At 42.3% G+C, this 251,530-nt stretch overlaps 11 protein-coding genes and 2 long non-coding RNA genes across 19 annotated transcripts; 9 read left to right on the forward strand and 4 right to left on the reverse strand.

Annotated features, from left to right (window-relative positions):
- Positions 1-1,624: 1,624 nt before the first annotated feature.
- On the reverse strand, positions 1,625-10,237 carry LOC141781499 (ornithine decarboxylase-like). Its single transcript, XM_074657304.1, has 9 exons — positions 10,181-10,237; positions 8,535-8,662; positions 8,223-8,396; positions 7,940-8,112; positions 7,639-7,855; positions 5,787-5,870; positions 4,240-4,402; positions 3,699-3,820; positions 1,625-3,140 (listed from the first exon to the last, which is right to left on the reverse strand). Exons 1-9 carry the CDS (start codon positions 10,191-10,193, stop codon positions 2,883-2,885), a joined length of 1,332 nt encoding a protein of 443 aa, XP_074513405.1. The 5' UTR covers positions 10,194-10,237; the 3' UTR covers positions 1,625-2,882.
- A 7,717-nt stretch (positions 10,238-17,954) lies between these two features.
- On the reverse strand, positions 17,955-21,512 carry LOC141781607 (uncharacterized). The gene is made up of 3 exons (XR_012596900.1): positions 21,297-21,512; positions 20,630-20,751; positions 17,955-19,037 (listed from the first exon to the last, which is right to left on the reverse strand). It is a non-coding gene; the product is annotated as an uncharacterized LOC141781607 (long non-coding RNA).
- Positions 21,513-24,987: 3,475 nt separating this feature from the next.
- On the forward strand, positions 24,988-62,588 carry abcc1 (ATP binding cassette subfamily C member 1 (ABCC1 blood group)). Of its 2 annotated transcripts, XM_074657236.1 has the most exons (31): positions 24,992-25,186; positions 27,887-28,063; positions 28,989-29,120; positions 30,091-30,228; positions 30,367-30,492; positions 31,763-31,824; positions 34,173-34,304; positions 35,507-35,734; positions 36,756-36,933; positions 37,220-37,381; positions 38,815-38,907; positions 40,055-40,258; positions 40,487-40,633; positions 42,523-42,610; positions 42,781-42,850; positions 43,521-43,647; positions 44,063-44,239; positions 45,304-45,471; positions 46,423-46,597; positions 46,795-46,855; positions 48,712-48,838; positions 48,933-49,140; positions 49,390-49,700; positions 50,658-50,857; positions 51,016-51,142; positions 51,400-51,501; positions 52,377-52,523; positions 52,706-52,864; positions 55,212-55,378; positions 55,514-55,708; positions 57,341-62,588. In XM_074657236.1, the coding sequence occupies exons 1-31, from the start codon at positions 25,139-25,141 to the stop codon at positions 57,447-57,449; spliced, it is 4,545 nt and encodes a 1,514-aa protein (XP_074513337.1). In that variant the 5' UTR covers positions 24,992-25,138; the 3' UTR covers positions 57,450-62,588. The 2 variants fall into 2 exon arrangements, 1 of the variants encoding a protein (XP_074513337.1); XR_012596873.1 differs by lacking the exons at positions 42,781-42,850; positions 43,521-43,647; positions 44,063-44,239; ... (12 more) ...; positions 55,514-55,708; positions 57,341-62,588 and having other exon boundaries at positions 24,988-25,186; positions 40,055-40,277.
- A 1,065-nt stretch (positions 62,589-63,653) lies between these two features.
- On the forward strand, positions 63,654-78,284 carry scaf1 (SR-related CTD-associated factor 1). Its single transcript, XM_074657239.1, has 6 exons — positions 63,654-63,845; positions 66,218-69,743; positions 72,731-72,813; positions 73,815-74,117; positions 75,701-75,829; positions 77,433-78,284. The coding sequence occupies exons 2-6, from the start codon at positions 66,305-66,307 to the stop codon at positions 77,586-77,588; spliced, it is 4,110 nt and encodes a 1,369-aa protein (XP_074513340.1). The 5' UTR covers positions 63,654-63,845; positions 66,218-66,304; the 3' UTR covers positions 77,589-78,284.
- Positions 78,285-82,047: 3,763 nt separating this feature from the next.
- On the forward strand, positions 82,048-95,314 carry snrnp70 (small nuclear ribonucleoprotein 70 (U1)). Its single transcript, XM_074657301.1, has 10 exons — positions 82,048-82,281; positions 82,654-82,807; positions 83,369-83,431; positions 86,442-86,496; positions 86,578-86,642; positions 86,757-86,819; positions 88,189-88,270; positions 92,511-92,612; positions 93,725-93,827; positions 93,921-95,314. Exons 2-10 carry the CDS (start codon positions 82,661-82,663, stop codon positions 94,747-94,749), a joined length of 1,509 nt encoding a protein of 502 aa, XP_074513402.1. The 5' UTR covers positions 82,048-82,281; positions 82,654-82,660; the 3' UTR covers positions 94,750-95,314.
- On the forward strand, positions 88,667-181,517 carry LOC141781488 (all-trans-retinol 13,14-reductase-like). Of its 2 annotated transcripts, none has more exons than XM_074657254.1 (13): positions 88,667-88,678; positions 171,241-171,525; positions 172,505-172,687; positions 173,782-173,920; positions 174,151-174,253; positions 175,271-175,466; positions 175,554-175,751; positions 175,946-176,065; positions 176,192-176,330; positions 176,423-176,532; positions 178,613-178,779; positions 179,058-179,217; positions 180,097-181,517. In XM_074657254.1, exons 2-13 carry the CDS (start codon positions 171,360-171,362, stop codon positions 180,246-180,248), a joined length of 1,833 nt encoding a protein of 610 aa, XP_074513355.1. In that variant the 5' UTR covers positions 88,667-88,678; positions 171,241-171,359; the 3' UTR covers positions 180,249-181,517. The 2 variants fall into 2 exon arrangements, with proteins under 2 accessions (XP_074513355.1, XP_074513354.1); XM_074657253.1 differs by lacking the exon at positions 88,667-88,678 and adding an exon at positions 169,623-169,721 and having other exon boundaries at positions 171,180-171,525.
- Positions 96,531-106,273, forward strand: lin7b (lin-7 homolog B (C. elegans)). Its single transcript, XM_074657337.1, has 6 exons — positions 96,531-96,894; positions 98,527-98,645; positions 101,171-101,242; positions 101,447-101,656; positions 105,219-105,382; positions 105,888-106,273. The coding sequence occupies exons 1-6, from the start codon at positions 96,819-96,821 to the stop codon at positions 105,907-105,909; spliced, it is 663 nt and encodes a 220-aa protein (XP_074513438.1). The 5' UTR covers positions 96,531-96,818; the 3' UTR covers positions 105,910-106,273.
- pyya (peptide YYa) lies at positions 129,228-138,053 on the forward strand. Its single transcript, XM_074657447.1, has 4 exons — positions 129,228-129,349; positions 132,212-132,411; positions 137,516-137,596; positions 137,711-138,053. Exons 2-4 carry the CDS (start codon positions 132,224-132,226, stop codon positions 137,733-137,735), a joined length of 294 nt encoding a protein of 97 aa, XP_074513548.1. The 5' UTR covers positions 129,228-129,349; positions 132,212-132,223; the 3' UTR covers positions 137,736-138,053.
- Positions 141,738-163,349, forward strand: mpp2a (MAGUK p55 scaffold protein 2a). 2 transcript variants are annotated; one of them, XM_074657297.1, is made up of 14 exons: positions 141,738-141,893; positions 148,656-148,705; positions 153,640-153,740; positions 153,928-154,083; positions 155,876-156,046; positions 156,292-156,399; positions 157,297-157,416; positions 158,651-158,782; positions 158,919-159,021; positions 160,265-160,333; positions 160,508-160,669; positions 161,363-161,565; positions 162,438-162,566; positions 162,734-163,349. In XM_074657297.1, exons 2-14 carry the CDS (start codon positions 148,675-148,677, stop codon positions 162,908-162,910), a joined length of 1,662 nt encoding a protein of 553 aa, XP_074513398.1. In that variant the 5' UTR covers positions 141,738-141,893; positions 148,656-148,674; the 3' UTR covers positions 162,911-163,349. The 2 variants fall into 2 exon arrangements, with proteins under 2 accessions (XP_074513398.1, XP_074513397.1); XM_074657296.1 differs by lacking the exon at positions 141,738-141,893 and having other exon boundaries at positions 148,690-148,817.
- A 3,736-nt stretch (positions 181,518-185,253) lies between the features above and the next one.
- Positions 185,254-199,747, forward strand: LOC141779988 (SWI/SNF-related matrix-associated actin-dependent regulator of chromatin subfamily E member 1-like). Of its 4 annotated transcripts, none has more exons than XM_074655025.1 (11): positions 185,256-185,373; positions 186,197-186,254; positions 187,284-187,327; positions 188,024-188,122; positions 191,543-191,635; positions 192,288-192,419; positions 192,947-193,118; positions 194,851-195,023; positions 195,195-195,296; positions 195,531-195,834; positions 197,369-199,747. In XM_074655025.1, exons 2-11 carry the CDS (start codon positions 186,248-186,250, stop codon positions 197,767-197,769), a joined length of 1,527 nt encoding a protein of 508 aa, XP_074511126.1. In that variant the 5' UTR covers positions 185,256-185,373; positions 186,197-186,247; the 3' UTR covers positions 197,770-199,747. The 4 variants fall into 4 exon arrangements, with proteins under 4 accessions (XP_074511128.1, XP_074511129.1, XP_074511126.1 ...); XM_074655026.1 differs by having other exon boundaries at positions 191,543-191,623; XM_074655027.1 differs by lacking the exon at positions 188,024-188,122 and having other exon boundaries at positions 185,254-185,373.
- Positions 199,748-201,378: 1,631 nt separating this feature from the next.
- LOC141779989 (von Willebrand factor C domain-containing protein 2-like) lies at positions 201,379-212,718 on the reverse strand. Its single transcript, XM_074655029.1, has 3 exons — positions 212,238-212,718; positions 209,814-209,943; positions 201,379-203,765 (listed from the first exon to the last, which is right to left on the reverse strand). Exons 1-3 carry the CDS (start codon positions 212,694-212,696, stop codon positions 203,524-203,526), a joined length of 831 nt encoding a protein of 276 aa, XP_074511130.1. The 5' UTR covers positions 212,697-212,718; the 3' UTR covers positions 201,379-203,523.
- An 8,202-nt stretch (positions 212,719-220,920) lies between these two features.
- rpl23 (ribosomal protein L23) lies at positions 220,921-228,155 on the reverse strand. The gene is made up of 5 exons (XM_074657339.1): positions 228,019-228,155; positions 226,642-226,725; positions 225,692-225,820; positions 223,834-223,947; positions 220,921-221,053 (listed from the first exon to the last, which is right to left on the reverse strand). Exons 1-5 carry the CDS (start codon positions 228,029-228,031, stop codon positions 220,971-220,973), a joined length of 423 nt encoding a protein of 140 aa, XP_074513440.1. The 5' UTR covers positions 228,032-228,155; the 3' UTR covers positions 220,921-220,970.
- Positions 228,156-249,005: 20,850 nt separating this feature from the next.
- LOC141781520 (uncharacterized) lies at positions 249,006-250,617 on the forward strand. The gene is made up of 2 exons (XR_012596888.1): positions 249,006-249,105; positions 249,792-250,617. It is a non-coding gene; the product is annotated as an uncharacterized LOC141781520 (long non-coding RNA).
- The last annotated feature ends 913 nt before the right edge of the window (positions 250,618-251,530 follow it).

Consider the following 251,530-nt stretch of genomic DNA (forward strand, 5'->3'; position numbering starts at 1 on the left):
TCATTGTGTATACTCAGGCGACTGTGGTGTAGTTCATTTACAGCGCTAATATACTGTATAACGTTAGCTTTTTACCTCTGCCGACTGCATCCCCTCTTCAAAAATCAGAAAAATGGTGTTCAGTTGTGGAGATTATCTTGCTGAACTAAACGTCTAAATATCATAAACATTTGTTAGTCACGGAGCTTATTTTCTGCAATAATCCAAAACCCAGTGGAAAAATCCCATTGTCTCTTTGTCCAGGGATCCCAGGGCGATGCTAACTTCCTGGTTGGACTACACAAATACATCATCCCTAGAGCACTCTATTGTGTGTACATATGATGCAATGTTATGTAAAAGTAGAGTTCCTCCAAAAAATGACAGACGCATGTTTGCTGTTTCAAGCTTCCAGTTTTACTTGAAAACCATCATCAGGAGCAGGTTGAGGTGTCAGCAAACAACAGCTAATACACACCAGGCGTGCCAGCTTATTGCTTGGTTGTATCAATTAGGCTGATGATGTCACGTTACTTGTAAGATGAAGCATCAACATCCAATACTCTCAACAGCATGTAAACACCATCATTTCCACAGAAGCTTTTTAGACCACTCTTCCGAGAAGGTTTAAATCTGCTTATGGCAAATGTTCACCAGCCTTGTTCCAGACATAGAGTCAGATTCAACGGTTAAGTGTCATAATATCAGTTTCATCTTTGAATTCATTACATGAACAAAGATTTGCTAAGCTACAACGAATAAAGAAGAGTATATTTCATGTCAAAGCAAAGCTATATGTGCTCAAAACATTCAGGTAGCAGCTTTTCATTTCTCGCTTATAGCTGTCATTGGGTTTGTGTGCCCTCTGCAGGCAAGTTAGGGTATGAGGTGAAAGAAGCATCACTCACTCTGTGACACCACTGTACGATAGAGAGTGGAGAGTTTTTGTAGTCCTAACAACTCCAGAGTGACAAGTATTCTCTAGCAAGAGTAGCATTCTCACAGTTTCCCAACTTTCATTCATATAATAACATATAATCATTTAATTTATTAAAGGTCCCTATCGTTCTCATTTTCAGGTTCATACTTGTATTTTGTGTTTCTATTAGAACATGTTTACATGCTGTAATGTTAAAAAAAACACTTTATTTTCCTCATACTGTCTGCCTGAATATGCCTGTATTTACCCTCTGTCTGAAACGCTCCGTTTTAGTGCATTTAAACAGAATTGTGTTGCTAGGCAGCAGTTTGGGTCCATGTTTACTTCCTATCCGTTGATGTTATTTACATACAATGCAACAGGAAATAAACAGGGACACTTTTAGAATGTTTACGCTTAAAGCCATGTAATGGTCTAAATATTGTATATTTGTGACATCACAAATGGACAAAAATCCGCTTGTTTCAAACGCACAATTTATGAATACGGGCTGTGTGTATTTCTCCGTGTATTGAGCGTTTTGATAGTTTAACAGTATTTATATAGCACTTAAACCTGCTTTATAATATAAAAGACCTGAAAATCTCACTTTTTACAATATGGGACCTTTAAATGAATTATTTATTAATTAATTAATTATATTAAAAATTATTTAATTAATAATGGAATTATATATATATATATATATATATATATATATATATATGTGTGTGGATCAAGTAGCTTGTGGCAAATCAGTTTCAGTTTTAGCATCAGTTTTAGTACTTACAGCTGTTATTTCAGTATGTCATTGTCAGACACATATTTAATAAACATTTAGGTAAATATAAATATCAGATTGGACTCATCGGAAGGTAACCAAAATGGGATCTCCCAAATGCTTACATTAGACTCCCACAAAAACATCATTGAGGATAGTGTATTTTTAAAAACGGTTTAAAAATATATATTGGTATTTCTGCAACTACGGGTATTTTTAAGTCCCGGCGATGAAATTTTGGATTTTTGTTAAAATTTGCAGTACAATGCTTGATAAATATATACACAGCGGTATTACCCATCTCGACATAAAAACAATTACTAAATAATGTGATTTAATAAAATGTATGGATGGTCCAAACACCACTTTTCTTCATGTCCCACAGGTATGGTTTCAATGTTGAGATACGTAAAATGAGCTAATTCAATTATAACATGACATTATTTCAAATGGAATTGTTTCAGTTGTTTCAAAAATGTAATTTCCGCAACCTGTCTTTATCGCAACAGCTTTATTGTCGTTATTGTTATTTAAAGACATTAAATATTAGAATTGCAATATGTTATAAAACACAACATATTAATTTTTTTTGTGTATGAAGACTATGGTTATCTATAGTTACTGTTTTTTTGCAGGGTGTAGAGCTAATCATGAAATCCCCTATTTAAAAAAAAGAAAGAGGTTTTATATCAATATTTACAATGATACACAAAGTTTGATGAAAATTAATTTAAATGTCTTCAAAAATATTAGAGAAATTAGATAAAAAAAGTAAAATGTATAAAATTAACATTATTGTAATGTTGTGGTAAGGACATTTAGTAAGAACAAGTGATGAAAACCATAAAAAATAAACATGTTACAAATTAAAATCTTAATGACTAAATGTAATTTTGTGTACCTGGTTACATGTATTACATACTCTGATGGTTAAAATTCATAGAGGTTTTTTATTTGGGAGAGTCAAAAGGCACCGTAGTTGCAGAAAAACCCTTTAATAATTTCCAGCCTATGGAAACTCTGCAGTGGATGATTATATAACAGGATTATCACAAATGTAATTTCAAATTGGGAGAAAAGTATCCTATGGTGGATTGCACATGCAGTGAAATGAATTTACATGACCAATCAATGACAGATGTTAAATGCCAGTTTGTTCATGTTTGTATAGAGCTGTTGTTCTACAGAAGTATTACCAGGTCATTACTGGATAGTATTGTAGGTGTGAGAAAGGTTTAAGGCGTGCCATGTCTCAGCTGTCACAACAAGGTAAATGTGTGCTCTTTCAAAGCCATTGAAGTCGGTGGACATACTAACAGAATATGCGCCCATGTTGTCAACGAGAAGCCAGTCCCCCACATGACACTCAGGAATCCAGTAGTTGTCGGTTACTTTGTCAAAGCTGTCGCAGGTTGGACCAAAGATAGTAGACCGGTATCTCTGCTCGCTGCTCTCAACAGCCTGTGTAGAGCACAAACATTTAAACATTAAATCCACATCACATCATATTCTCCCACAATCTATCCTTTAAATCTCATGTCTGACATCACTCATTTCTCAGGCCAGATGGTGAGTGACAGCCTCCAACAAGCTGTTCCACATCTCATTTTAAACAAACAATTCTCAGTTACTGTGCATGAAGATGATATCAGGTTGGGTCATTAATTTAGAGCCCAGTATCCCAAGCAATTACGTCCATATGGAACAACCTCAAGATTAATGACCAATGCCAACGTTAGGTGCTAATACAGGTAGTAGTGTCCTCTTGAGGTGGACAGTAAGCTTCCAGCAATCAACCTAAAATGTTTAATGTTTGCCTTAACCCTAACCATACCGCAACCATAGATCATTCATATAACCATGACCTTTGACTTTAACCATTCAGTAGTTGCCATGCTCAGGTACTGTGGAAAGCGAGAATCTTTATGTTGTTGGCATTGGACATAAAAAAAACGTAATCTTGTGTTTCGTTGAATCATCCCAATATTTATGTTCTTATGTGGTAGGTTTGATATTTACCCTGTAGAGGTATGGTTCAACCTTGGGGTGGGCACCATAATTCATAAGGCAACTCAGCGAGCCATACGCCCCATCGTTAATGTAGTACATCATCGTTCTGCCAGGGTGGTTTTCCTCACCGTCTGGAAAAAACACATGCAAAATAATGAAAGTTACTTAAATGGCAACTATGCAATATTTTTGGAAAGATGTTGAAAATAATAGGAAAAATTATAATAAATATAATGTTTTTTATCCATCGTCCCTCTGCCCTTCCACCACATGCAACCAGGTATCCGGGGTTCTGCACAAAGTGAGTAACTCTAATCCTGCAACTCAGGATTGTGTTCACTCAGAGGCTGAGCATGGCTGCCTACTGAAGATGAATCTTGATGTAGTGGTGCATTGACATGTCGCGCCATCAGACACATCTGGTAACTGTCACCTATACCTCTTGTATTTAAAATCAAGATACATTTAAATACAAACACACATTGTATAGCTATGTGTTAATACTGGAGACTCAACATTCATGTGGCTTCAAAAGACATCTATACGTCACCGCTATGTTCTTCCACATCATCTGAGATTACTCTTCTGGCAAAGACGTTCGCTGCCAGTGTGAAGGCTGCTTCCACATAGTACCGGCCTGGTTCTGCAATAATCTGAACCCCACTGTCAGACGGGAAGAGTTCATCCAGGGCTCCATTAATGACTTCTGAAAACTAGGAGGGAAAAACACAATAATAGCGTATTTCACAGGTATTACACCTCTATTAATATTCAGGACATTGCGTTCACACTTTAATACAAAGTGACCTACAGTAACCAGTATCACTGACATTTCAGGCAACAAAGGTAAGGTTTCTGCATTTGTTTCTATGAAGTACGAGCCATGTGATTAAAGAGCCTGGGTGAAAATCAAATAGCAGTTTGATCAAATGTCTCCAACATTGAATTAAAATGTGTCATGCCTGCTTGAGGTAGAGAAACCTTGATAACAGAGTTATCACACAACCACTTGTAGCCAGTAGCAAGCAATCGCCCTCCCAGACACCGTAGTTCTAAGCAGACGTAGCACGACCACTTCCTCATTCTTAAAAATTTACTGGCAGACAATAAATAAACGGGCAATATGCACACACATTACAACGCCATTTCTGCCTCGCCTCCCTGGTACTGCATCGTGAATCTCCTGGTATAGGTCCCCATATTTGAGGTAAGGTATGTTTTATGCTGGTGGCTTCAGGTCAAGCTTAGCGATCTCCTGTTTGACTCAGTGCCGAGCCTTTCTGTGTGTGCTGAGGTGGTGCGCAACCCACTAGAATAAGGTCCATGGCAATTTGTATATTGTTGGCTCGAATGTTGTTTGTTGTGGCATAATAATATTAGTTTTATTCCTTTGTAGATTGTTTGCCATTGCTGTTTTGTTTTGTTTTCTCTTATTTTGTTTAGGATAATTAGTTTTTGTGATATTGTTTGCTTGGTGTAATTTACAATTTGTTGTCCTCCGAAGAGACTACTTGTACCTGTGTTTTTGTGATTCTGTTGACCAATTGTGACCTGATCATATTTTCCTTGTATTTTTATGAGGATCACAGACCCAGTGGCGTGAGCAGCCATTCTAAGGGTGGAGGTTCAGCGGTGATAGGACCTTGGTACTCTTTTAATATAGTATTTTATCAGTGGTGTATTTAAAATAAAGTGTTGTTCTTTTAACATCTTAATTGGCTATTTTAGATTGTGCATTAATTGTTTAAACTGTTTTTTCTTCTTGCTAAAATAAATATCGTACTGTTGGGAGAAATCCTTGTCTTTACCTTTTTGTTGACTGCCAATTGTATAGTTAATTGAATCTGTAGGGTTTAGCTGGTTTCACTTTAATGCTAAGTTAAAGGGCCATAGAGGTCCAAAGTTATAAGCTAAATTCGGCCTTTGACAGGGCCTGGCCTCGCACTAAAGAGTAAAAGGACATAGGTTTCCTTGAATGGTCCTTGAGGGGAAACAGGACACTTAATAAGTAAATAACTGACGTACTTGTTAGAATGCTGAGGTGCTACACAACAATGAACAAGCACTACCTAACACTGCATATTTTATTTATTTTACCTCTTCAAATGTCACATGAAAGTCCTCTATCCCAGAGAACCCTCCACCAATATCCAAGAGACTCATCTGGATGCCCAACGAATTCTGAAAAACACATCAGTACCACAGTCTAATAAGACAGCATTTATAAAGGGTTTATACATTTGGACTCACCGTCGGGGGGACTGCCAATTGTTCCAACGGACCATTATTTCGAAACCCCAATAGTCTGAAAAATGTCCCATTGGACTGAAACCCATTCGTCTGACAGCCTGTTGTCCCGAAAACAAACAACAATTGTTCAGAAGGCCCATTGCTTAGAAAAAAGCGCTCTCTGTGCAAGAAACAGAAGCACATTATTATGCATTATGTGACAAGATTAGTGCCTTATTGCATTGCGGTTGAAATGCCGTCCAGCTGCAACGATAACCCGATTCACAAACAGTCAACTAAGTCCCCAGCTCACCCGTCTGGGAGAGTTAAGATCCACAACGGTGCGTGCATTGTCTTGGACACAAGCAGCCATTTAAGTCTCCGATGAATAAATGCTAAAAATCCTCAAGACCCGTGAGGAGACCCAAGCCAAGCTCTTGTATCTTGCTTGCCAGCCGCCTGCTGATTAAAGTGAAGGGAGTTAGCCCCGGAATTAGCAACAACTCCAAAACACATTTAACGTTGGCTGCAGGAATGAGTCCTAAACACGGAAATGAGTTAGCAATGAGTTAGAAATGAGTTAGCATTTTAGTTCTTCCGGTTCCCTCTCCTGGGTTTTTTTTAATGGGTTTTTAGTTAGATGCCTGAAGTAAGGTCTGTGGTTAACACAAGCTTCAGAGGTTTTGACGTTTTGTTCTAAGACATAAAATAAATCAATAAATACCCCACTCGTGAATTTTGAAGCTTTTATATGTATTAAAAAAGGCGGTCGGCAGTGACGACGCTGATGTAAAGTTGGGCATTAACATGTAGGTCTATGGGGATTGACTCGTTTTTGGAGCCAGCCTCCAGTGTCCATTCGAAGAACTGCAGTTTTTGGCACTTCCGCGTTGGCTTCATTTCTCAGCACAGGTGGTTCCCATCAAGTTCCAACCAGAAATATTTTTTTACAACGCAAAAGTCGTATTAATGCTCTCTATAATAGCCCTATAGGTAAAAACTGACCTAAAAAGCATTAAAAGTAATGAGTTATATAAAGTCATTAGTTATCAAACCTTTATAAAAACCAAATTTTTCTTGGGCGCTACCCACATAATCAGCTGTGCTGCTCATCCCACAAAAGCGTGATCCTTACAAGTTGGACATCATTGTGAAGGTAAATAAACAGGCTTTCCAAAGCTGTAAAATACAATGCCAATTAGCATTGTAACAACAGAGAAATATCCACTAAACACAGATTTCCAAACTTTTTTTCCCGCGTTTATTAACAGAAACATCATTCCTTAAAAAAGAGCAGTATTAAACATTTCCGTTATCTACATCTACAATTATATATTTAATAGTGACCTGTTAGCAGGTTTGGTTACCTTTTTTTAAAATCTCTATCTATCTTAGGAAATGCAATGCTAAATTTTTTTTTGGAATGCCCTGCTCCACACTAATGCACACATTTGCACAAGTTGTCTAGTACAACCACAGTCTGATCTGATGCCCCATGAGCAGCTCCGCTGAAGCAGTGCCTTCCCTTGTCTTGGTGATGAGGGAAGGTAAGTTATACTCTTTTCCTCTCTTCACCCAGATTTAGTCTGGCCACCACTGCTTTGTTGAGATGATTCACATCACAATTACAAATCATCACAGCAAACTGGATCGATGGCTTTACCTCTATGTAAATGTTGTTGTAGTTTTGTAAAGTTCTATTGCTATGCTGATGACTTACCGCTATGTCAAAGACACGTCTGGCATCTGCAATGGCCTGCTTGAACGCCAAACTTCCAGTGCACTTGCTGCCTACATGAAAGCTGACCCCAATGACATCTAAGCCCAGCTCTCCAGCACGTTCCAGCAGCTTTCCAACTGACACCAGTTTGGCTCCAAACTTTGAACTGAGACTTCGGAGCGATTTGGAGTCATCCACTGCGATGCGGAGTACCAGTCTGGAAAGTGATTCAAAAGTATTAATCAATACATTAACAATAATCTACACTAGAAGCAAAAATATTAGTAGTTGTAGTACTTACTTGGCTTTGGCATGACAGAGAGAAATTTTTTGGAGTTCATCCTCACTATCAAAAGTCATCATATCTACTCCATGAGCACGGGCATATTTGATGTGCGACAGTGGTTTGGTTGTATGTGCGTTGATGATTCTGTCAGGTGTTACTCCAAGGGACAGGACCTGCTGGATCTCACCCTGTGTTAGACCAAAACATGTTTCAAATGAGCAAACTGAGAAAGAAACAACCTTTCACCATAACAAAGAAAACAGAGAGCTTGATTATCTTTGAAATGCTTCATCAATACCTTGCTGGCACAGTCGAAACCTGTGTCCAAAGCACTCATCATCCTCAAAACTGCTGCTGTGTTGTTGCACTTCGCTGCATAGAAAGGCTTGACTCGAGGTAAGTTAGTAAGCCACCTGAGGTGTCTTTCATATATACTATCTAGGTTTGCCACATAGAATGGCTCTTCCTTGTCCTGAAAGAATAAAGCAAAGTTAACATTTTATTTTGAAAATGCACATCTCAAGAACCTCAACTATCTCACAATACTTTCACACAATTACACTGATCATAGTTAGGACAACTTAAGTGACACGATGTCTCTGATACTCACCACTGAACCAAGCTCTTTGATTTTATCGTCTCTGAAATCACTGATGGTCCTTCCATTGTCTAAAATGTCAATGTCACAGTTCTCAGGGGACAAAACATGCACGACTGATTCATTTGTAGTTTCTGGTGCTGCAAGGGATGACAAGCAGTAAAAGACAAAAGCATAGAATTAATTAACAAATATTATTAATATAAGGCAATAATGTTCAATAAAAAAACAGCTTTTTCTGTCTTTGTTTATGGATATTTGTCTATATTATGCAGTTGTGGAAGAAGTATTCAGATCCTTTACTTGAGTAAAAGTACTAATACCACACTATGAAAGTACTTTACTACAGGTAAAAGTCCTACATTCAAAAGTTCACTTGAATAAAATTATGTATTATCAGCAAAATGTACTTAAAGTATCAAAAGTAAATCTCATATTGTGTAGTAAAATGTTCCCTATCAGTGTTTAACTATTATATATGATGGTTTTGGATTAGTATTACTGCTGCATTCATGTGTATATTGCATATTACTGCTGAAGATGTTTAAGGTTGTGCTAATTTGAACTACTTCATATACTGTTAAAGGTCCCATATTGTTAAAAAGTGAGATTGTCATGTCTTTTATATTATAAAGCAGGTTTAAGTGCTATACAAATACTGTTAAACTATCAAAACACTAAATACACAGAGAAATACACACAGCCCTTATTCAGAAATTGTTCGTTTGAAACAAGCCGTCAGGTAGCTGTCCATTTGTGATGTCACAAATATACAATATTTAGACCATTACATGGTTTTAAACATAAACATTCTAAATGTGTACCAGTTTATTTCCTATTGCAGTGTACTGACATCAGTTGACAGGAAGTAAACATGGACCAAAGCTGTTGCCTAGCAACGCAATTCTGTTGCAATTCCATTGCAATTCCATTGAAATGCACTAAAATGGAGTGTTTCAGACAGAGGGTGAATACGGCTATATTCAGGCGGACAGTATGAGGAAAATAAAGTTTTTTTTAACATTACAGCATGTAAACATGTTCTAGTAGAAACACAAAATACAAGTGTGAACCTGAAAATGAGCATGATATTGGACCTTCAAGCAGTTTAATCTACAGCAATGCATCCTATTCTATAAGATCATCATATGTCCTGTGAGAACCATGACCATGACTACAAAGTCAACTTTTCTTGAGCTCAGAAAACAGCCTGTTTTCAGCTTTGTGACAATGCCTGTTCCAGCTGACCCAAAGGAGGTTTTTAAATAGTTAATCAACTGAAGAAGTGGGAGGATTTTCTCAACCCATAAAGGAACACTTCATTCTTCAGTTTGTCAGAAACAATGAACTTCAAAATCACCAAATTTGGAGATACATGGTTTTCACTGTAGAGGAAGGGTAAATTATGAAAACAATTTAAAAGTAAATATTTATGGAATAAAAAGTACAGAATGTGCCTCTGAGATGTAGAAGTGTAAAGATGCATAAAATTGAAATGCTCAAGCAGCTTCGACAGTATTTCAGTAAATATTACTGTACTTACATTTCACCACTGAAATTATGCCATTCAAATAGTTGCCAAAAATGTATCCATAACATTCACATGCCTCACACATTACATCACATTAAACATCACCCAGAAAAGTTTTTAGTCTTACCACAGCCCTCCATATTTTGCAGCCCTGATATTCTCAAATATTTTCAAATGAGTTTAAGTATTATATCAGCATCTGTATTAAACAGAACTGGAAGTAAGTTTGATAGCAAGTACTCACACACGTCCAAAGTGAAAAAAGACAGAATGACATGCTGGTTTTATTAGCTCACTGGTAGTTTTTCTCCACCCACTGTGGGAAAATAAACTATACCTTACCTTGATCTCAATTGCCAAACATGGCATCTAGACCAGACTTGTTTTATTGAGGTGCGTTTAACATCCGATAGTATGAGTAGATTGCACCATAATTATTTATGAATCAAGATCCTGTCTGCGGCCTAGCTGTAGCTGTGTCATTCGATGCAGAGAAAGCCTTTGACAGGATAAAATGGCCATATATGTTCTTTGTGTTTTCTCAATTTGGCTTTGGTCCAAATATTTTAAAATGGGTCGTCATATAATGGTGCCGTGTCTTCTGTTAAAACTAACGGCGTTTTGTCCAGTCTCATCGTTACTATTTGTTTTAGCCTTGTAACCTCTGGCATGTGCCATATGTAGTGACCAAAAAATAGAGGGTCAACAGCTTATGGTTATTTTCATGTTGCTTTGGTTTAATTTGTTGTGTCACAACTTCCTGTTATTAGAACATACTGTATGTTAGCAGAGCATAACACAACAATTCACGTACATGATAATTTGCAGTTTCGGAGAACCACACCTTCCAGCACCCTAGGGCTTCAGAGGTTAATTTGTTATGTCACAACTTCCTGTTATTAGAACATATAGTTAGGGTTGTTCTGTCCTCGAACGATCCAGGTGACATTCCTTCTTAGATGTCAACATATAACAAAGGTTCATCCTGGAGGTCTATAGGGGAAAGAGACAGAGCTCCTCACTCACAACTCTGCTGACTGTCCTTAATTCTCCCCCTGATGATGAGATCAGCTCCAGGTGTGCGGTTCCCCTTTTTATTCCTTGATTCAGTGTCTTTTTATGTGTGTTCTCTAATTGTTTTAATTCTGTTTGTCACCGTTCCAATTTTTCTTTTTTTCTTTTTTTTCTTTTTTAATTAGAGCAATACCCTTTTAATTCCCCCCCTAGCATGCATCCCATATATTTGTTGGACACTTCCCCGTTATCATTTTTGTCAAGATAATCTTTTATATCCATCCATATTTGCTGCCACATTTGATTTAGAATCCCTGCGTTCAGCCTACAGATAGTATTCTTCTTTTATGAACCTAATGTTAAATCTTAAAACAGTGGGCAGTACAAGTTACAATAATGCCTTCACATCTGTACGTGTTACATTAAGCACATCTTTCTGGATAATTATCTCTGTACATTATATATTCTTTTTATTCTTAATACTGTGAACCTCTGCACATCCCCTAGAATATATTCTTGCACATTTCGGCCTAGGTCTTTCTCTTCTATACATATTTCTTGATTTTTAAAGGTCCCATATTGTAAAAAGTGAGGTTTTAAGGTTTAAGTGCTTTGTAAATACTGTTCAACTATCAAAACGCTCAATATACGGAGAAATACACACAGACCGTATTCAGAAATTGCGCGTTTGAAACAAGCCGTTAGGATTTCTGTCCATTTGTGATGTCACAAATATAAAATATTTAGACCATTACACGGTTTTAAACCCAAACATTCTAAATGTGTCACAGTTTATTTCCTGTTGGAGTGTATGTGAATGACATCAGCAGACAGGAAGTAAACATGGAACCAAACTGTTGCCTAGCAACGCAATTACGTTGCAATTCTATTGTAATGTACTAAAACGGAGCGTTTCAGACAGAGGGTAAATACAGGTATATTCAGGCAGACAGTAAAAGGAAAATAATGTGTTTTTTTAAACATTACAGCATGTAAACATGTTCTAGTAGAAACACAAAATACAAGTATGAACCTGAAAATGAGCACGATATGGTACCTTTAAATTGTATTTTTTTCTTCTATCCTATGTTTATGCTTCTTGTCTATGTACCAATACCCCAAAGCAAATTCCTTGTATGTGAGAACCTACTTTGCAATAAACCAGATTCTGATTTAAACAGTGCTGTTGATACAGCACAAAAGTAAACAATGAAGTATCAAGTCAAATTCTCACAGAGAATGCCAGCCATCAAATATTTGTTTCGCATGCGATAGCTTCCATAGTTAACTGGTACTCTCAGTAAACATTCCATATATAACTGACTCGTGTCGGGTCATGCCTCACATTTTAGTTGACATAGTTAAAGCTAATGTTAAGTCACACTTGCGAGAACAGACTCGAAGTTGCCACTTGCTTGCAAATAGCAATATTTCCATTCTGCCACCACCTAAAATCTGCAAATAATAACATGACAAATCTAATTTTGTGGTTTTACAAGGAGGATCTCAACATCTTTGTGTTTCTAAGAATCGTGTATCGGGTATCAGGTATTGGTTCCGATACAGTACTCATGTACTTGTACTTGTACTCGCAAAACGGCTCCGATACAACGGCACCGATACCACTCTACGGTGGTGCGCCCGACCCGCTCGGCCGGGATCCCGCCTCAGCCGGTGCGCGCCGGCCCTCACTTTCATTGCGCCACATGGTTTTGCTTGCACCCTCTGACTCGCGCGTGCATTAGACTCCTTTCTCCGTGTTTCAAGACGGGTCGGGTGGGTTGTCGACAACGCCGCAGACCCCTGACACCTTTTACGTGGGCCGACCCCTGATCTGGCGGCATGACGCGGTCGGGGCGCACTGAAAACAGTCCGCCCCGGTCGACAGTCGCACCGGGAGCAGGGGGCCGTCCCCGGTGGGGAGAGAGGTCGCAGCGAGCCCTTTGTCCACGGTGCGGTGACGTCCGGGCGGGGAGCGTTGTAAAGCTGCAGCCACGAGTCACCTTCGCCCCGAGCCTTTCCAAGCCGACCTAGAGCCGGTCGCGGCACAACGCCTGGTATGCGGGACTCCCCAGCCTGCCGTGTGTCGCTCACACCCTCCAGCTGGCTGTTAACGAGGGTCTTTTGGCACAGAGAAGTACTCGTATCGGTACTCGGTATCGGCGAGTACCCAAATGTAAGTACTTGTACTTGGTCTGAAAAAAAGTGGTATCGGTGCATCCCTAGTAATTTTCGTACACATGCTGCTTTTATAGAGAATTCTTACTGAATTATACTTAGTGTTTAATCACTTTGTTGCATTAGTACAATGTTTAGCAATGGTTGACCTATTTCTATTTTGTTATTTTGCTATTAAATGTATGTTTACTGCTACTTTTATTAAACTTTTTTTGTTATTTATTCATTACTATTATTATTACCTTTTTATATTTATTGATTTCTTTTTTTCTCTCCCAATTACTCTCATTTTAATTTTGCCTTTTGGAACCACTTTTATCTACCGCTCAGCAGCCCAGAATGGCCATCTCCGGAGCTAAAATCATACCAGGATATCTTGCCTCCAGCATTCCTTGGTTCACCGCTTAGCTACTCCCTGACAAAATCAATAGACAACCCAGTTGTCGTAATATTACGAGAATAAAGTCATAACTTTAAAAAAAAAAAAATTACTACTTTAGAATATTATGACTTCATTTTCATAATATTACGACTTTTTTCTCGTAAACCTATGACTTTATTCTCGGAATATTCTGACTTTATTCTCGAAATCTCAGATTAATTTTTTTCCTCAATATGACCCTTATACTCCGTCATACCATCGTACCATAGACCTACAACAATGATAAATAAAAATGAAAATGTAAACAAAACACAGTTATTCATTTCCATTTTTAAAAATCCACAGGGAGCCTCTGGAGAGAAGCTAAAGAGTGTGGCTCCGGAGCCGCAGGTTGCTTAGAGACCCCTGGGCTTAGTGAACAAGAGAAGGAAAATCCTCAGAAAGGTGTTGGACCTGATAAAAGGCATTACACTTTGTATGCAATGTACACTATCTAATTTAATGGTGCTTTCGCGTGGCTATCGGTATCTGAGCCTGTATGCAGGTTTGAATTCCAGAGTTATAAGCTAAATAGTATTTAATATATCATGGAGGGCAATACTTGTATACAACTTAAAGGTGCTACATCCTACATTCAGTGGACTTAGCACGCAGCCCTGGGGGGAGCCCGTGCTCAGCGTGATGGTACCTGATGTTCTGCTGCCGATCCATAAAGTCTGTGATCGCTCTGTCAGAAAGTCCAGGATCCAATTGCAGAGGGAGGTATCGAGACCCAGCGGGGAGCGTTTTCCTATCACCTTCTGGGGGATGATAGAAATTTGTGTTTGGTGGATTATTTCTCTGTTGTTACAATGCTAATTGGCATTGTATTTTACATCGTTGGAAAGCCTGTTTATTTACCTTCACAATGATGTCCAACTTATAAGGATCATGCATTTGTGGGATGAGCAGCACAGTTGATTATGTATATTATATTATATTATTATTATATTATTATATTATATTAAATAAAATTTGCCAAAATTCTCTGCCGATGGTAAACAGTGTATTCTCCTGTTGGTATTGACTCTTGTTTTGAGATGTTTGGGGGATTGGGTGATTGAACTCTCTATCAGTAACAAGGAACAAACAAGACATATTGGCTATTTTACACTTTATTCATTTAATACACCGTCAGGAGCCTCAGTAGCGGTGGAAGATCCATACACAGCCACAACAGCCTGGCACCTCCTCCTCATGCTGGTCACCAACCTGGTCACACGTTGCTGTGGGATGGCGTTCCATTCCTCAACCAGGATTCGTTGCAGGTCAGCGTGATTGTGTTGGTCACTCTGCCCCAAACCATGACACTGCCCCCACCAAAAGCTGTTACTCCATCGGTGCCACAATCAGCATAGCAGGAGAATACACTGTTTAGCATTGGCAGAGCATTTTGGCAAATTTTTCTCGGGCGCTCCCCACATAATCAACTGTGCTGCTCATCCCACAAATGCATGATCCTTACAAGTTGGACATCATTGTGAAGGTAAATAAACAGGCTTTCCAACGATGTAAAATACAATGCCAATTAGCATTGTAACAACAGAGAAATAATCCACCAAACACAAATTTCCAAACTTTTTTTTCCGAGTTTTAAATTGATTGGCAATGTGGTTCCACTCTCTAATAAGGCACTCTTTATAAAGGTTTGATAAATAATGACTTTATATAACTCATTACTATTAATGATTTTTAGGTCAGTTTTTACCTATAGGGCTATTATAGAGAGCATTAATACGACTTTTGGGTTGTAAAAAAAAATTTCTGGTTGCAACCTGATTGGAACCTCCTGTGCTGAGAAATGAAGCCAACGCGGAAGTGCCAATCACTGCAGGTCACAATTGGTCAACAGAATCACAAAAATACAGGTACAAGTAGTCTCTTGGGAGGATAACATTTTTTAAATTATACCAAGCAAACAATATCACAAAAACGAATTATCCTTAACAAAATAAGGGGAAAACAAAACAGCAATGGCAATCAATCTACAAAGGAATAAAATTAATATTATTATGCCACAACAAACAACATTCGAGCCAACAATATACAAATTGCCATGGACCTTCTTCTAGTGGGTTGCGCACCACCTCAGCACACACAGAAAGGCTCAGCATGGAGTCAAACAGGAGATCACTAAGCTTGACCTGAAGCCACCAGCATAAAACATACCTTACCTCAAATATGGGGACCTATACCAGGAGATTCACGATGCAGTACCAGGGAGGCGAGGCAGAAATGGCGTTGTAATGTGTGTGCATATTACCCATTTATTTATTGTCTGTCAGTAATTTTTAGGACTGAGGAAGTGGTCGTGCTACGTCTGCTTAGAACTACGGTGGCTTGGAGGGCGATAGCTTGCTACTGGCTACAAGTGGTTGTGTGATAACTCTGTTATCAAGGTTTCTCTACCTCAAGCAAGCATGACACATTTTAATTCAATGTCGGAGACATTTGATCAAACTGCTATTTGATTTTCATTCAGGCTCTCTAATCAGATGGCTCGTACTTCATAGAAACAAATGCAGGAACCTTACCTTTGTTGCCTGAAATGTCAGTGATACTGGTTACTGTAGGTCACTTTGTATTAAAGTGTCAGCGAAATGTCCTGAATATTAATAGAGGTGTAATACCTGTGAAATATGCTATTAACCCAATGTGTTTTCCCTCCTAGCTTTCAGAAGGCATTAGCGGAGCACTGGAGGAACTCTTTTTACAGTGGGTTTCAGTGAAAGACGCAGATGAGCAGTGGCAGCTGTTTCTCAGGAAGGTCTTGATCCTCTTCAAAATGGAGAAGTACCTCTCAGATTCAGCTGTTGTCATGGGTATGGTGATGAGGATCTTGAGAAGACTGACAGTCTCTGTGAAAGTTCTCTGAGGTGAAGCAGAGCCGCTCCTTGGCATGCATCAGGATGGTATCACATATCTGTAGATTTAGTTTAAATTTGCAATAAAGCTGATGAAAGTGATTCTGAACACATGCGTATTTCCAAGTCCAGTATGTGACTATTAAGGTTTTAACACCATTATTCCTAATTGTATTTTACATTATGTTTACTTCTCCTGATCTCTAATTCTATATTTGTTACCTAAAACAAGGTTTACAGGGGCATTGCGATAAATAAACCACATATTTGCTGTTACATGTGAGGATGCCTTATACACTGAATTTCTTTCCTATGCATTTGGATGACAAAAAAATCCTCATGCTTCCTGTGACTGCTCTGTCTTAAACCTGGAATCTACCGGGAGAACAAAAAAGTGAATGCAAATATATAAATTGCAGACCGCCTGCAGCATCATTCGACCGAAATCAGCTGTGGCAGTATGCCATACTGTGTGTCCTTATAGTTGTTTTTTAGGGGAAAACACTGGCACGTCACAGTTTACTTCTGTAGCTAGCCTCTGTTGTTCTTTTGCTGGAAGCATCCTTTGTCGCTTCATGGGCTGGTGCTGCTGGTCAGGCGCACTGTCCTCACACAGAGAGGAAATAGAGGCCCTGGTCCAAAAACTAAAGTTTCAGTTGCTAATTTGCCATCAGACTCCTTAATGTGCAATTCTATTAATTGTGTGAAATATACTCACTGTTGTTTACAGTATGTTTATATAATTCACTTTTTTAAACTGTCCTCTCCGGGAACCATCACCGTAATGTGGTGGAGAGGTTTGTGTGTCCCTATGACCCTGAGGGCTGTGTTGTCTGGAGCCTGGTGCTCCTGGTAGGGTCTCCCATGGCCAGACTAAGAATGGTTCATAAAAACCCTATGACTGATCAAGGCAGAAGAGGAGTTACCTGGCCCGGAGGAAGCCCGGGGCCCCTGTCTGGAGCCAGGCCCAGGCCAGACGGTGAGCGCTTGGTGGCCGGGCTTTGCCTCCATGAGGAGGAGCTGAAGTCTAGTTATCCCACAGAATAACTTGAATTACAATATGCTGAAAGGTTATTATGGATTTTTTACCAAATGATGCCAAAAATATATTGCCTACTGAAGCTTTAAATAATAACTAATAACTAACTTTGTCTTTCAGTTGTCACACTACATAGATGACTCACTCTCATCTGTGATATTATGCCCTGATTTTGAAGGACATACGTTAGCACCGTTGTTCTCAACCCCCCTCCCTGTGCCATTCTGTGCGTCGGCTTGTCCAACCATATAATGGCAGTGAAAACCCCAATATTAAATTTTTTTTAAGCTTGTGTCTTGTGAGGCCCCCTGGTACAAGTCAGGTAGCATGCATGCACACACATGCAAACACACACATGCATCAAATACATCAATCATGATGAAGGAACACAAATATTTTTATTATTTTTACACACAGAGATCTTTTTGTACTTTTTTTCCAATTCAAAGTGATCAAAATAATGTTTACATTACACATTCAGATGATGTATGAGTACATTTAATATTCAAAATTGATATGTATGATACGTTTTCAAAATAAATGTTACAAGAAAATAATAATAATAGTGCTACTCTGTTTAAAGCAACTTTCTACCGTAAACTATTTTCAAACATCATCTGAGATTCAGAATAAACATCAACACAACACGTTACTGATGCTGCTTTGATTACAGAACATTCTTATTAGGTAAGCAACAATAAAAAGGTTGGTTGATGTTAAAATAACATATTTGAGCAAAGCAAACACAAATCAGCAAACATGCCTTAAATTTGAATAAACAGTAATATCAACTGACTGATTCAATTAATATTAGTCCCCCATATTTCGCTCTTTTATTCTCATTAAAGTAGTTCACTTTATACAGAAAAAATACCCCACAAACCTGGCAAACTTGTACAGATGAGGATGAGGAGGTAAAATGACAAGATCATTAGATAACGTTAGAATATTGCTAGCGACAATTCAGGAGCAACCTGACCTTGATTACCCAAATCTACGCCTATGCTATCAACTGTATGACTATAACACAAATGTAATTTTAAATTGGAAGAAAAGTATCCTATGGTGGATTGCAGATGCAGTGAAATAAATTTACATGACAGAATATTCACAATACTCTTATGAAACTGACCAATCTATGACAGATGTTTAATGCCAGTTTGTTCATGTTTGTATAGAGCTGTTGTTCTACAGAAGTATTACCAGGTCATTACTGGATAATATTGTAGGTGTGAGAAAGGTTTAAGGCGTGCCATGTCTCAGCTGTCACAACAAGGTAAATGTGTGCTCTTTCAAAGCCATTGAAGTCGGTGGACATACTAACAGAATAGGCGCCCATGTTGTCAACGAGAAGCCAGTCCCCCACATGACACTCAGGAATCCAGTAGTCGTCGGTGACTTTGTCAATGCTGTCGCAGGTTGGTCCCCAGATAGTAGACCGGTATCTCTGCTCGCTGCTCTCAACAGCCTGTGTAGAGCACAAACATTAAAACATAATCCAACACATCCACATCACACTGGTTATCATATTCTCCTACAATCTATTCCTTTAAATCTCATGTCTGACATCACTCATTTCTCAGGCCAGATGGTGAGTGACAGCCTCCAACAAGCTGTTCCACATCTTATTTTAAACAAACAATTCTCAGTTACTGTGCATGAAGATGATATCAGGTTGGGTCATTCATTTAGAGCCCAGTATCCCAAGCAATTACATCCATATGGAACAATTCCAAACCTCAAGATTTATGACCAAGCCACCGTTAAGTGCTAATGCAGGAAGTAGTGTCCTCCAGTAGGCTTGTAGAGGACGCAGTCTAACTAGCTTTCTATTAACCATAACCACGATCTTTGCTTAACTATAACAAAGTGTGTTAGTTGCTGGGGATGCACCGATACCAGTATCGGGTATCGGGTCCGATACTGTGCTCATGTACTCGTATTTCGCAAAACAGCTCTGATACAACAACACCGATACCACTTTATGGCAGCGTGACGTTAACCTCTCGTCAATTGAGCAAGTAATGTTAGGTGGGGGAGCAGCCATGTCAGCAGTTTGGAGTTATTTCACGGTAAGCGATGAAGAAAAAAGCAGAGCAGTCTGCAAACTATGCTCCGCTAAATTGTCAGGAGTGAGAAGCAGCGCATTTAACACAAGCAATTTGATAAAACATCTTAAAAACCAACACGACGCAGTGTTCAAGGAGTTTGCTAATGCTAGCAGCGGGAAACAGCAACAACCAACTTTGCAGCAAACGCTGGAAAAGCGAGAGAAAATGTCCGGAGACAACCCATGGGCGGTAAAAATAACAGAAGCTCTTACCCAGCATACATTGCTCTTGATGACCAGCTGCTGTCACTTCTTGATAATACGGGATTTCGCCGTTTTGTAAGTGTACTGGAGACGAAGCATGAGATTCCCAGCCGTCACCACATCACATCAACTGCCTGTTGCAGGACATGTCGGCCTTCAGTTTCACCACTGATATTTGGACCAGCAGTGTCAGCCCAATCTCTCTCATCAATTTAACTGTGGATTGATGAGGATTTTACTCTGCAGAGAGTCATTCTACAAGCAAAGCAGTGTCGGGGTTCGCACATTGGCCAAGCCATATTAGGTGCGCTTGATGATATGCTACAGACGTGGGGCATTCCAAAAAGTTCTGTTCACGTTGTGCTCCGGGACAATGCCAAAAACATGATAAAGGCCATGAGTGATGCGGGACTCCCGAGCCTGCCGTGTGTCGCTCACACCCTCCAGCTGGCTGCTAACGAGGGTCTTTTGGCACAAAGCAGTACTCATATCGGTACTCGGTATCGGCGAGTACCCAAATGTAAGTATAGTAGCCTATTAGTTGTCTAAACCTAACCATACCTCAACCATAGATTATTTATATAACCACAATATTAGAATTTTACCATTCAGTAGTTGCCATGCTCAGGTAATGTGGAAAGCGTGAATGTTAAATTGTTGGCATTGGACATAAAAAAACTTAATCTGGTGTTTTGCTGAATCGTCCCATATTGACGTTTTTATCTGGTGATAGGTTTGATATTTACCCTGTAGAGGTATGGTTCAACCTTGGTGCGGGCATCATAATTGATAAAGCAACTCAGGGAGCCATATGCTCCATCATTAATGTAGTACATCATCGTTCTGCCAGGGTTGTTTTCCTCACCGTCTGGAAAAAACACATGCAAAATAATGAAAGTTACTTAAATGGCAACTGTGCAATATTTTTGCAAAAATGTTGGAAATAAAATGAAAATTGTAATAAATATAATGTTTTTTATCCATCGTCCCTCTGCTCTTTAACCACATGCAACCAGGTATCTGGGGTTCTACACAAAGTGAGTAACTCCAACCCTGCAACTCAGGATTGTGTTCACTCAGAGGCTGAGCATGGCTGCCTACTGAAGATGAATCTTGATGTAGTGGTGCATTGACATGTCGTGCCATCAGACACATCTGATAGCTGTCACCTATACCTCTCGTATTTAAAATCAAGATACATTTAAATACAAACACACATTGAGAAAGACACCATGTTTCACAACCAAGGTACTGCATTTGGAAAGAACAAGGGAAGGAAAAATATAAAATGTGGAAGACAGTGGCAAGCCTGTTGTAGTATTTAGCACTAATTGTGAATTTTCTTTTTCACAATTATCTGTTAATACTGGATACTCAACATTCATGTGGCTTCAAAAGACATATATACGTTACCGCTATGTTCTTCCACATCATCTGAGATTACTCTTCTGGCAAAGACGTTCGCTGCCAGTGTGAAGGCTGATTCCACGAAGTATCGGCCTGGTTCTGCAATAATCTGAACCCCACTGTCAGACGGGAAGAGTTCATCCAGTGCTCCATTAATGACTTCTGAAAACTAGGAGGGAAAAACACAAAGGGTTAATAGCATATTTCCCAGCTATTACACCGCTATTAAAATTCAGGACTTTTCGCTGACACTTTAATTCAAAATGACCTACAGTAACCAGTATCACTGACATTACAGGCAACAAAGGTAAGGTTCCTGCATGTGTTTCTATGAAATATGAGCCATGTAATTAGAGAGCCTGGATGAAAACCAAATGGCAAAGTTTGATCAAATGTCTCCAGCATTGCATTAAATGTTGTCATGCTTGCTTGAGGTAGAGAGACCTTGAGTAGTGATGTTTGTTTTTCACCTTCAGAAACAAGATGTGGTGCAGAGAATCTAAGCTCAAAGGTCCACATAATAATGATCCAAAGCTTTCAACAGAAAGCTCTGAATCATGAGTAAGTGGACCTTTGAGCAGATTTTTCCTTCACCATATTTTACATATGTAGTGAAAGAACAAACTCAAACCATCAACACATATAATCAAGGTGAGCAAATATTTTCTACAGATGCTTGTTCACCACATGTTACACAATTATGATGTGCACTGATTCAAGATGACACCCAGTAGGTCCTAACAGCTGGTTTTAGGTGAAGTCAAACCAACAAAATATTTTGAGGACAAATATGAGAAAATGAACATTTGAAGCACATTCTTCCAGATTTTGAATAGTTGCAGATCTTTAGACCATTTCACAGTTGTTAACGTAAACATTCCAAATATGTACCACTTTATTTCCTGTTGCAGTGGATCTGAATGAAAACATGATTTAAATTGATGATAAATTGTGAATTGGAGATTTTCAGGTGTTTTGCTACAGAAATACCATCAGTAGTTTGTGTGTTTGTGTGTGGTCCATCTTAGGTTGAAACAGTATCTGCACTAATAGTTCTGCATCAGGAATGTAAATCTTTTAGTCTCAATGCATCATCGTCCACCAGGTCAGCTTATAGTAAAAACAGTCTCTTACTTTGTGTCTGAGGGTCCAGGTTCATTACTGAGGTCTGGAGGTCTACCTTTGGACCGGTCACTCTTCATAGACAGACAGCTGGGTGCTGGAGACTCTGCTCTCTGTCTGAACTGAACTCTGCAAACACCAAGATGATTTTATTCATATTGCTTGAATCCTTGATAAATGATCTTTTTTAGGTCATTAAGGTAGCTCTAAACACACAAACTACTGCTACTGTCGACAATAACGAGGCTTAAACACTTATAAAACAGGGAAACTGTCTCTTACTTTTCTGACTTCTTTAGTCTTCCAGTAGTTATAGTTTATGCAACTGCTGTCCACTGGAACAGAGAAATTCATGACAGGATCCAGCTCATGAGTCATGACAAGAGACGGCAGAGACACGGATTTAAAGTGAAAGGTGTACAAGTTTATTACTAAACATACAATAACCAAAAAAACACAGTGAGGTGATGATGTGTGTGAATCAGTGTTATCAGTTTGTCAGCAGATGAATGAGTGGTTGTGTGGTGAATGAAGGGTGTAAAACCTAATCTAGTAACATAGCCGAAGCCAACCAAACAAGAACATGGTGAACGTGGTGTAGGAATGGAGAGATCTCAGCTTTATGTTTAAATTATGTTAATAAATCTATTTAGTATAAAACTTAAGTATTTTTTCTTTTCTGTTTTCTTTTACAGACTTATACAAATAAAATTCTTCTGCCAACAGGATGCAGGTTAAAAACTGTAAAATACAAAAAGTGAAACAGAGCTCTCATTAATATGAATGACAACGTGCTGCTACTTCAATAAAGACGTAGTGACTTCACCTCTTAAACTCTCACAGTTCCACCAGTGGATCCATCTATACTAACTCATGTTGTGCAGCCAATCACAAATACAAACCCACAGAAATTGATTCAAGATTAAACTCAAGATCTCAAAGTTTCCAAATATGTCAGGATGGATTTTGGGGGAAAGGGAAGAAAAGATATAAACTCGGGAAAAAAAGTTTGGAAATTTTAGTTTGGTGGATTATTTCTCTGTTGTTACAATGCTAATTGGCATTGTATTTTACATCATTGGAAAGCCTGTTTATTTACCTTCACAATGATGGCTGACCTGCAATGAATCCTGGTTGAGGAATGGAACGCCATCCCACAGCAACGTGTGAACAGGTTGGTGACCAGCATGAGGAGGAGGTGCCAGGCTGTTATGGCTGCGTATGGATCTTCCACCGCTACTGAGGCTCCTGACGGTGTATTAAATGAATAAAGTGTAAAATTGCCAATATGTCTTGTTTGTTCCTTGTTACTGATAGAGAGTTCAATCATCCAATCCACCAAACAACTCAAAACAAGAGTCAATACCAACAGGAGAATACACTGTTTACCATTGGCAGAGAATTTGGGCAAATTTCACTTGGGCGCTACCCACATAATCAGCTGTGCTGCTCCTCCCACAAATGCATGATCCTTACAAGTTGGACCTCATTGTGAAGGTAAATAAAAAGGCTTTCCCACCATGTAAAATACATGCCGATTAGCATTGTAACAACAGAGAAATAATCCACCAAACACAAATTCCCAAACTTTTTTTTCCGAGTTTATAAGATAAAACATCTGCAATATATATTTTAGGAATAGTGGAGTCATAAAATCGAAACAATTCCAGTTTAAATTATTCAGTCAGTATAAGCATCATATAGCTTCATAAAATTTATAGAAAAAAGTAAATACTGAATATATTTATTATTGTCTAATAACTGAAATAGAGATTATTTATTTATTCTTTATATTTATGTATTTTTAAAAAAATATAATTTCTGTAAAAAAAAAAACGTGATGAAAGTCAGGTGTCATTGCATCATGCATTTGTGGGATGAGCAGCACAGCTGATTATGTGGGTAGCGCCCAAGAAAAATTTGCCAAGATGCTCTGCCACAAATGCATGATCCTTACAAGTTGGACATCATTGTGAAGGTAAATAAACAGGCTTTCCAACCATGTAAAATACAATGACCATTAGCATTGTAACAACAGAGAAATAATCCACCAAACAAATTTCCGAACTCTTTTTTTCCAGTTTATTAAGGTTTTAAGAGTAGCAGTAATGTGTAAAACGACATGATGTTAACACAGTCTTGTACGGCAGGGGGCGGTATGCACCTTAAAGGTGGCTGCGATCCACCAGTAAACGGAGAGAAGAAGAAGAAGAAGAAGAAGAAGATGAGGTGGAGGAAGAAGAAGAACAAGAAGAACAAGAAGAACAAGAAGAAGCAACCTTCCAATCTGCTAGGAAAGACATCTAAGAAAGTACACAATCTTCTAATTAATTAGGGCAATTAGGGCATTAATAAGGGCAACAGGAATAATGGAGAGAATTTAATTATTATTATTAGTATTATTATTAATAATAATTATTTTTTATTCTATTGTTTTTTTTTGTTGTTTTTATTTATTTATTTTATTATTATTATTATTATTATTTTATTTTATTTTTTTCCTGCCAATCTACACCCCCCCCCCCCCCAGTCCAGTAGGTGGCGGTAACGCACCTATAAGCTACCAATAAACACCAAAGAAGAAGAAGAAGACGAAGAAGCAGCAACCTTCCGCTCCAGCCCCCAGTCAGGTTACAGTCAGGTTACAGTCAGGTTACAAAACCAAATCTGAGCTTTAAACAAACACTGTGGTCAGTCAGAGCTGGACCTCCAGTGCGTCGCGTTGAATGGGGTTAGACACGTTCTGCAGTCTGGACAGTTCCGATCCGTTCTGGGTGAGTCTATTTACTCCACCTCGTGGTTTGTTTTCTTTCATTAATCTTAAAACTCTGTCCAGTTGTTGTTATTAGCTAACACCGGCACATGCTACGTAACGCTGGCAGCCCGGCTTCACGGAATAACCCGGTTAACCACTCACCGGCCGGCCGGTGTCTCTATATGTAATCTTAATAGACTGTTGATCACTGCACCGCGGGGTCTCTACGGATACTGCATGTTGTGTTTTATAGTTGTAACTGTATGAAAGAAGGAAAGACATGTCCTGTATGTAGGCTGACTGCGTGTTGGTAATGCAGTGAGGTGTGTAGGACACCGAGCAGCTAACAGAGAACATCTGTCATCATGCTGTGTGACCCAGTTAGTGGTGAACTGGACACATGTTTTGGGAGATAACGTTACTTGTGCTTTGCTTGAGTGTCACCGTCTCCTGCTGCTGCTGTGTGCTTCTGGACTTGTTGTACTTCTTTTCCTGCCAGCTGCAGCATTGATGCATTAGTTGGCCTGATTGTGATTCAGTGATGTAACCTGTATTGTTGTGAAATGGGCCACTGCTTTGCAGAATGAGTTGCTTTCTACTTTTTGTATTATTTGTGACCTCTGGGATAATCACAGAGCTCATGAAACTTTACAGACACAAACTAGAGATCTAGGGCAGTGGTTGTCAATTTGTTACACCACGTACCACCTGAGAACATATTTGACTCTCCAAGTACCACCATTATGACCAGGGGGGGTGGGCAATTGTTTTTCCTGCAGGGAGTGGGGGGGGGGCACATGAGAAACCCAGATTGTTGCTGGGGGCCAAACAAATTTTGTCAGACATAACCTCTATTTTATCACTACATTACTTTTTAGAAAACATACTGTGCATGTATTTTTCAGCATTTATTCTACTGAAAATCACTCCAAACAGCAGATTATTAAAGGTTCCATATCGTGCTCATTTTCAGGTTCATACTTGTATATTGGGTTTCTTCTAGAACATGTTTACATGCTGTAACGTTAAAAGAAAACTTTATTTTCCTCACACTGTCTGCCTGAATATGCCTGTATTCACCCTCTGTCTGAACGCTCCATTTTAGCGCATTTCAATGGAATTGCGTTGCTAGGCAACAGTTTGGGTCCATGTTTACTTCCTGTCAGCCGATGTTATTCACATACACTGCAACAGGAAATAAACTGGGACACATTTAGAATGTTTACGTTTAAAACCGTTTAATGGTCTAAATATTGTATATTTGTGACATCACAAATGAACGGCTTGTTTCAAATGTACAATTTCTGAATACGGGCTGTGTGTATTTCTCCGTATATTGAGTGTTTTGATAGTTTACCAGTATTTATATATCACTTAAACCTGCTTTATAATATAAAAGACATGAAAATCTCACTTTTTACCATATGAGACCTTTAAGAAAATTACATTATATGCAGGAGTTTTTGCACTGTACAGGACTGACTGTTTTGGCTAGTAATGTTTCCATTAACAAAACTTAACAAAACAGAGAATCCCCCAGCATGCCAAACTATAAAAACATGCACTGCAGGTACAAAAAGCCCTACTTTTTTTCAGGGCAGGGAGGGTAGCCTACTGTACACAGTACTGTACTGTACTTTTTTATTGTCATCTGTAGTGGTTGTTTGCATATAAACACACAATTGAAATGATTATGATTATTTAAATATTTGCTTTGATTAAAGATCTTTGATTAAAAATCTTGGCAAGCTACTTAGAGCTAGTGTTATGACGTTAAACAGGTCATAATTCTCTCTCTATTATCTATTTTATATTGATGTGAAAACATCTCGTAACAACTGGATTTATTCAAGTTTCTCGCCTTAAATTTTACGAGATTTCATTTGAACGCATCATGATAATGTTGTAATTTACCTTAGCCAAATAGTCATTTTTCCTGAACGCCTCATAATAATAACAACTCAATGGCACCTCCATTAACGTTTGTAACTCTGGTATTTAGCCAGTCAGGACTGCGCTGCCCACCGGCTGCTAACAGCTAACGATACTAACTCTCCTCCTGCTGATTTAAACACAGATTTGTTGTTCACAGTGTCAAAATAGGGTGCGTCCCCTCAGGTTTAGTAGTGCAGGCATGTTTAAAGGTCCCATATTGTATATATGTGAGATTTTCATGTCTTTAATATTATAAAGCAGGTTTAAGTGCTTTATAAATACTGTGAAAGTATCAAACGCTCAATCCACAGAGAAATACACACAGCCCGTATTCAGAAACTGTGCGTTTGAAACAAGCCGTCAGGATTTCTGTCCATTTGTGATGTCACAAATATACAATATTTAGACAATTTCACAGTTTTAAACATAAACATTCTAAATGTGTCTCAGTTTATTTCCTGTTGCAGTGTATGTGAATAACATCACCGGACAGGATGTTAACATTGACCCAAGCTGTTGCCTAGCAACGCAATTCCATTGCCATTCCGTTGAAATGCGCTAAAACGGAGTGTTTCAGACAGAGGGTAAATACAGGTATATTCAGGCAGACAGTACGAGGAAAATAAAGTTTTTTTGAACATTACAGCATATGAACATGTTCTAGTAGAAACCCAAAATACAAGTATGAACCTGAAAATGAGCATGATATTGGACCTTTAAGTTAATAACACGTCAATAATAAAAAAAAAAAATGTATCCTCTTCTTTCTTCTTTCCTCTACCAGGATTGGAACCGTACATGGTACACTGCTAACCCAGACCTCACCCAGTGCTTCCAGAACACTGTGCTGGTGTGGCTGCCATGCCTCTACCTCTGGATGTGTGCCCCCATCTACCTCATATACCTCCGCAGCCACAACCGTGGCTACATATGTATGAGTCACATCAACAAAGCTAAAACTGTGAGTAGTGTGAGCCTTGAATATTTCAGGAAGTAATTTTTCTAAATTGTGAAAGTGTCGTATTGTTTATTATTATTATTCCTGCTCATCATGTTAAAGGGACTGTTTGTAACTTCTTACACTCTTGTAAATCAGTGCGGGTCGGCGTCCCATGCGCGCTCGCGTGTGGCTACGCAGCTCCAACACAAACTACACGGAAGCACCAAAACCGCAAAGTTATATCTAGTGAAGCCCGTCTGTTAAACAGTGTTGACTCTTCCTGCTCCAGTTTAGCTCTGAGAATATCTAGTGAATGTACAGTGGAAGTTTGTGCAGAAATAACTGCTGCATCTCCTCCAGACCAACAGAGGTTTCCCGTGTCTTGTTTCCTGCTGCTGAGTGAATAGACGGGGCTCCGGAGCGAGTAACGTTATCGTCTCCGACCAAAACTCCGGTGTCTCCACTGTTCCTTCTGAAAACGGTCGGGAGTCTGAAGCAGGAAAACACAGTATCAGCATTGATTCATGGAGAGACCTTCGTCTGGTCAGCTAACATTACTGCCAAGCAGCTGAAATATAGAGTGATATTGTGCTTTTAGCTGACGTGTGTCGCCTCACTGTTTTGAGTGATGCTCGTTCATGTCTATGTAGAGCGAGCACAAGCGCGAGCAACAGGACGCTGACATTCATTGACTTAACGGCCACAGGTGTCGCTGTTAACAAGACATTTCTGATTCTTACATAGAGTCCCTTTAATCTGCCCTCTGTGTTCTCTTATTAGTTATTATAGCAGAGCAAAAACTCAAGCACTAATACGTCTTTCATATAGACAATTGCTCATGTGCTTTCAATCAATCCCCTTCGTAGGCGTATAGAAACAGTTGTTGGAGGCTTGCATCAATACATCAGAGGTATAGTGTTAATACAAGTTGTTCTTCTCCCCACAGGCTGTTGGCCTTCTACTATGGATTATCTGCTGGTCAGATGTTTTCTTTTCTTTCTGGGAAAGAAGTCAAGGTGGCAGCAGTGTCCCCGCACCCGTCCACCTCGTCAGTCCTACCTTACTGGGACTCACCATGGTGAGTGAGAAACCTCCTCTTTGGAGTAGAGCAAAGCTTAGTTTGGATATATTATAATAGAAGTGCTCTGGATCTTAGATGTTCTTAGTGTAGTTTTTAAAGTACATATATTTTTTACGAGGTTGTGGTTTTATTTTCTGGAAATGACTAGTTCAATTTAGATGTTATTTAGTTTCACCTTTTTGACGAGTTTTATTTGTATTGACGTGATGATTTAAAGGTGTGGTTAAAGAGAAATTCAAACTGCCTTCAAACCCTCAACCGGTGTGGTAGCGTAGTTTATTTGCACACGATCACAAAATGCAAAGAACAGTACAAGGTTCTTTTGTTTGTCGCTCAAAACAAATACACGTTACACTCAGGAGATTCTAGGATTTAGTTATCTTTATTTGCACCTTAACAACAGTGCAAACAGCTTTGGAGCTAAGCCTTGACCAACCATAGACATTCGGTTGAATGCAGTCCACCGACAGTGGGACTGTTAGAAAGGTTACAGTCCATTCCTCCATTCGTTTTCTGACACTTAATCCACGTCCAGGTCCATAGCAGCAGATTAAACAAAGTACTCCAGACATCATCCTTTCTAGCTACGTACTCCTATTTCTTCCAAAGGAATCCCAAGGCGTTCCCAGGCCTGATGGGATATGTAACCGTCCTTTCTGTTCAAGAGAAGATTGCAATCTTTTGACAAAAAAAAGAAAGAGAATTTTGAACTTATGAAGAAGGTGGTAGTGCTGCAACCCAAACTGGAACAAAGCAGGGCATGTAGTCTTGTAGAAATAGTTTTCATCTATGGACTGTACTTTCTCAACTGGAACACCAGGCGTGCAACATGCACAGACTGTCTCTTATTACAGCACGTTGAAGAAGAAAGCCTAAAGAGTAATAGAGGTTTGTTTGTTTCTAGTAATATTTGTATGTTTTGTCAATTATGGTGTATAAATGTGTTCAAGAGTGTTTTTTGCTCTAGTTGCTGGCCGCCTTGTTAATCCAGTATGAACGGATGAAAGGGGTTCAGTCATCTGGAGTGATGCTGATCTTCTGGCTGCTGGCACTGCTGTGTGCCACGGTCACCTTCAGGTCCAAGATCTTCCAGGCCCTGGACCAGGTCAGTCTTGAACGAGCAGAGTACTAATAAACATATGGATATGTGACTTGTTTGGGGCGGCACATGTAATAAGTAATTCCAAAAACCTTACACCAGCGAGTTCTGTGGGTTAAAAGCTTTGTCTGTTTTTAATTTTAGCCGTCGACGGTGTGCGTGTGGAGGTACACCACCTTCTATATCTACTATGCTCTGGTGCTGGTTTCTCTGTTCCTGTCCTGCCTGACGGACCAGCAGCCCCTCTTCTCCCAGGCCGTCAAAGACTCGGTGAGACCACCTCGCCCTGTAAATCTGTCTCCTGTTTCTCACTCTGTCACAAAAAGGACCTTCCTGAAATTGAAATTTCTATGAACACAGGTGAAGCCTCAGACAAAACTTAAAAACACGATGGATCTCAGACTCGTTCTGGAGTTATCAGAAGCCTGTTTTTTTTTTTTTTATATGATCTCTATGGATTTACGTTTATTCAGAGATAATAATGATATTCTCTGGAAATGTAAGTCACTCTGAATCTTAAGATGTGTGTGTTTTGTGTCTGGGTTATCAGATTTGACTGCATTATGACTCTGAGAAGGAGTGTGATTTATTTATTTTTTGGCGCCAATTGCGGCATTCAGGGTGCTAAGCTCACGTCCACACTGGGAACGTCAGGAACGCGTGGCGGCTGCGTTACCTGTTGTGTTTTTATTTCGGCGTCCGTGTTAACAGGTTAGAGCAGCCACACAGCCCGCGTAAGATGCACATCTCAGCTGTGTCTCTTCTAGAGATTCGAGATCTTGCCTATTTTTGACGCGAGTCGTGCGGTTCACAGCAACAACAGACAGTGAAGGTGATCTATTGACTGTATATTTACATCATTTCAGTAACATAACTACAGTTTTAATGTCTATCCGTAGAATATGTCTCGCAGATAAAAAAAAAAGTAAAGACTTGTTTTTAAATCAACACTTCCTGTTTTCATTTTGAAATAAAAGCCCTCAAGCGTTTTTTCTATGGAAAGAATTCCTTCATTTGTTAACACAAGGCTTTTATTCTGAAATATGTACAGGACAATGTTGTAGAACATGCAGTGACTTGGAGAGCTCCATGAATGAATAAAGTACGGGGTTTTAATTGTGGATTATTACTATTATTTACAAATTACCACACGTTTCTTAACCTTTCTCTGTCTAAAATAAATATAAATGATATTAATAATGAAATGAAATGGCCATTATGAAAGGCAATCTCTATGTAGAAAGGAGGGGCTGACAGCAGCAGCTGCAGCAGCAGAAACGTAGCTGGTGTGAACACCCGATGCGTGAATCACGCAGCCACCACACGCTCCTTACGTTCCCAGTGTGGACGAAGCGTAAGGGGTTTTAAAGTAGCTTAATAGCCTCCATTAGCGGTGTGTGTCACAGACACTGTTGCAGCTCCAACTGCTGACCATGTTGGTGAGCGGGACGTCTAGATGCTGATTTAAAAACCTCATTCTGGGATCAGTAACAGCAGCAGGAAAATCTTTTGGGTCTAACTGTGATGTTTTTGTCTTCAGAATCCCTGCCCTGAGCCTGGAGCTCCATTCCTCTCCAGAATCACCTTCTGGTGGATCAGCGGGTAAGCAGATGATTAATATCTCAGTGGTGTGGATATTAGCATGTAATACACGGACAGCGCAGTCTAATGACAGAGTTTACACTCTTTACTTGCTGTTTCCATTCTCCAGTTATTGAAGATTTTGGGAAAGATTAAGAAAAATGCACAAAATATACTGTACATGTGTAATATACATGTGTTACTTTGGATGTTATTAAAGGATATTAAAAGTCAGTCTTTTTAGTATGAAATTCCCTCTTTGTGATACTATCCCTCCACTGCAAGTCAGCAAGGAGACACTGTCCAGGGAAAAACACAAAGAAGGAATTGTGAACTAAACTAATCACTTGATTCCTCTAACTGCTGAAGCCTCCTATTAACTTCAGATAAACTTTGGAATATATTTTTACACAGAACGAGGACTGTGGACTTTGTTCCCCCATCACTTCCATTGGAAGCATGTTAGGAAGGGATCTTTTAATGGCCAGTATGAACAGGAGGAATGATTACAGCAAGCAAAACCTGTCTCAATGTTCATACGGGCATGTGAGTATTGTTTTAAGACGGACTTGAAAAAATTGAACTCATCCTTTTTTAAGTCTTAAAACACTGGTCAGAAATCTGGTCATGATATTGGCTGTGGGAAAATAATATTTGTCTCGCATTTGATTTTCATTCAACAAAAGAGTCGCAGTTCTTTCATTGTTTGAGTGAACAGCATCATTTAATAAACAATGAGTCTCAGTCAGAAGCATTTCTCATGGAGGAGCTGAGGCTTATGGTTTTTTTTATTCATTAGTGTAACGTTGCTTGTACTACTGAAACAGTGGCACAAAATAACACGGAAAGCTTTTACAAATACTGGAACATTGTTGTGCAGGTCATTTACTTGCCCCCTAATTCCCTGGATTAGCCTATATTGTTCTAATTTTGTTTTTATTCCATTTTTACAGTTCAAAGTTGTGACGACCCCTCCACTCCATTAGGTGTCCCGGTGTCTTTTTGCTGGTTCTCTTTTGTTTTGCAGAAGAGAGGGTCATCAGGCTGATGAGCCGCACCTGGGCTCGGTGTGGTGGGGATAAAAGCTCCCTCTCTTCCCACAGAGGATGGCTCTCTTCCTTGGCTGACACACCTGTTCGTTTTTGTTTGCGGCAGACATTTTCACACACCCACACATGCCTACATTGCTGATTACTGACTTTCCACGTTTATGGAAACTTCCGGGTGCATATGGGGGCTCGTCCGGGATTTGAACCCAGGAGCTCTCGCATTTGTTACAACCCGGCTCAAAGGTTGCAACAAAAATGGGAGACCAGACGAGTTTTAAAATAGTAAAAGGCATTTATTTGACAAACTAACAATAAATAACTAAATAAACGTGGAAAGTCAGTAACCAGTAATGTAGGGATGTGTGGGTGTGTCTGCCGCAAACAAAACCGAAACAGCAGTGTGTTCCAATCCACGTACTTCCTGGAAGAACACTTCAATGTAGTGCACTGTGTGCACTCTGTACTTACTTGAGTAGTGCGTGAATTTCAACGGGGTAGGGTCGTCTCAAATCGAATACTCTGCGGCTCACTTACCGGAAATGACGATCGCAACATTTCATATTTTGCGGCTCGCTACCCGCCAAAATATCTTCTTCTTCGTCTGGGTTTTACGGCAGCTGGCATCCTTTGTGTTGCACTGCTGCCTCCTTCAGGTTTTACCCGTCCACTACCAGCCAAAATATCTGCCTGCTTTGTTGATCCAGGATACACAGAAAATGCCCACCACATCAAGCCCAGGTGTGGCTCATCAGCCTGATGACCGCTCTCCTGCAAAACAAAGGAGAACCAGCAAAAAGACACCGGGACACCTAATGGAGTGGAGGGGTCGTCACAAAGTGAAAATGAAGCCGTCCTGTGTCTTATTCTTCATTTGGAAAAATCCAAATTACAAACCAATCTGGTTGTGTGCGCGCGCACACACACACACACACACACACACACACACCTACATGGCAGAAATGTTCTGTCATGCCTTCAGTAAAACGGGCCTCCGAGACAGAGAATACATGATGAGATACACAGTGTTAATCTGAAAGTGAGTGTCCGACTTGTCTACGAATGTTTGCAGCAGGCCAAGTTACCAAGTGTGCACTCTACTCAAACGTGAGAGAGAGGAGTACACCGAGCGCCACGTCACATAAGCATTTGTAACCTCCCAGGCCTTTTTGATATTCTTTTCCCTTTTTGCCAGTCATGACCCTCGTGTGTTAGTCGTGTCTCAGATTGCACTTCTGAATCCTTTGTATTGTATCACTGGACTTACATGCTTCTCCCCCCCCCACCCTCCCCAACTCCTCCCTCCCCTCTTGTGTCTACCAGGTTGATGGTGACGGGCTACAAGCGCCCGCTGGAGGAAAAGGACCTGTGGTCTTTGAACTCCGAGGACCGCTCCCAGAGAGTGGTTCCGCAGCTGGTGCGCCGCTGGAACACAGAGTGCCAAAAGGTCAAAAGGTCAGGAGCACAGCACAGTACAGTCAGAGAATATGCATATGGCTTGTTTAGGACTCGAGACCCGAGGCGGGACTTGACTGCACAGGCTTGTGACTTGCAAAACAATGACTTGGTCCCACCTCTGGTAGCCTTTATCCGGTGAAATGTCACCATGTCAGTGAATTTAAACTACTGCTTGCAATCTGAGTTTATACTGTATATAGACATTACATGGGATTTATTGTTTGTTTGTTTGTTTTTTACCGTGGTATTGAATTTGGTATCGAGAATCGTGGGCATTCACTGGTATTGGTATCGACTACTAGATTTCTGGTATCGTGACATCCCTGATTGTGACTCTGGTAAAACTACACCATATCCACCAGATGGGATGTACGTGTGAACAGGAATATTTTGCGTTGCCTCGGTACATATAGGTGTTGATTTAGATGTTTTTGCAAGCTACCTCGGTCCGGAGTCTCAACCAACCTGTAATAACTACACCTAAATCTCATCATTTTCACTTTTTATTTATTTCTACAATAACAAGATATTGTGTGGAAATGTCACCTCGGACTACAAGTTTTTAGAAGTCCGCTGACTGGAGAAAGAGATCACAGAAATCATATCTCCCATCAACAAAGTATTATATTTAGAATATTGAAGGTCCCATATTATATATATGTGACATTTTCATGTCTTTTATATTATAAAGCAGGTTTAAGTTCTATATAAAACCTGTGAAAGTATCGAAACGCTTAATCCACAGAGAAATACACACAGCCCGTATTCAGAAACTGAGCTTTTGAAACAAGCCGTCAGGATTTCTGTCCATTTGTGATGTCACAAATCTACAATATTTAGACCATTTCACAGTTTTAAACGTAAACATTCTAAATGTGTCCCAGTTTATTTCCTTGTTGCAGTGTATGTGAATGACATCAGCTGACAGGAAGTAAAGATGGACCCAAACTGTTGCCTTGCAACGCAATTCTGTTGCAGTTCCATTGAAATGTACTAAAACGGAGCGTTTCAGACAGGGGGTAAATACAGCTATATTCAGGCAGACAGGATGAGGAAAATAAAGGGTTTCTTTAAACATTACAGCATGTAAACATGTTCTAGTAGAAACCCAAAATACAAGTATGAAACTGAAAATGAGCACGATATGTCCCCTTTAAATTGAAGCAGTCTTGTCTCTCCTTCCATTCTCTCTTTTTCAGTACGGAGCAGAAAACTTTGTATTCCCCCAAGCGAGTCACGCACAGCGAGGGCAAAGAGGGCCGAGCCGTGGAAGAGTCTGAAATCTTGATTGTAAAAAAGCCCCAGAAAACCAAGGAGCCCTCCCTGTTCTGGGCACTGTGCCTCACCTTCGGGCCCTACTTCCTCATCTCCTGCCTCTATAAGATCATCCAGGACGTCCTCATGTTCGTCGGGCCCGAGATCCTCCGGTGAGAAACCTCCGTTTTTTCTCAAACATATGAAAACCCCTTAATAGGATGAAAATTGCCTTGTAGCAGTATCTGATTCATATGAAATGACAAGGAATCATTGATGTGTCTGGGGCTTCATACTCTACGTCAAATGGGTCAAATGTAAAATGTTTTGGGGCAGGCAAAAGCTAGGCCCCAATTCAGGGGCCACTTTTCCACACACAGAATATATCATTATGGACTAAGAAGACGGTCCCACGGCCCCCCCGGTCAGAGGCTTTAATGTCACGGTTTAAACCTGACCTGGACCTATACAAACAGGAAGCTGTCACCCTCATACCTAATGTTCTGGAGATGTCCCGAGCTAAACACGTACTGGCAATCTATCTTTGATATTCTGTCAGAGGTCATTGGCAGGCGCATACATCCGACCGCCACATACAACCGACCGCCACATACAACCGACCGCCTTTACAGCAATATTTGGACTGGTATCTGGGACATAATCCTTAAGAAAGCCAATAATCCAATTTTAGCATTGAGAACCTTACTTCTATATCTATATATCTCCAGTATATATCTATCTATCTAGATATCTCTCTATATATATCTATAGATATAGATATAGATATATACATCTATATATCTACAGTATATATTTATCTATCTATATCGATATAGATATAGATATACATATCTATATCTATATCGATATAGATATAGATATACATATCTATATCTATATCTATATACACACGTGGACAAAATTGTTGGTACCCTTCCGTTAAAGAAAGAAAAACCCACAATGGTCACTGAAATAACTTGAAACTGACAAAAGTAATAATAAATAAAAATGTACTGAAAATTAACTAATGAAAATCAGACATTGCTTTTGAATGGGACAAGGGCAGTCACATTATAAGCAGCAACGTTTTCCTTTACCTGCAACATCTCTGAAAGGGCTCTGAAGAGCCGATGAATGAATGATGTTGGTGATTTCATTATGGCTCGGTGTTAAACGCATCCCCATCCCATCCAGGCTGCTGCTCCGCTTCATCAACAACTCCAGCGCCCCCGCCTGGCACGGCTTCTTCTACACCGCTCTGCTCTTCATATGTACCTGTGTGCAGTCGCTCATCCTCCAGAAGTACTTTCATGTGTGCTTCGTCTCAGGCATGCGTCTGCGTACCGCCATCATCGGCGCCGTCTACAGGAAGGTACAGAACATTTTTAAATGTCTTGAATGAGTATGATAAACAAGATGAGTCCAGGTACCGCTCACTCCTTGTTTTCACCCTGGAAGAGGTTGCTACTGGACTGATTGAGTCATCATGATATTTTGAGTGAAAAACAGAAATTGAAAGTTGATTAAAACTTGCACTAACATACAACATTCTTTAATGAATGGCTTCATTATTCACCTGGTCAGTTGTATGCATGCTTTGGCTTTTGAATCTACAGTTGGACTCTAACCTTTGTCCCTCCCTGCATCTGCTCTTTCAGGCCTTGGTTATTAGCAGCGCAGCACGCCGCACCTCCACAGTGGGAGAGATCGTCAATCTGATGTCAGTGGACGCTCAGCGCTTCATGGACCTCATCACTTACATCAACATGATTTGGTCCGCCCCTCTGCAGGTGGTGCTGGCACTCTACTTTCTCTGGCAGGTACGATTACAGAGCAACTATAGACTAGTCACACACTGGTCCAAGTTCACCATCATAACCAACAACATGCTCCATGCCCGAAGAACTCTCACGTGAGCAGATTTTGGACTGCTAACATAAACGCTAACGTAACCTCAACCTGCAGCAGCGGGGTAATGTCTTCTGGTGCGCCGGCAATGAGCTGCTGCTTTGGTGTGACATTATGCTGTAGAGCTACCAGAGAAAAAACAGAACCACATGGTACTAGTCTGTACAGCTCAATGCTTAAAGACACAATGGGTTCAGTAGTGTAGTAGTGAGATGGTGGTGAGTACCAAACAATACCGAGACCAAACAGGGCTTCTTGATACTTACTTTGAGGAATATACTCTAGGGATTTTTAATTTTATTTTTGTTTAAGCTTTTGTCTTTTTTTCTTTTGCCCTTTTTTGTTCTTTTAAAAGGGACTGTTTGTAACTTCTTACACGGATAAATCAATCTGGGTCGGTGTCCCATGCGCGCTCGCGTGTGGCTACGCTGTTCAGACTCAGACTCCAACACAAACTACACGGAAGCACCAAAACCTCAAAGTTGTCTCTAGTGAAGCCCGTCTGTTAAACAGTGTTGGCCACGGTTGGAGGACGCAGGGGAGACCGTAGCTTTGTTCTCCAGGACCGGAGTCTCTGCTGTACTCTGCTCCTCTGCCTGCCTTCACTCACACACCGCGAGAATATCTAGTGAACAGTGGACGTTTGTGCAGAAATAACTGCTGCAGCTCCTCCAGACCAACAGAGGTTTCCCGTGTCTTGTGAAGTGACGGGGCTCCACAGAGAGAAACGTTATTGTCTCCGACCAAAACTCCGGTGTCTCCCCTGTTCCCTCCGGCCGCGGTCGGGAGGCTGAGGCAGGAAAAGCCAACACTAGGATCAGCATTGATTCATGGAGAGACCTTCGTCTGGTCAGCTAACATTACTGCCAAGCAGCTGAAATATAGAGTGATATTGTGCTTTTAGATGACGTGTGTCGCCTCACTGTTTTGAGCGATGCTCGTTCATGTCTATGTAGAGCGAGCACAAGCGTGAGCAACAGGATGCTTACTTTCGTTGACTTAACGGCCACAGGTGTCGCTGTTAACAAGACATTTCTGATTCTTACAAACAGTCCCTTTAACAAAACAAACCAAACTTCTTAAACACAACGGCACAAGCAGCCATGCAAGAACTTCTCTGAAGTAAAATCATATAAAATTTGCCAGTTTGTATTTTAAAGTTTCGGTCTGCACTCTCCGGGTGCCATTCTAGTTAGTAATATGTTTGCTGGAGGATGCGCCACTTCTGAAATGCTTCCTGTGAACATTAGGGTTTTTTTTCTAATGTAACTCTGTAATAGTGCTGATGTGAGTGGAAATGCTTCCTTAATGTGTTTTTATTGTTTTTTAATCTGTTGCTGTGCAGACCCTGGGTCCGTCCGTGCTGGCTGGAGTGGCTGTGATGGTTCTAATGGTTCCTATTAACGGCGTCATCGCCATGAAAACCAAAACCTACCAGGTGGGACTTCTCCACAGACCCACGTTGGCACTCAAACCTTCACTTTCCTCTCTTAAAACCACACAAAACGCAAAGACTGCTTCCAGTTATTGGCCTTTCGTCGATCTGTGGATGGTGTTGGGTCAGCGGTCAGCAACCGTTACTATCAAAAGAGCCATTTTAGGCAAAAAAACACAAACAAATCTGTCTGGAGCCGCAGAACATTTGAGCATTGTGATGAAGGTAACACAGTTTATAGTCTAAGTATATAGTTTATAAGTCTAATGCAGTGAGGGCCAAAGAGAGCTAATGTATTACGGAGTATTAGGGCCACGTTGAGGGAAAAAACATCTGAGATTTACAGAAAAAAGTCGTAACATTACGAGAAAAAAATTGTAATATGAGAATAAAATAATAACTTTACGAGTTTTTTTTTTTAAATATTACGACAATAAAGTAATAACTTTACGAGAAAAAAGTCGGAATATTACGAGAATAAAGTCATAACTTTATGAGGAAAAAAAACTAATATTATGACAATAAGTCATAACTTCACGAGAAAAAAGCCGGAATACTACGAGAATAAAGTCATAACTTTATGAGATAAAAGTCGGAATATTAGGAGAATAAAGTCATAACTTTACGAGAAAAAAAGAAAATAACACGTAAAATTACTACTTTATAATATGACTTTATTCTCATAATACTACGATTTTTTTCTCGTAAACCTATGACTTTATTCTCGTAATATTATGACTTTATTCTCGAAATCTCAGATTTAAATTTTATTCCTCAATGTGGCCCTAATACGCTGTCGTACCGTCGTACCATAGACCTACAACAATGATGAATGTAAATGTAAAAAAAACAAAAAACAGTTATTCATTTCCATTTTTAAAAATCCAGAGCCACTGGAGAGGAGCTAAAGTGGCTCCGGAGCCGCAGGTTGCTGACCCCTGTGTTAGGTCATGTGTTCAGTGACAGTGAGGGCATATCCAACAGAACACGCAATTTGTATCATACACAGATGGAACACACACAGAGGACCTACTCAACCAAGTCGCAAGCACTGAGGATCCACAGTCCACCTTGTGTCAGTCAGTTTGTAGCATTGTGTGGCTTATATTTGTTTCTTAAAATATCTTGTGAATGTGTGTGTGTTGGGCAGGTGGCTCAGATGAAGAGTAAGGACAATCGCATTAAGCTGATGAATGAGATGCTGAATGGCATCAAGGTGCTGAAACTGTACGCCTGGGAGCTGGCCTTCAAGGACAAGGTGTCGGAAATCCGTGAGAGCGAGCTGCGGGTCCTGAAGAAGGCCGCCTACCTGGGCGCGATGTCCACCTTCACCTGGATCTGTGCACCTTTCCTAGTGAGTCCCAACACAGAAGGTCAGACGTGCACCACAGTGAACAAATGACAAGATCACAAATGTGTCTAAAATTCAAAATGAGCTGCACTTCATTTGCAGAGAAAAGTACTTTACTTATCTCAATTTCTGCAAATAAAAACTCATCAGAATAACTTGAAAAGGGCTATAATCATATTCTTTCTTTCTCTCTCTGTGATCTCTCTCCCTCCTGCTGTGGTCACTGTACAGGTTGCCCTGTCCACTTTCACCGTGTACGTGCTGAGTGACGAACACAACGTGCTCGATGCCCAGAAGGCCTTCGTGTCACTGGCGCTCTTCAACATCCTGCGTTTTCCTCTCAACATGCTGCCGATGGTCATCAGTAGTATGGTGCAGGTTAGTGTGCCTCCATTTTCACATGCTCAGCACTCAGCCACACTCGGGTGTCTCCAATGTTCCAGTGCGTAGAATGGCCCTTTCATGTTTGGTTTACGCATGATTGTCCATAGTTAATCACGATTAATCGCACATTTTTTTTTATCTGTTCAAAATGTACCTTAAAGGGAGATTAGTCAAGTATTTAATCCTCTTATCAACATGTGAGTGGGCAAATATGCTGCTTTATGCAAATGTATATATATGTTTTATTATTGGGAATCATTTAACAACACAAAACAATGACAGATATTGTCCAGAAACCCTCACAGGTACTGCATTTAGCATAAAACAATATGCTCAAATCATAACACGTCAAACTGCAGCCCAACAGGCAACAACAGCTGTCAGAGTGTCAGTGTGCTGACTTGACTATGACTTGCCCCAAACTGCATGTGATTATCATAAAGTGGGCATGTCTGTAAAGGGGAGACTCGTGGGTACCCATAGAACCCATTTACATTCACTGATCTGGAGGTCAGAGGTCAGGGGACCTCTCTGAAAATAGCCATGACAGTTTTTCTTCGCCAAAATTTAGCGCAAGTTTGGAGTGTTAGTTAACTAGTTTTAAAACTGAGCCCTAGAGAGAGAAAGAGGGAGAGACAGAGAAATATATATAGAGAGAGAGAGAGACAGAAATAAAGAGAGAGACACACACACACACACACACACACACACACACACACACAACTACACCTGATATTAATATGTGTCTCCAGTGTCCACATTGAGATACAATCACTATGTCTGAAAGGGCTGAGAGGAAGGCTGCATTACACAAACTTCAAAGTTGAAATGACCTGACCACCTCCGGAGGTGGTTTGGCCGATCGGATCACAATCTGTCCTCAATGTGTTTTGGGTGCGTTTACACCTGTACTTTCATGTGGTCAAGCACTATCCAATTGCAATCCGATCACCCAAAATGGATTTTAATGCCAGGTGTAAAGGGGGTATATTTCAGCGGGTTTACCATGCTGGGTTAGTGGGACACTTTTCTTTATTTTTTTTACTCTCCCCTACATATGTCTCTACTGCTGTAGGTGTCTGGACCTTCAAATTCATCTTGCTTTTGAGTCTTAGAACAGTTTGACCCCACGATAGAGGCATTCTCTTACTTACAGGTCAGTAGCGAGGGATGACAGATGAGAATCAACACATGAATCAGATGCAATTGATGCTGTCTTCCTGAAAATGAATGAAAGCAGCATCAACAACAAAAGACACTGCTTTGTTGAGTCACGTTTACTTATGCCAATTTAGTACAATTTTCTCATCTCATTTGATTCTTTTAATTTCATCACGCCTCACACAGGGTAAGACAAAAGACAGGATATAAATCTTATCTTTGTACTTGCCCGTGTTTTTTGTCGAAATCCTGCCGACAACGCCAATTTGATGTGGAAAACTTCACTTCACACAATCTTCACTTTGATTGATAATATAACAACCTTGAAGAGCCTTGTCCTTTCTTGATTATATGTTTGCTACAAACCTAACACACTAAATAAAAATAAGCCATCAAGATGAAATTCACACATACTCAACAGAATCATTAAATGACAAATAACATTCACAAATACAAATCGCAAATAAGATTGAATAAATTGCATTTTTAACTCTGTTACGGATACAAAAATCATACATTCATGTCTAATAAGTTTCTACCACGCTTGTGCATGTGCGCCCGGTTCCACAATGATTGAGATTTATAAGAAAAAAAAACGTACATGCGGCTTTATAAATCTGATGAAAATAATGCATATGCATCTTTGTGCATACACACAGTGTACAGAGTTTTATGCATCTGGCCCCTGCTGTCTGTGGGTTTACCTATATCCTAATCTTCAGGCCAGTGTATCCTTGAAGAGGCTGAGAGTGTTTCTTTCACACGAGGAGCTGCAAGAAGACAGTGTCGAGCACAAAGCGGTAGCAGGCTGTGAGTTTTTATCCACTGTTTTTCTTTCTATTGCTTCATCTGTTGTGTTCTCCCTCTTCTCTCAGAATTGTTCATTTCAACATGTTGTGTAGATCCTCTGTGTATGTATATGGAGATATTTCACTTACTGCACAGTATATTCATATATACCTCTACTCTCTTCCTCCCAGCCCCACACAGTATCTCAATAGTGGATGGAGTTTTCAGCTGGTCCAGAACTGAATCACCAGCACTCCAGCGGTATGTGTCATCTTTCCTCAGGATGCTTCAGTGCATTCACATAAATCGAAAAAAATAAATATGATGTTCAAAATACAGGCTTACACACGCCATTTCATAGGCAACAGCTTGGGTCCATGTGTACTTCCTGTCAGATGATGTCATTCACATACACTGCAACAGGAAATAAACTGAGACCCATTTAGAATGTTTACGTTTAAAACTTTGAAATGGTCTAAATATTGTGATTTTGTGACATCACAAATGGAAATAAATCCGGACGGCTTGTTTCAAAAGCTCAGTTTCTGAATATGGGGATAAAGCGTTTAGTTTCACAGTATTTATATAGAACTTAAACCTGCTTTATAATATAAAAGCCATGAAAATGTCACTTCTTACAATATGGGACCTTTAAGTAATGGGGGGGGGGGCAAACATTTCTGTCTTCAGTTCATATTGTCCTCAAATTACCAAAAGAAAACATTTCAGTTGCTACTGTTTTTTCTGCGTGTTTCCTCCCACAATATCACACAAAGCAGCAAAGAAAAAAGTTACAAATAGTTTACTATGTACCTCTTTATAAATATCATTTATAAGTATGTAAGTCCTAAGAATGAAGAAATTAGCCAGATTATTTCTTGGATGGAGTGGAAGTGAATTGAGTTGAATCTCCCTGTGTGTGTTTCTGCAGGATGAATGTGAGTATCCCTGAAGGCTCTCTGGTGGCCGTGGTGGGACTCGTGGGTTCGGGAAAGTCCTCGCTGCTGTCCGCCCTGCTCGGAGAGATGGACAAACTAGAAGGAACTGTGGCTGTCAAGGTGACTGCTCTCGCTCTCTCTCACACAAACACATGACGCTCGCGCACAGCGTACCGTCGTACCATAGACCTACAACAATGATAAATAAAAATGAAAATGTAAACAAAAAACAGTTATTCATTTCCATTTTTTCCACTGGAGAGGAGCTAAAGAGCCGCATGTGGCTCCGGAACCGCAGGTTGCAGACCCCTGATCTAGACAGAACATGACTGAATACAAGCTGCTGTTTATTAGTGTAACAGGTTTTCCGTTAATGCGAGTGGCTAGGATCACTTCGGTCTAAAAGCTGTTCACAGTATTGCAAACCCATGGGGATGTGGGGACATTAAAGCAGGATCGTGCTCTGTCTTTCTGACTGCTCATCATCAACTACAGAATGCCATGAAATTTACAATGTGTGTATGTCGCCCCGCAGGGTTCCGTGGCCTATGTTTCTCAGCAGGCCTGGATCCAGAATACCACACTGAAAGACAACATCATGTTTGGTCAGGAGAGGAGAGAGGCCTGGTATCAAAGTGTGGTGGAAGCATGTGCCCTTCAGCCCGACCTTGAGATCCTTCCCGCTGGAGACGAGACAGAGATCGGAGAGAAGGTATCACCATCATGAACACACGGCCTATTTATCTGCAGATCGGTACAAATGTCTGTCCAAGTTGTCTGCAATCCCCACTGGAGTCACACCAGGGACACACTGCCTGCACGAACAGCGTGTGACGGCTACGTCGCTGAACTGCTGCGTGTCTCACACGCGTGTGGTGTCCACACCGACAGCGTTGCAGCTGCTGCTGGGCTGCTAGTGTCAGCCCTTTCTTTCTACATAGTTTGCCTTTCGTAATGGCCATTTCACTTCATTATAAATGTCATTTATATTTATTTTAGACAGAGGAAAGGTTAAGAAGCGTGTACTCATTTGTAAATAATAATAATAATCCACCATTAAAAGCCGATACTCTATTGATTTATGGAGTCATGCAAGTCGCTGCATTTTCCACAACGCTGTCCTGCAAATATTTCAGAATAAAAGCCTCCTGTTAACAAATGAAGGAATTCTGTCCACAGAAAAACACTAGAGGGATTTTATTTTGAAATGAAGACAGGAAGTGTTGGGTTAAAAATAAATATTAACTCTTTATTTTCATGTTTGTGACATATTCTTCAGATATAGACATTGAAACTGTGGTAATGTTGCTGGTATGATGTCAATATACGGTCAAAAGATCATTTTCATTATCTAGTTTTGCTGTGAACCGCACGTAGAAAAAATAGGCAACGCCATGAATCTCTAGATTTGCCGCAGCCGACATGCAGCCGAGGGCTGTACGGCCGCTCTAACCTGTTAACATGGGCACCGAAATAAAAGGCAAGAGGTTCTGCGATGCACACAGGCAGTGTGGCCCGGGGCCAACACAGGCCCAACCCTAGAACACAAGGGAGCTTCAACCTGCCACGTCGTCTAACTCGTTGATTACACTCCCTATATAATCTATTTTAACCTCTGTTGGAGACTTCAGAGACAGGTTTATGATATGCTGACTATACTTTTGTAAAAACGTACGTAGACGCCACACAAGGCACAGCAGTATTTAAATGATGAAGTACCCTTGCTTTGTTTCTATCTCTGGCTTTATCTCTGTCCGTCTCTCTCTTTTTGTACAGGGAGTGAATCTATCTGGAGGTCAGAAGCAGAGGGTGAGCCTGGCCAGGGCCGTTTACTGTGACCGCGCCGTCTACCTGTTGGACGACCCGCTGTCCGCCGTCGACGCTCACATAGGAAAGCATATCTTCGAGCAAGTCATCGGCCCACAGGGACTGCTGAAGGACAAGGTGAGCGTGGCCCCCGTTCGGACCTGGCAGTAACATGCATCTCGGGTGATGCGATCACACCTGGAATTAGAATGCGTCTCCACATGCGTCTTGAGTGACCACTTGAGTGATCAGATCTCACTTCTCCGCTCTATATGCAAATAGACACGTAGTGAACACACGGCTGATACAGCAGCCGTTGACAACGTAATATTAGAGGAATGTCAGTAGTAATAACATATTTGTGAACTTCGGTACATTTTAACATAAAAATGTTAGGTCATTGTCTACCGGCACTCTCTGCCTTAGAACCGGGGATGAGGGCTGGCAGGTGTCAGATCTGTGCAGAGCACCAGAACAAAAACACCCAACACATCACAGACAGCAGGCAGCGATGCACATCACGTGCCTTGTCTGATAGAGATAGCCTATAGATCTGATATTTTCATATATTACCGTAGCCTGTAAAGGAAACCGACAGGACACAGTTGTGCACAGAAGCGATTTCCATGTTGCGAGGCTCGTGTCTGCCTGTCTGTTCAAATGAGGAGCGTAGTGAGACCCCGCGGATCCCAGAGGGACGTCAGTCGAGTAGGCGGACCTTAATGTGGCCCTAAAAGACTGTATGACGGCCCAGACCACCTCTGAATGTGGTCTGAGGGATCGGATCTCTATGCGTCTCGGGTGCATTCTAGTTTTTTAATATAGTATGGTCCAAAATCTCTGGCTAAGCCGTTTTGATGACTGATTTGACTTCTATGGAGCTTTTATAAAAAAGTTAGCCCCCGGGTCTCTCCCAGAAGTCGGTAGGTTTTGGACCCGACTAATGTGTGTGTGTATGTTTAATTTTTAAAGGTTTTTGAATGATTCTGATTGTGGAATGAATACCGTAATGATTTACTGACTTTAAAATGGTACAGGTATCACCTTTTACACACTAGCGTGTGAATAAATATGTGTGGATGTGTGCAGACTCGCGTGCTGGTGACCCACGGACTGAGCTACCTGCCCCAGGCTGACCTGATCCTGGTCATGGTGGAGGGAGAGATCACAGAGATGGGCTCCTACCAGCATCTCATGGCCACGGAGGGAGCCTTCGCTGAGTTTCTGCGAACATACGCCGCCGTCGAAAACACTGACAACGATGGTGAGACATACATAAAGTTGTTTCATTTAATTATTTTAGGTTATTGATTGCGATGCTCAGAATGAGAAATCTGCTCCGTGAACATTAACTGTGTTTTGGATCTTAATGGTTTGCTGCACTGGATGCAGATAAAATTTAGGGATCAATGCTTTTTGTCACAAAAAACATAATTGTTTTTGTTTCCCTCCTACATTTAGAACCTACGCCAAAGACTGGAACCAAAGGATTAAACAACGGCAGTGCAGCTGCTCCGGTTGGGTGAGTAAAACTGGACGACAACGGAGCTCTATGGCACAGAGAAATCAGATATATCAGGTTTTGGATTCACACACAATACCTGTGGGCGGCTGTGGTAGAGCGGGTCGCCCACCAATCGGAAGGTCGGTGGTTCGATCCCTGGCTCCTCCAGACCACATGTCAAAGTGTCCTTGGGCAAGACACTTAACCCCAAACTGCTCCCGAAGGCTGAGCCATCGATGTGTGAATGAGTTTATTAATTTAGATGGTTAGCTCCTTGCATGACAGCCTTTTTTTTTTACCGTGGTATCGAATTGGGTATCAAGAATCGTGGAAATTCACTGGTATTGGTAGCGACTAGTAGATTTCTGGTATCGTGACATCCCCGGTCGGAAGACTAGAAAGGCGCTATATAAATGCAAATCCATTTTCCAATTGACCATGTTAGTGGGTGAAATTCATTGTTCGTTTGGCTCTGCATCTGCACATGGGATTTGTGAACAAGTAAATTACAGAATGGGCCTCATGTTGGAGCTTTTACCTATTCTCATCCCAATCGGTTTTTTTTGTGTTCCAAGTCTTAAAGGGACTGTTTGTAACTTCTTACACTCCAATAAATCATTGCAGGTCGGTGTCCAATGCACGCTCGCGTGTGGCTATGCTGTTCCAACACAAACTACACGGAAGCACCAAAACCGCAAAGTTATATTTAGTGAAGCCCGTCTGTTAAACAGTGTTGACTCTTCCTGCTCCAGCCCCCCCGACCACGGCCAGAAGACACAGGGAAGACGATGCTGTGTCTGCTCCTATGCCTGTCTGCTTGCCTTCACTCACACACCGCGCTCGTTCTCTCTCGCTCTACTCTCACGTGCATGCTGCTCACTCCACACTGCAGAAGAGTTAGTGTATCTCTGAGAATATCTAGTGAATGTTCAGTGGATGTTTGTGCAGAAATAACTGCTGCAGCTCCTCCAGACCAACAGAGGTTTCCCGTGTCTTGTGAAGTGACGGGGCTCCTCAGAGAGAAACGTTATCGTCTCCGACCAAAACTCCGGCGTCTCCCCCGTTCCCTCCGGCCGCGGTCGGGAGGCTGAGGCAGGAAAAGCCAACACTAGGATCAGCATTGATTCATGGAGAGACCTTCGTCTGGTCAGCTAACATTACTGCCAAGCAGCTGAAATATAGAGTGATATTGTGGTTTTAGCTGACGTGTGTCTCCTCACTGTTTTGAGCGATGCTCGTTCATGTCTATGTAGAGCGAGCACAAGCGCGAGCAACAGGACGCTGACTTTTGTTGACTTATCGGCCACAGGTGTCGCTGTTAACAAGCTATTTCTGATTCCTACATAGAGTCCCTTTAACTTCACCAACTTGTGGTAAATGACTTGTTTCTGCCTTTTCAAGAGGAAGTGAATGTTCTCAAGATCTGATCATTAGCATAATTCATGCCCCTAAAATTGCCATATGAGGCTTCCTGTTCCGCCCTGTTTGTGGGAAAGTTTCATTCACAAAAATGTTACCAAAGAGTAAAAAAATTAAGAATCTGAAATCCTACAGTACACACAGGTGATGTGTCACTTTCAGGTGATATTGGACAGAGACCTGCATGAAGACCCAGGGGCGGCTGTCAGTCATTTTCCTAGAGACTACTCAAATGCACAAGTTGCCACAGTGAAAATTCAAAGTACAAGAAAATTGGCAAGCGCCACAAATTCTCTCAAATCACCCGTACGTGGGTCACGCGTGGGGATCATTATCTCCAGACTTCAACTTAAATGTTTATTTCAGCATACTGTATATATACTAGCTGTTTGTCCTTTTTGAAGCTCTTGTATATAACACAACATGTTTCTTTGTATTGCTTCATGTGTAAGCAGCTCTCCAGGGGACAGCAGTGTGTCTAAACTGTCCCAGACGGGTAAGGAGGGCGAAGTGCTGAGCAACAAAGCCAAGCACCCCGAGTCGGGCAAGCTGACAGAGGCTGACAAGGCCAGCACTGGACGGGTAGGCAGAGGCATCAGAGCAAAGACTTCATCACGGTATATCTATATACAGTATGTGACGGTCTGATCCTAGCTGGTCTCCTCTCCCTCTCTAGGTCAAGCTGTCTGTGTTCTGCGCTTATCTGAAAGCAATCGGAGTGATCCTGTCCATCATCAGTCTGCTGCTGTTCCTCACCCACCACCTGGTTTCCCTGTTCTCCAACTACTGGCTGAGCCTGTGGACCGACGACCCCGTGGTGAACGGCACCCAGCCCTACAGACAGATGAGACTCGGGGTGTACGGCGCTCTCGGCCTGTCCCAAGGTGAGGAGGGGGTGAGGGGAGGGAGGAACGGATACACAATACAGAAATAACACAAGAACAAAACTAGACATCGAGCCAAGAAGCTTAAAGGGAAGGATAGATTCCGATGGTTCGGACACGCCAGTAGAACATGGAAGTTGTTCGTTTGTGTTTTTCTTTCTTTGTCATTCACACCTACACTGGACACATGCCCAGCCATCCTGAAAACATACATAATGATCCTATAAAGCTCCCCCCGCTCTCTTGCAGGTGTGGCGGTCTTCGGTTACTCCCTCTCCACATCCATCGGGGGCATCCTGGCGTCCCGCTACCTCCACCAGTCTATGCTGTACGACGTCCTGCGCTCGCCCATGTCCTTCTTCGAGCGAACCCCCAGCGGCAACCTGATCAACCGCTTTGCCAAAGAGATCGACACCATCGACTCAGTGATCCCCATGATTATTAAGATGTTCTTGGGCTCCATGTTAAACGTGTTGGGTTCTTGTGTCATCATCCTGATCGCCACGCCGCTGGTAGCCATCATCATTCCTTTCCTCGGTCTGCTCTACTTTTTTGTGCAGGTTAGTTGGAATTTATCAGATGGCAAAAACAACTACCTTTTTCCTTTGCTTTCATACGTTTTCAATACATTTTGGTCCCCTGAACATGGAGGACTATGCGTAAAGAGGTCTACGTTCCTACACTGTTCATCTGATGAGGATGTAAACATCTGTCCTACCACTTCTGTGTTTAATTCTGACTGGTAACTTGATGTTAGGGATGCACTGATGCCACTTTTTTTCAGACGGAGTAAAAGTACAAGAACTTACATTTGGGTACTCGCCGATACCAAGTACCGATACGAGTACTTCTCTGTGCCAAAAGACCCTCGTTAACAGCAAGCTGGAGGGTGTGAGCGACACACGGCAGGCTGGGAGTCCCACATACGAGGCGGTGCGCCGCGACTGGCTCTAGGTCGGCTTGGAAAGGCTCGGGGCGAAGGTGCTTCCCGGGGCCGTGGCCAAAGTGCACGCTGCGACCTCTCTCACCTCCGGGGAGGAACGGGGCCCCCTGCTCCCGGTGCAACTGTTGACCGGGGCGGACTGTCCTCAGTGCGCCCAAACCGCGTCGTGCCCCCAGGGCGGTGTTCGGCCCACGTAAAAGGCGCCATGGGTCTGCAGCGATGTCGGCAACCCACCCGACCCACCCGCGAGTCAGAGGGTGCAAGCAAAAGTGAGGCGCGCCGGCTGAGGTGGGATCCCAGTCCCTGGGGGTCGGGCGCACCACCGGCCCGTCTCGCCCGCACCGTCGGGGAGGTGGAGCGTGAGCATGTGCGATAGGACCCGAAAGATGCTGACGAGAGGTTAACGTCACGCTGCCGTAAAATTGCATCGGTGCCGTTGTATCGGAGCCGTTTAGCGAGTACAAGTACATGAGCACAGTATCGGACCCGATACCCGATACTGGTATCAGTATCGGTGCATCCCTGCTTGATGCGATCGAGGTCGTCACACGTCTCTGTCCTTCCTCTTGTCCAGAGGTTTTACGTGGCGTCGTCCCGCCAGCTGAAGCGTCTGGAGTCGGTCAGCCGTTCGCCCATCTACACCCACTTCAACGAAACACTGCTGGGCACCTCCGTCATCCGAGCCTTTGGCGAACAGGAGCGCTTCATCCGTGAGAGTGACCAGCGGGTGGATCACAACCAGAAGGCTTACTACCCCAGCATAGTAGCAAACAGGTTAGTTACTACTCACTTCCTAAACCTTCCTACTACCTGCTGCAACAGTTCTACATTGTCTTTAGTGAGGAAAACACAGCTGTTGCATTGAATGTGACACTTTAGTTCCTACAATCATCTTCTTTCCTTATGGTGTCAATGAATGTGTGTTTGTTCAGATGGCTGGCCGTTCGCCTGGAGTTCGTAGGAAACTGCATCGTGTCATTTGCTGCTTTATTTGCTGTCATAGCCAGAGAGAGCCTCAGTCCGGGCATCATGGGGCTGGCTATCTCCTACGCCCTCCAGGTAAACACTCCTACTCACAACTGACCTGTGTGACCTGGAACGGGTAACGCAGGTCTAAACTATTTTTTTTTTAATGCTGCAATAATCTATCAAAAATGTAGATTCCATTCACCTTCATTGTATTTGGGGGGAGGTAGAGATTTGAGACGGACATCGAAAAAAACCAAAGAAAAACACACCAATGTGCATAGATAGATGTAGTGGTAGGTGAACAGATCTGTGTTTTTAGAAATTTCTTTCCTCTGTCCTCTGTGCAGTTGACTGCCTCTCTGACCTGGCTGGTGAGGATGTCCTCTGATGTGGAGACCAACATAGTGGCTGTGGAGAAAGTGAAAGAGTACAGTGACACAGAGAAAGAGGTACGAAGAAGAAACAGAGAAAAAAATCGGTATTCTCTCTGTTTTAAAGGTCCCATATCATAATCATTTTCATTAGGTGATGCTCTGAGGCCCACTAGGTGGTGCTCTGAGGCCCACTAGGTGGTGCTCTGAGGCCCACTAGGTGGTGCTCTGAGGCCCAGTGGTTGAGAATAGCTGCATTAGATCACATTCCATGTGAACAGCGAAACACCTGAGATCTTCACTCGGAATGATTTCAATCAGAATGAAATAAAGTGTGTGTGTAATATGGAGATATGACAGACAAGAGGCCACGAGTACCGTCAGGCGCAGTCTGAAGGAGCGAGCTGCACAGCCAATGGGATGAGATGTTTATGTGACACAAAGTATCAGTAAGTTCAGAGGGTCGGTGTAACTTCCCCTCTCGCAGCTTGTGTGTGTTCCAGTGCCTACATGTTCCAGGATGCATTGCGTGCTGGCGGCGAGTTCGCTACGACTGATATATAAATGATATAATGATGCATTGTTACAGATTGAACTACTAAACTGTGTAGAAGGTAATTAGAATGAGCTCCAGCTTGGCCAGCTAAAACACAGGGTTAGGGGTTGACCATTCTAATATCTAATAATACACTGACGGGGGTCATTCTGCTACTTAATAACTCCTTTTAGATTTGATACTTCAAGTACATTTTGCTGATTTACTGAAGGGAGATTTTGAATAAAAGATTTTTACATTTGAAGTATTTTTTAACATTGTTTTTATTACCGCTGTGAAAGATCTTGATACTTCCACCGCTGTGTCCTAGCTCTAAACTAAATAAGAGTGCAGGGGTGGGGTGTGGAGTTGTGAGGGGGGGTTATGCTTGTTTAAATGAGTATCCTCTGACCACCAGGCAGAGTGGAAACACGAGCCCTCCAGCCTCCCCCCGGGGTGGCCAACCGATGGCTGCATAGACATCAAAGGCCTGGGCCTGCGCTACCGCCACGATCTGGACCTCGCCATCCGCAACATCACCATCACCATCAACAGAGGAGAGAAGGTCTGCCTCTTTACATCACTACACTGAAGCCAGTGATCTACTTCCACTGGTCTGTTTGATCTGATCGTGGGTGAATTGATGAGGGATTGTGTGTGTGACTGTGTGTGTACATTCTGTGTACCCTGTGTGTGTGTGCAGCATGTCTGTGGCCTGTAACGTTTGCTGCTACGTCTCCCCATAAGGTGGGGATTGTGGGGCGCACCGGAGCGGGGAAATCCTCCCTGACGCTGGCGCTGTTCCGGATCATCGAGGCATCGGAGGGCCACATCTTCATCGACGGGGTGGACATCGCTCAGCTGGGCCTCCACGAGCTTCGTTCCAGAATCACCATCATACCACAGGTCAGTGCAGAGAGGACTCAACAGAACGTAATAGTTAAACGGCATGTGAATGTTCTGCACATGGATGGAAGTTAAAGCATCAGTAGGCAAGATTGGAGCAAATATGATTAAAAAAAGTTATTTTTATAAAACAGTCGCTATCTCCTGACAGTAGTACATGAAACAGGTAACCTGAAAAAAATCATGTTCCTCTGTGTCCTCCGGTGCTCCTAACGGCATCTGCAAGATTTCACAGACCGGAGGAAAACAAGCAGTAAGAGCTGATTTGAGGTCTGCTGTCCAGCTGCCGTCTATGAGAGCCGGCTGTCAATCACTCACGAACTCCGACCAAACGGTCAAACTAGGCCGAGCTGATCAAATATGAATCAATATTCTGTTACGTCAATGTCTATTTCTCTCCTCAGATGTTTTCAGAATCATCTTGTAGTGTACAGTTTAGATGTGAAATGAGAACGTTCGTGACGCCGCCGCCATTGTGAAATCTGGTGAAGGAACGCCAAGTTCTGTTCACATGACTGTAGCACAGCCAATAGGAACGCTCTCTCTCAATGAAATGACCTGTGATTGGTCAAAGTCTCCCGTCACGGGCTAGATTTTCTAAAGCCTGAACACAGAGCCATGAGGAGGAGCAGAAGTCTAGTTATCTCTCAGAACACTTGAATTACAATATGCTGAAAGGTTATTATGGAATTTTTGCCCAATGATGCCAAAAATATACTGACTACTGCAGCTTTAATGCTAGCCCCAGGTAAACTGAGAAATGGTGTTATCGCTACTAGACGCTGCACCAGTTATTCAGCTTGTGTTCATTATTTCCAAGCTAAAGAAACAATCGCTTTGTCCCAGTTGAAAGCTGAAAGAGTGTGGCCTCATTGTGTCCACTCTGAGTGGACTTATTTGGTTAAATTGTAAGACACGCAAAGGCGATGTATACTAGTCCACTGTGTCTCTTGTGTTGTTTTGGTGCCATAAGGGCGGAGCTCTCATAGGCCCTGTTCAGACCTGGTATTAACATGCGTCCTCAGTGATCGGATCACAAGTGGACAGCTTTAAGTACGTCTGTTCACACCTGGCATTAGAATGCGTCTCCACATGCGTCTTCAGTGACCACTTGTGATCCGATCTCACTTCCCCGCTCTATATGCAAATAAACACGTAGTAAACACACGGCTAATACAGCAGCCGTTGTGACGTAATACTACATGAGTGTCAGTAGTAATATCCTACATATTCGTGAATTCTGGTACATTGTAATAACATCAAAATAAAAGGTTATTGTATCAGCAGTCCCGGGGACCTCCGCGCCGCTAGACCCGCTGCTTTTGCCAGACAACAGCGGGGTACAGCGCTCCAGAGAGCTGGGGAGGACAAACAACAGGTGGGTGGACGGGTGTCTGCACCGTGCAAAGCAGCAGAACAAAAACACTGACACATCTCCGACAGTATGATAATAATGTACTTCGCGTGCCTAGTCTGATAGTCTGTAGATCTGTAGCCTATAAACAAGATTTATTTTAATAAAATACAGTTGTACTGACAGGATCCAGTAGAGCACAGAGGCCGTTTCATGCTGACAAGCGCCCGTGTCTGCCTGTTTATTCACCCGAGGAGCGCGGTGATCCCGCGGATCCCAGCTGGACATCAGATGAGTAGGCGGTCCTTAATGTGACCCAGGACACATTCACTAAAGCGCTTTGAGTGGTCGGAAGACTAGAAAAGCGCTATATAAGTCCAAGTCCATTTACCATTTACTAGACACTGCTAAAAGAATGTGGTCATATGTGGCCCAGACCACCTCTGAATGTGATCTGAAAGAGCTGATCTCAATGCGTCCTCGATGCGTCTGGAGTCTTGGGATGGGATCACTGAGGACGCATGTTAATAGCAGGTCTGAACAGGGCCAATGATGCTTAGCTGGGTCTGTACAGCATGCCGTTTTAGCGAGGAGGTGCAGCTTTGCAGATCAGTCCCGCTGAGGGGCTTTGTAGCATCCTCCTGAGGAAGAGACACAGAAACGAGGCACAGCTAAAGATGCATTCACACCAAATCGGGCATCGCGGCGTTTAATCTGCAGCGGTGGGGGATCGCAAGGGGGTGCTGGAAAAAAAAATGCAGCGGCCTGTGGGTCGAAAAAGTTGATGAAGACTCAACTTTTGGAGAAACGCATTCCGAAGTTCCGTTGCGGTAGCCGAATCACGCAACTGGGGATCCTGTACAACCCGGCCACGAGGGAACAAAAGACATTAACCGTTGCGCAGCCACTTGGTGCTAATCGACGCAACGTCTGATGAATGCAGCCTGACTTGTCCCATACTTGACATTCAACCCTCTCTCCCCTCTTCCTCAGGACCCAGTGCTGTTTTCAGGCTCTCTGAGGATGAACCTGGATCCTTTCGACAGCTACTCTGACGAGGAAATATGGAGGGCCCTGGAGTATTCCCATCTCAAGAGTTTCGTGTCCGGCCTGCCAAACAAACTCAGCCACGAGTGTAGCGAAGGAGGAGAGAACCTCAGGTATAACTGCTTTATGTATACAGCCATGCAAACTACCAAAAATCTTCATTCATCTCTGCTGCAGAGAGAACCAGGTTTTTGTTTGAATCAGGCTCGTATAAGAGACATAAATACGTCTCGGCGTTCTCTCTCCAGTGTGGGTCAGCGGCAGCTGCTGTGCTTGGCAAGAGCTCTGCTGAGGAAGACCAAGGTCCTGGTTCTAGATGAGGCCACAGCAGCCGTAGACATGGAGACAGACAACCTGATCCAGTCCACCATCCGCTCTCAGTTTGAGGACAGCACTGTCCTGACCATAGCTCATCGCCTTAACACCATCATGGACTACAACAGGTACTGTACTCTACACATAGACAGTTACAGAATGCTTTAATATGTTAATTCCTTTCCATTTGTGTGTGTGTGTGTGTTTGTGTGTACCAGTTTATACAGCCAATAGGATAATGAATGGATTCTAATTAGGGATGTCACGATACCAGAAATCTAGTAGTCGATACCAATACCAGTGAATTTCCACCATTCTCGATACCAAATTCGATACCACAGTAAAAAAAAAAAAAAAAAATCCCATGTAATGTGTACATGTGTCTATATATATCCTCAGATTGCAAGCAGTAGTTTAAATTCACTGACATGGTGACATTTCACCGGGTAAAGGCTACCAGAGGTGAGACCAAGTCATTGTTCTGCAAGTCACAAGTCTGTGACTTAAGTCCCAACTCGGGTCTCAAGTCCTAAACAAGCCATTTGCGCTCTTCACCAAATGTAACGTCATTTTAACAGCAGAGTAACTGGATCCATCTGGTGCTCAGTAACGTAACGTTAGTTCTCTATGGTTTTCTCCTGAAATTTGATTGGATGCTGTTAGATCGGCTCAAACAAAGTGGATCAGGGGAGTTAAAGGTCCCATATTGTAAAAAGTGTTATTTTCATGTATTTTATATTATAAAGCCGTTTTAAGTTCTATATAAATACTGTTAAACTATCAAAACGCTCAATATACGGAGAAATACACACAGCCCGTATTCAGAAATTGTGCGTTTGAAACAAGCCGTTAGGAATTCTGTCCATTTGTGATGTCACAAATTTACAATATTTAGACCATTTCACAGTTTTAAACATAAACATTGTGTCCCAGTTTATTTCCTGTTTTAGTGTATGTGAATGACATCAGCTGACAGGAAGTAAACATGGGCCCAAGCCGTTTCCTAGCAACGCAATTCCGTTGCCATTCCGTTGAAATGTGCTAAAACGGAGCGTTTCAGACAGAGGGTGAATACAGGTATATTCAGACAGACAGTATGAGGAAAATAATGTGTTGTTTGAACATTAAAGCATGTAAACATGTTCTAGTAGAAACCTGAAAATGAGCACGATATGTCCCCTTTAAGTGTAAGATAATCAAATGCAAGTCCCAATAACATTCACTGGAAATAAAGAGTCCAGAGTTCAATACAAAAAAACACCACTTTTCAGAGATTTAGCAATAAGAAACAAAAGATAGAAATTTAGTTTGTTCAGTTCAGTTCTCCCCCCACGAGTGAATCCTCTTCTCGAACATAAAGGATCTCTGCATCTCTTGATCTCGCTGCTGCATGGCGATGTTGTGTGTGTGTGTGTGAGTGGAGGACAGAAGCAGCTGCATTTGGCGCTTGGCTGGGTGTTAATTTCGGATCCTGCAGGCATCGTACGGTACCTTCGGTATTGTGGAAAACAAGTACCGTCACGCTTTTCAGAATTTTGGCATCGACTTGGTACCGGTTCTCGTGACATCCCTACTTCTATTGTAATCTGGAGCATTAGTTTGTCATTATCACAAGATAAAGTGCATGCAGACAAGAGTGTTCGAACACAGGCTGCATGAGGTAGATTTGAGGCTTTATTATACTAACAAATGTAGAGGTAGTTTTGTATAGAAGTATAAGAAGCAGCTGTAGTACTAGGACTTCTTTGTGCTCCCTCTAGGGTCCTGGTGTTGGACAAGGGAGAGATGACAGAGTTCGACTCCCCCTCCAATCTCATCGCTCAAAGAGGAGCCTTTTACAAGATGGCCAAGGATGCTGGGCTGGTCTGAAGCAGGAGACAACACTCCCTTCTCCTCTGGCTCACTGCTGTGGAGGTCCTGAGTCAAAGAGGGAGAGGGAGGTAAAGTAGGGGAATCGTTTAAGATTTAGTGTTTGCCTATTTAAGCAAAGGGCGTTGATGAGAACAACCGGTTTTGGTTTGACCTGCTCCTCCGTACACAGTCCTCACACAATTCTATGTTGTCTGTCCAAAACAACCCAGCTTTCTACCTGTTAGCCCACATCATGTCTCCGTACCCCCGTGTTTCTTCACGTTCTTTTTCTGCCATGGACCAGGGGGGACAAGTTCTAACAGGGGACACGCTGCTCACGGCTTATATTTCGACAGAGCATTGTACCTTTTTGCTTGAGCAAGGAAGGAGAAGTTGACTTCTCTACAGACAGAACTCCCTGCAGTCTGTCTCAGAAACAGTTCACCTCTGGTTGTGGTAGCCAGTGCTGAGGTCAGTAGAGGACAAAAGGGCTGTTGTCCTGTCCTGTAAGTCCAAAGTCGTATAGTCAAAGACTACCCTCTAACATCCCAGCTGTTTTGAGATGCAGGTTTTAAAGCTAGGGTTGGTAATGTTGAGAAACAAGTAAGAGTACGCTAGATTTTTAAAAATGATCCAACCGAAAAAACGGGGAGGTTTAGACGGAGCTCCTGAAGCGATGCTACTTTCAAATTCTGCTAGCTTTCCAACATCGTCGACCCTACCTTTAAGTGAGAAATTCATGCCTCGCTATTTGCCTTGTCCCAATTCCATACTACGTACTAATTGTATACAGTACGTTCTGTATACTAATCTTTTGTAGTATGCTGTATTTTTTCAGTTAGTATTTAAGAAATCAACATACTTTACAGTTTTATACTGACAGGAAATGACACAATCTGTGGCCAGCACTCAATTTAATGAATAAGGCTGGCACTTTTGTTTATTTTCTTATTCTAAGGAGAATATAAAATATCCCAGGCTGATCTGTGAAGCAGGTTTCCCAGGGCACAGTGAAGTGGACTCAAATCCATTTAGAATTAGTACGCAGTATGGAACTGGGACACAGCTAATGTTTTGACCTTTTAGCTAGCAAAGCTAGGGATGCACCGATACCGATACGGTGCTCATGTACTCATACTTGTACTCGCAAAATGGCTCCGATACAACGGCACCAATACCACTTTACAGCAGCGTGACGTTAACCTCTCGTCCCACCCCGCTCGGCCGGGATCCCACCTCAGCCGGCGCGCGCCGGCCCTCACTTTCATTGCGCCACGGGGTTTTGCTTGCACCCTCTGACTCGCACGTGCGTTAGACTCCTTGGTTCGCGTTTCAAGACGGGTCGGTTGGGTTGCCGACAACGCCGCAGACCCCTGACACCTTTTACGTGGGCCGCGGCACGACGCGGTTGGGGGCACCCTGAGGCCAGTCTGCCCCGGTCGACAGTCGCACCGGGAGCGGGGAGCCCCGTCGCGGTGAGGTCCGGGCGGGGAGCGCCGTAAAGCTGCGGCCGTGAGCCACCTTCGCCCCGAGCCTTTCCAAGCCGACCTATAGCCGGTCGCGGCGCACCACCTCGTATGCGGGACTCCCCAGCCTGCCGTGTGTCGCTCACACCCTCCAGCTGGCAATTAACGAGGGTCTTTTGGCACAGAGAGGTACTCGTATCGGTACTCGGTATCGGCGAGTACCCAAATGTAAGTACTTGTACTCGGTCTGAAAAAAAGTGGTATCGATGCATCCCTAGTTTGTTCAGTTGAATAGAAGATCATCAATAGTGATTCTTCCAAAGTTGCGTTCACATGTACAGTGGAGGAAATAAGTATTTGATCCCTTGCCGATTTTGTAAGTTTGCCCACTTACAAAGAAAAGAACGGTCTATAATTTTAATGGTAGGTTTACTTTAACAGTGAGAGACAGAATATAAAAAAAAAATCCAGAAAATCTCATCATATAAAAGTTATAAATTGATTTGTATTTTATTGTGGGAAATAAGTATTTGATCCCCTAGCAAAACATGACTCAGTACTTGGTGGAGAAACGTTGTTGGCAAGCACAGAGGTCAGACGTTTCTTGTAGTTGGTCACCAGGTTTGCGCACATCTCAGGAGGGATTTTGGTCCACTCCTCTTTGCAGATCATCTCCAAATCCTTAAGGTTTCGAGGCTGTCGCTTGGCAACTCGAAGCTTCAGCTCCCTCCACAGATTTTCTATGGAATTAAGGTCCGGAGACTGGCTAGGCCGCTCCATGACCTTAATGTGCTTCTTTTTGAGCCACTCCTTTGTTGCCTTGGCCGTATGTTTTTGGTCATTCTCGTGCTGGAAGACCCATCCACGACCCATTTTCAGTGTCCTGGCTGAGGGAAGGAGGTTGTTGCCCAACATTTCACGGTACATGGCCCCGTCCATCCTTCCTTAAGATGCGGTGAAGTCGTCCTGTCCCCGTAGCAGAGAAACACCCCCAAAACATAATGTTTCCACCTCCATGCTTGACGGTGGGGATGGTGTTCTTGGGGTTATAGTCAGCATTTCTCTTCCTCCAAACACGGCGAGTCGAGTTGATGCCAAAGAGCTTGATTTTGGTCTCATCTGACCACATCACCTTCTCCCAAGCCTTCTCTGAATCATTCAGGTGTTCATTGGCAAACAGACGGGCCTGTACATGTGCCTTCTTGAGCAGGGGGACCTTGCGGGCGCTGCAGGATTTTAATCCATTACGGCGTAGTGTGTTACCAATGGTTTTCTTGGTGATTGTGGTCCCAGCTGTCTTGAGATCATTAAGAAGTTCCTCCCGTGTATTTCTGGGCTGATCCCTCACCTTTCTCATGATCATCGATACCCCACGAGACGAGATCTTGCGTGGAGCCCCAGACCGAGGGCGATTGATGGTCATTTTGTGTTTCTTCCATTTCCGAATAATGGCACCAACAGTTGTCTCCTTCTCACAAAGCTGCTTGCTGATGGTCTTGTAGCCCATTCCAGTCTTGTGCAGGTCTACAATCTTGTCCCTGACGTCCTTGGACAGCCCTTTGGTCTTGCCCATGGTGGAGAGGTTGGAATCTGATTGTGGACAGGTGTCTTTTATACAGGTAATGAGTTGAGACGGTTGTCTTTTATACAGGTCACGAGTTGAGATTCGGAGTACTTTCTTAAAGCGAGAGGACTAATCTAACCGGTCTGTGGGGGACAGAATTCTTGCTGGTTGCTAGGGGATCAAATACTTATTTCCCACAATAAAATACAAATCAATTTATAACTTTTATATGATGAGATTTTCTGGATTTTTTTTTATATTCTGTCTCTCACTGTTAAAATAAACCTACCATTAAAATTATAGACCGTTCTTTTCTTTGTAAGTGGGCAAACTTACAAAATCGGCAAGGGATCAAATACTTATTTCCTCCACTGTACGTGCAACAGGCAGCAGGTCATTTTCAACGGAAGCCGGTGACACAAAGCTACAAACTGACGCCCGACCCTTATCGCTAAGTGACAAAATAAAGTTGAGCTGGTCTCAACTTTTTTCAGCACTCCAATGACACGGTGAAGCCAACCAATCATATGTTTTTGTGTCACCCTGTTCTGTTCCATTTAAAAAGAAAAATAATGCCGTTAGCTAGTTCTCAGCGCTGTTTAACGACATCACTACGTCAACGAGCGTTTGAGCAACACAAGCGAAGCAATGTAGCTGACCACGCTCGGCTGTTTTGTCGCTTTTGTCGCTGGTAGCGTGAACGTAGCATTAGAGGGTAGTGTTTGCCGTTGCTGCCAGCTGATTGGTCAGAAAACATCGGCTATGCCGGTGATGTCATAGGCCCAGGCGGCGGCGGTCTGCAACATTGAACATCGACATAAATCACAACAAAACTACTAATAACGCACAAACTGTGGGAATGTTGTTGGATAGATTCCACTCGACTGTTACGTTACAGCCAGCGCTGTTTTATTTATTGTGTGTTTGTGTTCTTTCAGCTTTAAATCGATGTGTTCATGCAAGCTGCTGATCAGGGTTAGAGGCTCCACTCGTGTAATGAACGCTTTGGAGCTGAAGTATTTTGATTAAACAAAACAACACTGTTTTATTTGAGCTGAACTCTAATGAGGTCACAATGTACACAAACTGACGTTATTATCCTTTTAGGTTCATTTTGTCTTTTTATGTACACACATTACATAACATTTTGATTGTTTACAGCTGACATGACATGCTTCAGACACACGGATGCATGCCGACAAGTAACCAACAAAAAAAGTCATATGTTTTCAAAGTCTCACTTCAGCTCTGACAGCAAATTGATTTGCCACTGTGTTATGTTTTTTTTGCATTTTTGTAATTTGTGTTAGTGAGTAACTGTGTTATTTTATTCAATTGAATGACAGTTTCGATAAGGTACTGTATAGACAGAGCTCCTGAAATGACATCAGAAAGAAATCCCAGGTTATAGTGTGCACCGGGGAGAGTTTAATGCAAAATAGAAACTCTGGTTAGAATCCACAGAAACATTCAGTTATTTGTCTTGACAAACCAAATATATTCTAATAATAGATACTAGTGACTATCTAGTATCCATGGAAACATTCTTCTTTTCTGTCTGTGTAGAGGAGACTATATTCTCATCATGGACCGCAGTATAAAGACAGTACTGCTTTGCATTGCTGACATCACACAACACTCCTGCATCCTTTCTGAATACATGGAACTACACACACTTCAACACAAGCATTTTTTCGTGTGTGTAAGTTCTGTGGGTATTTTTATTCAACGTATTTAAAAATGAATTCTGATTCAGTTCTCATAACTCAGTTAGTTTTTCACATGGCCCTAATCCTGTCCTAGAAAGGTGTGTGCACAGATAGTGTCGTGTTGGGACAGAAAAGAACAGCTCCTGCTACATTCTCTGAGTCACTGTCAGTTGGTCAGTGTGAGGCTACTCTCCACATCGCTAACATCTGTATGCTCATGCAGCTGTGGGACAATTTAGGGCCAAACAACGGCTCTCTCCTCTGTTGAAAAGCTGGTAGTATTTCTTTTGGCTGATGTCTTAGCTGTTAAGTTGTGCTTTTGGTGATCTTGTACAAACAGGTGAGAAAAGCTTTGGTTGTGCCACCGCACATAATGTAAACCATTTTGAGATTAAATAAAGCATATTTGTGTTACATATTTATGGTTACAAAGTGAATGTTTGATGTTTTATATATGCACTACTTGGTTTGCGTAATCAGTTTTGGAAATAAAACCAATGCTGCAAGGCTGTTAACTTCTCTATTGCATTATAATTGTAGATAAAATTGCATTTAAAAAAATAGACCAGGTCAGGTGATAGCAAAGAGCTAAACTAAATACAACTAAATGGTATTTAGTTCAGCAAAATCTGATCTGTGATCATTTCATTTTTAGGTGGCATATTGCTTACACATCTTAAAGGTCCCATATTATAAAAAGTGAGATTTCCTCTATGTTATAAAGCAGGTTTAAGTGATATATAAATACTGTGAAAGTATCAAAACACTCAATCCATGGAGAAATACAAACAGCCCGTATTCAGAAATTGTGCGTTTAGTTTAGCTCTGAGAATATCTAGTGAATGTACAGGGGACGTTTGTGCAGAAATAACTGCTGCAGCTCCTCCAGACCAACAGAGGTTTTCCGTGTCTTGTGAAGTGACGGAGCTCTACAGAGATTTACGTTGTCTTCTCGTTACCGACCGGGTGCCGGTGTCTCCTCTGCTCTCTCCGGCTGCGGGCGGAGAGAGCAGGGAGACACGCTGCAGAGCCCCGCTGCCTCAGCCTGCACTTAGGCAGGAAAAGCCAACACTAGGATCAGATCTAAATCATGTTCATGGAGAGACCTTCGTCTGGTCAGCTAACATTACTGCCAAGCAGCTGAAATATAGAGTGATATTGTGGTTTTAGCTGACGTGTGTCGCCTCACTGTTTTGAGTGATGCTCGTTCAGGTATATTGAGAGCGAGCAAGCGCGAGCCCGACGCTGACTTTCGTTGATTTCACGGCCACAGGTGTCGCTGTTAAGAAGCATTTCTGAAAGTTACAAATAGTCCCTTTAATATTCAGATGGCACGTGCGTCAGTTACTTGATAAAGTCAATTTTTAATGCAAGTGGCTCATATTTTATTGCAAATATTAAAATGGTTAATGTTCCTTAATTTGAATGAAATTGAATTCTGCTTTTTGCGGAAAAATCAACACCGAGGCCTGAACTCCGTTTCCCATCATGCTTTGCGGTCCGGTGTGAGGGGAAGCAAGATGGCGGTCATTAATGGAATGGGGCTGCTACATCAACGGCTGCTGTTGCGCTATTAAAACTGCAAACTAACAGCAGTCGGTGCTGAATTAACGGTTCATTTAATGCGATGCAAGACGGTGGCTCTGAGCTGAGGCGGCAGATTACCGGACTACAGGTAAAACACCACACACACACACCCATGGTGTCTTCAGCTAACGGTAGCTACACTTCAGCTAACTAGCTAGCTGAATACCTGACACATCTCTTACAGAGGGTGAAACGCTGACGGTACGTCTGTTAATAAAGCAACGGTATTAATGGGCGGCGACATAATGGGATTACAAATACTGTAATGTATGTTACGTCCGCTACAAAGATGTTAAATCTGACAGCCAGCGGCGTCACGTTAGATCTGAGGCGTCAACGGTAAGACTTCAGAGCTAACCTAGCTAACGTTGAGGCTAACATTAAGGCTGGTGGTCGGATAACGTTCACGTTACAGCGGAGTCTCTACATGAAAACACGATGGGAAACGTTATTCTGTCTGCTTCTTTATTTACCATGAACAGGAGTCCAACACACACACAGTCAGTAAACATTAATGTTACACAGGAAAAAACTTAACAGAAGAGAAAACAATTCATTTCACGCTAAACATCCACATAGAGAAATGGGCTGTCAGTGAAATACTGGCATAATAAACTAAAGAGCAGTTTTAGCATTAATGTCCCAGACTGGACCGTGCCATGCTCAGTCAGTTGATTTTTAGGTCCTAATTCAAGGCTGGCTTCTGCTGCTTTGATCCATCCCTTAATACCTCACACACTTTGGTAAGCTTTGCTTGTTTTTATCTTGGAAAAACAAATGATGTGATTCAGCAAAGCCAGTGAGCCTGAGAATGCAACAGTGTTACTTCTGTCGTCGAGTAAATGGAAATCCTAAAACTAATCCCGTTTGATTTTTGCTGTGTCTTAGGGACACTCATCTTGACTCTGATATCTCTGTCCTTATAGAGGTCCTGTTCCTCTGATGCAAAGTCATTTACTTAAACTCTATTATTATTAAATTCTTGACTATTAAAGGTCCCATATTGTAAAAAGTGAGATTTTCATGTCTTTTATATTATAATGCAGGTTTAAGTTCTATGTAAATACTGTTAAACTATCAAAACACCCAATCCATGGAGAAACACACGCAGCCCGTATTCAGAAATTGTGCGTTTGAAACAAGCCGCCAGGATTTCTGTCTATTTGTGATGTCACAAATATGCAATATTTAGACCAATTTCACAGTTTTAAACGTAAACATTCTAAATGTGTCCCAGTTTATTTCCTGTTGCAGTTGTCGTAAATGACATCAGCTGACAGGAAGTAAATATGGACCCAAACTGTTGCCTAGCAACGCAATTCCGTTGCCATTCCGCTGAAATGCACTAAAACGGAGCGTTTCAGACAGAGGGTGAATACGGGGATATTCAGACAGACAGTATGAGGAAAATAAAGGGGTTTTCGAACATTACAGCATGTAAACATGTTCTAGTAGAAACCCAGAATACAAACATTAACCTGAAAATGAGCACGATATGGGACCTTTAAATAAAACTATTAAAATGCATGCAACGGCGTCATTTTAGTAAAACCTGCTTCTACTCTTTAGGAGGTGTCCCACATGAATGTTGTGACAAAATATCTTACAGTTGCTAATGTATGCATGATATGATTAGCAAAAAATATACTTGATAAACACCCTGACTAGCATCAATCATACATTACATTCATGAGTTAGTAAACATTCTCAGACATATAAATCAATACACTTTTCCGGACACTGACGCGGTCGCAGACTCGTTTCTCTCTGCTAATCGACACATTCGGGTGATGCCGTTGTAAATTAATTGTTTGAAGTGTAGCCACAGATATACCGGACTTCAGTTTAACAGTGTCGGCGTACAGTTTGACGCAAATCATTGTCCACTGAGCTCGCTTAGCCCGTCTAACAGGGCTAAGCCACCTAGCATGCTACAGCTGACAACAGCTGGTACGCTGCCAAAACTTCCCAGGTAAAACTCGCCCTCCAGATTTTCTGTCCCGCGTGTTTGAGTAGTAGACATAACCGCTGTTTGGGATGTCGCGCACCAAACCGAGCATCCTGTATCGAACGGTTCGGGGTGAATACGCGTACCGTTACACCCATAGAAATCTTAGTGAGTCGGATGAAGAGGAATCATGCAGAAGTGCAATCACTGCAGGGTCCTGGCGTAGACATCCATAAGATGACGCGTTGAATGTGAGCATCTTATTTCATAGGTAGTTAGGTGTTCTTTGACAAAGAGCAGGAAAATTATCATCTTTAATAGGTTGCTCTAGTCTTGCAAATGAATTGTAATTGATCCAAATGAACCACCCTATATCCCTGCAAAACCATTCTAAAACTCTTAAAGGGTTCACAAATGATTCCTCAGGCTACTTTTGCCCCTGTGGTCTCAACATTTCCTGTCAGATTTTCATTTTAAGATAAAGACTGCATGTGTCCTGTCCTTTCTACTAGGTTTATTCCTGGATTCCACTTTTCCAGCGTGGCTACCAACCTCCAGGACCCACTGTCTGACTTCTGCACCACTAGTTTCCCTGGCCCATGGACTTGACTCCAGCATCAGGCTTCAAAAGGAGGCCTGCTGCCTCCTCTTCCCCAAGTGGAGTTAAAGAGATCGCTAGGAGCCCTCCTCCCCGCTCGCCCTCCTTGTCTCTGTCATCTCCTTCATCTGATCCGTCTTCACCTTTGTCTACGTCCTCCTCTGTCTGTGTCAACTCATCGGTTAATCAGAACAATGTAAAAGGCCAGACCCAAGGGACAGAGGTGGCCAGGGTCTCCTCCACTTCTGCCTCTCTAGCCACGCAGTCTCTCTCCACACCTACGCCCAACACCACCTTCTCAGAATTCTTCCCTCACAGTTCGGTGCAGCCACGTGTTGATTGTGAAGAAGAGGGCGGGAAAAGGGAGATGTATGATCCTTTCCATCCAACTGAGGGAGTGAAGGGTGAGGAGGAGGGGGAAGGGGAGAAATATGACCCCTTTGACCCTACTGGTTCTCCGGCATCAGACGCCGATGATGGAGGTGGCAAAGTGAGGGGGTTGAAGAGAAATGCTGAGAGAGGAGATGATGAGGAGAAAGAGGAAGAACCCCCGGATTCCACTGACACCTTGACTGACCTGTCAAGCCCCCGTCTGGCCACCCAGCTCCCTCTGAGGAGGAGAGTAGACTGTCGCAAAGCCAAAGCTGTGGCGCGGAGGGACAGCGCCGACTCTGATCACTCCGAGATAGAGGAAGGGGAGATCGTTGGGGCTGTTGACAGAGATGGAAGCAATAAGAGACCAGCTGGAGAAATCCTCTCCATCAATTCTCCCAGCGTCTCCTTCTTTGGTTCAAAGCCAGAGCGCATCCTGCGGGTGCTGGACGGGGATGGCTTTGTGTCTGTGCGTGCAGAGAGCAACTGGGAGGTGGACAGGGAGCCTGAGGATGAGCCTGTGGTAGGAATGGAGGATCTGAGAAGGAAGCTGGTCAGCAGACGGAAAGAGAGATATCTCTCCTTTCCTGCGTCTTCCTCCCTCTCTCCTCAGCCACCGCCTCCTCCCTCCAATCCTCCAGCTTCTGCACCCTCTTCCCCTCTCACACCTCCAGTAGAACAAGGCAGCAAGAACTGCAGCAAGTCCTCCAAGAGTTCCAAGGACCGTGACCGACAGAAGAGCAGGGATGGGAAGGCTGGAGAGAAGGAGGAGAGGAGAAAAAAGAGTAGGAAAGACAAAGAGGGAGGTCGGGAGAAGAGCAAAGAAAAGGAGCAAGGGCACAAGACTGGGAAGGAGGTTAAAGGAAGGAGGAGTAGCAGAAGCAGTAGCCGGAAGAGGAAGAAAAGACAGCACAGCAGCCCAGAGGCCTCGAGATCCTGCAACTCTTCAGGAAAAGGGGGTCACACTAGACCCCCTTTTTCAAGTCCATCTGAAGAAAGACACCGAGAGAAGGAAGGAGATAAAGACAGAGAGAGGGATAGAGACAGAGGTAGAGAGAGAGACAGGGATAGAGACAGAGAGCAAAATCGGACCAGCAGCCATAGACGAGATGACAGAGATCGAGATTCTAGCTCCAGAAAAGAGGAGAGGGACAGGAAGGGAAGACAGCATTCAAGCAGCATAGAGCGGGGCATTTCAAAGAGGTCCAAAAGAAGCAGGGAAAAGAGGGAAGATGATAGAGACATGCCGCGGGATAGGGAACGGCGTCGGGACGGCCGTCCTGTTGTCCCACCATCTATCCAAGACCTCAATGGGTCTGACCTCTTTGCCATCAAGAGAACCATCACCGTCACCACCACCACAACGACCACCACCGTACCCGGCTCCCCAAGACTCACCCCGACCTCTCCCTGTCGGCCCACGCTGGACTCCGACAAGCCCCACAAGAGGAAGAAGAAGAGAAAATGGAACTCGGCTGGAGAGATGGATGACCGGGGAAGTTGTCGCAGCCAATCACAGTCGCTCTCACCACCAAGGTATCACAGCTACGAGTCGGACCGCTATTCAGACAAATTGGAGATCGACGTGTTGTCTTTGGACGGTGAGGCTATGGACTCAGACTACCCATCTTTGGAGGATACACCCCCTGCTGCCCTGCCTCCAGAACCACCTGTCCCTAGCCCCAAAACTAAAGCTACCCCCAAGACTGGACGACATCACCCGAAAAAGAAATCTCACGCATTAAAGAAAATTGGCCAATCCTCGTCCTCCTCCAATAGAATCAAAAGCAAATGCCTCTCCTCACTGACGGTCACTTCAGGCTCCGCCTCCGCCTCGTCTGGCCTCCCCTCAGCGAAGCGAGTCAGGAAGATGGGAAAGGACAAAGACCGGGTCAAAGGCAGCAGAAAGGATTTGGGTCACTCTGGCAAATCCAAGAAAGACAGCGGTGGCAGTCGGAAAGGCAAGCTTCAGTCGAAAGTGTCTGTGCTGGTGCGTGAGGGCGTGAGCAGCACCACGGGGACTTCGGTTGGCTCTGGAAAGCTGGGCATGGACCTCCTGGGGCCAGGAGGTACGGGAGGGGGTGCTGGGGGCTCTGTGGTGGGTGGCTCAATTGCAGTAGTCTTCTGCAGGGACAATGAGAGCAGGTCTCCGTTCCTCAAACCATGCTCCGAGCCACTGTCACTGGGCAACCGCGGTAAAGATCTGGCCGGTATGGGAAAGCGAGGCAGCCTGGTTGCTCCACCATCCTCCTTAACCAGTCCTGCAGGTATGAAATCCAAGAAAACAAAACCGAGCTCCATCACATCCACCTCCTCCTCCGCCTCTTCCCCCTCGTCATCTCTTGCAACTAAACGCCGCCGTCGCCTGGCCAAGAAGACGAGAGAAAAGGGTGGAGCTGTGGGGTTGACGGCTGGAGACGGCAACCAAACAAAAGCCACATCCGAGGGCTGGGGTGGAGCCTCCTTAGATGTTCAGTCAGCCATTGGAGATGGGAGCAAGTCAGTCAGTCCACATACTGGCCAAGCTGGTCCTGCACCCTGTTCTTCCTCCTCCTCTTCCTCCTCCTCCTCCTCCTCCTCTACCAGTGTGCTCCCACCCTCCTCCTCGCCACCCCACACGCCTCCACCCTCTATGGCTCCTTTGCGGGACACCAGGGAGTCTTCGCCAGACTCTCAGACCGTGGACAGCAGCTGCAAGACTCCTGACCCTTCTTTCCTAGCCGAGGACTGTCCAAGCCAGACCAGCCCCACACTCCCGGCGTCCAGTCCGTCCAGCCTGTCCACCCCCCAGGGAGCCGGCCTCAGCATTGCCTTGTCTACACCCACTGCCAAGCCCCCTCCTCCAGACGACGCACCCAAATCCCTGGCCTCACCTCCTTGCTCGTCCTCTTCGGCAGGATGCGGTCTCTCTTCCCTTTCTCTGCCTCTGTCTTCTTCAGACCCCTCCTCCTCCTCTGTGTCCTCTTCGTCCACTAGCAAGCCTCCTCCCCCCCCTCCCCCAACAGCGCCTGCCCTCCCCTGGAGTCTGCAGACCGGGGTGGACTGTACAACTGGAGGAGTCCTAGCATGTGAGTTCCCTCCATAGATGTACAGAAGTCTGTATGCCCCTTCGAGGCGCAAATGTTTCGTAACAACACGGCAGAGGACCACGCTTTAAAATTAAATCCAGCTTATTTTATAGACCTCTACTAGTTTTAGTTAATTTCTTTATCATCTAAAAAACAACGTTCAGAGACTTGAAATTTCAGCCTTGTGCAGGAAATCCATCATAGTCTTGTAAATAATGAATTAATATGCACTTTATTATGCATTGACTGCAACCGCACACAACTGTAGCTTCTTTTTGTGTACAATCAAAGGAGACATGATGGTTTACCTGATTCAAGCAAGTTGAAAGTGCCTGCAAGTTGTTTTTTCATAGTGTGTAGTGAAATGAATGGAAACTATAGCTAACTGGTCAAAGATAAACACTACAGCATGCTTCGGAATCTGGTCAGCAATAAGGTGAATGCAAATGATACTGGCGTGGTCCTTTTTTAGTTTATGTTCTTTGGTCATGTTGGAAAAAATACTTGTTGAAGTTTTTTTCCCAATAGCTCAGTAACATGAAATGTGCATGTGTTGATGAGACATACATAACTCAGGTTCCAGTCCTTGAAACATGGCTAGGCATAGTGGAGTAGAGAACAGTAGTTGTCCGATATCTTGGCATCTCATGCCTCCCTGACTATCGATTCCTCTTATTGATGCTTTCCGACCATTACGCTGCACAATGAGGCGTACACACGCTGTATCATGTTTCCGTTTGTTTGAGACTGGAGAGGGGAAAAAAAGTGCTCGAAAGCATGGCGCTACTAAACCTGAGGGGACGCACACTATTTTCCCCTGATAAATCTATGTTGAAATCAACAGGAGGAGAGTTAGTAACGTCAGCTGTTAGCAGCCGGTGGGCAGCACAGTCCTGCTTGGATAAATAACGGAGCTACTAACGTTAACGGAGGTTCAATTCACTTATTATTATGAGACGTTCACGGTCTGCTCAGCAAAATGACCATTGGGCGAAGGTAAATTACAACGTCATCATGATATGTTCAAATGTAATCTCGTAAAATTCAGCTTTTGGCGAGAAATTTGAATAAATCCAGTTGTTTGAAGTAGATGTTTTCACATCAATATAAAATAGATATTAGAGAGAGAATTATGACCTGTTTAACTTCATAACAACTTACCAAGATTTTTTTTAATCAAAGCAAATATTTAAATAATCATAATCATTTCAATCTGTGTTTTTATGCAAATAACCACTATAGATAACAATAACAAAGTACAGTACAGTAATGTGTACAGTACTGCCCTCCCCCTAAAAATAGGGCTTCCCCGGAAGCCACGGTGTAATTCCAACACTGTCATTTACCATGCATATAATGTTTTTTATGTAAAATATATCGAACATTGAATGACTTCAGATCTAAAAATGTATTCCTTCATTTAGCGCAGAGATTTCATAAGTGGCAGATAAAATTTCTGAGTGGCAGACAAAAAAAAATACTTGTCTGCCAAAGCAGCAGGAAGTGAAAAAAGTTCATTTCAGACCCTGCCTATCAGTTGATTCATGTTTTCAGTCTGTAGTGTTCAATGCGTAGTATTACACGTTGGTGTCATGTTCACGCAGTTCCGACCACACACACCCCTGTTGAGACATGTAAAAACAGAAATCAGCCGTCGACAGTGTGGAGAGGTTTATTTCATTGTTCCTGACCGCCACAGATGCAGGTATTACAGATCATCTTTGGTGGTCATGAATGATTCATAGAACTGTAGTTTTATACATAACTCTTGTGAGGAGTTGGAATATGAAAAGAGATGAAGAAATGAAGTCCATGCGGCCAACATGCTACTGTTGTTCAAGCTTCAATGGGTGTTGAGTTGCTCTTTAACAAACTGCTCTGTAGTAGGGGAATAATGCTACGTTCAAACTACGAGCGACAGAAGCAACAAAACAGCCAAGTGTGGCAGCTACAGAGTCGACTCTCGTTAACCGATTATTAACCGACAAGATTAGTGCGTCGCATGCAGCGGTGCGCCAGCTGCAGTGTATGAGGACATGCAGTAACTTTCCCAGTAAAAGTCTCCACCGCACATTTAGTTTAGTTTAGCAGGTTGTCAGCTGTGTGTCTGCCCGGCGTAACTTTAGCGAGGGTCCGACAGCGTGTGTATTTGTGCTACGTTAGCAGCTGTCGCATTACCGGTGGCTTTGTGCTCTCCGTCGCCACACACATAGCCCGTCAGCGCGGCGAAACTTTAACGAGTGTCCGACAGACCGCGCGTGTGCGACCGGCGGCGGTATAGCTGTGAACGTAGCAGCGTGTGTACAGTTCATTTGTCGGTGAATAAATGCTACAACTCCTCCGCTCCGCACCGCTCGAGCTAGCTCGAGCCAACTTCCTGTAGCTTGCAACTCCGGCTCCGCCTCTTAAGGTGGGCTGTTAAGGTGGACCAGCTTTTCTCCTTAAAGAGACGAGCCGCTCCTCTGAGCCGCTCAGCTTTTTAATTAATTATTAATATTTGTTTTAACCGTTTTAACCGATAGCGTTAATCGGTTAAAATGCTTAGTGTCGGTTAACGGTTAAACGGTTAATTATTAACATCCCTAGTTGAGACCAGCTCAGCTTTATTTGTAGCGCGCCACGTCGTCCCACAGCGACAAGTGTCGGGGCGTCAGCTTCGTGTCACCGGCTTCCATTGAAAATGACCTGTAGCCTTGTTGCTGTGTCGCTCACAGTGTGAACACAGCGCAAGACCCACACCTGGACTTTAACCATGTCAGCATGATCAGTCTCTCCATCCGCACCGTTCACACCTGAGAACTACGGGAGTAAAAAACACTTAACATAGTTGTTGTCTCAACTCATTTTAAAATAGACTCAGAATATGTCAAATATCACATGTTGCATTGCTATATACGTTGTGTTTATCAATGAATGTGTAGCCCTATAGATGTACATGCCCTTTCCCTTTTCCCTGAAATAATGGTCTTTATCACTCTTCTTCTCAGTGACAGCTCTGCTCTTCAAAATGGAGGAGGCCAATATCGCCAGCAGAGCGAAAGCACAAGAGTTCATTCACGCAACCAGCCAGGTCAGAGAGGTCTTAAGCTATCATTCTAATCAGTCTTCATCTGAAATGAGTCCTGTTATGTTATTAAGCGGCACTTTAGGAGCAGTAGAAAAATAATGTCTTTAATCTGTCTGTTTTACATTGTTGAAAAAAAAGCACCGGCAGGTTTCAGAAACACTGGCTGTGCTTCCATGCTAGTGGTGTAATGGTGATACATTACTTGTTCTGGTGAGTCGCTGATTATCCAGCTAAGTAATTGCTCTGCTGTGCAGCTAATGGTATTTTTAAAACCCTATTTGCATTTAGATATTTGTATTGTTGTTTTTTCCTTTTTTCAGATTTTTAAAAAATATTCTGATATTTACACATACTTACATTATGACATTAGTACTTACATTTCAGCCTATAGACACTAATCAAGCTGTGAAAGGGCTTTGACCACTGCTTAATGAAACATTTTGGATGTTGTGTTAGCAGGGCTCTTTGCTATATGGGTGAAGCTACAGGCAAAATAAGGTAGCACTAGGTAGGGCTGTGAACATAGACTATGAGAGCTAGCATGGCTAGCAGGCAGTCCACAAGGTTGTATATCTTCTTCTCTGCTGCTTGTGTTATTTTGTGTTAGTTTTAAAAATCCCTGAATCCAGATCGCCACCAAAATCTAAGGAATTGTTCATTGTGGCACACCCCACCCCTCCAAAAAATTTCATTCAAATCCATCGTGAACTTTTGGAGTAATTCTGCTAACAGACAAATTAACAAACAAAAAAACAAACCCAACGCCGGTGAAAACATAACCAGGCCTTTGGCCTTGAAGGAGGTAATAAATGGGTACTGTAGATAGACAGAGGAAAAAAGGTTCAGAGGTGTTACCCCCCCACTCATCCCAGGGGTTGAACAGGGGTCAGATAACCCTGGTCCGACCCTGGTCATTGGTGTGAAATGAAAGAGGTAATGGAAATGGACGCGGAGCGATGTCCAGTCTGACTGTGCCATCACTTTGTCTCATGTCTCTCATGCAGATCCTCTCACAGGCCAATCAGAGCCAGTCCCAGCAGCTCGCCCCTCCCTCCTCATCCTCCTCCTCACAGATCCCTCCTCCTCCCTCTCTCCCTCCGCCTTCTGGTCTGAGCCCGGCCCAGTTCATCCTCCACGGCTCCCTTCCGTTGGTCGGCTGCACCAAAACCCCACCCTCTCTCCTGCACCCCTCCATGGGTGGTGGATGTGCGCAGACCCCGCCCTCCATCATGCCCGGGGGCCTGTCGGGATATTCCGGGAGCTCTGGTGACACCGGATGGGACAACGAGAGCAAAGACCCCGATAAGGTAAAGTTGAGGTTCAGATCAGGACAGTTTGTTCTCTCTTATGTAACACATCCCACTCTGGTCTACCCAGGGGTCAGTCTACAATGTAATCTTGGTACTTACTTAAATAACATGCAGATATTCATACAGTTTCATACATTCGTTACAGAAGCTGTAACTGCAGCTATTTTCATATTCAAGTATTTGACTGATTTAGTATTTGGATAAGAAGTAAAAGTAAACATGGGACAAATAAAGTAGGCCCGGGTTTTTTAAAGACACAGAATAGTAACACAGGATATCAGCATGACTGGCTACAAAGTTTATAAACCTCCATCTGTCAACTTAGGTGTAATGCCCGGTTCAGACTACACGATATCGGCCTGATTACAGCCCGACACGGCCGTCGTAGGGTGTCGACTCGGATCGGGAACGATAAATGAGTGTCGTGTGCGACAATCGATCGTTTTATCTCGTGTAGCGCGTCATAGTACACGACAACCGACACCGCGTCTGGGACGGCTCACGACGACTCACGTTGTCCCGACAGAAGTCTAGCATATTTGATTTTTTTTTTTTTTGCCTTTCACGACGTGTGCCGTCACGGCCGTGAAATTTGACCGGCTGAGCACAGAAGCACATGGCTACTTATTATGCAGAATGATGTCATCGGACCTGACAGTAGGATATTCAATCTAGGTTGTGTCGGAGTAAAAAAACACCACCGACGTTGCGTCTATGCGCACGGAGCATCCCGTTGTGCGCCGGCTTCGCTTCTCCCTGTGAATTTTATTTTTACTGTTTTCCCCCGGAGCCTCATGGGCCCCTTTACATGGTCGGGCCGGGGTGGGGGGGTGGGGGCTTGAGCCCCGGTAAGCCCGTATATATTAGGACGGCGGTGACGGGAGAGTATGTATTGTCGGAATAGGGGACCGATGTGTAGTCCGTCATGTGTCGCGGCCAAGTCACGATAAGAATTTACGACTCTCAATCGTCTAATCTGACATAGTGACCATGGTAACCGTCAAAAATACTGTTTAGTCTGATCCTGGCATAAAGGAAAAAGGGGAGCTCAGCACTATTTCTTCACCCTGGCCTCAGCACACTCTGATGAACTTCAACCAGTCCTGACCTCAAACATACTTGTATTGATTTGGAAGAACTCTAATTTTGCTGGTATTTTATCATTTTATTCTCCTCCACACTTCATACACAATCATTCCTTTATTTCTTTAGTTATTATTTATCTGGTATACTGTCAATTCTCAATTACAAGTAACCAAATGATAAGTTGCTCATAATGTAACAATCAGTGAAGGAAACAGTACGTCTGACTGAGAACTCAGAGCAGCAGATTGATGGAATTAGTGCTTCGGAAACGTACATAAATCTAAACTTCTAAAGAGTTCAGGTGAATGTGGAGGAAGTGTTGAGTTTGCATTAACTGGGGAACAGGGGACATTAGAAATAAGGGACTGTCTCTATACAAGCCTGTTGTAAATAAAGGTCTCTCTGTCACTATACGGATAAAATGTTGTTTTATTATTATTATTATTATTATTATTGTACCATTAATTAACATGTCTGTTACCTGAATTGCCCAGTACCTGAAAAAGCTGCACACCCAGGAGAGGGCAGTGGAGGAGGTGAAGCTCGCCATCAAACCTTACTATCAACGCAAAGACATCAACAAGGACGACTACAAAGACATCCTCAGGAAAGCGGTGCATAAGGTCAGCCTCCTCCGCACACACGTCGATGGACACGTAGCATAGCAGAACATGGATTAGTTAAATCAGTGTGTGTACCTCGATGCACATCTTAATGTAGTTCACAACAGGGTTAGGTTACTACACGGAGTCTGAGAGATGCTTGAAAACAACAAGTCAAGCTGGCTGATAACTAGGGGTGTAACGATTCATCTACTACGTCGATGTATCGATTTTTATTCCTACGATCCAACTACATCGATAGGTACTCGGCAAGTTGTCCTTCACGGGGGACGTATATCGATCCAAAATCGATTTGCAAGGTAAATAATCGATTGTATGGATACTAAGGATTTGCACCTTGTATTTAGGCACGACTAGCGTTAAATGGATGTGTATTTTAAAACTTTTAATAGTGAAGAAATGTTAAACGTTACTCAGGTTCGCTCTCCCCGTGTATAACGTCATCAACATGCACCAGCTTACCAGTTGTTTTTTCATTCAGAGAAAATGACTTTCCTTTCCCGGTTATGTTATCAATGTGAACACAGCATCAGCCTCACGTATCCAGCCGGAGAGCACACGGTCCGCGAGGCAAATTATCACGACGGGAGTAAAGTAAAAAAACAAAACAGAAATTCAACCAACGTTTAGTTTTAAAATATTTTTCTGTATGTTTTCATGTATGAAAAGTCCCCAAATGAACACTGTAGGTGGACTACTTGATTACTATCAGCAGGTTATTTATTATTTAATTATTCTGTCCCAAGCTGTTTGATCACTATCAGCGGTTGATCTCTGTATTATTGCTCTACCGTTTATATTGAAAATGAGGACAGAAGCAGCAGGTTAAACCACTGTTCATTTAACTTGAATAGAAGTTGGTTTATTATATTTCTTGTTAAATATTGCACTATCTTGAGAACTGAATCAGCGGGTCCTGCAGTTGCACTTTTTATTATTTTCTAATACAAGCTGTATGTATTTGCCAATAATCGTTGTTTACTTGTTTATATCCATAATTAATTTATCTCTGATTCCCTTCAAGAAAAACTTTGTGGAATCCTGACCTGCTCTGTCCAGTATCAGATATTTATTTCAGTCACACTGATTGAATCTTTGGCAATAAAAAGTTCATGTATCGATTTCAAGTCATCGGATCGCTCTAGATGAGCCAAATATCGTCCTTGAATCATATCGTATCGCTCTAGATGAGCCAAATATCGTCCTTGAATCATATCGGATCGCTCTAGATGAGCCAAATATCGTCCTTGAATCATATCGTATCGCTCTAGATGAGCCAAATATCGTCCTTGAATCATATCGTATCGCTCTAGATGAGCCAAATATCGTCCTTGAATCATATCGGATCGCTCTATATGAGCCAAATATTGTCCTTGTATCGTATCGTATCGTATCGTATCGCTGAGCCAGATATCGTCCTAGAATCGTATCGGAACCATGGAAAGTGATACGTATCGCATCGTTGTAAAAGCGTATCGTTACACCCTTACTGTTAAAGCAGCGATAGCATCTATTCCTACAATGAAACTACATCAACAAAATACAAATGAATGTCTTTGGATTGAAACAGGGCTATTTAATCACACTGTGTCCAATGCCTCAGATCTGCCACAGCCGCACTGGGGAAATCAACCCGGTCAAAGTCAGCAACCTCGTAAAGCTGTACGTCCAGCGCTACAAATACTTCCGGAAACACGGACGCAGAATGGACGACGAAGAGAGGGACGACAGGGAGCCGGGGCTGTATTCTTCTGCCTGATAGGAGACTTTAAAAAGCCCCCCCCACCACCGCCTTCTGCTCAAGATGTGGGCCATCCACTGATTGTTTTTGTCTCATTTTCTTTTTTTATTGTTTTCATAGCCCACCGTGTCTATGCTTTTTATGTGATTTAATGGAAGCCTCTCTCCTTCTCTCTCTATGATCTCACTGTAAATATGTCTTACATAGAAAAATGTATCATGTCTACGATGTTCAGGAAGCGGCTGCTATCATGCAACACCCGCGTGATCTAATACAGTCCAGTACACCGACCCCTGCAATAAATCCTGCCTTTGTGAAGCTTATAGTTTTTAGATTTTGTTTGACCGTGTCCATGAGAAAGCCTCGCAGAGGTGGCACTGATTGCAGGGCTTTGATTATTTCAATAGCATTGGATTAGGTGTTCATGCTACTCTGTCTGCCCATCACTATGTGTATCAAATATCCAAGCCGAGGGGCGATGTAATACCCGGTTCATTACACCAAAATATGTTGTACAATAATGCAAGGACACTACACCACGTTTCCCCTCCCTCCCTCTCCGCATCTGTCTTTGCAAGACAGTATGATGGTTCAAATACATCGACGCCTCTCAGTTGAAGTTCTTTGAATTCCGCCGTCTGTTTTGTGTGTGCATGTGTTACTGAGGTTGAGAAAGTTGCTAAATCTCTTTATTAAAAGACTTGACCAACAAAATAGAACTGTTGCTTGTACGCAATAGAATGACCTTCTTCATTTAGTCTGTTTTCTGTATTTGCATTACATGTCCTCCTCCAGGACTTATTGGATAAAACTACTTGGTAAATAACCAACATTGGTATAGAAACCTCTGGACGTAGCACAGTTACAGATCGACCAATTAAAGGTCCCATATCATGCTCATTTTCAGGTTCATACTTGTATTTTGGGTTTCTACTAGAAAATGTTTACATGCTGTAATGTTCACAAAAAAAACTTTAAAGGGACTGTTTGTAACTTTTTAAGCGTATAAATGTACCGGGTCGGGACACATGCGCGCTCGCATAAGCGCGCTCCTGTGTGGCCGGAGCCTCGTCTTCGCTGCCTGCTTGCCTTCACTCAGACGCCACGCGCGTTCTTGATGTCTCGCTCAACCTCGAGACGTGAACGCTCGCTCACTCCGCACTGCAGAAGAGTTAGTTTAGCTCTGAGAATATCTAGTGAATGTACAGGGGACGTTTGTGCAGAAATAACTGCTGCAGCTCCTCCAGACCAACAGAGGTTTTCCGTGTCTTGTGAAGTGACGGGGCTCCGCAGAGAGAAACGTTATCGTGTCGACCGGTTGCCGGTGTCTCCGTGCTCACTCCGGCTGCGGGCGGAGACGAGACGTTTCTCGCTGCATGGCAGGAGAAGCTAACACTAGGATCGGCATTGATTCATGGAGAGACCTTCGTCTGGTCAGCTAACATTACTGCCAAGCAGCTGAAATATAGAGTGATATTGTGCTTTTAGCTGACGTGTGTCGCCTCACTGTGTTGAGCGATGCTCGTTCAGGTATATTTAGAGCGAGCAAGCGCGAGCCCGACATTGACTTTCGTTGATTTCACGGCCACAGGTGTCGCTGTTAACAAGACATTTCTGAAAGTTACAAATAGTCCCTTTAAAAGACGTGAAAATCTCACTTTTTACAGTATGGGACATTTAAGATGAGATAAGCCTTCAATGATCCCCAGAGGGAAAGGGGCAGAGCGGGAAATTGAGGTGTTGCAGCAGCACAGAAAAGAAATAACAGACAAATCGGAAATAAAAATACAAAAAGAATTAGATGTATATAAAATAAAAACAATTGAATAAAAATATTTAATGGCAATTAAACTACAAATTAAAAGGCAAGCAGTACCCATACTAGTGTTGTGCCGTCTCAAGTAATGATATAAAGGTGTGATTAGCTACAAAGTACAGTATATATAAGAATAATATACCATTTTCTGTAATGTACACCAGAATTATATATAATATGGTTAAGTAATACTTGTCAGTGTTAATATAGAATTATGATATAGTAGGCCTACGTAATGTCATAAAATAGTGTAGCATTAACATAGTATAGGATATAAATAGAAGGTGAAATGTATGTTTAAAAGTCCCATATTGTAAAAAGTGATATTTTCAGGTCTTTTATATTATAAAGCAGGTTTAAGTGCTGTATAAGTACTGTTAAACTATCAAAACGCTCAATATACAGAGAAATACACACAGCCCGTATTCAGAAATTGCGTTTGAAACAAGCCGTTAGGATTTCTTTCAATTTGTGATGTCACAAATATACAATATTTAGACCCTCATGCGGTTTTAAACGTAAACATCTAAATGTGTCCCAGTTTATTTCCTGTTAGAGTGTATGTAAATAACATCAGCTGACAGGAAGTAAACATGGACCCAAGCTGTAAATACAGGTATATTCAAGCAGACAGTATGAGGAAAATAAATTTTTTTTTTAAACATTACAGCATGTAAACATGTTCTAGTAGAAACACAAAATACAAGTATGAACCTGAAAATGAGCATGATATGGGACCTTTAAGGCAGATAAAGGCTTCAAAATTCACAAGTGGGATATTTACTGACGTATTTTATGTCTTAGAATGTTAAAATCTCTTAAGCCTGTGTTAACCACAGACCTTATTTCAGGCATCTAACTAAAACCCATTCAAAAAACTCATCGACTTCCAGACGAGGGAACCAGAAGTGCTAAAATGCTAACTCGTTTCCGTGTTTTAGGAAAGGCCTATTGAAGGAGGCTTGGTCACGCGTCAACGCGTCATATCTTTGGGGGTACAATAACACATGTGCAGTAAATTCTGGTCTGCACTCGCCGAAATTGAGCCAATACTTGCAACGCACGACCGCAGCTTCAGATACACTGCGCATGTGTTATACCTCATACCCCAAGACCCGTGTCCCTCCGTGTCCCAGCCTCCTTCAATAGGCCCTGGGTTTTAGGACTTATTTCTGCACCACTCTCTATCACTTGTCTTCAGATCAGCCAATAGCAAAATGCAATTGCAATAGCCATGTTTCAACCAGTAGAGGTCAGCAAAATGTAGAATTCAAAAACTTTGCACTAAAATGTCTATGTACTAAATACCCATAGACATTGGTTTGCAGCTGAAACAAATGGTTTGGGGGTTTAGTTACAATTTAAAAAGCCACAATAGTCCAGAATCAGCCATCATTGGAACACACACGCAAGCAAAAAACATGCCATTTTTGATCCCTTAAAGTTTCAGTAGTCAGTATATTTTTGGCTTCATTGGACAAAAATTCCATAATAACCTTTCAGCATATTGTAATTCAAGTGTTCTGATAGAAAACTAAACTTCTGCTCCTCCTCATGGTTCTGTTTTCAGGCTTTAGAACATCTAGCCCGTGACGGGAGACTTTGACCAATCACAGGTCATTTCATTGAGAGAGCGTTCCTATTGGCTGTGCTCCAGTCATGTGACCGGAACTTGGTGTTCCTTCACCAGATTTCACAATGGCGGCAGCGTCACAAACTTTCTAATTTTCCAGCTAAACCGTACACTACAAGATGATTCTGAAAACATCTGAGGAGAGAAATAGGCATTAACCTAACATAATATTGATTCATATTTGATCAGCGCTGACTAGTTTGACCGTTTGGTCGGAGTTCACGAGTGATTGACAGCCGACTCTCATAGACAGCAGATGGACAGCAGACCTCAGATCAGCTCTTACTGCTTGTTTTCCTCCGGTCTCTGAAATCTTGCAGATGCCGCTAGGAGCCCCAGAGGACACTGGAGGACACTGGAGGACACAGAGGCACATTATTTTTTTCCAGATTACCTGTTTCATGTACTACTGTCAGGATATAGCAACCGTTTTATAAAAATAACTTCTTTTAATCATATTTGCTCCAATCTCGCCTACTGCTGCTTTAATATGTGTCCCCCCGATGTTGAAACAAAACCTACACCCTACTGTACACATGTCACATTCTCATTATGGGCTGAGCCCTCCTAAAGGTCTGATCCTAGAATCACTCCTGCTACAAAAGTAGTGATGCACAGTTCCAAGAACAATTCACAGGAAGAAGTAAAAGACATAAAGATAGGACAAAAACAAACAGAAATAAACATATAACTATGATGTATACAAGTGAAAAAGGCAACCTTTCTGAACAGTAGTCACTATATAGAGGACGGATATGATGTCACTTGTGTTACCGAGCGGCATAATCTGAGTGGTTGTATAACGTTACACATTTTCCCCTCAATTTCAACTGATGCGTATTACCAAGAATTACTTGGAATGAGAACTAAAGATGTAATGCTAGATTCTATTTGATACACGTATATAACAGCTGTAGGCTCTGTGATGCAGAGAGAGAAAGTCACATCTTCCCCGCTCCACTTGAATCTTGAGTTCAAATCCACAAAGCAAACTAGTACAACGTGCTCTCCTGGTGCGGTTTTACGACATCTCTCGCCCATTTCCGGCATCCCGCCATTTTGAATCGAAGCAGAGCAGCGCGTTCACATTCAACTGTTTGTCTCCTCACACACGGCCTGCACATCCGGAGCATCGCCGCCTTTAACGCACTGCTTTGTCGACTTCTGCCAGAGTTAAGTCGGTCCAGGAGACCTGCATACATCGTCCGCTTCTTCCTCTGGTTCATGGTCTGACATTTGGTGAAGACAGCGGAGGAGAGCAGGTAAGAGCCCTGAACCTGAACCCGGACCACAGGCTGCTGCCGAGCACAGCTAGCACAGTTAGCTCTATGGCTAACGCAGAAGGCTCCACGCAAGACTCAACGCCACACTGTGGAGACGATATCATCTCATAACTCTCTGAGCTATCTATACTGTTCACGCTGTGTGTGTATAAAGTAACGGTGCGTGTTCGTGTTACGTAACGTCCTACATTGTGGTCACATGCTCGGTGTGGACGTCGTCCTGGTGAAGACAACAGTTAGCTCATGAAGCTAACGTTAGCTGTCTCGCTAGCTCCGCTCTTCGTGTTGCTCTGCCGTTCACTGGATGGATGTTCCTAATGGTGCTGGTTCTGTATGGTATTGGTCCTGTAGGTGAAAGATGACGCAGTTTTTACCCCCGAACCTGCTGGCCCTCTTTGCACCGCGGGACCCCATCCCCTTCCTGCCTCAGCTGGAGAAGCTGCCCCACGAGAAACATCACAACCAGCCCTACAGCGGCATCGCGCCCTTCATCAGGCATTTCGAGGTAAATATTTCATGTTTATGTAATATTTGTATGCTCTGATTTATGTACATATAGTTCCTCAATACCTCATTTACCGTCCCCTTTACAGACATGCCCACTTTATGATAATCACATGCAGTTTTGGGCAAAAAACATGCCGTTTTTAATCACTTAATGTGTCCCCCCCAATGTTGAAACAAGACCTGTAGACGCCCTACTATACACATGTCACATTCTCATTATGGGCTGAGCCCCCTAAAGGTCTGATCCTAGAATCACTCCTGCTACAAAAGTAGTGATGCACAGTTCCAAGAACAATTCACAGGAAGAAGTAAAAGACATAAAGCTAAGAACAAGGACAACAAAGCTGAACAAACGTAGAAATAAACACATAACTATTATGTAAACAAGTAGGTGAAAAAGGCAACCTTTCTGAACAGTAGTCACTATATGAAGGATGGAAATGCTAAATTATATTTTAAACACCTCTAGGCTGTATGATGCAGAGAGAGAAAGTCATATTTTCCACGCTACACTTGAATACCGTCACCATGCTTTGTTTTATCTTCACTCTGTGATCAGGATCCTAGAGATGCCCCTCCACCAACAAGAGCAGAGACACGTGATGAGCGGCTGGAGAGAAAGGTATGATATGAGATGAGATGAAGGGGCCATGACCGGTGCTCAGTAAAAGGAGCGTTTCAAGACTCTTCCCGGTCTGTGAAGATGCTAGTTCAGGCTCGGGATGCTACACAAGCTTGTGTACGAGACACCATTGTCAATTTTTCTATAAGCAGGGTCTGAAATTAACCTGTGTCACTTCCTCCCGCTGTGGCAGACAAGTATTTTTTATTTGTCTGCCACTCAGAAATGTTATCTACCACTTTTGAAATCTCTGCGCTAAATGAAGGAATAACATTTTAGATCTGAAGTCCATTCAATGTTCGATATATTTAACATAAAAAAACATTATATACATGGTAAATTACAGTGCTGGAATTACACCGTAGCTTCTGGGGAGCCCTAATTTTGGGGGGAGGGAGGTACTGTACACTGTGCTGTACTTATTGTTATCTATAGTGGTTATTTGCATAAAAACACACAATTTAAATGATTATTTAAATATTTACTTTGATTAAAACAAATCTTGGTAAGTTGTTAGAGAAAATTATGACCTGTTTAAATTCCTATCTATTTTATATTGATGTGAAAACATCTCCTTCAAACAACTGGATTTATTCAAGTTTCCCGCTAAAAACTTAATTTTACGAGATTACATTTGAACACGCCATGAACGTTGTAATTTACCTTTGCCCAATGGTCATTTTGCTGAGCAGAGCTTGAACGTCTCATAATATTAACTGAATGGCACCTCCATTAATGTTAGTAGCTCCACTATTTATCCAGTCAGGACTGTGCTGCCCACTGGCTGCTAACAGCTAACGTTACTAACGTTACTAACACTATCCTGCTGATTTAAACACAGATCTGTTTTTTACAGTGTTGCGTTATCAGGGGAAAATAGGGTGCGTCCCCTCAGGTTTAGTAGTGCCATGCTTTTGAGCGCTTTTTTTTTCTTCTCCGCCTTGACTCCAGTCGAAAACAAACTGAAACATGATACAGCGTACCTATGCGTCATTGTGCAGCATAACTATGGGAAAGCATCAATAAGAGGAATCGATACTCACAGAGGCAAAAGATGCTAAGAAAGCGGACAACTACGGTTCTCTATTCCCATCCCCAGCATTTTCCCTGCCTGCCAACATGGCGGGTGCCCTGATGATTTCACCCGACACTGCCAACAATTTTCCCGCATTTGGCGGGTGCTAATTTCAGACCCTGTCTATACGACTGCGTACCCAGTGCTATAAACCAAATGGGTAAAAAATGCAACAGTCCGTTATTGATATAGAGTAAAACCGGCTGGTTTATACTGTATGTTGTGCTCCGTGGTGATGCAACCATTACTCCAGGAGCATAGCCAAAGTAATTGCAGTTTAACTGACAGTGAAAGCATAAACAGTTGTATGAAGTCCTCTTCAAATGTCTTGTTTTGTCCACAACTCAAAGAGATTCAGTTTACTGTCATAGAGAAGTAAAGAAACCAGAAAATATTTAGAATTTAAACTATTGTCTTAAAAAAATTACTCAAACTGATTAATCAGGTATCAAAATAGTTGATTAACTTAATAGTTGACAACTCTTCAATTCATCGTTGCAGCTCTACTTTCAACGATGCAATGTAGTAACTTACATGCAGCCAGCTTTCATTTTTCAGATTTAAGTTATTTGTATGTGGTCATCTGTAAACAAACGGGAAATTTGAGAATCTTTGTTTTGTGAACGAGCGAAATACATAATCTGAAACTCATAAAGTTGTTCAAGTGAAACCAGTGCAGACGGTATGATTTTACACAGAGCATCAAGATCAGGGCTGCAACTAACGGCTATTTAGATAATCAATTAATCCGTCGATCGTTACTTTGATTAATCAATTAGTTATCAGATAAAAAGATAAAAGCTCCATTTTATTATTACCAGCATTTTATTAAAAAAAAACAATGTATTCCTCATCTTCTTGTACAATGCTCTTTTGCTACAGTACAGTAAAAAATAAAATAAATGGACATTGGGGATGCAGTCATGCACTGAGAATACAAATGTAATGACTATATATTTGATCAGATATTGCTGTTGTAAAGAAATCAGTCGTGGAATGTAACTAAATATATTTACTCAAGTGCTGTAAGTACAATTTTGAGGTACTTGTACTTTATTTGAGTGTTTCCATTTCTGTTATTTTCTACTATAGATTAAACTACCCAGCAGTATATAAAGTAATTTAAATGAGCTCCACCTTTACCAGTAGGGACGTAACGGTACACAAAATTCACAGTTCGATACGTTCTCTGTACAATAGGGAAAACAAAGAAAATGCAGAAAATAACTTTTTTTTATTATTTTGAAATTGTTAAAGGTCCCATATTATAAAAAGTGACATTTTCATGGCTTTTATATTATAAAGCAGGTTGAAGTTCTATATAAATACTTTGAAAGTATCGAAACACTTAATCCACAGAGAAATACACACAGCCCTGACAAGCCGTCAGGATTTCTGTCCATTTGTGATGTCACAAATCTACAATATTTAGAACATTTCAAAGTTTAAAAGTAAACATTCTAAATGTGTCCCAGTTTATTTCCCTTTGCAGTGTATGTGAATGACATCAGCTGACAGGAAGTAAACGTGGAGCGTTTCAGACAGGGTAAATACAGGTATATTCAGGCAGGTTTTTTTAAACAATAAAGTATGTAAACATGTTCTAGTAGAAACCCTAAATACAAATATGAACCTGAAAATGAGCATGATATGTCTCCTTTAACAACCAACAGTTGCTCATTGGTCATAATTCCCACTTTAACAGTTAATTCACTCTAATACTGACAGCTGGTCAGATTATTACGCTGGTTGTAGGAGAGTTTTGAACCTTGTGCCACGGTTCGCTTTATTATAGTAGTGTACACTGAGTGTATATGAAAGCTGCATTTTTCCAGCGGTCCATGGAGCTGCACACAGACTGGGACAGTGATCCCAAGCGAGCATTGAGTGATTGTTGAGAATTGACCATTTCCTGCTAATCTTTTGCTTTTGCAGAGGCGAGAGAAGATCGAGAGGAGGCAAACAGTAGTGGAGACAGAACTCAAGCTTTGTAAGTTTTCACAGTGACACACTTGGCAAGCTCTTTTTATTGGCTCACACTAATCCTGCTTTCCTATTTGCATTATTTCAGGGGACCCCCATAATGACCCCAATGCACAAGGGGATGCCTTCAAGACATTGTTTGTTGCACGAGTGGTGAGTATGCTGAAACAAATGACTGTGCGATTTTAAGTGTTCTTGAAGCAAGTCTGTAGATTAAGCAAAAATTTCTATTTGTTGTTGTCTAATGGTATTCTGTCTTTGTTGTAGAACTATGATACTACAGAGTCCAAGCTTCGTCGTGAGTTTGAGGTCTATGGCCCCATCAAACGGGTAAGTTTAGCTACTGTTTCTCACTTGTCTAGACCTGTTTACAGTAAGTGTTCAAAGAACACTTTAATTACATCCTATATATGTGTCCCTGCAAGCCTACACCTTGAAATCCATTCAGATTATATCTAAATCTGTTAAGCCTACAGGAATTGTTTTGGATAAAAAGTCTTTAAGTTGCCACTATTTGTGCCAGTGTCATGTTCAGAACTTGTTCTGATACCTCAGGGACACCTGAAACATTTAGAGATATGTCAGTGGCACATCCACTTTTGCACACTGTATTCTTAATTTATTTTGTTGTGCAATGTAATGTAATTGAAATTCCAAATTCCAAATTGTTGTCAATAGGGATGCACCGATACAAGTATCGGGTCCGATACTGTGCTCATGTACTCGCAAAACTCTCCGATACCACGTTGCGGTGGTGCGCCCGACCCCGCTGGGCCGGGATCCCACCTCAGCCGGCACGCCGGCCCTCACTTTTCATTGCTCCACAGGGTTTTGCTTGCACCCTCTGACTTGCGCGTGCGTTAGACCCCTTGGTCCGTGTGGGTTGCCGAACATCGGCACAGACCCTTGGCGCCTTTTACGTAGGCCGAGTCCTGATCTGGCGGCACTACGCGGTCGAGGCACACTGAGGACAGTCCGCCCCGGAGCAGGGGGCCGTCCCCGGCGCGGAGAGAGGTCGCAGCGAGCCCTTTGTCAATGGTGCGACGACGTCCAGGCGGGGAGCGTTGTAAAGCTGCGGCAGCGAGCCACCTTCGCCCCGAGCCTTTCCAAGCCGACCTAGATCCGGTCGCGGTGCACCGCCTCGTAAGCGGGACTCCCCGGTCTGCCGTGTGTCGCTCACACCCTCCAGCTGGCTGTTAACGAGGGTCTTTTGGCACAGAGAAGTACTCTTATCGGTACTCGGTATCGGCGAGTACCGAAATGTAAGTACTTGGTGGTATCGGTGCATCCCTAGTTGTCAGCAAATATTGCCCCAAGGAACGGTGCAAATGGTCATGTCACAAAAATAATTATTCTGTCATTATGTTTGTGCTCAGTCATTGTAAAAATGTAACTGCTTGTACAGTGTTGCACAACTGACCTGCAATAAATGGCGCATTGGGTTATTTATTTATTTATATATATACTGTGTGTGTGTGTGTGTGTGTGTGTATATGTATAGATATATATCTATTTATATATATATATATATATAGATATATATATATATATATCTATATATATATATATATATATACACACACACACACACACAGCTGATGTGGTGTGTAAATGTATTGGGGTGTGGACTAGCAGGTTTGTTTGTGTAATGATGAATTCCACAGCCAACCAATATCTCCATGCATTTTGTTTGTTCCAGATTTACATAGTCTACAACAAGAGGACGGGGAAGCCTCGGGGCTATGCATTCATTGAGTATGAGCATGAACGGGACATGCACTGTGAGTACCAATGTAGACCTCTGAGTCCAAACCGTTCTGTATATATCACATGTTCATGAAGACTGATCTCTGACATGCAGGGTTGGTTCTTCAGTTGAACCCCCTGTCCTATATTCTATATGCATATTTATGTAATGATACTGGGGTGGGGACATTCTCTAACCCTTTAGGAAGGCGACTACTACCTAACGACAAAATAGATAGTTTGTGCAATCAGTACTTTTTAAAGTACACATATTCTACAATTTGCATGTTGAAGTCTGGTGGTTGTGTGAAATGTGTGTCTGTGTTTGACGCGTGTCATCAGTTGACTAATAGTCTGGTTGAGGAGGGGGAACCACTTCATTCAGTGGGGCATCCTGGGAAAAGTGGGAGGACCAAGAGGTAGAGCTGTGTCTTTTCATCTGTGAACCTGAACATCTTCTGCCTGTCAAAGGGCACATTGTCTTTTTAACTGTTAGGCGTTGTAGCTCTGTGGAAGAGCAGCTCTCCTGGGTGGACTGTGATGGTAAGCACAAAGGTCAGGCTGGTCACCAAGCATTGAATGGGGTTATGTATCAAGGACTGTATGGAAACCCTTCTTTTGTAGGACCCTAGGTATTGAGCTTGTTTGTCAAAGTTTTTTTATTGGTGGTCTTCAACCCTGGTCATGGTGAGATTAGTTCAATTCACCACAGTAGTGAGATAATTTTAAGCCGGCGGTGATGCCACGGTGAATAACAGAGTACTGTCCCATTAGACAAGCGAATGGTGCCATCTTAACACAATGACACCATTCTGGGATTTATCAGTGTGATCGGCTCTTCAAGACCAGAGTTGCTGAATCACAGCACACGTGTAGTCATAGTTGGGGGGGTGAACTGAGGGGGGATGTGGGGGCTAAACAGTATATTAACTGTGTGTTGTTCTCATTGCCACTGCAGCCGCCAATCTGTGATGGCTATTGGCCAGAGCTGGCTGGCAGATGATGATGGTTATGATACATCTACACCCTACTACCACAGCTCAGTATATGGTTGGTATAATGGGTTTGTATGATGGGTAAGATTTCTTTCCACCCTCCATCTCCTACATAGGGAAGAGGAGCTACGTTCAATGGGTAAAGCGTCTTTCTTTGCAAGCCCTGAAGAGCTTTCAGTGCAATAACTACTACTTGGATCTTAGGCTTTGACCATTGAACGCACCCCTGACCACTAGTGTATTAAATGTTGCCCAATGATTCTGCCCTTTATGTCAAAGCCGCCTCATGTTATTTAGGGCTCATGCTTCGCAATAACTTAGCTGTATGGAGGGGCACAATGTCGGTGAACAAGAAAGAGAAATCCAATGTGTTGTTCCACAGCTGTCAGACCCACCACCTTCTGGTGGAGGTAGTTGTGATTAATGCTGTGTAGATTGACTGAATATGTAGCAGCTTTTCAGAATCCCAGTGACGCAATTTTCAGTCTTTCTTGTTGCGTAGCAATACATTCCAGTAATGTGTAAAAATAGGTCAGCAGGGAAGGCATTAGTCTAGGCGTGCGAGCGCTGCGCCCCTCGTAGTTTCACCAGGTAGATCGGCTGTTCCAGGAGCAGAGCATATCGTCATTCAAATCCGACCTGGGTATGCGACGGTTTTCGAAAAATCGACTAGTTCCCAGTGATTATTGAATGTTTGCTTGGAATGCAAATCCCCATCAGCAATACGCCTGCCACGACATAGTTGCGTCCCACACACATCGGCTACTGGTTCACATTAAAAAAACATCAGAAATATACTAGCGGAGGTAATTTCCAAATAGAGGTGTTAGTCGTTTGCTTTGACATAACCACCATGGTTAGAAAGTAGAGCATGTATTTAATGAGTGGACGTATTTTACCAGCGGTAAATTTATAAGTTAGTATAGCAAAAACCCTCCAGGTGCAGCACCGTTGAGCTCTCAGGATAGTTTATTTATGTACGGTACTCACACGTGCGGAACAGAAATTCTAGAGTACCTGGACAATTTTTGCAGTGCACCAGTTGTTGTCAGCTCAGCTGTAGAATGCTAGTTGGTTTTAGTCCAGTTAGACCTAGCCGGGGTTAATCAAGCTCAGTGGGCCATGCTTTGTGTCAAACTGTACGCCAACGATGTTCAACTGAAAATCTGGTTTATCTGTGGATACACTTGAAACATTTAATGTACGGCTGCATGACTGTGCCTGCCCTGTATGTACGAGCGAAAGCTGCAGCTAAGGAATTATAGGACTGCATTCTGCAATTACTTTTCCGTAATATATATAAATAGTTAAAATATCAGTGCTAATTAAAAAGGCACCTCAAGATGTATATAATGGAAGCTGAGCTTTTCTGTGACTCCGTTCCCCAAACTGCCTATTTTTCTGAGTAAACCTCTGTGAGCCTGGCAGGGTTGTAGAGCCCAATTGACTCAATAAAGTTCACAACCCCATTAAATCTATCTAAATGTTATGATACTGTCCAAAACCAATAGGTCTGAGCTGGCTTTAATAGAAATGGCAGATGAGGGCAATCTTCTTGGTAATTCTGCTAAAATGGGCTATTCATACATTATTTATTCACTACATAACATAAGGTAGATACTAATTAATGTAGCCTTACATATTAATTCATAACAATAGTAAGGTCAAGATTCTTATAGAAAAGTTTCAGTTTATGTACATGTCAGTAAATAAGTTTAAAAACACTGGACTATTGATATTTCAGGCCACTTTAGATCCAACACATGCCAGTTTGTCCGTGAACATGACTTGATTGAATTCTTAGTATAAAAAAGAAAAGAAAAAAAGGGGGGTTGTGATAAGACAACTCCTGTAAGGAAGGTAGCACCGTTTTTTGTTTTTGTCTGTTTTTTTTTGTTTTTTTTCAGTTGGTCAGTTTGGTAGGACTGGTGGTGGGGGTTTGGTAAGGCCCTATCATTGGATGGATGTGAACACAGGAAGTGGATGGGGTTCTGGTAAGGCCCCCTGATAGAGGTTTTGTGATGGTATGTGTACTCTGGTGCTGGGGGATTTTTGGTAAGGCCTTAAGACTGGGGCAGAGACTTTGATAAGGCCCATGAGTGAGGGATTATGGTAAGACCTTCAAGTGTATAGTTTGAGTGAGGGAGTCTGGTAAGGCCCTCTGACTGTTTATGTGAGGATTTGGTAAGGCCCTCAGTCTGTCTGCTGTAAATTGATGGGTTTCGGTAAGGCCCTCTTCTTGGACGTTTAAAGTTGTATCCTCAGGGATCATCACTACATCAGACCAGTGTAGCAGCCAGGATGAGCCGCCTGGATTTCGCCAAGTCCACCTTCCATTATACAAGACTAATGTGTAGTATAACGGGATGAGGGATGATGACAAAGTCTGAATATATGCCAAAATGCTGGAGACCCCTTTGTTGCTTGTGTTTATCTCTCATGAAGCTTGCAAATGCCATACCATAATATTTGATTTGAAAATCCAATTCTGCCAATAGTACATGATCAATTTGATCTGCCTGACCAGTGACATACTGTTGTGTGTGCGCACAATCACTAATTTATTCTCAAGCATTAGTAAATATTAAAGGTCAAAATCGAGTGTCTGGACTTACGATAGATTTCAGTTGTTCAGAAACTTGAAACGCATTGCAGTGTGCGCGCCTGGCGTGTTCGAATTTCAAAGAAATGACATTTCACCTGTAAGAAAAAATCTGATATTTGTCACAGGTGAATACAACACATACAGTTATGGTAATCACAGTGCTTTTAATTGCAGATGACTACAATATCAACTTTCCCAGCAGATTGAGTTAAATATAACAAATATATAATACAGAGCTGACGTACGTGCTAACTGGCCGTCGGCTGTAGTCTTTGCGGTGTGTTCAATTGCAACCTTTTGGCAAAGACAAAGGCGACGTCAGGCGACTCAACAGTTGGCCTTTGTCGCCGCTAGTCCTTTGATGTTGGGTTGGTGTGTCTGAGCCTTAAAACAACCTGGACGACTTAAAATGGCTACATTATACTGTTTAATGCAGACAAGAACTGAAAGCTGGGTATTTAAATGATGCAGTTAAAAGTGTAACATATCAATCACTCATCGGGTGGAAGGAAGTCTGCTCCCATTATCCTTCGGCTTTTACCCAGAGAGCAGCCATCTCGGCCTCGCCTGCTCCTGGTCAGTATAATAATGCACTGTTTGTTTCCTTGGCCACATTGATGCAGTCGTATTCCTATCTCACCTCTTGTCTTCCCTCTCCCCATTCCTCTTCTCCAGCCGCCTACAAGCATGCAGATGGGAAGAAGATTGACGGTAGACGGGTGCTGGTGGACGTGGAACGAGGACGCACCGTAAAAGGATGGCATCCTCGCAGGCTAGGTTAGTAGTTAACAACTCTGATTCGGTCTCTGCGGGATTAGAATGTGTGATTGGCTCTCCTTGTTGCTCACATTGCGTCGCAGGATAAAAATATAAATATATTCAAGCATGCTTAGACCGCCCACGTGAACAGCACGTGGCGGCTGCGTGATTCACGCGTCGGGTGTTCAGACCAGCTGCGTGTCTGCTGCATTTCTGTTGCTGCTGCTGTCAGCCCTTTTCTTTATACATATAGTTTGCCTTTCATAATGGCCATTTCATTATAAATGTCATGTATATTTATTTTAGACAGAAAGGTTAAGAAACGTGTGGTAATTTGTAAATAATAGTAACAATCGACAAATAAAACCCCGTACTATATTCATTCATGGAGCTCTGCAAGTCACTGCATGTTCTACAACACTGTCCTGCAAATATTTCAGAATAAAAGCCTTGCGTTACCACATAAAGGAATTCTGTTCCCAGGAAAAGAAAACGCTTGAGGGCTTTTATTTTGAAATGAAAGCAGGAAGTGTTGATTTAAAAATAAATCTTTACTTTTTTTTCTATGGCCGTAACATATTCTACAGATGTCTAGACATCAAGACTGTAGTTATGTTGCTGGTATGATGTGTATATACAGTCAATAGATCACCTTCACTGTCTGTTGTTGCTGTGAACCGCGCGGCTCCCATCAAAAATAGGCGAGACGCGTGTCTCACGCAGGCTGTGTGGCTGCTCTAACCTGTTAACAAGGACACCGAAATAAAGAACAACAGGTAACGCAGCCGCCACATGCTGCTCTTGCGGCCGGTCTGTCCTGGGCTAAAGTGTTGAGATGGGTGAACAAAGTAGTTGCCATTATAATGTATAGTAAACTTCTGCCTCAATGGGGTGTAAACCGCTGTCTTTGTGTCTGTTAACCCTTCAAATTTGACACCCAGGTTAGTATTTTATCTTAGCTGTAGCAACACAGCCATGCCAATGCAGTGCCATCGTCTTTCTGAACACAACCTCATTGCAGGTCAAAAGGGTGGATACGTCCCCTTCAGTCACCAGTGTTGACTCTCTTGAGTCTGAGCGTCCACACTTGACACATATTTGACTTTGTCTTGCTTGTTTTTCTTATCTAGGTGGTGGATTGGGTGGCACTAGGAGAGGTGGAGCCGATGTCAACATCAAGCACTCTGGCCGAGATGATGCATCACGTTATGATGATCGCCCCCTGGGAGTAGTGTGAGTACTTTCAGCGAAGATCAGTCGTTTTGGTGTAAAATTTGAGTACCGCTGTGTATAACGGTCTTCACTTTCTGTTCTGACTGCTCACAGTGATCGGGAGCGCGGAGAGCGGGGAGAGCGGGCTGAGCGCGGAGAGCGCGGAGAACGGAGGGAGCGCAGCCGGGAGCGCGAACGGGACAACACCAACAACAAGGACAGAGAGCGCCGAAGGTCCCGATCCCGCGAACGGCGCCGACGCACTCGTTCCCGAGAGAGGGAGAGGCCGATTGGGGTAGGAGAGGACGGTGGCAGCGTTGGCGGGGGCGGTGGTAGCGGCGGCGGTGGTAGTGGTGGCGGCGGCGGTGGTAGTAGCCGGCGTCGAGAGCGAGAGAAGGACCGTGGGGGGGCAGCGGGAGGAGACAGCAGGAGTAGGGAGAGGAGTCGAGAACGGAAGAAAAGGAGCAGGAGCCGGGATCGCAAGAGAGACAGGGAGAGAGGCAAGGGGCTGGACGGGGAGGAGGTCAGCCAGGGAGACGGGGCCCCCGAAGGCGGGGAGCGGATGCTGGAGGAGAACGAGGGAGAAGTGGGTGAAGGAGGCGTGGAGGAGCGTAGAGACAGGGACAGAGAAAGGGATAGGGACCGCAGGCGCAGCCACAGGGACAGAGACAGGCGCAGGGGAGACCGGGACAGAGACAGGGAGCACAAGAGGGAGCGGGGGGAGAGAGACAGGGGGGAACGCAGAGAGGAGCGCCACGGTTCCCTACGAGACGACATGGGCCCCCAAGATGACATGGGCAACGAGGACGAGGGAGGTGCGCCGCCGCACATGGAAGAGTACAGTCAGGACGGGATGATAGACCAGCAGTCGGTGCCATCGGCTGACGGCTACGTTTCCAGCGAGAACGGCTACAAGATGGAGGCACCAGGTGATGAGTACTGAGATATGGCCCCTCTCCCAGCAGACCCCCCCTCTCGTAAATAAGTTGTTTCATACTATACTTTAACTTTTTACCAAGGCACAGGAAGCCTAAATGATGTCGGAGCTTCTTCAGTAGCTTTTCCTCCTATTTGTCAAGAATCTTTTGAAATATTCCACTTAATATCGTTGCACGCACAGTTGATGCATAGAAACTGATTTGATCTCACTAAAGTTGCAGCTGTCCTTGCATTGCCCAACTAATCCGTGCCACTAGATGTTCTCAGATTACCTTAACGGTCTTTTTTTTTTCTTCTTTTTTCACTCGGCTTGGGATGAACTATAAAACACAAGCTCTATTCGTTTTAGATGGGTACATTGTGTCGTCTTTTACTTCCAGATTCATAAAGCAGTTAGATTGTACGCGCATTTGGAACCGAGTGACAAATTTCTCCTCGATGTATGTGAAATTGAAGGAAACGTAGTATTGTGTGACAATTGAGGGCTGTTCCGTTTATTCATTCTGGAATAAAGTTTTTTTTTTAATTATATCTGCTGTCATTTTAATAAAGATGTGGCTTAAAGACAGAGCTCCTCCATATTGTATCCCCTTGACTACACAACTTGTGACTGTTTTCTTTTTTCTAATCTTTAAAGGTACTATATGTAACTTTTAGAAAGTCTTTATTATTAATGACACCGCTGTTAAGTGAACTGCAGTCAGCATCCTGTTGATCGCACTCCGTAGGCACAAGCGATCATCCCGGCATCGGCCAAAACAGTGACGTAAATTACAATCAAATATCACCGTTACTATCTGTAACGTCCAATCTCCATGATACTGTCCAGCTTGCCATTTGCAAATTACTTCATCAGCCAACAGTACGAAGCAGAACTGTCTCGAGTCCTTTACATCGAAGCCAGTCCACAGGCTTTTATAGGCAACCGAGAAAATCGGGGAAGGTCTCTATTTTTAAGTTACATTACACTCTGTCCACACAATGGCAATACAAAGCGATTAATACATGCAAATTGTTACATATAGTACCTTTTTAAGGTAACCATTCTTCACCATGCAGTACAAACAGACAGAGCTGTTTAAATTTATTTTTCATCAGTTAAAGGTCCCATATCGTGCTCATTTTCAGGTTCATACTTGTATTTTGTGTTTCTACTAGAACATATTTACATGCTGTAATGTTAAAGAAAAACTTCATTTTCCTCATACTGTCTGTCTGAATACACCTGTATTTACCCTCAGTCTGAAACACTCCGTTTTAGTGCATTTCAACAGAATTGCATTGCTAGGCAACAGTTTGGGTCCATGTTTACTTACTGTCAGCTGATGTTATTCACATACACTACAACAGGAAATAAACTGGGACACATTTAGAATGTTTACGTTTAAAACCTTGTAATGGTCTAAATATTATATATTTGTGACATGACAAATGGACAGAAATCCTAACGGCTTATTTCAAAACGCACAATTTCTGAATACGGGCTGTGTGTATTTTTCCTTATATTGAGCGTTTTGATAGTGTAACAGGATTTATATCGCACTTAAACCTGCTTTATAATATAAAAGACATGAAAATCTCACTTTTTTGCAATGAGGGACCTTTAAGTTGTTCATTCTGTTGTAATTGGTAATGCAACATTTGCAGCAAACCAAGTGTGAAGAATTTGCTGTTTATTGCACAAAGAGTTTATTCCGCCAATCCTAATACCCGCCTTGATATGTAAATGTGTATTAATACATGACTTGTAGTATCTGCGCAGTAGGAGCGAGTCCCTTTAAACAAGATGCTCATCATCTAGTCACGCAGTGCAGCCGGAGCTGCGGTGCGTCAGTTTGTAACGTTACATCCTGATCCTGATCCTGAGTGCAGCATCCCCCCGGACACCGGCCCTCTCTCCCCCCCAGCCCCAGCCACCGTCTCTGACGTCGGGTTGCTCGTCTACAGTGTGCAGGACCGTGTCATCGGAGGAGAAGATGGGTCACGCATTGCTGTGAACCAGCCTGTTGTCCTGCTCGTGTAACGCGGTGTTGTTAAACAAGGCTCTCGGCCTGGACAGTGGAGGAGCTCAGGATGATGTCCTCTTACTACCACCCTGCAAAGGAAGCAGACATGGCGGCCATGACGGAGCCACTCTGCCTGGAGAGAGGTAACCGTAGTAGCAGCTTCACCAACACCACCTCTGCATCAGTAGGTCAGGCTCCGGGCCTGCTGGCAAACCTGGGCTTCACTTAAAGCACGGCACGGCACGGCACGGTGGTTCTTTGTCTTCAGTGACTCAATCATGGCAACAATAGCGGCGTCGTGCTCATTTAAATACTAGAGGGCTCCGTTAGTGCTGTCTGTGTCGCAGTTACTCGTCCTACGTTATAATATTACAAAGGGCTCGGCCTGACCAGCCTGGTGTGCTCCATCTTTAACTATCTGTACTTCGAGTGACGGGTGAAGTGTTATCATACAATAATATTAATATATCATCACGGAGCTGTCTGAATTACCGTCACCGTGCAGCGCGAGCTGATGTGGTGAGCCGGTGCGGTCAAGCAGCCGCTCGGCTAAAAGCCGTGTTCCTCATTGTTGGTCAGAATGCAGGTGGAGGCTGTTTATAGTGATTATAATATGAGTCCTGTGTCGCCAGCAGGTAGGGAGGTGTGGCCGCGTGCCTGACCTTATAACCACGCATTTAATGAAAACACCCGAGGGTGGCTCAGGAGAGCAGCAGAGCAGTAGCAGCAGCAGGAGGGCTTAATGTTAAAAGCTGTTCTTCAATGAGTCCAACACAAGACAGGCCTTCATGGTTAGGTAGAAGTAGGGATGTCACGATACCACAAATCTAGTAGTCGATACCAATACAAGTGAATTTCCACGATTCTCGATACCCAATTTGATACCACGGTAAAAAAACAAAAGGAAAATGAGACTTTATTCCTCAGGTATAGCTCAATGACACACACACACACACACACACACACACACTCTATATATATATATATATATATATATATATATATATATATATATATATATATATATATATATATATATATATACATCCTCAGATTGCAAGCTGTAGTGTAAATTCACTGACTTGGTGACAGACCACTAGACCATTAAATATTTATTTAAAATGCTAATGTTGTATTTTGATGACAATAAAAAAAACACTTTTCTGAGATTTAGCAATAAACAACAAAGATAGAAATTCAGTTCATTTCATTTTTTTCCCCAGGAGTGAGTCCTCTTCTCAAACAAATTAATAAAGGATCTCTGATCAGTTTTTCAGTTCAGTTATTTCCACATGAACATAAAGGATCTCTGAAAAAGTAAACAAACCCAACATCTCGACGGTGCTGTTGTGTTTGGGTCAAACTCGGACACACAGAGAGCAGAGGACAGAAGCCTTCAGAGAGTTACTTGCCAAACGGGAAATCTACCCGCATTTGGCTCTTGTTAATTTCGGCCCCTGATTACAGGCATCGTAGGGTATCTTCGGTACTGTAGAAAAAGAGTACGTCACGTTTTTAGAATTTTGGCATCGACTTGGTACCGAAGTATCGTTTTTAGTGCCATCCCTAGGTAGAAGCCACCTCAATATGCCATACATAGTTGTTTCTATTGTGCTGTATTGGTTATTACTAAATTAATTCGCAGGTAATCAAATTACTTCAAGATAATTGCGTAACATAGTGATCATAATTGCCACACAGTGAACCGGGAGCCTGTGGTGCCTCCTACTTTGCCCTGTTGATAACCCAGCCTTGTGTGTGTGTGTGTGTGTTAGATGTGTGCAGAGTGATCGAGCTGCTGGACCGGCTGCAGCGGAGCGGTGAGCTGCCTCCTCCCAAACTGCAGGCCCTGCAGAGAGTCCTACAGAGCAAGTTCTGTGCTGCCATCCGAGAGGTACGGACGGGGAAGTCTCATCTCAAGCCCATTTGTTGTTTCCACATCCTACTAGTATCACCCCCCCTGCAGGGGGGGTGATACTAGTAGGACAGATCTTGTGGCTGTCATCAGCAAATTCAATCTTCTCAGTTGTCATCACATGAACTAGATGTGGATCAGTCCTACTGTAATAGCAGGTGGTCATATAGTATCTGGGGAGCGATGGGGAAATCTGTTTTAATACCTCTTTCACACCAATGACCAAGGTTATCTGACCCGTGTTCTACCCTCCTTTTGTCAGTTCAATCCAAACCAGTCAACACGGGTTAACCCTGGTCAGGACAGGTCAGATACAATCAGAATCTTGCAAGTATATTTGGAAAATTAAAAAAGTTTAAACGATACAAATAGAACATGCGAAAACATGCTTTAAAAACAGATGTGCTCACAGCTGGCGGTACCGCGAGGCGGTCGGCTACACGGTGTGTTTCTGTGTAAGGTTACGACGGACGCCTCTCATTCAGCAGCCTTGTTATAATGTTGGCATACACTACGTCGTCCCTCACCGTCCCGGGCAATTGCCGCTTTATTTTTTTCTTCCTCACCACGGAAGGCCAGGAGCTCCCGCACCTCAAAGTCTCGCCACATCCACGTTGTTCAGCTTACCAGAGTTTTTTCAACCAATAACTGCAGAAAAGGATGATGGCAACATGACAAGAAGACATTCTGACTTAGACTTCGATAGAGGATTTTCACATTCATTTCAGAATTTAAGTTATTCAAATAAAGATTTTTTTAATTGGAATGTTTGTAACTTCTTACACGTATAAATCAGTGCGGGTCGGTGTCTCTCTCTCGCGCTCGCGTGTGGCTGCGCTGTTCCAACACAAACGACACGGAAGCACCAAAACCACAAAGTTATATCTAGTGAAGGCCGTCTGTTAAACAGTGTTGACTCTTCCTACTCCAGCCCCCCGGACCGCGGACAGAAGACACGGGGGAGACCGTAGCTTTGGTCTCCAGGGCCGGAGTCTCTGCTGCTCTTCCTGCTTGCCTTCACTCACACACCGCGCTCGTTCTCACTCCACCTCTCACGTGCATGCGCGCACACTACACACTGCAGGAGAGTTAGTTTAGCTCTGAGAATATCTAGTGAATGTACAGTGGACGTTTGTGCAGAAATAACTGCTGCAGCTCCTCCAGACCAACAGAGGTTTCCCGTGTCTTGTGAAGTGATGGAGCTCCAGAGCGAGAAACGTTATCGTCTCCGACAAAAACTCCGGTGTCTCCCCTGTTCCTTCTGACCACGGTCGGGAGGCTGAAGCTGGAAAACACAGTATCGGCAGTGATTCATGGAGAGACCTTCGTCTGGTCAGCTAACATTACTGCCAAGCAGCTGAAATATAGAGTGATATTGTGCTTTTAGCTGACGTGTGTCGCCTCACTGTTTTGAGCGATGCTCGTTCATGTCTATGTAGAGCGAGCACAAGCGCGAGCAACAGGACGCTGACTTTCGTTGACTTAACGGCCACAGGTGTCGCTGTTAACAAGACATTTCTGATTCTTACAAACAGTCCCTTTAAGCGTGTCCTGACTCCAGCTCTCTGACATACCGACATGAGACTGATCTTCATCTTCTCTTCTCACTCTCACAAGTAGGATGTTGAATTGTTCCTTTAACCGTTAACGTCTTTGAAGCACCGTTGAGCCTACGTCTGTTAAGAAAACTCACACAGTAAAAGTCGGTAATCGTGGTAAAACTCTTGTCCACGAATATATGGCTGTTACTTAAAGGTCACCTATTATGCAAAATGCACTTTTCCATGTCTTTTAAACATCAATATCTGTCCCCAGTGTGTCTACAGGTCACCATAGTGTCATAAAAGACCATCCTCTCTCTTTTTCTCCTGCTCCGTTTGTCCGGAAATGGGTGTCGAAAAATCACTTCGCAGCTTTTCCTTTCTCTTCTGACGTCATTAGAGAATTGCAAGCCATGGGTTGGTTGAACCAGAGAACGCGCAGCTAGGTGACCCCACCCCACAGCGCGTCACTCAACCGAACTTGACCAAAGTAGCTCCTACTGTTAGTCTGCAAGAACCAGCAGAACAGGCTTCATGTACTCCCATCATCTAAATATAACATGTTCATTCACAAAGGCTTTATGTAATTACACTGTTTAAACAGGTGATATTTATATATTATATATATTTGATGTCATGCATGTAGCAGAGTACAGGTAAAAGTGACTGTAAGCAACACAACACATTTCTGTTTCACAGTCAAACTTTATTTGAGTAGACAGATGACAATATTAATTATACACAGCATTTGTAATCATCCCACCTGCAGTTATGTTGACATGGCTTTTTTGAACATTGCAGCATGTAAACATGTTCTAGTGCAACATTAAAATACATCTATGAACCTGGAAATGAGCATAATATGAGATCTTTAAAGTGTCAACTTTTTGTCCTGGATGTTTGTAATATTTTCCATCACCTGTTGATCCAGTGTATATCACCGTATGCCCTGTTTCCCCTCAGGTATATGAGCAGCTATATGACACTCTGGACATTGTTGGAGGACCAGAGGTGCGAGCGCAGGCAACTGCCAAGGTACTACGCGCAAACTAAAAGAGTAGTTCACTAGTGCACAAGAGGAATTGAGACATTAGGCCCTATTTTAATTGCATTTTACCAAGCTTTGTGTGATACATTCTGTGATGTAACTGGAGATTAAAGGCACCTGAACTCTTTTCATAACCTGTGAAATAGACTTCTATTTTTTTATGCTGACCATACGTTTGCCTTCCCGACCAGGCAACAGTGGCGGCCTTTGCAGCCAGTGAGGGCCACGCCCACCCAAGGGTGGTGGAGCTGCCCAAGACAGAAGAGGGTCTGGGTTTTAACATCATGGGGGGAAAAGAGCAGAACTCCCCCATCTACATCTCCAGAGTGATCCCCGGCGGTGTGGCCGACCGCCAAGGAGGGCTTAAGAGAGGAGACCAGCTGCTGTCTGTCAACGGAGTGGTGAGAGGCTCACTGGCCCACTGACACACATTCTATAATGAAACTAACATGACAATATCCACAATGTTAATAACTAGAGAATAAATATACAGCTGATATGCACTCTTTCACCAACCCCTTCTGATTCAAAGCTTCAGGTCTGTTGGACCTGTAAACAGTGGACAGTGGAGGCCTACAGGTTAGAGAATCCGGCCCCTCCACCCTCCCACTCCGTGGTGGAGTGAACTCCGTTTGTAGTCACACTCGCAGCTCAATGAAGCTCCCTCTTTAAGGTGGAGGGGATCAATACAGCGCAACAATCGAGCTACGTTTTGCTCCCGTTCTAGAATATAAATATGATTATATAAAAGTAGAGAAGTCATAAGAAAATATAAATATTAAATAGATAAAAACAGTGCAAATAATAATGCTGAAAAAAAGGATCTATGCAAATAATATAAATACATGCATTTATAAAAATGCATGAATAGTGTAAAATAAGAATATTAGTTTAAATGTACTGTATAAATAAATGCAGTGTTAATGTTGTGTATATATATATATATATATATATATATATAATCTAATGAGCATGTGTACCGTTTTGTAGTCCAGACAAGGGTTTATTTGATCTTAAATACAACCTGTTTACTTTATGTTGTTGACGTCTGTATGACAATAAAGTAGAATAAATTAACATTTTGAGTAGATTACAAGTAAATGTTTGTACCGGTAGTCGCATGGAACTGACATTGGATCGTGTTCCATGACGAACACAAAACGGCGTTGCACGTCGTCAGTAAGGGCAGGTGGTTAAGTCGGTATCGATGCAGGCTGCTTGCTGTTGGAGGGTTTTGTAACCCACTTCCACTCCCGTGAATTGGTTTGGAATGGCACTTAATATGGCGGACCCTCCACGCGAACACACAAAACAGAGTGGAAGTGGGTAGGGAGAGGGGTTAGAGCAGGGGTCAGCAACCTTTACTATCAAAAGAGCCATTTTAGGCAAAAAAGAAAATCTGTCTGGAGCTGCAAAACATTTGATCATTGTGATGAAGGTAACACAGTTTATAGTCTAAGTATATAGTCTATAAGTCTAATTCAGTGAGGGCCAAAGAGACAATGTACTACGGAGTATTAGGGCCACATTGAGGGAAAAAACATCTGAGATTTACAGAATAAAGTCATAATATTATGAGAAAAAAAGTCGTAATATTACGAGAATAAAGTCACAACTTAACGAGAAAAAAGTCATATTACGAGAAAAAAAAGAAAATAACACGTAAAATTACTACTTTATAATATGACTTTATTCTCATAATATTATGACTTTATACTCGAAATCTCAGATTTATCTTTTTCCCTCAATGTGGCCCTAATACTCCGTCGTACCGTCGTACCATAGACCAACAACAATGATAAATAAAAATGAAAATGTAAACAAAAAACATTTATTCATTTCCATTTTATAAATCCACAGGGAGCCACTGGAGAGGAGATAAAGAGCTGCATGTGGCTCCGGAGCCGCAGGTTGCCGACCCCTGGTGTAGGGGGTGGTTTGGAGTTGGGCCATGTAACTGTGTGAATGTGATCAAGGCATTCCTGAAAAAGAGAGCATTGCTCTCAGTGAATCTCCCCTGAATAAAATAAAGCTAGAAAAAAAAGCATCCAGCAGTCATCTACGCTTCTGTGTCACTGCAGAGAGCTCGACCACCAGAGGGCGATATAGACCACAGAATAGACACAGACGGTGGTTTATAGCTCGTTCCTCGTCTGCATACACGGAGACATGATCACACGTTTGTGGGTGTGGGCAGTCTGCATGCACAGTCCGCTCTGTGTAGACCCTCACTGAGATTTTATATTGTATGTTCTATGTGAGTATGAAGGGGAATTCCACAAAGGTGGCATTTAAGGGTCTCTTCTCACTTACCTTTGCTAAGTAACTTTATCTCACTGACCTCTTGTGGTTTTCAGCAGATTATTTTGGTTATATTTGACTATTCAAGGTAGAGCTGTTCATAATGATTGTTCAGTATTAGTGTTTATTGTCAAACAATTGTAGATATTGATCCACGGATCGATCTCCACCTGTCCACATTTCAAAATGTCCTTGGGCAACACACTGACATCTGGATGATCAGGCCAGCACTTTGTTCCTTGTGAATGAGAGGCAAATTGAAAAGCACTTTTGATAGAGGTGCTATATAAGTGCAGCCATTTACCCCTCATTCGTCTTGGGTGGATCGTATATCAGTATTAAAGGTCCCATATTATAAAATAAGTGAGATTTTCATATTTTTTTAATTATAAAGCAGGCTTAAGTCCTATATAAATACTGTGAAAGTATCGAAACGCTCAATCAACAGGGAAATACACACAGCCCGTATTCAGAAACTCTGTATTTGAAACAAGCTGTCAGGATTTCTGTCCATTTGTGATGTCACAAATATACAATATTTAGACCCTTTACACAGATTTAAACGTAAACATTCTAAATGTTCTAAAAATTATTTCCTGTTGCAGTGTATGTGAATGTCACCAGCTGACAGGAAGTACACATGGACCCAAGCTGTTGCCTAGCAACACAATTCTGTTGTAATTTTGTCGCGATTCCATCAAAATGCGGTAAAACGGAGCGTTTCAGACAGATGGTAAATACAGGCATATTCAGGCGACAGTATGAAGAAAATAAAGTTTTTTTTAAACATTACAGCATGTAAACATGTTCTAATAGAAACACAAAATACAAGTATGATCCTGAAAATGAGCATGATATGGGACCTTTAAGGATGGATTGAAATCAGGAGGAGGTTTGAGACGCAGTTAAGTCAGATGTTGAAAAGGTGTGAATGCATCCATCTCTCCAAGATGCAGCAATACTGTGGAAATAGCCTCTAGAGAGCTAAAGTTACCACTCTCCCTCTTATTAAAATGACGTGAAAGAGCATCTCCAGATACAAGACACTTGATATTTAAGTGTAAATGGCGCCAAGACTGAACTTATATAGGTCTGTTTTTCTGGTTGCATCATTTCAGAATTGTCAGTTTGTCATGTCAAAGCAAAGGTCTGTGGTTGATCATTTTTTATGTCAATCAAAAGATGTTTTCCCGTCCAAAAAATCCACCTCTTGAATATTTAAAGTGGCTGCATGTCCGCGACACTACACGCAGCATCGTAGCTGCTAAGTTAACGCTCCCGGACGGTGAACTGGAGACTCCCGTCAACCAATATCTCTTGTGCTCCTGCAGCTGACACGAGGCACAAATCTTGTCGGTTAACGGTTAATAATCGGTTAACGAGGGTCGGTTATCGGTTAAGAAAATGTTTCAAAATTAGCATCCCTACTTTGGACTGGATTTTAACTTACAAGGCTTTCAACAAAAGTGCGTCTTGCTGTGCTGTCTAGAAGTCTGCTACAGCTAAGCTCACTGGTTCAGTTCTCCTCTGTGCTAACAGGTGTGTTAATCAGTGAAATGAGCCGTTGTAGTGACTGGTTGGAACGGTACCCTGCAGACCTTTGGTCCCTTATAGCATGTGGTCTGGTCTGAGACGCTTGTGTGTGTGTTGGTGTCCCTGCAGAGCGTTGAGGGGGAACACCACGAGAAGGCCGTGGAGCTGCTGAAGGCCGCCCAGGGTTCGGTCAAGCTGGTGGTCCGCTACACCCCGAAGGTCCTGGAGGAGATGGAGGCTCGCTTTGAGAAGATGAGGAGCGCCCGAAGACGACAGCAGCACACCAGCTACTCGTGAGGCTGCTCGTTCGTTAGTCTGCACCCAGTCACCACTGTTAATAGATGTATGTATGTATGTATGGGTACACACTGGGGGTACATCCCAATATCTCTTAATTGCATCCACGTTTCCCTCACTGGCGTCTTAGTCCCTCCCACCAGGGAAGCATGGAGAGACACAAGGAAACCATGCGAGGAGAGAGGAAACAAGGAAATATGTTTTAAGAGCGTCACGTGAAGCGACGTCCGTTTCTGATGACTGAGCAGCAGCTGATTCAGTTCAATTCAATTTATTTTGATATAGCGTCAAATCCTAATGGATATGTAATAGATGTGTATGGATGGGTGGGTGGGTGGGTGGGTGGATGGATGGATGGAAAGGTTGGAAAGGTTTGACACTAGGACACACAACTTGGTACTTAAGCTCATGTTTAGTGAGTTTGTTGAGGCCGTATGTCTGGCAGTTTTCGTAGCGCTGTTTACCGGCACGCAGCCTAACTCTCCGTCTCTCTTCCTGCAGATCTCTGGAGTCCAGGGGCTAGCTAATCCGACGCCTCCTTCCACCTCATCGTCCATCCCTCTCCGACTCTTCTGTTTCTAGCGGGAGGCAAGGCCGTAGATGAGAAGCAAAAAACCAAAGTAGCCTACCAACACCTGTTACCTGAACTTCTTCATGAAGCCAACGCTGCAGTTTAGGAATTTCTCCCGCCCCCTCCCCTTTCCCTATTTCTTAGAGAAATGTAGAGTAAGCTTGTTGTCAGACCATGCCTCCTGTAATTTCACCTTTCCAGTGTGAAATCATCCTCAGCATGCTATTACATAAGGGCAAGACATTCTCTTTTTAGTGTTTGGCTTAACTAGTGTTTTTATTCTCAAGTGGTTTTACTTTTGTATTCTCATGATGTGCACTACACTCCTCGGCGGTGTCCACTGTCTGCTGTTATTAGACCGCAGTAGCGGAGGAAACCTACAGCCTTCACCGCCTATGTCCCAGCTTAGAGGGCTAACCATTAGCATTATGAAGAACTACACTGGAATGAGTAGCTGGCAGGTTTCGTCTTTGTCAAAGTTATAAGATTTTTTTTTTTTTTTATTTATTTATTTGTGTATTCATTGATTTGCATAATTATTCATGAAATAAAAGTCTGTGTAAGTTGAATGTTGTCAGATGGGTTTCGTTCTAAAGTCCTCCTTCAGTAGACACAGCTGAAGTTGGCTTTCTAAGAAATAAGGCGACATTTCAGGGAAGTATTTTTTGGCTTAGAATTTTCAATCCCACGACGTAGACATGACATTAAAGGTCCCATATTGTAAAAAAAGTGTCATTTTCATGTCTTTTATATTATAAAGCAGGTTTAAGTTATATATAAATATTGTGAAAGTATCGTAATGCTTAATCCACAGAGAAACACACACAGCCCGTATTCAGAAACAGCTTTTGAAACAAGCCGTCAGGATTTCTGTCCTTTTGTGATGTCACAAATCTAAAATATTTAGACCATGTCACAGTTTTAAACGTAAACATTCTAAATGGGTCCCAGTTTATTTCCTGTTGCAGTGTATGTGAATGACATTAGCTGACAGGAAGTAAACATGGACCCAAACTGTTGCCTAGCAACGCAATTCTGTTGCAATTCCATTGAAATGTACTAAAATGGATTGTTTCAGACAGAGGGTAAATACAGGTATATTCAAGCAGACAGCATGAGGAAAATAAAGTTTTTTTGAATATTACAGCATGTAAACATGTTCTAGTAGAAACACAATATACAAGTATGAACCTAAAAATGAGCATGATATGGGACCTTTAAAGAGCCTAAAACCTTTTGAAACCATGTTTCAAATTTGTGAAACATTAATTTCTTTCTGTGGAAACAAAAAGGGGCAAATCCTAAAATGCAAACTGAAAGCCAATTTCAGCCTCGTCATTTATTGTGCAGTAGAATAGTCGGGCAGGGCTGAATTAACCTGCTATGAGACCCCAGGAGCAAGAATAAGTTGTGGGCCCCCTATTGACCCCTCCGTTTCTCCAACTCTGTCTATCGTGCATGTATTAGTTAGTATTTATCCACTTGTTTTTGGTCATTTGATTTTCAGGAATATACATACCGTAATCAGAGTATTAAAGGGACTGTTTGTAACTTCTTACACGTATAAATCATTGCGGGTCGGTGTCCCATGCGCGCTCACGTGCGGCTACGCTGTTCAGACTCAGACTCTAACACAAACTACATGGAAGCACCAAAACCTCTTGGTTGTATCTAGTGAAGCCCGTCTGTTAAACAGTGTTGGCCGCGGTCGGAGGACGCGGGGGAGACCGTAGCTTTGGTCTCCAGGACCGGAGTCTCGGCTGTACTCTGCTCCTCTGCCTGCTTGCCTTCACTCACACACCGCGCTCCTTCTCACTGTTTCGCTCCACCTCTCACGTGCATGCGCGCACACTACACACTGCAGAAGAGCTGGTTTCTCTCTGAGAATATCTAGTGAATGTACAGTGAAAAAAGCAAGAAAAAGATAGAGCAGGGAACGTTTTGTACTCCGATCAGCCATAACAGTAGGACAGCACGGGCACCCTGAGCAGTGTTATTCATTTCACCTGTCAGTGGTAATAATGTTATGGCTGATCGGTGTTTATTCATATTTAAAAGTTCCAGCACAGATTATTAGTTTTGCATCAAGAACATTTATTTACTCCTTAAATTAAAGTTGATACAAAACTTTTTAAGAATCTATCTTGACTGCAGACATGGCATTTACCCTCATTTCATGCTTGGAACACAGCATACATTTCTTAATGTAGACCACTGTCTATACTTGCTACCTGCTAAACCCTGATTGGTGTTTCTGGGACAATCCCAGCCAAAGCAACCTAAAAGTAAACTAATACATTCATCATAGACCTTTATATGGGATTTTTCCGCTGTTTGTACTTGTGTGTCTGTAATACTGTATTTCTCCTCAATGCATCAATATATTCACATTCTGTTTCCTCACACATGTAGAGGAACCCCCTGGCCACCATCACACCACATTTTGGATCAATCAGAGCTTGATTTATGAAATGACATGAGTTTTGGTCTACCATCTCCCATTCGGCTTGGCTTTATTTTTTGCACCTCTTTTATTTATCTGGCGTGTCACAATATCTGTCATTTTAACCACTTTTACAGTAAAATATTTTTATACAAGAATCCATTTCATATGCAGGAGACCTAAGAGAATATGAAAAACAGTGTTGTGCTGTGTTCTACCTCCGGTAGGGGCATCTCAAGAACTAAAGCACCTTTGGGGGTCTTCCCTCTAGCCTATATCTTTACAAGGCTGTAGCGGGGTCAGCCTTAAAGCTAGAGAGAAGATACTGGCATCATATGAAACGAAATAGTTTGAATATTTCTGCATACTGGGGTCCCTAAACAGAACGGAATTGCATAAATTGGGTATGACTGGAAAGCTGAGACTCTTGTTGATCCAATGAGTCCAACTGTATTCATGTATGATGATGTTAGTCCCCATAGGAGCCATTTCATTGTAGTGAGACCATTGTTTTTGAAACTTGACGTCACTGTATAAAATGACCTGTGGTGACCTCTAGGATAATCACAGCCTCATGAAACTTTACAGACACAAACTAGAGACCTAGAGCATTCAGAGGATGGATGGATCAGACTAGAGACCTAGAGCATTCAGAGGATGGATGGATCAAACTAGAGACCTAGAGCATTCAGAGGATGGATGGCTTTACTAGCTAGATTGACAATAAGGGGGTTTCTCAGCAGTTTTCCAGAACAGATGTGCTTACCATCCAATCGCAGAAAAATGCGATTGTAGCGTGACGGCCGAAAGACAAAGCATATTTAAACATGAAAATGATAATGAAGGTATTCTTTAATTCTTGAAATATTCTTTCAGAAACTGTTTATCTGACCTCTAGGTCACTGAGTGGTGAGACGCTTGTGAAACACAACAAGACTTAGTACCCATCCTGACCATTTGAGCTTGATATTAAATTGCAGGTTAAAGGCCCTGACATCCGGTTTCTTCCAAAAGACTCAGAGAAGCGGTGAAGACCAACCAGTAAGACTCTATGAACTGATGATGAGAATCAGAACGAAACTAATTCTGCCATTAAAATTATTGTACATTAACTAGAAAATGCATTTCCTGATGAAGACGCGTGGAAATGCTGACAGCTGGAATTAATTGCAAATCATTGCTGAAAATACAGAACTGAATTGTAAAACTGGCAGAGTTGAAAGCTGAACAGCATGAGCCCAAAAAAGGTAAGAGCTGAAATACATTGCTAGAAAAGCAGGAAGCTAAACTTTAATACTGGGTGGAAGTTGAGTTAATCAACTCATTAGACAGAAAGTCAGTTTTGGGTGGAATGAACCTTTAAAACTGTAAGTCGTTAGACAGAAAGTAATATTTGGCTGGAATAAACTTTTAGAATTATAATTACTTGGACAGAAAGTAGTATTTGTGTGGAACAAACCTTTAAAACTATAAGTCATTAGACAGAAAGTTGTATTTTGGCGGAATGAACCTTTAAAATTATAAGTCGTGAAACTTGTCTCCATAACTGATCAAGATGTTCTCATTTTTCACATAAAATATGGTCCCAATTGGCCTGATTGTGGCGCTATCATTGACAGCCAAAAAGTGAAAACTTTCACCGTAAGTCCCCCTGACTAGATTTTCCGCCATTTTGAATTTGTTGAAAAACTAATTTTTGACATCTCCTCCTAAACCCTAGGTCCAATGTCTCCCAGATTTTCCGTGTATCATTATTGGATCAAGCTTATCACAAGTTGCATAAAGCTTGTTGCTCTCCATTGCATGTTGAAGATATTGACCAATGAACTTTGAGAGGGCGTGGCTCAGCACAGAAATAGACTAAAGTCAACAACCGTTGGGCCAATCATCAAAAGACCCACAGGTTATGTCTTCAAGAGTACCTGAAACATACCCTGAAAGTTTCATTCAATTTTACCAAGAGGGGACGCTACAAATGAAAAAAAAAAATGGGCGCGGCATAACACAAACCAGACTGTAAATCATAAATTATTCGTCCAATCATTACAAATGCCAAATGCCAAGTGCCATTATTCCTTCTTTAGACAGAAATGAACTAACTGAAGTGATTTTGTGACGCCTGAAACTCACTTGTTGCTGCTTGCGGCTTTCCTGTTAGCAATTGAGCTGCTTTGTTCTGTTGAGCGTAAAAAAGGCTCGAAGCCGCAAACTGCCGCTTGCAGCTGTATATTTATCATGTTTTTATGGACACTTAAAACCTGTGCTTCCTGTATATCAACTGCTGTATGTTCTATATTGTATGTTTTTTATGTGTTCTTATGTTTGCTGCAGCACAAATTGCCCACTTGGGACAAATACCAAATTGACTTGACTTGATCGGGGCTGCTAACTCTACCCTGGACGGGTCAGGTGAACTATGGTTTTGTGCACACACTGCAGCTGATTATCGGGTTATCGTTGCGGCTGGGTGGCTTCTTAGGCAATAATTCCTTCAAAGTTTTTAGCAACTCATAAACCAGGCAAAATAAATCAGGTTACCTATGACATGCGTGAAGAACAGCAGGCTGGCTGATTGCGAGTGAGCTGCCTCATGCTGGGTCTCCTGCAGAAGTGAATGTGAACATACAGTACGCATTAATACGAATAAAACATAGCTGAGAAAGATCACGTCGGTGTGTCTGCATCGGTGTGTGTTTACGCATCTTTGTGTTTGTGTCTGATTGTATCAACAGCAGCCTTGTAAAAGGTTAGAGTGACTGAAAGCGGGGAGGAAGAGTGGCAGGAAACATTTAACCAGCGCTGATAAAACACACAGTGCTGTCGCTGTCACTGCATGTCACTCAGCATCGCCTCACACACTCACACAAATACACATAACGCTAACAGGTTCCATAAATACAGATATCTTGACACATTAGCAAGCACGTGTATGCACACACACACACACACACACACACACACACACACACACACACACACACAGATTAGAGTCCACCTCCTGTCTTGATGTTTAGGTGCCTTTCAGTGTTTATTCAGTCTGTGATTCATCCATCTATATCTCTGCGCTGTCAGGCCAATATGACAGCCAGACTTACCTGATAACCAGCTGTATCAGTGCCAAGAACAACACATCACTCTAATGGAACCTCCTGTGTGTGTGTGTGTGTGTGTGTGTGTGTGTGTGTGTGTGTGTGTGTGTGTGTGTGTGTGTGTGTGTGTGTGTGCGTGTGTGTGTGTGCGTGCGTGCGTGCGTGCGTGCGTGCGTGTGTGTGTGTGCACTCTCCTTTTGCTTCTTATTGTATATTTTTATTGCATGTGTTTGCCTGATGTGTGCATCTGTCTTACACTCAGTTCCTTCTCTGCATGTCTCTGTTCCTACTGCAGTGAACATATTCTAAGTCTTAAAGGTCCCATATTGTAAAAAGTGAGATTTTCATGTCTTTTATATTATAAAGCAGGTTTAAGTGCTTTATAAATTCAGTATTCAGAAATTGTGCGTTTGAAACAAGCCGTTAGGATTTCTGTCCATTTGTGATGTCACAAATATACAATATTTAGACCATTACAGGGTTTTAAATGCAAACATTCTAAATGTGTCCCAGTTTATTTCCTGTTGCAGTGGATGTGAATGACATCAGCTGACAGGAAGTAAACATGGACCCAAACTGTTGCCTAGCAAAGCAATTCGGTTTCAATTGTTGAAATGCACTAAAACGGAGCGTTTCAGATAGAGGGTAAATACAGGTATATTCAGGCAGACAGTATGAGGAAAATATTTTTTTTTTTTAATATTACAGCATGTAAACATGTTCTAATAGAAACACAAAATACAAGTATGAACCTGAAAATGAGCATGATAAGGGACCTTTAATCACAATAAGTTTTTTTTTTTTTTTTTTTTAACCATTATTATTGTTACTATTATTACAATGAATCAATCGGATGGTTAGATGGTGGATGGATGGGTTAATTAAATGACTTATTTAGTTATTTACTGGATAATTTATTTATTTTACTTATCATTGTTTCATAATAATTACATATAAGTACAGCATTGCTTGCAAAAAATACATTGCACCAACAGCACTTCACTGTATCCCTCTGACATAACACCCTTACCCCATCTCATCTTTACCCCATCAAGTATCACCACTCCTCCTCCTCCCTTTCTTTTTCCTCCTCTTTCCCCCTTTCCTTCACTTATTCATCCACCTTCCCCTTTCCCTATTTCCTGGCCGGGGTGGCCTGATGTCCTGTTTAAAATAAATAAAATAATTAAAGAAATTAATTGGGAAGGAGGAAGGGAAAAAAAAGGGGAAAAAAACCCATCCCTCTCCCAACAGGGAACAGGCTCTCTCCTGACAGGTCTGGGGGCTGTTCAGAAAGGGCAAAGGGGCGACAGTAGACACCTCCGTCAGCCAGCCCCCTCCCCAGGGCTTGAGGGCAGCTTAAGGAGGGTAACCTGTCTCAGGAAACAAAAAATGCTAATGCAAATACAAATAAAGACCAATACATAAAGACAAAATATGATAACATAACATTGTCGTACCATGAGATATTATAAGCCACCCCTGCCACGAAAAATACTCATCATCCCCCCACCCTGCCTCCACCAACATCCCTTATTTATTTGTCTCATCTTGTTAGAATTGCCCTGTCCCGTTAATTCTGTTATGTCACCCGACGTATTTTATTTATTTAGTTATTTATATATTTGTTTTGTTTTGTTTTGTTTGTTTTTGTTTGTCATATTTCACCTGTCTTGTCTTGCTTCACTAAATAAAAAAATAAAAAAAATCACAATAATGTGTCAAATGAATGAGTTAAAATTTCATAGCCATATTATTACACTTTTGTTTTCCTTTCCACTCCCCGCAGTAAATTAAATTCTAATCTCGCCGCTAACTACATTATCTGTTCCTGTTAATTAACAATGTGATGCCATCATAGTCTCTCATATCCTCTTTTAATATCAGCATCTCAACAATTAGCAACACATGCTCTTAATGAAAAGAACTATACATACTAAAGAAAGGACAATTTCTCAAGAAAACATTTGTCATGTAGGACTACTGTTTTAACAATACACATGCAAGTGAAAATGTGAGCGTGAGAAGTAAGTTTTGATTCAACATCAAACAGGAAGTGGTTGTTTCTATCGTAGTTAAAGGTCCCATATTGTGCTCATTTTCAGGTTCATACTTGTATTTTGTGTTTCTACTAGAACATGTTTACATGCTTTAATGTTAAAAAAAAACTTTATTTTCTTCATATTGTCGGCCTGAATATACAGTTATTTACTCTCTGTCTGAAACACGCATTTCGACGGAATTGCGACGAAATTGCAACAGAATTGCGTTGCTAGGCAACAGCTTGGGTCCATGTGTACTTCCTGTCAGCTGATGACATTCACATACACTGCAAACAGGCAGCCTCCCTACCCTGTCTGTGACATTTAGCCCCAGGCCCATGTGTTCCTACTGAAGACATAAATCTTTAAAAACAGGACACACATTTATAGTTTAATAGGACTCAGGAGTTTTCTAAAACAGCAAATGTTACTCAAACAGGAGGAAATAGTGCTTAATGAAGGAACATGTCACCTTCTGCTAAAACAATTGTAACAGCAGGACATGTGCCTTCAGCCAGCGTGCAACGCGCCAAAGCCCCATGCCTTTACCTGTTGTGTGCTTAGCAGCACATCAACCTCTATATTCCTGCCCTGCAGGTGGTCCACATGGGGAAGGTTTCTTTGTACTTCCTTGCTGTGGATATAGGTCAGGCCACCAGGTGCTCATCAGGTAGCTCACTTCACAGGCCTGGCTCCAGGTGAGGTTGCCTCATCCCAAAGATCCTGATTCATAGAGGTGCTTCATTACTCAATCTGAACTGGGAATTAAGGCACCAGTATACTCCAACATCAGTGCTTGCTTTCTTGCCTCCGACGTAAGCGGACGACACAGCATAAAAATCGTTTTTTTCGAGCATGTCCTTTCCCCAAGAGAAAACCTCAAACTGTCTTGTTCACCAGTGAGATGGAATGCAACATCAACAGGTGGACAGGTCCAGCATCAGCAGTTAATGCAGGCATTGTATCTAATGCTACATGCTCCCCCTTGGTCAGATCATCAGCCACCACGGTCTCAACTTTTGCCCATATGCTGACGACACACAGCTGTATCTTAGCACCAAACCATCCACCCAGCTCCCCCCACAGTCGCTTGTAAACTGCCTGCACAAAATCAAAATCTGGATGACATCTAACCTTCTAAAACTCAACAGCAACAAAGCAGAGCTCATGGTTGTGGCTCCCAAGGCCCTGCTCCGGAAGGTTGAAGATCTACATCTGGACGTCGACGGCTGCTCTTTCTCCCCATCCCCCGGAAGTCCACAACCTGGGTGTCATCCTGGACCCGACTCTCTCATTCCAGTCGCACATCAAGTCCATCTCCAAATCCGCTTTTTTCCACCTAAGAAACATCATTTCAATTTTGTTCAGACAATACAGTGTGCCTTGGATTATTTTTGAGGGAGACTTGCATTTTGTACTTTTTTGAGACCATATTCCACCCATGCAATGAGCCCTTCACAAGACTGAATGAGCCCAATACACCTGAAGGATCCAAAGAGCACCTGTATGTGATTACCACAGAGACCCAGCAGCGCTTCTACTCCATTGTCTTCATGTGCACCAGAGACTTCCGTCAGCCGAGCCTGCTAACTTCCAGTTTAGCACACGAATAAAATGCAGCTTCAAAGCCAGCGGAAGCATTTATTTATTATACATTTGTTACCTTTGACGAATCAGTTGCCTGCATGTCATAACTTCAATGCCATTTGGTGGACATCTTGACCCAAAATGACTTATAGCTGACAAAATCCCATCCACTTTTAGCATTGGTGGCCCAGTGGGTCTTACTCTTAGCACACAGTACTGTGAATAAAGCAGCGTCTAACCAGACCAGCACCGTGGAATTATCATTCATGAGAGTTGAAATCTGTCAAAACTAAGATTAATATTAGTTGTCTGTTTGATTTATTGATCAAGGTACAGGATGAGTCTATAATAAGTTGTTTCGCATTGAGCATGCAATGAAGGCTTTCCTCCAGGTTATAGGGACACTGATCTAATGTTTATTTAAGTCATCAATCACATTTTGGCAGTTCGTATAGTAGAGCAACACACACTGATGTAAGAATTAGAGTGATGGCCTGCTTATCTTATTGTGATACCTGGAGAGACATAAAGAGATCATAAAATGAAGCCTGCCGGATGAATTGCTCACCACTGCATACACCAATGCTGTTGTGACATTAGTGCATTAGTCAGGTGGGATGCGGCTGTAGGCAGTGTTGTGGCATTAAAACGTAATAGCTCAGAGCTAAGCAAGTTATTGTGCCATGCCTCTTCCTGTGTGCTTACACAATATGGCTGTATCCAAAATCGCATACTATAGTAGTAGTACGTAGGCTTCTGATTTGGCCAAAATGTAGCATGCAGTATGCAGTATGCAAATAAAAGCAAAATCTCAAGTATGCCAAAAATACCTGGATGTCGTACTGATTTGAAAAAAAATCTCCAGTATGCATCGGACCAGTCTACCTCGCCTACTGAATCCCACAATGCAAAGCTTTGGACCGCTACAGGCTACGGTTACAACAACAACAGCCAAAAACGACACGTTTTTTACATTTCTCGTAGCTATTTCATCACACATTTTTTGAGGCGAGAAATAGACTGTGTAGATTTTGAATACTGACAGTTTTACAATATTAGATGGCAAATCGCACATTTGTCGCACCGTTGTCAGAGTTTAGAAGCTCAACAAACTGCCTTGACAGCTACCTAGCGCCTGCCTGGGTCGCTACCTCTCCAGCCGGGCGGTCACCGCTATGAGCTGGCTGGAGCTCTCTAGAGACCGGTCTGTAGACAAGGGGCTTTTATTTCATTGTCGATGGATAGTTTGTATAAATATCGCAACCCAAATGTCCATTATAAATTAACAGGAACCTGTGTTTATCTGCCTTTTTGGAGTTGAAAAGCTCCACAATCGCCCGTGGGCGTAGCTCGCTCGCTCGCTCGCCAGCCAGCCAGTGACGCTCGCAGAGCAGCAGATTGGCGAGGGGAGAGATGAGGGAAAGAGCAGCCTCTGACACATTACTCTAATATCTGTAGGGATCATTCCATTGTTTTGTTGCTGTAACTGAAATAGCAGTTTGAGTAAAGGTTGTTTTTGGATCAATATTTTATATTTCCCGTCTCCCCTCGTTGATGATCCTGTTTGTCTCACTTCACCATGAGCTGTTAGAATAATTTGTATAAACCTGCAGTATCTTATAAAGTAAACAAATATAATATAAACAAAAGAAATCTAAGCTTTATTTTTCGATAATATTACAATAGTGGTATGAGTTTGTTTTTTTGTCCAGTGCATTAAGAGCTGGTTTAAAGGCTAAAGCCTCGTCTAGAATACTGCTAAATACATCACTTTAACCACTTCATACTGCATACTACTCAGGAACGCAGTATTCAGTATGTACTGTATACTGCATACTGCATACTGCGTTTGTCAGTAGTATGTAGTAGGCGGTTTTGAATACAGCCCTTGTTCTTATTTCCCCATCCCAGACCCTGTGGCAGACATAAATCCATGGGCGGGTCCAATGTAAACATAATAGGCCCCGCTGGCATGTGAGTGTATTGATCAGGCTGATTACAATTCTAAGCACATCCTTTCTATCTGTACATAGCATATGCGCCTTGCACATTTCCTGCAGCTATTTTCTGGGGCGCTGCCAGGACGTGGATGTGATTTTGACCAGCAGAGCAATACAAGTAAACATGACATAGACATTGTGGTTTAGCCTGAATCTCTGTGGCGAGGGGGTCGGAGGTATCCTCCTCCCTCAGTTTTTTTTTATATAAACATGCTTTATTTTGATGCTCTTTATGCACTCTGGCACCTCATTTACATGCACAGTATACACGTCTTCATCATTGAAGCGGTTGTGTCTCAGACGTATAGCAGGTTGCCCACCAGTTGCTCCCGAAGGCTGTGCCATTTGTGTGTGAATGAGTCTTTAGATTAGATCTTGATGGACAGGTTTGGCTCCTTGCATGGCAGCCTCAGCCATCAGCGTATGAATGTGTGTGTGAATGGGTGAATGCTGACATGTAGTGTAAAGCGCTTTGAGTGGTCGGAAGACTAGAAAGGCGCTATAAACGCAAGTCCATTTACCATTTACCATTTACCATTTACCTACACTCAAAATGTTCAGGGTTAAGCCATGACAGAAATGACCTGGTGACACTGATGCCCATGACCATAGTAACTCCAAGCGAGACCTGGCTGAAGCGAAGAGGACGGCTGCCTCAAGTGGACGGTAGGTCTCCTCGCCGAACAGGCCCCCTTCTTGTCCTTCAGCTGCACAAAGACAAAACTGAGGTCGTAGTTTTTGGAGCCAAAGAGGAAAGATTAAAGGTTAGTGCTCAGCTACAATCTGTGATGTTAAAAAGCTCGGACCAAGCTAGAAATCTTGGTGTAGTCATGGACTCTGACCTGAGCTTTAACAGCCATATTAAGACAATTACAAAGACAGCCTTCTATCACCTGAAGAATAGAGCAAGAATTAGAGGACTGATGTCTCAGCTGGATTTGGAAAAACTAGTCCATGCATTTATCTTCAGCCGACTTGACTACTGTAACGGCGTCTTTACTGGTCTTCCTAAAGAATAGATCAGACAGCTGCAGCTGATTCAGAACGCTGCTGCTAGAGTCCTCACTAAGACCAAGAAAGTGGATCATATCAGTCCAGTTCTGAGGTCTCTACACTTGCTCCCTGTCTCTCAGAGAATTGATTTCAAAATACTGCTGCTGGTTTACAAAGCACTAAATGGTTTAGGGCCAAAATACATTTCTGATCTTCTGCTATGTTATGAACCATCCAGACCTCTCAGGTCATCTGGATCAGGTCTGCTTAGTGTCCCCAGAGTCACAACTAAACATGCAGAAGCAGCGTTCAGTTTTTATGCACCAAATATTTGGAACAAGCTCCCAGAAACCTGCAGGACCAACTCCAACTCTGAGTTCTTTTAAATCAAAGCTTCAAACTTTCCTGTTTGCTGCTGCCTTTTATTAAACCAGATAATGACACTTTGGCACTTTGAATTGCCCTGTTGCTGAAATGTGCTCTACAAATAAAGCTGCCTTTCCTTGCCTTGCGTTTCAAACAGTCTATTATCAGAGTATCAAAGTCAGAGGGTGAGTCAAAGGTAGCCAACTTTTCCTTAATGTCCTCAGACAGACAGCAGGAACATATCAGACAAAGAATTATCATTCCATCCGCCGTCCGCCGCCAGGGTGCGGAAGCAAATGGCATAATCGGCAACTCGACTGTTGGCGAAGACCCAGAAGTCCACGAGCTGCCTCTCTGCCTGGTGTGCTGTGGTCACTAAACCTCCACAGAGCCCCTTCGGAAAACTGATGAACAGATGAACAGATGGGGGACTGCTTCTCCCATTCTGCCTCCCCTTCCCTGAGCCTGCAGGGTGGAACGGAGAGCTTCTTTCTCTACTGAGTCAGTCATGGCCAGGTTTTACTGTGACAATGTAGACAGGGAACAGAGACTTGAAAGCAGAGAAACACTCAGAGCACCAGGTAAGTTTAAAAAAACAAGTTCCTTTACCATGAAGCTGGGAGGTCATCCACAAGAGATCAGTCCATAAGCAAACGATACCCGACGAGGGGCAGACTGAGATCCAAAAGCTGGGAGACGAAGGGATTCTCAATTCTCAATTTGGGGTCACCAATTATGCTAATGAGCATATCTCACACACACCTACTGATGATCGGACGGCCTTTATTAGGTTGGAACGAGGCATTTACAAGATTTCGTGCAGTCAAGAGAGTTTGGCGAAGCCGACCTGGAACGTATGAACTAGCCTCAGAAAAAAAGAGATCTAAGCTAAATATGAAAATGATGTTACACAGGGCCCGACGACTTTGTGCAACCACTGCTACTACCCGTTATAGATGTGCCTAAATTGAATGATAGGAATAAATTGAGTAGGCCTTGTGATATCAACCATCTTGAGGAGTTAAAACTAACAGCATTCAAGTAGGGATACACCGATACAACTTTTTTCAGACCAAGTACAAGTACAAGTACTTACATTTGGGTACTCGCCGATACCGAGAACCGATACGAGTACTTCTCTGTGTCAAAAGACCCTCGTTAACAGCCAGCTGGAGGGTGTGAGCGACACACGGCAGGCTGGGGAGTCCCGCATACGAGGCGGTGTGCCGCGACCGGCTCTAGGTCGGCTTGGAAAGACTCGGGGCGAAGGTGGCTCGCGGCTGCAGCTTTACAGCGTTTCCCGCCTGGACCTCGCCGCACCGTGACGGGGCTCCCTGTTCCCGGTGCGACTGTCGACCGGGGCGGACTGTCCTCAGTGCCCCAACCGTGCCATGCCACGGCCCACGTAAAAGGCGCCAGTGGTGTGTGGCGATGTCGGCGACCCACCCGACCCGTCTTGAAACACGGACCAAGGAGTCTAACGCACGCGCGAGTCAGAGGGTGCAAGCAAAACCCTGTGGCGGAATAAAAGTGAGGGCCGGCGCGCGCCGGCTGAGGTGGAATCAGGGCCCAGCGGGGTCTGGTGCACCACCGGCCCGTCTCGCCCGCACCGTCGGGGAGGTGGAGCGTGAGGACCCGCAAGATGGTGACGAGAGGTTAACGTTGCGCTGCTGTAAAGTGGTATCGGTGCCGTTGTATCGGAGCAGTTTTGCGAGTACGAGTACATGAGCACAGTATCGGACCCAATACCCAATACTGGTATCGGTATCGGTGCATCCCTATATTCAAGTCCTTTTTTCCTACATATTTGACACACACACACACATTTGCTTCGAAATGAACCAAAGGAACGCACACACACACCAGCTCAAATCAGATTATTGAGATGAGAGTTTTGTATGTTTCGAGTGAACTGGCTGCCAGTGTAAAAAAACAGCGTCCTCTGAGGACGTCTGTCTGCAGGAGAAACAAAGTTTACAACCTCACAGGGCTGGAGAATCCATCATCATTATGACCACATAACTGTCGCCGTGGAAAATATGCAATCATTTCCTGCAAAGTGTGTGTATGTATGTGTGCTGAATTGTCGGTGATGGTGTCTGTGGGGCTCAAGTCATCACAGCGATGGAGAGAGATTGTCATCTGCAGGTCTTGCACACTTTTCTCCACACGTGTGTACACACACACACACACACACACACACACACACACACACACACACACACACACACACACTTTCATCTATATTACTGGTTTGCCAGCAAAAGGCACTCACTCTGGAGGACGTCATTGCACATTTGGTCCTTACGACTGTAATGAAAGAACTTGCGCACATGCAGACGCTCGTACACAAATGACACAAATACATGCATAGTCACAATCACATACACCTACACACCACAAACCCCTGTAGGGCCTGTGAAGATGTTTCATTCTAGGACGACGATTCTAAAATATTTGAGGGGATCAGAGACAGCGAGAGTGAGAGGCATGCAGATCAATTATTAAAAAAGAAAGAAAGACAGAAAGAAAACTAAAGGGGTTTAAAATCATTGATACCAAGAGTGTGTAACAATGTCCTTCCCGAGTCAGTGAATGACAGTGTATTGTTTTTTTAATCCATTTAGTATGTTAATAATGCATTATAGACATGGGCGTCATAGAAAGTGTATAGGTAAAGTGATTGGTTAAACTGACAGATATTGTGACACTCTGCTCACCTACAAAGCCCTCCACAACCTCCCCCCCACCTACCTCACTGACCTCCTTCAGGAGTACACCCCCTCCCGTTCCCTCCGCTCATCATCAGCTGGTCTTCTAACCCCCCCCCCACCTCACGCCTCAGCATCATGGGAGCTAGGGAGTTCAGCTGCTCTGCTCCCAGGCTCTGGAACTCCCTCCCTCCTCACATCCGGTAGTCTGACACTGTTACAACATTTAAATCCTACCTCAGAACTCACCTGTTCAAACTGGTCTATTCGCTGTAGCTTGTCCATCAGTTCATCATACGTGTCTGCATAAATGTGTCTCTGTCATATCCGGCTGCTTTTACCTGTTTGAGTATAATGTTATCTTTGTAAGGTGTCCTTGGGTGTCTTGAAAGGCACCACCAAATAAAATGTATTATTATTATTATTACTACACACCCCATAAATAGATTTTTTTTTCTTTTTTTTTTTTTTTAAAAAGGGCAAAATAAAGCCAGGCTGATTTGGACATGATGTACCTGAGCTCACATATTTTCATATTGCAAGAATCCAATTCATATATGGGAGACCTTGTTCGTCTCTCAGACCCATTCTTGTGAACAATATATCTCAGGAGGGAATTGATTTAAATTTGGCACAAACGTCCACTTGGACTCAAGGATGAACTGATTAGAATTTGGTGTCCAAAGGTCAAGATCTCTGTGAACTCAAAAAACTGGCCAGAACTCAAGAATTCATATGCTAACTAGAATGGCACTCGGAGAGCGCAGACCTCCGCCCCCCCTCTCCGTTCAGCTTGCGCCATCATCCACGTGTATTTTTGTTTATGTTGAGATCAGCTGCACGTAGCGGATCACCGTAAAACACTTCATTCAAACTGGACAGAAACAAAATAAAACTCATGTAAACCGTCGTCGTTACTCTTTCCAACAATCACCAAGTGTGCTTTGGTCCAACTCGACTGTAATTTCACCGAGTTTAATGAGAAAAAACGCCAAATCTACAGTTGTTGGGGTTCAGTATCTTACCCAATGACACTCGAGATCGGGTATCTCCTGAGCCACGGCTGCTACCATGTATAGATTCAGACCAACCCATAAAGGCAGGTATATCAAATCTAAATATACCTGCCATTATGGGTTGTATGGCAGCCTCTGCTATGAGTGTATGAATGTGTGTGTGTATGGGGTAAGTATTGTAGAAGAGTCCACTTTTAAATGTTTCTATTGTAAGACAGAATACCAAGAAAACAAAACAATGAACACACAAACTAGAGCTAGCAACAGAGCCCCACAAGTAACCAAAAACCTGGTGTGGAGACAAAAGTTTTGAATTCTGTTAAACTGAAGTGCTATTTGTAATTAGGATTTTTTTTTTTTTTTATCATGCCTGATTTTTTACAGAAGTGTAAAACCCCGGGGGAAAATGTACAGGCCCCTCTCCCTACATGTGTCAGACAGCCCAGGGCAGTGAGAGGGAGATGAAGGAAAAGCTGCCACCTTTAATCTGCATCCAGACTCACTAAGGACTGACTCATCATCTGCTGGGAGAAAACACACCCACATTAAGGCCACAGTCCTTAGAACAGCAGAGTTTTGGACTGAAATTGGGTCATTTCTGTGGAATCCCCACAAGCAGTGGACTACCTCGCAGGAGCAAGTAAATCCATACTAAAGTTTAACTTTACTGATAGTTACCCTGTAAAAACGATATGTCCAATTAGAGCGCAAGTAGTCACTGTGTCACCAAACTTCCAGCACTACATATTCCGCAAGCACAGCTGAAGAAATTTCACTGATGCACATTTTGCTCTCTCGCTCCACCTCTCACGTGCATGCTTGCACACGCTACACACTGCAGAAGAGTTAGTTTAGCTCTGAGAATATCTAGTGATATTCAAACTTCCACTGTACAGAAGTTCTTCATCTGCTTTAAAAAAAAACTGAATGGTGAGCTCCACTTTGACTCATGTGCTGCTGGATTCAGGTTTAATCATCAGTTTCAGCTTATTTCAGATGTTCGTTTCTCCTCTCCAGGCTGGACGGGAAGCACGTGGTGTTTGGAAAGGTTGAGGAGGGCTTCCATGTTGTCCAGAGAATGGAGAGCGCAGGCTCACACAGCGGCAAAACTTCAGCCAAGGTTGTCATCGCCAACTGTGGTCAACTATAGTATAGTGTGACAAAACCACATTGGTTGTGTAATATTTTGTACCTTCTAATCTGTTCTTTGAGGACCACATTTGTTAACGAAAATAGAATGATGCTGATGGTGTCAATAAAACAACTTGAAAGCTTATTTTGTGGATCACTGATGAATACTGCAGAGGTCTGTGCTCTCTGAGTGCCATTCTAGTTGCCACTGAAATCTGTTTCCATCTTCTTCATTTGTCTCATATCAAAGATTAAGCTAGGTTTTTAGAAAACTGGTCATTGGCAGTTTAAACGTGGCCTCTTGGGTAGACAGACACATGCACACATACACATATACACATATACACACACATACAAATACACACACATACGCCATAGTCAGTAATTGCCCTTTTAGTGAAGCATTATCACAGGTAAAAGTATTTGTGAAAGGAACTATGGTGTGCTGGCTTCTCTAAACACACATTCAACATTCCCTACCAAGTACACACACACACACACACGCACACAAACACACGCGCACACACTCACACTCAGTAGGGCAGTTGGCTCCTGTGTTTGCTCAGGGAATAGACTATGGTTGAGAGCTAATCTCTGACATGTTTGTATTGCTTTTACTGGCCTTGAGTGTGTCATACAGAGACAGAAAGAGACAACGAAAGAGATGGATTACGCTGGATGATTATGCTGGATGAATGGATGGTTGCTTGGCAAAAAAAATAAGAAAATATAAAGTATATCAAGTTTCCCCAATTCTCGTCCGGTGTGTTTAAACAGGAAAAGATGACTGAAACTGAGAAGAAGAAAAGTTAAAGGTCCCATATTGTAAAAAGTGAGATTTTCATGTCTTTTATATTTTAAAGCAGGTTTAAGTGCTTTATAATTACTGTTAAACTATCAAAACGCTCAATATACGAAGAAATACACACAGCCCGTATTCAGAAACTGAGCGTTTGAAACAAGCCGTTAGGGTTTCTGTCCATTTGTGATGTCACAAATTTACAATATTTAGACAATTTCACAGTTTTAAACGTAAACATTCTAAACGTGTCTAAACTGTTTCCTAGCAATGCATTTCTGTTGCCATAGATTCTGATAGAGGGTGAATACAGCTATATTCAGACAGACAGTATGAGAAAAATTATGTGTTGTTTGAACATTAAAGCATGTAAATATGTTCTAGTAGCAACCCAAAATACAAGTATGAATCTGAAGATGAGCATGTCCCCTTTAAGGGAATTCAGATTTAAAGGTCCCATATTGTGCTCATTTTCAGGTTCATACTTGTATTTTGTTTCACATGTTTACATGCTTTAATGTAAAAACAACCCTTTATGTTTATCATACTGTCTGCCTGAATATACCTGTATTTACTCTCTGCCTGAAACGCTCCGTTTTAGTGCATTTCAACGGAATTGCGTTGCTAGGCAACAGCTTGGGTCCATGTGTACTTCCTGTCAGCTGATGTCATTCACATACACTGCAACCAGGAATAAACTGGGACACATTTAGAATGTTTACGTTTAAATCTGTGTAAAGGGTCTAAATATTGTAGATTTGTGACATCACAAATGGACAGAAATCCTGACAGCTTGTTTCAAATGCAGAGTTTCTGAATACGGTCTGTGTGTATTTCCCTGTGGATTGAGCGTTTCGATACTTTCACAGTATTTATATAGGACTTAAGCCTGCTTTATAATAAAAAACATGAAAATCTCACTCTTTACAATATGGGACCTTTAACTACATGTTCTACATCTACACTTGCTAAAGAACACCAGAACATTTAACAAGTTCTCACCCTCGAAGCAGCCACGAGATTCACTTCACAAAAACAGCATGAAAATCTAATTGCAGGTACTTTTAATTTGTTAATAGGTTATCCATCACAGTGAGCAAATCATCTCTCTTTATTTTTTTGTTATTTTCTTTTGAACCTCATCATAATCCGGCAGGATAATTAAATTTATGTGATTGGATTTCACGCTTTGCGGTGGAGACTGATATAAGATTGTTTTTTCTCTACTAGTATTGGAATGGTTTAGTGTTACATATGTCAAGTTTTTACGTATCTACCTTCTGTGGGGTGGGGGTGGGGTGAGGGGGGGGGGATTTGCTTTAATAAGACCAAGGCTTTATGTTATTCCCACAGTATTGACAGTGAGAGATATGATTACATGTGACAATGTAAATGAGTGGTGGGTTTTCATTATTAATATCCTTGATATTAGTTATATTATGCAGATATGTGATACCTCACTCTTATTAAATTTGCATCCTGATATAAAACTATGCTAACTGAAGCAGTCTTTAACGTATGTGTCTGTTCATGTTGTGTACATGTGCCATTATCCACACTGGCTACACTTGTTAAAGGGACTGTTTGTAGCTTCTTACACGTATAAATCATTGCGGGTCGGTGTCCCATGTACGCTCGCGTGTGGCTACGCTGTTCACTACATGGAAGCACCGAAACCTCTTGGTTGTATCTAGTGAAGCCCGTCTGTTAAACAGTGTTGGCCGCGGTCGGAGGACGCGGGGGAGACCGAAGCTTTGGTCTCCAGGACCGGAGTCTCTGCTGTACTCTGCTCCTCTGCTCCTCTGCCTGCTTGCCTTCACTCACACACCGCGCTCGTTCTCGCTCTTTCACTTAACTCTCACATGCATGCGCGCCAATACACACTGCAGAAGAGTTAGTTTAGCTCTGAGAATATCTAGTGAATGTACAGTGGACGTTTGTGCAGAAATAACTGCTGCAGCTCCTCCAGACCAACAGAGGTTTCCCGTGTCTTGTGAAGTGACGGGGCTCTGCAAAGAGAAACGTTATCGTCTCCAACCAAAACTCCGGTGTCTCCCCTGTTCCCTCCGGCCGCGGTCGGGAGGCTGAGGCAGGAAAAGCCAACACTAGGATCAGCATTGATTCATGGAGAGACCTTCGTCTGGTCAGCTAACATTACTGCCAAGCAGCTGAAATATAGAGTGATATTGTGCTTTTAGCTAACGTGTGTCTCCTCACTGTTTTGAGCGATGCTCGTTCATGTCTATGTAGAGCGAGCACAAGCGCGAGCAACACAATCTTTACAAAGTCACAATCTTCACAGACACATACTGTGTAAAGCCACAGTTACTACGAGGAACTTTCATTTTGTGTTGATTTTGGCGGTTCCTGTGGACTAAAGCTGTAGTAGGCTAGAGGGAAGACGCCCAAAGGTGCTTTAGTTCTTGAGATACCCCCACCGGAGGTAAAACAAAGAACAACAACAACGTTTTTTCATATTCTCTTAGGTCTCCTATATATGAAATGTATTCTTGTATAAAAATATTTTACTGTAAAAGGGATTAAATTGACAGATATTGTGACACACTGCATAAATAAAAGAAGTGCAAAATAAAGCCAGGCCGAATGGGAGATGGTACAACAAAACTCATGTAATTTCATAATGCTAGCTCTGATTGATCCCAAATTTGGTGTGAGGGTGACCAGGTTCCTCTCCATGTGTGAAGAAACAGAATGTGAATATATTGATGCATTGAGGAAATACAGTACTACAAACACATAAGTACAATAAAGGGAAATATCAAATATGAAGGTCTATGATGAATGTATTCATTTACTTTTTAGGCAGCTTTGGCTGGTATTGTCCCAGAAACACCAATCTTTGTTGGTTTGATGGAACGGTATGACTGAATCCAGCAATATATGATACGTGACTGTAGCAGGTATGGTCAGTGGTCTACATTAAGAAATGTATGATGTTTTTCAAGCATGAAATGGTGCGAGGAGCAGTGGCGGAGCAGTGAGGAGCAGCAAGGAGTGGATGGAGGAGGAGCCGCTGCTGCCATGAAAACATGGAGTCCTATTAAAAATAAATAAAATCAACAGGGATTTGGACAATTGTAATTGATAAACGCACAAAACACACAATTAATATCATCCTCAAAGCCACCAGACTCCATTAAAAAACACAGTATTTATAGATTGTAAAACACACTTCATTCAAACTCGACAGAAACAAAATAAAACTCACGAAAACCGTCTTTGTTAGTCTCTCCACTGTTCCAACAATCACCAACTCCGGTTTGGTGTAAATAAACCCTCAATTCACTGTGTTAGTGGTGAAAAGAAAACGCCGTTATGCTCTCCTCAAACCGACCAGACTCCATAGAAAAAAACAGCAATTTGACCTCGCTGATCGTAAAACACACTTGAAGCACGACAGAAACCAAATAAAACTCATCAAACCTGTCTTGGTTAGTCTTTCCACTTTCACAACAACCTTGAACTCTTTAACTTTGGTCAAAATAAAGCCTTAATTGGAGAGTTAGATGTGAAGATATGACGGCTCTACATGCTGGTTTTTCCCGCCGTCTCTCTCTTCCGTTGCCGCCCTCTTTGTGCTAACGTAGGCTAACTCGCTGGAAGTCTGCTGAGCAACCAAAGTCAGAACAAACTTTTAAATTAGGCCTCGTGTATCTAAGAGTGAAGATTTAGCAGCTATGTCTTGCCAATTTCTCGCCTCAAATTTGGTCAGAAACAGATTGTGATGGACTGCTGAGGTGAAATAACTGAAAGTTTACTAGCGTATTTTCAAGGGGTGGACGGGAAATGCCTCTCACAAAAGACAGTCAAGCTGACCACACACATAACAATGATTGTGGTCTGGACTACAGATTTATTCTATACGTTGCTGCCCCCTGTTAAAGGGACAGAAATTGCTTGTTAACAGCAACACCTGTGGCTGTTAAGTCAACGAAAGTCAGCGTCCTGTTGCTCGCACTCGTTCTACATAGACATGAATGAGCATTGCTCAAAACAGTGAGGAGACACACACATCAGCCAAAAGCACAATATCACTCTATATTTCAGCTGCTTGGCAGTAATGTTAGCTGACCAGACGAAGGTCTCTCCATGAATCAATGCTGATCCTAGTGTTGGCTTTTCCTGCCTCAGCCTCCCGACCGTGGCCGGAGGGAGACAACGGCACCCGGTCGGAGACGATAACGTTTCTCTCTGCGGAGCTCCGTCACTTCACAAGACACGGGAAACCTCTGTTGGTCTGGAGGAGCTGCAGCAGTTATTTCTGAACAAACGTCCACTGTACATTCACTAGATATTCTCAGGGCTAAACTAACTCTTCTGCAGTGTGTAGTGAGCAGCATGCACGTGAGAGTGGAGCGAAAGAGTGAGAACGAGCGCGGTGTGTGAGTGAAGGCAAGCAGAGGAGCCGAGGAGCAGAGTACAGCAGAGACTCCGGTCCTGGAGACCAAAGCTACGGTCTCCCCCGCGTCCTCCGACTGCGGCCAACACTGTTTAACAGACGAGCTTCACTATATACAACTTATATATAACAGTAATGCCCCCAAAACACACCATCTCTGCAGGACAAATGCAGTGGCCAGGCTGGACTTCACTAGTCAGAACCAAGTTTGCAAGCTGTGAATAATCCACATCGTCTTGAACTCCAACCTGCAGTATCTCAGGATGGCACAAACAGTTCATGAAATATTTCCTTCTGGTTGACTAATTAATTTTTCTCCTTTCTTATTATTAAGGTAATTTGCAGTCTGGCTGTAAAGAACAATCCAGCAAAAGGGTGGATGATTATTTTTATTCACCACTGATGAGCTTTTGTGTGTCATCACAGCCCAAAATATCATCTGTTAACTCTATCAAAGACACAGGACTGACGTGCGTAATATCTCCATCATCAACACCATCTGACGCATACGGCCTCTTCATCCACCCTTTTGCTTCACACACATACACACGCACACACACACACACACACACACACACACACACACACACACACACACACACACACGCGCGCGCACCAAAGTATGTACGCATTCTGGTGTCACCCCTCCCTCCTCCGGTGCTGCTCAACTATATAAATCACCTCTGTGTGGAGTTTGAAACCAAGACACCTCCAGAGTCAAACTGATCGAAGAAGAGAGAAGAAGACAGCAAAGACCGACTTCTTCTACCTGTAACCTCCAAAAGTCTTCTCAAAGTAAGTCTTCACTCTTCTCACTCTCACATGGAGCCATTTAACATGTTTTCTGATACGAATAAGAACGTTTTAATAGCAGATCTATCTGATATATATTTGTGCCGTATTCTGGGAAAACATACAAGTTAAATTGCGTTGGATCAAATTATTATTAACAGTTTTTGTACTTTTTTTTTAGGAGAAAAACATGACAAATATTACGACACATTTAAACTTTATGAGCAATACTTTTAAATACTTACTGTGTCTCAATGTTTTGTTCAACCGATGTCTTTTTTTATTCAACTTTTGCGCGTAAAATAAAACGCTCCCCGCCAGACTCCAAAAAGCTCACATCTTTGCAGTCAGACTAAAGGTTTAAGACTTTTTAAACTTACCAACTCCGATTTTCTGCTCAGCCTTGGCGGTTAACATGTATATATTTCTTATCCTGGCTTTGCTGTAAAACTCGGTGTTCAAATGACCAGTTCAAGATTCAAGATTCAAGATTATTAGATTATTAGATTATTATTAAGTACATTGGAATTCTGAGCAGTTTACACAGAGTCAGCTTTAAGAAAAGAAAAAGTAAAAAAAAAAAGGCACAGGGTAATTACAGTAGACAATAAGTAGCACATTCAACTCAACACGATAAATAAATCAATAAATTATTAAAATATAAAACGCTCTCAGTGTAGTCAATAAATAAACTAAATTACCCTCTGCATAGGAACGATACCCACAGAATACAAATATATATATACCATATACTGTATACCATATTAAAAGAACTTGTAGCTCTCATAACATTTTTTAAACATTTTTTTTTAATTGTAAGAACATATAAATTACTGAGCAAATAAGTAGTCCTCTATTTTTCATCCATTTTTCCCTCCCACCTCCGACAATAAAGGAAATAACCAATATAACACTAATAGTGATAAGACTTAAGGCAGTAATGACACCAAAATTAGAAACACACTAGAAAATAATATAATACATACAATATTCACCTACAAAAAAAAAATATATATATATATATATAATAATAATAATAATAATAATAATAATAATAAATAATAATAATAATAATAATAATAGAGATTTAAAAGAAATAACAACGTCAATCCAACAAAACAAATCCAAATATATTTTTTAAATAATTCATATATTTCAGTGGATTGCAGAGGGGAAGGCAGCAGGTCATAGCTCCGAGGTGCGTTCAGCACCACGGACAGCGCCAAATCCGAACCTCATCCAGACAGACAGACAGACAGACAGACAGACAGACGGGATTGTTGGAGCAAGTCTCCTTATTTTATGTCGTCATTACATTATTGCAGACATATGCAGTCGCTGACTTGCTCCTTTTTCAGTCAAACAAGCCTCAGTTCGTACTTAAAACATCGCACATGCAGCAAAAGAAAGAAGCACAGAGGTAATCACCCGCCCCCCCGTGACCTGGCGGGAAGAGAACTCTAGAAGTAGAAGAATCATTGTAAGAGCAGATAGAGGGTCTAAAAAAAACACCTGCAGCTGTATTTCTTATTGCCGGCGGGTTTAATGAAGAAAAAAAAAGAAGAAAAAAGAGGAGTTACTGTATATCTACTTATATATTTTATTCATTGTTTGACGACGTAACTCAGCCTTGATATTCCGATGTAGAAGCCTAAGTAGAAGTGAAAAAGATTTAATAATTATTGCGATTATTTGACTGTTTTACTGGTGAACAGTGGTGGAGTGGCAAGTGTGCAAACTTTACTTATATTTCTGTTTTTCTTTTGTTTTTCATTTAGTCATGATTATTTAATATTGTTATTGATATTTTTATTAAAATAGCATTCATACTAATAATAATTATAATGATCAGTAGTAGTAGTAGTAGTAGATTTAATGATGATAATAATAATAATAATAGCCTTAAAGCTCACATAAAAGAAAAGGTATATCTGCCTCATAATGCACTAGAATGGAAATCAAGCTGCTGCAACATCACACAGAGTATTATCGACAGATCGCACAGAGTATTATCGACACATCGCACAGAGTATTATCGACAGATCGCACAGAGTATTATCGACACATCGCACAGAGTATTATCGACAGATCGCACAGAGTATTATCGACAGATCGCACAGAGTATTATCGACAGATCGCACAGAGTATTATCGACACATCGCACAGAGTATTATCGACAGATCGCACAGAGTATTATCATCACATCACACAGAGTATTATCATCACATCATCAACATATTGCACAACATTTATGTCCATTTCATGACCACCATCAAACTCCCTGATGACATGTGAAATTAGTTTCCTCCACTGGAGTCGATTAATTTTTCTTCATCTTCCTCAGGAACTAAACAACGCGGACAATAAGTCAATCTAAAGCCTTTTTTTCTTTACATGATAAATATTGATTTGTTTAGCTGCTCCATACACCTCTATTTACTCGTCAGCTAACTTAGCCTGAGCAGGCATTTCCTAAGAAAACAAATGAATCGGGTGGAAATGTTTTTTTCCACCCCATGCCCCTCAGGAGAGGCTTAACACACATTTTTTTCATAGAAAACATGGAGAAAATGTTTCTTTATCAGCCATCAGGCCTCCTTCACTCTCTTTTCTTTGTGAGGTGTAATGGGATTGATTCAAGGAAACATCTGTAGGGGCTTCATTTTCCTGATAGGAAAAGTGTTTTATTTCTTTTAGTTATTCATTTTTAACAAAACTTTTTCACAACCTAATTAGCACAGTACAATTACAACAATCAACCATTGAAACAAATCAAATAACTATAGAATTTTTTTTTTTTAAAGAAATCCAAAATGGTCATGTTAATTGTCGTATTGGAGTTAATTCAAAACCAAAATCTTGCAGCCCCTGTTACAGATGGCCGTGATACTGAAGCCATGGACGGTGCTGGCAGCCGTAGTGCTGTGCGTGCTGGTGTGTCTGGGAACGCTGGCGGACGCCTACCCCCCCAAACCTGAGAACCCCGGAGATGACGCTCCACCTGAAGAGTTGGCCAAGTACTACACCGCCCTAAGGCACTACATCAATCTGATCACCAGGCAGAGGTATGTACACACACGTATACACAGCACAGGTTTAGTCTTGTACTTTGTTGAGTTGTAGACAGATAAATGATGTCATTAGGGTGAAGCTCTCTGGCTATGGGTTTAGATTATTATACTATGATATGTCCAACAACGCAAGGGCCACAACAGACTTACTGAATGTTCGTTTTGATCCTCCAAATGTTTGGACTCACCAAATCAAGTCATATACCAAATTTAGGATCAGATAGTGTAGATCTCACTATTGAATAATAATTTTCACTATAGCCATCAGTGCACACATTAAGTTGAAAGTTAAGTGAAATTAGAAATATAACAACTCCCGACAATCTCTTTATTTTTGAATACAGGGCTGATAAATATGAGTGGAGTGAGACATTTTATGACCAACAGCAATCTTTTTCTCGCTGACATTTCTGACAAGGGAAGCCAGAAATACTACAATATAAATCTGGGGTCCCTCGGCTCTCCCTAAAAAGTCAGACTACCCTCCATTCTAGCCGAAAGACAGATGACAATGCCCTCCCCCCTTTTTTCTGTTCACCCCTACGTCCTTAAAGGTCCCATATTGTAAAAAGTGAGATTTTCATGTCTTTTATATTATAAAGCTGGTTTAAGTGCTTTATAAATACTGTGAAAGTATCGAAGAGCTCAATATACGGAGAAATACACACAGCCCGTATTCAGAAATTATACATTTGAAACAAGCCGTCAGGATTTCTGTCCATTTGGATGTCACAAATATACAATATTTAGACCATTACACGGTTTTAAATGTAAACATTCTAAATGTGTCCAAGTTTATTCCTGGTTGCGATGTATATCAATAACATCAGCTGAGAGGAAGTAAACGTGGACCCAAGCTGTTGCCAGGCAACGCAATTCCGTTGAAATGCACTAAAACGGAGCATTTCTGATAGAAGGTAAATACAGGTATATTCAGGCAGACAGTATGAGGAAAATAAAGTTGTTTTTTTAACATTACAGCATGTAAACATGTTCTAGTTGAAACCCAAAATACAAGTGAAAATGAGCACGATATGGGACCTTTAATCATTTTCATACACTCCCTAAGGATAAATCCTAAGGGTATGAAGATAGACGTCAACATCCTTCTGTGGAATGGACCATATGTGGATCCCCAAAAAATTAAACAAACCCTTCCCCCAAACTGATTTCCAGGTGTTAAGCTAATAAAAATGTAACAGCAGCTGAACTGAGTTAGCCTTTTTTTTTTTTTTACTTCTTCCCATTTAGTCCAGATTTCATTTTGTTTGATTCAAGTCATTATAGCGACTGAGTTCTATGAGTTTCCAGCCATACTTAAGCCCAAAGCTCTTTTGATGTGTTATGCACTCCCCCGCTCCTCCACCCCTCCAACCCCCAACCCTTTAACTCAGTAGATTAGATTACTGGCCACTCTCCAAAACCTCCAGGCCTCCAAATCAACGGGACCAGAGCAATAAAATCAGTACAGATGGACCCAAGAAAGAATCCCAAATCCAGTTAGCGGGGCCTGAGCCGAGGCCTGCTGCTCTCAGGTATAAACGTCACTGGTACGGAATTGTCAGATGGGATATCTTTTGATTTGAAGCAGTGTGGCTCATGAGCTATCTGTTTCTCATTCATGAAAGCCAAATAGGTCGTTGATATTTAGATATGGTGGTTTTAAAGAAGCCATAGAAAGTCAAATGTTTTTTACATTTCACTGGAGAGTTGCAGATGAAGACATATTATATGTGATAAAGATAACTAATGGAGGTTTGGCTGGGGAATGCAGTGATGGCTATATGCACTCTACATAATATAAATACCAATAGATGGATGCAGGCAGTCAGGTGCCTTTGGTGCATACATTTATACTGCAGTTCATAGCGTTGTATAAATATACTGGTTTTTACTTACAGACATGAAAATCAGAGCCGTAGTTACCATTGAGGTCATATCCTCTGTATTTGTTCTGGAAATGTGGAGAGTTAAAGGTCCCGTATTGTAAAAAGTTAGATCTTCATGTCTTTTATATTATAAAGCAGGTTTAAGTGCTATATAAATACTGTTAAACTATCAAAACACTCAATCCACAGATAAATACACACAGCCCGTATTCAGAAACTGTGTGTTTGAAACAAGCCGTTAGGATTTCTGTCCATTTGTGATGTCACAAATCTACAATATTTAGACGATTTCACAGTTTTAAACGTAAGCATTCTAAATGTGTCCGAGTTTATTTCCGGTTGCAGTGTGTGTGAATGACATCAGCTGACAGGAAGTAAACATGGACCCAAGCTTTTTCCTAGCAACGCAATTCCGTTGCCATTCCATTGAAATGCGCTAAAACGGAGCGTTTCTGATAGAGGGTGATTACAGGTATATTCAGATAGACAGTATGAGAAAAATAATGTGTTTTTTGAACATTAAAGCATGTAAACATGTTCTAGTAGAAACCCAAAATACAAACATGAACCTGATGATGAGCATGATATGTCCCCATTAATGTTCTACAAGTTACACTTTGTACATGTTTTAAACTGATTGTAGTATTTTGACGCCAGGATTCAGTATTCTCCAGCAGAATTACACTTCAAACCCCTTTCAGTTATTCAACTTCAACAAACACTTCAACTGTTTTAGCTCCCATTCGACATCTCTCATGCAAACTTTTTCAATGTTACGACATTTAAATCTCTATTTGCTCCTGTTATTTTCAGTGAAAGCAAGCACACTTACGTTTTCTGAAGACAATTTCAATTTTCCTCATAATTTCATGAAATATGGTACTATTTTAAAGAAAATAGCGACAAAGTTCTGTTAGTTATTTTTGTTTTAGTTTTGTTAGTTGAGTTTATAAGCAGCTGTTGATTTTCAGAGGACATTTCTTGAAAGTATACTGCTCTGAATTTAAATGAAATCAACAGAAAATATAATCGAGCAAAGATGTCAGGGTACTTATCTTTTGGAAAATCTGATAACTTTGACTCTGATGTAATGGTAATACAGGAAAAGCACATACTGGGGTTATATTTCTAAAAAAATTTGATGAAGGTTATTGCATTGGAGAAAGCAAAAGACAAAGTCAAAGTGACCATTGGATAGACAGACAATCAGACATGAACAAAAAAGGCAGATATTCAGACAGTCAGACAGATAGAATGAGAGCAGGACCGAGCAGGGAGACTCAGGGACACATATATGGGTGCAGATGGAGCCATTATCAGATGGGGAAAACATTTTATGTCCGGATGTGTCGCGCTGTGTGACAGCGGAGACACAGTTGTTTGATTGCTTTCCTATGGGGGCATCGCACTCACACACCTCCCTGTGTGTGTAACGAAGCATAAGATTGGGTGCTGGGGGGCATAGTGGGAGGTGGAACAGGTGGTTAATGGGAAAACAGAGGAACTGCAGGTCGCGCTGCAGGGGCTGTGTTGAATAGTGCCGTTACACACACACACACATTAGGAAGTAAACTTTCTGTTAAACGGCTCTGTGGTTTTACATTTGCGGCTCTCTTGGTTTCCTTATCATGAGAATGAGAAGACTCACCCAGACTGGGAAATGGCACCCTCTTACACTCCAGCGTGCCCAGTCTGAATCTGACTGTGAAATTAAAGCATTAGGAACAAAGGGGAGGGGAGGAGAACCAAAGACAGACGGACAGACAGACAGGGTAAGAGGACACAGACAAAGAGAGTCAAGAAGGCAAAAAAGACACATTTGTCTCGAATGTCTCAGAATATACTGTATAACACATAATCTCCCTAATCTCACTGCTACAACCATCACCAAAACCAGAGGTTTGAAACAGACCAGTGGTGTCCTCTCTGACACAGGAGGCATTGTGTTATGGGAAAAATAGTCTGGATTTTGAAAAGTGATGCAGACTTGTGTGTTTAAAGGGAGAGTGTGTAGGATTTGGTGGCATCTAGCGGTGCGGTTGCAGATTGCAACCAACTGAATACCTCTCTGCTACTTTACGGAACTCAGACGGCAGTTGGCGGTGCCACAGTTTTGTACTCCGCGGCGCACGTTACCACAGTTTCACAAGCGTGTCGGAGAACTACGGTGGCCGTCAGGAGACGTAAAAAATGCTAAAGGCTCTCTCCAGAGCCAGTGTTTGGTTCGTCCGTTCTGGGCTACTGTAGAAACATGAAGGAGCAACAAGGAGGACTCCGTGAAGTGGACCCGCTCCCTATGTAGATATGAAGGGCTCATTCTAAGCTAACGAAAACAATTCTTAGTTTCAGGTGATTATACACTAAAGAAAACATAGTTATGAATATCATATTCCATTTCTGCTAATAGATCCCTTTAAATGCTACACACCATTCCTTTAAAGGTTCTTTATTTGTCATATTGGCAATGAAAATCTTTGGTCTCCGGTTCCTTCAACAATGCTCATAAAAATATGTATATATAAAAGGTAAATGTAAAAACTAAATGATATTCTACATCTCATTAAAGGGGAACTCAACTGATTTTACACATAAAGGTCAGTTTATTAGTCACGAGGAATATTACTCAGCCTGCGAAAACAGTTAATGTCATAGTGATGTCATCAGGGTTATCTCAGTCAGGGCTCATCAACTACTAACTATTAATATATATACTATTAACTCTCGACATTCTGAAATAATATTGTGTTGGTTTAACAAGGTTCTACGGCCGCGCTAGCAGCTCTATGACGCTGTTCGGAAGCACAGCGCTGCTTTGAGCTAAATGCTAACATCAGTATGCTAACATCAGTTTGCTAACAAGCTTACAGTGAGAAGTGTAATGTTTACCATGTTCACTATCTTGGTTTAGCGAGTTAGCATTCTAGCATTTGCTATTTAGCGCTAAACACAGAGTGGAATGGATGGAAGGATGGGAATTTTGATCTGATGGTGGCGCTGTAGATCAAAAGTCAGGTGATCACCAATTCATCCTCAAGGGGGTACATGAATGTGTCTACCAAACTTCATGACAATCCATCCAATCAGTATCGCCAACGTCATTTGGATTCATCATGAATGCATGCGGCGTTAATATCTGTACCAAATTTCACGGCAATCTATCCAATAGTGAATTGAAATAATAAAAATGTGCTGCCCTCCTTGTCTCCCAGGTATGGAAAGCGTTCGACTCAGGAGGATGTGGTTGCAGAGCTGCTGTTCGGTGGCGACAGCAACAGGGACCAGAGGTCAAGGTAAAGAAACCTCATGCACATAAGCTGAAGGAGTCATGTGACCTGTAATGAACCCATATAAATGCTGATAATTTATACAGGCAGTTACACATTCTCCCTCGTGTTCTTCCACAGATACGACGACTCCTACGTGTGGTGACTCAACCACCCCTCTCCCTCCCTCCGGGTGCGTCCCGCTATGTACCCGGAGGGGCCGACATGTGCCTCTCACCTCTGACCCCCTGGACCTGACCCCCGACCCCGACCCCGACCCAAGACACAAGCTCTCTCTGTCTCTCTTGTCAGCTGTCTCACACCTCTCTCATTACAACACAATTGTACATAATTTATTATTGAAATAATAATATATATATATGAGATCAGAGCTATTAATCAGAAGGTGGAACTGTGTCCGTCTGTCTCTGTGAGCATTAACGTCCCTCTGCTGTCCAACACTGTTTAGAGGAGGAAATTCCTGTTTCACTGTTGCTACTGTAACAAGTAACATCAGAATAAATTAATAAAACTGTTCTGTGTGATGACAAATTTGTTGATTATTCAGACTGTTTTTCTTTGGGGATTCATTTAATAAGTATGGGTGTAGAGCATACTCATCTTATATCCTATTCAGAACCCTCTGGGTAGCTTTAATATCAGCTGATGATTAACACACACTGTAATTCAGAGGATAATTAGAAACAAAGACACTTTTGCCAAGACACTCTTACTTTTCATATGTAAGGTCCCATATTGTAAAAAGGGAGATTTTCAGGTCTTTTATATTATAAAGCAGGTTTAAGTGCTTTATAAATACTGTTAAACTATCAAAACGCTCAATATACGGAGAAATACACACAGCCCGTATTTAGAAATTGTAACAAGCCGTTAGGATTTCTGTCCATTTGTGATGTCACAAATCTACAATATTTAGACCATTACACGGTTTTAAACGTAAACATTCCAAATGTGTCCCAGTTTATTTCCTGTTGCAGTGTTTGTGAATAATATCAGCTGACAGGAAGTAAACATGGACCCAAGCCGTTGCCTAGCAACGTAATTCCGTTGCAATTCCGTTGAAATACACTAAAACAGAGCGTTTCAGACAGAGGGTAAATACAGGTATATTCAGGCAGACAGTATGAGGAAAATAAAGCTTTTTTGAACATTACAGCATGTAAACATGTTCTAGTAGAAACACAAAATACAAGTATGAACCTGAAAATGAGCACGATATGGGACCTTTAAGATAAGACTGGTGTTATTATATATATATATATATATATATATATATATATATATATATATATATATATATATTTTATTGTCAACAAATCCCATGAAAAGATCAAACCCACAATATGTTAGTCCGTCTCTCAATACTCTCTGATCTCTGTTCCTACTGAAGTCATAATATATATATATATATATATACAGTAAACAGTAAATACCACCGATCAGCCATAACATTCAGATCTCTGACAGGTGAAGTGAATAACATTGATTATCTCGTTACCATGGCACCTGGCAGTGGGGGGATATATTAGACAGCTAGTGAAGATTTTGAACTTTGAACTTTGTGTTGGAAGCAGAACAAATGGGCCAGTGTAAGGATGTGAGCAACTTTGACAAGGGCCAAACTGTGATGGCTAGACAACTGGGTCAGAGCATCTCCAGAACTGCAGCTCTTGTGGGATGTTCCCGGTCTGCAGTGGTCAGGACCTACCAAAAGTGATCCAAGGAAGGAAAACCGATGAACCGGCAACAGGGTCAGACCCGAGGCTCATTGATGCATGTGGGGAGTGTAGGCTGGCCCGCGTTGTCCGATCCAATAGATGAGCTACTGAAGCTCAAACTGCTGAAAAAGTGAATGCTGGTTCTGATAGAAAGGTGTCAGAACACACAGTGCATCATGTTTGTTGTGTATGGGGCTGCGTAGCCGCAGACCGGTCAGGGAGCCCATGCTGACCTAATGTCATTGCTGATCGGTATATATATATATATATATATATATATATATACTGTATATATGTACAGTAGTTTCCTCTAACAGCTGGTTACAAATGTCACTCAAACAAGAGGAAATAGTGTATTTGTTGGGGACTATTAATCCACATGTGGTGCTCTGGTGAGTATTAGTGGCAGCAGGGCGGTGTGTGTGGGATTGAGTCAGATTGCACCGCCTCTCACCCAATGTCAGCTGGGATCGGCTCCTGAGCTCCTGGAGTGGTTACAATCCATCATCTGTAACTGCTTCTCCTTAAAGGATACAGATGATGGATGGACGATGTTTCAGAAGTCCAGTCATTTTCCAGAGAAAAATTACGTATTACTTCTGTCTGGGGTCTCAGACTCCAGCTGTTCAACATGGTTGAATACAATGGCTTCTTATATGGTCTAGGTCAGGGGTCAGCTACCTTTAATATCAAAAGAGCCATTTTATGCAAAGAAAAAAAAAATCTGTCTGGAGCCGCAAAACATTTGAGCATTGTGATGAAGGTAACACAGTTTATAGTCTAAGTATATAGTATATAAGTCTAATGCAGTGAGGGCCCTAGTGCAAATGTACTACGGAGTATTAGAGCCACATTGAGGGGAAAAAATTGGAGATTTCCAGAATAAAGTCAAAATATTACGAGAAAAAAGTGGTAATATTGCGAGAATAACGTCATAACTTTATGAAAAGAAAATTGTAATATTGCGAGAATAAAGTCATAACTTTATAAGAAACAAAGTCGTAATATTACAAGAATAAAGTCATAACTTTACAAGAAAAAAAAGTCGTAATATTGGTAGAATAAAGTAACAACTTTACGGGAAAAAAGTCATAATATTACGAGAATAAAGTAATAACTTTACGAGACAAAAAGAAAATAACACGTAAAATTACTACTTTATAATATTATGACTTTATTCTCATAATATTATGACTTTTTTCTCTTAAACTTCTGACTTTATCCTCATAATATTACGACTTTTTTTCTTAAACTTCTGACTTTATTCTCATAATATTATGACTTTTTTCTCGTAAACCTATGACTTTATTCGTAATATTATGACTTTTTTCTCGAAATCTCAGATTTATTTATTTTCCTCAATGTGGCCCTAATACTCCGTCGTACCGTCGTACCATATACCTACAACAATGATAAATAAAAATGAAAATGTAAACAAAAAACAGTTTTTTTTTTAAATCCACAGGGAGCCACTGGAGAGGAGCTAAAGAGCCGCATGTGGCTCCGGAGCCGCAGGTTGCAGACCCCTGGTCTAGGCTATCTGTAATTGGTATGGACAGTTCTGTTTATGCTGCACTATCCCACCCAAATCCCCAATGAATCTATTTGATTTTTTTCTTCTTTGATTTGTTTGGGTTTATTTCCCATAATAGAGTAAGACAAATATCTGGGGAAAAATCTCAATATTTTTAAAGAAAATACAAATATTAACCCATTATTACCTTGAGATTTCGTCACACATTATTTTACTAATATTTTGCCCCATTATTACAGTAGTACAGAACTTAACCCCGGGTACCCTAGTATTACGCTGTTGTTTCTAAGGTACTAGTCCCACATTACCTTGTTTTTACTGAGCTGTAATATGAAGTCATCCCTGTTCACCATAGCTGACACATTAGTTGACTCAACCCAGGTGTAATACTCTAGTTTGTCCACTGCGCGCTGCTGTTGCTCTGTTTTCATCCCAACTTCAGAGCTGCATGGGAACTTGAAGGGTTTATTATGGTCCTGTTTCCTGGTGTGTGTGTCTGTTCTCTGACAACATTTCACTCGATAGAAATGGAGGAACATACAGACACGTTTATTTTAGAACAGGCCTGTCACAAAGAAGAGTCTGATGAGACCAGGTCGATGACTCAGAGAGGAGCGCACTGGCCCTTTAATACTCAGATAGGTGTCAATACACCAGTAACGTGGAAAGTCGAACCGGAAATACGTCGAATCGGCCTGCAAGATTTAGTTTGAACATGTTCGACATGCTTCATAGTGCATACCATGTAGTTTAGGTCTTATAACAGTTCATTCTAGTCATGTCATAACAATGATAACAGTTTAATTTTAGTTTTTTTATTGACTCTTCACATACCGGTAGGGCCTATGCTTACTATATTTGCCACAAGCGTTTTATTCTGAAATGTTTTGCCGGAAGTGCTAGTCTTTTTCTTGCTGCCGTTGACACCGTCTGTGGTCTTGACGCATGGATGTATAATAATAATAACAATAACCCTAATAAGACAAGGGAAAGCCAGACGACGAGACATCACAGACAGCAGCGGCGGGAAACGTCTCTTTGTGTTGAAAAGGTATGAGAAACACAAACATGGCGGCTTCATTCACATCCATCACAGCCAGCCTGCTGAACCACTGAACCAAACCACCGTGGTGGTGCTGAACCACGGTGGTTTGGTTCAGCACCACCTCGGCGTCCCACTGAGGCTGGCTGTGATGGTTCAGTGGTGGTACTGAACTCATTGTGCTTCTGTTTTGTTTTTTTCTGTCTCGTCCCACTGAGGCTGGCTTAACGGGACTGAGAGCAGCGGACTGGACTGTAGTCGCTCATAGGACCATCAGTATTAATAACGTTACAGTCTCACGTTATTAATATTAAAATGCAAAAAAAATAAAATTAAAAAGCTTTTTCATTTTCGGGCAGTCTTTGTGTGTGTGTGTGTGTGTGTGTGTGTGTGTGTGTGTGTGTGTGTCATGCTTTGTTGTATATGTGACCCCGGAGACTCATTAGACTTCAGCGTGTGTGTGTGTGTGTGTGTGTGGTTGTGTGTGTGTGTGTGTGCGCGCGCGTGCCGTGTTGTGTGTAGATGGGGGATACACTGCTGATAATGCAAAAGTTGACATTTAACAAGAGAAGAAGAGCCACATTGACAGCAGACAGTGTTGATGGGGTTCAGGTGACTCACCTCCTCCTCTGACACAAACACTCCACCTATCAGCTTCATATCTGCACAAAGATCATCATGTAAACATGTCAGCAAACACTGTATCTTTATTTAAAACAGATAGTTTCACTGCATGGAGGCCAGCAACAGTTAAAACCAGGTTATGGTTGCCAGACATTGCAAGAACACCTTTTATGTATGTAATGGTGTGAGTGTGTGAGTGAGCGTGAGTGTGCGCACCTGGCAAGACTAGTCTCTTAACATATTATAGCGTGTGAGCAGATGGATGATGGGGGGGGGGGGGGGGAGTGATGAAGGAGGAGGAGGGGGGATGAATAAGGGAGTAATGGAGGGGAGGATGTAGGTAGAAGGAGAGGAGAGGAGAGGAGAGGAGAGGAGGGAGGGAGGGAACATTAGGGGGCATGTGAGTAAGGGAAAGCATAAAGAAAGAGAGGGAGAGAGAGAGGATAGGGCAGTGGGGGGAGTTGTTGATGTTGAGGAGGAGAGAAAACAGTGTGGATGGAAAGAGAGAAGGCAAGATGAGGAGAAAGAGGGTAGCAGATGGAGTTTGCAGCAGTGTTACCAGGGCAACAGAGAGATCCACAGGAAGAAAATAATGACAATAATTTCATTTTATTATGTAAACCAAACTTAAAGGTATAATATTCAACAATTTTCTAAAAAAAACAATGTATGGACTGATACAAAAAGAATCCCTCTCAATCATCACTTCTGCCCCACTAGCAGTGTGTGGTGGTGTCTGTTTCTGCAGAGACCCGGCAGCCCTCTGCCTGGGTTCTCTCTTTTCTTATTATTCTGCTTTACACGAGACGCTTCTGTGCGTCTGTAAACGGCCTTTTGGCCCCAAGTGGGGGTGTAACCCCTAGCCAATAACAGCACGCAGGATGTGCAGCCCTTTCAGGTGGTCAAATAACGCCGCTTCGTCATGCCCCTCGGCTTCTGATACCAAGGCACAAGCATTATACATCAATGGGCGCAAGTCCCCCTTTAGATGCTTTGCGGCCGTACTTGACGGATGAGCGCGGGTTTGTTATATTGCTGTGAGTTCCCTTGTTCCTCTGTCTCTCCTCTGCGGTGTGCAGTGGCTGTTGTGTGCAGCTATCGGTGTTTCAGTTTGACTGAGGCGCACACACCAGGCACTAGAGAGGACAGCCTGCCTTTCGGCTGCAATCATTCAAAATCCAACAACTCGGCACCTTCCCGCAGGGTTGTGCGGAGGTGTGCGAAGTATGTTAATTGCGTTTACGTACATATGCATATATACACAAGTACATAAACATATGAAACGGGTAAATAGGATAGGACCATAGACTCTATGTCAGAAGTGGACATAGTCACAGCGACGTCACCCATTGGTTTGTGGACTGCCGTTTTGAAGCCTCGAGTTTGGCATTTTGGCCGTCACCATCTTGGTATTTTGCAACCAGAAGTGACACGAGAGGGTGGAGCTAAGTACAACCGATCACTGAATAAGACATTTTCAGGTAACCATAAATGTTATAATTAACTTTGATGAAGTGAAAGCACACTGTGAAAGGGTTAAAGTTGTAGGACGAAAACACGGACAACTCCCAGACCGGACAACGCCGTGGTATCGACCTGTCAATCACTAGGTAGCCACGCCCTAAAGCATCCCCTGCTTTATGATCTATCTGACTCTAAATGGGACCATAATGTACTAAATGAACATCATGCTGTATTGAAGAAGACTTGAAAATAGCGATTGAGACCATAAACTGATGTTTACAATGTGTACTGAGGTAATAAATCAAGTGAGAAGTAGGCTCATTTTCTCGTCGACTTCTATACAATCAGACTTCTTTTAGCAACCAGAGGAGTTGCCCCCTTCTGGCTGTTAAATAGAATGAAAAAAGCCGTTAGGATTTCTGTCCATTTGTGATGTCACAAATATACAATATATAGACCATTACACGGTTTTAAATGTAAACATTCTAAATGTGTTCCAGTTTGTTTCCTTGTTGCAGTGTATGTAAATGACATCAGCTGACAGGAAGTAAACATGGACCCCAGCTGTTGCCTAGCAACGTAATTCCGTTGCAATTCCGTTGAAATGCACTAAAACGGAGCGTTTCAGACAGAGGGTAAATACAGGTATATTCAGGCAGACAGTACGAGGAAAATAAAGGGTATTTTGAACATTACAGCATGTAGACATGTTCTAGTAGAAACACAAAATACAAGTATGAACCTGAAAATGAGCATGATATGGGACCTTTAAAGTGCTCTGTGATGGACATCAGTGATACCTTTTAATAACAGATAGACCTATTACGCCACGAAACACTAGACCAGACCAAGACATTTACCCAAGACATTAGTTTCTGTAATCTGCTCTATCAAATTAACCAGAAATGTGAGACGTGTTTCTTCATATGTGCATGTCTTGAACTACAAATAATACATTTTGACTTTGAGACATCTGAATTACAAAACAAATTAAGTTCTTTCTTAAGGCCTATATTTAAATTAATAAAATGATTTGATGTCAAATGTGAGTATAGAAAATAAAGAAGTATCTGCAAATACGGCCATTAGCAATACTGAATATAATAGAAAATAAAAACTGATTTAATGTTAGTACACCCTCACTAATACATTGAATTTATTGACCAATTTTTGCTGATCACAGATATATTTGGTGTTAGTGTTTATGTTGGTGAGCGAATAACAGTGTGAATAACAAGGAATTGCGGTACATAAATCCTAAAGATATGTTGTTAACCAGATTGGATAATTAGTATGTTGTAGCGATTCCCACTACACGTGTTGTAATCAGCTTGAATGTAATCAGTGGAAAAGATAAATAATAGTGGGTCAGATATCATGATTTACACCCAGTCCTCCCTCCATCCTCTTCTCCTCTTCACATCTCAAAGTCTTTTACACCATCTTCTCTTCCAACTCTCCTGCTCTTGCCCGAGGTGTTGTGCAATGCATACTCTAGCATAAACAGCAATGGAAGTGTGTGTGAAGGCAAAACTGAAGGAGGAGGGCAGGTTACCATGGCAGCCACGAGCTACAGCTTAGCACGGCAGCTTTGTTGGATGGATGGATGGATGGTGGATGGATAGGTAGATAGATAGATAGATAGACAGATAGATAGATAGGTGAGGGGGATGGAGGGATAGATAGATACATGGATAAGATGGATGGCTAGATAGATTCAATTCAATTAATTTTTATATTGTGAAGTTATCTCAAGACGCTTTTCATATAGAGCAGTGTACCGTACTCTATTATTATATTCCCCTTTAACAGGTATAAACCTTGGGCAGAACCCTGTTGGGCGGCCATCTGCCTCGACCGGTTGGGTTGAGAGAGAGAGAGAGAAAGTGAGAGGGAGAGAGAGAGAGAGAGAGAGATGAGCAGCAACCACAATAATAGCACAATAGCTATAAGTAGTAATACAAATAGGACTGTTAACAATAATCAATAGCAGTGGATGGAACAGAGTGATACTAGAAATATCAGTAATAATAACAGTAATAATAATAGAAATATAACTACTACTAATAATAAAAAGGCTGATAATTATAATAGCAGTGGGTGTCGAGCAGGCAGCAGACACAACCACTATCCAGGTGTAACCCGATCCATGGATACCTGCGAGATGAGAAAGCACAAAGACTCCGGGGGAAGAACTCAAGTTAGTAACATGCATGAATGGGTCGTGAATGCATCCAGATGGAGAGGGAGAGAAGGAGAGAGGAGATCAGTGTCATCACAGGAAGTCCCCTGGCAGTCTAGGCCTATAGCAGCATAACTAGGGGCTGGTCCAAGGCAGCCTGAGCCAGACTTGGGCCAGCCCTAACTATAAGCGTTATCAAAGAGGAAAGTCTTTAGCCTACTCTTAAATGTAGAGACGGTGTCTGCCTCCCGTACTGAGACTTGGAGTAGATCCACAGAAAAGGAGCTTGATAGCTGAAGGCTCTGGCTCCCATTCTACTTTTGGAGACTCTAGGGACCTCAAGTAACCCTGCTGCATTCTGGGAGAGCAGTGCTCTAGTAGGGTAATAGGGTACTATGAGCTCTTTAAGATATGATGGTGGCAGACCATTTAGCGCTTTGTAGGTGAGGAGGACGATTTTTAATTATATTCTGGACTTTACAGGGAGCCAGTGCAGAGAAGCTAATACAGGCGTAATATGATCTCTTTTTCTAGTTCTTGTCAGTACACGTGCTGCAGCATTCTGGATCAACTGGAGAGTCTTAAGAGACTTATTGGAGCAGCCCAATAATAAGGAGTTTCAGTAATCTAGTCTAGAAGTAACAAATGCATGGACTAATTTTTCTGCATCGTTTTGAGACAGGATGTGCCTGATCTTTGCAATGTTACGTAGATGAAAGAAGGCAGTCCTTGAAGTTTGTATTATGTGAGAGTTAAAGGACATATCCTGATCAAAGATAACTCCCAGATTCCATACGGTGGTGCTGGAGGCCAGGGCAATGCCATCTAGAGTAACTATAGCATCAGATAATTTTGTGTTCGGGGCCAAGTACAATAACTTTGGTTTTGTCTGAGTTTAACATCAGGAAGTTGCAGGTCATCCAGGGTTTTATGTCCTTAAGGCATGCTTGGATGGATGGATAGGTAGGTGCATGGATAGATAGATAGATAGATAGATAGATAGATAGATAGATAGATAGTGTTAAAGCTGTAGGAGTAGAAGGGATTTCATATATAGTTGAACGGCGTGTCCGTGCCTCTTTGTTCTCCTCTCTTTTGCAATTGTAGTGTGTCTGTTGTCATGGCGATGTATAGATTAGTTACACCCACATTCCCCTCTCTCTCTTTCCAGAACAATGGCTGGAGCTCCGCCCTCCCTTGCTGACGTCACTGTCTGCTTTATATATGTGTGTGTGTGTGTGTGTGTGTCTTTGTTGTGCCATGTTGTGCTGGTTAAAGGAGTTTGCATACAACAGCTGTAGGGCAATAATACAAACAGGCTGCCGGCTACTGGCTGTAGCTTCATGTGTTGATCTTCTCATCTATCTCTCAGCAAGAAAGCCAATAAGCGGTTCCCAAAATGTCGAATCCTTTAATTTGCCCAAAAGAGTGACTCAAAAGGTTATTGGGTTATGTTTGCAGCTACGCTGAGGAAAATATTTGGCCTGATCTAATGTAAACATTACTCTATAACTGCGTTTCAATAAGGAGAGATTTAATTTAGAATGAACAATAATTCATTGCATAGTGCACAATAATATGGATAGTGAAGGCTCTTTGGTGATTAGACCCCACCGTGACGTAGTATATTAAAGCTGCAGTTGGCGAGATTGGAGCAAATATGATAAAAAAAAGTTTTTTTAATAAAACGGTCGCTATATCGTGACATTAGTACATGAAAAAATCATGTGTCTCTGTGTCCTCCGGTGCTCCTAACGGCATCTGCAAGATTTCACAGACCGGAGGAAAACAAGCAGTAAGAGCTGATCTGAGGTCTGCTGTCCAGCTGCTGTCTATGAGAGCCAGCTGTCAATCACTCGTGAACTCTGACCAAACGGTCAAACTAGACAGCGCTGATCAAATATGAATCAATATTCTGTTACGTTAATGTCTATTTCTCTCCTCAGATGTTTTCAGAATCATCTTGTAGTGCACGGTTTAGCTGTAAAATGAGAAAGTTTGTGACGCCGCCGCCGCCATTGTAAAATCTGTTGAAGGAACGTCAAGTTCTGGTCACATGACCGAAGCACAGCCAATAGGAACGCTCTCTGTCTGAAATGACGTGTGATTGGTCAAAGTCTCCTGTCACGGGCTAGATTTTCTAAAGCCTGAAAACAGAGCCATGAGGAGGAGCAGAAGTCTAGTTATCTCTCAGAACACTTGAATTACAATATGCTGAAAGGTTATTATGGAAGTTTTGCCCAATGATGCCAAAAATATACTGCCTACTGAAACTTTAAAGGGGATGTTGATGGTTAGTTCAGAATATAAGAGTCTGGACACTGGTGGTGGTGATGATGGTGGTGAATGGAGTTGCTGAAGGTCCGATGATGGGGTGTTGAGCAGGGCTGACGAAGACTGGAGGCCTGCTAAAACTGAAAACTGAATTCACTGTAAAAGATGGACTATTTCATCCTCTCTCTTTCCCTCTCTCTCTCTCTTTATTTGTCTTTCTCTCTCAGATTTGACTGAAGCTCTACCATGCCCGTGGCCTCCACCAGGACAGAGCCTGGTGAGACCAGACACCTTCCTCCTCATTAGCTCCTATTTGATTATGTTTTCTTTGTCCATGCTTTCCTTCACATCCAATTTACAAAAGGGGCTGTTTCAACGGATAAAAACAGGTACAAGAATATCTGACTGAAGCAAAAGAAACGTTTCACTTGCATGATACTGATTTAGAGTAGGGTTTCCGTTGAAAACTACCCATAGTAGGGAAAACTTAATACTTACAACTTAATATAATTTTGACTGCAATAACATCATTTCATTTTGCCATTTCAATAGTGTCTAGCTACAGAATACACTCCAGCTTGTACAAGGACATGAAAATGCTGTTAGTTATTAGATTTAATTAGTTACTTTTAACCCGTGGCCTAAACTATTCTAATTCTAATCGTAAGGTGAGATCGGGAGCATTTCTATTGCTTCCACGCGGCTCTCAACATGGCGACAGCTGAGCTGGCGGCTCGCAGCTAATGGTGCTTACAGCGCTAACAGTTGAAAACAACATCAACAGTGCTAACAGCGTTAACATGGGGGGGAACCGGAGCGTGGGGGTGCTACGCCTCTGCAACGACGGGGTTAGTCGGGACGGCGTTATCGGCTGTTTTAACACCATCAATTTCTTTCACTCATTGACGCAGGTCAGCATAAAATACTTAAGATCGCATTCAACGATTGCACATAATGAATGGAACTTTTGAGAGCCACCATCGTATCGAAGAAACACAACTTGTCTGAAGACTAGAAAGCAAAAGTAGCGTGGGGGGAGTTGGGACAGACTAGGACAGTTGCACTCACCAGAGACTCTTGGACTCCGCTCACAGGAACGTGCACAGATAGCCCCCCCGAGTGGTGCTCAAGCACCTTTCCTTTTGGCCTCTGACTAGATAAGTGCCCTTTTTGCAAGACATTTTTTTTTCTATTTCCATATCTTTTTCTAATTTTTATATTTAAATTTTTCAATTCAAAAACATTCTCAATTAAAAGCGTGTTGTAATGCAAAAAAACCCAACTGCATTTGAGTTCTAAATCTGCGAGCCCGATGAGCCCCTTCCTCCTCGACCTCCCTCGTCACAGCCGCCACATGTTAACGCACGCAAATCGAGTGCACCGCGGAGCAGCATCCACGTGTCCCTGACCTGCCTTCATTGGTGACAGACAGCCAGGTAACCATAATGTTGGTTTAGGGCCTGGATATTGGGATATAGCCACGGTGATGTTTTTTTGTTTTACTACCAAAATATTTATTATGAATATGAATTATGAGCTCATACAACTACTGAATGGTGTGTGAAATGAATCTCTCCGTCTCCTCTCCTCCCTTGCAGGGCGCACTAGGGCTGAATAGTGCGAAGCTTCATTCATAACGTTGACATTCAAATTATTACCAGGCTATTAATAACTTACAGATCCATCGCACGTAATAGTCCAACGTTTCTCTCTCTCTCACACACACACACACACACACACATGCACACGCACACACACACACACACACACACACACACACACACACACACACACACACAGAGAACGCTGAGACGCTGCTGTAATTGATCAAATACAATGTTCACGTGCTTTTTGTAAAATAATTAATGAAAAATTTGTCAGTACTTTTTTTTAGTTGTGAACAAATATAAACAATGAAACATTATTTAAAAGGTCTCTGAATTGGTTTATAGAATATTATTTTACAAGGCAAACCTTTCCAGAAGAATTAAATGTTCAGACAAAGGCTGTGATAAATGATAAAAATAATCATTTAACTAGTAATGATAATGGTCCAAAATGATGTCAAAATGCATTATTTTTAAGTCAAAGACCTTCACATTTTCTTGAGGGAGAACCCCCAAACCCAGTATCTCCTGGTATCTTTTATTCATTGTTGAAAGTCAGATTGTGTCTCTGTATAATATGTAGGAGCATCCTGACTGGGACTCTGCTCCTAAAACCTGAATGATACCCTACTACGTATATGCTACAATAACACTTCAAAGGTCCCATATTGTAAAACGTGAGATTTTCATGTCTTTTATATTATAAAGCAGGTTTAAGTGTTATATAAATACTGTTAAACTATCAAAACGCTCAATATACGGAGGAATACACACAGCCCGTATTCAGAAACTGTGCGTTTGAAACAAGCCGTCAGGATTTCTGTCCATTTGTGATGTCACAAATATACAATATTTAGACCATTACACAGTTTTAAACATAAACATTCTAAATGTGTCCCAGTTTATTTCCTGTTGCAGTGTATGTGAATGACATCAGCTGACAGGAAGTAAACATGGACCCAAGCTGTTGCCTAGCAACGCAATTCCGTTGCATTCCGTTGAAATGCACTAAAACGGAGCGTTTCCGACAGAGGGTAAATACAGGTATAGTCAGACAGACAGTATGAGGGAAATAATGTGTTGTTTGAACATTACAACATGTAAACATGTTCTAGTAGAAACCCAAAATACAAGTATGAACCTGAAGATGAGCACGATATGTCCCCTTTAACTATTAACACTAAACACACCACCTTAGACCTATAATGTTCCAGCATGAATATTATTGGAGTTTTATAGGCCTACTGTAGAAGATGCATAGCCCAATAATAATATAGCAATAAAATCACAGCTGATTATGACTGACACAGTTTAACATGCTTAAAGAAATAATGAACAAATAATAAGCGGCAAGAGATTACTGATACTGGCCGACACACACGTACACACATGTGAATAAGAGAGTACTGGCACTTTCTACTTCAAGCACTGTATACACAGTCTATGCTTAACCCTGAAAGTGAACGAGTGTAGGCCTGAAAATAATTAAAAATGTAAGCCGATGTGAAGCTCGTAATGTGTTTGAATGTGAGACAGTCCTACTAACGGTCTGTGGTCTGTGTGTTGTGTGTGTGTGTGTATGTGGGGGGCGGGGGTTACAGTAGAGCAGTAATGGCAAACGTATACTATATTTTCACATCACAATTCATAACTAGAATGGCACTCAGAGAGCGCAGACCTCCGCCAAGCTGCCCGAGTACGATTGCCCCCCCCTCTCTCTCCATTCAGCTTGCGCCATCATCCACGTGTATTTTTCTTTATGTTGAGATCAGCTGTACGTAGAGGAGCATCGTAAAACACTTCATTCAAACCGGACAGAAACAAAGTAAACCTCTCCTAAACCGTCGTCGTTGCTCTTTCCAACAATCACCAAGTGTGCTTTGGTCCAACTCAACTGTAATTTCACCGAGTTTAATGTGAAAAAACGCCAAATCTACAGGTTTTGCTGAGGCGTGCGCTGAGCACTTTGCGCAGGTATAAAACAACGGAACATCGAACTAGTGCTGCACCAAATAGCTTCGAAAAAGCTTCGAAGCTTCATTCATAACATCGATATTCAAATTACTATCAACAATAACTGACAGAAATATTGTGTTCAAAGTTCCACCTTCTATTTCTCACGCACACAGTGAGCGACGCGGCGCTCAGTCCTCGTCTCTTTAATCATCTCAGTCTTCAGTCCAAAAGAAATGAAATAATTTCCCCCAATTCACAACATGTTTTTATCCGACAAAATATTCTGCTTTAATCCATATTTGTTGTTGTGTTTCTTTCAAAAACAAAATTTTCACTGAGGTCGAAAACACAAAGGGAGGCACCATGAATTACATTTCTATATTTTTCCCTTTTTCTAGGTCAGGGGTCAGCAACCTTTACTATCAAAAGAGACATTTTAGGCAAAAAAAAATCTGTCTGGAGCCGAAAAACATTTGATCATTGTGATGAAGGTAACACAGTTTATAGTCTAAGTATATAGTATATAAGTCTAATGCAGTGAGGGCCCAAGTGCAAATGTACTATGGAGTATTAGGGCCACATTGATGGAAAAAACATCTGAGATTTTGAAGAAAAATATGTAAAATTATGAAAATAAAGTCATAACTTTACGAGAACAAAAGTCGTAATATTACAAAAATAAAGTCATAATATTACGAGAATAAAGTCAGAAGTTTACTAGAAAAAAGTCGTAATATTATGAAAGTAAAGTCAGAATATTATGAGAAAAAAAGAAAATAACACGTAAAATTGCTACTTTATAATATTATGCCTTTATTCTCATAATACTACAACTTTTTTTCTCGTAATATTATGACTTGATTCTCGAAATCTCAGATTTATTTCTTTTTTTTCTCAATGCGGCCCTAATGCTCCGTCGTACCATAGACCTACAACAATGATAGATAAAAATGAAAATGTATACAAAAAACAGTTATTCATTTCGATTTTTATAAATCCCCAGGGAGCCACTGGAGAGGAGCTAAAGAGACACATGTTGCTGATCCCTGCTCTAGGAGGATGTCATCTTAAAATATGACGACAGGCATTAGGAGCTTCATCAGAAAACCTCAATAAAAGCTTTGAATGTAAAAAACATGACACTCAGTTCAGCTCTACTGATTGAACATGAAGTCAGGACACTGACACACTGGCAGCTGTTGTTGCCTGTTGGGCTGCAGTTTGCCATGTTATGATTTGAGCATATTATTTTTTATGCTAAATGCAGTATCTGTGAGGGTTTCTGGACAATATTTGTCTTTATTTTGTGTTGTTAATTGATCTCCAATAATAAATATATACATACATTTGCATAAAGCAAGCATATTTGCCCACTCCCATGTTGATAAGAGTATTAAATACTTGACATTTTCCCTTTAAGGTACATTTTGAACAGATAAAAAAAATGTGGGATTAATTTGCGATTAACTATGGACATTCATTCGATATGTGAATCGACTGACAGCCCTAATTTAAAGTAGTACAGTTCAGCCAGAAAAGCTCTGTCACTTGTCACTGTCTCATTATATTCCTTGTCCGTGTGTGTGTGTGTGTGTGCGTGTGTTTGTGTGCATGTGTGTGTGTGTGTGTGTGTGTATGTGTGTCACAGGGCCACAGGTGTTGGACGCGATGAGCGACAGCACCACCAGCTCCACCACAGCCAATGACCTGGACCTCATCTACCTCAAAGGCATCATGGAGAGCCCTCTGGTGTGGTACACACACACACACACACACACACACACACACACACACGCACACACACACACTGGATGACATCAATAATTGAAATAGACTTACCGGTGTGTGTCTGTGCGTCTGTTTATGTGCACATACATACATGTTGTTGTGTCTACGTGTATCCGTCTTGATGAACATGTGTGTGTTTGCGTGTTAGGAGCAGGACGAGAGCCTGAAGGAGCCGCGTCCGTCGCCGGTGAGGGAGAACAACGTGGAGCTCTTGCAGGAGATCCTCAGTGAGCTGGACCCCTTCACCCCTCACTCGGACACTGCTGCTGAGCTCAGCCACATCCTCACACAGCCTCACTTCCAGGTGGAGAAAACACACACATCTGTCTGTCTGTCTGTCTGTCTCTCTCTCTGTCTGTCTGTCTCTGTCTGTCTGTTTGTTTGTCTGTCTGTCTGTCTGTCTGTCTGTGTGTCCCTCACATATCTCGAGAACCGCTCATCCGATCGACTTCACACTTGGTGTGTGTATTGTTGGGGACCCAAGGTAGCGCGGTGTCAAATTTGGTGCAATTTGGACACGCGAAACTTTCAATATCAGTAATCTTTGAATAGACAAGCACACAGCGCACTGTGCAGCGGCGGGGGCGGGGCTTCAGGGCTCTGCCTTTACAGGCCGCAGCTCATTGACTGCAGTTCACTTTTTTGCCAGATGCTGAAAGAAGCACTTCCTTGGGGTCAAGCAATGTGCCTGCTCCGAACGACCACGCTCTCCGAATGGGCACGAGCCCCGATGTTGTCCACTTGCCACTGTGGCTCGTATCAAATCTAATCTACCAGCCACTCCGTAGATTACCATTGTTTTTTTTGGCCGGTGAGTGAAGCAAATCTAAGCAGCCACTTCCATATTTTACCAGCATTTGGCTGGTGGCTGGTGCTAATTTCCAGTACTGACGAGCCCCCGACAATGCTGCAAGCAGCAATACCAGAAGGCTACCGGGAGCCAAGCAATCGGCTCGTTCCAAATGGGCACACTAGCACACACTAGTAAAAGCAAAGCAAGCATAGCAAAACAGTGAAAAATATAGTCCAGTGTCAAAATGTCTTTAATGTGGATTGTATTAGGAAACCATAAATTAAACTTGTTTTGCTGAATCTGATCATAAAATGGGGTTTTGTAAACCTTTGCACCTCTTTTCTCCTCACACACTTAAAGGACCAATATGTAATATATATGTATATATTTACCGTAATAAATCATAAAATGACCATGATATGTCATCAAAGATTAAGGAAACATGCTGAATTGAAACAACAACAATGCTACGGTCGGTATGTTCTCCTTTGAAATGTCCATTCGGTGCTGAACATCTGTTTTTGTTTTGGCCAGTGTGACCCCGTCCCCTGCCCATTTCAACACCCCATTGACACATATGATACAAACAAACACTACACAGCCTTCTGCAGCCATGGAAACAAGCTGGATCAACAGAGATAACGTTAACATTAGAATCTACCGACCTGAAAAGCTGTCAGTGCTGCATCTTGCTTCTTTAAAGGTCCTACATTATAAAAAATTTGATTTTCATGTTTTTTTATTATAAAGCAGGCTTAAGTCCTATATAAATACTGTGAAAGTATCGAAACGCTCAATCCACAGGGAAATACATACAGCTCATATTCAGAAACTCTGCATTTAAAACAAGCCGTCAGGATTTCTGTCCATTTGTGATGTCACAAATATACAATATTTAGACTCTTTACACAGATTTAAACGTAAACATTCTAAATGTGTCCCAGTTTATTCCTGGTTGCAGTGTATGTGTGTGTCACCAGCTGACAGGAAGTACACATGGACCCAAGCTGTTGTCTAGCAACGCAATTCTGTTGCAATTTCGTCGCAATTCTGTTGCAATTCCGTCGAAATACGCTAAAACGGAGCGTTTCAGACGGAGGGTAAATACAGGCATATTGAGGCGACAGTATGAGGAAAATAAAGTTTTTTTTTAACATTACAGCATGTAAACATGTTCTAGTAGAAACACAAAATACAAGTATGAACCTGAAAATGAGCACGATGTGGGACCTTTAAAAAAGCCAATAGTGTTACATATTGTGATAATGTCTAACATTGAATGTATTCTTTTCTGGCTTGTCAGTCTCTGCTGGAGACTCATGACTCAGTGGCGTCCCAGGCATGTGACAGCCTGCCCCCCAGCCCATGTGATTTTGTGGATCACGAGCAGGACGACGGCCACACCCACAACCTGCAGCCGCCACCTGACGCTATCCGCATGGTGGGCATACGCAAAGTGGCGGGGGAGCACCTGGTAGGTAACATTACTACATTACAAAAACACAGTCGACACAGCTGAGTTCAGTCCATGTTGGTTTGCACTTTTCTGCTCCAAGCATTCTTTATGTTTGTTATAAAAGCATTGAATCAGTAATTCAAAGAGAGCCCGAGTCCCAGTTCCTGAATGTTGTGCTTCTAGTAAAACAGCAGGTCATGTGTAGTTTGTGTTTTACTTACTGCTGTACATGATAATGTTAACGGATATTAACTGTGTTTCAGGGTGTAACGTTCAAGGTGGAGGGTGGTGAGCTGATTATAGCCCGCATCCTCCACGGAGGGATGATCGACCAGCAAGGACTGCTGCATGTCGGAGATATCATCAAAGAGGTAAGGTAGACCGTTAAAGCTGAAGTAGGTGAGATTGGAGCAAATAAGATTTATAAAAAGTTATTTTTATAAAACAGTCACTATATCGTGACAGTAGTATATGAAACAGGTAACCTGGAATAAATCATGTGCCTCTGTGTCCTCCGGTGCTCCTAACGGCATCTGCAATATTTCACAGACCGGAGGAAAACAAGCAGTAAGAGCTGATCTGAGATCTGCTGTCCATCTGCTGTCTATTAGAGCCAGCTGTCAATCACTCGCAAACTCCGACCAAATGGTCAAACTAGGCAGCGCTGATCAAATATGAATCAATATTCTGTTACGTTAATGCCTATTTCTCTCCTCAGATGTTTTCAGAATCATCTTGTAGTGCACGGTTTAGCTGTAAAATGAGAAAGTTTGTGACACCGCCGCCATGTTGAGATGGCTTGAAGGAACGCCAAACGCAGGTCACATGACCGAACCACAGCCAATAGGAACGCTCTCTCTCTCTGAAATGACCTGTGATTGGTGAAAGTCTCCCATCACAGGCTAGATTTACTAAAGCCTGAAAACAGAGCCATGAGGAGGAGCAGAAGTCTAGTTATCTCTCAGAACACTTGAATTACAATATGCTGAAAGGTTCTTATGGAATTTTTGCCCAATGATGCCAAAGATATACTGCCTAGTGAAGCTTTAAGTAGATATGACCTTACTGACGCCGTCCAGTCTTTTGATTTATGCTGGGAGTGCCTTGAAATTCCAGTAGTTGTTCCTTGACTTTTGAAACATAGTTAAGATCCCTCCAGAAACACTCCGACTAAAGTGTCTCTTTCTACTGTTCACATATTTGTGAACTCCATGATAACCTGTCAGATGTGGTTATTGATGTGTCCTTTTATCCGATGTGTTGAACAGGTGAATGGCCGAGAGGTGGGCCAGGATGCCAGGGTGCTGCAGGAGGAGCTGCAAGCAGCCAGTGGAAGTGTAGTTCTGAAGATACTGCCCAGCTACCATGAAGCCATACAGGCAGGACAGGTGACAGATGCAAACGCTACACGCACACACACAGAGTGGACACACATGCTCATGCTACCAGTCGTACATGTTTCTTTCTGGTGACTGAGGATTATGAAATAATAGTAAATAAATAGCCCACATTGTCAAATGCACCATTGAGGACGTACATATCTGTATCTAGGGATGTCACAAGAACCAAAGAAGAAACTTCGTTGCCAGGTCGATGCCAAAATTCTGAAAACGTGACGGTACTTGTTTTTCTACAGTACCGCAGGTACCATAGGTACCGGGGTGCTCGAGACTAACAGTGCAGTAAACTCACCATCGACGCGACAATAAATAAATAGAAATTTGCAGAAAACAGTACGCAAACAGTGCCATCAAACATTTCAGACAAAAGGAGGAAACACTTCCAACTCAAAGAAGTACCTCAAAGACACACATCCAGATTGTGAGTGAGTTTCAGTACATGTTAACGTTACATTAAAGGACCAATATGTAATATATTTACTGTAATAAATCATAAAATGACCACGATATGTCTTCAAAGATTAAGGAAACATGCTGAATTTAAATACTGGCCTCTCCAACAACAATGCTACAGCCAGTAAGTTCTCCTTTAAAATGTCCATTCCGGTCCGTAACGTCTTTTTTTGTTTCGGCCGGTGTGATCCCGTCCACTGCCCATTTCAACACCCCGTTGACACATATGTAACAAACTGGCACGCAAACACTAAACAGCCTTCTGCAGCCATGGAAGCAAGCTAACGGACTGGATCAACAGAGTTAACGTTAGATTCTACCCGACCTGAAAAGCCTTGGCACATCTGTCTGTGGTCCGTGTGCAGCTGGGTTATCAAGGCAGCGAGTATTTGACACACACAGCCGCTGAAATGATCCCCACTACTGCTGTCCGGAGGCTTACACCGTGATGCTAACACACGCTAACTGCTATCAGCCACGGCTCCAGTGTTTTGAATTTGGAGTGCTGTTACGCTAGCTGTCAGTGCTACATATTGTTCCTTTAACAACGTATCCAAAGTGTGTATTGTTTTTGTTTTTTTACCATGGTATCAAGAATATTATTGAGAAATCCTACTGGGGTTTAGTATCTCGCCCGAGAACACTTCGACACGCGGACTGGAGGAGCGCGGGGATCGAACCGCCGATCTCCTGATTAGTGGACGACCCGATCTCCTGAGATACACAGCCGCCCCGTCTGACACCCCCTAACCTGTTTCTGTTTCTCCAGGTGTTCTTTAAGTGTCACTATGACTACGACCCGGCCAACGACAACCTGATTCCCTGTAAGGAGGCAGGCTTGAGGTTCGAGACAGGAGACATCCTGCAGATAGTCAACCAGGATGACGTCAACTGGTGGCAGGTGTGGTGCAAAAAACATGTTCAAATCTTCACTTGTTTGTGTTCAAATTCAGATTGTCTTTAGATTGAAATGTGATAATAAAAGCACAGGAGCAATACAAGTGTCGGCGTTTGTTCTGAATGTGTGTGTTATACAGGCCCGTCATGTGGAGGGCGGCAGCGCGGGGCTGATCCCCAGCCAGATGCTGGAGGAGAAGAGGAAAGCGTTTGTCAAGAGAGATGTGGAACTGGCGCCAGCAGGTAACTGGAGAGAAACAATAGTGATGATTAATAATTACAGATGGAGAATAATCTGATAATACAAATTAATATAAGTCGGGATGCACCGATACCGATACCAGTATCGGGTATCGGGTATCGGGTCCGTTATTGTGCTCATGTACTCGTACTCGCAAAGCGGCTCCGATACAACGGCGCCGATACTACTTTACGGCAGCGTGACGTTGACCTCTCATCACCACTTTCATTGCGCCACTGGGTTTTGCTTGCACCCTCTGACTCGCGCGTGCGTTAGACTCCTCGGTCCTTGTTTCAAGACAGGTCAGGTGGGTTACCGACATCGCCGCAGACCCCTGGCGCCTTTTACATGGGCCGAGCCCCGCTCTGGGGGCACGACGTGGTTGGGGCGCAAAAAGACAGTCCGCTCCGGTGACACTTTGTCCACGCCACTGGGAAGCACCTTCGCCCCGAGCCTTTCCAAACCGACCTAGAGTCGGTGGCGGCGCACCGCCTCGTATGCGGGACTCCCCAGCCTGCCGTGTGTCGCTCACACCCTCCAGCTGGCTGTTAACGAGGGTCTTTTGGCACAGAGAAGTACTCGTGTCGGTACTCGGTATCGGCGAGTACCCAAATGTAAGTACTTGTACTTTTACTCGATCTGAAAGAAGTGGTATCGGTGCATCCCTAAATATATTGATGACAGGGAGCAGAAGCCCTTTACAGCTCTCAGCCTGTGTATTTAGCTCCTGTTACACCTTCCCTACTGTTTCTGTGCGCCATTGTTCCCTCTTCATTCTTCTGCTGTTTTACACCGCCACCTGGTGGTGAATGCCATGTCTGTATATACACATCATGAAGTTTATGTACCAATGATCAGAGGAGCTTTAATAAACCCAAGAGTTATTAGATGATTCTAAATGTTCCTGCTCTGCAGTGAGTGTAGTCTGAGAGCTGTAAAGCAAGTCATCTGATGTGCGAAGAAGAAGCTGTATCAGATCAGATACAGATCATCAAGATGATAGTGGTTTGTAGCCCAGACATGTGACAGTCATGCTTTTTTCCAATTCATCCCGCTAGTAATAACCAGAGGAAGTTAGATGAGAAGATTGATACCACTGTGTTTCGGTTGGGTCCAGTAACTTCCTCTCTACTTGGTTGCCGTGCAAATTGTCCTGACCAGAAATAATTTGGCACATAACCCCGATGGATGAGCCAGGACATCAGCCCTAGTGTGACTAACTCTGTGCCCCATTTAATGTGACAGGAAATCTTTGTACTGGTGTTGGAGGGAAGAAGAAGAAGAAAATGATGTACGTGACCACCAAGAATGCAGGTAACAAAGCCTGTGCTGTAGATGTATGGCTGTAAATGTAGTTTCATGATATCCTTGCATATAGCGGTCAACTTCTTCCTTCCGTCTTCTTATTCTCTTTTTTTCCCCCAACTCTTCTACTTTTCTTTCTCATCTGTCTGTCCCTCTACGCTATATATCTCCATCCTCTGTCAGAGTTCGACAGACATGAGATATTGCTCTACGAGGAGGTGGCCAAGGTTCCGCCTTTCAAGAGGAAAACTCTGATTCTGATTGGTGCCCAGGGTGTGGGGCGGCGGAGACTGAAGAACAAGCTTCTACTGAGGGATCCGCTACTCTTCGGCACCACCATCCCATGTATGAAATGTGATCTATTAAATTAGTAAAACATCATATAGCTGAACTAGGAGCAGGAGCTGATAGCTGATACAGATATTCAGTGTGGTTCTGACAGAAAATGATTTTAAAGTCCCATATCATGCTCATTTTCAGGTTCATACTTGTATTTTGTGTTTCTACTAGAACATGTTTACATGCTTTAATGTTAAAAAAAACATATTATTTTCCTCATACTGTCTGCTTGAATATACCTGTATTTACAGTCTGTCTGAAACACTCCGTTTTAGTGCATTTCAACGGAATTGCAACAGAATTGCGTTGCTAGGCAACAGTTTGGGTCCATGTTTACTTCCTGTCAGCTGATGTTATTTACATACACTGCAACAGGAAATAAACTGGGACACATTTAGAATGTTTATGTTTAAAACTGTGAAATGGTCTAAATATTGTATATTTGTGACATCACAAATGGACAGAAATCCTAACGGCTTGTTTCAAACGCACAATTTCTGAATACGGACTGTGCGTATTTCTCCGTATATTGAGTGTTTTGATAGTTTAACAGTATTTATATAGCACTTAAACCTGCTTTATAATATAAAAGACATGGAAATCTCACTCTTTACGATATGGGACCTTTTAACAAACTCAAGCTAAGAGGGGAAATGCATGTGTGTGCATACGTGACTGGATTGTTTTGCGTCCGTCCAGACACCTCCAGAAAGCCCAAAAAGGAAGATCGTGAGAGTCGGATGTACGCCTTCACCAGCCGCAGCAAGATGGAGGCCGACATCAAGAACGGGCGCTATCTTGAACACGGAGAGTACGACGGCAGCCTGTATGGGATCAAGATGGACTCCATTCATGAGGTGGTGGAGGCAGGACGCATCTGCATACTGGACGCCAACCCTCAGGTACACATATGTAAAGAAATCATTCAAAGCCCTCACTACTGATTTCTGCATGGCTTATAAACAGATATAGAAACACACCAGTAGATACTGAGCGTATTAGAGCGGTCAAGATCCACTAGTAAACAAATACAAAGTAACTCGCTTAATTCTCTAACTAAATAAATACATAAATAAATATATAAATTAAAAAACATAACAAATGAATTAAAACAAAATGTTAATAAATAAAAAATAAAGGTGTGTATACACATATTATATTAATCTATATAAAAAACAATAAAATAAGAAATAAAATAAATTCTCAATTCAAGTGTTCTGGAAGTTGTAAACAATACAAATAGTGCAAAAAACTAAATAAATACTGCATAGATATACATGGACTGGATGATTATGTCCAGTATGTATGTATACATGTCTATATACTGTATGTACAGTAAGTAGGATTTATACTGACAGTGACAGATGATATGTAGATATTTTAAAAAGTTGCCTTAAAGTGCATTAAAGACTGTAAGTATTATAATTATAACAAATATCCATTTATGTCATATTTTATCAATTTATTAATGCCTACATTTATTTTGAATATAATAATATTGATTTATTTACGAGTCATTTATTTATTAATTTATTTACCAGTCATTTATTTATTTATTAATTTATTTATGAGTCATTTATTTATTAATTTATTAATTTATTTACGAGTCATTTATTTATTAATTTATTAATTAATTTATTAATTTATGATTGTGGCAGCTTCCGCGCTCCATAGTAGGAGAGTACAAAGTTAGTCACTGAGTGTCACCAGCCAGGAATCTCCAGTTGTTTAAACTCTCTAAGACACTCCCAACTCCAATGTGTTTGTATTGTAGTCTCTCAAAGTGCTGAGGACCTCGGAGTTCCTGCCCTACGTGGTGTTCCTTCAGTCTCCAGACTTTGAGGTGCTCAAGGCAATGAACCACTCCGCTGTAGAGGCGGCGGTGGTTGCCAAAACACTGACGGTAAGAAACACTCACACACACGTAGAGAAAACTAACATTTTCAGCTCAAGAAGCAGCGTAGGAGTCAATATAAACTGGAAATAGTTCAAAGATGAGGTCCTGTGATTACGGTAACAATTCAACGGGAATGTGCAAAACCACCGACCGTCACGTGTTTTCTGTTTCAGGACGAAGAGCTGCAGAGGACGTGCGACGAGAGCACTAAAATCCAGGCGGCCTTCGGCCACTACTTTGACCTCGGCATCGTCAACGACAACCTGGACGAGACCTACCGCACCGTCAAGGCCGCCCTAGAAACGGTTTCTAAAAACCCCCAGTGGGTCCCGGTCACCTGGGTGTTCTAGACAGAGGCTGTATGTGGAGGGCAGAGGAGGGAGGGAGGGAACATAAGGAAGACAAACTGTGCCAACAATGGAAGTTCTTATAGAGGTTTCCTAAAGTTTACACAGAGATTACATTTTGACCATAGAAGTAGCTATTTCCTTGCTAAAGTTGCTACATTACGGGATATTTTCTTGAATAAGACGTCCATTATTTAAATAGGATTATGTCAGATTTTACCACATCAAGGACTGTGTGTGTGTGTGTGTGTGTGTGTGTGTGCGTGCGAGTGTGTGTATGGATTTTAGAGCAGACTTTTGTATGTTTTTAAATGATTTGTATGGTGTTATTACTGGAGATGATCAGCAGATTTCGTCATCGTTTACATTTCATGATCGCAGAGATCGATACTGATGGTTAACCTTAATCTCCCCAGCTATGAGGGCTAGTAAAATGTTTTTATTTTCAGTTGAAAATAATGACAAACGCCCGTCATGACTTACAACCGAACACACAGATATCTTAAATATGCTCATTTGTTTGCCTGGCAGTCCAAAAAGTTCTTCAATTTACAACAGCATGAAATGAAAAAAGGTCAGCGATTTTATATTATTGTCATGAATACATTTTTATGACTTATTATTTAAAGTGGCAATCAGTCCTGGTTGATTTGGCGACACCCTGTTTGCTGGTGCTAACAGCAAATATGGTTTAATACTAGAGGTCCATAATAATGAGTGGTTTAATACTACAGGTCTAGAATACTGGAGGTTTAATACTAAAGGTCTAGAATACTGGAGGTTTAATACTAAAGGTCTAGAATACTGGAGGTTTAATACTACAGGTCTAGAATACTGGAGGTTTAATACTAAAGGTCTAGAATACTGGAGGTTTAATACTAAAGGTCTAGAATACTGGAGGTTTAATACTACAGGTCTAGAATACTGGAGGTTTAATACTACAGGTCTAGAATACTGGAGGTTTAATACTAAAGGTCTAGAGTACTGGAGGTTTAATACTAAAGGTCTAGAATACTGGAGGTTTAATACTACAGGTCTAGAATACTGGAGGTTTAATACTACAGGTCTAGAATACTGGAGGTTTAATACTACAGGTCTAGAATACTGGAGGTTTAATACTAAAGGTCTAGAATACTGGAGGTTTAATACTACAGGTCTAGAATACTGGAGGTTTAATACTACAGGTCTAGAATACTGGAGGTTTAATACTAAAGGTCTAGAATACTGGAGGTTTAATACTAAAGGTCTAGAGTACTGGAGGTTTAATACTACAGGTCTAGAGTACTGGAGGTTTAATACTACAGGTCTAGAATAACTTTGAATGTTCTTCATGTCAAATTACTTTTTATCAGAGAATGTTATATTTGACAAATTACTACCCTACATCACCAAGTTTCTACGATCAAATATTTAGCAAAGACACAGATTAATTCAGCTGGTGTGAGCAGGCCTTTATAGGCAGATGCTGCACCTCATCGACCATTTTTATTATTTGTATTGGTGCTGGAGCAGTCAGCCAATCACATTTGGTGATCATGAGGCAATCAAACATGTAGAACATGAAGAAAGAAAACTATCAGATGTGGAAGAGTTGATGCTGTTATGTAGAAGCTGAGAACACAAAATCAGTCAGATATAATCAGTTCCCATTATATACACACACACACACACAGAGAAAAACATTGTACACAAGCTATTTTTGGATTTCATACTATCATTCTTAATGTGCACTTTTTATTTATAACTCAAATTGAAGCCTATTGGTTGTTTTGATGAAGTCAGTTGTTAATAGTTTGTAGATAGCATGTAGAGACACAATGATATGAGATATACTGATTTAGATGGTATGAGATTCCTGCCTAGTATTTACAGGATGTAACAGTTTAGTGATAACTTTCAGAATTCCATCAGCAGAGACGTGTATACATGTGTATATATATATATATATATATATATACAGTTAATGTACCTACGAGTGAACAACACAACAGAAAAAAGTGGGAGAAACCCTCCAAGACTGAAGCACTTCAAAACTTTCAAAACTAGAATGGCACTCGGAGAGCGCAGACCTCCGCAAAGATGCCCGAGTACGATTGCGTCATGAACGCGTCATCAGTTACACTGCGCATGTCTTAAAGCGTGTGCTGAGCGGCGTTATTAAAAATATTCCCGAAGCCGGATCATGATCCGGATCGCCCACAAAATCAAATGCATTTTTCATTGTGCCACACCCCACCCCTCCAAAAAATTTCATTCAAATCCATTGCCGACTTTTGGAGTAATCCTGCTAACGGACAAACCAACAAAATAACGCCGGTGAAAACATAACCTCCTTCCTAGGCCTTCGGCCTTGGCGGAGGTAATACAAGTGTGAAAGTAAGAAGACAATTTAAATTACAATTACAACAACCTTGTGTCATCTTTTTTCTTCTTTAGCTTTGCAAATGTGTTGTGCACTCTTGGGCCTCTGTACATGTAACACTGTCCACGGCGCCTCCTGCCAGAACCCTCCTCGAGCAGCTTGTTTGTACTCTTGATCTTTTATTGTGGCAGCTATACTGAATACATTCGATGCACAATTAATTGTTTAGGAATAAATGAGGATAATTGTCAAATACTGATAAATAAGAGACCCTCAGACCAGTTGTTTTCAGCCGACATTTTTAGTGGCTCATTCTTTGTAAAATGTATAATGATGCTCTAGTTTTTCCAAAACTGGCTTGAAAATAGCAGGTATTTGTCTGGCAGCTATATTTGATCTCGTGTTTGGTGTTGAGATACTCGACGTTTGTTGCTCTCTCTCTCTCTCTCTCTCTCTCTCTCTCTCTCTCTCTCTCTCTCTCTCTCTCTCTCTCTCTCTCTCTCTCTCTCTCTCTCTCTCTCTCTCGAGGACATTCCCGAACCTCACTGTCTCCTTTTTTCTATGAAATCTCACAAATGCAATAAAACCATTTCTGTCAATGTATCTTTACTTAATGATGTATATTTAAGTACAAACCGTAACTTTGGGCTTACCAATTTGTATTGTTTCTAAAAAAAAACATGGCTCACTGTTAATTATGTGCTTGAATAAATGAAATATGAAGTGGCTTGAACTATGGGTTAACTGTACATATGTACACTGTTTATGTACAAAATGTGTACTTTTGAAGGGTTTCATTCCAAGATGCTATATAACAAGAGCAGAGTTACCTTAAAGGGATGCTCCAGTGATTCAGTGTTGCACTTCCATAAAGTCGGGGAACTCACAAGAGACAGACTGAAAAAAAGGATTGGTCAAAATTGAAGCAGCAGAATCCTACATTTCCCATAAGGCAACTCAGCAGCATCTCTTTCATTAAACCCTCCCTGCCTGGTAAACGTTTGTGTCTTTCGAATCCCATGGCCCCAGATTGTAACGCAGCCCAAACCAAGATGATCAGGATGACATCACTATGACATCATCTGGGTTACTTTCATAGGTCCCCTCAGAGTAAAAAATACATTATTCGAATGTTTTCACAGGCCGAGTAACCTTGATGTGTAAATTCAGCATGTTCCTTTAAATTCTATATAAATAGTCTGCATTTCTTTTTTTCAAAGACACTTTGTCAGCATGTCTGCTTTCTTAGATAGAAACAAAAAAGGCTGGGAGAGAGAGAGGGGGGGTGGCATGCAGCAAAGGGCCTGGGCTGGAATTGAACCCGGGCCTTGGTACTTGGTTCACGCCACGCCTCTACCAGGTGAGCTACCGGGGCGCTCCAATAGTCTGCATTTCAGATTAAACAAACACAACGATAAAACAAAGAAGAACATCTCTACAGTCACACACGGCTTTTAAATGGACAGTGAATGGAGCTTGAACCTTGTAGTTTTGTTGTAGGACTGATGATTGTGCAGGATTCTGTCTATACTGAATAAATGATTGATTCTGATTGATCATTGAGTCTGTGTTTTTTATTAGGGATGTACCTGATACCAGTATCAGGTATCGGGTCTGATACTGTGCTCATGTACCTGTACATTTACTCGCAGAACGGCTCCGATACAACGACACCGATACCACTTCACAGCAGCGTGACGTTAACCTCTTTCGGGTCCTAACGCTCCACCTCCCCGACGGTGCGGGCGAGACGGGCCGGTGGTGCGCCCGACCCCGCGGGGCCGGGATCAAGACAAACACAAGACTTTCAACCAGGAGACCGCTGTTCATGTCCCATGTGAAACTAAAAGTAGCGTTGATTTTGTCACGTCAGTCTCTAGTCACGTGACTCGTCGGTATCGTCGGTCACAGGACTGACGCTCGTCCCTAGTCAGCGAAGTAAACATTAACCACGACCGTTTCCAAACCCTCACCTTGGAAAAACTAAAGTTTATTTTGAAAGGACACTATGCACTCAACGAGCGTATGTTGACACGCCGTGCCTGGTCCGTCCAAAAGTAACGCAAGAGGGGTATGCCTGTAGCTTTAGCCAGGTGGCTAGAACGCAGTACAAGTTCTCACTGTTCTGCAATGCAAGATGGCGTTTGAGCTGAGCAGGATCCAGTTACAGTGTTACACAAGTAGTCTCCTTCTGTCCAACAGCCTTTAAAACACAACAATGTTAAGTCTGTCTGCTTGGGTCGGTCGAACGGGTCGTGATGGAGTTTCTACCCTTGCGTTGGTCTGGTTGAGGTATCCGTGTCGTTCTTTAGGAGTCTGGCTTCCTGAGGGATCATGTTGGGGATGCGGTCAATGATGAGATACCAAGCTCCTCGTTGATCAGCTCATTGGTCTTAGCCTTGTACCTCAGTGGCTTCTTGGGACAGCAGACACACCAGGACCTGGAGCAGGGAGGCGTCAAAAGGCGGCTGCACTTCGTCCTCTACGTCCGACAAGTGCTCCTGGCGTACACAGAGGGAGCTGTTAGCCTCTCTAGTAACGGGGCCTTCTTCACACTGACTGTTTCCTTCACCAATCTACCCAAAACATTCCGAAACATGAGCAAGACAGTCCAACAAGCTAGCGAAGACTCCCACACTGTGCAACCGAAATACGAGTCCTCTTCCTGTGAGCTTAAAGCGCTTATCATTAGTTCCGCTTATTGACTTCTTGAGCAACCCTCTTCCTAAAAACGTTTTTGAAACTGTTTTACTTGCATATCTCATGAACTATTTCAGGTATTATATTGTGACGACCTGTGCATCGGTATTTGACGAGTTGGGACTGAGAATGTGTTGGATGAACACCGTCCGTGGCAGTATCAGTGTACATTTAAAAGTATGGTACCATTTCTGGACTGATGCGCTACTACGCTACTTCCCTTTACAGATCACGTAAATTATGCAAGAAACATTTGACCCAGATTTTTTAAAATAAAAATCTAGAAAAAAAAAAAGATAAAACAATAAATAATAATAAATGCATAAGAATAGAATTAAAATCCAGTGAAGATCATATACAGCAGCAATGTTGGAAGTCTTCCATGTCTGTCAGGGCCCTGGGGTCTCATTTAGAACCGTTGCGTACGCACAAAACGGGGCCTTAAATGTGTGTATGCCACTTCCCACGCAACAGTTGTGATCTATAAAAACAAACTTGACGGGAGAATGTGCGCACTGGTACGGAAACTTTGACCCATGCGTACGCACATTATGGAGACACCGAGGTACCGAGGTAGGGGAAACTGGAGACGCAGACGGTGAGGTGGTGAATTGAAGCCAGACTGTAGAAAATAAATGTCTACAGCCTCTCACACATTTAACTTCTCTTCATACTTATATCCACTTTATCCTAAACATTTAAAACAGCAGTGCTATTTGTGCTAGTGAGCCATAACTATTCCATAAGAACCTTACGAATGTAAAAGATCAACTCAAATCTCAAATCAAATTCAGCTCAATATCTCATCAGCGCTGTGTCACCATCACGTTCCTCCGGAGCTCAGAGGAGAGGACCGGACTACCGACACTCGCAGTCAGCTGTGGAGCAGCTGTTGAAATCATTATCATCGGTTGTAGAAATCCAAGATTATATCAAATAGCATTAAAGAATGGCAAAACAGAGCGCCAATAGTTTTAATAATATCTTCTAATAGTGTGCAGATATCACCAAGTACCATATTAGTTTTCATAAAGTTGTTGTATGTAAAATCGCTGCAGTGAACATGACATGACTTATTCATTTATTTATGATTTATTAGATAGGGACAGATACAGTATACATACACAAAATGAAAACAGCTATACGCAACTATCAGATTGTCTCCAGTGCGCCACCGCGGTGCGCCACACACACTCTGCCTCCTCCAGTCACCTCCACCCGGCACATCTCCACCAGTCACCTCCACCCGGCACATCTAGTCATCAAATAGTGTTCACCTATCAAACTTCAAAAGTTGTGAATGGATCTGTTTGATGCTGTAAACATATAATCACAGCAGTGACACTGGTAACATGCTGCATGGTGGATATACCGGCACTGTGAGGACTACGTGACGTGAATGAGAGAATGAGGAGGGAACGAGTGTTCAGAGACCTCCTCACTTACAAACACCTCGATCTCTGTGTCAGAATCAAGGCGACTTCCTCTCGGTAGTCGCCGTGATTCACCGTAAAGATCCACTGATCAACAGGCTCATTCACATGCAGAAACATTCATGAGGTGCTTTGCATCGACCATTTATGGCTGAATGTGGGCGTGTAGAGGGCGGAATATGAGGCGGATCCACGTGCGCACATGTCCATGTGGACTGTGATTTATAAAGGGAACATTGCCTGCAGGTGTGCGCACGCACAGTTTTATAAATGAGACCCCACACCTGTTCCCCCATCTTCATCAAGAGCGTCGTCTAGAGTGAGTGCCATGTGTTCCTTTGTACACCTTATAACTCATTAGTATCTGTGTTTAAATTATATCTGAGATCCACCATTTGATGATATTAAAGGGGGAGTTCATCTAAAATAAGGATGAACTGTTGATGGAGAATGATGGAAATATCTGGGTCGCTGTCCCTACTTCTGGTGCCTCATGTTCAATACTCAGTGTCCCTATAGACTCCAGCCCTCGCCAGTTAGGTCACCTAAACAAGCAACAATGGAAAAAGTATAAATGAATGTGACTCAAGTGTGTTCATTCTAAAACTGATCAATACAGGGGGGTTGATTGTGGAAGTTGTGGAACCTTGTAGGTTCCACAACTTCCACAATTAATACATTAAAACGTAGGTAGTTATCTTGTAATGTTTATCCTTCATATTTACTCTTATGGTAATTATTCTTTATGCCACACTAACCTTTTTAGAGAAGGCTCTGCTGCATTTCATTGCACATGTCATATGAACAGAATACAATGAAAAGAAAAGAAACGGCCTCATGGCTTCTGGAAGGTCCAACTGAAATAGTCATAAACTTTACTAACGTATACTTAAAGGTCCCATATCGTGCTCGTTTTCAGGTTCATACTTGTATTTTGTGTTTCTACTAGAACATGGTTACATGCTGTAATGTTAAAAAAAAAAACCTTTATTTTCCTCATACTGTCTGCCTGAATATACCTGCATTTACCCTCTGTCTGAAATGCTCCGTTTTAGTGCATTTCAACGGAATTGCAATGGAATTGCGTTGGTAGGCAACAGCCTGGGTCCATGTTTACTTCCTGTCAGCTGATGTTATTTACATACACTGCAACAGGAAATAAACTGGGACCCATTTAGAATGTTTATGTTTAAAACCGTGTAATGGTCTAAATATTGTAGATTTGTGACATCACAAATTGACAGAAATCCTAACGGCTTGTTTCAAACGCACAATATCTGAATACGGGCTGTGTGTATTTCTCCGTATATTGAGCGTTTTGATAGTTTAACAGTATTTATACAGCACTTAAACCTGCTTTATAATGTAAAAGGAATGAAAATCTCACTTTTTACAATATGGGACCTTTAAACCTTGGTCCACATATCGCATTCACAGCATCTCCGCTCGGAAAACCCACCATTTGTTCACAGTCATGCAGTGGAACTGGGTTTTTCAGCTATACAGTGAGATAGTTGTAAGAATAGTCCTCCTGAGGCAGTTTAGAAAGAGCACCAAATCGGTGGCGGGCGTGTAAAACCAGTCTAAAGAGGTGATAAACAACCAGCTCTCTCTTCTCTGCCAGTCTCATGTCCTTGGCGTGGAGAATGTGTTATCTGCTCTGCTCTTTGCGGAGCCCGAATTTCCAAAATGTCATGTGTTGCATGTCCTCCCTGAACCTTAATAAGCATCTCTTCCTTCTCTCCTCCCCTCACTTGATCCATCTCCTCCTCTGCAGCGTGGTTGGTGCTCTTTTTGTGAGGATAGCTTTTCATCTGTCTTCATCCTTAAACTTCCTACCTCATCCCTTCTCTTTCTGGATTATTCTCTCCATCTACCTCAGCATTTCCTCTCTTTTCCTCGTTCCTCTCTTCTCCATCCTGCCGTATGGTAGGACACTCAGCTCTCCTCTGCTACTATGTGGTGGTGGCTGCTTGGCGTTTTGAGCTGCGTGCTGCTGCTGGGGGTCGTCATCTTCTTCCTGACCACCGGGCAGCGCTACAAGGTGTTCAGCGAGAAGTGCCTGAGGCCACCGGGGCCCCTGGTCACCGACAGCAGGCAGAGGGACGAAAGGCTGAAGAGAGGTAAGGAGAGCTGCTTTCTGATACACAGCGGACAGACACTGTGTGTATTGTCCTGTCTATTATATCATATTTTTATTATTATATTATCTTTTGGAATCGTTGGGAAACAGAGAGGTCAAATATGAAAAACAAGACCTCTCCAGTCCATCACATCACCAGTCCACACTAGAATATCTCACATTGTACCACATGGAAGTTGAATGAAAATTGGATGCATAGCATGCATGTCATGTTCCCCAGAGGATAAATTCTGAGGACCGTGCTCATCCTTTCCTCTAGTGCCACCAGCAGGTCAAAGTTTTCACTCATTCAGTGAAAAAACTTGACATCTAATAGAGCAGGGGGTCAGCAACCTGCGGCTCCGGAGCAACATTTAGCCCCTCTCCAGTGGCTCCCTGTGGCTTTTTTAAAAATGGAAATGAATAACTATTTCTTGTTTACGTTTTCATTTTTATTTATCATTGTTGTAGGTCTATGGTATGACGGTACGACGTAGTATTAGGGACACATTGAAGGAACCTGTAATAGACAGATTGGCACAAACATTCATGGTCCCAGATGTTGTATCCTAATGCCTTTTCCTCTATACCATATACCAACAACTATTGAATGGATTGCTGTGAAATTTTGTACCGACATTCATGTCGTCTAAGAGGATGAAATTAAATCACTTTGGTGATCCTCTGAGTTTTCACAGAACACAGCTGCACTGTGCAAACATATATTCAAATAAGTCCATTAGTTTTGTAGTGTGATCTGCTGTTGCAGGACCCCGCTAATGTTCAGACAGCTTCTCTTCATCTGGTTCATCACAAGTCATTTTCAACCAGCTCTATAGTCATGGTTCATCAGCAAAAATGCTTCTGAAAAATGTGTTTCTGCACATGCCATCTATGAACGGTGTGATGCAGTCGGAGACCAGCCGACGACCTTTTCACCGTGACTGTTTTTTAAAATGCGATCCGTTGCTCCCCTGCAGGGTTTCGTGTGGACCGTGTTCCCCGTGCTCTGGATGCCGTGGTGATTGGCAGCGGTGTGGGAGGTTTGACGGCAGCGGCGGTTTTGTCTAAAGCCGGGAAGAGGGTTGTAGTTCTGGAGCAACACGACCAGGCTGGAGGCTGCACACACACCTTTCAGAATAAGGGATTTGAGTTTGATGTGGGTAAGAAGGCCAAGTAGACACGCACGCACGCACGCACGCACACACGCACACACGCACACACGCACACACGCACGCACACAAAATTCATGCTTATTAATTAGTTTAGAGTCCTGCAGATTCATAACTCATGGACACAAACGACTAATTCATGCGCTTTGACATAATGTTAAATAATATTTCACATGTTAGACACCTATCAAAGATTATTAGAGGCAAACCTGTTACAATACAGTATTAGATCTTTCTCCACTGCTTCATTTGTTATCTGAAGTTCCAGCTGTTTGGTTGTGTTTTTTTTAGCGGTCCAAAAAAAAGTGACAGATTTTTAGTTTTCTATTTCTAAAATTCTTAAAGGTCCCATATCGTGCTCATTTTCAGGTTCATACTTGCATTTTGTGTTTCTACTAGAACATGTTTACATACTATAATGTTCAAAAAAATCTTTATTTCACTCATACTGTCTGCCTGAATATACCTGTATTTATCTTCAGTTTTAGTGCATTTCAACGGAATTGCGTTGCTAAGCAACAGTTTGGGTCCATGTTTACTTCCTGTCAGCTGATGTCATTCACATACACTGCAACCGGAAATAAACTGGGAAACATTTAGAATGTTTACGTTTAAAACCGCGTAAAGGGTCTAAATATTGTATATTTGTAACATCACAAATTGACAGAAATCCTAACGGCTTGTTTCAAACGCACAATATCTGAATACGGGCTGTGTATATTTCTCTGTATATTGAGCGTTTTGATAGTTTAAGAGTATTTATAAAGCATTTAAACCTGCTTTATAATATAAAAGACATGAAAATCTCACTTTTTACACTATGGGATCTTTAAATTATTCTACTTTTTTTTTTTGGAATGTTAGTAAAAATGGACAAAGTAGAGGCAAAGATTACCACCGTATTAGACTGATTAGGACTGATTTTACCTTTACTTTTACATGCTCCATTCATCTCACTATGACTGAATGAAGAATCTTGTCAAGTCTAAAAATAATCTTGTCTTGAGAATGATTCCTAGTGCTGCACACTTTGGAATATTTGACATTTTACAGCACGATATCATTGACATTGATGCCACCACCAGGTATCCATTACCTGGGCCAGCTTCATGAGGGCAGCCTGCTGAGGGTTGCTCTGGATCAGATCACAGAGGGACAGCTGCAGTTCACACGGCTGGAGCAGCACTTTGACACGCTGATCCTGGGTCAGCCTGACCAGCGCAGGTACGGCACATAATCTGGTTATTGTACAATGAAATGATTTCTTTCTTTTAGTGGGGTTCTCTGCCCTCTGATCTCGTTACCAGGACTACTCAAATCTACAACAAACAAAAAACCTGACATGAACTATATTTGTTACTTCATCCATATTGGAGTGTTCAAGTGTGATCAACAGAGGGCTATGAATCCTACCTGGCTTCCAACTAATCCAACATTTCCAACCCCTATGTCAGGGAGTACCATATCCATGCCGGGAAGACGGAGATGGCGGCTAGCCTGAAGAAGCAGTTCCCAGGAGAGGAGGAAGCCATTGATGAGTTCATGAGACTGATGAAGGTAGAGTAGGAGGGAGCTATTGATGATCATGATTAGGGATGGGTCCGATACTGTGATCATGTACTCGTACTCATACTCGCAAAATGGCTCCGATACAACGGCACCAATACCACTTTACGGCAGCGCGACTTTAACCTCTCGTCACCATCTTTCGGGTCCTCACGCTCCACCTCCCCGACGGTGCGGGCGAGACGGGCCGGTGGTGCGCCCGACCCCGAGGGGCCGGGATCCCACCTCAGCCGGTGCGCGTCGGCCCTCACTTTCATTGCGCCACGGGGTTTTGCTTGCACCCTCTGACTCGCGCTTACGTTAGACTCCTTGGTCCATGTTTCAAGACGGGTCGGGTGGGTTGCCGACATCGCCACAGACCTCTAGCGCCTTTTACGTGGGCTGTGGCACGACGCGGTTGGGGCGCACTGAGGACAGTCCGCCCGGGTCAAAAGCTGCGGCTGCAAGCCACCTCGCCCCGAGCCTTTTCAAACTGATGATCCGGGCGGCAGAGTTCTGAATGATTTGAAGTCTGTTGAGCAGTTTGGTGGGAAGGCCAAAGAGAACAGCGTTGCAGTAGGGATGGGCGGAGTCTGGAGATGTTGCATAGGTGGAAGAAAGCAGTCCGGGTGACGTTTTTTATGTGGGGTGCAAAGGAGAGGGTGCTGTTTAGGGTGACCTCGAGGCTCTTGACGTGGGTGGAGAATGGAACGGAGAAGCCATCAATGATGAGGTTTGGAGCGGTTGTGTGATGTGCTTTGGAGAGGTTGTTTTTGGAGCCGATGAGCAGGGCCTCCATTTTATTTCTATTGAGCTTTAAAAAGTTCCTGCTCATCCAGCTCCTGATGTGTTGTAGGCAGGTGGCGAGGGAGGTGGGTTGCAGGGCAGCGGTGGGTTTTCGTTGAAATGTAGACGTATGTGTCGTCGGCATAGCGGTGAAAGTGGACATTGTGATGATGGAGGATAGTGCCAAGGACGTGTATTGTTGATTGTGATTAATAAATGCAGTTGTATGTCTTCCTCTCGCAGCTAGCCTCACGGCGGACGCCACTTATCGCCACCTTGAAGATTATACCTTACTGGCTGTCTAACTTCCTGATTCGAACCGGCCTGTTGGATCGCATCTCTTCGGTGTTCCGCCTAGCGGCAACCAACCATTCAGAAATGATGAACCGCCTCACAAAGAACAAGGACCTGCAGGCACTGTCTGCCTACCTGTTCTACGGTGATGGACGTACACACACTTGGATGCATCCCAGACCACGTCCGTTCCGTACATTCTCCTCAATGCTCTGCTTTATGTGCTTTTAAGGTGTCCCTCCTAAAGACTCCAGCTTCCTCATCAACGCTCTCCTTCTTCAACACTACAAGCGTGGCGCGTACTACCCGCGGGGAGGTTCCAGCGAGTTCGCCTTTCACATCATCCCTGTGATTCAGCAGGGGGGCGGCACTGTGCTGGTCAGAGCTCCTGTCCAACGCGTCCTGCTCAACCATCAAGGGAAGGCCTACGGTGAGAAAGGGAGGGGGGAAGAAAGGGCTCCTGTGATGCAGTAGCCTTTTCCATCAGCTCGCTATGGTCACGGAGGTCCGCAGTGAGATGCTCTTTGACACTCTATTCCTTGAAGAAGAGTGGTTAGGAAAAGACGTTAGGATGTCATTTTTTTTACCTTTCGACCTTTCGCACCCTGTGTGTATGTGTGTCAGGAGTGACGGTGCTTAAAGGACAAGAAGAGATCGAGGTCCACGCCCCTGTCATAATTTCCAACGCTGGAATCTTCAACACCTTCCAGAAGTTTCTGCCTCAGACCGTTCAGGACAAACCAGGTAACACAGAATGTGGACTATGTATCACTTGACTGCAGCCACTTAACGGTATGTCGGACTTTTTGCTCATTTGCTATCTTGTGTGTGTGTGTGTGTGTGTGTTTGTGTGTGTGTGTGTGTGTGTAGAGATCCAGTCACTGTTAGGTCTGGTGCGTCATGGTATGGGTTCCTTCTTGGTCTTTGTTGGTCTGGATGGAACCAAAGAGGAGCTGGGCATCCCTTCCACCAACTTCTGGATGTATAAAGACAATGACTTGGACTCACTGTAAGTTTTTATAAAAAAAACAAGATATTACTATTTTGTTTAGTTTAATAACACATCCGTGTGTGTTTGTTTGTGTGCGTGTGTGTGTGTAGTATGGAGCATTACTCTTCTCTGAGCAGAGAGCAGGTATTGGGGAACATTCCCATGATGTTCATCACCTCCCCATCCGCTAAAGATCCTACAGCCAACATCAGACATCCAGGTAACACACTCACACGTGCACTAATGGATACTTGATAACGGCCCCTCCGTTTCACTGACATTTCTTCGATGTCGGTCTTTGGCTCCTCGAGCTTCTGTACTCTTTTCTGCGAGATATGCAATCATGTGATCAGGTGGATTCCTGCATACAGTTGTGCAACTGACTGTTTGTGCCAAGTCGAGCTCTCCATTGATACACAATGATATAGCTCAGGCTGACCTACCACTGGTATTTCATCTTTTTAAACAATTCACACACAAATAAACAGAAATGGCTTCTAGCCGGCAACGGTCTAACTTTTTAAAACAAGAACCCTGTAAAAGCGCTCTTAATGCACTCGATGGCTCCATACATGATATAGTATACTAAAAGTTGTGAGGATGAAGCTGAATGAAACCAGGCAAAAAGTCAGCATCCTTAAAAGCTGATAATCCTTGTAGATTAGCCCACTGGTGGGCCTCAGAGCGCCATCTAGTGGGCCACGGAGGCAATGGTACTAGATCATTTTTTAAATATTATTTAGCAGAGTGGACGGGTAAAACCTGAAAGAGGTAGGATGCCAGCTGCCGTAAAACCAAGGCCTATTGAAGGAGACTGAGACAATTTCGGCGAGTGCAGACCAGATTTTGTGTTGTGTGTTTTACCCCAAAGATATGACGCTTTGATGAAGTGTGACCCAGCCTCCTTCAATAGGCCTTGCGTAAAACCCTGAACATCGTCAGGTAGAAACAAACTTGTTTTGCCACTGTTAGCTAGCTAAGGTTTCCTCGGATGCAGTGACACAAAATGGATCGGCTTTTGAAACGAAAAAGTGATGTGGGAGACAACCTACGCCCCAAAGCGTGTGATGAGGAAATATGACCCTGAATACATTCAATTTGGATTCATAATGGCAGGCAGTGATGCTGAGCCGAAAACAGTGTGTTGAATGTGGTGAAATCTTGTCAAATGAGGCGCTAAAACCATCGAAGCTCCAGAGACACTTAAACACAAAGCACCCAGGATGTGTCGGGAAGCCAAATGAATATTTCCTATAAGGAAAAGGGACGGGCTTCAGGCCCAACAGAAAGTCATCACAACATTAACAACTCAGTCAAAAGCCACTTTGAAAGCTAGATATATGATTGCCGCTCGTGTAGCTCGAATCAAGAAAGCCTTTACGATATCAGAGGAGCTTATTTTGCCAAGCGCTGTGGGTATGTGCCGAGAGTTACTGGGGAAGGCCGCTGCAACCAAAGTTCAGTCAATACCACTCTCCAATGACACCGTGAGCAGAGGAATTGTTGACATGAGTGATGACATCGAATGCCAACTTGTGGAAGGAATAAAGGCAAGCCCAAACTTTGCCATACAGCTGGCTGCCAGTCAATATGCCTCTCTGTCAAAACGGGCAATCACATTTCTGTTGCCTTTCACCACCACCTGTTTATGTGAGTCAGGGTTTTCCATTGTGACTGTCCCAAAATCAAAGGCAAGGAACAAACTGAAAGCAACTTTGAATGCTACTCTGCGGTCAGCCTCTCGCCCATCCCACCACGACTTGATCTCATTATTTCCCAGAGGTAAGCCCGAGTGTGTCACTGAGGGTAAGCAGAATATTTATTTTGGTCCTTACAGCTGACAGTGGCATAACACATATTGACAGCCCAGTTAATTTTTTCTCTTTTTTTCTCATTTATTTGGGAAGCTGGTCATCGAAAATGTTTTAACAATCAGAAATGGACCTTAATTTGCAAAAGTTTGAGAACCCCTGATGTGGATAACATGAAAATAAAGGAGCAGCATTGTTCTTAGTCTTTGTATTATAGCACTGCACAAAAATTTAATTTACATGAAAAGACACCTTAACAGCAGAGGCAGGCAAGAAGAAATACAACAGCAATCATTTCCTCCTCTGCAGCTATCTATCACATGCTGTAAGTTCTTTCATCTGGAATCTAATGCAGCATGTAACCGTATGATGCAAAGTTTACCCACAACCAATGACTTTTTCTGGACAACCCAGTAGTTCAATTCAAGAAGAATCAAAAGATAAATGGACTGAAACCTTTTGTATCCCTCTCTCTTTACCTCTCTGCAGGTAAGTCCTGTATGACTCTGCTAACCATGGCTCGCTACGAGTGGTTCGAGGAATGGGAGGGGACCAAGCTCGGCAAGAGGGGACAGAACTACCTGGATATGAAAAACGGTATGGCCCAAGAGCTGCTGGAATGGGCGCTAACAATCTTCCCTCAACTGCGAGACAAGGTAATATATTGCTCACTTACTAGCTTTTTTTCCTGGGGCTTTCAACTATGTCCCACAGCCATCCTCGGTGAAAGGAACTCAGGTGTCACCTTTTCCATTTGCTGTAGAAAGCAGTGGGATATGGTATTTCTGTTGTTTTGTTCCCTGACTCCAATAGAAGCCTGTATTTATACTGGAATTTACGTGCTGCCAGTCCAAAGTATTGCTGTGTCTCCAAAACACGAGCGCAAAGTGGAAACTATTCTACTGTTACAAATAGCCGGTGTGTTTGTGTCCAGGTGGTGATGGTGGACGCTGCCACTCCTCTAACTAATGTCCACTATCTGGGCGCTCCAAGAGGTGAGATGTACGGTGCTGAACACAACCTGGAGCGCTTCACCCCGGACACGGTCGCTAGGACGCGACCCCAGACACCGATCGATGGGCTCTACCTAACAGGTGACCTGACTGACAACAGTTTTAACGCCTCATCCCCACTGAGAACGTAACAAGCGCGTGGCGGCTGCACTGCATCGTGTGGCGGCTGCGCTGCGTCACGTACCGGCTGCATGATTTACGAGTTGGTGTTCACACCAGCTGTGTTTCAGCTGCGTTTCTGCTGCTGCTGTCAGCTCTTTGTTTCTACAGAGTTTGCCATAATGGCCATTTCATTTCATTATATATATCATTTATATTTATTTTAGACAGAGAAAGGTTAAGAAACGTGTGAAAATGTATTAATAATAGTAATAATCCACAATTAAAACCCTGTACTGTATTCATTCATGGAGCTCTGCAAGTCACTGCATGTTCTACAACACTGTCCTGCACATATTTCAGAATAAAAGCCCCGTGTTGACAAATGAAGGAATTCTGTCCACAGAAAAAAACGCTTGAGGGCTTTTATTTCTAAATGAAAGCAGGAAGTGTTGATTTAAAAATAAGTCTTTACTTTTTTCATCTCCATAACATATTCTACAGATGTCTAGACATTGAAACTGTAGTAATGTTGCTGATATGATGTCAATATACAGTCAATAGATCACCTTCACTGTCTGTTGTTGCTGTGGACCGCGCGCGGCTCGCGTAAAAAATAGGCGAGACCTCGAATCTCTAGAAGAGACGCAGCTGAGGCGCGTGTGGGACGGGTTAGAGCAGTGTGGATGCTGTAACCTGTTAACACGGATGCCGAAATAAAAAACAAGAAGTAACGCAGCCACCACGCGCTCCTGACGTTCCCAGTGTGGATGAGGCTTTATCTAGTCTGGATTCTACAGGGATTGACACACCTGCTTAATGTCTCTGTGTGTGTGTGTGTGTGTGTGTGTGTGTGTACAGGTCAGGACGTATTCTGTAACGGCATGGCCGGGGCGCTGCACGGTGGACTGCTCTGTGCCTCGGCCGTCCTCAACCAGATCCTCTACATTGACCTTCTAGCCCTGAAGACCCGCATCAAAAACAAACAGACCAATCATAAGACGAGCTGGTAGCGACAGGGCTAGCGGAGGGTACACACAGCTGTTTACCCAGCCAGCCCGAACCCTCAGCTTTAACACACACTTTAAGGCAAGGCGAGGCAGTTTTATAGCACATTTCAAACACACCTGAGTGTGCTCAAGCTGGGCTCTTTAATTCACATAGGTTCTATTGTACATTTTAGGGTAACTTTTTTTTTTAGCTCTCTGTTTAACACTGCATCCTCATGTTAGAACCACTGTATCCTGTTAACAACAACCCACCACCCACCACCATTCGTGCGATGCAGGATTTAAAACAAGCTAACCCTCAAACTAACGCTGGCTAGAGCCGCTTACACGGAGCAGCCAGATGAAGCACAATTCAAAAAGGATTCAATTAGCTGCTCAAATAATAATAATAATCTGCCAGTCAAAAGACCACAAAATAAGTAGCCACTCATGAGCACGTAGCGGAGGCTAAAGATTAACCATCCAGTTTAGCTTGAATGTAAACTCCGTAGCTCCGGTGGACCCCATGGGACCTTGTTTCGAAAAAAATATGTATGACAAATTTTTTGATCCCGTTTGAATTGCGCCATGAATCACACAAATGATGTTTGTCAATTCAAAAGATGATTTTGCATGTCAAGAAAGTCTCAGTTTTGTCATAGTATCATTTAGTTTTGTTCTGAAACCGCTCGGTGAGCTACATCTCTAGTCTCGCACAATATACTTCACCGATGCTAGCTAGCTAGCTAACTTAGCTATGTTCCATCGGAAGGGGGCGGGACTTTGCCTCTATCACAACATTACCTTTTTTGTTTTGTTTCTTTAACCACAATTGCTGTTAACACTATGCAAGTTAAACCGCTGCGTCATGCAGGGTTAAAAATGAAGGAAGGCGAAGTGTCTCAGCTTGCAAGAGACAGAGAAACATGGAGAAAGTAAAGAGAGTGCAACTGACTCAAGATTTAAAGAAAAAGATGGAGGAAAAGAGAGAAAGTGATGTCAAGTGAGGAGGAAACATGAATACATTGTGAGAAAGCAGTCAAGTTTATAGTTTAATATGCATCATGTTAACCCAACGAACACTAAACAAAAGATTTGAACCTGCTAAAATGGTATTTGAATACAAAGACTACACAACCATATTTAAATCCACTACAACCCCTGCTTAACAACATCATACTTTTTTTTTTGGGGGGACAATAAATGCATGAATTAATGAATTAATAATTAGCCCTGTTGGCTGATGTGTCTGCTGTCCACAGGCAGGTGTTAATAAACAGTGAGAACAGGTCACTTTCTTTGCTCTCGTGTTTCCATCTGAAATGTTTAAACTTGAACAAAAATGGGGGTTGACATTTGTACCTTGAAATGTCTTATTGATTTCAGTTTGCCAACAGGTCATAATTGGTTTGACAAAATAATCTAGTCGTAAATAGTAGTAAGTAATAGTAGTAAATAGTCTCAAGGTCAATAATAAACTTTCACAACCAAGACCAGGGGGTCTCAACTATAACCGTTGCGTACGCACAAAACAGGATCTGAAATGTGCGTACGCCACTTCCCACGCAACAGTTGTGATCTATAAAAACAAACTTTACGGGAGAACGCGAACGTGGAAACTCTGACCCACGCGTACGCACATTATGGAGACACAGATGGTGAATTGCAGCTAGATTGTAGAAATTAAATCTTTATCATAAACACTCAAACCAGCAGTGTTACTTGTGACATAACTATTCCATAAGCACCTTTCAGTTGTAAAAGCTATAAGTCTCAAACTCAAATCTCAAATCAAAACTCCGCTCAATATTTCATCAGCGCTTTCTCACCATCTCGTTCTCACCCCCGGAGACACTCAGCTGTGGAGCACTGCAGCTGATTAAAGCTGAAGTAGGCGAGATTGGAGCAAATATGATTAAAAAAAGTTATTTTTATAAAACGGTCACTGAGACGCGTGTGACGGTCGGCTCCTAATGGCATCTGCAAGATTTCACAGACCGGAGGAAAACAAGCAGTAAGAGCTGATCTGAGGTCTGCTGTCCAGCTGCTGTCTATGAGAGCCGGCTGTCAATCACTCGCAAACTCCGACCAAACGGTCAAACTAGGCAGCGCTGATCCAATATGAATCAATATTCTGTTACGTTAATGCCTATTTCTCTCCTCAAATGTTTTCAGAATCATCTTGTAGTGCACGGTTTAGCTGTAAAATGAGAAAGATTGTGACGCCGTCGCCGCCATTGTAAAATCTGGTGAAGAAACGCCAAGTTCCGGTCACATGACCGGAGCACAGCCAATAGGAACACTCTCTCTCTGAAATGACCTGTGATTGGTCAAAGTCTCCCGTCACGGGCTAGATTTTCTAAAGCCTGAAAACAGAGCCATGAGGAGGAGCAGAAGTTTAGTTATCTCTCAGAACACTTGAATTACAATATGCTGAAAGGTTATTATGGAATTTTTGCCCAATGATGCCAAAAATATACTGCCTACTGAAGCTTTAACACTGACACTCCAACATTATATACTGCATGTTGGATGTACTGGCACTGCGAGGACTGCGTGACTGGAAGATCTAGGAGGGAATGAGTGTTCAGGGACCAGCTCACCCACAAGCTCCTCCATCTCTGTGTCAGAGAAATTCCTTTTTCTGTGTCTTCCTCAGTCGTTGCTGTGATTCACCATAAAGACTCATCAATCAGCAGGCTCATTACTACACAGAAACATTCATGAGGTGCTTTGCATCGACCATTTACGGTTGAATGTGGGCGTGTAGTGGGCGGGATATGAGGCTGATCCACTTGCGCACATTTCCAAGTTGGTTTGGGATTTATAAAAGGAAATTGCGCACTGGCAGGCGCACGTACGGTTCTATAAATCAGAATATTTTAATAATATAATGTTTGTATGTACGCAAACATTTAATGTGGATCCCACGCACTGTTTTATAAATGAGACCCCAGATATGGTATTTATTTGTTAGAATTTGTGTGACCTATGAACGGTCTGCAGGTCCCGACTACACTGTGTTGCATTCTGGTGCACATTCAGACGTGGGACACTGGCATGTCTTGTTGAACTTCCTGTTTTGAGTCCAAAGAGAGCAAAACTATCCTCCCACAGCCACGTTCAATGCAGACGCACCAGTAACCTGAGACTAACTCAAACGTGTATCAACTAACATGCAATAAAATATAAATGAACAACAAATGTTATTTGTGTCTCTAATTGCTTGACATTCAATTATTATTATTAGCCTTCATTAACAGCATGACATGCCATAAATCAGTTTGACGGTCCAGTTACACTGTGCTTGTGTCATACCCCCAGAGCTCTAAACCATGTCCCAGCCTCTTTCAATAGGCCTTGGTTTGGAGAGCTTTCGGGAATGGGAATGTGACGTCAGCAAACTTTACAACATATTTTGGAGGGTAAAGGGTGAGACGGCCATCTGCTGGCTGTTTACTGCAAGTATCAAAATAACTGCTGAACTAACACAAAACCCTACACAGTGAATAAGATTCAAAGGACTAAATGTAGTATATATAGTATACAGTCCGACACAAAGGTGGCTAATGTTATGGGTTTCATTATGCAAGAATAGCTGACGTTTTGTTAGCATTCAGTTAGCATAACATTAGCTAGCTTATATTTGTTCGGCTGATTGTGTAGTTGGCATTTGGCTTGTAGATCCGACGATCCTATACCCACCCGTTTGTAAATTGGACGTGGGCGGTCTATGTCATGCTAATCAGTTCAATTTTCCATCTAAAAAATGAAAAATGGAAAACTTAATTCAATTTTATAGAACTGTATTTTTCGTTTGTCAGATCATTGTATAATTACATTGTATAATCATTTTTGGAGTAGTTTTTCTAATTTTATATTTGTGGAATGTTAGATTGGAAAATGGAAAATAAAAAATCAGAGAATTTGTATTATTTCTATTTGTGTGTTGGGCTGCCTGAGAGGGCGGGTCTAGCCGACTCAACTTATGTCAGATTGGCTGGCCGGGGCCGCTTGTCTTGTCCATCGTCACGCCTGCATTCAAGGATTACATCCCATGCATCAAAGGAATTGACTTTTGTTACAATAAATGTACCAACAGTTGTTAGAGACCTTTTATTAAAGGAAATTTACCCTAATCCAGTAAGAAGAAAATGTGTTCTTAAATAGTTTGGAATTCAAGAGGTTGAGAAAATAAGAAAAAAAAAATATATATATATTAGATATTTCCACTTCCTCCGAAGGTAAAAGAGGTGAACCTCAAAATCCTAAATGAGATTTACCCAATGAATGAATTCTTAAGATTGAGATTTCATTTTGAGGTGAATAACTGTATTTTGTGAACGTGAACTTTGTTTGTGAACGTGAAGTTTGGAATGTGTGTTTTTCACTGTGAATCAGTGCAGTCTGTCTGGAGGGATTGTGCAGAGCTGGTTCCAGTCCAGGGAGACTGAGTTGTTTGTTAAGTGTGGTGTTTGTGTTGAAAACAGGAACTTGGACTGTGTTCTCAATATTGTGTTGCTACTGGAGAAGGTTTGATACATGAATGTAGATACTTTACGACAAAGTCCGGTTCGAACCATAAGAAGAATGACTAACCCTAACTCTAAAAGTAAAAAGCGGTGGAGGACGCGTGCGCTGTCTGAGTGAAGGAAAGCAGGCAGCGGAGACGAGGCTCCGGCCACACGCGAGCGCGCATATGTGAACGCGCATGTGTGCCGACCCGCTACATTTATACGCTTAAAAAGTTACAAACAGTCCCTTTAAGTAACTTTGAGATAGCCCTGTTTTTTATGTTTGATTTTTATTTATTTTATTTTTTATTTTAATCTACTTTTTGTTTGATTTGATTGTGATCTTGCTCATGATGTAAAGAGGCCTTGTTTGTTTGTATTAATTTTCTCAATGAACACAAGTAAAACAAATAAAAAAAGGTTTCTTAATTTGGAGTATTGCTGATTTAGGAACCTGGTATTAGTATTGCTGTATTTATTGGTAGTAACAGTGCAGCAGCTGTGTATTTGGCCTTTTCATCTGAAAACATCGTTTCCGCCCAACTAATATAGCACTTCCGGTTTGTGTGTGAAAGGCGGAAGCAGACAGACCTGCAGAGAGAGAGAGAGGGAGAGGGGGAACAAAGGACGACTGAGTGAGTCTCTCTCTCTACGCTGCTTACAGCACGTTACTGGAACTTTAGTAACTTCGGTTTCAAAACGACTTAAAATGTAGGCTATTTGTTTTACCACTAGATAACTCAGTTAGTCAGGTTACCGGTAGCTCCTTCCCTCCGTCTACCGTCACCGTTAGCCGGTAGCCGGTAGCTGGTAGCTGTTACCGGCAGCGGGACTTTGTGTTGTTCGTTAGCCTCAGCAGCAGATCGCTCACGGTGCACGCTCCTCAAGTGCCAATCGGTCTGCACGAACGCATGTTTTGTGTGTTTTCTATTTGTGAGACTAAGCTGCTCCTAAACGCATTGACTGAATGATATTCTTCAACATTATTTTGGGACAGATGGTGTCTTTGTGTGAGCAGGGTCTGCTAGGAGGCCGAGCCGGTGAGCCACGGCTTATAGAAGGAGGATAGCCACGGCTTATAGAAGGAGGATAGAACATACATGGGTGTGGGGGGGGGGTATGACGCATGCGCAATGTAACTCAAGCTGCGTTGCGATTGGCTCAATTTCGACGAGTGCAGGCCAGATTCTACTGCGCATGTGCAATACCCCTGGAGGTATGACGCGTTGATGACGCGTGACCCAGCCTCCTTTCCTTAGGCCTTGCGGTCAGCTAGCGCTAGTTAGCTTCTTTAGTCCCGTCAGCCATTGTTATCATTCGTCGTTTTAGTCGGTCATTTAAAGTCATTTACCGGGTGTCTTTTTGCTACTTTGGCTACCAAACTAGCAACTGTGATAGCGGACTGGTTGTAGTTAATTTAATTTGTGTGGCTGATTGATCTCTTTTTCCTTTCTCCAGGTTAACCAGTATGAAAACAGCGTCCTCTGCTTAGCCTCGTCTCCAGCCACCATGTCAAGTGAGTAAACACACACACATGTTGTTAATACTGTACGAAAAAAACAAAGATCACTTCATTGGTGGTGTTCCTGTTATTAGAGCAGGCAGCATATTATGTGATGGATCTGTAAGTAGTGAATAGTAAACACTATCATAGCTCTTGTGTATAAATAAATGAATGAATGATTGAATAAATCACAATTCAAGAGAAGAGATTGCACGAAGTGGCAAATGTATCTATGTAGAATTATTTCAAATAAAAAAAACTCAACATTATTACTGTATATGTTTTTTGTAGATTTATAAGAAATACAATATTAGTCACGGCCTCAGTGCAGCCTTCCTGCAGAGCAGCTACTCCAGTCTTCTTATAATAGCCTAAAGTAGAGCAACAGTCTTGTTTTAGTGCCTTTGAACACATCATCTGTAATGTGTGTATACTATATACCGTATACTGCATACTGTATACTGCGTTCCTGAGTAGTATGCAGTATGCGACAGTTAAAGTGATGTATTTAGCAGTATGCTAGACCAGGCTTTAGCCTTTAAACCAGCTCTTAAAGCACTGGACAACAAAAACGTACCACTATTGTAATATTATCGAAAAATACAACTTCGATTTAGTTGATTTATGTTCTCTTTGTTTACTTTATAAGATACTGCAGGTTTATATTTATTCTACAAGCTCATAGTGAAGTGGGACAAACAGGATCATCAACGAGGGGAGACGGGAAATATAAAATATTGATCCACAAAATTTACTCAAACTGCTTTTTCAGTTACAGCAACAAACCAGTGAACTGATCTCCCTCCAGATATTAGAGTAATGTTAAAAGGGTCATGTTGTCTCAGCAGGTATCTCTCTGCCCCGTCAGAGGATGCTCTTTCCCTTCCCACCCGCGCTTGTGGAGCTTTTCAATTCAAAAGTCAGATAAACACAGGTTCCCGTTTATTTATAATGAACATGTGCGTTGTGATATTTTAACAAAACTATCCGTCAACAAGGAAATAAAAGCCTGTTCTTTTTTTTCTCTTCTTTCTCACACAGAACGACCATCCTACGCCCCTCCCCCTCCCCCTGCCCCTGCAGCAGTAAGTGTCCAACCGGTCTCAGCATTTTACTGTTTAGTGGCCAAAGGGCCATTTTAGCTCAGTACACTCTTTTGGGTTCACTTTTATCTTTCTTTCTTGCAGTCTTACTCCCTCTGCCTTTTTGATATTGCTTTCATTTAATTCCTTTCTCTCTATCTGAACACACAGAGGTTGCCACAGAGTTATTCAGCTCTCCATCATCGCTCTCACTCCTGCTTTTTACTGTCATACCACCACTTATTTAAGGTCTTGCACAGAAGGGATCAATGTGCCTCATGCGCTTTTACGAAGTAAATCTGATTTAAGATCTTGAGGCTTTTCTGCACCAAATGTCAGAGTTTAGCACATATGTGTACAGTTATAGCGTCAACAACTTCCAGTATCAGGCCACGGCACTGTTTAAAGTTGAAATGCAATGTTGCGGTCAAATGGCTAATTAAATGCAACTTGGGGGGTGATGTGAGCTTGTCGCAGGGTCCTGATTTACATGCAACGCTCACATTCAGATTGCCAGCCTGGCGGGCCAGTTGCCTTTTTTACCTCGCATGATGACATCATGAAAAACAAACCAAGGAAAACAATACGCATATATTTTCACGTTTTCCCCCCTTTTCACTTATTTATGTTGATCCCTCTACCTCCTCTTGTTTGTAAACCATTTCTCATTCGTGTTTTGTCTCATTTGTCTTCCATCAGCAATTGCCTACCACCCCAGGGTTTGTGGGCTACAACCCTTACAGCCATCTGGCCTACAACAATCTCCGGCTGGGAGGGAGCTCCGGAGGCTCCAGCAGGGTAATGAATTGATGGAGGGATTTGGAAAAACAACCAGAAGAAGGGGATGGTGCAGGATAAGAGGGAGGGTAGTAAGAAACTGTCTTGGGCTAAATATAGGGGCACAGATATGGGAAAGTAGAAAGAAAGGAGCCTCAAAAAGGTTTAGAAGGTGGTGCTAAGGAAGGAAATAAGATGTGAATAGACGATCAGTAAAATCTTTGAACAGACAAAATCGAGGTGGCGGTGAGAAAAAAGTTGTGTTCAGTTTTATAAGCAGCTCATTTACGGCTCCCACGGTTTTCTTTTTAAAACGGTCACCATCTTTTTCCCGTTCATATAGTGAAATATACCACAGTTGGGCTCAGTGCGTATCCACAACCTGTGGTAAGTACTACCTAAACTAGTATTAGGCTGCTAATAGGGATGCTAATTTTTAAAAAATTCTTAACCGATAACCGACCCACGTTAACTGATTATTAGCCGTTAACCGACAAGATTTGTGCCTCGCATGCAGCGGTGCGCCAGCTGCAGTGTATGAGGACAACAGACAACTGAGTCCCAGTTCACCATCAGGAGAGCTACTAGAACCCACGGTGCTGCGTGTAGTGTCGCGGACATGCAGCCACTTTCCCAGTAAAAGTCTCCACCGCACATTTAATCTGTAGCTCTGCTGGTAGCTTCGTGATCGCCGCCGCTCTGTCATTGTGGCGTAACTTTTGCGAGTGTACGACAGACCGTACGTGTGTGGCGGCGGGGAGTGTGGGTTTGTTGGTGGTGTTCTAGCTGTGAACGTAGGTGTAGCAGACAGTGTGTGTACAGTTTCTTTGTCGGTGAATAAATGCTACGAGGCTACAACTCGCTCCGCTCAAGCGAGCCATAGACCGGAGCCAACTTCCTGTATCTTGCAACTCCGGCTCCGCCGCTTAAGGTGGGCTCTTAAGGTGGACCAGCTTTTCTCCTTAAAGAGACGAGCCGCTTCTCTGAGTGTCTCAGCTTTTTGATTCATTATTAATATTTCTTTTAACTGTTTTATCCGATAGCGTAAATCGGTTAAAGTTCTTAACGTCAGTTAACGGTTAAACGGTTAATTATTAACATCCCTAGCTGCTAAGTTAGCTGTAGTTAGTAGTTTAATTTAGTTTCTCAACAAATTAGTGTTTTTTGCCATTATACCAGAAACATAGTTTAGGGTTACATTTTTCGGACAGTGGAAATGAAAGTATAAGAACGTTTTCAACCGCATTAAACATAATTCTGACTCAATTAGACTTTTCAATGCAGGCTGTATAATACTGACGTCTCCTCCACCAAACATATTTACTATCATTCAGCTAACGAGTAAAAACAACCGTGTAAATGTAAATTACTGGGGAAAACCTAATCAGTCCTTGTGATTGATGATTTACCTGTGTTTACCTGTCTAGTTTTTAAGCTTGAAACGCTGTATGAGAACACAGGACAGTAATAGTAGGCTATATGTTTTCTATTTTTCAGTTTATGAATGTCTTTTAGTGTGTTTTTACTAGAGGCACAATGACACCCCCTATCTTAATGTGTTGCTGCATTCTCCGGTTCAAAAATGAATCTGTCAGACAATAACTAATGTTCTCTACAAGTCATAGCAAGACCCCTCACCAACCATGAAGATCAAACATTAAAAATCTAAAACAAAAAAATACGTACATTTGTCAGGATAAAAGAAAACTGGCCAAATCAAACTGTCTCGTCACCGTGCGCAACCTTTTAAAGCGCCGCCTCAGCCCCGTGTTCATAACAGAAGTTCTCTCAAGACACTTTTCATATAGAGCGTACTCTGTAATCAGTTTGACAGTTCCCTCTCAAGTCCTGGAGAACTGGTGCATGTAGCCGCTGGGGAATAGGACAGCGGTGTGTCTGACTCAATGCCACCGTTTCGTTTTGTAGGCTTTCGTAGTAAACAATGGGTGCTGGTGTGTGTGTGCCCTTTAATGCCTCTCTGTGGACCCATCACCCACACCTCAGGTTTAGGGTTACCTCTGCTCTTCTGTAGTGGTGAGATGAGGTTTTCAAAATGTTTCTGAATAACCATTTGATTTGTCACAGTTTGAAAAACATGTAGCCCGTGATGTATTTTTCCCTCAGACTGTTACGTGGGGGCGACGGCTATATTAGTAATGCTGTAAACAAAAAGAACATGTATGGACGGAACAGTTACCCCTTTTTAGACTCGTGCACAACTGTCCCATCATAAAAAAAAAATATATAGAGTGACGGTCACGGCAGTTTGACTTTCTGGCCTATTTTAGACTGAAAGCGAGTCATTTTCATGCATCGCCTATGAGTTCCTGGGTATTACAGGCCAGAACTTAAAGGTCCCAAATTATAAAAAGTGACATTTTCATGGCTTTTATATTATAAAGCAGGTCTAAGTTCTATTTAAATACTGTGAAAGTATCGAAACGCTTAATCCACGGAGAAATACACACGTATTCAGAAACTGAGCTTTTGAAACAAGCCGTCAGGATTTCTGTCCATTTGTGATGTCACAAATATTCAATATTTAGACCATTTCAAAGTTTTAAATGTAAACATTCTAAATGTGTCCCAGTTTATTTCCCGTTGCAGTGTATGTTTATGACATCAGCTGACAGGAAGTAAACATGGACCCAAGCTGTTGCTTAGCAACGCAATTCCATTGAAATGTACTAAAACGGAGTGTTTCAAACAGAGAGTAAATACAGGTATATTCAAGCAGACAACATTAGGAAAATAAAGGCTTTTTTTAAACATTAATGTATATAAAAGTGTTCTAGTTGAAACTCAAAATACAAATATAAACCTGAAAATGAGCACGATATGTCCCCTTTAATGAATATCTGCTGTCTCTCTCGTTTGGTACCACTGAATATATCCTTTTTTTATGGGATGCTGCCGTACAGCTCTCGGTTAGCCTACTTTTGGCCAGTCGGGGGTATCATTTGCCTCGTCGTCACGTTTTTTCAGATGCAGTGGAAATGTGAACAGGAATGGCCAAAAGGAATTAGATGCCTGATTTAAGTTGGTGGTGTTTCAGCTCCCAAAGCTCACATGGCTTGTTGTCTGGCTGCCTGGCATTCAGCCAACCCCCTAAATAGAAACCAACACCGTTTCCCCTTTTTGTAATAGTTTTTAGAACCACTTCTAGCCATGCAACATGCATCGTGAATGCATTTAATCCTGCTGTAGTTATGTATCGTCATGTTTACATGTACACCTCTTAATTTGCCTTCACACAAGCCTCGGCATGAACAGACCATAAACAGCTGATGTTTTTTTTTCTTTTCTTTTCTCTCCTCTCTCTAAACCTTTGTCCCTTTTTTATGTTTCTCGTTCATCTACATCCCTCCCATCTCCTCGTTGACACTTCTTTGCCCCCCCCCCGCCTCCCTTGTCTCTCTTTCTCTGCTTTCCCCTCCACAGAACTCCACGGGCATCACCGTCCCAAAGCCTCCCAAACCTCCAGACAAGCCACTGATGCCTTACATGCGGTACAGCCGGAAGGTAAGCAGGAAGGTAAGACACCCATCCACGGTGTCTGCTTTTACTGCTTGTCCTCCCATCCCCTGAAACGTTGCAGGGGTTTTAGGGTGGGAAACAGCCAAGCCATGACGCCTTCACCACCACCTCAACCACCCAGTGTGGAGACTCTCCACTCTTGTTATGCCGTTGTCTTCCAGTAGCCTCCTACGTTTGTCTATAACTATGAAGAGAACTTACATCTCCTTGTGTGTCTTTCTGCCAGCATGATCTGCTCCTGCCTTCGTTTCCCCCTTTGTGCTTGTCGCTTCGCTGCTTCTCTAGTTTTTACAGCTGAAATTTTAACATTGAATATGCCATAAAGACAAAATCTACTCTAAACGTTCATGTTCATATAAAACGGGAGATTCTGTCTTTAGATATATTTCATCCCATTCCATTGCAAAACGTGCTTTATCTTATGTAAGTTAATAATTCTGTCCAATAGATTGATCATTTTGGAGCTAATTTCTTCTTTCTTTGGCACTTTTCCTCCTTTATTTCCTTCACTCTCTTATAGCAACCTAACTTAGCCTCAACTGCAGTAGCCCTATTGTGACCATGTGTTGTTTGTGTGCGTGTGCGTGTGGGGCGATGCTCCTGATGGTGCATGGTGTGTTTGCGTCTTGCGTTTGTGTGCAAATGCAAGGTATGGGACCAAGTGAAGGCATCCAACCCGGACCTGAAGCTGTGGGAGATTGGAAAGATTATCGGAGGGATGTGGAGAGACCTGACCGATGAGGAGAAACAGGACTACCTGAACGAGTACGAAGCTGAGAAGGTGAGCCGCCGCGAGTGTCCTAATTACGGCCGCACGGTACTGTGTACTTTGCAGTATTTTTTTACTTGTGTACACTTTGCACAATTCTGTTGTCCATACGTCTCAGAAAATTGTGTCGGTTGGAAGGACAGATCTTCAGATACTGTGGATTACTTAAATACATTTTAGTATTCAAATGACAAGTCAACAGCATACGGAGGACGAGGTGGAGACCGTAGCTTTGGTCTCAAGGGCCGGAGTCTCTCCTCCTCTGCCTGCCTTCACTCACACATCGCGCTCGTTCTCTCTGTCACGGCCACCACCCTCAGGAAAAAAGCTTCAAAGTAGTCTATAAGGGATGAGGCTTTGATGCATATAGGTATTGGGTGGAATGTCCCTTTAATTGCTAACAAGACATTTAACAGTAAAAGTCTGTGAACTTAATAACAAATGTGTTTTTAACAGAAACGATTGATGGCCCATAGGACCAGACAGGCAGTCCTATTATCCTGCTCAGCTTATTTGCTTTTTCTCTCTCTCCATCTCAGATTGAATATAACGACTCGTTGAAGGCCTACCACAACTCGCCCGCCTACCTGGCCTACGTCAACGCTAAGAACCGGGCCGAGGCCGCGATGGAGGAGGAGAGCAGACAGAGGCAGAGCCGTATGGACAAAGGAGAGCCGTACATGAGCATTCAGCCCGCTGAAGACCCTGATGGTAAGTTTTAGATATGGATGTTTGAAAATCATTTAAAAAGTGTATCAGTCGAGATATCAAAGATGTTTGACAATAGCTTGAAAACATGAATATATGTGAAAGCCAGTGCATTTATAATGAGAATGTGTGGTGCTACAAAGCACTGAAAGCAATGTTTGAAGGTCTCGTCAGATGGGGAGCGACACTCCGCCTGCGTACTCGCTTGGATCCGCGGGGTCTGACCGCGCTCCTCATGGGAATACACAGACAGACACACAAGCGCTCCGCGAGTAAACGTCAGGCGCTATGCGTAACAACCATGGAAATGTGCCGCTGTGCACTACTGTATGTATCCCTGCCCTGCAGGTACAACTGTGTGGTGTCTCATATATCCATAATCACAGGCCCATTTGTTGACACATGACCCTGTTCAGACCTGGTATTAACATCTGTCCTCAGTGATCGGATCACAAGTGACCAGCTTTAAGTAAGTCTGTTCACACCTGGTATTAGAATGCGTCTCCACATGCGTCTCCAGTGGCCACTTGTGATCCGATCTCACTTCCCCGCTCTATATGCAAATAAACATGCAGTAAACACACGGTTAATACAGCAGCCGTTGTGACGTAGTATTATATGAGTGTCAGTAGTAATATCCTACATATTCGTGAATTTGGGTACATTTTTATAACATCAAAATAAAAGGTTATTGTACCGGCGACCTCCGCGCCGCCAGCACCGCTGCCTTTGCCAGATAACGGGGGTACAGAGAGCCGGGGAGGAGAGAGACAGTCGGTCGGGTGTCAGCTCAGAGCAAAGCAGCGGAACAAAAACACTGACACATCTCCGACAGTATGATAATAATGCAGTCCTGTTCCTAGTCTGTAGATATGTAGTCAATAAACAAGATATATTTTAATATAATACAGTTGTACCGACAGAAAACAGTAGAGCACAGAGGCCGTTTCAGCCGGATCAGTTGATAGGCGGTCCTTAATGTGGCCCAGGACACATTCACTACACACTGCTAAAAGAATGTGGTCACATGTGGCCCAGAGCACCTCTGAAAGATCCGATCTCAATGCGTCTCGAGTGTGTTCACACCTGCACTTAGAGCTCTCCACTTGTGGTCCGATCACTGAGGACGCATGTTAATACCAGGTGTGAACAGGGCCACAGCGGCATTCCTAGTCTTCGATGCCAACCACAGACTGTTACTGTCGATAGCTTAAATTAGCATTGTCGTCAAAACTACACATAACATTACCTGACACATCCAGTCTGGCGCCGATGCTCTGCCGCGTGAAAGCCCTCCTGTTTGTGTCCCGAAAATAGTTTTAGGTTTCAGGGAACTCAACAAACGACAAGAATCCGTCTCTCTTCTACTGATTTGCACTTCACATCGCGAGGTGTAAGGAAACAAGTTAAAGCCAATTCAACTCTGGCAGCGGGTGTGCGTGAGACGAGCACGATCGCGACAGTTTCATGGGATTACGCCCGCTTATCGCTCCATCCTGTCAGATCTTCTGCGCCTCTCGCCTCTCATTGAAAATGAATTACGAGCCGCAATCGTTCAATCGCTCCCCATCTGAAAAGCCCTTTCAGTGGGATTCTTTGTGCTTTAAACATACAAAATGGTTTGAAGGTAATTTTAGGATGGACATCTGCAAAGCGTAAGCGTGTGCGTGTGCGTGTGGTTAACCTGCTCCTCTCATGGCGGTCAGCTCAGTGTCCTCTTTTTTCCTCCGTCCAGACTATGATGACGGTTTTTCAGTGAAGCACACGGCAGCCGCTCGCTTCCAGAGGAACCACCGGCTCATCAGCGACATCCTCAGTGAGATCGTGGTGCCTGACGTCCGCTCGGTGGTCACTACGGCCCGCATGCAGGTCCTTAAGAGGCAGGTCCAGTCTCTCATGGTGCACCAGGTAGGGTTGAACGAACATATCCTCTGCCATTGGGGGGCCCAGAGAATATGTGAGCTGAGAGGAGTTCAGTGGCTTTTTATTTCCTTCTAAAAAAGCATGTTGGAGAATGTTGTCCTGTGCACATGATGAGCACCTCAGAGTCACACACACTCGGCCTCTTTTGTGTTTCAGAGGAAGCTGGAGGCAGAACTTCTGCAGATCGAGGATCGCCACCAAGATAAGAAAAGACGCTTCCTGGAGACCACTGACTCCTTCAACACTGAACTGAAGCGGGTACAGCATAACTTTTTTTTTACCTAGAGACAGCTGAGTGAGAGGCAAGGCTGAGGTGTTCTGATTTATAAAAGACAAAAGGAGCATCCGTACTGACGCACGTATTCACCTCACTTTATTTCTTCTGATTTGTCCTTTGCATTCAATCAGCTGACATCTTAAGCTTACTTTTGTAAATGGAGAATAGAGTTTTGTTGAAGCCATTGTTTTACTAGTGTTCCCTCTTGTCTCCAGTTGTGCAGTCAGAAGGTGGAGGTGGACATGGAGAAGCTAGCAGCAGAGATGGCCGCTGCCGAAGAGGCGGCCAGGCGGCGGGCGGAGGAGAGGGAGCGTGAGGCGGCAGAGCAGGCGGAGAAAGCTGCTCAACAGGCTCAACAACAACAACAACAACAACAGCAGCAGCAACAGCAGCAGCAGCAGCAACAACAGGAGGCTGCTGGAAACAAAGCTGCAGAGCAGAGCAGTGCTAATGCTAGCAGCACAGCTAACCCCCCCTCAGGGACCAAGGAGGAGGACAAGCCCACCCCAATGGAGACAGGTACCTACACAGCAATCAGAACTCCCACTGGTCAACCTAGGCAGATGTTCCTGTAGATATGGATGAAAGCCGTCTTAATACGTCTGTAAAGGGGCCAGCTGAGATGGTTCGTCCAGGGTGCCCAAAATTTCTGACATTTTTCCTAAAGGGTAAAACTTTGTCCCTACTTTAGCAGGGGTCAGGCAGTCATGCTCACATTTGGCTTGATTTCCATGTGATATTTATAAAGTTGCTAAAAGACTCAGTGGCTGCAGTGAGCCCGGTGCATTGTGGGTGTTGTAGGTTTTCTACCTTCTTAGCAAAAGAGAATACCACAGCCCCCTTTTCTGTTTTCTCTTTCACGTTGCACCACTTTCAAAAACTATGTGCGCCTTTCTACTTCATAGACATCTTAGTTTTATGAAACACCCTCTTTCCAGCGGTGAGATCCTTCTTTAAGTTTCCTTAACCAGGGTGGAGTTGTGAGATGAAGTTGTCGGATTCTTTGGGATGCTGATTCCCAGGTATCTAAAACGGTTCACTTTATGGATGCTCATTTTGAAAAAAAATCTTAACCGATAACCGACCCTCGTTAACCGATTATTAACCGTTAACTGACAAGATTTGTGCCTCGCATGCAGCGGTGTACGAGCTGCAGGAGCACAACAGATATTGGTTGACGGGAGTCCACAGTTCACCGTCCGGGAGCGTTAACTTAGCAGCTACGATGCTGCGTGTAGTGTCGCGGACATGCAGCCACTTTCCCAGTAAAAGTCTCCACCACACATTTAGTTTAGTTTAGCAGGTTGTCAGCTGTGTGTCTGCCCGGTGTAACTTTTGCGAATGGCCAACAAACAGTGTGTATTTGTGCTACGTTAGCAGCTCTAGCATTGTCGGAGGCTTCGTGCTCGCCGCCGCACACGTAGTCTGAGTAACTTTAGTGAGTTTCTAACAGACCGTGTGTGTGTTGGTGGTGAGTGTGAGGTTGTTGGTGGCGTTCTAGCTGTGAACGTAGGTGTAGCAGTGTGTGGACAGTTTATTTGTCGGTGAATAAATGCTACCAAACTACAACTCCTCCGCTCCGCTCATGGGCTGTTAAGGTGGACCAGCTTTTCTCCTTAAAGTGACGAGCCGCTCAGCTTTTGAGTTAATTATTAACATTTCTTTTAACCGTTTTAACCGATAGCGTTAATCAGTTAAAATGATTAATCTTGTTTAACGGTTAAAGGGTTAATTATTGACATCCCTACTGTGTCTTCACCTCCTTTTTCCCTAAAGTCATGTTGTTCTCCGAGCACCACTCTGCAAGCTTGTTGATTTCCTCTCACGTCCACAAACTTCACAAGTTCTCTCCATGTCACGGGTTGCAGTCGTGGGTTTAACAGCAGGCAGGGTTGGGGGGTCTACGGAGTGACCGGGGTCTGTTTGTGAGGAAGTCCAGTATCCACTAGAGCGGTGCTCGAGCCCAGAGTGCTGAGTTTGCTCTCAGTTTTTAAATCAAGGTGTTCAAATCAAGTATTTTAACTAAAGCATTTCTCTGTCTCCGTCTCCCCAGATGAGGCGCCGTCTGCGGAGCCCTCCTCAGACCCCCAGCCTGCTCCGCCTCCTCCGTCTGACCCCCCCTCTTCCGATAAAGCGACCCCTCCACCCGAGGCAGCCAGGGAGACCAGCACTCCCAACAGCAGCTGCGCCCCCAGCGACGACAGCAGCAACAGCATGCCCCCCCCCTCCTCAGACAGCAACCCCGGAGCAGCAGCAGCAGCAGCAGCAGCAGCCCCCGACCCCCCGGCGGCTCAGGAAGCCAACTCCAGCGTGGCTAACCCTAACGCGGCCGCAGTACCTCCGCCACCCCCTGCTTCAGAAGAAGCAGCCCCTCCTCCTCCACCACCTCCACCTCCACCACCACCACCGCTACTGCCCTCCAGCCAGAGCAGTCAGCAGCAGTATGATGTGTAGTAGTCCGTTAGTAACTGTACAAGTCCTCCCCCGTGCTGCAGCTCTCCTCCGTTCCTCCTCTGTGGGTGAAGCAGCAGCAGCTCTAGTGGTGTGGTGGCTCTATCGTAACGGATCTGGTGAATGAGCGGCGCTGAATGGTCGAGGGTCTGATGGTACGCTCAATAAACAGTCCACATGTGTTTCATACAAGAGAGAGATGAAGGCTTTTCATCACCCGGCCTCGTATAGCCGGGCCAAGCAGCAGCCTGTTGGAGAAGTCCGCCTACTCAGCATGATGATGTGACTGAATGAATTGAAATGTCACCAAAGAGTACAAAATTTGACCCCGACCCAAGTTTGTGTTCCAGGCGTTGTACAAGCCGTTCCTCTGTTCTAATCATGTCCAGCATAAAATAACCACATACAGGGTAGCAGGGCGCTGTAACATGGTCAACAGTAACGCCTCCAACTTAACACCTATACGCCACCGTTAGTCCAACATCCATCCATCCATCCATAAATCCTCAGATACATCTCCAGTTGACAGAGAAAAGCAGCACATTTTTACGTTTAAAGGGACTGTTTGTAACTTCTTACAAATCATTGCGGGTCGGTGTCCCATGCGCGCTCGCCTGTGGCTACCCCATTCAGACTCAGACTCTCCCCTGTTCCCTCCGGCCGCGGTCGGGAGGCTGAGGCAGGAAAACACAGTATCAGCATTGATTCATGGAGAGACCTTCGTCTGGTCAGCTAACATTACTGCCAAGCAGGTGATGTATAGAGTGATATTGTACTTTTAGCTGACGTGTGTCGCCTCACTGTTTTGAGTGATGCTCGTTCACGTCTATGTAGAGCGAGCACAAACGCGAGCAACAGGACGCTGACTTTCGTTGACTTAGCGGCCACAGGTGTCGCTGTTAACAAGCATTTCTGATTCTGACAAACAGTCCTTTTAAGCGGCTGCAACTACAGAGCGTATGTTCGGGAAAAAAACTAAATAATCTGTCGATCCTCTCGTTTAAACTACAATCCTACATCGACGAGCTACTGTGTGAAGGGCACTCGTTACCATGTTCCATAAGACTTCCTAGTCTATGACACCAGGACAAACAGGCATCCATAGATCCAATGTAAACTTCACTGTGTAGTCTTTGTACTGACTTCCTCACGCTTCTATATCAGCTCAGCCTCCGTGTATAAACCTTTAAATCAGCCCCTCAGAGTTTTCTTCAATCACATCACAGCTGCAAACGTGAGGGGTACATTATTACATAATCCATGTTCAGAGTCTGAGTCTATGTCCCCCCCCACACACACACCTCCCCCCAATTTAAAACCTCACAATTTAGTGGATTATCAGTTTGTGTGAATTGCAGAACTCCTACTGTTACTACTTTGTGTTTTTTAGAGACATAGTGGAACCTTTTTTTAGATGAATATACTCCAATGAATCCTGTGCTCGACTGGGGATAACACACTTTAGGATTGTTTCCAGGTATTTTAAATAATTGCTGCACTCACATTCTGCATGCTAAATACTAACCATAATCCTGCAAGAATCAACTATGAACTGAAGCATTAGTCAAAGAGTTGAGGCCGAGGAAAACTTTGAAAAAAAAGTTGAAATGAAATGTGTAGGACAAAATGAAATGATGGGCACGTCTCCGATTGTGCTTTTTTTAAAAATCTGTGGGTGATTAAATGACTTGCGTTGAGTATAGACCGTTGACATGGTGTTTTGTTCCCTGTAGAAAGAACCAACAGTCTTTTTAATGTGTTCAGAGCTTCTCTACCAGGTGAGGCTCTTTTAAAGACTGCATATTTCCTGTTTACACCGCAAGCAGAGAAATGCATCCTAATGTAACCTCAGTAAATTTGTGCATTTAAAGGACTGTTTTTCTTACTTGAATTGGACTGTTTTTAGTAATATGCCTGTTTTTTGCATCTTTCTTTTGTACTGTCTGAACTTATCTATCCAAATAAAGATGATTTCTCAGTCCCTTCGGTGGCTTTTCTGCTACAGTTCGAGACATTACTGGATCTTTTCACCTCTTTTTTAAAATGAGGTTTTCTCTTAAAGCTTCACTAGGCAGTATATTTTTGGCATCATTGGGCAAAAATTCCATAATAACCTTTCAGCATATTGTAATTCAAGTGGTCTGAGAGAAAACTAGACTTCTGCTCCTCATGGCTCTGTTTTCAGGCTTTAAATAATCTAGCCCGTGACGGGAGACTTTGACCAATCACAGGTCATTTCAGAGAGAGAGTGTTCCTATTGGATGTGCTCCGGTCATGTGACCGTTACTTGGTGTTCCTTCACCAGATTTCACAATGGCGGCGGCGTCACAAACTTTCTCATTTCATAGCTAAACCGTGCACTACAAGATGATTCTGAGAACATGTGAGGAGAGAAATAGGCATTAACGTAACAGAATATTGATTCATATTTGATCAGTGCTGCCTAGTTTGACCGTTCGGTCGGAGTTCGTCAGTGATTGACAGTCGGCTCTCGCAGACGGCAGACAGCAGACCTCAGATCAGCTCTTACTGCTTGTTTTCCTCCGGTCTGTGAAATCTTGCAGATACCGTTTTTTTCCCCAGGTTACCTGTTTCATGTACTACTGTCAGGATATAGCGACCGTTTTATAAAAATAACTTTTTTTTAATCATATTTGCTCCAATCTCGCCTACTGCAGCTTTAATTCGACCTTTACATCTGAGGTCAGATTTTAGTGTATGTTAAGAGTGAGTGTTGGAAAAACTGATCTCTTGGATTTTTATATGGGTATTTTAACACGAGTATCCACTGTAGCGTGCTGTACATTTTCAAAAAGAAATAATAGAAATGCACCATAAATCACAATTAGGAAGCTACAGATACAAAGGAGAGCAAACACACAGAAAACACTACATCCGTTTAAATTCGAGCACCACATAGAATGCATTGTGCTTTTACATATAGGAGACCCGAAGAGTTCAATATTATGAAATAGTTCTATGAATAAATGCAGATGTGGTATTAGAATCTAATACATTTTAAAAACTGCTCATTACAATGAAATGATATTTCACCCTGCTGTATGTATATCTCATTTAAGGCAAGATTAAAAAAAATAAATATAAATGGATAAGTAAAAGAATGATGATAAAAAAGATGGTGTTTAAAAGGGTGATGGATAAAAAGACGATGTTTAAAAGAGAATGATGGATTGTACGTGGTGTGTGGACTGTAAATAGAGTTAAATGTGATCATGGGTTAGTACAGGTGGTTGGAGGGGGGGTTCTGGTGGCCCATTGTCCTTCATGGATTAACTGTGTCATGGCAGGGTTATGGATGGCTCTCTGTAGATATCTCTGAGTGAGGATGGTGTTTCTCTCGTGGGTGATGGTATTCTATATGTCCACATGGTTGTTACTTAACATTGTACCCACTCGTTTTCAGATATGGCCACTACTTCCAGTCAGCCATGAAATCACTTTCTTCTACAGTTGGTCCAATTTTTCCTGTTTGATATATGAATACATCCTGAGTGCTTTATTTAATAGAGGGCTTTGTCACATGTTGATGCACTTCCTCAGACCTACCATCAGAGGGGGTACTAAAAACCTGACGAGACTTGGGAGAAGATGTGATGATCTGTAAAAGCTTTATTTTAAAGTTTACAGTTTGGATGCAGTTGTTGCACAGTAACTGTGACTACTTAACAGATGAGACGCATAACAACATAGCAGACAATTCAGTAGGTTAGTGCAGGGGTCAGCAACCTTTACTATCAAAAGAGCCATTTTAGGCAAATTAATAAAAAAAGAATCTGTCTTGAGCCGCAAAACATTTGAGCATTGTGATGAAGGTAACACAGTTTATAGTCTAAGTATATAGTATATAAGTCTAATGCAGTGAGGACAAAAGTGCAAATGTACTACGAAGTATTAGGGTCACATTGAGGGGAAAAAAATCTGAGATTTCGAGAATCAAGTCAAAACTTTACGAGAATAAAGTCATAACTTTATGAGAAAAAAATCTTAATATTACGAGAATAAAGTCATAACTTTACAAGAAAAAAGTCGTAATATAACGAGAATAAAGCCATAACTTTACAAGAAAAAAAATAAATAACACGTAAAATCACTACTTTATAATATTATGACTTTTTTCTCAAAATTTCCGATTCATTATTCCTCCTCAATGTGGCCCTAATACTCCGTCGTACCGTCGTAACATAGACCTAGAACAATGATAAATAAAAATGAAAATGTAAACAAAAAACAGTTATTCATTTCCATGAATTTTTTTATAAATCCACAGTGAGCCACCGGATAGGGGCTAAAGAGACGCATGTGGCTCCGGAGCCGCAGGTTACTGACCCCTGGGTTAGGGTGACTACGGGAAGACAAACCACTGGGGAAAGGGTTAGAAACCTGAGGAGCTGAGCGACACTCTCCTCTAATGAGCGATAAACAGGACGAAGTCTAGGATACAACACGAGGATAGGACAGAAAATGCATACAGTAGATGTCTGAACAGAGGGGATTTAAAGCATGTGGTAGCTGTACGAAACCTGGCAATATGGGAGTCCAAATCATCCCAATCTGAGACTAACACGAATAAGACACCAATGCTTACTGGCATGTACCATCTGTTGCTCCAGGTATTGTGTGATCTTCTGCTTACAATCTTTTTCCGTCAGCAGTGTTTGTGTGTGTCTGTGCGTCTGGTCTACTTGTGGACATCTCTGGCTTCACTGTGCTTACTAACGGAAACACTTCCCCTCCGTCACTCACTGTATAATATCACCAATACAGTCCTCTCCATCCATGTTCCCCCAGCGGAATGATGGGAGGTTTTATGGGTTTCCGGGAGATAGATTGCAGATTTTCCCGTGTGCAGGGAAGGTATAAACACACATAAATACAGTTAACATCCTTAACATCAGTGAGGCCTCACCCACATCAGGCATTGAAAAAGACAGATCTCCCCGTCAGTGGGCGGCTCCTCTTCACAATTCATCATTCCTCTTCATGCTTCACATGCAACTAACGACTCTTTTCTCAGATGTCATCTCTCCAAGGAGACATCTCAACACGTTCTCGTCCCAACTCATCACATACCGACGCTTTGTCGCACCTCTCTGCGTCACTTTTCGGTGCTTAACGTTGTGAATTAAACAAAAACACTTGTTTAGGTTCAGGCAGCAAAACCACTCTAGTTACGTTTAGGAAAAAAACAACACTGGTCGGGCTTAAAATTTGCTACGTTTTTACAGCGCAAATGTGACGGAACATTGTGAACACGGGACATGAACGATCAGCTAGCTGGCTACAGATGATAAAATCTGCTAGGACAGTTTCATTTAATGGTGGCGAAATTGATTGAGAAGCCACTGTTATCATCGAAAACTGCGTGTGTGCCGTGCCAGAGTGGAAAGTTTGACGGGCATAGCATCAGTAACTGAAGGGTAGTTAGGGTTAATGTGAAATTCATTCTCTGTGAGAAAATTACATTTTCATGCAAATTCTTTCTTTTCACATTACTTTTCACATTTGAAACAAATATTGACAGGAGAAATTAAACAAAACAAAATGTTAGAAATATGAAAATGTGTTCCTTCTTTCCCCTCGACACCAACCACGCAGCAGGTTACCCTACACGTCTCAGATAGTCTCATTAAACGTAATGTTACATTGCAGCCCGGTATAGCAGTCCTGATGCTAATCGATATAGCTGAAGTTTATTTGTACCTCTGTCACCATGAGACATTTATTTCACACTCGGCTTCATGGTATCACATCCAGCCTGGGAATAAACGGCCTCCCCTCTCTCCCCCTGGACCCCTCGTCTCCGGGGGGCTCGGTGTGGGCGCCGGCGGTCGGGCTGGGCTGGGGGCGCTGCTCGCAGGTGGCCTGGGGATGGGTGTGCCACGTCCCGTCCCGGTAGCTGCAGTAGCATACCGTCCTCTCATCAATGTTGACACGCTCCCCCGCTGGGATCACCCTGTTCCCGGCAAAGCAGTTGGGACCTAGAGGGACAGGAAAGAGTTTTTTTGCTCATCTTTTGTAGTGAAAGCTGTACTTTCCATCTCGTGAACACAAGCCTAAATACTCGTTTCTGGTATTATCAATGAATGCCAGAAAGTCTCGTCTCCTGATTCATTTTAAAGAGCCTTCTTAGGAAGGTTCCTAACGGAGTGAAATTAGCCGAAGTATGTAAGAGCCCACCATGATAACAGCTGGTTGAATCCTCTAAATGCTAAGGTAAGGTGCTTCAATGCGTCTTTTCTTATCTCCTTTAGCATAGGATACTCTGGACCAGGAGCGATTCTAGGATCAGACCATTAGGTTCAATCAGCCCCTAATGTGAAATGTGTACAGTAGGGCATAGGTTTCATTTTTAGATTGGGAGGGACACATAAGTGAGGGGTCTGGGGGTTGTCCCTCAGGAAATTTTGAGCATCAAACAATTAATTTCCTGCATTCTAGTGATTTTTGATGCACCATCTGCCTTTTCTGCATCACGTTTTGTTGGAAATGTTGTTATTTATGTAAAGGAAAACACTAAATTCAGGCGCCAGGTGACAATTCAAAATACAAACAAAACTAAAGCTGCAAGCAGCGACGAACGGGCCCTCACACCTTCCCGCGCGCCGGGGATACTGGCAGAACGCCGGTGGACGTGGCCAGGCACAGTGAAACCGGAACTCTGCTGAGTGCAATGACGCCTGCCACAAGAGTCTGCAACAAACCGTTCATGAGTTCTGAAAGAGGGCGGGGTATAATTGCAGTGGGCGGGGAACACCGTCACCAATGAAACAGGAACTCTCTGCTGAGTGCAGTGACACCTCCCACAAGTGTCTACAACGTTCATGAGCCTATATTGGCATGTAAATGACCTCAGGCCTGGACCGCTATCATGGCTCAGAAATTTGGAGCAGATTTGACAAAGTATGCTGAAGTTACAACAACTTCCTGTTTCATGGCGAATCGCGCCAGATGGCCGCCATGCCATGGCAACGCCGTTCAACGAAAACTCACAATCTTCACAACAATGTATCATCAAGGTCTTCAGGCTTTTCTGACCACATTTGAGGTGGATCCGGTCAACTTGCTAGGAGGAGTACATTAAAAAATAAACATGTCATTTACTGTTGCCAGTTTGGGGCTCTATGAGTGTGACTCAATATTGACATGTAAATGTCCTCAGGATTGGACCCTTATCATGCTTGAGAAATTTGGGGCAGATTGGACTATATACATTTGAGTTACAACAACTTCCTGTTTCATGGCAAATGGCGCAAAATGGCCGCCACGCCACAGCAAGGTCGTTCAATGAAAACTCAAGATTTTAATAACTTTCCATCATTAAGGTCTTTAGATGGTCCTGACCAAATTTCAAGTCATTCTGATTAAATCTGTAGGAGTTCATTAAAGTACACGGCCTATAAAACGCTAAAAATGATCGAAAATGGCACATTGAATCTAAAATGGCTGACTTCCTGTTGAGTTTCGGGTATACCTCTAAGAGGCTTGTTTGTGCGTCTCCATATGTTACATTTGCCTACCAAATTTCATACATGTAGATAAAACCTGAACGAGGGGCTCAATTTTTCTAACTTTGTAAGGGGCGCCAGCGAGCCATTTGTCAACAACCAAGCCCAAGACCCTTAAAATAACAAATTTTACACCATGTCTGATAAGTGTGCAAAGTTTAACAACTTTTCAAGCACCTTAAGGCCCTCAGAAATGTGATTCATTTTAAGTAAAAAAAGATTAATAATTCCTAAAGCTTCAATAGGGCCTTTGCTGCCCAACGTTGTCGGTGCTTCGGGCCCTAAAAATTATGGAATATAATGGAATATAATGCAGTAAGGCTCTCAGCCATTCTGTATTGCTTTCAAATATTTTGTCATTTAATGTTATCCCTTTATAACCTTAACATGGTTGGTACCAATGGATTTCTTAGGTTCTCTAGTATCTTTAAGGGGTGCCGAGATCAAATTTAGGTGTGCTTGAGCACCCCTAAAATGAGTCTAAAATCGCCACTGCACTGGACTATCCTTTACCAAAGGAAAGGAGATAATGCCGTCCCACAATTCCTTGCGGCAGACCCACATTAACAACATCCGCCGTTACCATCAGAACTACGGGGTCTAGTGTACTTGGAGTCAGATTCTATAGCACCACGGTTGTCTTTTCCTAAGTCCTTCTGAACTCATCATCAGCATCTTTCCTTGACCTCATGACATTTTCCATCGAGGTCGAGGAAAAGTGGTTGTCATTTTTTTAATATTCGACTGCAGGCCAGCTTCTGCAATTCTCCTTAGCTCTACAGAGGGTTTTAGCGTCTTTCTGATCCTAGTTTTGGTTTTATGTCCACCAACTTTATTGTTTTGGTTCAGCTGTTAACAGCCAAAAGCTCTTAAAACCTTCTCCCTACCTTCTCTAAATGGCAGACAGACAGTTAGTTGGTGAACATAGTGGAGCATTTAGCAGCTAGAGAGCGATATTTCCCTCAGGAGTTGGTGGAGACCAAACACGGAGCTAAAATAGAGTAAATGTTATAGTGTTGTGTTTCCGGCTTGTTTCTGCAATGAATGAAGCTCTAAATTAGACTAATTAGACTGATTGCAGCACAAAGTCTTTCTTCAATTGTGGTTCAAGTTCATCATGAAATAATCTCGTCTATATGTGTGTATGATATCAATAGAAGTGGGCAATATGATCTGAGCAACACAGGAACAGCTACAGACACCGACCACCTAAGGTCAAATTAAACTGTCCCTGAAAAAATCCTTCCCACAGATGCTATTTCTTTTCTTCTGTGCTTGTCATCTACTATAATAGGGATATTCTCAGTAAAGCAGTTATGTGTTGTTTGGGACGGACACGCTGAATACCATGCAAGCAAAAAATGTAAACAGCCTGCCTTTGAAATCATTAGCATCCCTCTCTCACAGATGGGGGTTCCTTGATTTGGCAGCTACCTGTGAAGCAATTACCATCGCCAGTCAGCAGGAGGACAGGAAGCACAGTTCATCTGATGCCAGATCCCAACCCCGTTGGATAAAGCAGTGCTCATGAGAGGGAATTTGACAGCAGCAGGGGGTGAAAAAAACAATGACGCAACAAACCCAACCATCTGTGGAGCGGTCGAAATAGAAACCACAACTGCCATGAAGCAGCAGGCTTGTGCGTTCACGTGGTTTCCTTTTAGGTGTTCGTACAGAATCAAAATACAGAAGTGAAATAATGCTTTTGATTGTTTAGTTTAGCTTAGTCGTTATTATCGCTTCTGCTATTCCTGTCTGACACACACACACACACACACACACACACACACACACACACACACACACACACACAAAGCCAACAGATGTTAGAGAGTGAAAGCATGTATGACATAACAGCTGCTGGGTTTGATAGGTGACGTAACCAGTGGTAGGGAGAACAGCCTCCTAATGATGTGTACAACACAGGCTGAGGGCATGAGCTTAAGTGTGCGTGCGTCCTGCTATGAGCTGCCTGGTACACATGGATGTTGCCAGTTGAGAGATTACATTTCAGACACTATGTACGGAAGGTAAAATAGGTTGTAGTAGTTTGCCTATGCCCACTCAGAGAGCCGAAACTGAAGTAGTGAAGTTGTGAAAAAAAGGGTTTAAAGTTTTCAAGCTGGCTGGCAAACTGCACAACGTACAGTATAGACAGCTTGTAATGCCTTCATTTGATGTCTTTTTTACGCAGATTATTTAACCCCTGAAAACCCATCGCCATATAATCTACAAAAATACAGAGTGCGTTGTTTTGGGGATATTCTTCATGGAATGCAAACGATGAAAACACAGCATCTGCCAAAAAAAAAGCTTTGTTTCATTCTCTGTTCTGCTAGGCGTCTGTTGGTCTGATCACTATTAATATTTCAAATGAAATCAATATAATAAACGTATTTACAATTTAATACATTTGAATATTTAAAGGCAGGGTTGACGATGTTCTCCAGTATCCACTATTTGTTATATTGGTTGAAATGGTCTTTAACCCCCCGACAGCGATCCATTACTGATGAGCTCTGAAAAAGGACCTGAAAAGAGCCGTCATCTGTAGCTGCTGTAATCCTGTAAAAACGTCTACTAATCACTGCCTCACGAACCGCTTGGAAAGAACCAATCAGATGCCTCCCTGCCTCCCTGCTCGTACTCTACCCTTGGCGTGCACAAGCCTGAACTCAAAGCGCGTCGCCTCCGCACGTTTCCTGGAGAATGGAAGAGAAAACTCAGTCCTGCAGTAGCACTGCCGCGGTTACTTGTCATGAGGTAGCGTTGTTGAGTTGAGGTTCTCTCTCCGCTCTGGGAAGTAGTTACGATGCGGCGGTGCTCGTGCATGTGTGTGTGTGTGTGTGTGGGGGGGGCGTTGCCTTGGAAGGAGCCCCGAGGGGAGGGAGGGGGTTTAGACGGAGCTCCTGAGGCGATGCTACTTTCAAATTTTCATTCACATGAATTCCACTAGTCAAAAAGTGATATCTGCGCATCGTTTCTGCTTCTGTCTTTATGAGCTATAAACACACAGATGTGTATCAATGATTCAAGAGATGAGTAGTTCCAGAGATGTTCTGGAGGGATGTGGTTAAAGGATTAAAAAAATTTGCAGGGCTGAAGTTTTTAACTGTCAACAGCACTGGTCAGGGCCCGTTGTTTCTCTCAGAACTGGCTCTGCTAATGGGTAAGGCTGGTGGTCTTATATATATATATATATATATATATATATATATAGTGCCTTTGTTGGGGACTATTTTCAGCGGTGGATTAAGCCACATTTGGTGCTCTAGTGAGTATTAGTGGCAGCAGGACAGCGTATGTGGGATTGAGTCTGAATACAATGAAGGAACATGTCACCCAGTCAATCAAAGTGGTGAATCCACTTGTTTTGTGTGAATGTGCTTCAGTATTTTATGGAGATCTCCCGGTCAGATCACGAGACATGTCGTGTGCAAAGTTAACACCAAAATAGATTCTCTGAGGAACGGCTTGTTGAGTGTCCAAATTGGAAAAGGGTTCATCCCCTTGGGACCATTCCTGAGTTTAGAAGCTTCATCATTAAAGGGACTGTTTGTAACTTCTTACACGTATAAATCATTGCGGGTCGGTGTCCCATGCGCGCTCGTGTGTGGCTACGCTTTTCAGACGAGACTCCAACACAAACTACACGGAAGCATCAAAACCTCTTGGTTGCATCTAGTGAAGTTCGTCTGTTAAACAGTGTTGGCCGCGGTCGGAGGAAGCGGGGGAGACCGTAGCTTTGGTCTCCAGGACCGGAGTCTCTGCTGTATTCTGCTCCTCTGCTCCTCTGCCTGCTTGCCACCTCGCTCCACCTATCACGTGCATGCGCGCACACTCCACACTGCAGAAGAGTTAGTTTAGCTCTGAGAATATCTAGTGAATGTACAGTGGACGTTTGTGTAGAAATAACTGCTGCAGCTCCTCCAGACCAACAGAGGTTTCCCGTGTCTTGTGAAGTGACGGGGCTCCGCAGAGAGAATCGTTATCGTCTCCGACCAAAACTTCGGTGTCTCCCCTGTTCCCTCCGGCCGCGGTCGGGAGGCTGAGGCAGGAAAAGCCAACACTAGGATCAGCATTGATTCATGGAGAGACCTTCGTCTGGTCGGCTAACATTACTGCCAAGCAGCTGAAATATAGAGTGATATTGTGATTTTAGCTGACGTGTGTCGCCTCACTGTTTTGATGTTCATGTCTATGTAGAGCGAGCACAAGCGCGAGCAACAGGACGCTGTCTTTAGTTGACTCAACGGCCACAGGTGTCGCTGTTAACAAGACATTTCTGATTCTTACAAACAGTCCCTTTAAATAGTTGTAATTAGCTGTTTGCATGTGGAAACTGTGGCTTAAGAGTAGAGCAAGAGGAAAGATCCAAGGGCGACCATAGAACCCATTAGTAGTCCTTTGTAGACCGTGAACATCCACGGCAAGTTTAAGGCACATCCTGAAATCAGTTTTAGAGCTACTCGTGGACCAAAGTGTTTAAGTGATATAGAGAAAGCGGTGTGTGAGTCTCACCAGCATTGCAGATGGGGCAGCAGTGGTTGGGTTCGTAGGTGGGGTTGACACAGTGAGGTGCGGGGCAGTCTGAAATGCTGCAGTACACCTCTCTGTTGGCCTCGCAGCGACATCGTTCACACCTCGACAACTGCAACACACAAACAATTTGAACGTCATCGATTTCAAGTTTTTTACATGTGGCCATCTGAACAATCAGTTGCCTCATTAATTGTGACCATTTGGTGTAATTACAGTCAAGAACTGAGAGCGTGGCAGAGGTGACTGGTAGGGCACATGTCCAACAAACACACACAGGGGCAGCAATTACAAACTACTCTTACTGGCTTTGCTACTACACCCTCAAAGAAAATCCCACAGCAGGCCAAATCAAAGGTCATAGAAAAATGTGTTGCATACTGTTGCAAAGATATTAGACCGTTTCGTTCCATCGCAGGAGAGGGATTTGTGGAGTTAGCTCAGGAGATCATTAGCATGGTGTTGGATATTTGTCCAGCAAAGTATACTGCCTGACCCCACATCTGTGTCTCGACGGTGCCACGAGCTGGATGCAGAGACACGCAAGCAGTTGATTGAGCAGCTAAATAACATGTGAAGTGAAGTGAATACAGCTGGAATGACCACTGAAATCTGGAACATCTGGACAGAAGATTATCACAAATGAAGCTACATGACAATCACTTGTCTTTACGTGACACGGCGTTCAGACTGATGAGCAAAGTGTCGACAGCGGCAGTGTTTCCAGCTGGAAGATTCTAAAACGGGGCGAAAATATCAGGAGAGAAATAATACGAATGCTAACAGAATACGGGCTAGACATTAGCGCGCTCAATAAAGTGGTGTGGGTGACAGACCAGGGCTCAAACATAATGTCTGCCCTCAGACTATACCAGGGGTCAGCAACCTTTACTATCAAAAGAGCCATTTTAGGCAAAGAGAGAAAAAAAATCTGTCTGGAGCCGCAAAACATTTGAGCATTGTGATGAAGGTAACACAGTTTATAGTCTAAGTATATAGTATACAAGTCTAATGCAGTGAGGGCCAAAGAGACAATGTACTACGGAGTATGAGGGCCACATTGAGGAAAAAAACATCTGAGATTTACAGAATAAAGTCATATTATTACGAGAAAAAAAGTTGTAATATTGCAAGAATAAAGTCATAACTTTACGAGAAAAAAGAAAATAACACATAAAATTGCTACTTTATAATATTATAACTTTATTCTCATAATATTACGACTTTGTTCTCGAAATCTCAGATTTATTTTATTTTCCTCAATGTGGCCCTAATACTCCGTCGTACCATAGACCTACAACAATGATAAATAAAATTGCTGACCCCTGATCTATACCGACGACTTGACTGCCTGGATCACCTGTACAACACCGTGCTGCGCCACGCCCCCTTCATCACACACAGCTGGCACAGCTGGCACCCAGACGTGGCATACTCTCTGCAAGCTGCCAAAGCATTTAGTGAAGCACGTAAAGAAGTCGGGCTCGGCAGCTTTGCTGTGGAGAACAGCGATGCAAACGGGGGGGACACGAGATTTAGCACCGTCTATCTTGGCGTACCGAGAGCTGCTTGAAAAGCCAGAAGAAGTTGGCGTATCGATGACGTCCCCGGCTGTGCTCGACTTTCTTGTTGAGTTTCTGCGACCATCCTGTGATGCCCAGCGTGAACTTGAGGGAGACCGGTACACAACACTGAACCTAATTGACTCTATTGACTCTAAATGTCCCGTAGGTGTGAATGTGAGTGTGAATGGTCGCCTGTCTCTATGTGTCAGTCCTGTGATAGTCTGGAGACCTGTCCAGGGTGAACCCTGCCTTCACAGCTCCAGCCCCCCCCTATGACCCTGAACAGGATAAGCGGTTACAGATAATGGATGGATGGATAGTAACTGCAGGGTTAGGGTTGGATTAATGAAGCTGCATGTGCACCAACCGATGGGAAGGGGGCAGGGGGGGGAAGCCCTCGGCTTAATCCAGCAATGATGATACACAAATATTCTATTCATTAATATGAATATAACAACATGGTCACTTTTGGGTGTTTACATGTCAATAATTATATCCAGTGGTGGATATACACATTTGAGGTACTTGTCCTTAGTATTTCCATGTTCTGCTACTTTACACTTTTACTCTACTACATTTATCTCACAGCTGTAGTTATGAATATTAATTTGCTTTAGATGATACTACTAAGCTGTTCAAAGGTCAGCTGTTCTAAGCTCACCAGGAATACAGTTCCAATAATAAAGGCTACATAATAAATGGAACACTTTCAATGGAGCCATTGGGCATAATGAGTACTTTTACTTTTGATACTTTAAGTACAATTTACAACTAATACTTTACTGTTGTGGGGGTGTGTGGGGAGAGGGGGTGTATATATATAAGTGTGGATGTGTCTCACCCTGAACTCCTCTAGGAGCCGGTACGTTCTTCCCCCGTAGACACACACCCGGGCCACAGCCTCGCACACCGGACAGCACGCCTTATACCTCATCCGCGTGCACCGGGGGTGGAGACGGGGACACTTGGGTCGGACGCACACGGGACCGTCCGCGGTGCACGTGCACGGACACGCCGTGGGGCTTGGGTAATAGACCTCTCCGAGTCCGTAAACGAAGCCGTGATCGTCGAGGCACCACTTCCCCCGGTAGTCCCCGAACTCGTAGTCCAGGTCGGTCTTAGAGGAGGACAACTCCGCCGCCGCGACGCGCCCCGGACCGTGCGGCAGCGGCAGCAGCGGTAACAGCAGCTGGAGCAGCGCGATGGAGAGGCAGCCGAGCGCGTGGTACCGGTGTCTCATGGTGGACAGGTTACCCACACACACCACCGACACTGTGACAGTCCGTGACACTAAAACCATCTGTGAGCTTCTCCTCCCTCCCACCGGCAGGCCGCCGGTGACGCGCATATACATGCGCGTCAGTCCTGTGTGTCACTGAAATGCAGCTCAGGAGTTCAGCCAGGAGGTCAGCCAGGAGGTCAGCCAGGAGGCATCAGGAGGTCAGCCAGGAGGCATCAGGAGGTCAGCCAGGAGGTCAGCCAGGAGGTCAGCCAGGAGGCATCAGGAGGCAGACCTCTATCATATCAACATCAGTGGCGCTAAAACTTTTTTCACCAAGTACCACCTCAGAAAATATTTGTCTCTCCAAGTCCCACCATTATGACCGTTGTTAAAACACAGTAGGTAGGCCTACCCTATGCAGCGATGCACAGTTCACGCCGGAGGCAAATTTATTCCTAATAAGAATATTACTTATTGTTGACCTTTGTCAGCCACAGCCACGCTGTACAAAGAGGTAGCACTAGAACTGGTACTTAAACTCTTCCACGCAACTCTCATACTACACAAGGAGCAGCCTCTCACACTAGCCCTGCACCATATGAGGAACATCTGCCATGTGCGATAACACTGTTCAATATTGCGATGACGATATGACTTGTGATAAATAAACAAATATATAAGTGTGCATATTAGCTATACATATACATATACTGTATTTAATATATAACTAGGCTAAATGTTGTTTCTAGAGCAGCAACAGTAAAGTTTATAACAGCAAAGCCACCATATCAACTCCTTAATATCTCACTGGAAACAATCTAACATGTTAATAAATAAATCATATTCCTGACATGAAAATATTAAGTGAAGTTTATAAAGACTGAAGAACACAGACATCAGTCAGTATCAGTCCTTCATCTGTCTTCCTGTCCTCTGTCCTCCTGTCCTCTCTCCTCTGTCCTTCTGTCCTCTGTCCTCTGTCCTCCTCCTGTCCTCTGTCCTCCTGTCCTCCTGTCCTCCTGTCCTCCTCCCTCTGTCCTCCTCCCTCTGTCCTCCTCCCTCTGTCCTTCTGTCCTCCTGTCCTCTGTCCTCCTCCTGTCCTCTGTCCTCCTGTCCTCCTGTCCTCCTGTCCTCCTCCCTCTGTCCTCCTCCTGTCCTCTGTCCTCCTGTCCTCCTGTCCTCCTGTCCTCCTCCCTCTGTCCTCCTCCTGTCCTCTGTCCTCCTGTCCTCCTGTCCTCCTGTCCTCCTGTCCTCCTGTCCTCCTCCCTCTGTCCTCCTCCCTCTGTCCTCCTGTCCTCCTGTCCTCTGCTGCAGTAACATTAGGGTTGATAGAGTGAAGAGGAGCTGTTTTGTTTCAGCTGATGAGTTTACAGGTAAGGTATGTGACAAACTAACCTAAACAGTCAGACTGCACAGCCGAGGGTTTATGATACTTTATGAAGATAATAAATTAATAACTCAGAGGCTCACAGAACCTCTCCTGGCGCATTTCCTCCGTGCGGTGCTCACCACTTCTGCCGAGGGTACAGATGTATGGGGAAGTATGTCTATGATTTCATCAGCAGCAGATTTAAATGAAATGACAAGTTTTCACTTTGTTTGAACTGTTCTTCGTCGACATTAGTTTGGATGATGGTGAAGTTAGTTGTCAAGTTTGTTCACAGAGAAAGAGGAAGTCTCTGGACAACCAGGAAATGCAGCTTCATCAGAGATGTGTCCCTTAAAGTGTACAAAGCTTCAAATAAGGAAGATGTTCAGTATTTGAACCTTGGTATCAGTGTCATCAATACATCCTAGTGTTGTTTATCTGGATCAACACAGACCACTAAAGTCTTTATGGATCCTGAAACTGTGAAGCGAAGAGAGATGACCTTTAATCACCACTAGACTTCCTATAAAGAACATGACATGTTGTTATTCATGTTTAATGTCATGACTTTGTTACTTTGACACATTGAGTCTCTAAAGTAGCAGAATCAGCCTTAAACGAGCATCAAGTAGAACTAGTCAACTCCCACAAACAACACTGTTTGGTTCTTCTCTGTTTGAACCTGAATATCATCAACATGAACAACAGTTTCTACACATGATCACACCATTGATGTGCATGTGCTGTTTATCTGCTATTCATGGGAAGCTGACGAGATCAAAATAAGTTTATAACAGTGAGGATTAAAGAGTTATACCTGAGGGGGAACCTAAGCATTTTTATGAATATTTTCATTTAGTAGTTTTGAATTTATTTTTAGTAATTTTGCATCTATTATTAGCCTTTATGCATTTTTTTTGTCGTTTTGCATCATTTTGTGGAAAGTTGAATAAGATAAACAAATAAGTTTATAACAGTGAGGATTAAAGAGATCTGAGGCTAAATAAAAATATCTAAACATTTCATTAATATTTTAATTTAGTCGTTTTGAATTTATTTTTAGTCGTTTTGCATCTTTTTGAAGTCATTTTGAATCTATATTTAGTAATTTTTCAACTTTTTGTTGTCGTTCTACATCTATTTTTAGTCTATCTGCATCTAATTTGAGTGATTTTGTATCTCTGTGATGGTTTTGCAATTTTTTTTAGACGTTTTGAATCTATTTTTAGTATTTTTGCATCTTGTACTCGTTTTGCACCTCCTTCTGGTGTTTTGTTGTTTTTTCTGCTTTTTAAATAGTTTCTAAAAAGTGGTCTATATTACCTAAAACCTCCCAGCTGTAACCTGCAGACAGGTGAGCATTTCTAAACAAGACCTCTTGACTTCCAGTAAAGAGCTCCCTCTGCTGGTGTGTAGCAGTAATGCAGGAGTACACCTGGTCGGCCTGCAGGCCTACAGTATATTAGTACCTCAGTAGATGTACTACAGAAACTCACAGGGGGCAGTACTTTTACTTTAAAGTCCGTGGGGACATAGGGGACCGGAGGGTGGCCGGTTCAAGTCCAGCGTGGACCAGGAATGGAGAGAGGACTGGTAGCTGGAGAGATGTCAGGTGTTTACATTTTAGATTTAGTTCAGACTTTATGTATATACAAAATAGCTTCATAACAACTTCTCATACAAATAAGGATTTATTTACAATATGAACTTTACATGTAAGGCACTGCATTGTAACAATCTCCATCAGAGGACATGAAATGATTGATAACATCTGATTGGAGAACAGAGAGATCAATGACTGAACCAACTTACAGCTAAATGTGAATGAGAAACTCTTCATACAGTGATGATGACTGAGACAAATATGACGCTTTACAGGTTTTACAATGGAGGATCTTGAATGGAGTCACATCAACCAGACGGTGACTGTTTAGATGTTTGGTCTCAGCACAACTTCTGAGGTGACATTAACGGTCATTTTCCCAAAACCGTCACAATTGATGTTGTTTGACATCCAACATCTGGGACGGTGGAAGCATTCTGTACTCTGACGTTAGTTATTTCTGCTGGAATCATTTCAATTCAAACCCATTGTAACATGAACATCATTTCAAATAGAATCACTTCATCTATTTTCTGACACTTCAGACAGATGTTGGAGGGAGAAAGTCTTGAGTCTCTTGTGTTCTGACTACTTTATGCTCTGAGGACTCATTCATTCAAACTCGCTGTTGGTCTCTGAGGTCTGGGCTCATCAGGAGCTGCTGTCAACTCACCAGTGACATTGAGCCAGCATTTCCCAGAGTTCCTCCCATAACCTGTGAGCACGTCACACCAGTACAAACCCGAGTCATCAGTCCTGAGTCTGGACCCATGAAGTCTGAGTCGTCCTTCTCTGAGGACGTCTTCGTCACACCGGACTCGTCCTGCAAACTGTTCATCCTGAGACTCTGGGACCTCAACACCTTCCTGGAGATGAAACAGGACTAAGGGTCTGAGATCAGCTAACAGTTCACAGTAGATATAAAGTGAGTTGGGGGAACTGTGAGTTCTGGTTGTGAATGTCCACTCCAGTGTGATGTTGTGGTTCTCCTCTGCCTGATAGGAGGTCTGTGTCACATTCACTACAAATGATCCTGTTGAGGAGACAGAGACAAACTGACAACTTGAACATGTCAAACTCCATCTAGAGATGTTTCTGTGGAGAGTCTAGTGATCATGGTCTCAGTGCTGTAAAGTGCTTTAAAGATAATAAAGTGAACTAACCAGAGACACAGCAGGTCAGGCTGATGAGAGGCAGGATGCTGCAGATCATCCTCTCCCTGTGAGAGCAGACACACAGTTTTGATTTCACTCTAAATGTTGGATGTCTTCATCTCATCAATGTAACTCTGATCTCATGTGTTTGTGACTCTTCACCTCTAAGCTGCAGTAATGTGTTTCTGTCACAAGATGGCCCAGAGTAAACATGACTGACTGAAGAGTTGGAGAGTTCAACACCACTACATAATCACAATACTACACTCTCTGTCATGGAGGAAGAAGTACTATACTTCAACTTTATTTTATCAGGTATACTTTAAGTAAAGTTCAAGTATATATTCCCCAAGTATACTTTATGCAGTAAGTATACTAATATTAAAGTACCAGTAGTATACTTGTAAGTGTACTACTTATACTTCTTGGGACTAAATTAGCCCACTTTTTAGTTTATAAAAGTACTTTTAAGTGTACTTTAAGAGTAAGAACAGTAGACTTTGATTACACAACTAGTTTACACACAAGTTTTATTTTATACTGCATACAGCTAACATCTGTTAGCAACGGTCGTCAGTCACGTCGAAATGAATGATTGTCAGCTAGAAATGAGAAGCTGCCTTTCAGTGTAGAAATAATACTCAGTCCTGCATTCAACATGTTACTTAAGTAAAAAAGAACAAGCACTGTACTAGCATCAAAATATAGGCCTAATCTTCCTTAAAGTACCAAAAGAGTGACCCATAATAACCATGTACAGTTATATCATATTATAATTATTGATGCATTAATGTGTAGGCCTACATCGCTTTAATATTGCAACTGGCTCATTTTAATAACTTGATATACTTTATTTATTGTTAGTTTGTGAGTTTTCCCCTAAAAATAAATAAAGTTCTATCTTAATTGATAATAATACATCATCATTTATTTGTTGATTTCTATTTTGTATTATTAATCTGAATAACTGATGTTGCCTCTGAATTGAAGTGGAGTAGAAGTATAAAGTAAGGTTTACGACAGTTTGCATTAGCATGACAGCTCTACTGTAGTGAAAGAGAGATAAAAGGGGATAAATCAGTGAAAAATTATAATAAAAAAAAAAGATAAACGTATAAATAAAATGAAAATATATTTGACAAATATGAGAAAAAAAATAGAATGTCTCCTTTGGTGTTTCAATCACACAGTAACACACACGTGCGTCAGTAAATGCCATGGCAACAGCAGTCAGGTCAGGTATATAAGGGCTGCAGAGCATTCTGATTTTTCCACTTTGCATTTGGACTCTGGCACTTTGGAGATGAAAACCTTTTGTAAAGAAAACTGTTTGAGTTTGAAATCACTGAGAGAAACTTACTGGAGAACGGATCTTGTTGGAGAACTAACATTTTGCTGCGTACAGGAAGAGACTCGACAGAGTGATCAGAAAGGCCAGCTCTGTCCTGGGATGCCCCCTGGACCCAGTGGAGGTGGTGCGAGAGAGGAGGATGATGGCTAAGCTGTCATCCATGATGGAGAATGACTCCCACCCCATGCAGGACACCATCTCAGCAACGGAGAGGTCCTTCAGCGACAGGCTGCTCCACCCGAAGTGTGTGAAGGAACGCTATCGCAGGTCCTTCCTTCCTGCAGCTGTCAGACTCCACAACCTGCACTGCTCCCAGTAGACCACAACCAGCACTGCTTCCAGTAGACCACAACCACCACTGCTCCCAGTAGACCACAACCACCACTGCTCCCAGTAGACCACATACACACCAAAAAACTGACAATAACCTGATATTTTCAGGTGGAATATCATTTCATTCTCAGTGTGCAATATCATTTTCCACTTGTGCAATTTTGTTAATAGTCTGTTTATTGTCAGTACTGTATATACTGCTCCTATTTTTATACTTCTTTCTATTTAAATGGTTCATATTTTGTTACATGTTGTTTAGCTCTTTTTAGCTCTACTGTGTTAGCTGATGCATCTTGTTTTCTGCACTATCCCCTTTGCTGCGGTACACTGCACATTACCCCCCCTGCGGGACTAATAAAGGAATATCTGATCTTATCTTAATTGTGGGAAACCGAGGAGCCTGAAAATGTCCTTCAGCAGACCACTGATGGAGGAGGAGCAGCAGCCGAGGGGAGTCGCCCCTGAGTTGGACAACAACAAGGTTAAATCAACTTTTACATTTATTTGTATCATTTTATTTATTGATTCATCCCCTTAGAATCCTTAAAAACGTTCTCCGTATAGAAATCAGTGTGAGTTTAGAGGTGAACCGTTCACACCATGTTATTAGGCCTGTTGGAAAAAACAGTGATTTGGTGAAAACTGACACTCTGTGGACAGTTTCTCCATGTAAAATGATGATTTGATGGACAGCATGTGTTAAATGTCCCGGGACAGCCGTGGAGCGGGTTAACAATGTGTGTAGTGGTTTGAAAGCACTGTTATTTTGGTTTGAGGGCATCAAAACTTCAAAACTTGACATCAAAATACTGACAAAAGATGGCGACTGGGCCACATTTCATTAAATGCTCAACATGTATTTTAATTGTGTACCATGTCATGTACCTACACGTCACAGGTAGGAGGTGACGTCATGAGGTCCAGGTGTAATCAGACCAGGCACGTTGTTCTGTGCGGATGCGACTCTGAGATGGTTTGTTTTGATTGGTGAAGCTCGACTTGTTGTAGAAACACCTGCTGCTTTTAGTTCATCACATCTAAATCTACTTATTGGTAACATTTAACATTGAAACGCGCTTTGCTCGTTAGTGTGCTGTTTGGTTCTCGAGGGACAAAGGAGACATTTGTTACGTAACTGGATGTGCACGTGCTGCGTCCAGGATGACAACACACACGCTGTGATATGCAGTTCCTAAACTGGGACAATAATAAAGTACAGAGGTTCCTCTGGTCATGTTGGATTAATGTACTGTAGCCATGGTACACTGTGCGTAATGTAGTTCAATGCATATTAAAAAACATTCACGCTGTTTATTGCGAACCACTGGTCGTTTTGTGCACACAAACACGGATGTCCTTACAATTGTCTGCTGCTAAATGAATATGTAGCTCTCATTTTTTATTTTTCTATCTTTCTATGGATTCTCTTATTTATTTGCTCTACTGTTTAATTTTCCCTTTTATTTATTCATGTATTTATTTTAATATTTTAAATTTTGAACTATTTTTTTTTATTTTTCCATTTATGTTTTTATTTACTTTATATTTAAATGTGTGCATTTATTTATTCCGTTATATATTTATGCATGATTTACATTTTTGCATTTCATCTCTTATGAAAATGTAAAATGTATTCATTTTAGTCATCTTTGCCCAGTTCTGTTGGCTTTATAAAGTTTTCTTTATTTTTTACTTTATATATTTATTTTATCCATTTTTATTTCATTTGTTATAAGAAAAAAACAAACCCAACCTCTGAACTGGCCAGATATAGGCCATGCTGCCTCCCTACAGAGTGGGCTCCTCCTCCATCTCCTCTCTCCAATGATGAATGCTTATGGATAGAAAAGGGCAAATGCCCTGAGCTATCTACCAGGCTCACGAATATACATTAGTTTATAGAGTAATCACAGTAGATGTATTAGCAATGCATAAATATAACACGATTCCCATGCTTCATTCATCAGATTTCTTTCCACGGCACATAAATTACAGTTCGTAAATCAACTTTTATGAAAACTGCAACATCAAAACCAGTAATAAGTACAACTGATGAAGTTGCACTTTTACACTGCAAAACCAAACCAGATGAAATGTTGATGAGGTCATTTGTCTAAATATCCAATACTTAGCGGGACTAAGCTCCCACATCAGTATCACATCCATCCATAACGCACTTAAGCCTCTGAACAGCCACGGCTGTTTTCAGTTCATCTGGCTTTTAGAGCTCCTCTCTAATTCAGTGACATCGTCTCAAGGCTTCCGTTATATTAGTTGAACGCTTAATATAGGACAGATTACACCTTTATCATTCTTATTGGTAGATGAAGATTAGTGACCAAATACATTCCCATCATATCTCCACCCGTCTTCAAACTGAATAACTGGAGACACCTGTGAGGTGTTCAGAGGTGTTCAACATTTTAACTTATGTTCCCTTCAAAATTAATCATTTCCTCTACATCCAGGTTAAATGAAAACAGAGGCATGAGGCTGGATAACCAACAGTTTATTGAAAACGAACAGCGGTGCAGGGTCCAGCTCAGGCTATGCTGCCAGCGTTGGAGGCGATCCTGGGCCAAAGGTCAGCACACTCTTTGGCCACTGGGCCTGTGATGGCTGAACCTGCAGGTACAGAGACGGGAAGCAGAGTTAATTTGGTTCCAACATGGCATGCTTCTCTTAAATACAAATGGGACAACTGACTGCTGCATTTCAAACTATTAACATGTTAATGAAAAAAACAAGGCAAGGTAAGTTGACAAACTTCATTACTGAATGCATTAGATGTCCTGTTTTTAGGGTATAGTCACAAATCTTTAGTAGACTTTGGTGACTCCACTATTGAAAGCAATACATGACATTAAAAACCTGAGCAGTAACTAGTGCTGGGTATCGGTACCATAAAACAACCCAGTACCAAGTAGTATCAAAACTTCTCCAGTCCAATGATGCCTGCAATCCATCCTTTATGTGCCCAGATCGAAAAAAAGATGATTGTGTTTTGCTCGCAGCCAATCACCTCGAACGTTATTTGATTTATTGTGACGTGTGATTGGCCCACTACTAGGGATGCCCCGATACCAGTACTGCAACCCACCCGACCCGTCTTGAAACACGGACCAAGGAGTCTAACGCATGCCTGAGTCAGAGGGTGCAAGCTAAACCCAGTGGCGCAATGAAAGTGAGGGCCGGCGCGCGCCGGCTGAGGTGGGATCCCGGCCCATTTTCGCACCACCGTCGGGGAGGTGGAGCGTGAGGACCGGAAAGATGGTGACGAGAGGTTAACGTCACGCTGCCGTAAAGTGGTATCGCGCTGTTGTATGGGAGCCGTTTTGCAAGTACATGAGCACCATGTGCCATTGTTTTTGTGGCTGGTGAGTGAAGCATTTTACCAGCATTTAGCTGGTGCCAAATTTCAGCTTCCATTCACATGATGGGCATCAAATGAAGTACTCTAGTGCAGCGGTTCTCAAACTTTGTACATCCGCACGAACCAAATATTTGGCTCTCCAAGTACCACCATTATGACCGATGTTAAAATAAAGTAGCGTAGGCCTACCCTATTCAGCAATACACAGTTCACGCAGGAGCCAAACTACGTAGCGGGGTAGTAGTGCGTGCATGTTTTTTTCTTTCAAAATAAAAATATTACAGTAAAGCCAAAACGCATTTTAAATGCCATTTCAATAATCTCACGGTTACGGTATATTATTTTTGTATTACATGTGCGTATTGTATATTATAAATAATAATATGCGCATATACGAAAAAGATAACTAGTCAATATGATTAAGATAAATTTGTAAGTAATTTAAGATACATTATAAGTAATGAATTGGTATTCTGGATTGATAATGAATTTATATTTTGATAAGGATAATTATATCAGTAATTCATTTATATTTCTGTATGACGGAGATAAAAGGTAATTTTAGTTGGACAAGTTTAGGAAAATGAATTAGAGTATATGTTTAGCTCAATAAGGAAGCTGGTTAATTATTAATGAATGATTTATGGAGAAGGGGTGGGATTAAATAAATTTTTACTTCTCACTCCTTTTCGAATATGTAAACCGAGGCATCAAGTGTTTGACAATTTCTTTTACTTACGCTTTTCATTGTAAGTAAATACTACTTTCTTCTGGCTGTCCACTTGGTGGTATGATAATTCTCTTTTTTTATTTTACATGTTCGAAATAAATTTTGAAATGAAATCAATGAATTTTCATTTGTTGTAGTATTTTGATAGTATATGTTTTTAAATTAATTACATTTTAAAAAAATACTTCAGAGATTCCTCCGCGTACCACTAGTGGTACACGTACCATAGTTTGAAAACCACTGCTCTAGTGGTATTGGTTCTGGCATCGTCATTTTTTTAAACGATACCCAGCCTGAGCAGTAACACACTTGTATCACAGAGCAGGTTAAAGCTGTCTCATCACTGATTGAGATCAGTCAGCCACAGTGTGACGCTGCCGTCTCACCCACAGTGATGAGCTTAATATTCCCTTCTTCGACAACTCACCTAGCCACTGAGCAGACAAAGCAAGTGCTTTTTAGAAGGGGAACCATCTTCCTATTGACCTACCACCTGTATCACTAGGGGTTGGGTACTGAACTCTGTACTTTTAGAGTTCTGACAGAATTACACACTGTAACAATTCACGTTAAATCAAAATCGGTGCCAAATTTCAAAATGCACAGCTGGCCAAGGCAACACGTCTTCACGCACGCGCTTTGGACCTATTATTTTTACAACTGAAAAGTTCCTGTACTTTTCAGTTGTAAAAATAATAGGTCCCAACTTTTCAATTTCAACATTTTTTTTTACACACCACTCAAACCGGTCCCTCCAGACTCCAGCTTGTCGGTCTGCCACCAGGGCATAGCGTGGGAAGGCGTCGCGTGTCTCGGAGCGTCAAGACGTGTTGCCTTGGCCAGCTTTGCATTTCGAAATTTGGCAGTACCTGGAATTCTTTACCCGTACCAAACTCCAGAATTCTAGGTACTGGTACCGGCTCAAATGTACCCTATGTAACACCACTGAGAAAACACTGATGTATGTATGCACACGTCCCAACGGTGACATTGATGTAACTTTGCTAATGAAAACTTGCTACTGGTTTCAAAATTTTCGCAAGGGCAGCTATTGAGAGGGTGAGAATTAATGAGAAACATTACCACCACAACCTATTTCATGGTCTAACATGACGCAAGTCGCAGTACTTGTACATGATAATCTCTAAAAACAATCTAAAATGCCTCAAGACAAATCCATGTAGCTGCTCTCAGTTCTGAGCTTGAGGTCATTACACACCGATCAAATCTATTTCTTGTGACCCTGCTGTTGAGATAACTGTACAGTCAGCAGGACCTGGAGTAGCATCCAAATGAACCCACCTTTCATTTCTCCTTTGTTGTTTACTATGACACCCGCGTTGTCTTCAAAGTAGAGAAACACACCATCTTTTCGCCGATACGACTTCCGCTGCCGTATCACCACCGCAGGATGCACTGTGGGCAAAGAGAATGTGGTTAACTCTAGTTAATACAACACACCTGGAAGATACAGAGACATGGTCACTGCAACAGAGAGACTGGGAGTAGAAACAATTATTTCACTTTAACTTAATCCACATTAGAATTGTGGTAACATCCACAATCACTGTATTAATCCAACTGCTGTAATGTTGGTATTTGTGTTGCAGTACGAGTTATTCAGTATTCTGCCCATAAAGCTGTAAATGACACCGCATGTGCTTCCACGTATTCCTCACTCGGCTCATATGGAGTTAAAAAACATGCAGACACCTTCTAGATAGCAATAGATTTCTGCAATGGAGTGGTACCCAATTATTTCAATGCTCCTTTCAGCTGCTACTTTCTCTTCACTGCTATAATGTCACGTTTCCAACAGTGGAACTCCTGTTACATTGTACATGATGCTGGTTGTAAATACAGACGCCTGAGGCCTTTCCCAGATGTTATAAAGCTCCTTCAGCCGCGGTGTGTGAAGGAGAGCTACTGCAGGTCCTTCTGCTGTTGTTAAGGCCTACGATTAACACAGACTTTAACTAGATGGTGAATCAGAAAACAACTAAACTATAAAACGTTTAATCTGTTATCGGTCTTCACTCTGGTAAGAGGTTGACGTCACGCTGACGTAAAGTGGTATCGTGCCGTTGTATCGGAGCCGTTTTGCGAGTACAGTGATGTTGACATGTGTCAGATCAGTCCGATCGTCAGAAGCGTCCAATCAGTAACTGATATCCAATAAGGGGGCGTGTCGGTCGGTAAAAGACTTCCGCAAAGGATACACCGGATACTGGTATCAGTATCACTTTAAGGGTACTGGTATTGGTTCTGGCACCGTCATTTTTTTTTTTTAAACGATACCCAGCCTGAGCAGTAACACACTTGTATCACAGAGCAGGTTAAAGCTGTCTCATCACTGATTGAGATCAGTCAGCCACAGTGTGACGCTGCCGTCTCACCCACAGTGATGAGCTTAATATTCCCTTCTTCGACAACTCACCTAGCCACTGAGCAGACAAAGCAAGTGCTTTTTAGAAGGGGAACCATCTTCCTATTGACCTACCACCTGTATCACTAGGGGTTGGGTACTGAACTCTGTACTTTTAGAGTTCCGACAGAATTACATCATTACTACCGCGTGCCGATTCACGTTGAATCAAATCGATGCCGAATTTCAAAATGAAACGTATCACGCGTGAAAGAAAACACAAATCTACAAGGTTAAACGTGTATATTATAAGAGACATTTGAAATCTTTCATTACCACATTGTATTTTAAATGCCGCTGAAGTCACTATAAAAAAAAAAAACCTCAATCAAAGATTTGAATGTAAAAAAAAACCAAACATTAAATGCAGCCCTATCTTTGGGCCAATCCAGTCAATCAGGAGTGCCAGACTGACTGCTGAACCAAGCTGCTATTTCAGAAAGAGGAGGCGGTGGCAGGGTGGAAGTGAGTTAGGAGTGTTAGTGGAGAGACGCTGCTGCAGGAGGACCAGCAGCTCTCCACAGCAACAGCATGTGTCAATATGTAACGTAAATGTGTACATTAATAATATAACAATAAATTTAATCGACTAGTATTTCTGGTGCTGACTAGCGAGGGTAGAAATGTTTAATTGACTAATTGTGCACATCCCTAGTTCATATGACAGTTAAACTGCCTCCATCTCTTAACCTAATACTAGAGTAACTTGAAGACAGACTAGTTGTTTCCACTCACCCTTTTTTCGGAGTTCTGGCTTGCCTTTCTTGACTGTGGCCATGACCATGTCACCCACTCCTGCAGCAGGCAGACGGTTCAGACGCCCCTTGATGCCCTTGACAGAGATGATGTACAGGTTCTTAGCACCTGAAGGATGGAGGGAGAACACAAACATGAAATAAAGGGACAGTGTGGGAGAAGGAGATAAGGAGCTGGGACAAGAGTTTCTAAAGAACAGTGTCATATTCTGGCATTTTAGAAATGACAGACTACAGCACTTTGTTTCATCACTGATTGAGATCAGTCAGCCACAGTGTGTCGCTGCTATCTCACCCACAGTGATGAGGTCCATATTCCCTTCGACGACAACTCACTCAGTCACTGAGCAGACAAAGCAAGTGCTTTTTGGAAGGGAGAGAGCACTAAGGAAGGATTGGCCAAAAACACAAACCTTACAATGTGCCATAATTAGTCAAAATCAATACAGTCAATAATTTAACAACTCGCACTGAACTCGTCTAACCACCACAATATAATGTACACACAACATGTACAGCTTTATCTGCAGTGATTACAGAGCAGTAACTTCCTGCTGTCTGCGCTAGTTGACTGGTAACTGGTGGCTTCAGCTACATATTTAGTGTTTCAAGGTTAAAGTGGTAATGATCTTCTCATTTATCAAAGCAAGAAAGCCAATAGTTATTTCCAAAAATGTCAAACTATTCCTTTAACTACCAGTCATTGCTAACACATGTCTACTGCCCGCTCAAGCGGTCAACATGCAACTTTTCCTGTTAAATTCAGTTTAAAAGTCAACTACTAAGATTTACCCACTAATCTGAGCAGCAAGGTTAACACAGGTTTAAGCATTTCACTTGATTAGTTTCCTTCAACTTGAGACTTCAAATCACCTATGCTGAATTTGAAAATTTAAGCCATGGCAATACAATAGGTTAGTAGAAGTGTACCTGTGTTGTCGGCACAGTTGATGACCGCTCCCACTGGGAGACCCAGTGAGATGCGGAACTTGGCTCCAGACGAACCACCACGTCCTGTAAGAAGACAAGGAACACATTAAAATAATCTGTTACATCTATACCACTTCCAGGACAAATCAAGGAATTAGATTCACATCAGAGAGCGATTATACAAATTAAACACCATGTCTACATTTATTTTCCAGTTTAAGCAGCACATTGATTAACAGTTTAATTGGTTTTCCACAAGCAGACACTGGAAATCCTGATTCAGTAGTTGACAAGTTACACGGATCACTTTTATTGTTGCATGCTTTTTGTCCAGCATGTGATCCAACACCTCTTATTGTCACTTTAGCTGCTCTGACGAGACCAAACACCCAGAGTTGAACAACTAGTGCACCCAGTTCTAACACGTGTACAAATATAAGATTTTAACATACCATCACTGCAATGTCAAAACACATCATCTCCAGAACATTAACATCCAGTGAGCTGTGATGACATCAGTGGCTGATCTCTATACACCTGTATACTCTTAATAACTACAATACAACTTTGTCAATTTGCACTGAAATTCACTTTGCAGCACATTAATTATTATTCAGCAACAAGATGGAGTTAAACTAACTGCAGTTTATTAGACTATGACAGATAGCCAGTTAATAAGACCTTTGATGACTGGACGAGGAGTCTTCGCAAACATCGAGACTCAAAACAGTCGATACTGGACAAGTGAGTCGACAGCAATATGCTGGCATTTCTCAGACTAGACTCTTTGACATCAGAAGGCCACAAATGACTTAAATGCTAGCTGGCTAACGTTTAGCTGAATGATCACAGCATGAGCTGATCGACAGACACAGACTCTGGCTGCCAATGTGTATTAACTAACTGTATTTGCTCAACAGTGGTTAAGTGTTTAAGTGTGACAGCGCTCTCCACGATGCACACTACCACCAACACGTTACCGGCGCTGCCTAGCTAGCGCAGCTAGCATTAGCATTAGCTAACGTCACACATTGCTGAGACGGTTTGCAGAACGAGACTTCAGGTTTTAATTCATGTAATGGTGCGGCATTAGGTCTACTGTGATTACACGTGTCTGTAGTTCACAGCAAACAGCACATTCACATGTTCTTCCTCCAGCTTTACTCGCTTCACGCCGACACGGCGCAGACAGGGAAACATGGCTTCAGCCAACTGACCAGATATCGCTCACAAACTGTTAACTACTCGCTTTAATTTCAAACTAATCACGTAGATGTGTTGTCTTCCCCTCTCTGTCACATACAAACAACACTTTAAGCGCTAGCTGTGGGTAAAAGACAGCAGATGAAAGTGGATTTGATCAGGCTGGTTTCCTACCTCTCTTAGACATGGCTGCTGTAGGGAAAGAGGACGACGGTGAAAAGGATTCTGGGATATAAAGTTGAGCGGAACTTCATCCGGGTCGTGGCGCGGTGACGTGCTGCATTCAGGGGCGGTCGGAAACAGCTCAAACACGGAATTGGCTTTTTATCGTAGGCCTGTTTTTGCATTGATTTTAGGCAATATTTTTTAATATTTTTATGGAAACATACTTCGACATTCATGACTTACAGTCTTATTTTCAACCATCCAGTATTTTCATTACTCGTTAATGAACCCAGTAGATCGATCCTGATGGGCAGGTTGGCACCTTAAATGTCAGACTCTGCCATCAGTAGCCTATTTGAATGTGTGTGGGAATAGGTGAAACGCTATGTGAATGCAAGTCCATTTACCATTTACCAAACAGTAGCCTACATGGACACAATGTACTATTTGAACAATAAGTAAAATTATCAAAATATGCTCTCTAATGTTTTCATGGAAATACACCCTGACCTTTGTTGTTGTTAAAGGTCCCATATCGAGCTCATTTTCATGTTCATACTTGTATTTTGTGGTTCTACTAGAACATGTTTACATGCTGTAATGTTCAAAAACACATTTTCTGAATACGGGCTGTATGTATTTCTCCATTTATTGAGCGTTTTGATAGTTACACAGTATTTATATAGCACTTGAGATTGTGGCTTCTCTTTCTCTGATCACCGGTTCAAGGCTTGGTGTCAGTCACCACATTTCAGTGTCCCTGAATCTCCTCTGTCCAACTGTCTTCATTCATCTTCACCCCCTAGATGGAGTGCTAGACAGGAACTGCATTTACATTTTAGATATTTAGCTCATCCACAAAGGCTTTGAGAAGGGTGTATATAGGAGCCTGCGGGTCTGAAAAGTGAAGCCAATGCGGAAGTACCTTAAAGGTCCCATATTGTGCTCATTTTCAGGTTCATACTTGTATTTTGTTTCTACTAGAACATGTTTACATAATGTAATGTTCAAAAAACCCTTTATTTTCCTCATACTGTCTGCCTGAATATACCTTTATTTACCCTCTATCTGAAACGCTCCGTTTTAGTGCATTTCAATGGAATTGCAACGGAATTGCGTTGCTAGGCAACAGTTTGGGTCCATGTTTACTTCCTGTCAGCTGATGTTATTCACATACACTGCAACAGGAAATAAACTGGGACCCATTTAGAATGTTTATGTTTAAAACCGTGTAATAATGTATATATTGTATATTTGTGACATCACAAATGGACAGAAATCCTAACGGCTTGTTTCAAATGTGTGTATTTCTCCGTATATTGAGCGTTTTGATAGTTTAACAGTATTTATAAAGCACTTAAAGCTGCTTTATAATATAAAAGACAGGGAAATCTCACTTTTTACAATATGGGACCTTTAATGACTTATTTCCTTAATACAGCAAAGAGAAAACTCACAAAAGATTGGAATAGCAGAAAAAGAAAAATAGTGCTCACAAAAAATGGTTGACCCCACCAACACTTGGTCACTTCCTCCAAGTTACAATAATTACTAGCTAAATAGTTAGCCTACATTAATTAAATACATGTTCTCACTGTCACCTCTATGGTATCTAGAAATGGAGATAGTTTTGGTTTTACTTAGCCTTGTGATTTCTGCCTCCCCTTCAGTACAATGGAGGTAGCTAATGGAATTTAATTTACATTGTTCACAGCGTTGAAAAATTAGCCTATATTTAAAAACTTCAACAGCAGCATGTCTTCCCAGAAACATCCTGTATGTCCCAGCTCTGATTACAACATCGCTGATAGCTCTGTAGTGTCTTGAAAGCTGTCAGAAACTTTGACTGTACTATCTAAAATCATTATCATATTGATTCTGATAATAAAATAAAATAAACGTAACTTTTTATTTTGTATCTGTTTTTTGTAGAGGTATGCTACAGCTGAAAGTTTTAAATAATTTAGCAACCATTTATTAAACCATTTATTATAGCAACCGCAATTTATTTACTTATTCTGCCGGATGGGTTAGCCGTAAATAAAACATCATTATCACCTTGTAAAGATATTATGGCAAACTTGTCAGGAAACAGTTATTTACATATCCATCAGCAATAACATATATTTGATGTCGTATTTCATGCTTCCTTTTGGCTCTGCTTTGGTCTCCACCATCTCCTGATAGAAGCGACACTATGTTCACCTGCTAGCAGCTAACTTTGTTTGCCTGCCTTTTTTTGCTGAAAGAACAAGGTGGACGAGAGTGATGAGACAAAACCAAAAGAGTAAAGTTGTGGGCCGAAAAAATAAAGCTCTATAGATCGGAGGGGAACTGCTGAGTTGGGTCTACAATTCTCTTCTCCCTATATATGACCCCTTTCACACTACAGGAAGTCATCTGATCCATTAATAATCATAATAATATACTGTAAAATATGCAGCTTTAAATTCTGTATTACCCACAATTTTTCAAAAGTTCACTTTTCTTTACGAACTTGCTGTCACCAAGTTGTATCTGCTTATTGATGGCGTAACACTTCATTATTTTTTCACATCAGGATCATGTACTGTATGCATTCATTAATTTAAATCATGTGGTTCTTTATGTGCTTTCATAACATTATCACAATATTGTAGACAGCTCTCTAAAATGTCTAGTAGTGAGACCAAACTATTCAAAGAGTCTCCTTACGGAGCTTTTTTGTTTGTTTGTTATTTCCTTTATTAGTGCTTTGAAGGGCGAGACGGTGGTGTGGTGGTTAACACTGCCACCTCACAGCAAGAGGAGGGTCGCAGCTTCAAACCCAGCTTGGGTCCCTCCTGTGTGGTGTTTGCATGTTCTTCCCGTGTTAGCTATGATTTTCTCCCGGTTCTCTGGCTTCCTCCCACAGTCCAAAGACATGCAGGTTAATGTTGACTCTAAATTGTGTTTGTCTGTCTCTATGTGTCAGCCCTGTGATGTGTGTGTGTGTGTGATGTGGCGACATGTCCAGGGTGTACCCCTCCTATGCCCAATATCAGCTGGGATCGGCTCCAGCCCCCCGGCGACCCTGAATAGGATAAGCGGTTACGGATAATGGAGGGATGGGGATAGTGCTTTGGATGTTGTATTTTTGTCATTTGTCAGAAGACAAAATTGAAAGAAAAATACCATGATCATTGATGCCCGTCATACTCATTTCCCCCTTTTCAAAAAAAGAGGAAGCAGAGAGGAGGCTGTTCTTATGAACCATAAATGATGAACATTCACTACATGCAAATAAAGTCATATCTAAATGACACATCTTAGACTTATCTTGGATGTGAGAGGACAGCACTTATCAGACATCACTCACAACCAGGGTAAGGCATCAGCTCTAACATGTTTGCTATACAAAAAGAGCACCTGTGTAACATTATAGTGATGTGAGGTGAGGGGTAATTTTTGACAATTAATGATATTTATTATGAAAATGATTTGTCAACAATAACTATCTTCAGATTATGTTATGGATAATGCTAGTAATGCACAGCAGAGGCTGATGGGAATGATGTCATTAGGTGTGTAGGTATCTTGTCACAAACTAAAGTGGACATTTTGACCCGCTTGTTTTGCCAGATTAGGATGATATAAATGTTAAATATCATATCCTTTTAGCCATTTCCTCCTCTCAAGAAATATTTTGAAATAATATTGTGTAATGTCACTTTTACGTACAGCTCTAAATGTGCTTCTCAATAACTAACTCAACTGAGCTGGATTGAGCTATATTATGTGTTTGCATGAGAGACAGAATGACCTCATTAACCAAGTCTGCCCCACGGAGCTCAGATAAACCTCAACATGGTCGCAGTCTTAAAGGGCACTCGGGCACTGCGGCAGCTACTGGAGATATGTTACACAAGTATGCACTTGACTACTCGCACATACAGCAGGTTTTGGGTACTGGGTACTTCATACCAGCACCTTCCCTCATACAGAGAAGATAACAACTACAGTTTACTCAACACAGTATTATGCCGTCCTCCCTCCACAGAGAAACAGGTGTTTACAATGACTTTGACTCTACCACTAGATAGCAGCAAATCACCATCACTGTTTCTGGAGACTCTCCTTTTCAAGCATAGAATGAGAGTAAAAACCATGTTGGCATATAGCACACAGACATACAGACATCGGCTTGTGCCTCTCCAGTGTTGCTGACTGTATTGAGTTACAATACTGTACAGTATATCTGCTGATACCAACCGCAATACTGGGCTCCAGGTGGTGTGTTGCAGGTTTATGATGATCGTGGTAATTATACGTCTTGCTTTGATGAAAAAGTTAAAGACTTATTATTATTATGTTATTATTTATTATAAAAACAAAAATATGGTCCTCTCTCTATAGGTTCATGGTGGAGAGGAGGTTTTGTTGCTCGGGCTCTATCTATCTGGCGTGGAGAGGAGGTCGTGTTGCTCTGGCTCTATCTATCTGGCGTGGAGAGGATGTCGTGTTGCTCTGGCTCTATCTATCTGGCATGGAGAGGAGGTTGTGTTGCTCTGGCTCTATCTATCTGGCGTGGGGAGGAGGTTGTGTTGCTCTGGCTCTATCTATCCGGTGTGGGGAGGAGGATGTGTTGCTCTGGCTCTAGCTATCCAGCGTGGAGAGGAGGTTGTGTTGCTCGGGCTCTACCTATCTGGCGTGGAGAGGAGGTCATGTTGCTCTGGCTTTACCAGTTTGGCGTCGAAAGGAGGTTGTGTTGCTCTGACTCTACCTGTTTGGCGTGGAGAGGAGGTCGTGTTGCTCTGGCTCTATCTGTTTGGCGATGCCGGGAAGCTGCTTGACATCCTCCTGGATCCACCTTCTCACATATGTTCTCATTATATGTATTATTTTTTGTCATATGGATTGTCTATGTTGTATTTTCATTTTGTTGTTACTCTGCACACACGACATCTATTGCACGTCTGTCCATCCTGGAAGGGGGATTCCTCCTCTGTTGCTCTTCCTGAGGTTTCTAACATTTTTTCCCTGTTAAAAGGGTTTTTTGGTCGGGGAGTTTTTCCTTATCCAATGAGAGGGTCATACTGTAAAGGACAGAAGGTGTCGTATCCTGTACAGATTGTAAAGCCTCCCCGAGGCAAATTTGTGATTTGTGATTTTGGGCTATACAAATAAAATTGACTTGACTTGACAATACCCGTGGACTATGATTAAACCTACAGTATGGTCTTTTTTTTCATTATTTGTCACAGCGAGGAAGGTGTTGTCCCTCGCCACCACACAAATAACCTTCTGGATATATCGCACAGTTTAACCTATAACCAAACACATTCACTGCAGTTGATTTCATAATATTGTGGTTTAGCACATGATAAATCTGCAGTATGCAGTGCCATGTGATCTGAAGATTTTTTTAACGTCTGAAAAATATGAAATCCAGTCAAAACTATATCTGCTGCAGAAATATTCCATCTGCATCTCTACATGTAACTAAAATGGCTTTTCTGTTACACTGATTTAACACTAATTTTGCAATGTTAACTTTGTTGAAATACAACCCATGTGACTATAGGACCCTGACTTTTCCTGAATGTGTGTATATTTTATTCTAACATTATTATTTTAATAAAATTACAAAACACAAAAGAGTTCTGAGTATTTCTACCATAAATGGTCATATTGACCGTATGCATTATAGACGGTGTTGTATCATTTCAGTGTTGAAGACAGCGTGTCTCCAATGGATAGCAACTATTGTTTCTCGTTGTTGTTTTACTCTGTTGCAAAGCTACCTTTAGCTGTGAGCTAAAACCCAGGAGGAAAGAAAGCTTTCCAGCCTAAAATCACATTGAATTAATTATCAGAATATGAGATGAAATGTCATCAAGAAGGAATGTGATTGCCACAGAGGCTTTAGCCAGGCTTCAGAGTCTGATGGTGGATAGTGACCTCTCCTAGGTCTCTTGAAAATTCATCTGTCACTGACTCTGAGAGTGATTCAGAGATGATTCCCCTTAGGAAAAAAAAGCCGGCTGGACACTTCCAATTCTGCATCTGCTGCTGTCATTCCATCTGCTAATGTTCCAGATACGTTAAGCTGATCCTTTGCGAGCTTGGCTGTTATCAACACGAGGCCTATACTTCAAAGTTTAGTTCTCCTGCTCCTCTTAAGGTAGGCATTGCTAATAATGTAAGATAGAAGGGCTGTCCTGGGGCTTCGAAGGGTCACTGAGAAATATCCGAGGGGCGCGGACGACAACACAAGCTGTCATACTTTCCTCAAACTTGCGGCCCTTACTTACTTATTTACTTTGCTATTATTGTCTAATGAGAGATGAGGACAACAATTGGACTTCAAGGATTTTTCTTTTTATTGAAATGAAAACGGCGACAAAACTATGTTTACATGCTGTAATGTAAAAAAACAACTTTATTTTCCTCATACTGTCTGCCTGAATATACCTGTATTTACCCTCTATCTGAAACGCTCCGTTTTAGTGCATTTCAATGGAATTGCAACGGAATTGCGTTGCTAGGCAACAGTTTGGGTCCATGTTTACTTCCTGTCTGCTGATGTTATTTACATACACTGCAACAGGAAATAAACTGGGACACATTTAGAATGTTTACATTTAAAACTGTGTAATGGTCTAAATATTGTATATTCGTGACATCACAAATGGACGGCTTGTTTCAAACGCACATTTTCTGAATACGGGCTGTGTGTATTTCTCCATTTATTGAGCGTTTTGATAGTTACACAGTATTTATATAGCACTTAAACCTGCTTTATAATATAAAAGACATGAAAATCTCAATTTTTACAATATGGGACCTTTAATGTATCGCTACGTTGTTGCTCTCATTCTCTGTACTGTTCCAAAGGCTCACACTGTGTAGGAGTATAGGAGTAGAAGGACATTATTCAAAGCCCACTTGAGAAAATATAGCCATGAGGAGGAGGCAGAGTATACACTTTTTAATTACGCACACACACACACACAAACACACACACACAAACACACGCACACACACACACACACACACACACACACACACACACACACACACACACACACACACACACACACACACACACACACACACAAAATCATCAATATATTTGAATGTATCTGGCTTTCAGCCTTGAGATTGTGGCTTCTCTTTCTCTGATCACCGGTTCAAGGCTTGGTGTCAGTCACCACATTTCAGTGTCCCTGAATCTCCTCTGTCCAACTGTCTTCATTCATCTTCACCCCCTAGATGGAGTGCTAGACAGGAACTGCATTTACATTTTAGATATTTAGCTCATCCACAAAGGCTTTGAGAAGGGTGTATATAGGAGCCTGCGGGTCTGAAAAGTGAAGCCAATGCGGAAGTACCTTAAAGGTCCCATATTGTGCTCATTTTCAGGTTCATACTTGTATTTTGTTTCTACTAGAACATGTTTACATAATGTAATGTTCAAAAAACCCTTTATTTTCCTCAAACTGTCGGCCTGAATATGCCTTTATTTACCTTCTGTCTTAAACGCTCTGTTTTAGCGCATTTCAACAGAATTACGTTGCTAGGCAACATCTTGGGTCCATGTTTACTTCCTGTCAGCTGATGACATTGACATACACTACAACCAGGAATAAATTGGGACACATTTAGAATGTTTACGTTTAATTCTGTGTAAAGGGTCTAAATATTGTATATTTGTGACACAAATGGACAGAAATCCTGACAGCTTGTTTCAAATGCAGAGTTTCTGAATACGGGCTGTGTCTATTTCCCTTGATTTGTTACCTCATTAAACATTTTCCTAACAAACAAGCAATACAGTAATAAAATTGTTTGATAAAGCGACACAGTAATTTGCAAGTCAAGGTTCTGGATTGCGCCACCCAAGTGAGGGAGTTTAAGTATCTGGGGGTCTTGTTCACAAGTGAGGGTAAAATGGAGTGGGACATGGACAGGCGGTTCGGTGTGGCGTCAAAAGTTATACTGGTGCTGTGTCGGACCATTGCTGTGAAGAGGGAGCTGAGCTGGAGGGCAAAGCTCTCGATTTAACCAGTCCATCTACGTTCCAACTCTTACCTATGGGTGGCTCGGCTCAGCCTTAGAGACAGGGTGAGAAGCTTAGACATCTAGAGGGAGCTCAGCTCGTCGAAAGGTTCCAGCTGAGGTGGATGGGCATCTGATCAGGATGCCTCCTGGGCGCCTCACTTTAGAGGTTTTCTGGGCACGTTCAACTGGTAAGAGGGCCTGGGGTAGACCCAGAACACGCTGGAGGGATTAGATCTCGTATTATATCTCTCTTTTAGTGCATGTGAGCATGCACCACTGGCTAGCTCATGGTCGCCGCTCTGCAATGCTCCCATAGGGTGGTCACAGCTGCTAATGTCGCCTCGACCGACGGCGTCGTCATGGAAGCGTAGGACTCATCCTCTGGTCCCCCTCCAAAGTTAAAGGTCCCATATTATAAAAAAGTGAGATTTTCACGTTTGTTTATTATAAAGCAGGCTTAAGTCCTATATAAATACTGTGAAAGTATCGAAACGCTCAATCCACAGGGAAAAACACACAGCCCGTATTCAGAAACTCTGCATTTGAAACAAGCTGTCAGGATTACTGCCCATTTGTGATGTCACAAATATACAATATTTAGACCCTTTACACAGATTTAAACGTAAACATTCTAAATGCGTCCCAGTTTTTTTCCTGTTGCAGTGTATGTGAATGTCATCAGCTGACAGCAAGTACACATGGACCCAAGCTGTTGCCTAGCAACGCAATTCCGTTGAAATGCGCTAAAACAGAGCGTTTCAGACAGAGGGTGAATACAGGTATATTCAAGCTGACAGTATGAGGAAAGTAAAGTTTTTTTTTTAACATTAAAGCATGTAAACATGTTCTAGTAGAAACACAAAATACAAGTATGAACCTGAAATTGAGCACGATATGAGACCTTTAATACTGTTAATTCTGTTAGCACTGTTGCTTTTGTTTACACTGTTAGTTAGAACTGTTAGCCGCGAGCCGCCGACTCAGCCTTCACCATGTTGAGAGTCGTGTGGAGGCAATAGAAATACTCTGAATTTGGTAATGAGCACCTTTAAAGCTTCAGTGGGCAAAAATTCTATAATAACCTTTCAGCATATTGTAATTCAAGTGTTCTGAGAGAAAACTAAACTTCTGCTCCTCCTCATGGCTCTGTTTTCAGGCTTTAAAAAATCAATGGGAGACTTTGGCCAATCACAGGTCATTTCAAGGAGAGCGTTCTTATTGGCTGTGCTCCAACTGGTGGGCGGTGATTGGTATTTCCTCAAGACATCTCAACATGTGTTATGACCAGTTCCAGGCGGACCCAGATGCAGACACGGGACGCAGATGAAAATTGAACAATGAGGCTTTAGTTCCAAAAAGGTGAATCGTGAATGAGCAAGGGGAACGCCGATGTTGGGGAGTAGGGCAGTGCAGGCAGACAGGCAGGCAGGCAGGCAGGTTTGGAAGCAGGCAGGCATTAATCCTAGCCACAGAGAGATACACGTTAGTGGACGAAAAAACACGATTAAAATGTTGAACAAGAAACAACTCATAAAATGAGCGGCCGAGGCGAAGCTACCACTTGGGTTGAGTCAGCGATCTGGCGGCGAGTGACTGAGGAGCCCGGGTATAAGCAGTGTGGCTGATGACCTGATTACTGCCAGCTGCGTGGTTAGACTCAGGTGGGCTGATTACATCAGTGAGCGCAGGAACCTGCAGGTGGGAGGAGAACACACACACACACACACACACACACACACACACACACACACTACCAGGCACGCCCACACAAGACAGACAGGGGAACTGGACAAAACAGGGGAAAGGGGAAAAAGACACACTAGGAAACTGGAGTTATGGCTGGGACCATAACAACATGGCTGCCGGGTCATAAACTTTCTCATTTTACAGCTAAACCGTGCACTACAAGATGATTCTGAAAACATTTGAGGAGAGAAATAGGTATTAACGTAACAGAATATTGATTCATATTTGATCAGCGCTGCCTAGTTTGACCGTTTGGTCGGAGTTCGCGAGTGATTGACAGCCGGCTCTCATAGACGGATAGCTGGATGACAGACTCCAGCTCAGCTCTGACTGGTTGTTTTCCTCTGGTCTGTGAAATCATGCAGATGCCGTTAGGAGCACCAGAGGACACCGGAGGACACAGAGGAACATGCAATGCAATGTTTTTTAGAATTGCAAAGAGAGGAATTTTTAATGACTCTTACTGAATCTATCTCGAGTTCTGATTATTCCATGTTCAACAAGAACTGCTATTTACAGACTCATACACCGTATGGATGAGTTACTGTGGGGTAGTTTACATTCCCTGTGCCAGAGGCATGTTGTGTTCTGCCAGCCTGTCCTGCAGACGTCTGTTTGTTCCTCCAACGTAAAAAACTTTGGCAACTGGGAAATTCTAGCTTATAGATTGCAATCAAGGTTTCACAGTTAATGAAATGATTAATGGTGAAGTCCTTCTGGGATGTAAAATCCATAAATGTCTTGGTCTGTTTTTACATTTGTGCAGTGGCTACAATGGTTACACTTGTTTAGGTTTTGGAGCCAACCAAGTTTGTTGGCCGTTAGGATGCAGATGGCTGTGTACCAGTTTGTCTTGTACAGTAGGGCATCTTCTATAATGGTGGTTCAGGGAAGATCTGACTGGGTATATCATCACACACAATAATACCCCTATTCCTATTTATAATCCGTTTGATGCTTTCTGCTGCTGTACTGTATGTTGTGACAAATACCACCCTATCTTTTGTTTGTTTGGGAGCATTTCTTTATGGTAGCGTTCGTCTATTCAGATGTTCATCTGCTTTCTGTAGGGTAGTGTTTCTGTATCCCCGTTCCTGAAAGCGTCACACCATTTCCTTACATTTTCCACCATTTTCCAGGTCACGAATTTAGCGTACTCATTGGAACTGGACATGAGGCACTCCTAGAGTATTTATCAGATTCGTTACAAATTTGTATGGTATAACCCTCCAACTAACGAGATGCTAAATTGTGAAGGAATAGTTGATACCTCGACATGTGGAAAATATGCAATTTTAGGCACTTTACAGGTATTTAACTTTTCAAAATACCTCTTAGAGGATTCAACAGATCCACCTCAAATTTGGTCAGCAGAATCTCAAGAAGTTCACAATGCCAAATTGCAAAGCTTTTGGGTTTTCGTTGAACGGCGTTGCCGTGGCGAGGTGGGCAGTTTGCATGTTTCGCCATGGCACAGGAAGCTGTGATAACTGGACTTTACAGTGTTCAATCTTCCCCAAATTTCACATGCTGGATAAGAGTCCAGGCCTGAAAACATCTACATGCCCTTATAGAGTTACAGTCATAGCGCCACCTACTGACAACAGGAAGTGGTACAAAGTTTGCAATATGTCAAATCCACAGTCAACTGGCGTACCACCAGTACCCCGGACATGTACAAGGCGGCGATGGTCCGTTCATCTCTTCTTGTAGCTTTAATTCGTAAATTACTTTTTCAATGTGTAATGAGAAATTAGTAATTTTATTGCACAGTAAAGGATAACACAGATAAAACTACAACCTCTGCCAAGCTGCCCGAGTACGATTGGAGTTATTAAAAAGAATTCCCGAAGCTGGATCATGATCTGGATCCCCACCAAAATCTAATGGATTGTTCATTGTGCCACACCCCACCCCTCCAAAAAATGTCATTCAAATCCATTACGGACTTTTGGAGTAATCCTCCTAACAGACAAACCAACAAACCAACAAACCAACAAACCAACAAACCAACAAACCAACAAACCAACGTTGGTGAAAACACATCCTTCTTCCTAGTCCTTTGGCCTTAGCGGAGGTAATGAACTGCCTCCTATCCAGTTAATAAAAATAATAATTAAAATGAACACAAAATTAAGTTGACAAATTCCCCTTCGATTGGTGACTGTAGACTGCAAAAAGAGTCGTACATTCAGTGAAACTGGCAGACAAACTGAATACACAAGGTTTTATTATTAGAGTCGGCTGTCTCTCACCTTTTTTTTAATTTCCACCTTATAACAACACTCAGCTGTAAGAAAGAAACCATGTGTATGGAGGGTGTGAGGTATGTGTGAGGTGCACACGTTCTCCTTTTATAAATAACTGTTTATGTGTGGGAAATGGAGTTTGCTTGGTTTTTGTGTGATGCATCTTCACACACACCCCTTCAAGCATTCAGTGAATCAGGGATTGGCGAAGCAGGAGGCCATTTATGGTAATTAAACCTCAAAAGTTTCTCTGAATCCTTCAGATCTTGTTTTGTGGAAAGCTGGAGGAGGGATTATGTGTTCTAATTCCGGTGGCAATTAATTCTGGCGTTCGAATCATTCATGGTTGGGCCTGATTGAGGCATTGCAAGCCCATTTCAAAACTTATACTGTAGTTTTGCAAAAACTTCAAGGGAAATATGTCTTTGTTGCTGCCTGGTTCAAAGTGCACATCATTCATGTTTATAGTTAAATAATTAGAAGTTGCTGCAACCAAAGCAGATCATTGTTCTTAGTGCTGAACTGATTTCTTAAAGGGGACATATCATGCTCATTTTCAGGTTCATGTTTGTATTTTGGGTTTCTACTAGAGCATGTTTACATGCTTTAATGTTCAGGAAACACATTATTTTCCTCATACTGTCTGTCTGAATATATCTGTATTCATGCTCTGTCTGAAACGCTCCGTTTTAGCGCATTTCAACGGAATGGCAACGGAATTGCGTTGCTAGGCAACAGCTTGGTCCATGTTTACATCCTGTCAGCTGATGTTATTTACATACACTGCAACAGGAAATAAACTGAGACACATTCAGTATGTGTACGTTTAAAACTGTGTAAATATTGTAGATTTGTGACATCACAAATGGCAGAAATCCTAACGGCTTGTTTCAAACGCACAGTTTCTGAATACGGGCTGTGTGTATTTCTCCACGGATTGAGTGTTTTGATACTTTCACTGTATTTATATAGCACTTAAACCTGCTTTATAATATAAAAGACGTGAATCTCACTTTTTACAATATGGGACCTTTAATGTTTAGAACCATCTGCTATTAACCTACACAAATTCAAATGCACAGTGCAATGCGTGTGAAGATAGATGCCAGACTGATGTTACAACTACTAGTAAAGTTAGGTTGCTAGGATACAATGGAAGGCTGGAGAGAGATGAAGGGGGAGTTGGTGCTGAATGTGTGTGAGGGGGGTAGGGGCACAGGATCAGATGGTACTGCCACTGAATGCTTATCAGACATCTACTGTATGAAAGAGAGAGTGTAACAGAGGGAGGTAAGGGAAGACGAGAATAGGAGAGGAAGAAGAGGCAGATAGAGAGAGAGAGGAAGAGGGAGGAGGGTTCTCCTGAGAGAGCGAAATGGAAGTATAGGTGAGAGAGGAGATAGAAGAAGAGAAAATGTGTGCATGTGTGTTTATGTGCATGCGTGTGTGTGTGTGTGTGTGTGTGAAGCTTAGGATGTGTGGAAAACACTAGGGAGCGAGGGAGGACGAGAAGTGTAGGAGGAGAGGAGATATGAAAGCAAGAAGCAACTGTGTGAGAGAGATGAAGATGACACACTACATGGCCAAAAGTATACGAACACCTGGACGTTACACATCCATACGTGACTGTTGAACATTATATGATTCCAAACATATTAATGTGCTGCAATAGCAACCTCCAATGTCCTACTGGTTTCAGGCTTCCAACCACATTTTAGAACCTGGCTGTAAGGATTTACTCCTATTCAACCACAGGAGCATTAAAGAGGGTGAGCACTGATGTTGTAACTCTACCGCAAAAATGTTATCATTTAAATGCTGGATTACGTTTAATACCAACATTTTAAAAAGAAAGTTAGTTAGATGAGAAGATCTCATGTCCGTCCAGCAAATATGAATCCAGTGTTAAATCTGTAGGAGGAGTTTGTTAAAGTACACGACCTATAAAATGCAAAAAAAATGGGCAAAATCGCACATTAAATTCAAAATGGCTGACTTCCTGTTGAGTTTTGGGCATACCTCCAAGAGGCGTTCTTGTGCGCCTCCGCATTCTACATCTGCCTTAAAATATCAAATTTTTCAGCGGGTCTGATAAATGTGCCACAACTTTTTGAGCATGTTAAGGTCTTCAAAAAGGCGATTCATTTGGGAGGAGAAAAATAATAATAAGAACCCTTACAGTTTCAATAGGGCCTTCGCTAGCCCGACGTTGTCGCTGCTCGGGCCCTAAATTTTTGCATTTCCTGAAGAAAATGCATGTTATTGCTACATCTGCTGCTCGCCGGCCTAGCTTCTGAAAGATTCCCAGCGAGAAGTGTTGGTGATTCACATCTGAAGATACCATCCACAATCGGTGGTAATTCAACAATGCGTTCAAGGAAATATGGTCATGTTTTAATGAATGCCCACAAAGGTGGAGCTATCGGTGCCATGCTGCAATATGTCATGCACATGCTTATGGAGAAGCTCCGTATGAAGTTTCATCTTATTAAAGACAAGAGAAATGTAGATGTATCGTTGTAACTGTAGCGCCCCCTGTTTGTAGAAATTGTATGAGATGTTACACACTTGTGCATTATGGCTGTATGTACAACATAAACAAATTTGTTTGCAATCCAATTTAGCATTGAACAGCTATTGAACAGCAAAGTGCATCACGCCACACCTTCAAATGTTTGGTAACCAATTACAGATTAATTAATAATTCATGCCCAACTAGAATGACACCCCTCTCCGTTCAGCTTGCGCCATCATCCATGTGTATTTTTGTTTATGTTGAGATCAGCTGTACATAGCGGAGCACCGTAAAACACTTCATTCAAACTGGACAGAAACAAAATAAAACTCACCTAAACTGTCGTCGTTACTCTTTCCAACAATCACCAAGCGTGCTTTGGTCCAACTCAACCGTAATTTCACAGAGTTTCATGTGAAAAAACGCCAAATCTACAGCTGTTCCCCTCCACCCCCCGCTCTCTCTCTGTCTCTGAAGGAAGGAGGCGGGGTCATGCATCATCAACGCGTCATCAGCTACACTGTGCATGTGTTATACCCTGTGGTTTTAATGCTCAGGCTGATCGGAATTCTTAAATTATTCCTGAATCCGGCACATGATGCGGATCGCCACCAAAATCTAATGGATTGTTCATTGTGCCACACCCCACCCCTCCAAAAAATTTAATTCAAATCAATCATGGACCTTTGGAGTAATACTGCTAACGAACAAACGAACAAACAAACCAACGCCGGTGAAAACATAACCTCCATTCTAGGCCTTTGGCCTTGGCGGACGTAATAACAAACTCGTAAGTTGTGTTTGGGGTCATCTAAATATGGTATGTACCAAGTTTGGTGAAGAATAGATGAGATATGTGCCGAAAGACACACACACACACACACACACACACACACACGCACACACACACACGCACACACGCACACACACACACACACACACACACATACACACACACACACACACACACACACACACACACACACACACACACACACACACACACACACACGCACACACACGCACACACACGCACACACAACCACACGGGCGCCCCTCTCACATAGCTGAGACTGTTCACTTGGAAGCTCACTGATCCAATTGTGTAAGTCTGTTTGATTCCATATTTATACGGAGTCTGCCAAATGTGTGGGTGTCAATTTCATGTTTGTGGTGTTATACCATATATAATGTATTATATTTTTATGTATATATATTATATATACATATATATTATATATATTCCTTCAGCTGTCAGACTCCACAACCCCCATACACACCAAAAACTAACAATAACTGCACTATACTGTACACTGACTGTGTAATATCAATACTACTCAGGTGTAATTCGTACTGTGCAATATTCATTCTCACTGTGCAATATCATTTTTCCACTTGTAAAATTGTGTTAATAGTCTGGTAATAGCCAATACTGTATATATTGTTCCTATTTTTAATATTTCCCCTTGTTTATATTCATATTTAGTTTCACTTTTGTTTTGCTTTTTGCACCGTGTTGTATCTTGCTTTTTGTTTTTAATGATGCCTCTTGTTTTTTGCACTTTCCCCTTTTGCTGCTGTACACTGCAAATTTCCCCACTGTTGGACTAATAAAGGAATATCTTATCTTATCTTATCTTATACATTTGAGAACTACAGCGAGTAAGAATTTAAGAAGGCAAGGAAAAAATTACAGCTGTTCTGTTGTCGGTTTCCGTGGGTTTTATATGGACATAGTGCCATATAGTGCCCTTGATTTGCATCTTTACCACCGCAGTTTGGTCTAATGTCAGAAAGTGCTTTTTTAGCAATGAACACAGGTATATTTTAAAGGGCCCATATTGTAAAAAGTCCCTTTTTCATGGCTTTTTTATTATAAAGCAGGCTTAAGTGCTATATAAATACTGTGAAAGTACTGAAACGCTTAATCCACAGCGAAATACACACTGCCCGTATTCAGAAACTCTGCATTTGAAACAAGCCGCCAGGATTTCTGTCCATTTGTGATGTCACACATATACAATATGTAGACCCTTTACACAGATTTGAATGTAAACATTCGAAATGTGTCCCAGTTTATTCCTGGTTGCAGTGGATGTGAATGTCATCAGCTGACAGGAAGTAAAACATGGACCCAAACTGTTGCCTAGCAACGCAAATTCTGTTCAAATTTCGTCGCAATTTCGTCAAAATGCGCTAAAACGGAGCGTTTCAGACAGAGGGTAAATACAGGTCTATTCAGGCTCTACAAAAGCTCTACAGGCATACGCCATCTTTCTAAAAGGATGTTGTAATGCCATGGAAGATGTCGACTACATGCATGAGTTCGACTTACTTTCTCATATTCTAGCCATCGTAGTTTCCCTACTGGCTGAGGGATAAATGGAGAACTGTGGCCTGTGATTTCCAGAGAAAAAAGACAATCAAAGAGCTGCCTTTAAAGATATGGTGGATTTCCTTGAAAGGCAAGTGAAGATTGCAACAGATCCATTGTTTGGAGATATCAAAGACACTCCAACAGTGAGCAAAGATGTAAGTATGTCCAAGTCACAGCCTCATCCAAGAATAAGAGGAAGTATCTTTGCCACCGCTGTGACAGTTGCAGATAAGAAAAGTGATAAAGGACTAAGGGAAAGGAGAGTTTGCCTATGTGAAAAGTTGTTGTTCTGTGGAGGTGGACATGGCTTTGGAGATGTGTCGACAATTGGAAAAGAGGGCACCTAGTGAGAACATCGCTTTCCTAAAAGAAAGTTTATTTTGGTTGTCTGTTTAAAGGATACATCGGCAAAGACTACAGGAAGCAATTCATCTGCCACATATGTGGTTCAAAACATCCCAAAATGCTGCATATCCACTATAGAAAGAAGGAAATGGACAAAGAGCAAAGCAGCAAGAAAGGAAACAACTGAAGACAGTACTGTAGCCTCAGTTCAAACAAGTGGTCTTCCTGGGGCCAGTGAGGGGAACGGCAAATTCTCAATAGTGTCTGTACAGGTTAAGGCCAAGAAGGGGAATGCAACAGTGCACACTTTTGCATTTCTTTACCTGGGAAGCACTGTATCATTTTGCACAATGGGGCTAATGAATAAGCTTAATCTTCAGGGAAGAAAGATCAAATATTCTACTGAGAACTATGGGTCAAAGGAACGTTGTTGAAACCAACATTTTTTCGGGCCTAGAGGCCTGTGTCAAGTGTATTTCACTGGTGTGACCATGAGTAAGCTGCGACTTGGGTGTGTTTTTCCCCTGAGAGTAGGACTGTATTTCCCCAGTGACAGACTGATACTAACTTATAATACTACTGTAATAGCGCTACCATCAGCAGAATACCTCCGCTAATTAAATCCATGCTCTACTTTATAACGGCAGTGGTTATGTCAAAACAAGAGACTAATTTTTCCGCTAAGTGTGTTCCTATTTCACCAATGTTTTTGACCGCGTTTAACCGCGACCTGAATGTGTTTTTCAGGGGCGGGTTTAGTGATTTGGGGGCCCCAAGCAAACGCAATCTTGCTTTAATTTACTTCACATTACTTAACCCGTTCTAACTGTGAATGTAGTTATTAGCAGTCGTATAAGAAGTAGGCCTACTCAAAACTTTTTGAGCGGTAGGCACATTGGGGTGTCTGACAGCGCTCCTTGTCTACGGACTCATACTCAATCCCTGTGAACAATACTATCAGGAAAATGTCTAAATGACATAAAACATTGCATGCATGCGCTCCTGGACCGATCGGATGATAAAGACACTAACGTTACACTCGGAAATTGGACTCTGGAAACATGCCTTGTTGGAAACCTTCATTTACCCTTCCTGGTACAATCGAATAAACAAAAAACAGAACAAAATTGGGACCAAACGACGTACTAACAGGCTCATCACAATAATCTGCTTGTTACTGTCAGGAGATGTACATCAGTGTCCCGGCCTAACTACCAACATTAAAACTGATGAAACACTTTGAATCGGCTATCAACAACTCCAGATAGGAGCGACAACCCACTCCTACTGAAGTGTGTTTTACGATCGGCGAGTCTAGTCGCTTTGAGGAGAGCATAACGGCTGTTTCTTTTCTCATCTAACACGGTGAATTAAGAGTTAATTTCGACCAAACCTGAGGTGGTGATTGTTGGAACAGTGAAATGACTAACAAAGATGGTTTTCATGAGTTTTATTTTGTTTCTGTTGAGTTTGAATGAAAATATAAAAGTGCTGTGTTTTACAATGTAGTCTGGTGGCTTTGAGGAGAGAAAATTAATTGTATGTTTTGTATGTTGTCGTATTTTGTTCCAATTAAAGTAAAAAAATAAAAACAAAACACCAGGTTCATTTCTTCCGCAAACCCATTAGACTGTTCCAATGTGTACTCTGCGAATGCTAGAAAGGAGTCTTGTCTATCCTCTGCAGGACCCAATTTGGAAGGCCCCGTCCTACCAAGGAAGCATCCTTGACTTTGAGAAACACCCAAATAATGGTGCCCTCGCTCATTCCTAGTGTTTACAGCACTTCTCAAAGCCATAAGCCTTGAGAGGTCAGTCTGCTTGTTGGATCGTCTAACAACACCTGAAATTCCTTCTACCAACACCTCTCTGATGTTGGAATTATGAGTGGAGCTGTATCCAATCATTTCTTTACTTTCTGAAACCAACAGTCTGACGAGCACTCAATCTGCAGCAGTTGGCCAGATGTGCGGAGTTGAGAAAGTAAAGCAGGGTTTTTATTTCTCTCTCATGTTCTCTTTTTGCTCATCACACAACTACTTTGGTCACTTCTTGTGTGTACGATCAAGTCCAACACCATGAATGCCTTAAGGAGAGACTGTATGAATGCAGTATGCTCCATTATCCCCATTTTTGTGGGATTCCACCCCGTTCTCATTCCCAGGGGTTCAAATACCAAGGCTTTTTCATCGACTGTCGGTGTGTCCGCAGCAACAGTAAACGCTCAGAGAAAGTGTGCTGGGAGCGTGGTGATGTAGTTTAAAGGGCGAAAGACACACTCAGGGTGGATGGGTCCAACAAAACACAAGGCTTTCATCCAGGAGACCACTGTTCATGTCCCATGTTCACAAGGTTCACTTTCACTTTCACTTTCACTTTACAAACGTAGTAGTGTTAAGCCCAACCATGTAGTTCCTAAACTATGGTGGTTTTGATGCCAGAAAGAAAGTGACGCCAAGGGGCATGACAAAGTGGCGGTATATGACGAGTTGGGATGAGAACGTGTTGGGGATTCAGTTCGTTGAGACGACAAAGATGCAGTTAAAAATTCATCCCAAAGGTGTTGGATGGGGTTGAGGTCAAGGCTCTGTGCAAGCTAGTCACGTTTTATAGTCATACCAAATGTATGAAATAGGTATGTGGACAAGGGTGTCTGCATACATTTGGCAATATAGTACAAAAGCCATATAGTGACAGATATACTTTCATCCACACTATTGCTCATCATTCTGCACAGTATGGTGTCAGAAGGACACAAAGTGTGAGAGAGATGCAGGAGATGAAAGACACAGACAGAGAGACAGAGAGGGAGTGAACTAACCAGAGAAGCAGCATGCTCTTAACCTCAGGGCAGAGCAGAGTGTGATATTCCCATGGCTACTATTGTGATAGACATTGAAACCAAACCAGACAGCGGGCTGCTTAACACTCAGCATCAGACCCGCTTTAATCTGACAAAATGCAGCCCGGCCGAGAGCTTGATAGATGGATATGCACAACCCCCCTCCCCCCACACACACACACACGCACACACACACACAAGCACTCACAAACTCTTGTTCACAGTTACAGCTCTGAATCCAAAATGAGGATAAATATTTGATAAGGAATGCCTTGTGAGTTGAATTTGCAGACAAATCACGTTGCTCCCCGTGTCCGTGGAAAAAACACACCACGGTCTTTAACAGAGGATCTAGGTCAAATACAGTGTAGCTTGTTCAGGTGGCCTATGGCTGAGGGTGGACCACTCTGTTTGGCTCCAGACCTTTCTGCTGAGATCCAGTGATGGAAACTAAAACTAGTGTCAGTAACTGCCTTCCGTGTTCATTCTTTTTGGATGGTTGGAACTAGTTCAAATACTCCTTTATGACACCAGTCCTATGGACGGTCGTAGTTGCTAGTCTCCAGTCCACTTAGTAGAAAATGTGAAGGTTTTTGACTATGCAATTTGACATCATTTTGGACCATTATTATTACTATAAACAATGCCCAAAAAGCTTAAAGACAAAATTTGCCATAGTTAATTATTTCACAAAAAACAACATTTAGCCCAGCTATATTTTAAAATATTCAATTCTAATCCTGTTCTGAATTTAAAGACAACCAGGCTGACATATTGTAAGTATATAGCTAATATGAATACTTCAATATTTGTTTATTTATCGCAAGTCATATAATCATCGCAATATTGAACAATGATATTGCACATCGCAGATTTTCCTCATATCGTGCTGTCAAATACTGTCAAATATGGGGGTATAATCCGGTAAAAGGAAGTGTAATTAAGGAAAGAATCAAACAGGAGAGGTTTATTGATCTGGGCTAAAGTAAAGTTTGGTGCCAGTCATGCTGAAGACTATAAAACGTGGGACGGCTGTAGCTGTCAAAGTGTCCTTGAGCGAGACACTGAACGCCAAGTTGCTCCCCGGGTGCTCCAGCAGCCCTCTGCACCTGTATGTATATGACGATTGAAATAAATTTAAGTTTTTACAAGAAGCCCAAAAATCACCCTTCTCTGCACCTCTGAAGAACCTGATTATGTGGTTTTGTGTGTATGAAACATTATGGTAACTGTTCACAAGTCAAGATCTCAGTATACCTCCAGAATCAAGACTGAATGAATAAATTGGCTACAAATTTAAAGTTAAAGTGGCAGTAGGCAGTATGTTTTGGCATCATTGGGCAAAAATTCCATAATAACCTTTCAGCATATTGTAATTCAAGTGTTCTGAGAGACTTCTTCACCTCCTCATGGCTCTGTTTTCAGGCTTTAGAAAAATCTTTGACCAATCACAGGTCGTTTCTTTGGAGGGCGTTCCTATTGGCAGTGCTCCGGTCATGTGACCGGAACTTGGCGTCACAAACTTTCTCATTTTACAGCTAAACCGTGCACTACAAGATGATTCTGAAAACATTTGAGGAGAGAAATAGGCATTATCGTAACAGAATATTGATTAATATTTGATCAGCGCTGCCTAGTTTGACCGTTTGGTCGGAGTTCGCGAGTGATTGACAGCCGGCTCTCATAGACGGCAGATGGAAACCAGATCCCAGATCAGCTGTTACTGCTTGTTTTCCTCCGGTCTGTGAAATCTTGCAGATGCCCTTGGGAGCACCGGAGGACACAGACGCACATGATTTATTTTTCCTCTTGAGGCTTATTAATTATCGTTGCATGTTTTGGTATCATTAAATGCATTTATGCTACACTGGATAGTTTTAAAAAAAAAATAACTTCTCTATCCACATGTCATCCTAGAACTACAGCAAAGACGATGTGCTTGGTATCCAGCCATCACACAGCGTGAAATGTCCTCAGCCAAACATAAGCTGATCTTGGATGTATTATTCACTTTACTGGCAGTATGAACCGGGACAACCTGACAACCCATCAACATTTCCCGAGAGTATGGAGAGCATATCCAGCCTGAGACATGTCCCAGTTTCATTGTTTTACAGTAGCATACCGCACTTCAGCAATCAGCTAGTTCTGTCCCAGTGCTGGAGTCATCAGTTACATATTGTGGGTTTTCCTTTGGAAACATGCTTACAACATGTCATCTTGACAAAACGTGCTGCCGCCTCGATATAGGAGCAGTTGTGGCCTTGAGCTAAGTGCAGCTTCTATCTATCTATCTATCTATCTATCTATCTATCTATCTATCTATCTATCTATCTATCTATATGAAGGTCTGTCTTAATTTATGTAATTTTATATAAAAAAAAGTATTTATCAAAAGCTTTCGGCACAGTTTATCCTAATTTTTAGATTATTAAAGGGGACATATCGTGCTCATTTTCAGGTTCATACTTGTATATTGGGTTTCTTCTAGAACATGTTTACTTTGATGTTTAGTTTCCTCATACTGTCTGCCTGGATATAGCTGTATTTACCCTCTGTCTGAAACGCTCCGTTTTAGTACATTTCAATGGAATCGCAATGGAATTGCAACAGAATTGGTTGCTAGGCAACCGCTTGGGTCCATGTTTACTTCCTGGCAAGCTGATGTCATTCACGTACATTACAACAGGAAATAAACTGGGACCAATTTAGAATGTTTACGTTTAAAACTGTGAAATGGTCTATATATTGTAGATTTGTGACATCACAAATGGACAGAAATCCTGACGGCTTGTTTCAAAAGCTCAGTTTCTGAATATGGACCATGTGTATTTCTCTGTGGATTAAGCGTTTCGATACTTTCACAGTATTTATAGAACTTAAACCTGCTTTATAATATAAAAGACATTACAATATGGGACCTTTAAGTAATCACTCAACGGAGTTACAAAGGGCTTTCAAATGATATTTCTAATGCCCAATGGGCATCTGATATGGCGACCGTTACTTGTGGTCTCCCACAGGGGTCCTTTCTTGGACCTTTTATATTCCTCATCAGCAGCATAAATCATCACTTTATAATAAAGTAAAAAAATTTATGTAACGTCTACGTAAGTATGATATTGTTATTTTAATTGTAGTGAAAACCGGGACAATTTGTTAGCGACTGTTGAAAACCGGGACATTTTGTAGTGTTTTACAGATATTTGTCAGGACTCGGGACACGTCAGCTTGAAACCAGGACAGTCCTGGACAAACCAGGACAGTCTGGTCACCGTAAGCAGGTGGCTAGTTAGCTACCTAACTTGCTAATTCCATCATGCTTTCATGCTTTCATGCTACAGTTACAGAACATAAAAAGCACCACCAATCGCTATTGTGAGCTGGTATCACAGGACGAGCGACTTGACAAAGCGCTGGCATTTG

The sequence above is a fragment of the Sebastes fasciatus genome, chromosome 13 (genome assembly GCF_043250625.1).
Source record: "Sebastes fasciatus isolate fSebFas1 chromosome 13, fSebFas1.pri, whole genome shotgun sequence".
NCBI classification, from domain to species: domain Eukaryota; kingdom Metazoa; phylum Chordata; class Actinopteri; order Perciformes; family Sebastidae; genus Sebastes; species Sebastes fasciatus.

Coding starts and splice junctions, on each gene's coding strand:
- LOC141781499 (XM_074657304.1), bottom strand. Junction 8,397..8,534: donor TCAAAGAGCTTGGTTCAGTG/GTGAGTATCAGA, acceptor TTATTCTTTCAG/GACAAGGAAGAGCCATTCTA. Junction 3,821..4,239: donor TGATGTGGAAGAACATAGCG/GTGACGTATAGA, acceptor TGTTTTTTCCAG/ACGGTGAGGAAAACCACCCT.
- abcc1 (XM_074657236.1), top strand. CDS start 25,139: ATGGGGTTAGACACGTTCTGCAGTCTGGACAGTTCCGATCCGTTCTGG. Junction 40,259..40,486: donor GGATCTGTGCACCTTTCCTA/GTGAGTCCCAAC, acceptor GTCACTGTACAG/GTTGCCCTGTCCACTTTCAC. Junction 46,856..48,711: donor AGTGCAGCTGCTCCGGTTGG/GTGAGTAAAACT, acceptor ATGTGTAAGCAG/CTCTCCAGGGGACAGCAGTG.
- scaf1 (XM_074657239.1), top strand. CDS start 66,305: ATGGACTTGACTCCAGCATCAGGCTTCAAAAGGAGGCCTGCTGCCTCC. Junction 74,118..75,700: donor AGAGCAAAGACCCCGATAAG/GTAAAGTTGAGG, acceptor TGAATTGCCCAG/TACCTGAAAAAGCTGCACAC. Junction 75,830..77,432: donor TCAGGAAAGCGGTGCATAAG/GTCAGCCTCCTC, acceptor CCAATGCCTCAG/ATCTGCCACAGCCGCACTGG.
- snrnp70 (XM_074657301.1), top strand. CDS start 82,661: ATGACGCAGTTTTTACCCCCGAACCTGCTGGCCCTCTTTGCACCGCGG. Junction 82,808..83,368: donor CCTTCATCAGGCATTTCGAG/GTAAATATTTCA, acceptor CTCTGTGATCAG/GATCCTAGAGATGCCCCTCC. Junction 92,613..93,724: donor ATGGCATCCTCGCAGGCTAG/GTTAGTAGTTAA, acceptor TTTCTTATCTAG/GTGGTGGATTGGGTGGCACT.
- lin7b (XM_074657337.1), top strand. CDS start 96,819: ATGATGTCCTCTTACTACCACCCTGCAAAGGAAGCAGACATGGCGGCC. Junction 98,646..101,170: donor TCTGTGCTGCCATCCGAGAG/GTACGGACGGGG, acceptor GTTTCCCCTCAG/GTATATGAGCAGCTATATGA. Junction 105,383..105,887: donor CAGCAGCACACCAGCTACTC/GTGAGGCTGCTC, acceptor CTCTTCCTGCAG/ATCTCTGGAGTCCAGGGGCT.
- pyya (XM_074657447.1), top strand. CDS start 132,224: ATGGCCGTGATACTGAAGCCATGGACGGTGCTGGCAGCCGTAGTGCTG. Junction 132,412..137,515: donor AATCTGATCACCAGGCAGAG/GTATGTACACAC, acceptor CTTGTCTCCCAG/GTATGGAAAGCGTTCGACTC. Junction 137,597..137,710: donor AACAGGGACCAGAGGTCAAG/GTAAAGAAACCT, acceptor GTTCTTCCACAG/ATACGACGACTCCTACGTGT.
- mpp2a (XM_074657296.1), top strand. CDS start 148,748: ATGTTTTCTTTGTCCATGCTTTCCTTCACATCCAATTTACAAAAGGGG. Junction 156,047..156,291: donor AAGTGGCGGGGGAGCACCTG/GTAGGTAACATT, acceptor ACTGTGTTTCAG/GGTGTAACGTTCAAGGTGGA. Junction 157,417..158,650: donor AAGCCATACAGGCAGGACAG/GTGACAGATGCA, acceptor CTGTTTCTCCAG/GTGTTCTTTAAGTGTCACTA.
- LOC141781488 (XM_074657254.1), top strand. CDS start 171,360: ATGTGGTGGTGGCTGCTTGGCGTTTTGAGCTGCGTGCTGCTGCTGGGG. Junction 173,921..174,150: donor GGTCAGCCTGACCAGCGCAG/GTACGGCACATA, acceptor CCCCTATGTCAG/GGAGTACCATATCCATGCCG. Junction 176,533..178,612: donor AGCCAACATCAGACATCCAG/GTAACACACTCA, acceptor ACCTCTCTGCAG/GTAAGTCCTGTATGACTCTG.
- LOC141779988 (XM_074655025.1), top strand. Junction 193,119..194,850: donor GCCCGCTGAAGACCCTGATG/GTAAGTTTTAGA, acceptor TCCTCCGTCCAG/ACTATGATGACGGTTTTTCA. Junction 195,835..197,368: donor GCCCACCCCAATGGAGACAG/GTACCTACACAG, acceptor CCGTCTCCCCAG/ATGAGGCGCCGTCTGCGGAG.
- LOC141779989 (XM_074655029.1), bottom strand. CDS start 212,696: ATGGTTTTAGTGTCACGGACTGTCACAGTGTCGGTGGTGTGTGTGGGT. Junction 209,944..212,237: donor GGCTCCTAGAGGAGTTCAGG/GTGAGACACATC, acceptor TGTGTGTTGCAG/TTGTCGAGGTGTGAACGATG. Junction 203,766..209,813: donor CTGCCCCATCTGCAATGCTG/GTGAGACTCACA, acceptor CTGTCCCTCTAG/GTCCCAACTGCTTTGCCGGG.
- rpl23 (XM_074657339.1), bottom strand. Junction 223,948..225,691: donor GCCAGAACTCCGAAAAAAGG/GTGAGTGGAAAC, acceptor CTTTGCCCACAG/TGCATCCTGCGGTGGTGATA. Junction 221,054..223,833: donor CAACAAAGGAGAAATGAAAG/GTGGGTTCATTT, acceptor CTGTACCTGCAG/GTTCAGCCATCACAGGCCCA.